Source organism: Delphinapterus leucas, chromosome 13, assembly GCF_059928025.1.
Source record: "Delphinapterus leucas isolate spDelLeu-1000000601 "Yukka" chromosome 13, BTC_Dleu_Yukka2, whole genome shotgun sequence".
NCBI classification, from domain to species: Eukaryota; Metazoa; Chordata; class Mammalia; order Artiodactyla; family Monodontidae; genus Delphinapterus; species Delphinapterus leucas.
Genome location: NC_143141.1, coordinates 49,374,734 through 49,663,091, shown reverse-complemented (window position 1 = coordinate 49,663,091; position 288,358 = coordinate 49,374,734). Strand labels below are relative to the sequence as shown.

At 37.8% G+C, this 288,358-nt stretch overlaps 3 protein-coding genes across 3 annotated transcripts; 2 read left to right on the top strand and 1 right to left on the bottom strand.

Annotated features, from left to right (window-relative positions):
- Positions 1-71,589: 71,589 nt before the first annotated feature.
- ACYP2 (acylphosphatase 2) lies at positions 71,590-238,572 on the top strand. Its single transcript, XM_022597168.3, has 4 exons — positions 71,590-74,262; positions 88,580-88,596; positions 90,137-90,246; positions 238,097-238,572. Exons 1-4 carry the CDS (start codon positions 74,121-74,123, stop codon positions 238,209-238,211), a joined length of 384 nt encoding a protein of 127 aa, XP_022452876.1. The 5' UTR covers positions 71,590-74,120; the 3' UTR covers positions 238,212-238,572.
- Positions 199,564-202,557, bottom strand: TSPYL6 (TSPY like 6). The gene is given in 2 exon segments (XM_022597167.3): positions 199,564-201,283; positions 201,286-202,557. Coding segments are annotated over 2 exon segments (1,236 nt in total). The 5' UTR covers positions 201,875-202,557; the 3' UTR covers positions 199,564-200,636.
- Positions 238,573-261,997: 23,425 nt separating the features above from the next.
- CIMIP6 (ciliary microtubule inner protein 6) lies at positions 261,998-284,118 on the top strand. Its single transcript, XM_022597295.2, has 4 exons — positions 261,998-262,237; positions 268,381-268,534; positions 282,219-282,334; positions 283,180-284,118. Exons 1-4 carry the CDS (start codon positions 261,998-262,000, stop codon positions 283,546-283,548), a joined length of 879 nt encoding a protein of 292 aa, XP_022453003.2. The 3' UTR covers positions 283,549-284,118.
- The last annotated feature ends 4,240 nt before the right edge of the window (positions 284,119-288,358 follow it).

Below are 288,358 nucleotides of genomic sequence, written 5' to 3'. Positions count from 1 at the left end.
CTTCTTGGATTGGAAGAATCAACATTGTGGAAATGACTCTACTACCCAAAGCAATCTACAGATTCAATGCAATCCCTATCAAACTACCACTGGCATTTTTCACAGAACTAGAACAAAAAATTTCACAATTCGTATGGAAACACAAAAGACCCCACATAGCCAAAGCAATCTTGAGAACGAAAAACGGAGCTGGAGGAATCAGGCCCCCTGACTTCAGACTATACTACAAAGCTACAGTAATCAAGACAGTATGGTACTGGTACAAATACAGAAAGATAGATCAATGGTACAGGATAGAAAGCCCAGAGATAAACCCACGCACATATGGACACCTTATCTTTGATAAAGGTTGCAGGAATGTACAGTGGAGAAAGGAGAGCCTCTTCAATAAGTGGTGATGGGAAAACTGGACAGGTACATGTAAAAGTATGAGATTAGATCACTCCCTAACACCATACACAAAAATAAGCTCAAAATGGATTAAAGACCTAAATATAAGGACAGAAACTGTCAAACTCTTAGAGGAAAACATAGGCAGAACACTCTATGACATAAGTCACAGCAAGATCCTTTTTGACCCACCTCCTAGAGAAATGGAAATAAAAACAAAAATAAACAAATGGGACCTAATGAAACTTCAAAGCTTTTGCACAACAAAGGAAACCATAAACAAGACCAAAAGACAACCCTCAGAATGGGAGAAAATATTTGCAAATGAAGCAACTGACAAAGGATTAATCTCCAAAATTTACAAGCAGCTCATGCAGCTCAATAACAAAAAAACAAACAACCCAATCCAAAAATGGGCAGAAGATCTAAATAGACATTTCTCCAAAGAAGATATACAGATTGCCAACAAACACATGAAAGAATGCTCAACATCATTATTCATTAGAGAAATGCAAATCAGAACTACAATGAGATATCATCTCACACCAGTCAGAATGGCCATCATCAAAAAATCTAGAAACAATAAATGCTGGAGAGGGTGTGGAGGAAAGGGAACACTCTTGCACTGCTGGTGGGAATGTGAATTGGTTCAGCCACTATGGAGAACAGTATGAAGGTTCCTTAGAAAACTACAAATGGAACTCCCATATGACCCAGCAATCCCACTACTGGGCATATACCCTGAGAAAACCAAAATTCAGAAAGAGGCATGTACCAAAATGTTCATTGCAGCTCTATTTACAATAGCCCGGAGATGGAAACAACCTAAGTGTCCATCATCGGATGAATGGAAAAAGAAGATGTGGCACATATATACAATGGAATATTACTTGGCCGTAAAAAGAAACGAAATTGAGCTATTTGTAATGAGATGGATGGACCTTGAGTCTGTCATACAGAGTGAAGTAAGTCAGAAAGAGAAAGACAAATACCATATGCTAACACATATATATGGAATTTAAGAAAAAAAAATGTCATGAAGATCCTAGGGGTAAGACAGGAATAAAGACACAGACCTACTAGAGAGTGGACTTGAGGACACGGGGAGGGGGAAGGGTAAGCTGGACAAAGTGAGAGAGTGGCATGGACATATATACACTACCAAATGTAAAATAGATAGCTAGTGGGAAGCAGCTGCATAGCACAGGGAGATCAGGTCAGTGCTTTGTGACCACCTAGAGGGGTGGGAGGGAGGGAGACGGAAGAGGGAAGAGATATGGGAACATATGTATATGTATAACTTATTCACTTTGTTGTAAAGCAGAAACTAACACACCATTGTAAAGCAATTATACTCCAATAAAGATGTTAAAAAAAAAACATTAAAAAAATGTTGGTTTTGGCTGGCCAGTGTTATTTTCCTCCTTCCTCTGGTAAAAGCAGTTGCCTCATTACTTTGAGTGAATCCCCAACCCAAGTGGTTCTGGTGGGGCTTTTAATCATAGGTCCTTCGCCCCCTGACTACAGGGATGGATGGGCATGTGATCTAATCTGGAAAATTGGTTTTGCTCTCTTGGGAATATGACTCCTGAGAACAGGAAAGTAGAAACAGCATGCCGATATTGCTGAGTTTTCTTATTGGTGACCCCTAGAGGAATGGTCTCTGATTGTACGAGCCTGAGTCCTTTGCTGGGCAGAGTAGAAACCGACTCTGATTAGCTTCAGCAGGAAAGGGTTTTAATGGGAGTGTATTGGGTAGCTTGTGAAGTTTATGAGAAGTTTTCGAACCTGATTTAGAGCTGATCAGAAAATAATCAGTTACCAAGTGTATTAGTTTCCTCCTGCTGCTGTAACAAATTACCACAAATGTAGTGGTTTAAAACAACACACATTTATTTTCTTATAGTTCTGGATGTGTGTAAAAAAAAAAAAAGTGTAAAATCAAGGTCTGTGCTTTCTGGAGTCTTCGGGAAATAATCTGTTTTCTTGCCTTTTTCCAGCTTCTAGGGGCTGTCTTTCTTCGCATCCCTCTAACCTCCTGCTTTTGTCGACATGTTTCCTCTCTCTCTGATCTCCTGCCTCCCTCTTATGAGGATTCTTGAAATTACATTAGGCCCACTCAGATAATCCTGGATACTCTCCATTTCAAGAACCTTAATTTAAGGTTCACATCTTCAAATTTCCCTGTACAATGGAAGGTCATATATTCATAGGTCCCAGGGAGTAGGACATGGCGATTATTCAGCCCACCACACCGGAAGAGTAAACAGCCAAGAACACATCTGTATTACAGCACAGCACAGTCATAAATCCTCACTGCTGCCAGCACTGAATATACACACACAGGGCTGTCAGCTGAAACCCCAGAGCTGCGCTGATTCCTCTTCTCCCCAAGCGGGGCACTGATTATTATTAGTTTATCATCCAGTGTCCATTCTCGTCTATTCATCAGTAATAGAATTTTCATCTGGTCACGTAACCACCCAGAATAAACACTTTCTCAGTCTTCCTGCAGCTCGGAATGGCCACGTGACTAAGTTTTGGACAATGAGGTGTAAGGGAAATTGTCTTCCGGCAGCTTCTGAGAACGTTCCTTAGGAGATAGTTGGGATTTGCCTGGCTCTTCATTCGTTCTTGCATTCTGCTGCCACCTGCGAACCAGGGCCACACCCTAAGGATGGCAGAGAGTGAATAGAATGAGCCTGGGTCTCTGGGGACTTCACGGAGCAGAGCGGCTGTACCAGCTCTGGACTTCTTGTCTCCAGGCTCAGTTTATGTGAGAGAGGATTAAAATTTTATCTGTTTAAACCACTGTTATTTGGGGTTTTCTATTATGTTTAGTGGAACTTAATTTTAAATGATACACTGAGGCTTTCTTATTCAGCTCTTCCTTCTACTGGGTGAGCTGCTCCAGTATCTTGCTCACAAACTTTTTTGCCTTAAGTTAGAAGGATTTTGTTTCTGGGCCTGCTGGAAGGAATTGTACCAGCCAAAGGAAGGTTTAGAATGTCACATACGGATAGCATCACAGTGATACTATCATAGTCAGAAAACTTATTACTGAATCCTCTAGCCCAGTAAGTCTCTAACAGGGGAGATACTATATACCCGTATGGCATTTTGGAAACTTGTAGACCCATTTTGGCTTATTAAAATGATTGGAGGATGCACTGGCATTTCGTGGGCTGGGGCCGGAGGTATTTTGCAATGTAAAAGACTAACCCATACATCGAAAAATTGTTCCGTGAATTGAATGAGACTTCAAATGTTCTATAGAACTTTCATGTAAGTATAAAACTTATTTACAAGTATCTGTGCCTAGAACTCAACTCCATTTTATATAAAGTTCTAAGTAGCTTTTACATATTTTTAAGATCGCTGAATTTTCCAGGAATGTAACTACTCTGTAAGCCAAGAGAAAATTGTTCATTGCTTGCTGGGGAACTTTACCAAGAGGCATTCACTATTTTGAAAATACACGTGTGACAACAATGCCGCTCATGGCATTTGAGTCCAGTAGAACATGAAATGCATTTGTGCTTGTTGCATTCACAGTGATTCTACCCATAGGTGTAAGTCTCTGAGTGCCTAAGAGTTTACATTCTGAGATATATATTACTTTATTATAAATATATTTTATTTATCCTTTATTTTATAGTTAGAGCATTACATTGGTTTAAAAAATGTTTTGTATAAATAATATTACATATGAGTTCATTTCAGGATAGCAGAGGCAGCATTATAAATCTTTGTTATAAAAAGGAGGCATTTGGTCTGGTAGAGCTCCGGGCAATAAAAACAAGCACAATCCACTAGTGGAAGCAATGTGTGGGGGATGCTGAGTCTGTTTCCCAAAGGTTGGCATGAGTTCTTTGGACCTGGGAAAGAGCTGAGACTTGAAGGACTCCCTTGATAAGGCTCAGGGCCTTCTCTAAACGTCTCTTACTAGCCCTCAACATTACCTTGACTCTGACCGCCAAATCATGTATTATTCCTTTCTTCCTCCAGTGGATTACTTTGTAACTGACCTTTGAACACCAGCCATCTCTGTTCAGCCTCCATATCATTTCCTCTGTGACACTGGAAATCAGTATTTTCACTTGCTGGATCCAGATAAACCTATACAGAGAAAGTAAATCTGGTTCCACTTTTACTTCCTGTACAGGATATAATTAGCATATTTTCCATATGAATAGGGACTGTCGGGAACCATATGTTATTTACCATATGTCATTATGCCTGTTTCAAGGCACATTTTAATATAGCACAAAGGCAAAAAGGTTTAAATTGAAATGCTTGCTGTGCATTGTGGTTTAAAGTTTTTGATTATTGTGAAGCCTGAGTAAGTTAGCTCTCTTCATCTATTTCATAGAATGAGCTCTCAATAAATTACTTAGGAAAGTTAACCGAGCAGGAGAAACTTTGGGCAAAATAAAAGTAAATTATTAGCCTTTTAGCTCAATTTAAGGCAGGACTTCATAGATTTTGTGATTACATGCCATTTTATGAGGTGGACAAAAAAGAAACTGGGAAAGAGTCTGGTTGACAAGGAAGAAGGAAGGCATGATTTCCCTATTCATGTTATTAAAGGCTCAAGAATTAGGCTATTTCCCATATTAACGGTACTTTCAATATATCCCATATTGAAGATACTTTCTTGAATTCAAGAAATATTGGGACTTCCCTGATGACACAGTGGTTAAGAATCCGCCTGCCAATGCAGGGGACATGGGTTCGAGCCCTGGTCTGGGAAGATCCCACATGCCGCAGAGCAACTAAGGCCATGCGCTACAACTACTGAGCCTGTGTTCTAGAGCCCACAAGCCACAACTACTGAGCCCACATGCCACAACTACTGAAGCCGGTGCGTCTAGAGCCCTTTTGTTGCTCTGCAATAAGAGAAGCCATCACAATGAGGAGCGTGCACACCGTAATGAAGAGTAGCTCCTGGTCGCCACAACTAGAGAAAGACTGCAAGTAGCAATGAAGACCCAATGCAGCCAAAAATAAATACATTTATTTTTTTAAAAAAAGAAATATTTATTGAGGCCCTTTTGTGTTTTAGGTACTATGCTAGTTTCTGAGGAAACAGTGGTGAGCAAAGACAGACACGATCCCTGACCTCAAGAAATTTAAAATTGTTATTAATACCTATTAATAATAATTTAAAAACCACTTATAATTATATAGTTACACATAGAGGTAAATACTGTTAAGGACTTTGTAACATATACAAATATCCAATCATTATGTTGTACACCTGAAACCAATAAAAGGTTATATGTCAATTATACTGCAATAAAATTGTTTTTTTTTAAGTACTGTTAAGAAAAGGAACCTAAAACAGGACACTGACTACCCTGGATTTTTTTCCACTAGTCCTTCCGAATCCAAACTCCATCTTTCTTGACCCTGCCCTGTGTTCCAGGAGATTGCCTTGGTGGCCTCCAACAACAGGCGACTTGTCCCTCTGGCCTCAGTTTGGGTTTGGCCAATAAGAGGCATCAGCAGGAGGTTAGAGAGTGGGAGCAGAGTGAAATCAGGCTATTAACTCCCCCTCCCTTCCAGTATAAATTGACTTCGTTTCTTTGTTGGAGGCCACAGCTATTCGTGCTGGTTCCAGGAACACCCACCTCATCCCTTACCCCTGTAACTGAGGGGTGATAGGGCTTCCTACTATTGCTAGCCAAGGATGCTTTACTACAGCTGGTCTGGCTGGCTTCCCTTAACAGGGCCCACATCTTTATAAATGATCTCATTGAACTCACCTGTGAGTGTGCCATTGTTTTCCGAACAGTACCCGAACCTATACACTAGCCTGGACCAGAGTGAGGTAGGACTGCTGATAGATAAGGGAGCATTCTAGGCAGAGGGAAGAGCCATATGGGAGAAATGTTTGAAGGAAGGACAGTGTAGCTGGAGCACGGAGAGAGAGGGGGTGAGATGGTGCTCGAGGGGGAGACAAAGCCAAATCATAGGCCATAGGTAGTAGTGGACGTTACTCTTTCTTTCTTTCTCTTTATTTTGACCACTCAGCATTTGAAACTCCTTCTTGTGTTTGGGGAATTCCCCACTTAATGGTAGGTAGGGCCGACTTCCTGCTACAGAAACTCAGCTCCAGGTGGCTAGGTGTGGTCACATGACCTAGCCTCAGCCAATCGAGTGCACCCACTCAGTATTTGGGTCAGGAGCCAGAAGCAAAACAGTGAAGAATTCCCTTCTTGTTTTGGTAAGTGTGGCAGTGGCTCCAGCGATGGTTTCCAGGATATTGGCAGTACAAGCTGTGGCACCCATTTCCTCAGCTTGGCCCCCAGCCTATGGGTGGCTCACATTTCTTTGTAAGTTTCTCTCTTGTCTGAGTCAATTTCTTCCTAGTGGCAATATCCTTTTAATAAATTTCTTTGCTCTTTAAATCAGCCAGAGATAATTTCTGTTGTTGGTAACTGAGGTACACTGTGGTAACTAAGAACATTATACTTTAGTGACCACGACAGGTGTTTTGACCTTTATCATAGGAACAAAGGGAAGCTATTGAAGCAGTAGGAATGGAGTGGTGGCAGTGACAGGATCAAGTTCACATTTTGGAGAAATCTGTCGGACTGCATCCAAGAAGATCTAACTTAAATGTAGGGAGACCAGGAAATGGGTGCTGTTGGCTTAGACTAATAGGGGTTGCAGTGGAGACAGAAGTCCATGGATGTAAGGGTAATTTAGCAGGTGAACTTGCTGTGATTGGATGTGGGGAGGTTAAGGAAAGGTGAGGCATCAAGGTTAGTCCTCCATTTTCTGATCCCTGAACTTGTGTTGACTGACTACATGAATTCAACTACTTTGTTTAAAGCCTTGATTGCTACCCAGGACTTAATGGCTAATCAAAATGATTTTTCCATCCTTTTATGCTTTATGTACACACATAACCTTGTTGGAGTTGGATGCCAAATTGCACATAAATTGTCTTCAGATCCAGACTCTGAATTCAGACCATGTTTCAAAGCTTGGCTATCACCAGTGAGGAGAAACACAGTCTGAGTCACACTGTGAAGTAGTATTTTGTGCTGAAGATTCATCTGCAACACTTGAATCAACACATCCTTGGGCTCTTATGAGTGGGAGGAAAACCATTTAGAGAATACAGAATTGGGCTGCCATCTGTTGTTCATGGGCTTTGCTTCTTGTGCATAACTGGGGAATAAAACATTTAATAGGTGGTATCTAGAAAGTGATGTACAGCAACTCCATTCATGAGAAAACTCTAAATTGTGTTTTCTGTTTAAGGACATTGTTAAAATGTCCTTCTGGGCTTGTGTATGCATCCTCAGTTGAAAGAATTATTGCCCGAAGTCCACTATTATCAACATGTACACCATGACCTAATATCCAGAAATTGTGAAACTAATATTTGTTGCTTACTGGTATTCACAGCCTCCTCAATGTGAGTCAAACCATGTTTAAGACCTCTTCCAAACTTGACTTATTTACAACTTTCCCCAACCAAGGCATAAAATTTCCATTTATTGTACACTTATTTTGTACCAATTACTCTGCCAACCACTAATAAATATATATTTATACACCCTCACACACACCATGTATTTATTTAACTCTCACTCTAACCATGTGAAGTAGGTATTATTGACCATATTTTACACATAAGGGAATTGAGGTCCACATTTTGAAATCCTGATTTGAACCCAGATATGTATTACTGGGCCCATGCCAAATCACTGGGCCACAAAATCATCTGACTTATCATTTGTTACTCTCCTTTATTCTGTGTTCCCTCAGCTGGTATCAATCCCGAATGTATTATATTATTTTGAAATTGAAGACATCATGTAATGCATGTAATGCATTCTAGCAGAGATAAAAGCATAGACAAATAAATTAATGGAGAAGTAAGGTGAGAAGATATATGCACCCCAATGTTCATTGCAGCATTATTTAAAATAGCCAAGATATGGGAGCAACCTAAGTACTCATCAATAGATGAGTGGATGAAGATATGGTGTGGGTATATACACACACACATATATATACACAATGGAATATTACTCAGCCATAAAAAGCATGAAATCTTGCCATTTGCAACAATGTGGGTGGACCTAGATTGTACTATGCTACGTGAAATAAGTCAGAGAAAGACAAATACCATATGATTTCATTTATATGTGGAATCTAAGAAAACAAAAACAAATGAACAAATATAACTAAATAGAAACAGAGTCATAGATACAGAGAACAAACAGGTGGTTTCCAGAGGGGAGGTGGGGTGGGGGGGAGAAGAGAAATAGGTGAGGGAGATTATGAGGTACATAATCTATTAAAATAATTATTTTATTTAAGTTTAAATTAAAAATAAACCTAAAGTAATTTATTTTAAGTTACAAAATAAATGAGTCATGGGTATGAAATGTACAGTGTGGGGAATATAATCAACAATTATGTAATTTTTATATGGTGATGGTTGTAACTAGATTTATCATGGTGATCATTTTGAAAAGTATTGAAATAGTCACTGTGTTGTACACTAACATAGTTTTGTAGGTCAATTATACTTCAAAAACAAATAAACAAACAAATAAACATACTCAGAAAAAGAGATCAGATTTGCGGTTATCAGAGGCAGGAGGGCGAATTGGATGAAGGTGATCAAAAGGTACAAACTTCCAGTTGTAAGATAAATAAGTACTAGGGATGTAATATGAAACATGATAGGCATAATTAACACTACTATATGCTATATATGAAAGTTTTAAATGAAGTAAATCCTAAGAGTTCTCATCACAAGGGAAAACATTTTTTTCTATTCCTTTAATTTTGTATCTATATGAGATGATGAATGTTCACTAAACTTGCTGTGGTGATTATTTCATGATGTATGTAAGTCAAATCATTATACAGTACAACTTAAACTTATACGGTGCTGTATATCAGTTGTATCGCAATAAAACTGGAAGAAGGAAAAAAGTAAGTAGGGTGAGGAGTTAAAGAAGTAGTTAAAAGAATTGAACATTTAAGTAGTTAAAAGAAGTCATCAGGATCTCTGATCAGTCCAGGAAAATTAGTGGAGCACTTTTCAATTGATTCCTCCGTATGACACCTATATTATAAGTTAAGGTGAGAAATAGAATCAGAAGATTTTTTAAAAACATCAGACAAGCTCCACTACAATAAAGGGAAAATACTAGACCTGGAGTCAAAAGACAGGGTTCGAATTCCAGCTTTGAATTCTAGGTTTACTACCAGTTGTGTGAACTTGGGTAAATCACTTGACCTCTCAGAGTCTGTCTCCTCGGATGATAACACCTCTATTATGCAACATTTGTGAGGATTAAATGTTGCTCATTTCTGAAATTATTTATAAACTATAAAGCATTATACAAATGCAGATATTATTGTTAACCTACTTGAGGCCTTAAAAGTTAAATTTCTGAAAGTCAAGTCAAGGGCAAATGATGTCCGTGTTTCTGTAAGCAGGGCAACATCACTAGCAGCAATACCAACCATCATGGCAATGCTTATACTTGCTCAATTTTCACATTTTACTTTCTTCCTACAACAGCACTGTGAAGCATTGCAGTGTTATAAAATTTACAGAACAGGAAGCTGAAATATGAAGACCTCCAGCGTCAGAGAGAGAATAAGAAATAAAATTAGGATTTAATTCTACCTTACACTGTATTTCCCCTCTTTAGAATACCTTTGCTTAACACCATTTATGGAAAAAATTGTCACTACGCATCTGTGATTAAATTTAGCAGATACTGTTGAAAGGTGAGACTAAGAAAGCCTACTTAATATGAACTGTTATCTGCTAGGAAAAAAAAAATGGGTTTCAGGTATTCCTTAAGCTCAGTCTAGCAAATTATTTATCATTAAGGGGGGAAATCTGTGATAACTGTACCTACAATTCTCTTTTCAACATCTCAACTTTGAATTTTTACCTGAAAGTGATTTATTTTTTCCTATGCAAGATGTCCCATACTTACTATGGCCATGTAGTGGACTGGCAAACCTTCAGGGGAAAGTAAAACTTAACAAAACAATAGATAGTTTTCAGTTCAGTGACTCTTTATAGTTAACATTTAAGTTATTTGCCTTTTCCAGATAGAAGCTGTAGGCACAAACTGTTTTATTATTATCCTGAGTGCTTTGGTTATCTTTAGCATGAAGTATTTTTAACTCTTTGTATAAACCATAGGATTTAAGTAAAACATTGAGGAAAGGAGACTGAACGCACATTGTTCAGTGTGACGTTTCATTTTATAGGTTTATTTTGGCATGGAAGTTGTCTGGTTCAATGTTTCACTGATAGGCTGGGTTAGCTTCTTCTTACACTGTAACTGATATTTCTATGTGGAGGGACATTGATTTTTTTAAAAAATTATATTGGGCCTTTCTCTGCTCCATTAGTCACTTCATTCCAGGAGAGGAGGGATGACATTGTTTTGCTGAATTTGAGAGAGGAACGGGGTTTGCATAGTCTTATCCATTTGCAGTATACACTATTTGGTATGTCTTCCTAGCTTACAAAGAACCCTCAGTACTTCCTTGCTTCCAGGGATGGACTGCACACAGCAGGATGATCACCTCCAGCCACAGGTGGAGGTGGGTGAATTTGGGCCAATGAGATTTCCTCTCTAGGGACTGATTAAAGAGAGTCAGTCAGTCTGGCCATGATACACATGTAAACTCGGGAGTTTGGGCGTGGCCATTGCTTTCCTCTGTAAAAATTGATAAAGGGAAACCTCAGTAAAATGGAGTCAGGAAGCCAGAAGGGGGAGTTCTCACTCCGATACCACTCTTCAGTACAGGTCCCAACAGAAAGGGATGTACAATACTTTGCATCTCCAGCAGAAAGTAGCCCTACTTTACCACTGCCAGCTGGAGGAAGAAAGAATTCTCCTTGCCTGGCAACAGCTAAGCCAATGAGAGACTGTTGCACCTCAGCCAGTGAAAAGCCACTATACTTCAAACTCCCACTTTCACCCAGTGGACTTTTTGTTTATAATAGCCCCTCCCAACTTTCTCTTCTCCTCTATAAAAGAGCTTCCTTTCTTTCGTTTTACCAGACTTGCATGTGGTTCACTATAGCTGCATGTCTCAAATTGCAATTCTTTCTGTTCCCAAATAAAACCATTTTGTTGGTAAAGTAACTGGCTGTTTTGTTTTAGGTTAACACATCCTATGTGGACAGAGAAGCAAAAGCTACTCTGCTGCAAAAGGAAGATAAACTAGGTCCAAAGAAGAGAACTGCTTGGGTTCTGATGGCTTTTTAGTTCTTACTTCCAGTTCTTTTCTGGGGCCTGGTTGAATTCCTGACGTGGGTTCTATGAGATGCCTGTATCCTTATAATTATAAAATCCTCTTTTTGCTTTTGCTAAAGGTAGCACTAGTTGTTTTCTGTTACATGTACCCAAAGTATCTTATTAAATACATTATTTAGTTGTGGTTAATAGAATAAATAATCATATACAGGCTGTTTGAGGAAGAGGCTCTACATGTATTTATTGGTACAGCCATTGTAGGTGGTGTAATGAAATTTTATTCTAACTATCCTTGTTTAGTTTAATTTATTAAACATTATAATATGTAAAGAGAGCATAAAATATAGTCATGTGAATGGGGCACTTTTAAGTAAACCTGGCTAGTTTTAGAAAGTAGGAATATATTTCTAACTAAAGAGAGTTTTGTTGTTGTTTTGTTCTGTGGAAGAAAACAATTGGGTTAGAACAATTGACCAAATAGTAAACTTCTTTTTAAAAATAAATTTATTTATTTATTTTTGGCTGCATTGGGTCTTTATTGCTGTGCATGGGCTTTTCTCTAGTGGAGGAGAGCGGGGGCTGCTCTTTGTTGCAGCACACGGGCTTCTCATTGCAGTGGCTTCTCTTGTTGTGAAGCATGGGGTCTAGGTGTGCAGGCTCAGTAGTTGTTGCTCGTGGGCTGTAGAGTGCAGGCTCAGTAGTTGTGGTGCATGGGCTTAGTTGTTCTGCAGTATGTGGAATCTTCCCGGAGCAGGGCTTGAACCCGTGTCTGCTGCATTGGCATTGGCAGGCAGATTCTTAACCACTGCACCACCAGGGAGGTCCTCAACAAATATTGTTGAGGGGATCAGAAGTAATCTGTTCAACCTTGTCAGGAATATCTATGAAATACTTAAAGTAAGGAAAATAAGAAAATAAATGTGGTATTTAGTAATGGTTTTTCTTATTAGCTACAGAATTATACAAAATGGCAATTCTTATTGAGTCAATAATATAATTCATTTTATGTTATAAACAAATAGGTGATCTTTGTCTCTTCATTCATTAACATGAGTTGTATTTGTCCAGGGGATATAGGGGTCATGAAGATGTAGTCCCTGCTCCAGAGTCACATGGAGATTCAGAAGTTGCAAATCAGCTAAATTCTGACTTGGGATTCCATTTAGCTGTATTTGCCATTGCCAGCCTTGACAGTAAATGGTCAGCCTCAAAATGTGCCCAGTGACAGTAACCAGAGGGATGAAATATTTATATAACCCAACCGGAAGATAATGTGATTCAGCTTTTCCATACATGGGGATAATTTGCCTGATATCCCCCACTTCCATTTCCCCAAGAACTTGCATAAATATCTCCCACTGCCCAAATGAAGCAAAAAATAGAATTAATAGTAGTTTGTATTTCTTAATCCTCTACCCCTATCCTGCCCCTCCTTCCTTCCCTCTCTGATTTGTTATAATCATTTGTTTGTTTTATTTTTGAGAGTCCACATATAAGAGATAATGTACAGTATTTGTCTTTCTCTGTCTGACTTATTTCACTAAACATAATACCCTCCAGGTCCATCTATGTTGTTGCAAATTTCATTCTTCTTTATGGCTGAGTAGTTCTCCATGCATATATATACCACATCTTCTTTATCCAGTCATCTGTTGATGGACACTTAGGTTGCTTCCATATCTTGGCTATTGTAAATAATGCTACTATGAACATTTTGGGTACATGCATCTTTTCAAATTAGTGTTTTCATTGTCTTCTATACCCAGGAGTGGAATTGCTGGATCACATGGTAGTTCTAGTTTTAATTTTTTGAGGAACCTATGTGCAGTTTTCCATAGGGGCTGCACCAATTTACATTCCCACTAACAGTTTACAAGGGTTACCTTTTCTCCACATCCTCACCAACATTTGTAATTTGTGGTCTTTTTGAAAATATATATATATTTTAAAAAAATATTTATTTATTTATTTTGGTTGTGCCTGGTCTTAGTTGTGGCATGCAGGATCTTCGTTGCAGCATGTGGACTCTTAGTTGTGGCATGCATTCAGGATCTAGTTCCCCGACCAGGGATCGAACCTGGGCCCACTGCACTGGGAGTGCGGAGTCCTACCCACAGGACCACCATGGAAGTCCCATAATTTGTGGTCTTTTTGATGATAGCCACTCTGACAGGGTTGAGGTGATGTCTCATCACAGTTTTGATTTGCATTTCTCTGATGATTAGCAATGTTGAGAATCTTTTCATGTGCCTGTTGGCTATCTGTATGTCTTCTTTGGAAAAATGTCTATTCAGGTTTTCTATGCTTTTTTTTTAAATATTGGCTGTGTTGGATCTTGGTTGCTGCACGAGGGCTTTCTCTAGTTGCGGTGAGTGGGGGCTACTCTTTATTGTGGTGTGTGGACTTCTCATTGTGGTGTCTTCTCTTGTTGTGAAGCACGGGCTCTAGGCATGTGGGCTTCAGTAGTTGTGGCACATGGGCTCAGTAGTTTTGGCTCACGGGTTCTAGAGTGTAGGCTCAGTAGTTGTGGTGCACAGGTTTAGTTGCTCTGCAGCATGGGATCTTCCCGGACCAGGGCTCGAATGAACCCGTGTCCCCTGCATTGGCAGGCGAATTTTTCACCACTGCACCACCAGGGAAGTCCCTCTGTGCATTTTTTAATTGGGGATTTGTTTTTTTGAGACTGAGTTGTATGAGTTGTTTATATATTTTAGGTATTAACCCTTAATCAGGCATATCATTTGCAAATATTTTCTCCCATTCTGTCTTTTCGTTTTGTTGATGGTTTCCTTTGCTGTGCAAAAGCTCTTAAGTTTAATTAGGTCCAATCTGTTTATTTTTGCTTTTGTTTCCTTTGCCTTAGGAGACAGATCCTAAAACATTGCTACACCTTATGTCAAAGAGTGCTTTACCTATATTATCTTCTAGGAACTTGATGGTTTCCAGTATTACATTTAGGAATTTAATCCATTTTGAGTTTATTTTTGTATATGGTGTGAGAAAATGCTCTAATTTCATTCTTTTACATGCAGTTGTCCAGTTTTTCCAGCACTGTTATTAAAGAGACTATCTTTTCCCTTGTATATTCTTGCCTCTTTTGTCATAGATTAATTGACCATAAGTGTGTTGGTTTATTTCTGGGTTCTCTATTCTGTTCCATTGATCTCTGTGTCTGTTTTTGTGTCAATACTATACTGTTTTGATTACTGTAACTTTGTAGTATACTCTAAAGTCAGGGAGTGTGATACCTCCAGCTCTGTTCTTTCTCAAGATTGTTTTGTCTATTTGGGATCTTTAGTGTTTCCATACAAATTTAAAAGTTATTTGTTCTAGTTCTGTGGCAAATGCCATTGGTATTTTGATAGGGATTGCATTGAATCTGTAGATTGCCTTGGGTAGTATGGTCATTTTAACAGTGTTAATTCTTTCAATCCATGAACATAGTAACCTTACCATCTGTTTTTGTATCATCTTCAGTTTCTTTCATCAGTGTCAGTGTCTTACAGTTTTCTGAGTACAGGTCTTTTACCTCCTTGGTTAAGTTTATTCCTAGGTATTTTATTCTTTTAGATGTGATTGTAAATGGGGTTGTTTCCTTTATTTCTCTTTTCGACAGTTCACTGTTATTGTATAGGAATGCAACAGATATTTCTGTATCTTAATTTTGCATCCTGCCACTCTACTGAATTCACTGATGAACTCTAGTAGTTTTTTGGTGGTGTCTTTAGGATCTTCTATGTATAGTATTATGACATCTGCAAACAGTGACAGTTTTACTTCTTTCTTTACAATTTGGATTCCTTATATTTCTTTTTCTTGTCTGATTTCTGTGTTTAGGACTTCCAATACTATGTTGAATAAAAGCACTGTGTGGGCATTCTTGTCTTGTTCCAGATCTTAGAGGAAATGCTTTCAGCTTTTCACTCTGAGTATGATGTTAGCTCGGGGCTTACCATATATGGCCTTTATTATGTTGAGGTACGTTCCCTCTATACCCACTTTGTGGAGAATTTTTTTCATAAATTGAAGTTGAATTCTGTCAAAAGCTTTTCTCCATTTATTGAGATGATCATATGATTTTTATTCTTCAGTTTGTTAATGTGTTATATCACATTGATCAATTTGTGGATACTAGACCATCCTTGCCTACCTGGGATGAATCCCACTTAATCATGGTTTATGATCCCTTAAATGTATTGTTGGATTCAGATTGCTAATATTTTATTGAGGATTTTTGCATCTATGTTCATCAGTGATATTGGCCTGTGGTTTTCTTTTTTTGAAGTATCTTTGTCTGATTTTGTTATCAGGGTGATGCTGGCCTCATAGAATGGGTTTGGAAGTATTCCTTCCTCTGCAAATTTTTGGAATAGTTTGAGGAGGATAGGTGTTAACTCTTCTCTAAATGTTTGGCAGAATTCACCTATAAATTCACCTGGTCCTGGAATTTTCTTTGGTAGGTTTTTTTTTAAATTACTGATTAAATTTTATTACTGGTAATTGGTCTGTTCATATTTTTTATTCCTGGAGCAGTCTTGGGAGATTGTATGTTTCTAGGAATTTTTCCATTTCTTCTAGATTGTCCATTTTATTCACATATAGTTGTTCTTAGTAATCTCTTATGATTCTTTGTATTTCTGTGGTGTCAGTAATAACTTCTTCTCTTTCATTTCTGATTTTATTGATTTGTGCCCTCTCCCTTTTTCTCTTGATGAGTCTGGCTAAAGGTTTATCAATTTTGTTTATCTTTTCAAAGAAGCAGCTATTAGTTTCATTGATCTTTTCTACTTTTTTTTTTAGTCTTTATTTCATTTATTTCTGTTCTAATCTTTATGATTTCTTTCCTTCTACTACCTTTGGGTTTTGTTCGTTCTTCTTTTCCCAGTTCCTTTAGGTGTATGGTTAGGTTGTTTATTTGAGATTTTTCTTGTTTCCTGAGGTAGGCTTGTATCACTATAAACTTCCTTCTTAGAATTAGAACTGATTTTGCTGTGTTCCATTGATTGTGAAACATTGTGTTTTCATTTTCATTTGTCCCCAGGTATTTTTTATTACTTCTTTGATTTCTTTAGTGATCCATTGGTTGTTTAGTAGCAGATAGTTTAGTCTCTATGTGTTTGAGTTTTTTGCATTTTTTTTTCCTTATAGCTAATTTCTAGTCTCATAGTGTGGTCAGAAAATATGCTTGATATGATTTCGATTTTCTTAAATTTACTGAGACTTTGTTTTATGGCCTAGCATATGATCTGTCCTGGAGAATGTTCCAAGTGCACTTGATGAGAATGTGCATTCTGCTGCTTTCGGATAGAATATTATCTCTCTCTCTCTCTCTCTCTCTCTCCATATATATATATATATATGGAGAGAGAGAGAGAGAGAGTCCATCTGGTCTAATGTGTCATTTAAGGCCAGTGTTTTCTAATTGATTTTCAATCTGGATGATATAAGTGGGGTGTTAAAGTCCCCTGCTATTACTGTGTTACTGTTAATTTTGCCCTTTATGTCTGCTAGTATTTGCTTTATATATTTAGGTGCTCCTATGTTGGGTGCATATAATTGTTATATCTTCTTCTTGGATTTATCCCCTGACTGTTATGTAATGTTCTTTTTTGTCTCTTTTTACAATTTTTTTGTCTAAGTATTGCCATACTAGCTTTATTCCATTTGCATGGAATAACTTTTTTCATCCCTTCGCTTTCAGTCTGTGTGTATTTTTACATCTGAAGTGAGTCTCTTGTAGGCAGCTTATATATGGGTCTTGTTTTGTATCCACTCAGCCATTCTGTGTGTTTTGATTGGAGCGTTTAGTCCATTTACATTTAAAGTAATTATAGAATTAACACAATATTGTAAGTCAAATATACTTCAATAAAAAATAATTTTTGATAGGTCTGCATTTACTGCCATTTTGTTAGCTGTTTTGGGGTTTGTTTCTATAGTTCTTTTTTGTTCCTTTCTTCTTCTTTTGCTTTCTTCCAGTGTGATTTGATGACTCTCTAGTGTTTGGATTACTTTATCTTTTTTGTGCATGTCTATCTATTACGGATTTTTGGTTTTTGGTTACCATGAGGTTAATATATAGTAATCTCTATAGATACACGATTATTTTTTATTATTTTTTTATACATCAGGTTCTTATTAGTTATCCATTTTATACATATTAGTGTATATATGTCAATCCCAATCTCCCAATGCATCACACACACACACACACACACACACACACACTGCTGCTTTTCCCCCTTGGTGTCCATACGTTTGCTCTCTACATCTGTGTCTCATTTTCTGCCCTGCAAGCAGGTTCGTCTGTACCATTTTTCTAGGTTCCACATATATGCGTTAATATACGATATTTGTTTTTCTCTTTCTGACTTCACTCTGTATGACAGTCTCTAGGTTCATCCATGTCTCTACAAATGACCCAATTTCTTTCCTTTTTATGGCTGAGTAATATTCCATTGTGTATATATACACCACAACTTCCTTATCCATTCATCTGTCGACGGGCATTTAGGTTGCTTCCATGACCTGGCTATTGTAAATAGTGCTACAATGAATATTGGGGTGCATGTGTCTTTTTCTTTTTTTTGCATGTGTCTTTTTGAATTATGGTTTTCTCTGGGTATATGCCCAGTAGTGGGATTACTGGGTCATATGGTACTTCTATTTTTAGTTTTTTAAGGAACCCCCATACTGTTCTCCATAGTGGCTGTATCAATTTACATTCCCACCAACAGTGCAAGAGGGTTCCCTTTTCTCCACACCCTCTCCAGCATTTGTTGTTTGTAGATTTTCTGATGATGCCCATTTTAACTGGTGCGAGGTGATACCTCATTGTAGTTTTGATTTGCATTTCTCTTATAATTAGTGGTGCTGAGGAGTTTTCATGTGCTTCTTTGCCATCTGTATGTCTTCTTTGGAGAAATGTCTATTTAGGTCTTCTGCTCATTTCTGTATTGGGTTGTTTGTTTTTTAAATATTCAGTGGCATGAGCGATTTATATATTTTGGAGATTAATCTTTTGTTTTTTGATTCATTTGCAAATATTTTCTCTGATTCAGAGGGTTGTCTTATCATCTTGTTTGTAGTTGCCTTTGCTTTGCAAAAGGTTTTAAGCTTCATTAGGTCCCATTTGTTTATTTTTGTTTTTATTTCCGTTACTCTAGGAGGTGGATCAAAAAAGATCTTGCTGTGACTTATGTCGAAGAGTGTTCTTCCTATTTTTTCCTCTAAGGGTTTTATAATGCCTGGTCTCACATTTAGGTCTCTAATCCATTTTGAGTTTATTTTTGTGTATGGTGTTAGGGAGCATTCTAATTTCATTCTTTTTCATGTAGCTGCCCAGTTTTCCCAGCACCACTTATTGAAGAGGCTGTCTTTTCTCCATTATATATCTTTGTTTCCTTTGGCATAGATTAGTTGACCATAGGTGTGTGGTTTTATCTCTGGGCTTTCTATCCTGTTCCATTGATCTATGTTTCTGTTTTTGTGCCAGTACCATATTGTCTTGATTACTATAGCTTTGTAGTATAGTCTGAAGTCAGGGAGTTGATTCCTCCAGCTCCGTTTTTTTCCCTCAAGACCGTTTTGGCTATTCGGGGTCTTTTGTGTCTCCATACAAATTTTAAGATTCTTTTGTTCTAGTTCTGTAAAAAATGCCGTTGGTAATTTGATAGGGATTGCACTGAATCTCTAGATTGCTTTGGGTAGTGTAGTCATTTTCACAATATTGATTCTTCCAATCCAAGAACATGGTATATCTCTCCATCTCTTTGTGTCACTTTTGATTTCTTTCATCAGTGTCCTATAGTTTTCTGAGTACAGGTCTTTTACCTCTTTAGGTGGGTTTATTCTTAGGTATTTTATTCTTTTTGTTGCAGTGGTAAATGGGAGTGTTTCCTTAATTTCTTTTTCATATTTTTCATCATTAGTGTATAGGAATGCAAGAGATTTCTGTGCATTAATTTTGTATCCTGCAACTTTACCAAATTCATTGATTAGCTCTAGTAGTTTTCTGGTGGCATCTTTAGGACTCTGTGTATAGTATCATGTCATCTGCAAAGAGTGACCTTTTTACTTCTTCTTTTCCAATTTGTATTCCTTTTATTTCTTTTTCTTCTCTGATTGCTGTGGCTAGGACTTCCAAAACTGTGTTGAATAATAGTGGCGAGAGTGGACATCCTTGTCTGTTCCTGATCTTAGAGGAAATGCTTTCAGTTTTTCACCATTGAGAATCATGTTTCCTGTGGGTTTGTCATATATGGCCTTTATTATGTTGAAGTAGGTGCCCTCTATGCCTACTTTCTGGAGAGTTTTTCTCATAAATGGATGTTGAATTTTGTCATAAGCTTTATCTGCATCTATTGAGATGATCATACGGTTTTTCTCCTTCAATTTGTTTATATGGTGTATCACATTGATTGATTTGCATATATTGAAGAATCCTCCCATCCCTGGGATAAATCCCACTTGATCATGGTGTATGATCCTTTTAATGTGTTGTTGGATTTTGTTTGCTAGTATTTTGTTGAGGATTTTTGAATATATTCATCAGTGATATTGGTCTGTAATTTTCTTTTTTTGTGGTATCTCTGTTTGGTTTTGGTATCAGGGTGATGGTGGCCTCATAGAATGAGCTTGGGAGTGTTCCTTCCTCTGCAATTTTTTGGAAGATATTGAGAAGAATGTGTGTTAGCTCTTCAGAATTCACCTGTGAAGCCATCTGGTCCTGGACTTTTTTTTGTTGGAAGATTTTAAATCACAGTTTCAATTTCATTACTTGTGATTGGTCCTCTCCCTCTTTTTCTTGTTGAGTTTGGCTAATGGTTCATCAATTTTGTTTATCTTCTCAAAGAACAAGCTTTTAGTTTTATTGATCTTTGCTATTGTTTTCTTTGTTTCTATTTCATTTATTTCTGCTCTGATCTTTATGATTTCTTTCCTTCTGCTAACTTTGTGTTTTGTTTGTTTTTCTTTCTCTACTTCCTTTAGGTGTAAGGTTAGATTGTTTGAGATTTTTCTTGTTTCTTGATGTAGGTTTGTATTGCTATAAACTTCCCGCTTAGAACTGCTTTTGTTGCATCCAATAGGTTTTGGATCGTCGTGTTTTCATTGTCATTTGTCTCTAGGTATTTTTTGATTTCCTCTTTGATTTCTTCAGTGATCTCTTGGTTATTTAGTAACGTATTGTTTAGCCTCCATGTGTTTGTGTTTTTTACGTTTTTGTCCCTGTAATTGATTTCTAATCTCATAGCTTTGTGGTCAGAAAAGATGCTTGGTATGATTTCAATTTTCTTAAATTTACTGAGGCTTGATTTGTGACCCAAGATGTGATCTATCCTGGAGAATGTTCCATGAGCACTTGAGAAAAAAGTGTATTCTGTTGTTTTTGGATGGAATGTCCTGTAAACATCAATTTAGTCCATCTTGTTTAATTTATCATTTAAAGCTTGTGTTTCCTTATTTATTTTCTGTTTGGATGATATGTCGATTGGTGTAAGTGAGGTTTTAAAGTCCCCAACTCTTACTGTGTTACTGTCGATTTCCTCTTTTATAGCTGTTAACAGTTGCCTTATGTATTGGGGTGCTCCTATGTTGGGTGCACATATATTTATGATTGTTATATCTTCTTCTTGGATTGATCCCCTGATCATTATGTAGTGTCTTTCCTTGTCTCTTGTAACATTCTTTATTTTTAAAGTCTATTTAATCTGATATGAGTATTGCTACTCCAGTTTTCTTTTGATTTCCATTTGCATGGAATATCTTTTTCCATCCCGTCACTTTCAGTCTGTATGTGTCCCTAGGTCTGATGTGGGTCTCTTGTAGACAGCATATATATGGGTCTTGTTTTTGTATCCATTCAGCGAGCCTGTGTCTTTTGGTTGGAGCATTTAATCCATTCACATTTAAGGTAATTATCGATATGTATGTTCCTATTACAATTTTGTTAATTGTTTTGGGTTTGTTTTTGTCAGTCCTTTTCTTCCCTTGTGTTTCGCACTTAGAGAAGTTCCTTTAGCATTTGTTGTAGAGCTGGTTTGGTGGTGCTGAATTCTCTTAGTTTTTGCTTGTCTGTAAAGCTTTTGATTCCTCCACTGAACCTGAATGAGATCCTTGTCGGGTAGAGTAATCTTGGTTGTAGGTTCTTCCCTTTCATCACTTTAAATATGTCATGCCACTCCTTTCTGGCTTGTAGAGTTTCTGCTGAGAAATCAGCTGTTAACCTTATGGGAGTTCCCTTGTATGTTATTTGTTGTATTTCCCTTGCTGCTCTCAATAATTTTTCTTTGTCTTTAATTTTTGCCAATTTGATTACTATGTGTCTCAGCGTGTTTCTCCTCGGGTTTATCCTGTATGGGACTCTCTGTGCTTCCTTGACTTGGGTGACTATTTCCTTTCTCACGTTAGAGAAGTTTTCAACTATAATCTCGGGTCCTTTCTCTCTCTCTTCTCCTTCTAGGACATCTATAATGTGAATGTTATTGCATTTAATGTTGTCCCAGAGGTCTCTTATGCTGTCTTCATTTCTTTTCATTCGTTTTTCTTTATTCTGTTCCACAGGAGTGAACTCCACCATTCTGTCTTCCAGCTCACTTATCCATACTTCTGCCTCAGTTATTCTGCTATTGCTTCCTTCAAGCGTAGTTTTCATATGAGTTATTGTATTGTTAATCTCTGTTTGTTTGTTCTTTAATTTTTCTAGGTGTTTGTTAAATATTTCTTGCATCTTCTCCATCTTTACCTCCATTCTTTTTCCGAGGTCCTGCACCATCTTCACTATCATTATTCTGAATTCTTTTTCTGGAAGGTTGCCTATCTCCACTTCATTTAGTTGTTTTTCTGGGGTTTTATCTTGTTCCTTCCTCGGATACATAGCCCTCTGCCTTTTCATCTTGTCTATCTTTGAATGTGGTTTTTGCTCCACTGGCTGCAGGATTGTAGTTCTTCTTGCTTCTGCTGTCTGCCCTCTGGTGGATGAGGCTATCTAAGAGGCCTGTGCAAGTTTCCTGATGGAAGGGACTGGTGGTGGGTCTATGTACACGATTTTTTTTTTTTTTTTTGCGGTACGCGGGCCTCTCACTGTTGTGGCCTCTCCCGTTGCGGAGCACAGGCTCCGGACGCACAGGCTCGGCAGCCATGGCTCATGGGCCCAGCTGCTCTGTGGCATGTGGGATCTTCCTGGACCGGGGCACGAACCCATGTCCCCTGCATCAGCAGGCGGACTCTCAACCACTGCGCCACCAGGGAAGCCCCAATGTGTACACGATTTTTAAAGCTGCTGATATCTTAATTACAAGTGCATTTTAACAACCCTGCATTTTTTAACTCCCCTGCCACCATGATTACTCATTTTTGACCTCATACTTTACATCTTTTTCTTTTGTGTATCCATTAACTACTTATTGTGGATAAAGATGTATGTGGTTGTATGTGGTTTACTTACTACTTCTACTGGATATTTGCCTTTAACAGTGAGAAATAAAAAGAAGGAAGAAGTAAAATTACCTGTTTACAGATGACGTGATCTCGTATGTAGATAATCCAAAGGAATCTACAAATAACTCTTAGAGCTAATGAACAAGTTCAGCAAGTTTGTAGGATACAAATGTAATATACAGAAATCAACTATATTTCTATACACTAGCAATGAGCAATCAAAAAGTAATTTTAGAAAAATAAATCCATTTACAACAAAATCAAAAAAGAATACTTAGGAATGGAAATAACAAAAGAAGCACAAAATTTGTACTCTGAAAACTATAAAACATTGTTGAAAAGAATAAAAGAAGAACTAAATACATGAAAAGACATCCATGTTCATAGATCAGAAGATTTAATATTGTTAAAATGGCAGTACTTTACAAATGGATCTAGAAATTCAATCCAATCCCTTTCAAATTCCCTGCTGTTTGTTAAAAATGATAATTGAAGTTGATCCTAAAATTCATGTAGTAATGCAATGGATCAAAACAATCTTGAAAAAGGACAAATTTGAAGCATTCACATTTTCTGGTTTCTAGGCTTACTACAAAGCCACATTAATCAAGAGAGTGGGGTACTGGCAAAAGGCTAGACATATAGATCAATGGAATGAAATTGAGATTTTATAAATAAACTCTTACATTTATGGTTGATTGAATTTTTAAAATTAATTAATTAATTTCTTTATTTTGGCTGTGCTGGGTCTTAGTTGTGGCATGTGGGACGTTCTTTGTGGCATGCAGGATCTTTAGTTGTGGCATGCAGACTTCTTAGTTGTGGCATGCAAACTCTTAGTTGTCACATGTAGGGTTCTTAGTTGTGACATGCATGCAGGATCTAGTTCCCTGACCAGGGGTCGAACTCAGACCCCATGCATTAGGAGCGTGGAGTCTTACCCACTGGACCACCTGGGAAGTCCCTAAGGTTGGTTGAATTTTGAGAAGTCTCCCAAGATAATTCCATGGAGAAAGAATATTCTTTTTAACAAATGATGCTGGGACAACTAGATATTGACATACCTCACACCATATACAAAAATTAATCCAAAATGGATCAAAGACCTAACTATCACAGCAAAAAGTATAAAACTCTTAGAATAAAATAAACAGGTGAGAAAATTTATGACATTGGAATAGGCAGTGGTTTCTTAGATATGAAAACAAAAGCATAAGCAAGAAATTTTAAAGAATACATTGGATTTCATAAAAATTAAAAACACTTGTGCTTCAAAAAACAACATCAAGAAACTGTAAAGACAACTTTTGGATTGGGAGAAAAATTTTGCAAACCTTATGTCTGATAAGGAATTTGTATTTAGTATATGTAAAGAGCTTTTACAACTCAAAAATAAAAAGAAAAATAACCCAAATAAAAGTGGGCAAAAGATCATAATAGACATTTGTGTAAAGTAGTTGTACAGATGGCCAATAAACACATGAAAAGCTGCTTGATGTCATTAGCTATCAGGAAAATGAAAATCAAAACCACAGTGGGATCCAATTTAACACCCACTAGGATGACTATAATCAAAATGACTGTCAATAACAATTGCTGGTGTGGATGTGGAGAAATTGGAACCCTCATACATAGCCAGTGGGAATGTAAAATGGTACAACTATATCTATATCTGTATTAGTCAGGATTTTCCAAAGAAACAGAACCAATGGAATGTGTATATCTCTCTATATTTATTATTAAGAATTGGCTCACATGATTACAGAGGCTGGAAAATCCAAAACCTACAGGGATGGGCAGACATTGCAGTCCAGGTCTGAAGGTCTCTGCTATATAATTCCCTCTTGTTTGGGGAGGTCAGTCATTTGTTCCACCCAGGCCTTCAACTGACTGGATGAGGCCCACCCACATTATGGAGGGTAATCTGCTTTACTCAAAGTCCATCAATTTAAATTTGAATCTCATCCAAAAAATACCCCCATAGAAACATCCAGAGTAATATTTGACCATATATTTCAGCATCATGGCTCAGTCAAGTTGACACATAAATGTTTCACAAAGGCCTATTTTTTCCCAGTTTCTCCTTGGTCCCAGAGACTGGATAACTTTAGGGAATAGCATTATTAATTTGCCTAAAAAGCAGTTCTATATATAGCTTGCTGTGCACAATAAAAGTACCATGGACAGTATGAGCCTGACAGACTAATTAGGCTATTAATAGAGTTAATAATGGGGTGACAAAAATAATTCCTAGTAACAAACTGACATAATATCTACCTCTAGAAGTTTTCTTTTTCCTAAACTTCTAACACAACTAAAGGTTTTAAAATATTATTCATGTTGACATTTCTTTTTAGTAACATTTATATTTTGTGAGTTCCTTGTAGCAGATAGTGTGACTTTTACACTTTTAAAAGTGTTTTGATTTTACATTTAACATTGCTTCTTCAACATTCACTAGAGCCCATAAATGAAAATGTTCCCATCTGCAAAATTATACCTTTGAACACAAGTTAAAGACAGGACTAGAAGCTAGGTCTCCTGGCGCTGAGTCCCATGCTCTATTTAAATGATCTACCTAACCAGTAGTGTACTAAAAAGATCAAAACTGACTTTCATACCTCACAGATATCATGAGTTTGGTTCCAGACCACTGTATTAAAGTGAATATTGCAATAAAGCAAGTCACACAAGTTTTTTGGTTTCCTAATGCATATAAAAGTTATGTTTACACTATATTGTAGTATATTAAGTGTGCAATAGACATGCCTAAAAAATACATGCATTAAATAAAAAATACATTATTGCTAAAAAATGCTAACTATCATCTAACCTTCAGCAAGTTGTAGTAGTAACATCGAAGATTGCTGATCACAGATCACTGTAACAAATATAATAATAATGAAAAAGTTAGAAATATTGTGAGAATTACCAAAATGTGACACAAAGAAATGAAGTGAGCACATGCTGTTGGAACAATGGTGCCAATAGACTTACTCAATTCAGAGCTGCCACCAACCTTCAATTTGCAAAAAAAAATGCATTATCTGAAAAGTGCTATAAAATGAGGTATGCCTTATATTGAACATAGAAAATATTAACTAGTCAAGAAATTTAGTAGATTTTTAGGTAGAAACTCAATTGGAGGATTTAAATTAAATTAAATTTTATTATTTTAAAATTTTTTACAATATTTTATTTCTAAATTATACAATATTTCATTAATTTTATTAAGATTGTATTGTTTTATAAACATACTTAAATTTTATTTTTTATAATTTACAACAGATCCCTAGTAGCAGCACCCCATGCTTGTCTTTTGTAAAGCAGTTTCCCAATTTTTTTTTTTTTTTGTGGTACGTGGGCCTCTCACTGTTGTGGCCTCTCCCGTTGCGGAGCACAGGCTCCAGACGCGCAGATTCAGCGGCCATGGCTCATGGGCCCAGCCACTCCGCGGCATGTGGGATCTTCCCAGACCGGGGCACGAACCCGTGTCCCCTGCATCGGCAGGCGGACTCTCAACCACTGTGCCACCAGGGAAGCCCCAGTTTCCCAATTTTTGAGTTCTTAATGTTAATTTGTACTACAGGGAACTGAAATATGTATTCAGGTATCTTTTTTCCAGGATGGTTATCATGCAATATATTTTTGACACCTTGTATTTCAGAGAATATCAATATGAAGATTTCAAATACATTTAATTTAATTTTTCAGAGCCAGCAGGAAAAAGACCAGATTTCCTTGGAGAAGGGACTTTGAAGAACTGGTGGGCCTGGAGATGGGCAAGGAGAGAGAGAAAGAGGGTACATCAGGCATCTGGCTAGGCCTGGAGTGGAGGTGGGGCACAGACCAGGATCCCTTACAAGTGATCAAATATGGCTTCCATGAAATGTGAGTAAGTAAGCAGAGGGTAAGTAAGATAGTGCTTAGCAGTTGCCTATACTGAGTCTTGAAATTTCTCTTAGTAATTTCACCTCTGTGAGCATGAAGATTTAACTATTTCTGTTTAACTCTAAACCTGAACCTTCATTTTCAGGGTCTTCAATTTAAGTGTTATTTGGAAATAAAACAGTATTTGAAGACACGCTGACTAAAAGTGAAGGGATGGAAAAAGATGTTCCATGCAAATGGAAACCAAAAGAAGGCTAGGGTAGTTATACTCATATCAGACAAAATACACTTTATTTATTTATTTTAAAGTACATTTATTTATATATTTTAAAATAAATTTATTGTTTATTTCAAATAAATCTATTTATTTATTTTAAATTTATTTATTTATTTATTTTTGGCTGCATTGAGTCTTCATTGTGCTGCACGGGCTCCTCATTGTGGTGGCTTCTCTTGTTTGTGGAGCATGGGCTCTAGGCTTGTGGGCTTCAGTAGTTGCAACTCGTGGGCTCAGTAGTTGTGGCTCATGGGCTGTAGAGCGCAGGCTCAGTAGTTGTGGTGCATGGGCTTAGTTGCACCGTGGCATGTGGGATCTTCTCAGATCAGGGCTCGAACCTGTGTCCCCTGCATTGGCAGGTGGATTCTTAACCACTGTGCCACCAGGGAAGCCCCTATTTATTTATTTTTAAATAAATCTATTTATTTATTTTTAAATAAATCTATTTTAAAATAAATCTATTTATTTTTAAATAAATCTGTTTATCTATTTTTAAATAAATTTATTTGTTTATTTATTTTTGGCTGTATTGGGTCTTCATTGCTGTGCATGGGCTTTCTCTAGCTGCGGTGAGCAGGGAGCTACTCTTCATTGTGGTGCGCGGGCTTCTCATTGCGGTGGCTTCTCTTGTTTCGGAGCACAGGCTCTAGGCACATGGGCTTCAGCAGTTGTGGCACACGGGCTCAGTAGTTGTGGTTTACAGGCTCTAGGGAGCCTGCTCAGTAGTTGCAGTGCATGGGCTTAGTTGCTCTGCGGCATGTTGGATCTTCCCAGACCAGAGCTAAAACCTGTGTCCCCTGCATTGGCAGGTGGATTCTTAACCACTGCGCCACCAGATAAGTCCCAAAATAGACTTTAAAACAAAGACTGTAATAAGAAAAAAGAGCATTACATAATCGTAAAGGGATCAATTCAATAAGAGGATGTAACATTTGTAAATATTTTTGCACCCAATATGGTAACTCTAAATATATAAAGCAAATATTAACAGACCTAAAGGGAGAAATAGATAGCAATAGAATAATAGTAGGGAACTTTAATATCCCACTCATATCAATAGATACATCATCTAGACAGAATACCAATAGGAAACATCAGCCTTAAACAACTCATTAGATCATATGAACTTAACAGATATGTACAGAACATTCCATCCAAAAGCAACAGAATAAACATTTTTCTCACGTGCACGGAACATTCAGGAGATCATATTTTGGCCTCAAAACAAGTCTTAACAAATTTATGAAGACTGAAATCATATGAAGCATCTTTTCTTATCACTATAATATGAAACTAGAATCAACTACAAGAAGAAAACTAGAAAATTCACAAATATGTGGGGATTAAACAGCATGCTACTGAATAACCAATGGGTCAATAAAGAAATCAAAAGAGAAATTTAAAATTACCTTGGGACAAATGAAAATGGAAGTACAACATACCAAAGTTCATGGGATGCAGCAAAAGCAGTTCTAAGAGGGAAGTTCACAGCAATAAACACCTACATCAAGAAATAAGAAAGTTCTCTGAACAACCTAACTTTATACCCAAGGAACTAGAAAAATAAGAACAAATGAAGTCCAAATTTAGAGGAAGGAAGGAAATAACAAAAATCAGATCAGAAATAAATGAAATACAAGAAGTCCCCTACATACGAACCTGCAAGGTGCAAACTTTCAAAGATGTAAACGTGGGTTTGCATGTCCAATCATGTAAGTTAGTTTGAGTGTCTGGTGTACATTGTCATGTGCGTGCATCCTCTACAAATGGTTGTGTTTTTGTGTACTTTACACAGTACAGTAGTACAGTTCTTTATTTCAAGCCCAGATGTCCAGAAGCAAGCGTAAATGCAGCAGTGATGTAGCTGGTACTGCTAAGAAGCGCCAAGCGATAACAATTGAAAGAAAAGTGAATATAACTGAGAGAGTGGAGCAAGGTGAAAAGATGGTAGACATTGCTTGTTCTTATAAAGTGAATCTTTCAACCATTGGCACGATTCTAAAGAACAAGGACAAAGATCATGGAACATGTGAAATCTCCTGTGCCAATGATGTAGACAATAATATTGAAGAAGCCTGGAAAAGTGATGGAGGAGATGGAGAAATTTCTCAGGTTTTGGATCAGGATGAGGATCAGCATCAGCATCAAGACCTGCTCAGCTTAATGCTGACTCAAGAGAAAGCTAAAAGGCTTTATGAAGACTTAAATAAGAAACATGGCGAAAAATCAGAGGGCGCATCTTTTAATGCCATCCGTGGCTGGTTTCATTGGTTTCAGGCTAGAGCCAACCTTCACAACGTAAAAGTCAGTGGCGAGGCAGTGAGTGCAGATACAGTAGCTTGCCTGGGAATTTCATGAAACACTTTGAGAAATTATTGATGAAGGCACGTATTTACCCGAGCAGGTTTTTAATGTGGATGAGACAGGACTGTACTGGAGGAGGATGCCAGACCAAAGTTATATCAGTAGGGAGGAGAACTTGATGCCAGCCTATAAAGCAGCAAAGGATAGGCTAACTCTGTAGTTTGGTGGCAATGCTTCCAGCGATATGAAGCTGAAGCCTCAGTTTATCATTCAGAGAACCCAAGAGCCCTTAGAAACATAGCCAAGAGCTCTCTTCTTGTTATGTGGAAAGTAACCCCAAAGCCTGGGTTACACAGGCCATTTTCCAGGACTGTTTTTTCCACCACTTTATCCCAGAGGTAGAGAAATATTGCTTGGAGAAGGACATCCCATCCAACATTCTTTTGCTGTTCGACAGTACTCCAGGCCACCCCCATTCATGGACGACTTTCATCCCAACACCAAAATGGTGCATCTGCCACCAAAACTACATCGCTCCTGCAACCTACGGACTAGGGAATTATAGCAACTTTGAAGAAATATTATTTTTTTAACATCTTTATTGGAGTATAATTGCTTCACAGTGGTGTGTTAGTTTCTGCTGTATGACAAAGTGAATCAGATATATGTGTCTATATATCCCCATATCTCCTACCTCTTGTGTCACTCTCCCACCCTCCCTATCCCATCCCTCTAGGTGGTCACAAAGCACCAAGCTGACCTCTCTGTGCTATGAGGCTGCTTCCCACTAGCTATCTATTTTACATTTGATACTGTATATATGTCCATGACACTCTCTCACTTCGTCCCAGCTTACCCTTCCCCCTCCCCATGTCCTTAAGTTCACTCTCTACGTCTGCATCTTTATTCCTGTCCTGCCCCTAGGTTCTTCAGAACAATTTTTTTTCTTTTTTAAGATTCCATATATATGTGTTAGCATTCGGTATTTGTTTTTCTCTTTCTGACTTACTTCACTCTGTATGACAGACTCTAGGTCCATCCACCTCATTACAAATAACTCAATTTCGTTTCGTTTTATGGCTTAGTAATATTCCATTGTATATATGTGCCACGTCTTCTTTATCCATTCATCTGTCGATGGACACTTAGGTTTCTTCCATGTACTGGCTACTGTAAATAGGACTGCAGTGAACGTTGTGGTACATGACTGTTATTGAATTATGGTTTTCTCAGGGTATATGCCCAGTAGTGGGATTGCTGGGTCATATGGTAGTTCTATTTTTAGTATTTTAAGGAACCTACATACTATTCTCCACAGTGGCTTTATCAATTTACATTCCCACCAACAGTGCAAGAGGGTTCCCTTTTCTACACACCCTCTCCAGCATTTATTGTTTGTAGATTTTTTGATGATGGCCATTCTGACTGGTGTGAGGTGATACCTCATTGTAGTTTTCATTTGCATTTCTCTAATGATTAGTGACGTTGAGCATCCTTTCATGTGTTTATTGGCAATCTGTATATCTTCTTTGGAGAAATGTCTATTTAGGTCTTCTGCCCATTTTTGGGTTGGGTTGCTTGTTTTTTCGATAGTGAGCTGCATGAGCTGCTTGTATGTTTTGGAGATTAATCCTTTGTCACTTGCTTTGTTTGCAAATATTTTCTCCCATTCTGAGGGTTGTCTTTTCGTCTTGTTTATGGTTTCCTTTGCTGTGCAAAAGCTTTTAAGTTTCATTAGGTCCCATTTGGTTATTTTTGCTTTTATTTCCCTTTCTCTAGGAGGTGGGTCAAAAAGGATCTTGCTGTGATTTATGTCATAGAGTGTTCTGCCTATGTTTTCCTCAAAGAGTTTTATAGTGTCTGGCCTTACATTTATGTCTTTAATCCACTTTGAGTTTATTCTTGTGTATGGTGTTAGGGAGTGCTCTAATTTCATTCTTTTACATGTAGCTGTCCAGCTTTCCCAGCACCACTTATTGAAGAGGCTGTCTTTTCTCCATTGTATATTCTTGCCTCCTTTATCAAAGATAAGGTGACCATATGTACGTGTGTTTATCTCTGGGCTTTCCGTTTTTCTTTCTCGAGATTGCTTTGGCTATTCAGGGTCTTTTGTGTTTCCATACAAATTGTGAGATTTTTTGTTCGAATTCTGTGGAAAATGCCACTGGTAGTTTGATAGGGATTACATTGAATCTGTAGATTGCTTTGGGTAGTATAGTCATTTCCACAATGTTGATTCTTCCAATCCAGGAGCATGGTATATCTCTCCATCTATTTGTATCATCTTTAATTTCTTTCATCAGTGTCTTATAGTTTTCTGCATACAGGTGTTTTGTCTCCCTAGTAGGTTAGTAGGTTTATTCCTAGGTATTTTATTCTTTTTATTGCAGTGGTAAATGGGAATGTTTCCTTAATTTCTCTTTCAGATTTTTCATCATTAGTGTATAGGAATGCAAGAGATTTCTGTGCATTAATTTTATATCCTGCAACTTTAGCACATTCATTGATTAGCTCTAGTAGCTTTCTGGTGGCATCTTTAGGATTCTCTATGTGTAGTATCATGTCATCTGAAAACAGAGACAGTTTTACTTCTTCTTTTCCAATTAGGATTCCTTTATTTCTTTTTCTTCTCTGATTGTTGTGGCTAAAACTTCCAAAACTATGTTGAATAACAGTGGTGAGAGTGGGCAACGTTGTCTTTTTCCTGATCTTAGTGGAAATGGTTTCAGTTTTTCACAATTGATAATGATGTTGGCTGTGGGTTTGTCATATATGGCCTTTATTATGTTGAGGAAAGTTCCTTCTATGCCTTCTTCCTGGAGGGTTTTTATCATAAATGTGTGTTGAATTTTGTCAGAAGGTTTTTCTGCATCTATTGAGATGATCATATGGTTTTTCTCCAATTTGTTAATATTGTTTATCACATTGACTGATTTGTGTATATTGAGCAATACTTTATCCTGGGATAAACCCCAGTTGATCATGGTGTATGATCCTTTTAATGTGCTGTTGGATTCTGTTTGCTAGCATTTCGTTGAGGATTTTTGCATCTATGTTCATCAGTGATATTGGCCTGTAGTTTTCTTTTTTTGTGACATCTTTGTCTGCTTTTGGTATCAGGGTGATGTTGGCCTCATAAAATGAGTTTGGGCGTGTTCCTCCCTGTGCTGTATTTTGGAAGAGTTTGAGAAGAATAGGTGTTAGATCTTCTCTAAATGTTTGATAGAATTCGCCTGTGAAGCCCTCTGGTCTTGGGCTTTTGTTTGTTGGGAGATTTTTAATCACAGTTTCAATTTCGGTGCTTGTGATTGGTCTGTTTATATTTTCTATTTCTTCCTGGTTCAGTCTCGGAAGGTTGTGCATTTCTAAGAATTTGTCCATTTCTTCCAGGTTGTCCAGTTTATTGGTATATAGTTGCTTGTAGTAATCTCTCATGATCCTTTGTATTTCTGCAGTGTCAGTTGTTACTTCTCCTTTTTCATTTCTAATTCTATTGATTTGAGTCTTCTCCCTTTTTTCTTGATGAGTCTGGCTAAAGGTTTACCAATTTTGTTTATCTTCTCAAAGAACCAGCTTTTAGTTTTATTGATCTTTGCTATCATTTCCTTCATTTCTTTTTCATTTATTTCTGATCTGAACTTTATGATTTGTTTCCTCCTGCTAACTTTGGGGTTTTTTTATTCTTCTTTCTCTAATTGCTTTAGGTGTAAGTTTAGGTTGTTTATTTGAGATTTTTCTTGTTTCTTGAGGTAGGATTGGGTTGCTATAAATTTCCCTCTTAGAACTGCTTTTGCTGCATCCCATAGGTTTTGGGTTGTCATCTTTTCATTGTCATTTGTTTCTAGGTATTTTTTGATTTCCTCTTTGATTTCTTCAGTGATCACTTCGTTATTAAGTAGTGTATTGTTTAGCCTCCATGTGTTTGTATTTTTTACAGATCTTTTCCTGTAATTGATATCTAGTGTCATGGCGTTGTGGTTGGAAAAGATACTTGATACAATTTCAATTTTCTTAAATTTACCAAGGCTTGATTTGTGACCCAAGATGTGATATATCCTGGAGAATGTTCCATGAGCACTTGAGAAAAAAGTGTATTCTGTTGTTTTTGGATGGAATGTCCTGTAAACATCAATTTAGTCCATCTTGTTTAATTTATCATTTAAAGCTTGTGTTTCCTTATTTATTTTCATTTTGCCTGCTCTGTTCACTGGTGAAAGTGGGGTGTTAAAGTCCCCTACTATTGTTGTGTTACTGTCAATTTCTGCTTTCATGGCTGTTAGCATTTGCCTTATGTATTGAGGTGCTCCTATGTTGGGTGCATAAGTATGTACAATTGTTATATCTTCTTCTTGAATTGATCCCTTGATTATTATGTAGTGTCCTTCTTTGTCTCTTGTAACAGTCTTCATTTTAAAGTCTATTTTGTCTGATATGAGAATTGCTACTCTAGCTTTCTTTTGATTTCCATTTGCATGGAATATCTTTTTCCATCCCCTCACTTTCAGTCTGTATATGTCCCTAGGTCTGAAGTGGGTTTCTTGTAGAAAGCATATATATGGGTCTTGTTTTTGTATCCATTCAGCCAGTCTATGTCTTTTGGTTGGATGATTAATCCATTTACATTTAAGGTAGTTATCGATATGTATGTTCCTATTCCCATTTTCTTAATTGTTTTGGGTTTGTTATTGTAGGTCTTTTCCTTCTCTTGTGTTTCCTGCCTTTAGCATTTGTTGTAAAGCTGGTTTGGTGGTGCTGGATTCTCTTAGCTTTTGCTTGTCTGTAAAGATTTTAATATCTCCGTCAAATCTGAATGAGATCCTTGCTGGGTAGGGTAATCTTGGTTGTAGGTTTTTCCCTTTCATCACTTTAAATTTGTCCTGCAACTCCCTTTTGCCTTGCAGAGTTTCTGCTGAGAAATCAGCTGTTAACCTTATGGTGATTCCCTTGTATGTTATTTGTTGCTTTCCCTTGCTCCTTTTAATATTTTTCTTTGTATTTAATTTTTGATAGTTTGATTAATATGTATCTTGGTGTGTTTCTCCTTGGATTTGTCCTGGCTGGGACTCTCTGCGCTTCCTGGAGTTGTTTGACTATTTCCTTTCCTTAGGGAAGTTTTCAACTATAATCTCTTCAAATATTTTCTCTGACCCTTTCTTTTTCTCTTCTTCTTCGGGACCCCTATAATTCAAATGTTGGTGCAGTGAATGTTGTCCCAGAGGTCTCTGAGACTGTCCTCGATTCTTCTCATTCCTTTTTCTTTATTCTGCTCTGTGATAGTTATTCCGACTATTTTATCTTCCAGGTCACTTATCCGTTCTTCTGCCTCAGTTATTCTGCTATATTCCTTCTAGAAATTTTAAAATTTCATTTATTGTGTTGTTCATCATTGTTTGTTTGCTCTTTAGTTCTTCTAGGTCCTTGTTAAATGTTTCTTGTATTTTCTCCATTCTATTTCCAAAGTTTTGGATCATCTTTGCTATCATTACTCTGAATTCTTTTTCAGGTAGAGTGTCTATTTCCTCATCACTTGTTTAGTCTGGTGGGTTTTTACCTTACTCCTTCATCTGCTGTGTATTTCTCTGTCTTCTCATTTTGCTTCAGTTACTGTGTTTGGGGTCTTAGTTTCCCAGGCTGCTGGTTCATAGTTCCTGTTATTTTTGGTGTCTGCCCCCAGTGGGTAAGTTTGGTTCAGTGCATTGTGTAGTCTTCCTGGTGGAGGGGACTGGTGCCTGTGTTCTGGTGGATGAGTCTGTATCTTGTCTTTCTGGTAGGCAAGACTGTGTCCTGTGGTGTGTTTTGGGGTGTCTGTGAACTTATTATGATTTTTGGCAGCCTCTCTGCTAATGGGTGGGGTTGTGTTCCTGTCTTGCTAGTTGTTTGGTATGAGGTGTCCAGCACTGTAGCTTACTGGTTGTTGAGTGGAGCTGGGTCTCAGCATTTAAAGGGAGATCTCTGGGAGAGCTTTTGCCATTTGATATTACATGGGGCCAGGAGGTCTCTGGTGGTCCAATGTCCTGAATTCAGTTCTCCCACCTAAGAGGTTCAGGTGTGACACCCGGCCAGAATACCAAGACCCTGTCAGCCACATTGCTCAGAAGAAAAGAGAGAAAAAATAAAAAGAAAGAAAAATAAATAAATAAAATAAAGTTATTAAAATAAAAAATATTATTTAAAAAATTAAAAGTAATAAAAAATAAAGAAAAAGAAAGAGAGAAGAGAGCAACCAAACCAATAAACAAATCCACCTATTATAACAAGCACTAAAAACTGTACTAGAAAACAAAACAAAACAAAGAAATGGACAGAAAGAACCCTAGGACAAATGGTAAAAGCAAAGCTTTTGGGAAGTCTGAGGTTTTCTGCCAACTTTCAGTAGGTGTTCTGTAGGAGTTGTTCCACTTGTAGATGTATTTTTGAAATATTCTGGGGGAGGAAGGTGATCTCCACATCTTGCTTCTCCACCATCTGGAAGGTCCTTCAAGAAATATTATTTACATCACACTTTTCATCAGGCAGTAAAGGTGAGTGCCAAATCAGGAACAGCCTTGTGACAATTTTGGAAGGATTGTAATATCTACAAGGCCATAAAAACATTGATTCTGCTTGGAGTGAGGTTACAGCTGTCACCATGAATGGGGTTTGGAAGAACCTTTGCCTGAAGTTTGTTCATGATTTTTGTGGATTTGAGAAGGTGGATGAAGAGTCCAAAGAGGTCTTCAGCAACTTAGTGACCCTCAGCAAGAAGCTGGGGCTAGATCTGCAAGAGGATGGCTTTGTTAAACTCCATGCTGTGTAACATGAGGAGCTTACTAATGAAGACCTGATGGAATTGGAGGCCCAGAGAAAGGACAAAGAGAGTGAAGAAGAAGAAGTAACTGAAGAACTGAAGAGAGTCACGACACAGGAAATGGCAAAGGGATTTTCTTTATTTGAGGAGGCACTGTTAGTCTTTGAGGCCCAGGACCCAAATGTGGAACGGTACACAAAGGTTGCAGCAGCCATTCAGAATGCAATCCAGTGCTACACTGTCATCCATGATGGGAAAAAAAGAGCTACTACCCAGACATCACTGGATCATTTTTTCAAGAAGGTAAATAGAATTGAATCCAGCAAGGAACCAGAACCTGTGCCATCAACTTCAGGTGTGAGTGAAATTGCAGCTTGCCTTCCATCTCCCATTTCTGACAATCCTTCAGCTCAACCATCTCCCACGTCCTCTCTCTCTTCCAGTCAGTAAGTCTTCTTACCTGTTCACTCAAATGCCAACCCCTGTATGCCAGCTCTTGTACTGTACCACTGTACTTTTCAAGGTACTGTACTGTAAGATTAAAAATGTTTTCTTTATTTTTTGTTTGTTTTTTATGTATTATTTGTGTGAAAAGTATGACAAACCTATTACAGTACAGTACTATATAGCCAGTTATCTTAGTTGGGTATGTAGGCTAATTTTGTTGGACTTACAAAGAAATTGGACTTACAAATGCACTTTTGGAATGAAACTCGTTCATATATAGGCAACTTACTGTAGAGACTGAAAAGACAATAGAAAAGATTAATGAAAGCAACAGCTGGTTCTTTGAAAAGATAAACAAAATTGACAAGCCTTTAGCTAGACTCATCAAGAAAAAAGAGAGAGGACTCAAATAAATAAAATCAGAAATGAAAGATAAGACATTACAACTGGTAACAAAGAAATACAAAGTATTATAAGTGACTACTATGAACAATTATACACCAACAAATTTGACAACCTAGAAGAAATGGATAAATTTCTAGAAACATACAACCTTCCAAGACTGAATCATGAAGAAATAGAAAATCTGAATAGCTTGATTACTAGGATGATTTTGAATCAGTAATCAAAAACTTCCCAAAAAACAAAAGTCCAGGACCAGACAGCTTAACGGATGAATTCTACAAAACATTCAAAGAAGAATTAATACCAATCCTTCTCAAACTTCCAAAACACAGAAGACGAGGGAACTCTTCCAAACTCATTTTATGAGACCGGCATTGCCTTAATACCAAAACCAGACAAGGACACCACAAGAAAAGGAAAATACAGGCCAATATCCCTGATGAACATAGATGTGAAAATTCTCAACAAAATTTTAGCAAACCAAATTCAACAATACATTAAAAGGATCATACACCATAATCAAGTGAAATTTATTCCACGGATGCAAGGATGGTCCAGTATCCATAAATCAATCAATGTGATACACCACATTAATAAAAGGAAGGATAAAAATGATCATCAATATATGCAGAAAAAGCATCTGACAAAATTCAACATCGATGTATGATAAAAACTCTCAACAAACTGGTTATAGCGGCAACGTATAGAGGCAACATAACATAGGCCATATATGGTAAGCCCACAGATAACATCATACTCAACAGTGAAAAGCTGAAAGCTTTTCCTCTAAGATCAGGAACAAGACAAGGATGCCCACCTTGCACTTCCATTCAACATAGTGTTGGAAGTCTGAGCCACAGCACTGAGGAGGAAAAAGAAATAAAAAGCATTCAAATTGGAAGGAAAGAAGTAAAACTGTCACTATTTGCAAATGACTTGATATTATATATAAAAAACCATAAAGACTACACCAAAAACCTGTGGGAACAAATAAAGGAATTCAGTAAAGTTGCAGGATACAAAATCAGTATAAAAAATCAGTTTTGCTTCTATACATTAATAATGAACTATTAGAAAAAGGAATGAAGAAAACAATTTTATTTACAATTGCATCAAAACAGAATAAAATACCTAGGGATAAATTTAACCAGGGGTATGAAAAACCTGTACACTGAAAACTATGACATTGATGAAAGAAATAGAACCAACAATCCTAAAATTTGTATGGTGCCACAAAAGATCTTGAATAACTAAAGCAACCTTGAGAAAGGAGAACAAACCTGGAGGCATGATGCTACTTTATTTCAAACTATATTACAAAGCTATAGTAATCAAAACAGATATTACTGGTATTAAAAACAGACACATAGATCAATAAAACAGAATAGAGAACCCCAAAATAAACCATGCATATATGGTCAATTGATTTACAAAAAAGGAGCCAAGAATATACAGTGGGGAAAGGACAGCCTCTTCAAGAAATGGTGTTGGGAAAACTGGACAACCACATGCAAAAGAATGAAAGTAGACTACTATATGACACCATACACAAAAATTAACTCTTACAGACTTGAACGTAAGACCTAAAACCATAAAACTCTTAAAAGAAAACATAAGCAGTAAGTTCCTTGACATCAGTATTGGTGATGATTTTTTGGATCTGACTTCAAAAGCAAAGGCAACAAAGCAAAAATAAACAAGTGGGAGAACATCAAACTGAAAAGCTTCTGCACAGCAAAGGAAATCATTAATAAAATGAAAAGGCAACCTATGGAATGAGAGAAAATATTTGCAAATCATATATCTGATAAGGGTTAATATCCAAAATATATAAAGAACTCATACAACTCAACATCAAAAAAACAAAGCAAAACAAAAACAATATGAGTAAAAAAATGGGCAGAGGATCTGAACAGACATTTTTCCAAAGAAGACATACCAACAAGTATATGAAAATATGCTCACAACATCATTAATCGTCAAAGCAATGCAAAGCGAAACCACAATGAGATATCACCTCATACCTGTTAGAATGGCTATTATCAAAAAGACAAGAAATAACAGGTGTTGGTGAGGATGTGGAGAAAAAGGAACCCTTGTACCCTATTGGTGGGAACGTGAATTGGTGCAGCCATTATGGAAAACACTATGGAGGTTCCTCATGACCCAGCAATTTCATTTCCGGGTATTTGTCCAAAGAAAACAAAACTACTAATTTGAAAAGATATATGCACTCCAGTGTTCATTGTAGCATTATTTACAATAGCCAAGATATAGAAGCAACCTAAGTGTCCATTGATAGATGAATGGATAAAGAAGATGTGCTTTATATATACAATTGAATACTATTCAGATGTAAAAAAAGAATGAAATCTCGCCATTTACGACAACATGGATGAATCTAGAGGGTATTATGCTAAGTGAAATAAGTCAGACAGCGAAAGACAAATACTATATGATCTCACTTATATGCGGAATATAAAACAAACAAACAAGCTCATAGATACAGAGAAGAGATTGGTGGTTGCCTGAAGCAGGAAGTGTGGAATGGGTAAAATGGGTGAAAAGGGGGTGGTCAGAGGGTACAAACTTCCAGTTATAAAATACATGTCATGGGGATTTAATGTACAATATGATGCCTATAGTTAATAATACTGTATTACATGTTTGAAAGTTGCTAAGAGAGTAGATGTTTAAAAGCCCTCATCAGAAGAAGAAAAAGAAAATTTTTAACTATGTATGGGGACAGATGTTAATTGGACTTACTGTAGTGATCATTTTGTGATATATACTAATATCATCTCATTATGTTATATACCTGAAACTAATATAATGTTATATGTTAATTAGACCTCAATCAAAACAAAACAAAACAAACCAGTATTTAATTTTATTAAGCACACACACATATATATAAATTAAGTTTTCAATAACACAACCTATCCTTACTTTCAGTTACATCTTTTTTTTGGCCGCCCAATGAGTGTGCAATGAATGAATACAGAGGCTAAAAGCAAAGCTAGGGATGGAGAATAAACCATTCTCAGTGCATGGAGCATGATTGACGGAAGTGGGCAAATAGTTACCAACAATTGCAAAACCAACCAATACAAGGAAGAGGACTTCTGAGTAGAGGAAATGGCAGTTACACAGAGAAATGGCTTGTGAACTGAGTGTCAGAGTGTCCAGCAAAATGATCCTACAAGGCAAGCAGCCCTTTAAGGCATCTACAAAGTATAGAACAGGGGAATGATCTGAATAGAAAATTGGTTTATGTTCTGAGTAAACTAAGGCTCAGAAAGATTATGACTTGCCCAGGGTGTCAGGTAAATTAGCAGAGTTGGGAATAGAAACCAAGTCTTCTAGCTCCTGGACTAATGTTCTTTCCATTGTACAACTTTACCTTCTTTAGAGATTAAGAGACGAAGTCATGAAATGCTAGACTCGGACTGTGTTCTATGCAAATCCCTCTTAGCCTACTGAAGTAGCAACTGTTGTGTTTTCTGTCTGATCTCTGACTTGGGGAAGTATGATCTCGACAAGAGAGCTGAGTACTGATAGTAATACAGCAGGTCAAAGCTCATGTTTGTATCTGCTTCCTATTTATCACCTAGCTTGGAAGTAATCACTAATAACAATCCCGGTTGAAAGTGAAAATTCAAGTATACACTTTAGGCCAATGCCTGGCATCTACTTTCTCAGTAAGAATTAATAGCTTCCTTAAATATATATATATATATATATATATCCATACGTAAATTTTTTAAACTCCTGTAGCTTTATTACCATCTGTACCAATTATCAGAAGCTATTCTCATACTATCTTGAATCATTTCTTCTGTTGCCATCTTGAACAGATATTTATTTATTTTAGCCATTTAAACATTTTCAACTTTAAAATTTTCATTAGTTTAAGACATCTCAACAAGTGTTTTAACTCGTGATGTCAGAAACTGCATTTTGTGTCCCACTCCATGATGAGTATGCAGTTAGGCATGTGTTGTGTGTTTATTGAATAAGTGGAGACTTAAAAGTGGAATTTATTGAAGTTTCTAAATTCATTTTGTAGTAGTATTAGAATCAGATATCCCAAATCCAATTTTTTTTTAAATGAAGAGTCTGCTTCAATTAAGAGGATCCAGGAAGTATCTATTTCTTATTCATCTTTATCATCCTGATATCTGACACTTGACGCAGAGTTGAGTCCATGGTATGTTTTAGGGAGATGGTTGTTGAATAAATGAATAACCATCTTACCCTTCTCATGTCTTCTCTCCACTGGACATGTATCATCTCCTCAGCATCATTTTTACCTTCACCGTGCACCAGCCAGAAGTTTTTGACAGGGGATTGACCCCATTGCTATAATTCCATCCACCTTACTACACTGAATTGTTCAGGTAATCCAAACCTAAGCCAATCTGATTCAGGAAGGGGCAAGTAACCAATTCAGGCTAATGAATGGGGGCCTCTGTTTCAGAAGGTTTCTCATTCTTTTGAGAGAACAGTGGAAAGTGAGCTGTCACTTTCCTTCTGAATAGAGTAGAATACAGAGGAAGCTTGGAACTCCTACAGCCATTTCATCACCAGGAAGGAAGCAAGCATTAAGATGAAGCTGACATCATAGATGTCAAAGCAGAGGGATGGAATAAAAGAAAATCCTTGATGACATTGTTGAGTCTATATCAAGTGATACCCATCAAACTATCCTTGCATCTGGACCAGGCAGATCCAGGTCTAGGTTTCGAGTGGCTTGAAGCTTATACAATTTTGAGAGTTCTCTTGAAGAAAAGGAATACAAGATTACAAATGCAGAATTAGGTACAAATATGAATATTTAATTAGAATGAGAAAAGAAATCACACCAATCACAAATGTTGAAAAGCTGACAAATATCACAAATATTCCCAAGTCTAAAAGAACAATATTTTTGTCTTATTACCAGTCTGGCACACCTCTATGGAACTTTTTCCTCCTACTTTTTGGGATCCACTTTCTTTGATATCCTTTTCATAAGACAATGTGCTCTTCATAAGACAGTTACATTAGAGATATTTTGTAATCTTGGAGAGAATCCAGTGTTGATCAAAATTGGTTTGGTTTTGTTTCAATAACTTAAAAGAGTTTATTTTGGTTTTATACCATATATATATTTTTGGCCATGCCCAGCTTGTGGGACCTCAGTTCCCTGACCAGGGATTGAACCTGGACCATGGCAGTGAAAGCCCAAAATCCTAACCACTAGGCCACCAGGGAACTCCCTATACCATATTTGTAATGACACACAAATTGTGCAGGTTTGTCAAATTTGGGAATCCCTCTATCACATTTCATACATGATTTATAAGATTTCAGGACATTTCAAGTTTTCTTGAGCAACAATACTCTTAAATTGTAAATCTCAAAGTGTAAAACTTAGTGCACTTGGAGTTGATCACATATAATTTCCAATTGTCCTCAATGTCCTCTTTGTAGTGGCAGATTATGAATTTTATCTTATCCTCATTGATATCAGAATCTTGGGGGGCTTGCATATGTGTGGCTTCCCTCACTTCTGTTTATAGTAGTGCTCTGATTTGGGCCCTGTAAGCACAGGGATTCTGATCAATTCTTTCTCAAATGATTCCCATCAAAAAGAAAAATAAGAGCCTGGCGTGGCACCTTTTAAATTATATACGCTGCATCATCAAGTATATACCTGACAGGAGAGAGTTTGTGTCTTGACTAGGTATCTGCTTACGCTTTCATTCCTCTGATGGTCTGATCAACGAGGTGGTTCCCCTGTCATGAGTCAGCTCAGTTGTTCATTCATCAGTGCTGGATTGACTGGCCACTCACTGTCTGCTGACTGGTGGTTGCCTGCTATAAGCTGGGGCAACAGGGATGATTAGGACCGTGTCTCTCATCTTCCAGGAAGCTTGCTTGGGCTTCTTCATGGGGCAGTCTCATTTCCAAGAGCCATAAGAGAGAGCAAGCTCTAATGCACAAGCAGTTTTCAAGTCTGCTTTCTTCTTGGATAGGACCACAAGAGCCTCACAAACCCTTTCCAATACTTGAGCCCTGCTCTGCTGCAGCCTAAAGCTGTTCTCCCTGAGTCCTAACCCCAATCCAAAAGGTGCATTACAGTAACTAGGTGGAGGGATATGAATTTAAAGGATCTCTAATGATGGAGCCAAATTTGAAAATATAAATCAGTTTTCAGTCAGAATACATAATTTACACACATATACATTTTTTTGAACAAATTTATTTATTTATTTGTTTTTGGCTTCATTGGGTCTTCGTTGCTGCATGTGGGCTTCTCATTGGTGACTTCTCTTGTTGTGAAGCATGGGCTCTAGGTGTGCAGGCTTCAGTAGTTGTGGCACGTGGGCTCAGTAGTTGTGGCTCGTGGACTCTAGAGCTCGGGCTCAGTAGTTGTGGCTCACGGGCTTAGTTGCTCCGTGGCATGTGGGATCGTTCCGGACCAGGGCTCGAACCTGTGTCCCCTGCATTGGCAGGCGGATTCTTAACCACTATCCCACCAGGGAAGCCCTACACTTCTTTTTTTAAACCATTTTTCAAATTGAAGTATAGTTAATTTACAGTGTTGATTTAGTTTCAGGTGTACAGCAAAGTGATTCAGTTATACATATATATATTCTTTTTCAGATTCTTTTCCATTATAAATTACTGTAATATATTGAATATATTTCCCATGCTATATAGTAGGTCCTTGTTGTTTATCTGTTTTGTACATAGTAATGTGTATGTGTTAATCTCAAACTCCTTATTTATCTAACTCCTCTCTCCCGCTATCTATCCTCTTTGGTAACCATAGTTTGTTTTCTATGTCTGTGAGTCTATTTCTGTTTTGTAAATAAGTTCATTTGTATCATTCTTTTAGATTCCACATTTAAGTGATATCGTATAATATTTGTCTTTCTCCATCTGACTTACTTCACTTAGTATGATAATCTCTAGGTCCATCCATGTTGCTGTAAATGGCATTACTTCATTTTTTTATGGCTGAGTAATATTCCATTATATATATATATATATATATATATATATATATATACACATATATATATATATACACACACACACACCATATCTTCTTTATGCATTCATATGTTGATGGGCATTTAGGTTGCTTCCATCTCTTGGCTATTGTAAATAGTGCTGCTATGAACATTGGGGTGCATGTATCTTTTCAAATTAGAGTTTTCTCTGGATATACACCCAGGAGTAGGATTGCAGGATCATATGGTAACTCTGTTTTTGGTTTTTAAGGAAACTTCATACTGTTCTCCATAGTGCTGAACCAATTTACATTCCCACCAACAGTGTAGGAGGGTTCCCTTTACTCCTCACCCTCTCCAGCATTTATCATTTGTAGAGGTTTGTTTTTTTTTTAATTAATTAATTTATTTTTTGGCTGCATTGGATTTTTGTTGCTGTGCATTGGCATTTCCTAGTTGCGGCAAGCAGGGGCTACTCTTCAATGCGGTGCACAGGCTTCTCATTGCGGTGGCTTCTCTTGCTGTGGAGCACAAGCTCTAGGTGCACAGGCTTCAGTAGTTGTGGCTCGTGGGCTCTAGAGCACAGGCTCAGTAGTTGTGGCACATGGGCTTAGTTGCTCCACGGCATGTGGGATCTTCCCGGACCAGGGCTCGAACCCATGTCCCCTGCACTGGCAGGTGGATTCTTAACCACTGCACCATCAGGAAAGTCCTGTTTGTAGAGTTTTTAATGATGGCCATTCTGACTGGTGTGAGGTGATACCTCATTGTAGTTTTGATTTACATTTCTCTAATAATTAGTGATACTGAGCATCGTTTCATGTGCTTGTTGGCCATCAGTATGTCTTATTTGGAAAAAATTCTATTTAGATCTTCTGCCCATTTTTTGATTGGGTTGTTTACTTTTTTGATATTAAGCTGTATGGGCTGTTCGTATATTTTGGAAATTAATCCCTTGTTGGAAGCATTGTTGGCAAATATTTTCTCCTAGTGCATAGGTTGTTTTTATTTTATTTAATTTATTTTTTTATTTTTTTGTGGTACGCGGGCCTCTCACTGTTGTGGCCTCTCCCATTGCGGAGCACAGGCTCTAGACGTGCAGGCTCAGTGGCCATGGCTCACGGGCCCAGCCGCTCCGCGGCATGTGGGATCTTCCCGGACCGGGGCACGAACCCGTGTCCCCTGCACCAGCAGGCAGACTCTCCACTGCACCACCAGGGAAGCCCTGTCTTTTTATTTTGTTTATGGTTTCCTTTGCAGTACAAAAGCTTTTAAACTTAATTAGGTCCCATTTGTTTATTTTTGTTTTTATTTCCATTCCTTTAGGAGGGAGATCCAAAAAATATATATTGCTGCAATTTATGTCAATGAGTGTTCTGCCTATATTTTCCTCTAGGAGTTTTATAGTATCTGGTCTTACATTTAGATCTTTAATCCATTTTGAGTTTATTTTTGTGTGTGGTGTTAGAGAATGTTCTAATTTCATTCTTTTACATGTAGCTGTCCAGTTTTCCCAGCACCACTTATTGAAGGAGCTGTCTTTTCTCCATTGTATATTCTTGCCTCCTTTGTTGTAGATTAATTGACCACAAGTGTGTGGGTTTATTTCTGGGCTTTCTATCCTATTCCACTGATCTATATGCCTGTTTTTGTGCCAGCACCATACTGTTTTGATTACGGTAGCCTTGTAGTAAAGCCTGAAGTCAGAGAATGTGATTCCTCCAGCTTTGTTCTTCTTTCTCAAGATTGTTTTGGCAGTTATGGGTCTTTTGCATTTCCATACAAATTTTACAAATTTTTGTTCTAGTTCTATGGAAAATGCCATTGGTAATTTGATAAGGATTGCACTGAATTGATAGATTGCCTTGGGTAGTATGGTCACTTTAACAATATCGATTCTCCCAATCCAAGAATACAGTATATCTTTTCATCTGTTTGTGCTGTCTTCAGTTTCTTTCATCAATGTCTTATACGTTTTAGAGTACAAGTATTTTGCCTCCTTAGGTAGGTTTATTCCTAGATATTTTATTCTTTTTGATGCGATGGTAAATGGGATTGTTTCTTTCATTTCTCTTTCTGATCTTTCATTTTTAGTGTATATAAATGCAAGATTTCTCTGTATTAATTTTGTATACAGCAACTTTACCAAATTCACTGGTAAATTCAGTCATTTACCGATGAGCTCTAGTAATTTTCTGGTAGCATCTTTAGGATTTTTCTATGTATAGCATCATGTCATCTTCAAACAGTGACAGTTATACTTCTTCTTTTCCAATTTGGATTCCTTTTATTTCTTTTTCTTCTCTGATTGCTGTGGCTAGGACTTCCAGAACTATGTTGAATAAAAGTGGTGAGAGTGGGCATTCTTTTTTTTTTCCTTTTTATTTATTTATTTTTAATTTTTGAATTTTATTTTACTTACTTTTTTATACAGAGTGGCCATTCTTGTTCCAGATCTTAGAGGAAATACTTTCAGCTTTTCACCATTGAGTATGATGTTAGCTGTGGGTTTGTCATATATGGCCTTTATTATGTTGAGGTATGTTCCCTATATGCCCACTTTCTGTAGAGTTTTTATCATAAATGGATGTTGAATTTTATCAAAGGCTTTTTCTGTATTTATTGAGATGATCATATGGTTTTTATTCTTCAATTTGTTAATGTGGTGTATCACCTTGATTGATTTGCAGATATTGAAAAATCCTTGCACCCCTGGAATAAATCCCATTTGATCATGGTGTATGATCCTTTTAATGTATTGTTGGAATCAGTTTGCTAGTATCTTGTTGAGGAGTTTTGTATCTATGTTCATCAGTGATATTGGGCTGTAGTTCTCTTTTTTTGTGACATCGTTTTCTGGCTTTCATATCAGGGTGATGGTGGCCTCTTAGAATGAGTTTGGAAGTGTTCCTTCCTCTGCAACTATTTGGAATAGTTTGAGAAGGATAGGTGTTAACTGTTCTCTGAATGTTTGATAGAATTCACCTGTGAAGTCATCTGGTCCTGGGCTTTTGTTTGTTGGAAATTTTTAAATTACTGATTCAATTTCAGTACTGGTAATTGGTCTGTTCGTATTTTCTATTGCTTCCTGGTTCAGTCTTGGGAGATTATACCTTTTTAGGAATTTGTCCATTTCTTCTAGGTTGTCCATTTTATTGGCGTATAGTTGCTCATAGTAGTCTCTTATGATCCTTTGTATTTCTGTGGTGTCAGTTGTAACTTCTCCTTTTTTATTCCTGATTTTATTGATTTGGGCCCTCTCCCTTTTTGATGAGTACAGCTAAAGGTTTATCAATTTTGTTTATCTTTTCAAAGAAGCAGCTGTTAGTTTCATTGATCTTTTCTATTGTTTTTTAGTCTCTATTTCATTTATTTCTGTTCTGATCTTTATGATTTCTTTCCTTCTACTAACTTTGGGTTTTGTTTGTTCTTTCTCTAGTTGCTTTAGGTGTAAGATTAGGTTGTTTATTTGAGATTTTTCTGTTTCCTGAGATAAACTCTTATCACTATGAACTTCCTTCGTTTTTATTTTTTGGCTGTGCTGCGTGGCTTGTGGGATCTTAGTTCCCTGACCAGAGATTGAACCTGGGCCCTCAGCGGTGAAAGCACAGAGTCCTAACCACTGCACTGCCAGGGAATTCCCTATAAGCTTCCCTCTTAGAACTGCTTTAGCTGTGTCCCATAGGTTTTGGATTGTCATGTTTTCATTTTCATTTGTCTCTAGGTATTTTTAAATTTCCTGTTGATTTCTTCAGTTATCCATTGGTTGTTTAGTAGCATATTGTTTCACCTTTCTAGGTGAAAGGTGCACTTGATGAATAAAACTCTGCTACTGCGAAAAATACAAGAATGGTTTATATGCCAGCATCCTTAAAAGCCTGGAGAATATATCCATTTAAGGACTATCTATCCAAGGATTAGATCAAACCTTAGTATTTGGTTTAGCTCTTATTTTATAAATAATGCAGATTTGACTTCCTTCTTATGGGTTGCTGGAAGTACAAGTAACAGTCACAATCATTTAAGAGAGAAGATTAATTACTCCTAACCATTTAATTGTATTAATTCCTAGGAAAGGAATACTACAAGAGTCAGCCAAAATGGGCTTCAGCTTCCAGGGCCTTCACCACAGAGTCAGTTGCTTGCCTTGCACTGCCCTCTTCCTGTCATCTCTGTATACCTTGAGGGGTGGTATTCAGAGAATCCCTCATTGAGAAAATTTAAATATAGACAGTATATTAGATGATACTATTAAATTTATGTCAGTTTTCTTAGATGTGATAATGCTATTGTGATTATGTAAGTGAATGTTCTTATTCTTAGATGAGGCATGGGGAATATTTAGGGGTGAAATTTTCTGATGCGTGCAACTTGCTTTCAAAAAAACATAAACGGGGGGAGCGGGGAAGAGAGAGAGAATGGCAGGGGGCAGGGGAGACAGGCAAATGCCGGAAAAGTTAACAATGATTTGATCTCAGTGAAGAGTGCATGGCTATTAATTGTACTACTCTTTGCATTTTTTGGACAGTTTGAAAAATTTCAAAATAAATGTTGTGAAAAAAATTATAAAAAGAATATGTAGTCCCTGACCTCTGGTGACTCTAGAAGTTTCTTTGAATTACTTCTCTATATTCTTCAGAACTGGAAGACTGACACTCATAAAGGCCTTTACACCAGGCATCTGGTGATCCAGCATTAGTTAGTTCAGGCATTTTACTTCTAAAAACTGGAAAATAAAGGGGCAAGAGAGTCAGTGATAGACAGGACTCCGGGTAGCAGAGGGGGATCCTGGGAAGGCTGTTTCATAGGTTCACTGGTCTCACAGGTGGACGTGGGAGGTGATGTTTTAGCACAAAGAATTATCCAAAGACGTAAGCTGTTTAGGAGGTTAATATATTTCTCTTTTCTATATTTTGCTGCATCATTAATTATCACTTTGGTCTGAGAACCCAATCTGTCTTCCTGGTTTCAAAGAGCAACTTGTCACATCTAAAAGCAGGAAGTGCCATCCTAGGAGTTTCTGATAGGAGAGACAGGGAGTGTGTGTGTGCATGCACGTGTGCACATGTGTGCACATGCATGAACATTTGTCAGACATTTGAAACAAATGGAGACTGCTTCAAGGGAGTGGGTGAAATCACTGTTTCCTAAACTATGTTTCCATTTTTTTTAAAAGGATTTTTTGATCAAATAAGTTTGGAAACACTGCATATTACATTATCTTTTTCAGATTCAAAGCGCATTAGTTTATTAAAGATTCTAAGAAGAATTTAGTACAAGATTTTCCAAACTCACCAGGATATCTATATAACATTATGCTACAGGCACAATTATGCAAGTAGGAGAGCAACTGAAAACAATAATACAGTAATGTTTTCTAAGAAATTCTATTCTTTTAAATAAAAATCTAGAAATAATCATCTTCTTAGAAGCAGACTTTGTACAGACTACATTATGTAAAGTACAGGAAGGAATGGCCATTTAGAGTTCTGGGAGCCAATGCGACTCTTCAACGAAAGTGAGGCATTTAAAAATAATGATATATCTGACTTAAGAATGCACACTTGTGCACATTTCAAGACGCACATATTTTAGAAGTCAAAGTATACCTCTGTTATTTTCCATTGCTAAATATTCCTAATCTTACTGGCATTGACATGCTAATTTCATTCTTTAACACTTTTCTTTCTGCTATTTTCTCCCACTCCGTTATTGCTCCCAACTTTCCCTTTTTCAATGTAAGAATTTAATCTTACTAGTAATGTCACTTTAATATGTTCATGAAATCACCTAATAATTCAGCATTTTTTTCCCACTGAATTGAACTATCAAATGTTTGTACATCCATTCATCATTGCTTATTAACCTTGAATAGAACCACATGATGGGAAATGTCAGGAATTTTCTTGGCATTCAAACCTATTTACGCTCTGCTCTCACCTTGCTTTGCCCCCATATTTCCTGCTATTCTTCTCCATGAACCTCTTTTGCACTCAAACTGGGCTACTTGGCATTCTTAAAAATGCAGTATTTTCTCCCTTTCTGCCTTTGCTAATGCAATTTTCTCCTGTTTGGAGTGTTCTTCCTCTTCCTCTTTGCCCTTTGCCCTACCTACTCTTGCATCTTAAGGATCTTTCTCAACCTCCGCCATCTCCTCTTCTGTGTTGTCCTGGACCAGCCCAGTGTGCAAGTACTTCTTCCTCTGACTCTTGTGGAATCTACCAGCCTGTAACACTCAGGAGGCATTCACTTGTTAACTTTTTGTGTGTATTTGCATGATTTCACCATCTAGATTTCGATATTTTGGAGGTAGGGGTTCTATTTTAGACATCTTGGTCTCCCTAACATTGCCTTGGACATAATGAGCACTGACATAATTTGTTGATTAATTTTAAATTGATTTTTATATTTTAAAATAGGCAGGCAAATTGTACTAATGTTTCTCAAAAGGCAACACCCAGAAGAGGCTGTCTGAAATTACTGAAAATACAAGTGTTATCATATACCCTGATTAAAATTTTCAAAGTAATTCAAAGGCATATTTATTGGATGAATGAATGAAAAAAGCAAACACTGAATATTGATTTAGTACATTTGTAATAGAACTATATTGGAGGATGGGGGAAAGAATGTGTGCATCAGTGTGGGGGACACAGAAAGAAAGCAGTATCTTTATCCTCCATAGTAGTGGGAAGTCAATGTATAATTTCTAAAATGCAAAAATGTCAACAAAATAGCAGTGTAAATATATTATTTGGGATAATGAAGGTAAATAACAGAAGAGATAAAAAAGTGCACAAAATGGTTGCCTCTGTAGACCCTTATCTTTTTCCTTTAAGCCTCCCTGGGAGTACATTTCAGGCTCCTGGTTTTAAATAGATACATTTCCAATTCTGAATCTCTTAGTTTTTCTTTCTTTCTATACCTTTAGGATGTGTCCAGCTTAAAACTTAAGTGTAAACAGCTTACAAGTTAATGGTTTAAAAACTGAGCTCACCTCTCTCCCTTCTGTCGTCCTGACAGTTTCCTACAGCTTCTGTATCACTCCCAAGGGCATCATTTGTTGTTCCTTTCCCATCTTTCTCTAGTCATTCAACATATATTTATTGAATGCCTACCATATTTCAGCCACTGTGCTAGACCTTGGACAGTAAGTAGTAGATGAGTGAGCCCTCGTTGACTGCATGATTCTTTCTCCAGTGTTCCTTCAGTGTGCCTGTTTTGTTTCAATTTTTGTGTCTCTTCCCTAAAACAGATTCACAGCTATTGATTCATTGTTCAGGAAGAACATTTAGAATTGTGCATTCTCAGGCTATGAACATAAAATCTTGGCAGTTATCTTGAGGTCAGGCTAGGGAATATGGGTCAGTCAGCACACATCAGTTAACACTATTGGGAAACAATGCGAAGTATATGCTCAGCCACTGATGGTGGGTCAGATGCATCATGCCCTGAACAACATTTGTATATTTCATTCATTCATTTGACAATTGTTGATTATCTACTGTTTCTAAGAACTGTGAAATTAATACAATGCATTGGGATCACAACCGAATATAGTACAAAACCATTGCAATTTAAAAAATATATTTCAGCCAGTTGTGTGTGTAAGGCAAATAAGCGAACATCATGTCATAAGAGTCTTAATAAAGGTATGGAAGAATTGCAGTGTGACCATGGGGCGAGAAGCAGCCAATCCTACCTATCAGGAAGGGTCAAAAGTGGAGTGAAGTAAATCTCCAAAGAGAAGTAGAGTCTGCCAGGAGACACGCAGGACAAGAGGTAGAACGGGCAAAGGCATGAGGCATGAAGGGAGCTTGTTACCTTTGAGCAGCTACAAGCGACAAGCAGGTGCAGAGGGGAATGGAAGAGGAGTGAGTGGAGAAGTAGGAAAGAGCCAATTTGTGAAAAACCTTTACACTGAAAGAGTTTTAAGCAGGGAAATGGCATACTTCTTAAAAGATGTGGTGTAATGTGGATGGGAGGAGTGTGGGGGAGATTGGAGAAAGGAAGAGCAATTGGGAGGTTTTTGTAATAGTCCAGGTGAGAAATGATGAGCCCCCGAATAAGGATAGCGACTGTAGGGAGGGAGAATGAGGGTGAATTTAGAAGCTATTTAGGCGGTAGAATTTACAGAACTTGGTAGATTTAGAGGGTGAAGGAGGAAGAAGACCCAGAGATGAACCTAGTTTCCAGCACAGGAGCTGGATAGATGAAGGACAAAGAACGTGTGTATGAATGAAGCAAAAAAATCAGTTTAGTTTTGAAGATGTTGAACTTGCTGTGCTGAGGAACAGTGGGTTAGAGCTCTTACAGGCACTTGTTAAGTATGTGAGATGTGAAGGAGAGAAGAGTAGGGAAAGGAACCACATCCCGGCAGGCGTACTGGATGCCGATCATCAGGAGAGGATGAGATCTCAGCTTCGTGGTGGGGCAGAGAAGAATATGTTTGGTACCCAGCTTATCTATCAGAGCATCTCTTCTTTCTCACCTGCCCAATTTTGACGGTAAGTGGACAAGGTAGCCAACCTAACCTGAGGAGGGCTTGGTGACTACAGACTTAGACTCCTCAGGAATGGAGATTAGGATTCCCCCACCCCCACCCCAGCTAAGCCACCTAGACCAGCAGATGTGCTAGTTGAGGGTGAAGGGAATCTGAAATTGGTAGTAGAGGAGGGAAATAGTGAGTCTCGGATGTAGATTTAGCATGTGCAGAGCAAGGGCTGTAATTTGGCTCACCAATGTTCTTGTAAGGTTCTCCAAACAAAGGAACCAAACAGAAATCTGAGGGGTTAATTCCAAATAGGGTGAATCTACTGTAAGAAGTAAGTGGATCTGAGCCATGTAGGGGGTGGCCTGTGGTGGATGCCGTGGTGCTCTCCTCAGATTCCCATGCCAGGACTGACGCTCATTCTCCACATGCCAGAAGTATTGGCTGCTGGCAACTTATCTCCAAGTCCTTTTTCTGGAATTGATCTCAGCTGAGGAGAAGTACCTTGTCTAATTTTATGTTCCCCAGCTTGTGTCCAATGACAGGTTGATTGTCAATGGTGGGGTGCAAAGGCCCAGCCCCCTTGTCTCAATTCATGACAACTATGAAGGGCTTTCCCAGCCACAGAGCTCTGGGGATGGGCTGAGGCTTCTGTTGCAATTGCACAGGAGGTCACCTCCTCCTGCAGCTCAATCCTGCTGCTTTCACTCCTCCAGGGTTGTCCCCAAAACCCCTGCCAACAAATCTCTGTCCCAGAGTCAAGTGTCCTAACCTAAGACATTAGGGCAATTCAGATGGCTAAGTCCTCCCCTTTTATGGGTGACAGCAGAGGTGATAAAATCGATGCATGGAGGTGTAAACGTATTATCTAGAGTCACACAAACAACCACCAGAAGAGCTAAAAATGAAAATGATGAGAAAGCATTGTCCTTATAAAGTGACTGGGGATTGATTAGGTGGGAGACTTTCTTTTCCTCCTAAGATTTTCTGAAGTACCTGATTTAATATCATTTGCTAAGAGTACTTTGGTTCAAATCTAATTTTAACATAGAAGAAGACTCTTAGAAACAACTAACTATGGAGAAGTAGTGGAGGTAACGTTTGTATTTGGAGAATGTGACCTAGAGTTCAGACGCTGTCTGATGTAGGTCACTTATTCTTTCAGATCCCTAGCTTTCTCATCTGGTAAGTGGAAATAATAATGATATTGAAATAAAAAGACACTCAAGTGGTGACCTGGATGGGAGGGAAATCCAAAAGGGAGGGGATATATGTATCCATAGGGCTGGTTCACTTTGCTGTGCAGCAGGAGCTAGCACAACATTGTAAAGCAACTATACCCCAATAAAAAATAAAAAATAAATAAATAAAAACCACTCGAGGTTATTGTAAATATGAATAAAATAATGAAAGTAAAAATGTTTAGTAAAGCTATAAAGAGCCATATTATATGAAGACAATAAAATGCATGTTAGAGTTACTAGAGATGTACAAGAAAACACACAAAAAGCAGCTAATTCTAGCTGTGGATGAAGAAGACCTCATGAAAGCTGATCACTTGAAGTTGGCCTGAAGAATAAAGGAGAATTTTGATAGGTAGGGAAGGAGGGAGATTTTTGTTTTAATTTTTAAAGTAATCTCTTTCAATTCTTTTTATCAAAGTAATCCATGGGTATAATTAAACAACCACAATTCAGAAGGGTTTATAATCTTCACCTTTTCCAAGTCTGTTCAAATGTTAAATTTTTCAATGAGACCTTTCTGACCCTGTTATTTAAAACTGCAGTGCAGCCCTGGCCCCACTCCTGGTCCTTCTTACCCTGTTTTATTCTTTCCTCATAGCACTAATTCACTTCTAACATATCAAAATTTATTTATTATGTCTACGTCTATGTTTTATTGTCTCTTTTCCCTGACTGGAATGTGAGCCCCACTAAAAAAGAAATTTTGATCTGTTCTGTTCATATCCCCAAAGTACCTAAACAGTGCCTCACATTGTAGGGACTCAACAAATATTCATTAAATAAATGAAAAATATAAAACAGTCTTGCCAGCACCACTGCTCCCCAAGCCCCATGCCACAACGCAGAGGCATCTGCTGTTTTAAAAAAAATAAAACAAAAACAAAACAGTCTATTTTAAAAAAATTTTCAAACATACATAAAAGAAAGTATGGTACAGTGAACCCCATGAACCCAGCTTTTACAATTATCACCCTTTGGCCAGTCTTGTTTCTCTATTCCCCCTATATTTTAAGGGTAGGATGGATAGGCACTAAAGTATTTTAAAAGCAAATCCCAGACATCATGTCATTTTACCTAGAAACACTTCACTATGCTTCTAACTGCAAAAGATATTTTAAAATCTAATGTACATGCCAGTATCATACCTAACAAAATTAACAGTTTCTTATATCATCGTTTTCTATCCAGCTGATAATCAAATTTTTCTGATTGTTTCAAAAGTGTCCTAATAGGGATCCCAAATGAAGTCTCTACATTGAATTTGATTGTTTTGTTTCCTAAGTGTGATTTACTCTGTAACTCACGTTTTCCCCCATGCCATTGATTTATTAGAGAATTTAGGTCAGCCATCTCGTAGAATGTCCTATATTCTGGACCTGACTGATTGCTTCCTCGTGGTGTCCTTTTAACTTGTTCTCCAGAGGTAACTACTTTTAGCAGTTTCTGTTTTTAGTTCTTTTTGTGATTACCTTGATATCTCTACATGTGTTGTTTCTTTTTTTTTTTGCGGTACTCGGGCCTCTCACTGTTGTGGCCTCTCCCGTCGCAGAGCACAGGCTCCGGACACGCAGGCTCAGCGGCCATGGCTCATGGGCCCAGCCGCTCCGCAGCATGTGGGATATTCCCGGACCGGGGCACGAACCCGTGTCCCCTGCATCGGCATGTGGACTCTCAACCACGGCGCCACCAGGGAAGCCCAACACGTGTTCTTTCTTGATGTAGCTGTCTTGATGGGTGCGAATTTATCTCACTTGCCTTGGCTCCCTCCTCCGCCGTCTCCCTCCTCCAAACATAATTTTGTCACTAATCTTTGCTTCCTCCACCAGTCACCTCTTAGATTTCAGACAATATCCTTGAACCTCTATCTGCTCTTCCTTCAACCAAGAGAGCATCTTTTGTTGAGGACATTTGTGCTTGGATGTTTCCCTTCATCTGCTCTTCTCCCTTTTTACTTCCCAAACTCTGCCAGCTGCAAATTTAAGTTTTCCAAGTGAATAACATATTCTCTTCTGTAATAACAATTTAGTCTTCTGTGATTTGTCTGTGAGTTTATTCTAAAATTGTAAAAAATGATATATGAAGATTTACATTATTGTGGCTTTTCAAATTTAGTTCACTGTAGAACCAAAAAATACCCTTTGGTGTTCTCTTTATGGGGTCAATGTTAGAACCTCTGTTCCAGTCAGAGGAGAATGTCTCTAGTGTCACATTAAAATTTTTAACACTCCTCCAATTGTACAAAATCATGCCACGTTTTAACTTTCTTTATATTTGGTCCATGCCAGGAATGCTATTCGAAACTGTGGTTTGAATTGACCATTCCATCATCACACTATTCATAAGAGACTATATTTTTGAACAGTGACAGAGGAAAGTACCTAGTATTAAAAAAAATAGTCCCCTTTGAGTGAGAAATGAGGCTGGAACAATCAACTCAGACCACATAATAGGAGGCCTTGAATACCGTGCCAAGAAGTTTAGACTTTGTAGGTCCTAGGAGGTGCTCGAGGGTTTTTAAGGAGTGCAAGATATTTGGACTTAAGCCTTCTTGGAAAGAATTTCCCAAAGAGGGTGACCTGCAGGGCCAGGGGATTCCAGGGTCCCACTGGTTATGCCTGTAGTGCTCACCATGTCTGGGAGCTATGTGGTCAGAAGGCCCCATAGGGCATCCAAGGAACCCACAGATGGCTCCCATGAGAGACCCAGCATTTGAACCCCTGAAGCTCATCCCTGGACCCTAAGTAAGAAGCCCCAATCAACATCACCATTCTCAAGGACTGCATATGAATCATTATTTATTTAACTTTTTTTTTGAAAACGAATGGATATTTGAGTAGGTTCCAGTTCTAATTTTTTACTGTAACAAACAACCTTGTCATGACAATTGTTTTATTTATATTCTTTGCATCCTTGCCCATTTTCTTCCCTTGGAAGAAATTTATAATTGCAGAACTGCTGGATAAACCATGTGTATTCCCCCCTTCCTTCCTCCCTCCCTCCCTCTCTCCCCCTGTTTCTCTCTTTCTTTTTTTTTTTTGTGGTACGAGGGCCTCTCACTGTTGTGGCCTCTCCCATTGCGGAGCACAGGCTCCGGACGCGCAGGCTCAGCGGCCATGGCTCACGGGCCCAGCCGCTCCGCGGCATGTGGGATCTTCCCGGACCGGGGCACGAACCCGTGTCCCCTGCATCGGCAGGCGGACTCTCAACCACTGCGCCACCAGGGAAGCCCTCTTTCTTTCTTTCTTTCTTTCTTTCTTTCTTTCTTTCTTTCTTTCTTTCTTTCTTTCTTTCTTTCTTTCTTTCTTTCTTTCTTTCTTTCTTTCTTCCTTCCTTCCTTCCTTCCTTTATTTCTTTTTAATTAATAAACTTTATTTCTCAGAGCAGTTTTAGGTCAACAGAAAAGTTGAGAAAGTATAAAGAGCTCCCATCCACACCTCTGTGCCCACACAGCTTCACCTATTATTAATATCTTACACTGGTGTGGTACCTTTGTGGTTACAATAGATTAATGAATATTGATACATTATTATTAACTAAAGTCCATAGTTTATATCAGGGTTCACTCTTTGTATTATACAGGTCTGTGGGTTTTGACAAATGTATAATGTCATGTTTTCACCATTATAGCATCATACAGAATAGTTCACTGCCGTAAAAATACCTTAGTTTCTACTTATTCATCTCTTTCTCCCTCCTCCAACTATGTGTAATTTTTAAGGCTTTTCAGGTCTATAGTCAAATTACTCTACAAAATGTTTGTATTCAAACACTAGCAGTGTGTGAGAATCCCTATTTTGGCACATTATCAATAAAATTGGGTGTTACTATTTTCAGTTTTAGGGTAATTGATATCTCATTTTTTTAGGGCAAATACAAGTAAGATATCATTGTGTTAGGACTCTTGCCTACAATGACAGAGAATTAATACAAGCGGGCTTAAGCAAAATACGAGATTTATTGCCTCATTCATCAGGATGTTGGCCTCAGGGTTGACTTGATTCAGGAACTCAGTTGATGTCAGAGAATGTGCCATCCTCATTGCTCTCCTGTTACACACAGGCTTTTTCTAAAGAGGGAGATGTTGTTACAGGCAGCTCTGGGCTTACATCATTTCAGTCCAGGAGGTCTGGAGGAAAGAGAAATCTTTGTTCTCTTTGATTTAATTTTACAATAATCAGAGCTTATTTGATCTCCTTGATAGAAACCCAGCTTAAGTTGATTAAAGCAAAACATGTGAATATGTTGCCTCATGTAACTGAGAAGTCTAGGAAAGAGTGCTGCTTTCAGGAACAACTAGATCCAGGGACTCAGGCAATGCTATTAGGACTTGCTGTTTATCTCTCATCCCACTCTCTTTGTTGGCTTCATTCTCAGCAAACTTTCTCTGCCTGTTGAAAAAATGGTTCAGGCTTAAATGACTCAGAAGTCTCATGACTCTCAAAGACAGTACAGGTGTCCCTTGGTATCCAAGGAGGATTAGTTCCAGGACTCCCTGCAGGTAGCAAAATTGAGGATATTCAAGTCCCTTATATAAAATGGTGCAGTATCGGCATATAATCTATGTGCCTCCTCCGGTGTATTTAAATCATCTCTAGATTACTTACAATACCTATTATAGTGTAAATGCTGTGTAAATAGTTGCCTGCATGCAGGAAATTCAAGTTTTGCTTTTTGGAACATCCTGGAATTTTTTTCCCCCAAATATCTTTGATCCACAGTTGGTTGAATCCCTGGGTGTGGAACTCAGTTACTGAGGGCTGACTGTAGGCCGACTGTACCTCATGTTTGATGTTTGAAGCAAAGATTCTAATGAAGACTTTGGTTGGCCTGGCTTGGATATTGTGTTCATCCCTGAGCCAATCATGGTGACGGGGGACGAGATAATCCGATCAGTTAGGACTGAGTCGTGTGTCACCCAGGCACAAGAACAGGGGAAGATATTAGCTCCAACAACAAAACCACAAGGACTCACAGGGGAGGCAGAGGATTTGTAAAAGAGAAAAAAGGGAGGGTGGATAATACACCAACAGAAAGAACAGATGTCTATTACACGTGTCATCAGCTCTCCCAGAACCACAGAGTCGGGATTTAGGAGAATGATGTTTCATATCAAAAAAGGGGAGAAGGAATAATGCATAGATAAAAAGTGACAGATATCCACCAAATCATAGTTTTAAATTTGTATTCACTAATAAACATTAGTTCATATATTTGTTGGCCATTTGTACTTGTTCTTTTATGAGTTTCCTGACCGTTTTGCTGTGAAGGCAGCACTTTTATCTTACTGATTTGCAGGAGTTCCTAACATACTGATGTTAAGCCTTTCCATTTATACATGCTGTGAATATTTCCCCCAGTTCATCATTTGTTTCTTAATTCTGTTATGTACCTTTTTACACAAATAAACAATTAAAAATTGCATATGGGTCCACACAATGGTTATTGTACTTTTTATTCATCCTAATTCCAGCACTAAATAGTTCTGTGACTTACTCTGATTTAGCTTCTGTGGCCCAGTTTCCTCATCTGTAAAATGAGCACTAACTTTTCTTCCTTTACTTATAACACTGTATGACTATCAAATAGCATTATTTATTTCAAAGTATAGATCTCAACATAGTGGATATGAAATATAAGAGAACAACCCTCTGAGTCTATGCTGCCAGAGGATATTTAATGGTATCCCATAGGAAGTACCACGAGTGGTCCATTTACAGCTTGAAGTTACTCCTCTTACCAGATAGAGCAGAATAAACTCTGTCCCCTTTCCCTAGCCAGCCAGGGCATGCAGCAGGCAGAGGAAGTGCTTTCAGCTACAGAGAACACAGATGCCAGAGCCTGCAGGTTAGAGAGAGAGTTACAGGGCTACAGGGCTAAGCTGAACAGACCAAGGCTGGCCCCAGATGGAACAAGAAAGCAGGTAGCAAGTCTTTCCTGAGTATAACTGTGGGGACAGTCCCTATTTGTGGTAAAGACTTGGCAGTAAAAATGAACTTTGAGCAGTTCCAAACATACGGATTAAGAACTCTCTGCAAGTAGAATTAGGATTCTGATACAAGATGCATCCTCACCCAGTCTGCTGTGGGACAAGAGTAGCTTGATGCATGGATGAAGATCAGCAGAGTCTTGGAGAACAGAATCAGGACTTGATGGGAAAGAAACTATTCCTTTGATCATAATGACCAAGAGTTTTCATACATTCCTTCATGAGGAAGAACTGGAAATTGTTATCAGATTCCCCTACTATGTACCTTTGGTAGTTTATCACATATCTTTATTTTTAAATTAATGTATAGTAAAATGTAGATACCACAAAAGGTGAGCTTAGTCATGCATGTTCCATAAGTTTTTTTGTCATCTTTGTATAGAACTTTTCCATATATTGTCATAGAGAGATTTCTGAAGTGGTAGATTCTGGGGCCTGAGTGACAAACCAGATAAACAGTTTCCTGTGCAGGCCACTGTGGCTTATTTTAGTTTGAGTATGTTGCACTTTATGAAAATCACTTTGAAAAGGAGAAACATTACATAAACATGATTTATCACAATCCCTTAGATCTGTGGTTCACAACCCTGGCTAAACATGAGAACTGTCTGTGGGGTTTTTAAGAAAATGCTGAAGTCTGGCCCAACCCCACATTAATTAAATTAAAATCTCTGGAGGTGGTAAAAAACGTTCCTCAAGTGATTATAACGTGCAGCTAGATTAAAAGGGCTGATAGGGCATTGCATGAAATGTGAGCTCTTAAAGCCAGGTATTAGAGAATATTTGCATACACAGTGTAATACGCCAAACTGAGGCATAATTCAAGCATTCGCTTCCAGAATAATTCAATGATTATTTCAGTGAACAATTCAAGCATTCCCTTCTGAAACCACACAATTCTTGGTATATTATCTAGTTGTCTCTGGAAGAATGTTTTTTCTCTATTCAGATATTTTTGAACGTTATTTTTTAAAATTCAGATATCTTGCAGGTGTTGAGATGGTCTGAATTGGCAATGGGGGTGAATAGGGGGCATTTTATAAGAGGGAAAAGTCATATGGAACTTGGATATATCCAATGAGATTTTATACTTTTTAAATTTTTTCTTATTTTCCCCAGGTTTGCGTTAAATTTATAATACTGCTCCTTTGCCTCTCCCTCTCTCTGTTGTACTTAACTGGCAAAACTCCAACTCTGGGCATATTTATTTATGCCTGCACCTGTACATGTGAGAGCTTAAGTTTTGATTCTCTCAGAAGCAGACATGGAAATGAGGATTTGGGTTAAAAGAGTTTATTTGGGAAGTATAGATTATACTAGTTGAGAAATGGGGAAGTAACAAAGGAGGGAACACATCCAGTAGAAGATGTACTAGTAAGCCAGCTACCCCGGTAGTTTCCATGGGGAAACTCTGGGGAACAGTGCAAAACACACACCTCAGAATTGTCTTACTTTGGCCTTCATTCACCATCTCCTGAGAATCATTATTTAAAGCACTTTGGGCCTGTTGTGAGCCCAAGCAGTAGAGGTTTTGAAAGTTCTGGAATAAATCATTCTTAAGCACAGGGCTAGAGATTCTAACTGTTAGGAGTAGGCTAAGGCATATTGAAAGTCCAAGGGATAGGATGGCATTGTTGGTGGGGGGTGGGAGGAATCACACTGCTGAGCAGATTGGCATCAACAGAAATTCATCATTTTCCAACCTCAGATAAACATTTCACATAGCTGGTAATCCCACAATATTTTTCTCATAAGCTATACTCCTACTTAAAAAAAATCAATGTCTGATAACTGCCATATCTGGATTACTTGTGGGTCTGTTTCTATTGTCGGTTTTTCTCTTGCTTTTCTGTCTTTTGGTCCTATTTCCTGATGGTGAAATAAAATTTATATTTTAAGACAGGACAAGAAAATTCAAACATAAAATTCTCTCTGTCTGTCTGTTTGGACCTCCTTCCTCTCTCCCTAGTGTGCAATGTGTATCTGAATTATACAGTAACCAAACCCCCTCAAAGATGGGAGTGCCTGCTCGACCATAAAGATAAATTTTTTTCCCCCTTTCTTCTGACACTAGCAATGTAACTTCTTAAAAGATTGATTCTTTCCCAAGTCTGTAGGGGTCATGGTGGCTTGCTGCTCTCTTTGTTTGTGCTTACCTGGACTATATATCTTTGGTGAACTTTAAGTAAAAGGTCAGTATGTCATTTTGATGTTTGAGCCTTTGTCTCAAAAATTTGTATGACCGTGCCTTCGATTTCTAATAGGTGGAACAGTTCTCAGAGCTGAGAGTCTGTTTCCTGGGTTATAATCCTCAGTTTTGCTCAAATAAAATCTCTTTTTTATTCTTAACTTGATGGTTAATCAAATTTTCACCAAGACTAGCATGCCTGGTATTATTTTTAACTCCGATTTTTAAAAATTTGTTTGTTTATTTATTTATTTATCTATTTATATAGAGTCTGGTTGATGCTATCTTCCCCTAAAAGGATTTAACTTCCTTTTTGTCAGCAGTTAGAGTGGGGCCAGATCATATTGATGCTCTTGGGGATGGAGATAACTTTAGGCTGTTACAGGCTTTGTGAGAGTTGGTCTACTTTTACTTGCCCTTATTCCTAGAGTGTCTTAAGGAGTAGCCACAGAAATCTGGAGAGTTTATCAAGGCCCGTCTTCCTTGGTGGGCCCTAAACTATAATTTTTCTCTGCTCAGTAAATGAAATCACCAAAAGCTCTGCTTATCTTTTTAGCAGATGATTTCTGCTTGGTTTCTTGCCTTCTCACCATTGCACAGCTTGAGACCTGGTAAATGTCCTAAGGGCAAAAGCCACATCAAATGTAGGGCTCACTTCTCAAGTGTTGTCTGCGTTTGTTTCCCTGAAGTCTAATTTTTGTTTTCCTGGATCTGTGGGACTGCTGAGAGCTCTACTTTGCCATATCTGCTACAAGCTAGCAGTGGTTTTCATGGATTTTATTTTTTCCTTGAGGAGTTAGGCAAGGTCATCAGCTTAGAGAAGGAAGGACAATAAAGGAAGTGAGAGTGTTGAGGTAACTGAAGACAATGAAATACAGGCACTTGTTTATTGCACTTCACTTTATCTCACTTTGCAAATACTGTGTTTTTACAAATTGAAGTTTTGTGGCACCCAGGTGTTGAGCAAGTCTACTGGTGCCATTTTTCCAACACCATTATTATCTTTTTCTTTCAGTTTTATTGTGATACAATTGACATGCAGCACTGTATAAGTTTAAGGTGTACAGCATAATGATTTGACTTACGACTTGCACAATGAAATGATTACCGCAGTAAGTTTAGTGAACATCCATTATCTCATGTAGATACAACATGAAAAACATAGAGGGCTTCCCTGGTGGCGCAGTGGTTAAGAATCTACCTGCCAATTCAGGGGACATGGGTTCGAGACCTGGTCTTGGAAGATCCTACCTGCTGCGGAGCAACTAAGCCCATGTGCCACAACTACTAAGCCTGCACTCTAGAGCCTACAAGCCACAACTACTGAAGCCTGCGCTCTACAGCCTGTGAGCCACAACTATTGAGCCCATGTGACACAACTACTGAAGCCCACGTTCCCAGAGCCCGTTGCTCTGCAACAAGAGAAGCCACCGCAATGAGAAGCCTGCGCACCACAACTAGAGATAGCCCTCGCGCAGCAACGAAGACCCAATGCAGCCAAAAATAAATAAATAAATAATTAAATTTAAAAATACCATATTTTCCTTGTGATGAGAACTCCTAGTATTTACTCTCTTAATAATTTTCATATATAATGCATAGCAGTGTTAATTATATTTATCATGTTGTACATTACATCCCTAGTACTTATTAATCCTATAACTGGAAGTTTATACCTTTTGACTACTTGCATCCAATTCCCCCTCTCCCCACCCCCCACCTCTGGTAACCACAAATCTGATCTCTTTTTCTATGAGTTTGTTTGTTTGTTTGTGAAGTATAACTGACCTACCACACTATGTTAGTTCCTGGTACACAGCATAGTGATTCAATATTTCTATACATTTCAAAATGATCACCATGGTAAGTCTAGTTACCATCTGTTACCACACAATGATATTACTTAAGTTTTGAATATATTCCCCACACTGCACATTTCATACCTGTGATTCATTTATCTTGTAACTGAAAGTTTGTACCTCATAATCTCCCTCACCTATTTTTCTCCTCCCCTGCCCCCAGCAAACCACCTGTTTTTTCTCTGTACCTGTGATTTTGTTTCTGTTTAGTTATGTTTGTCCATTTGTTTTGTTTCTTAGATTCTACATATAAGTGAAATCATAAAATATTTGCCTTTGCCTGACATTTCACTTAATATAATACTCTCTAGGTCCATCCATGTTGTCGCAAATGTCAAGATTTTGTTCTTTTTTATGGCTGAGTAATATTCCATTGTATATTTATACCAGATCTTCTCTATCCATTCATCTGTTGATGGGCACTTAGGTTGCTTCCATATCTTGGCTGTTGTAAATAGTGCTGCAATGAACACGGGAGTGCATATATCTTTTTGAATCAGTGTTTTCATTTTCTTTGAATAAATACCCAGGGGTGGAATTGCTGGATTGTATGGTAGTTCTATTTTTAATTTTTTAAGGAGTCCATTTACATTTAAAGTAATATTTGATAGGTATTTATTCCTTTCTTCTTCTTTTGCTCTCTTCCCTTGTGATTTGATGACTATCTTTAGTGTTATGTTTGGATTCCTCTCTTTTTTGTGTGTGTATCTATTATTTTTGGTTTGTGGTTACCACAAGGTTTATATATAGCAATCTATATACATATGTGATTATTTTAAGTTGCTGATCTCTTAAATTCAAATGCATTTTAACAACCCTGAATTTTTACTACCCCCCACCATGATTACTGTTTTTAACATCATATTTTACATTCTTTTGTTTTGTGTATCCCTTAACTCTTTATTGTGGATACAGATAATTTTACTACCTTTGTCTTTTAACCTTCCTACTAGCTTTATTAAGTGGTTAATCTACTGCCTTTGTTGTATATTTGCCTTTAAAAATGAGATTTTACCTTTTGTAATTTTTGTATTTCTAGTTGTGGCCTTTTCTTTTTCACATAGAGAAATCTGTTTAACATTTCTTGTAAAGCTGGTTTTGTGGTGCTAAACTCTTTTAGCTTTTGCTTGTCTGTAAAACTTTTGATCTCTCCTTCAAATCTCAATGAAAGCCTTGCCAGGTAGCATAATCTTGGTTGTAGGTTTTTTCCCTTTCATCATTTTAAATGTTTCATGCCACTCTCTTTTGTCTTGCAGAGTTTCTGCTGGTTGATCGCTTTATGGGAGTTCCTTTGGGCATAGCCTTTTGCTTTTCCCTTGCTGCTTTTAATATTCTCTTTTTATCTTTAATGTTTGCCTTCTTAATTACAATGTGTCTTGATGTGGTCCTCTTTGGGTTGATCCTGTTTAGGACTCTCTTGCTTCCTGCACCTGGATGTCTGTTTCCTTTCTCAGGTTAGGGAAGGTTTTCAGCTATTATGTATTCAAATATGTTCTCTGCCCCTTTCTCTCTCTTTTCTCCTTTTGAGACCTCTATAATGTAAACATTAGTGTGCTTGATGTTTGTCCCAAAGGTCTCTTAAACTGACTTTATTTTTTTTAAATTCTTTTTTCTGGTCAGCTTGAGTGATTTCCACTACTCTGTCTTCCAGTTCACTGAGAGATTCCTCTGTATCACCTAATCTACTGTTGAGTCCTTCTAGTTTTTATTATTATTATTATTTTTTGTGGTACGTGGGCCTCTCACTGTTGTGGCCTCTCCTGTTGTGGAGCACAGGCTCTGGACGCGCAGGCTCAGTGGCCATGGCTCACGGGCCCAGCTGCTCCGCGGCATGTGGGGTCTTCCCAGACCGGGGCACGAACCTGTGTCCCCTGCATCGGCAGGCGGACTCTCAACCACTGCGCCACCAGGGAAGCCCAAAACATATATATATATATATATATATATATATATATATATACACTCTGGGAAACCAAAAAATTTGTGTGACTCAGTTTATTGCGATATTCGCCTTACTGCTGTAGTCTGGAGTCCACACTATCTCTGAGGTATGCCTGTAGTCTTCAGAGAAAGTGAGAGAAGACTTTTGCTTCAGGTTAGCTTGTATCAGACCAAACACCAGCTGAGGATAGCTACCAAAACTGGGTAAAAGCCAAACCAAACCAAATATCCAGATATTTGAAGAATTGGAAAGGAGCTAAAGCATCCAGGACTTTGTGACAAGATCTTGGGAGAGAATGGAAATGCACTGAAGTGAGCCGAACAGTTTACGCTGATGTTTCCCACTTTGGGAAATTTTCTGACTTGTAGTATGGGGCATAGAGCCTGAGCACCCTTCCCTGGCTTCCCACTATACTCAGAACAGAGACCAGCCTCTTTACCATGGCTTACGTAGCCCGGCACATATGGTTTATTCTTGCCTGGACTGACAGCCCTATTTAATGCCACCTTCCCCCTTTTTAATAATACTTCACCACAATGGCCTTTCAATTCTTCCTACTTGGGAAGCTCAGGCATTCTCCATCCTATTCCCTCTGCCTGGATTAAATTCTCCCACTTCCTTCCTAGCTCATTCCTTATACATTTTTCAGGTATTGCTTCCTCAGAGACCTTCCATGACAATCTCTCTAGGCCCTATCCCACCCTGTCTCTGAATTAGAGACCACCTTCTCCCCAGCACCAACACATAGCACACAGTAAGCACTTGAGAGATACTTATTGAATGAGTGAATGAAAGACTACTTGAATGTAGTGTGGCATAGTGGAAACAACTCTGAATTTTACCTCAGAAGGTCAGATTCTAGATGGGGTCTCTTCCTGGGTGATCTTGGGCAGTCCCTTCAATGCTCTGAGGCTATTTCCTTGCCTCTGAAATACAGATGGCACCTGGCCTACATAATTCTCAGGATTACTGTAAACGTCAGATTGGAGTTGGTATCTAAAAGGGTCTTAGTAACTGTAAAATGCTACTGCAAATGTGAGTTAGTGTACTATTCACTGACTCAAAAGGAAATCACATATATTCAATCAGCAAAATATGTTTTAAGTGCTGAATTATTGACACTTTACTACATTCATCATCAGTATCAACCTTTTTAAGACAAGACTTTATAAATGGTAGTGAAAAGTAAATAATTCTATATATTTATATAACAAGATGTCTCTGAAACACGTGATTTTTAAACAAGGTTAACTTTAAAGGATGCAGTAGATGAGTATACTGTAAACCATAACACTTAGTAGGAGTTCAACCAGCATTTACTGGATGACTTTTCTTGTAACTTTTGCTTTTCCTATACTATCCATATCTGATAGTAATTCACGGTCAAGATACTTTCATACTTAAGTAATCTGTTGAGTGAAGAGCCCTAACAAAACTTAAAAGGCTTATTATTTAAGGGTTTAGCACACACCTCAAAGGATTCTAGAAATGTGACACTGAAATGAGAGAGAACTTAGGTGGCACTAACAACACTCCTGGAAGATTGGAATAGCAGTCACATCCACATGACCTGCATTGCCTTGGATAGTTGGTAGGTGGCAGCAACAGACCAGAAATTATAGTTCATTTAACGAATCAGGGCATTGGAAGGTTTTTTTTTTTTTTTTAAATTAATTAACTTATTTATTTATTTTTGGCTGCGTTGAGTCTTCATTGCTGCGTGCCGGCTTTCTCTAGTTGCAGAGAGCGTGGTCTACTCTTTGTTACAGTGCGCGGTCTTCTCATTGCCGTGGCTTCTCTTGTTGCGGAGCACAGGCTCTAGGTGCATGGGCTTCAGTAATTGTGGCTCGCAGGCTCAGCAGTTGTGGCTCACGGGCTTCAGTAGTTGTGGTTCACGGCTCTAGAGTGCAAGTTCAGTAGTTGTGGCAAACGGGCTTAGTCGCTCTGCAGCATGTGGGATCTTCCCGGACCAGGGCTTGAACCCCTGTCCCCTGCATTGGCAGGCAGATTCTTAACCACTGCGCCACCACGGAAGTCCTTTGGCTTGCTTATTCTTACAGCCTTTATTTCTTCTGTTTGTAAGCACTGAAAAAAAAATTTTTTTTTTTGGCTGCACATTGCAGCTTGAGGGATCTTAGTTCCCCGACCAGGGATTGAACCTGGGCCTACAGCAGTCAAAGTGCAGAGTCCTAGCCACTGGACTGCCAGGGAATTCCCAGCACTGAAAATTTTAATGCTTCTTTATTGACAAGAGGAGGATGGCATATTTGAACTTTCATTCTGCTTAAACTTTGACCTACCCCTATTGTGAAGATTTTGCTCCCAGACATTGCATTTGGTGAAGGTTCAGTTACAAAAAAAACCCACCACCACCAACAACAAAAAAACCCCTTCTGGACAGTTAAAACAGAAATAGATTTAACACTGGGTATTAAATAGCTTATGGAGTTGTTGGGAGGACTAGTGAAAGAAAGAATCTCTGGGTCAGTGGTTCTCAACCTTAGCTTTGTGTCCCAAGCATCTGGGTTGTTTTTAAGAATATAGATTCTCTGTGGCTTCCCTGGTGGCGCAGTGGTTGAGAGTCCGCCTGCCGATGCAGGGGACGCGGGTTCGTGCCCCGGTCCGGGAGGATCGCACATGCCGCGGAGCGGCTGGGCCCATGAGCCATGGCTGCTGAGCCTGCGCGTCCGGAGCCTGTGCTCCGCAACGGGAGAGGCCACAACGGTGAGAGGCCCGCATACCGCTAAATAAATAAAAAAGAATATAGATTCTGGAATCCACTGCAGACATATTGAATCAAAACCTCAGGGCATGTGTATGTGTAGAATTAATAAGGTCCCCTGGTGATTTTAATATGTAGCCAGTGTTGAGAACCACTTTGAGGCTGAGGTTTCAGGATCAATTTCAAGCAGAACTGGCCTACCAAGGGAGCTAATGATTCTTCTGCAGTCAGGAAACCATGTACTGAATTGGGAAGTTGCTGGCTTTAAAACTATGTCTTTCCTGCCACCATCAGGAAGCTGCCATGTTCTGGAAACTGCCACATCCTGGACGCTGCTACTCCAGAACCCGGTACATGATACTAACTAGTAAAATGCACGTCCTGCACCCTGCCTCTCAGTGCCAAGAGGCCGCAGTCATAGTGACCTCAGTTAATGCCACAGAAAAACTAAGCTCCTCCATTGTGCCTGTCATGGAACCAGCAGCAGAGGGCTCCGGCCTCAGTCACACCCTCCCTCCACATTTAGCATGGTGCTTCTGATGGTGGATCCTCTATAACAGAAGGAATCCTAATTGCAAGGATGTAGCTTTAACCTTTCCAGCTCTACAGAATAGGAAAGCAAGCTAGAAGGAGATTGGAATGGATGTTGTATACCCATCCTGTGATCTAGCAAAGGCATCATGAAGTAGATGAGTTGTTTTAAATACTGGAGAAGCCTTGATGTCACACAAGCCCAGAACTAAGGGTAAATGTAATTCATACCTTTCAGGGAATAAGTGTGTGCATGCGCATGTGCGTGTGCATGTGTGTAGGTATGTACACTAAGGAGGAATCAGAAGGGATGTCTTCCCCTGACAGGCTCCTTGCTTCCATAGAAAAAGCAGACCTGAGACTGGCTCAACTCTGTAAGTCTGTGCTTGGGAGGGGTTAGGAGGGGAAGAGCATACGTTGCCTAATTTTTTGAGTTAGTGTCTGTTCCTTTCTCCTCTTCTCTATCTTGGAGCTATAGCACAGAGCCTGGGCACATTCTGTTTAAAACTTGGCTTTGCTATTTGTTGCCTTTGTGATGTGTCCAAGCAGCAGTATCTGTCATTTTGTCCCCTCTTTAGCTAATCTTAACTTTATCCTTCCCTCATCAAGACCTCTAGATGCATATTTCATGTTTTCTAAAGCACACAGTGCTAAGCATAATATTTTCCCATAGTTTCCTCGCTTCTGGATATATTGTTATTCATTTTATATATTTTCTTCTTTTGGAAATGAACTATGTTTCCATAACACATTCTTTTCATTAATTGAGGTATGATTATATTTAATTATTTATTTGTGCTTCTTTATCCAGTTAAGATTTGCTTTAATGCTTTGAAAATCAACTGTTTAATCCTCTCTTAATGTGAGCATGACTTACAAGTTCACTAAAAATTTAAATCATGTCCCATATACTGAAATAGTTTAAAAATATTTTAAAATTAATAATGCTGTTCATGCACTACAGTGAGAAATTATTTTGAAATGTTATTATGTGAATATATAACAGGATATTAAAATGGACTTTTGAAAAGTAAACTTTTTATTTTAGGACAGTTTTAAATTTATGAAAGTATTATGAGGGACTTCCCTGGTGGTCCAGTGGGTAAGACTCCACATGCCCAATGCAGGGGGCCCAGGTTCAATCCCTGGTGGGAGAACTAGATCCCACATGCGTGCCGCAACTAAGAGCCTGCATGCTGCAACAAAAGATCTTACATGCTGCAACTAAAACATGCCGCAACTATTATGAAGCTAGTACAGAGAGTTCCTGTATATCCTACACTCAGTTTCCCCTATTATTAATGTCTTACATTAGTACGGTACATCATTTGTCACAGTTAATGAACGAACACTGAAACCTTACTATTAACTAAAGTTCATACTTTATTCAGATTTCATCAGTTTTTACCTAGTCCTTTTTCTGTTCCAGAATCCCATCCAGAATACACATTACATTTGGTCATCATGTCTCCTTTGGCTCCTCTTGGTTGTTTCTCAGGACATCCTTGTTTTTCTTGACCTTAATAGTTTTGAGTATTATTGGTCACATATTTTGCAGAATGAAATGGACCCTTTCATTTTAAATTTTATTTTAAAATTTTACATAAAAATTTCAAACATACACAAAATTAGAGAATAGTAAAATGAATCCCCATGTACCCCTGATGCAGCTTCAATAACTATCTCCAATTTACTAAGCTTGTTCTATCTACACTGTCGTACTCCCAACCCCGAGGGTTTTAAAGCAAGTCCCAAATATAACTTCATAGCATATAACTTCATAGCATAGCACACATATATTTCAGTACATACCTCTAACAGGTAAGGCCACTTTAAAAAATACACCCCCAATGAATAATCACACAACAAATTTAAAGATAATTCTGTAATATTTAATAGTCAACCTGTGGTCAAATTTCCCCAGTGGTCTCACAAATGTCTTGAACTTATAAATTCAAATCAGGATCCAAATGAGATTTATATTGAATTCTGTTGATTTGAAAAATGGGACTTCTGTCTCAGTTTTAGCTGAGACCTGAGACTCAAAACAAATCAATAGTTATACCCACATTACAATCTGGGATGCTAAACTAGCTATGTTGTCCAAAAGGGGTGTTTAAAACTGGTTTTAAAATCCTGAGCCCAACACCCTCCTCAGGCTCAAGAGGATTTCTTGGGGGAAAGTTTAGGGGAGCTGTGGCTTTTCCCTCTTTGCCCCTCTCCCACCACGGCAGAGAGAAACAGGGTGTTTTCCCTTCACTGCATGCCTAGTGAGAGCGTCTTTAAAAGAACCACTTTGAGAGCTTGGCTTTTACTCCTTGAAGCTAGAAGGGACTGTATTTGACCCAGACCCACGGCAAGTAAAAAGGACAGGCTGTGGCTGGAGATACCTGAATAAAGTCTACCAAGTGGAGCAAAAAGAGGTGGTTGAATTCAGAGCAAACTGTGACTTCTATCAGTGGTAGGGCAGAAATATGAGTCCCCACAATTAGATGTGATGGGAAGGAGGGATCTGGTCTTGTGGTCGTTTTAAAAGAAATCCCACCCATGCAGCCTTCTACCTGGGGGCTAGTCTCTCAGAGGAAACAGGTTTTTAATTTCAACCAGCAGTAACACAAAGCCAAAGCTATTGCTCAGGTTTCAAAATTAAAATTTTCACCTAATTTAATCATGTATGTGAAGAGCTTGCTTACATCTGTTTGCATCAAAAGCCAAATAATCATATATTTATACAGTGTTGGTAATTACATGTTTAAATTGGTACAGCCCTTTGAAAAATGATTTGGTAATGTGTATCAGAAACAATACACACTTGTACCCTTTGATTTGGTATTCTAAATTCTACCCTAAATGATTTTTAAATATGGGAAAGAAGCTATATGACGGAATATTTCCTTCACAATATTTTTTATGGTAGTGAAAAATTAGAGGCGACCTGAGTATGTAACAACAGGGACTTATTAGTAGGTAAACTTATGGTTATACCTACTTAATAGAGTATCATGAAATTACTAAAATATTCATTACAAAAAACTATAACATGGAAAAAGAAAGAATAAAAGTTGAATTTATACAACGATATTAACTACTTAAAACATATATATAAGAGAATACACAAAAAAGATAAAAGTTGTGTTAGGGTTATGGATTTTTTCTTCTATTTTTAAAAATTTCTCTAATTATGCACAAATGTTTTTGTTGTTTAAAATTAGCTGAAGCATTAGCAACAACTGCTTAAAATTTTTAGTCTTAGAATCACATATATTGGCAATTCATGCTGAAATGGTACATAAAAATTTGTTTGCTAATTTCAGCTGTTGGCAGACACAGTCAATTTTTTAGCTAAGCAAATGTCAACTGTTGCCACTGCGCTTCTAAAATTACAATAAAGCTACATAATAACTGGCAGGAGTACTCTTGGGTAAATGTGGAGAAAAGTCAAAGATTGATTAAAAAAAGGAAAATGTCAACCTTCCCAGTCAGTGACAAGATCTTTGATAGGCAGGGACAGGACCCAGTTTGAGATCTTACTTCTTGGAAGGCACAGTACTAGTGGGGAAGACAGTAAATAATTAGGATGAAATCTGGTAAGCACTTGCACAGGCAACTGAACAGGATATGGGAAGATCTGGGAACTGGAATAGGTATTCCAGATAAAGTAGATCCAAGAGCAAAGATTTTTTTAAAGTCAGGGTGTGTTCAGAGAGCTGAATAACTTAAAGTGTCTTGACAATAGGTTACCTATAACCTACAGGATGGGTAGAAGCAGGTAATAAGAGGTTAGTGGAGGCTGAAGACCCTCAGTTTTATTTGGAATGCAGTGTAGAGACTTTGAAGTCATTGAAAAGAATGACATAAGATCTATGTTGATTCTAGGGTCTGCATGCAGTGAACTGGAAGGGAGATGAGAGGAAGATGTAAGTTATGAGGATTCTGCAATAAACCAGGATCTTCATTACATAAAATTACCGGATTAGCGCTTCCAGAATATATTTTACTGTAAATGATTTAACCACATTCCAAGCAAGTTTTAGATGATTTTTGGTGCTAATAGAATTGGCACATAATATTGAATCAGATTGCAGAGGATTATTTTAATTATATGGCCAGATGCAGAGAAATATGTAAAGATCTCGAAGCCAACAAATATGTTGAGAAAAGCAAATTCTCACAAGTAAAAGGATTTTGATTTCTAGAAGGCAGCAGGTTATCAATAGCTGTATACAGATTCTCTGGAGTTGTGGGTTGCTTTAACACTTCATAACAGCTCACCAGGAAGTAATATTTTCTAAAGTATAAACTGCTTTAACCTTCTAGGCAATTGGGGGCATTGCTGAACAATGATCAAGATCATAAAAAAGCTATACGAGTTCACAGCAGACAAGATTTTTTGTTTCCATTAAAGTTTCTTGTCCCAGAATATATCACAATCCATTTAGAATATGGATTCAGGCCTAAAGCTTTTCTGACTCAATAGAAAAGAGGATGCAGATGTCACCTTAAGAACGGCTCAAAATCGCCTGACAGATTCGGCAGTTACCTAAACGTTTAATAAAAATTTACTCACTAACCAAATACTCTCAGTCACCGAGCTAGCAGGGCTTTCATTTCAAAAGAATCATTTTGGGGGTACCAAACTATTGACATCTGGGCCAAGCCTCCGCTTTTATTTAAATACAAACACTGACAAAGAAGCGCAGCGGTTCGCTAAATCGCAGGGACTCGTAGCTGGCATCCCTCCCAGGAAGCGAGTCTGGTTCCACCACGGGGGAGGGGCATAGAAAGGAGACCTCGGGCGCCAGGGACCTAGCGGGCTCTTCCTTCCAGGCGTCCCGGGCTGCCCTCACTACCAATCCCCGCCGTCTCATTTGCCGCCTTCCGACGCGTGACCCCGGCGCGCTCGCGTCCCGGGCCGGTGACAGGCGCGGGGTGCGCCGAGCGGTCCCATGTGCGCCCTTCCTCTCGCGGCCGCTGCAGTCACCGCGCCCCGAATCCAGCTCCAGCTCCTCTGCCGAGGCCTCGCCGCCGCCATGTCTACCGCCAGGCCACTCAAATCCGTGGACTACGAAGTGTTCGGGAGAGTGCAGGGTAGGGGACCCCCTTACAGTGGGAGATCAAAGAGGTGTTGGGGAGGAAGAGTAGAAAGCTTCGACAAGCACACCCCATCTTAAGGACGCCCTGCCCCGTAGCGGCTACGACTTCCGCTCGGCCATGACACAGCAGCCATGGGTGGGAAGGAGGCGAAGGGCGCATGCGCAGAAGAGCTGGGGTGGGTGGGATGGGGGCGAGGGAGGAGAGCGGAGCCGGGGAAAGACTGGGAGAAGGAGGAACAGCCGGGCGCAGGGAGTGGGCCACTTAAGGGGGTCCGGGGAGTGCAGACTGAGAGGACAAAATGAAGTGGGCGAAGGAAAGAAGAGAGGGTCTTTGAACTAGTGGTCCCCGTTACTCACCACTGAACTACTGCGCTTGACTTGAGTTTAGGATGCACACCTAAGATGGTGTTTGAGGGTTCACTTTGTAGGAGATTACACTTTTTTTTTTCCTGTATAGCTCCTGAAAGAATTATTAAGTTGTTATCTAATTTTTGTCTTATTATAAGTTTAAATCGTTGTAGAGGATGTCATGTCTGGCTTATTGTAACTATCGTTATTTCTAACTTAAAATGTTAAATCACTGAAATTTACCCAGTGGAATATAAATATGGTAGTGATTTACTATTTGCCATCATTCATTCAAAGCAAAGCTTTTTAACAGTGGGAAATTTTGCATCATACCTTTTCCTCTTTGAATTTGATTTCCATTCCATTTTCCCCACAGAATTTTATCCTATTGTTATGCTTGAGCAGTTTCTAATTGGTCACCTACCAAACTTCTCTGCAATATGTATGTGCATATGTATGTGCATATATATATACACACATACATATATTTTCTTAATTTCCTTTGACCATAAAGCTCTATTTATTTATTTTTCTTTTGGCTTGAGTTACTATTGTGACTATTATTAGAATACACTTGATGAAAATAATATAAATACATTTAAAAGTGTGATAAACATTATTAAAATTTAAAAGGTAAATTTGTTTTGGAAATTTATTTCTTACAGGGAAAGCTGGAGGTTTCATGGAACATTGATTAAAGGGTTGAGTTATCTTTGTATTTTGGTATTCTAGAGGTTTTTACACTTTGGGGCAGTGTACCAGGATAAGAAAAAGGATGGGTGAGTGTATGCCTTTTGTAAAGAAATAGCTCTTTCTTTCAAAGGGTAACTGTGGGAAGGGAGGTAGGAAAGGAGAATCATGGCGGATTACAGGTGTCTCCTCAGACAAGTCAGTTTTAGGGGAAAAAAAAATATGGAAGTTCTAGATACAGAAATTGATTACTTAAAATTATTCATGCTTTGTACCCTTTAGAATGTCTTCGGTACACCCAGGGGTATGGTATTCTAGATTGAAAACTACCCCCAAAAGTCATTGAAACATGTATATAAAAATGAATATGGTGGCAAAGATCACTTGACAAACTATTTGGTCTACTGGACAGAGACGGGAGTAGTTAAGGAGCGTGTGTGTGCACGTGTGTGTGCACATGTGTGACGTTTACTGAGGGTGTACCATGTGCTGAGCATCCTACTATTATTTAATCTTCATCACAATTTTGTGAGATATATGTCTTAGTACTGTTTTAATAATGATAAAATAGGTAGAGTGTCAGTAACTTGGACAAGCCGTTAGTCGACAAATGGGATTAGATCCTGCATCTCTAACTCTAAAACCTGCACTTTCCCATTAGATGAGGTTTTCTGATAACACATAATGTATTTCTATTAATTTTAACTATGTAATTGCACTTTGTCCATATGGTGGTCACATGGTGTATGAAGATCAATTTGGGGCAACAGTATACATAATAGGAAAGAGAAATGTACGCTATATAAACAGCGGGGTTTAAAAATCAGCTTTAAAAAAAAATCAGCTTTAGGGCAATAACTCTGTTGTTTACAGTATGTTAAATGGGAGAGAGTACATGCATACTATTGATTTATCAAGGCCTAGTATGTGGGACAAATTTACAATCACATATTTGCACACATATACATCAACATTTGCTGAGAATCTAGGATGTGCCAAACTCTGTACTCATTTAATCGTCAACCCTATGACCTCAGCCATTTTCCTCATTTAACAAATGGAGAATTTAAGGCATAGTGAAGTAACTTTCCCGGTTACAGAGTGAGTTAAGTGGTGGCGCTGGGATTTGGACCTTGACAGTTTTATACCAGGGCCCATGCTCTTAATCAGTATATCCTACTGATCCTCCTCTCAATACCTTTTCCACCTTTATTTTGCCTTCCTCCGAACCTATGAACCGAACACATACATACACTGATGTAGGGCATTTGGACCTGGCCATCTACACCATTCCAGATGATTCTGAGGATGTTTTTATGGTCTTTTTGGCTCCAAGGAAGTTTGACCTTGTCAGTAGGCAGTCAGCACATTCAAAACTGCAGCCTCTGACTCTCTCTCTGTTGCTTGCTGGCACGATCACCGTTGCTGTATATCAGTCTGCATCTCTCTGTGTCTCACAGAACTGCTCACAATTTTTTAGTGGATTACCTAAGAAATAAATACAAACCACTAGCTTTTTGTCTGAGTCATAATGATAGTGTAGAAATAATTAAAAATAAATGATAAAAAATTTTAATTTTATTTTAATAATGTAAAATGGAGAATGATTAAAGGGATCTTTAAAAAGTGTGGAATAATAAAATCTTAGTGAATACTCACTTGTTAGAAATAACGGCTATGAAGGTAAATTTACAATGGAGGAAGCTATAATTAGGAACATTGAATATGGACAAGATATAGATTGATAAATAAAATTGTCATTAAAATATTTAAATGAAAAATATTCTTAATGAAAATTGCTTCAATGTTATAAAAATTAATTTGGAAAATGATTTAACTGTCTTGTTCTGATGGAAAATTGATCAGTGAATTGAATTAGCTTGATGGAGCTTATGACAGAAAATATTTTCTAACCAAAAAATGGGGTATGCTGTTATATTTGTATTTAGAATGTTTGAATTTAAATCATCCTTGGTGCCAGAATGGTAGTCAAAATGTTCTAGGGGTCAAATATACTCTGCCTTGTTCTCCAATACACACACCCTAATTTGCAAACAGATTGCATTTCAAGAACTAGTTTATAAATTGGTTGTTTGAAATTCAGGAAAATACATTTATAGAAATAATATTACAAATAGTGGATTTATTTCTCAGACCCTTCTGCAAAGTCCACTCATAGAGCTGTAGGCTTGTTGACAGAAATAATCAATAAACAATCTATAATTGGAATAGAAAAGAGTTTTATTTCAGCCAAACTGAGGACTGTAGCTGGGGAGACAGTCTCTCAGGTAATTCTGAGGAACCGCTCTGGAGAAGCATGGTTTCCAGCACAGTTTTATATCTTGTCAGAACAAAGAACATCTAACAAATCAGCGATTCATTCCTTCAAGGTTTCAAAAAAACAGATCAGCATGTACACAGTGAGCCAGTATGTCCTTGGCACCTGGGAAGAGAGTCCTATCATCAAAGAAGTACCAGCATTGGCATCCCAGAAAGGGAGGCATTTAATCTTTATTCTTAACATGGACATTCTTTACTTCTGATTAAGGTGCCCTTTTCTTTAACAGTTAAAGCAGATGTACGGTGTTTGATAAGCCACAAACAGGCTGTTTTAGTTAGCATAAAAGTCAGGTTAATTCCTGGATAAGCCAGAATGACTTTCCCATCCCTCAATATGTGAACATTTCTTCCATCAGGCTGCTGCTGCTCTCCATTGCTGCTTCCTTCCCTCTATTTTTTTAAATAATTTTTTTGTTTGTTTTAGAACAGTTTTAGAATTATAGAAAAGTTAGAAAGATACTATAGAGAGTTCCTGTATACTCCACATCCGGTTTCCCCTACTGTAAACATCTTACATTAGTATGGTACATTTGTCACAACTGGTGAGCCAATATTGATACATTATTTTTAACTAAAGTCTATACTTTATTCAGATTTCCTTAGTTTTTACCTAAAGTCCTCTTCTGTTCAGGATTCCTCTAGGCTATCATATTACATTGAGTCATCTTGTCCCCCTAGGCTCCTTTACACTGTGATAGTTTCTCAAACTTGCCTTGTTTTCCATGACCTTGGCAGTTTGGAGGAGTACTTTGATGCTAGGTACCTTGTAGAATGCTCCCATACTGGTATTTGTCTGGTATTTTTGTTGTAAGACTGAGGTTGTGGGTTATCAGGAAGAAGACCACAGAGGTACAGTGCCATTCCCACCAGCATATCAAGGGTACATGACTTATCACTGTTGAGGTTAACCTTGATCACCTGGCTGAGATAGTGTTTGTCCACTGTTAAGTTACTCTTTTCTTCCCCTCCCTTTCCATCCTCTACTTTATCTCCATATTCTCAAGAAGCTCCGTGTTTTTTTTTCCCACAAACTTCTGTTACATTACGGGCTTTGGGATGAGGGATAGGGGAGTAGGGGACTGACCTCCTGGGTTTTTAGAGCATTTGTAACTATGGCATGGCTTATAATGTTCCTATAAATGTTTAATTACAATTACATCAAGAATAATCTGAAATTTTGAAAGAGAAATTGATTAAGCTCTGTATAGATGCTTTACCAACTCTCAGGTAAATACTGACGACACTTGTAGAAATGGACTGTGGCAATCTGTTGGTTTACCTGTGCGTTAGAAATTTAACAGTTTGCTTTTGATGGGATTGACTCAGATTTAGAATGGGAGTAACTTATTAGACTACAGAAATAAATAGCGATTTTCTTTAAGATTGCTTAAAATGAAAATTAAGATAATTACTAAATAGCTTTGTCAGACACCACATAATTTAGGTGTATACATTTTTCCTTACGTAGACAGGTAAGTGGAAAAGTTATGTTTTAGAGGTTGAAAATTTTAGTACATTAAAGTCAAGAAATACGATTAACTCTAATTCCCTTTCTCATCTTTCTTCCTATAGTGTTTCATTTGTAGTTCTGTTCTACTTCTTGTTTTTACTTCTCCAAATCCATCCTCCCTTTTTTAAAAAAATATTTATTTATTTATTTGGTTATGCCAGGTCTCAGTTGTGGCACGTGGGATCTTTAGTTGTGGCATGTGGGATCTTTAGTTGTGGCATGTGGGATCTAGTTCCCTGGCCAGAGATCGAACCTGGGCCCCCTGCATTGGAAGCATGGAGTCTTACCCACTGGACCACCAGGGAAGTCCCTCTCCTTTCAACTATAGCTATTTGTGTACACCTATCTGTGTCTCTCACTAGACAATAAGGACAGTATTGGGTGGGCCAAAAATGCCTTCGGTTTTTTAAGTAAAAATAAAAGACACATTTTTAAATTTTTCACCAAGAACTTTATTGAACAAAGTATTCACCCTTTTGTTCCACTACCTTCTGCCATTTTTCAGGCAACTTCATGATTCCATCTTCCTAAAACTTTTTATGTTTTTGAGCAAAGAACTATTCCAGGTACCTTTTACAGTCTTCCAGGGAATTGAAATTTTTTCCATTAAGAGAATTTTATAAAGACCGAAATAAAGGGAAATCTGAAAGTGCAATGTCTGGTGAATACGGTGGATGAATCAGAACTTCCCAGCCAAGCTGTAAAGTTTTTGCTTGGTCGTCAAAGAAACATGCGGTCTTGCATTATCCTGATGGAAGATTATGCGTTTTCTGTTATAATTCTGGACACTTTTCGTCAGGTGCCACTTTCAGTTGGTCTAATTGGGAGCAGTACTTGTTGGAATTAATCGTTTGGTTTTCCAGAAGGAGCTCATGTTAGAGGACTCCCTTCCAATCCCACCATATACACAACATCACCTTCTTTGGATGAAGACCGGCCTTTGGTGTGGTTGGTGGTGGTTCATTTCGCTTGCCCCACGATCTCTTCCATTCCACATTGTTGTACAGTATCCACTTTTCATCGCCTGTCACAATTTGTTTTAAAAATGGAATGTTTTCATTACATTTAAGTAGAGAATCGCATGTGATTCTCAAGAAGGTTTTGAGGTTTGCCAGGTTTGCCTGCCATGTCAAGAAGGTTTTTTTCGCTTAACTTACGTGGAACCCAAACATCAAAGCGAATCACATAACCAAGCTGGGGCAAATGATTTTCAGTGCTTGATTTGGATATTTTGAGTGTGTCGGCTATCTCCCGCGTGGTATAACACTGATTGTTCTCAATTATTGTTTCAATTTGATCGCTATCAACTTCAACTGGTCTACAGGACTGTGGAGCATCGTCCTGCGAGAAATCTCCAGCACGAAACTTCGCAAACCACTTTTGACACGTTCGATCTGTCACAGCACCTTCTCCACACACCACACAAATCTTTTTCGGCATTTCAGTTGCGTTTTTACCTTTCTTGAAATAATAAAGCATAATATGCTAAAAATGTTGCTTTTTTTCTTTCATCTCCAATATTAAAATGGGTACACAAAAATTCACCAATTTTGATGTCTTTTTTTAAATGCTCACTGATATGACAAATGTCACATACAATCTAACAAAATTGTTTTGAATGAAGTTAAAGACAACTAAGTGCTACTAGAGCCATCTTATGCAAAAAACTGAACTAACCTTTTGGCCCACCCAATATTTTAAAGGTCAAGCTAGCTTGTTTTTATATCCCCTACAGGCTGTGCTTCTGGTGGGAACTTCCAAAGTATCTCCAATTAAATTCAAGTGTTTGGGATAGTTGGCTTAGAGAAGAAACAGTAGTATATTTGCTGTTTCGACTATTTGAAAGATGCCATGGTGTGTGGCTCCAGGGGACAGATCCTGGATGGATGTTGGAAGGTTAAAGTGAGGCAGAATTTTATTCCATAGAAGGAAGGACTTTCTAACAATTAAAGATGTTTAAAGTCATTAAGGGCTGCTTTGTAAGGTAGTGACTTGATGACTTCCTGCATTCAAAATTGACACATGCAGTTCGATCCCAGGAGGAAGGATTACAGGTTAATATGAAAATTTGATTTTACATGAAAGGATCCTGATGTTTAGAATTCATCATATGGTTTCTTTAAACATCAATACTTCTTTGTAGATTTAAAGTATGATTTGCTTTGCAAATATTCACCTCAGAGTTTCTCCCTGACACGTCTTTTCACAAAGCAAGGTCCAGTTGCAGCTGACTGAGCCTTGACTGAGTGGCATATTTTGTTTGAGTCTCTCATAACTGAAGCGGTTGATGTCTGTCCCAGTTTCCAGAGCAGTGTGTCTGTAAAAAAAACTGCATGTGTCCTATCAGCTTCCCTTCTCTTTAGCAAGCAGGGTGGAAGCAGTGTAGAGAGGCCACAGAAGCCCATGGAAGCAACTTCTCCAGTACAGGCCCTGTCCCGAGAGTGCTCAGTTCCAGTCAGTGCTACTCAACTGCAGAAAATCTGTGTTCACATTCGCTTTGTTTGCTATATGGACCTCCCTCTGTTGCACAGAATGCTTCAGACTAGGGATGGGGACTCTCAGAAAGACTGAGAAAATTCCAGAGCTTTGAACAGTTAATTCCTGCGTGGTTCACTGTGTCACAAAGTTAATGGGCTGGAGGTCCTGACACCTCTTGATACACATTCCTTCTAAGGCTTTAAAATATGGGTTGTGGTTGAGGGACCCAGTAAACAACACCCCTCTTCATTATGTGAGTTATTGACAAGTAAGACAATGAGTAAAGCAGAGGTTGGGGGATGTGTCTCAATCTTCAGGTAAGTAGACTTTGTAATAATCTGTACTGCAGAATTAAACACACCAACCCAGGCACCAGCAGGGCTCCCTCAATAGAACAGAAGGGATGATTCCTTTGAATAACTAGTTCCCAGAAGGAAGAAGAGGAAGCACCTGGACTGTGTATGTTTCTCCTCCCAAACTTAACCATTAGATAAGTCACTGCATGTCCCCGAGGAGTTAGGAACAGGTAGAGAGTGGCCAGGAGTGACACACTAGTGGATATTTCTCCCCGTTAAAGGAACTATCACATGGGCAAAGAAACTTTCTCTCCCAGAAATAAGCAGTGACATCTAGAGGGAGCTCAACTATTTAGTTCTGGTTGTAGTACTTCAAGATGATCTGCAGAGCAGAGTTTTTCGGTGTGGAATGATAGGAGAAGTCAGGGATGTTGTATGGAGAGCAAATTGGGGAATGACTGTCCTTGTTCTACAGAGAGAGAGAGGAAGGACGACGTCACAGTCCTGTTTCCTGCTTTCCTTTTTTGTGTGTGTGACATAAAAAGAAATTGAGATCTAATTCACATAGTATTAAATTCACTCTTGTAACGTGTTCAAACATACTAAATATACAGTGTTTTTTACTGTATTCACAATGTTTTGCAGCTATCATCACTATCTAATTTAGAATATTTCCATCACCCCAAAAAGAATCCCTGCCCCACAGTTCCCTTTCTCAGTCACTCCCCATCCCTTACTTCCCCCATCCCTCAGGGATGTCGCTGCCAAGGTCTCTGTGATTTCCTTGGACTTTCCTTCATGGTTTCAAGATGGCTGCTATCGCTCCAATCATTACATTCACCCTACAGTCAGGAAGAGAGAGGGAACAAGGAGGAAACCCCTGGCTGAGACAGCCCCTGTCAAAGAGCTTTCTTGAAAGCTTCAACTAGTGATTTGGCTGAACCACTTGACATGGACCACCCCTTATAAGGAAGATCGATAACTATAGAAAAGCATGTTGCTGCCTCAAGTAAAATCAGAATTCTGTTAGAAAAGCAGAAGGGGAAAATGGATTTTGTGTAGGCAACTAACAGTGTCTGTCACAGATATTCATATGTTAAATACATTTAACAGCATAGTAATTACATTTGGTAGTCTTTCCCAAGTAGTGATGCAAAAGGACATACTACAGAAAGACTTTGATCTCCCTGGTCTCAATCTCAAAATATTTGGTTTATAACCAAGACAACCTAAATTTCTGTTAAGTACATATTGAATCTTTCACATATGATTTATCTCAGTCTTATTTTTTTTCCATTTATCACTGCTTAAAGCAATGGGCAACACTTGTATTATCTACCCAATTTGTCAAGCAGTATGAACTTAGCCTAAAATTAAGTCTCTTAAACTTAAAGGACAATCCTTTAGTTATACTGTTTTAAGATCTGTTTAATAAATGTGTGTGTGCCCTTACCATTCATAGTTACAAATACAGCCACCATGTCCTGCTCTAGTCTTCTATCCCAAGTCCTCTAAGTTCTGTAAGACAACCAGTTTAACGATTTCTTTTTTCAGTTCTTATGGTTGTTAAGCCATTATTTATAAACAACATGCTCATATTAATATTTCCTGATTTGTCAACTTAGGCATTATGTAGTGACTTCTTGCTACCCTTTTTAGTATATAGTATATTATATATAAACACACACACACATACACACATCAAACTATATATTATCATTTAGATAAAGCAGTAAAGTTCTGCTAGAATCAACACAGAAGTCTTATGATTCTTTCCAGCTTTGAGTGCAGTAAATTTATCATCATCACTTTGAAATTAAACTTAAACTCTAATCAGTATGGTTGGATGTATATGTACAATGTTAATAATGAATTACTACAGGACAGTAAAACAGTTCACTTAAATATTTATCAGCTGGTTTTTCTTTCACTCATTTATTCAACAACTATGTGCCAAGCTCTGGTCTAGGTGCTGGGGACACAGTGTTGAACAAGACAGAAAAAAAAAAAAACCACAAATAAATACCTAGTAATATCATATGGTAATCGGTTATGCATATCCAGGAAACATATAAGGATGCAGTGCTGTTTTAGATAAATTGGTCAGGGACTATTTCTCTATGGAGATGACATTGGTGCAGAGACATGAATGATGAGAAGGAGCCAGCAATGAGAAGATCAGGGGGAAGAGCAGTTCAGACAGAGGGAATAGTAAATGCAAAGGCCATGAGGCAGGAATATGCTTGGCATGTTGAGGGACACAAAGGAGAAAAATTTGGCTGGAATGGAATGAGCAGACAGGAGTCCTAAGAGATGAGACAGAGCATTAGAAAGGGGCCTGGAGGCTGTGGTAACCAGAATGTATTTTATTTTGAGTGTGATAGGGAGCCACCAGAGGGTTTTAAGCTGGGAAAGGAAGTGATTTGATTTTACTTAAGGAAAGAAAACCACCTTGGCTGCTTTATGGAGACTAGACTGTAGGAGGGCAGAACTAGACATAGGGAGACTAGTGAAGGGGGCCATTGCTGTGGATTAGTTGAGAGATTATGATAACTTGGACTAGGGTGTAAAAACATTTTTACCCATTTTTCTAGAAACAGTTGAAACAATTAAACTATTTTTTAGCAAGTCTTGAAAATGAAGTTTGGGGCTAGAAATAATTGGTAAAATGAGTGCAATGACATGGTTTTGAATATTTAACTATGCGTGGTATCCAAATAGGTCATGATCCTGACTTGGGGACTTTGCACATGCTCTTCCATCTTTAATGTTATTCCATTCTCATCATACTAATTTTTGCTCATCATTGAAGTATCAATGTCCCATTTTCAATAAGCCTGCCCTAAAATTACCCAAGACTGGGTGGGTCATTTTTCTGTCCTGTGAACTCCCACTTGCATCCTGGTTTATACATCTTTCAACTCATAATTGTTCTATGTTTTATTTATTTTTAAAGTTTTGTTTATTATTCTTTTTTCCCCAGTTTTATTGAGATATAATTGCCATACAGCACTATATAAGTTTAAGGTGTACAGCATGATTTGACTTACATCATGAAATGATTATCACAATAAGTTTAGTGACTATCCATCATCTCATATAGATACAAAATAAAAGAAAAAGGAATAAATATTTTTCCTTGTGATGAGAACTCTTATGAGTTACTCTCTTCACAACTTTCATATGTAACATAAGCATAAGTTAATTTTATTTATCATGTTGTACATCACATCCCTAGTACTTATTTATCTTATAACTGGAAGTTTGTACCTGTTGTCTTCTACATTTTAATTGCCATTTTACTTGTCTATCTTCCTCACTATACTGTAAGCTCCTAGATGGCAGGACTGTCTTATTTACTTATCTCATTCTCTGCAGAATTAGACAATGAATATTTGTTAAGTGAATAATCAGAATGTCTAAAAGTGTGCTTATTTTTTTTTAATATTTATTTATATATTTGGTTGCACCAGGCCTTAGTTGCGGCATGTGGGCTCCTTAGTTGTGGCATGTGAACTCTTAGTTGCCGCATGCAAGTGGGACCTAGTTCACTGACCAGGGATTGAACCCAGGCCCCCTGCATAGGGAGCGCAGAGTCTTATCCACTGCACCACCAGGGAAGTCCCTAGTGTGCTTATTAAATATATGAATTGTGGGGCTTCCCTGGTGGCGCAGTGGTTGAGAGTCCGCCTGCCGATGCAGGGCACACGGGTTCGTGCCCCGGTCTGGGAAGATAGCACATGCCGTGGAGCGGCTGGGCCCGTGAGCCATGGCCGTTGAGCCTGCGCGTCCGGAGCCTGTGCTCCGCATCGGGAGAGGCCACAGCAGTGAGAAGCCTGCGTACCGCAAAAAAAAAAAAAAAAAAAAAAAAAATATATATATATATATATATATGAGTTGCCTGATTCTTAGATTATGTCTGTGTGAAAAGAACATTTCATTAGCAGACTGGAGTAGGTAGTTTCCTTAACCCTGCAATGTGTTGGATAACTCTTTTAAAAATTCCTCAAATCCTGTCACCTTAAGCAAATGGCCTTTTTGTCATCAGTAAATAGATGGTGGAAGGGCTGCTGGGAATTCATAAATGTTGAAAGGATGTTGCTCTTCACCGGGGGTGGAGTGGGGTGGAGTAGGGTGGAGTGGGCAGCTTGTTGTTAACCTCCCTTTCTGGCAGCTCCGGTGTTTCTGGCAGTAAGTAGTAAGGGTGGAGGGAGCAACCTAAGTTACAGGCTGCCTGCTCTGCTCCAGCACCAAATCCAGTTAGAGTGCAGGACAGGGTTTTTTGTCTTTTCATTGTCCATGGTTTCTTTCAAGTAGCGCTGTTGACTTGTAAAATAGCTGAGGCAATATTGACATGCAAGTATATGATTTATTACCAACACGAATTTGAACAGCATGAATGAGAAATGCATCAGACCTGCAGTACCCTACAAGATTGGGGTTTTCCCCTTTGCGATGCAATTCTTCACCTGAAATATAAATCCTTTTCAAACCTTTCCCAGACCTTCCTTTAAGGTGGAGCCAACCATTGATTCTAAACTTTAGTGGGCATAAAAATCACCTGGAGAGCGTGTTAAAATTGGATTCCAAGATGCAACCTGCAGAGTTTCTGATTCTTTAGTGCTGGGGAGGAGCTTGACAATTTGATTTTCTAAAAACCTCTCAGGTGATGCTGGTGCCTCTGGTTCATGGACCGGTCTGAATAGGAAAGAGCTGGACTATATGTTTCCAATTTCTGTTTACTTCAGTTGCATGTGCTTTCTTTTCTTATTGCTAACATCATTTGGGGCTGTTCACTGTTGAGAAACTCAGAGGGGAATATGCACAATAGGCCTGGACCCAAACCTTCAACTCTGCTTAGTCAGTGTCTTCTGGGATCCCCTCACTCCAGGAAAAAATGACTGCACACTTCTCCACAGTTCTGCCTGTCTTGTCTCTTCTACGTGGTCTGGTTAACCTGAAGTTTCTCTTGAATTTTCTGCCCATTCTTTTTATATCTACTGACTCATGTCTTTCCCTCCATCTATATAACAGATTACCTTTCTGGTTCTTCTTTAGATCAATACTCCCCACTCATCCTTCCCTCACATTTATAGGTATCTTTTTTTTTTTTTTTCTGGTACGCGGGCCTCTCACTGTTGTGGCCTCTCCTGTTGCGGAGCACAGGCTCCGGACGCGCAGGCTCAGTGGCCATGGCTCACGGGCCCAGCCGCTCTGCGGCATGTGGGATCTTCGCGGACCGGGGCACGAACACGTGTCCCCTGCATCGGCAGGCGGACTCTCAACCACTGCGCCACCAGGGAAGCCCTATAGGTATCTTTTAAAATATTTTTTATAGCCCCATAAGAATTTCACTTGTGATACTATCCTGTCTTTTTTGCTCCACTACTCTTTTTTTCTTCGTATTCATTTGGTACCACAATACACTACCCTCAGGAAACAAATGATACTCCTTGTTATTATAAATCTGCTTACAAAACTACATAAAATTACCCAAGCCACTGATCTTGTCTTCTGTATCCTCTTAATCAGGCTCAATTGCTGTTTGGAGAAGCAATATCTTTTGACCTCTCTGAGATTGATTTGATCTATCCCCTGTGATTTGCCTATTTTTTTTCTAATTTATAAAAATTGAGGTATAATTTACATTAATAGTCACCCTTTTTAGTATACAGTTCAATGAGTTTTGATAAATGCATAAGTCATGTAACCACCACCACTACCAGCACAACTGAGACATAAAACAGTCCAATCACCCCCAAAATTTCCCTCGTGCTCCTTTTCGGTGCCCCACTCCTTCCCACTCCCGCCTTTGGCAATCACAGATCAGGTTCCTGTCCCTGTAGTTCTGCCTTTTCCAGAAAGTGGAATTAAAATAGTAATGTTTTATTACATTTAAACTTGAATTTAGTCCTTGTATTTAAAGAAGACATTCTATTTATTTATTTAATTTATTTATTTTTGGCTGCGTTTGGTCTTCGTTGCTGCACATGGGCTTTCTCTAGTTGCGGCGAGCGGGGGCTACTCTTCGTTGCAGTGTGCGGGCTTCTCATTGCCATGGCTTGTCTTGTTGCGGAGCACGGGCTGTAGGCACATGGGCTTCAGTAGTTGTGGCACGCGGGCTTCAGTAGCTGTGGCTCACGGGCTCTAGAGTGCAGGCTCAGTAGTTGTGGTGTACGGGCTTAGTTGCTCCGTGGCAAGTGGGATCTTTCCAGATCAGGGCTTGAACCCGTGTCCCCTGCATTGGCAGGTGGATTCTTAACCACTGTGCCACCAGGGAAGCCCCTAAAGAGGACATTCTAAAAGCTGAGAGTGGGTAAGTTTTATGCCAGCACACTCAACTGTTCTTGTAGTAATTATTTTGTTTTATTTAGCATTTTAAAATAGAAGGAATATGCAGTTTGGCGTTTCATTATACTTTGGTTTCAGAATATTATTCTTTTTCTTCAAAAATAACCTTCCTTTTTCTCTTTTTGTTTTAAAAGAAAAGAATTTTTAAAAAACACTTTCTGAATGCATTCAGATATTAAAGGTTTTGTTCATTTCATTTACTTACTATTTAATAAACTAGATGAAAGCTAAGTCAGGAAATATATACTTTTTTTAAAGGTAGACAACCTGACATTTCTTTTCATCTTTCTCTTATACAGGTGTTTGCTTCAGGATGGTAAGTCACCAATCTGTTTATTATTTTTTGCCATCTCCCTCCCACCCCCACTGTTATTTAGTCACAGAGACAGAGCAGTTATCTACTTAGTGCTAATCTATTGCTAATTTCCTGTCCTTGACAGTGAATGAAGAAATATTTGTATTTCTTTCAAGTTACTGGTTGAGATTTTTATTAAGGATGTCTTTTAAAAGTAGCCTATTAAAAACATTACAGCCTTCCTAGTTTTCCGTTAATATTTCTAGGAATTTCGAAAGTACCTCTCTTGGGGTGATCCAATTAAACATTTTGATTAGGTATATTTAATACACAGTATGGGGTCTTCCACTTGTTCTGGATGGAAGAATCTCTCCAGTCAAGGGTACATATCTTGAATTGCAAAATGAGAAAAGCCCATTGTTGCACAAGGAAGTGGTTCCTAGGTTTTTAAAGTTAAAACCCCTTGCTGCCTTTTAGATATTTATTTTAAAATATTTATTTATTTTAAAATATTTATTTATTTTAAAATACTTCTAAAATATCGATTTTTAAAATATAATACTCCTTTCCTAAAAGTTAAACGTGGCATGTATTCTCACCTACTGTTTGAGCTGGGAATCACTAGCTAGGTCTCTGTTCCTAACCTCTGAGGGTTCTAACAGGTTCCCACAAGTCAAGTCTCTGCCTTTTGAGATAGTCGCATCCCCTGGAGTTCAGATTGTCTCCTTTTTCATTGCTGTCTGTGAAGGCGTGACATTTTCAGAACCCAGCCCTTCCAGCAATCCTAGCTGTAATCATCTTGGTTTGCGCTGCTTCATTTAGTTGGGGACGTGGAGTGTAGAGCTCTTGGTCACCCTGGCCTCCAAACAGGAGAAGAGCATGTTTCTAAAAAATGCTGGTATTCTGGCTCCACAAGAATTTTAGTGTGATGTAGTTAAAGTAATACAAAATAAAAATGTTTCTAGGTTTGCATGTGCTGGTAGCATAATTGAATTTGGAATCAGGAAAAGGAATTTTAAAAAACTATTACGAATAATAGGAGAAATAAATTTACTCATAGGCAATTATAACAATTGCGTGGCAAGTCCAGAGTCAACAGAGAACACTGGAATCTTTTAATCCAATACTTTATGTTGATCATAACTGGATATTTTTGCTCAGTGATTAAGAATCTTGGAGTGATCATCATTTGAAACCCAGATTGACAGTGTAATTTAGCATTAGCGGGTTGTGAGGGCAATGCAACTGAGTTTTATGGATTCCAAAACACATCATGGAAATTGTTTTCTGAAATAATTCCCACCATCAGTTTATTTTCTCATAATGTGTTTGTCTTTACTGAATGTGGAATTTAGCACACACACAAAAAATACCATTTAAACGAAAGTTTTTATAAATATAGGTATTACTATGGGTCAGCTACACAATCTTTGGCATAGACTATATTTTAAAGGAATCAGCTTTTTTGTGACCATACCTTTTTGAATGTTAGAATCAAGTATGTTGTAAATTCAGACCTTTGATGATGGACTTCGTCTCTCTTGTTTTCTCCTGAAACCAGTACACCGAAGATGAGGCAAGGAAAATAGGGGTGGTTGGCTGGGTGAAGAATACCAGCAAAGGCACTGTGACAGGCCAAGTTCAAGGTCCCGAAGAGAAAGTCAATTCCATGTAAGTAGTAAGACTAATAACACACTCATGCAACTTATGAACTTATTTCAATGTTTGGCTGTACAATAAGAATAGAATTGATGGACCAAATTTAGTTTGTAGATTATCACTAAACCAACATGCTTTTAGGCAGACCAGCAAAGAAATTTTCAGAGTTGAGAGTGGAATTTCTACGTCTAGGAATGGACTTCCCACTTGGGCAGGCCCTCAGAAAGAGCAGTAGCATCACTCTCCAATCTGTATGAAATGTGTTCTGTTCAGTCTCCTCTAATATGAGGGAAACATCCAGGGTCAAGTGTTTCTCATCAGAAGTGGTTGTGACAGAAGCATAGTGCTTTAGGATGGTTCTTGAAGTTCTTAAAGAGCCTGCAAGGCAAAAAGTTGCCATTTCCTTTGTATTGTTTAAGTATCTTATTTATCTTATTGTAATTTTATTTTTACCGTCAATGCAAGTGTGTTTGATGAGCTGTATAGTTACCATAATATGAGTCCTTGCAGTGCAAAGGAGATCAGATTCAGTTGTAGGGAAAAAAGTGCCTTGTGTACACAGTGTCATTTTCAAAGACGTTATCTTTTCAGCTTCCTAATTGCCACTGTTCTCTGTAGTCTTATTTTTTAAATAAAAATTACTCCTATTTATCGAGCGTTTGCAACATGTTAGGTAATGTGCTAAACACTTTACATTTATCTCATTTAATCTTCACAACATGTCTTACGAGGTAGCTACTCGTTGATACCCAATTTACTTTATTATTTGCAATTTATCTTTGTTTTCTTTACTTAATGTTTTCAGATTTCAAGAGCAATACTTTTTTACTTGTTGTAATAAGTAAAGTAATAAAACGTAGAGAGGTATAAAAGCAAAGTTAGTAATCGGCCCCTCCTTTCTACTTCCTTCCCCTTTATGTAACCTGAGCCAGTGGCTTTGTGAATCCTATCCAAAGCTTTCTTTTTCGCTTAAAAATACTTAATTGTACGTTTAAAATTAGGGTTTTGCATGCTTTTACTGAAATGAAATACTTCATGCATATTTTTCTGTAACTAGTATTTTTTACTTTATGGATGTTCAACAATCAAGAAATATATAAGTACCAATTCCTTATTTTTTCTAATTTCTTTATGTATAGGTACATATTTGCATTTGTGCATAAACCATACCCCAACTTGAAGAGTGGGGTCCAAAATTCAATTTCATAAAATGTGGGGTAACAGTTAATGGAAAAATTATCTTTTTCAGTAGGATGGTCACAAAATGCACAAATGAGAGGACTGTGAGCAACATTATACAGAACTAATAGTTCAGTGGATGAGAAAATGCCAGATGACTATGATATAGTTTGAGATTGGGGACCACATGGAGGATGGACGCTCATGCCAATCATGTTATACCCTAATCCATGTTGTAGCAAGCTTTTGATTAATTTCCTTAACATAATCATATCATACATTCTGCCCATTTTTCCTTTCCAACCCCTGCACACCCTTCTTCCCTGCCATGCTGCCAGTCATCTGTGTTAGCAACCTGTGTGTGTTTCCTTCCATGTTTGTCTCCATGTTTGCCTTTACACAACACACACACACACACACACACACACACTTGGGTGCACATATATTTGAGGGTTTTGTTCAATGTTTGCTTTTTAAAAATGGGATTGTGGTGTATGCACCTCTCTGCATCTCACTTTTATTTTATTTTTTTTTAATATAAATTTATTTATTTATTTATTTTTGGCTGTGTTGGGTCTTCGTTGCCGCGAGCGGGCTTTCCCTAGGACGCTTTCACTGTGGCAAGCGGGGGCTACTCTTTGTTGCGGTGCGTGGTCTTCTCATTGCTGTGGCTTCTCTTGCTGTGGAGCATGGGTTCTAGGCATGTGTGCTCTGTAGTTGTGACTCGCGGGCTTAGTTGCTCTGCGGCATGTGGGATCTTCCAGACCAGGGCTTGAACCCGTGTCCCCTGCATTGGCAGACGGATTCTTAACCACTGCACCACCAGGGAAGTCCCTGCATTTCATTTTATCATTCAAAAATACATCCAGGAAAATCCCTCCAAGTCAAATGGTGTAACACTAATTCATTCTTTTTAATGGCTGCTTAATATTCTACAGTATAGATGTACCATTATTTATTACCTTATTGCTGGGAAACTCATTTTGTTACTTTTTATTTTTTTCCGCAATAAGAGCAACGATGCAATAAACATTTTATTGGTGATTTTATTTTTATGAGATAGATTTCTAGGAGTGTGATTTGTTGGTTGAAGTGTCTTGCATACTTTTAATTTAAAAAATATTTGCCTGACTGCTTTTCAGAACAGCTGTAAACAATTACATTTTTTTCTATTCATCCTGTTGGCAATTGGTACTGTTGCACTCTCATTTTTCTTTTATCTGATTTGGTGTAGAGTGATATATTATTTTTTTTACTGTAGTTTGCATTTCTCTAATTGATAGTTGGAGCATCTTCATGCTATGTGGATTTGTTCTCATGGATTCCCTTTTCACATCCTTTACCAATTTTCTCACTGGATTGCTTGTCTCTTGCCAATTTTTAACAGCACTTTGTATACTGGTGATGACTACTAACTCATTATCTGTTATCTCTTTTCCAAGTATTCCCCAAATCTATCATTTGCCTATTAGTTTTGTTTATGGTAGCTTTTACAACATAAATTGTTTTTCATTTTTATAAACTTAGATATGGCTATCTTTTCTTTCTGGTTAAAAAACAGATTGTGTGTTGTTTCCTAGCTTTCCTTCTAACTTTTTGATGCTTTATTTATTACATTAGGCTTCTACTCCATCTGGAATTTGTTTCTTATTTATAATATGAGATTGGAGACTATTTCCTACCAGATGGATAGGGAGTTGTGCCAGCACCATTTATTAAATAGTCACTCTTTCCCCATTGAATTGAAATATGTTTTGGTCAATATATTAAAATCTCATATAAACTGGATTTTATTTCTGGTTTTTCTGTTCTGGTCCACTGATTGATATATCTATTCCTATACTAATACTCCATATTGATTTAATTACAGTGGCTTTATAGTATATTTTCTTTCATTATTCTTTTTCATTCACTTTTTTGCTTTCTTGGGCATTTATTTTCTCTCTAAACTTTAAGATAATTTTATCTATTTAATTGGAATAATATTTGTTTTTTTTAACTTCCCTAATTGTCTTACAAATATGTTTTTTTAAAAAAGAAAACTTTCTTTTTTAAAACAGTTTTACAGTTACAGAAGAATTGTGACGATAGTACAGAGGGTTTCCGTATACTCCTCACCCTTTGCCCGTTAACATTTTACATTAGTATGATACATATGTTACAGTTAATGAACCAGTATTGATGTACTGGGTATTAAGTAAAGTCCATAGTTTATTCAGATTTCCTCAGCTTTTACCTAATGTCTCTTTTCTCTTTTTGGAGCCCATATTTTACTTGCTTTTTAATTGCACATTTTTATGACATAAGAGAATTGTTATTAAATCTTTCTATCTAAGAATATGGATATCTTTTCATTTGTTCAGATTTTAAAAATTATCCTTCAATGTGATTTTCTGGTTGTCACCATCTAAGTTTTGTGCTTTTCTTGCAGAGTTTATTCCTAAGTATTTGCCTTAGTCAGTTTGGCTTCAGTAACAAAGCACCGTATAGACTGGGTGGTTTATAAACAACAGAAATTCTCATAGTTATGGAGGATGGAAGTGCAAGATCAGGGTGCAAGCATGGTCAGGTTCTGGTGAGGGCCCTCTTCTGGGTTGCAGACTGTTGACTTCTCATTGTATTCTCCTATGGCACAAAGAGAGCTAGTTAGCTCTCTGGCCTGTTCTTATAAGGACACTAATCTCATTCATGAGAGTTCTATCCTCATGACCTAATTACCTCTCAAACACCCCACCTCCAAATACCATCACATTGGAGATGAAGCATCAAGCTATAAATTTGGGGAGGACCCAAACATTCATTCTGTAACAATATTTTATTGCTTTTTTTCACAGTTATGTATGGAATATTTTTCCCATTTTTGTTTCCGGGTATTTATGCTAGAATAAGGAAAGCCTAATGATGTTTGTATATTTATCTTATAGAGTTACCTTATCAAATATTCTCATTAATTGTACTAGATTTGATTGTTGTTTTTTTTGTAAACTATAGTCTATTAGATTTCCTAAGTATACAATTCTGTAGTTAGCCAAAATAGTGTCTCTTTTATCCAGTGTTTATTTCATTTGCTAGACCTCCTCACAGCAATGTTGAATAGTAATAGCCATAGCAAGCATTCCTGTCTGGTTTCTGATTTTATTTGAAATGGCTTTATTTTTTCACCATGATGATGAAGAATGATGTTTGCTGTTGATTTTTGGTAAATAAACTTCATTACATTGAATTTCACTCTTGAATTCCTTGAATTAAGCTCTAGTTGGTCACAGTGTGTTATTCTCTTGAGTCATTGCTGAATACTGCTTCCCAATGTTTTATTTAGAAATTTTGCATCTGTACTTATAAGTGAGATTATGGTTTCCTTTTTTTTGGGAGGGAGGGTTGTTACTGTATCAGGTTTTGGTGTTAAAAGTTCTGCTGGTTCATGAAATGTATTAGGAAGTTTCCCTTTTCATTCATTCTGGAATAATTTAAATAATACTGGGATTACTGTTCTTAGGTTAGCTGAAATAAGTTATGAAATCACTTGGTCCTGGTGCTTTCTTAATGATAGGCCTTTAATCACCTTTCCAATCTGGTCTATCGTAATTGGTGTATTTGGGTTTGCCACTTGTTCCCAGATTCATTTATATTTTGCTAGGAAATTATCCAATTCTTTTTTGAAATTATCTACTTGTCCTAGGGTTTCAAATTTGTGGTTATAGATTTATAGTTTTTAAAATCTCTTCTGTATCTGTGTTTATATCTCCTTTGAAAATTCCTAATCTTATATAGTTTTATTCTCTCCTCATTTTTCCTTAATCAGTCTCGGAAGAAATTTATCTATTTTATTGGTATATCTTAAAAGGCAGCTTTTGGATTTATTGATCATTTCTACTTTTTTGGTTTTCCATTCCTTAATTTCAACTTTTATCTTTATTAATTCCCTCTTTTTTATTTCTTTGCTGCTTGGTCTCTAAGTCTTCAACATGAGTGGTAGTTGCCTTTAATTTTAGCCTTTTTACATTAAAGATGGTAATTTGGCATTTACCCTAAACACATCTTTTGAGTTCTTCCATAGGTTTTGGTAAAAAGTCTTCTTTTCATTGCTTTCTGGAGAGTTTGTATTTTCATGTTTTATTTCCTCTTTGAGCAAATATCCAATGGTATTCTGTGTATGTGTTTTTTAAGCTTCCAGTGGTTATGTTTTTTTAGTCACCTTTTATTACTTATTTCTGTTTCTAAATGATGATCAGAGAATGGGGCCTAGAAGATCTCTACTTTGAAAAAATTGTTAAACCCTTCTGATGATGTGATTTATTTTGGATAGATCAATTAGGATGGGTGATCCAATTAGGATGATTTAGGTTGCAAGAAATAGAATATCTGTTAAAAGTAGCTTAATGAAGCGGCTGATTTTTCTCACTTTCCAAAAAACTGGGGCAGGTAGTTCCAGGGTTGGTCCAGTTGCTCCATTATATTAGGGTTCTGGGGTCAGTTTCTCTGGGACCCTCCTGACCTATCTGTTCTGCTTGCCTGCAAGTCCTTCACACCCTCACAGGGTCAATTCAACCAGGAAGAATGTGAGACTTTTTCCCTTCTCTTCTAAGAGAGGACATTCTTAAAAGACCCTGGCAGATTGCTCTACAGGTTCCACTGGACAGAGCAAGGTCACAAGCCTATGCCCTGGCTTCAAGTGATATTAGGGAAGTATCTGGCATTTTTAGCTTTCCTTCTAACAAGTGGGATTTGGCATCAAGAAGGAAGAGAGAGAGAGGAATGGCTGTTAGGGAGACACCCAATGATGTTTGCTGTAAAAGAGACCTGAAAGGAACATATATTCTCTTTCTGAGGCATATGAGATATCATATCTCTCTCTCTCTCTCTCTCTCTATCTATCTATCTATCTACCTATCTGTCTTTGAATGTGTTGATTATGTTATTCCATTCCAGTATTTTTTGACAACTAAATCCATTTAATTATGAAAGAGGTGTATTTTGTTTTTGTTTTTCGGGTTTTTTTTGGCCATGCCGCACCACACCCAGCTTGTGGGATTTTAGTTCCCCGACCAGGGACTGAACCCAGACCCTCGGCACGGAAAGCGTGGAGTCCAAACCACTGGACTGCCAGGGAATTCCCATGAAAGAGGTGTATTGAAGTCTTTCTGTATAACTGCATTTTCATCGTTATCATTGCAGTTTAATTTTTCTTTACATTTCTTGCTGTTGTGTTGTTTGATACTACAGATACATGACTTGTGTCATCTTCATAGTGTCTTTTTTCATTACATAGTGTTTGTCTTTATACATTTTAATGCTTTTAAATTTAATTTATACCTTGCTACTCCCTCTTTCTTTTAAATTTACATTTCATTGGTATTTCTATGTTTACCTTTATATTTTTATCCACTCTTGATCATTTTAAGGGTGCTTTTAATAAACAACATAGAGCTATGTTTTGTTGTTTAACACATTTTGAAAGTTTTTCTCTTTTAATGGCAGAGTTCAATCTTTTCAAATTTAGTATAATAATTGGTTTGTACACAAACTTGGTTTCTTCATATTTAGTATAATAGTAGTTTGTAACAATTTTATTCTTCTATGTTACTTTACTATTATTACTTTTAGTTTTAATCATCAATACACTTTTTTTATAGTGAACTACAACACATATATAGAAAAATGCATAAGATATTAATGTGCAGGTTGATGAACTAGTATAAAGCAAAGATCTTTCTCCTGCAGTATCACCTTGGATCAAATGTCCATGGATCATATGCATGGGTCTGTTTTTCTGGATTCTCTGTTCTGTTTCATTGGTCTGTTTGTCTATCCTTGCACCACTACCATGCCATGTTAATTATTGTAGCTTTATCATAAGTCCTGGCATCCGGTAGACAAGTTATTCTAACTTACTCTTTGTCAAGGTTGTGTTGGCCATTCCAGTACCTTCCATTACCAAGTAGATTTTAGATCAAGTTGTCAAGTTCCACGAAACAACCTGTTGACTTTTGACTGGGATTGCACTGAATGTAAAGATAAATTTAGGGAGAATTTATGTTATAAATGTGATAAATCTCTCATTTATTTTGTTCTTCTTGAACTCTCTCAATAGTATATTATAATTTTCTGCATAAAGGTCTTGCATATTTCCTCCCGAGGTATTTGATAGTTTTGATGCTATTATAAATGCTATCTTCTTAAGCATTTTTCCTGTTTATTGCTAATATATAGAAAATCAATTGAGTTTTGTGTATTGCCTTATTTCCAGTGACTTTGCTAGACTGACTTGTTGATCCTAATAATTTGCATGAAGAATCTTTTGAATTTTATTGTTTTGAATATTACCTGAGGATAATGAGAGTTTTATTTTTTCCTTTCCTATTCTTTCACCTTTTATTTCTTTTCCTTGCTCACTACACTGATTAGGACTTTAAGTATTTAAATATCGTGCAGAAGTAGTAGTAATAATTGGCATCCATGTCTTGTTACTGATCTCAAACTTTCAACATTTTACTTTTAAATAGTATACTTGGTAAAAGTTTTTTTGTAGGTACTATTTATCAGATTATTAAAATTTTCTTCTACTTTTAAAATCACAAATGGATACTGCATCCTAACAAATACTTTTTCTATATCAATTAATATGATGATATGATTTTTCTCCTTTATTCTGTTATTGGGACAAATTATATTGATTGATATTCTAATATAATCAGTACTATATTCCTGGAATAAACTCAAATTAGTCATGACTGATTTTCCTTTTTATATATTGCTGGATATTGTTTGCTCACATTTTGTTTAAGATTCTTACATGTATGTTCACATGAGAGATGGGTCTGTAATTTTCCTTTCTTATAATGTCAAAGTTAAGTTATGTTTATCTAGAATTTTTATAATATTGATATTATTCTGTAAATAGTAGAATTCATCACCAATTAATTCTGGGCCTGGAGTTTTCTTTGTCCCAATGTTTTAAATTACAGATTGAATTCCTTTAACACTTATAAGACTTTTCATATTTCCTTTTCCTTTTGTCAATTTTGGTAAGTTGTATTTAAAAAAAATTTGTCCATATTTTCTAAAATTTCCAATCTATTGGCATAAAATCTTATTATCTTTTTAATATTGCAGTATGAATAGTGCTGTTGACCTTTAATTTCTGACATTTGTTGTCTGGGCTTTTTTGTTTGCTTTTTTTCTCCCTAGGCCTTTATCAGTCAATATTCTTAGTCTTTCAAAGAATCAACCTCTGCCTTTGTTGATCCTTTCTATATATGATGTTTCCTGTTTCATTAATTTTGTTGTTATAATTTTGCTGCAATTATTTTCTTCCTTCGATTTTCTTAGTAGTTAGTTTGCTGCTCTTTTTTTTAACTTTTTGAGATGGATGCTTAGTGAACTGATTTTTTAGCCTTTCTTTTTAAAATATATAGCATTTTAAAAGCCATTTCAAAAGCCAGTTTGCTTTCTAAGCACTGTTTCATCTGTATCTCATAAGTTTTTATATACAGTTTAAAAAAATTTTTCAAGATATATTCTAATTTTCAGTGTAATTTTCTGTTTGACCTATCAATTATGTAGAAATATATTTATTAGTTTCTAAATATATCTAGCTTTCCTAGGTATCTTTTTGTTATTGATTTCTACCTAATTACCTTATAATCAGAGAACATCCTGTATATAATTTCAATCCTTTGAAGTTTGTTGAGACTGTTTTTATGGCCCAGTATATGATCATTTTTATAAAACTTCTCTATGCCTTACAAAGAATGTATATTCTGTAATCATTGGATATAGAGTTCTATATGTTCATTAAATCAAATTTGCCATATCATATTATCTAAAACCCGTACTGGTTTTGCTTTTGACTGCTTGTCCAGTTATGATTGTGGACTTGCTTCTTTTTTTCTGGTAGATTTGTCAATTTTTTCTATATATCTTTTGAGTCCATGTTATTTTTATTTTTTAATTTTTTTTGTGGTACGCGGGCCTCTCACTGTTGTGGCCTCTCCCGTTGCGGAGCACAGGCTCCGGACACGCAGGCTCAGCGGCCATGACTCATGGGCCCAGCCACTCTGCGGCATGTGGGATCTTCCCGGACCGGGGCACGAACCCGCGTCCCCTGCATCGGCAGGCGGACTCTCAACCACTGCGCCACCAGGGAAGCCCTTGAGTCCATGTTATTTGATGCATGCAAATTTAGACCTGTTGTAGTCTCCTGGTGACTTAAACCTTGTATTATTGTAAAGTGTTTCTATCTTTAATAACGCTTTTTGCCTTAAAGTTACTTTATCTGGTATTAATAGAGTTATACAAGCTTAATTTATGAATGTGTTTGAATAATTTCCCGTTGTTTCATCTTCAATGTTTCTTTCTCATTATGTTTTATATGTGTCCATTTTAAACAGCATATAGGTGTTTTTTTTTTCTTTATGTAGTCATATAACCTTTGTTTTCAAATTAGACTGTTTAGTTCATTTAAGCTTAATGGAATTACTGGTATATTTAGAATTAAATTTATATCTTACTGTGTTCTTTCCACTTGTTTTATCAGTTCTATGTTTCCTCTTTCTAGCCTTCATTCGGATTGAATATTTTTTATTATTTTTTTCTCTATTAGTTTAAAAGTTGTATATTCTTTTATTCTCTTGCTAGTGCTTTTCCTGGAGATACAACATACAACCATAACATATCAAAATTTGATATTAATTTAGGCCTTTATTCTTTTTTCCAACAATGCAAGATCTATAGCACCTTTTAAGGCCATTTATCTCCCTATTTACTTAGTTGCTATAGTGGTGTATTTTAATGATCTATTTTAAAGTTCATAAGACATTATTTTTAAAAGTCAGTATTTGGCGGGTTTCCTATAGATTTGCCATTTTTGTTGCTCTTTTCCCTCCTAAATTCTCTGGGCTTCTGTGTAGGAATATTTCCATTCTGCCAAAAGAATGTTCTTTAGTATTTTCTTTAATTTGGGCCTGCTGGTGATGTGTTACCTGAGAACTGTGTTTCAGTTTTTGTCTCTGTGTGTTTTTATTTTACCTTCATTCTTGAAAAATATCTTTGTTGTGAGTAGACTTCTAACATGCCATTTATTTTTTTCAGTTCCTTGTGGATACCATGAGAGTGTCTGGCATCCATTGCTTTGTTTGAAGCTGGCTGTTGGTTTTACTCTTTGCTTCTTTAAAGTAACTTAGCTGTATTTAAGACAGCAACGATAGTAAAATTGCCAGTTTATGATTTGCAATAATAAATATAACATTAAGCCTGTCAGGTTTAGGTGATTTTCTCCAGTAATATTTAGTTCTCTGGGTACAGATGCAGAGAAGGCAGGAGGTAGGGTTCATTCCAGAGCTGGTTGTTGCCAGCTACAAAAAGCAGAAGTGATAGAGCAGGGGCTTACGGATATTTACAAGGGTGTGAATAGAATGATGAATCCCGGAATCTAGTTTGGACAAGAAGAGAAATGAACTGGGAGGTAATTGACGGGCAGTGAGAAATGATTGCCTTATTCAGTTTTGGATCTAAGCATATGGAACAGCTGTCAGTACTGTTTTGTTGCGCAATGCAATCCTAGAATCAGTGGAATCAGTATAAAGGAAGGGATGAAATGGGGGATGTGAAACATCCCTGATGTTGCTTAACCCACTGTGACTGATGATCCAGGGTAGATGGGCTCTTTCAAAAACTGACTTTTTCTGTGTCCAGTGGTTCTATAACTTAATCGGAGCATTGCTAAGTGGAAATTCCTCCAGGCGTTTGAAAGATTACTGAAATTTTGCCCATTTCTATGTTGTCATGATTTTCTTTCTTTCTTTTTTTTTTTTTTTTTTTTTTACTGCTTTTTACTATGGGATAGTCAAACATATACAGGACAATGAACCAACCCCACGTGTCTATTACCCAGTTTCACTAACAATATCTGACAATCTAGTTTCACATATTCCTCCAACTTTTCTTTTGTTTTTGTTATTGTTAGACTTCTTGATGCAGATTTCCTGCATCATATTATTCACTGGTAGGTTACCTTGAAAGGTAAGAAACAGCCAATGTTGGACAAAATTTTGAGCTATAAAACAGTAATTTCATATTGTTCAATCTAATACTTTACTATTTTTCTCTAAAAGAAACTCTATATACTTATCAATCTATTTTTCTAACCCCCACAGAAGATCTACCTCCAAATGTCAAAGTGCATCTCATAACCTATCAGTTATACTTTTCCCTGGAAGCTTGTCTTCCTCCCAGTCTGGGTCTAGACCTGATGAACAGCATTCTTTCTGGTGTTTAGCCTCTTGCCCCTTTCCTGGAGCAGGTTTCTGTTTCCTCAATTACATGTTTTCATTCCCTTGATTTAGTCCCTTATTTTGTTGACACAATTCTCCATAAGCTTCCCCAAAAAAGGTGCCTGAGAGACAAAAAGTTTGTATCCTTCATCTGCCTGCCTTCATCTGTCCTCATACTTGATTGTTGGAGCTGTAAAATTTTATGCCGAAAATTATCTTCCACTCAGGACTTTGAAGGCATAATTCCATGACTTGCTTTGCTGTTGAGAGATTTGATGTCATTCTCATACAAAGGTTTGGGAGCTATACCTGTTTGTTCCTCTCAGAAAGCTTTTTAGATGTTCAGTTTCTCCCTCTTTTTCTGCATTTTCAAAATCATCTGCCTTCATGCATGTTTTAATTTCACTTTAGATGTTGGGGTCTTGGAGGAGGAGAATTAATGTCTTCCTTTGACAATTTCTTTCTCTCTCTCTTCTTGGCTCTCCTCTTTTGAAATTTCTATGTCACCCTGATTCTCTAATTTTCAACTTTTCTCACCTAGTCTCCAAACTTTATTTTCTGGGAAATTGCCTCAACTTCATCTTCCAACCTTCCTTTAATTTTGTTTGTTTCTGCTGCAATATTTTGATTGTTTCTACTTCATAGCACCTTGTTCTTATTCATTTTTTTTCCATATTTCTCTGAGGATAATGTGTTTTTCTTTTTGCTGTTTTCTTCTGCTTTTTGTGTTGTTTTTGTTTCCTCTAAGTTTTTTTTTTTCCTTTCACCCCTCCCTGCCTTTTCTTTTTTTCTGTTTGCTTTGCTTCTCTCTTTCATACCCAGGCTTTCCCTACAATCATATTTTCAGTGACTTACTCATAAATATGAACAGACAGCCAAGAATAAACAGACTTTTAAGGAAATTTTCCAACATGTAATAGTAAACTTGTTGGCTTGAGGAATGGTGGTGACTGATGGCGAGCTGGCTTTTTGTTGGGGAAGCTCCAAATGCTAAATCTGTAGGTCTTGTCTTCTGCAGTCCTTGGTGCCTCCAAATCCTGAGTCTACTGTGGGTTCCATGAGGTGAGCTGACTTGCTTCTCATTGTTTTTGCTTCTGCAAGTACTTGGGTTGTAGCATCCTTTGTTTTTCTGTGTAGTTACTCCTCCATCTGCTTTCCTTCTAATTTGTTGAAATCTCTTGTTCATATTATAGTTTTGTATCCAGTAGGAATGTTTTCAGCTGCAGGTTAGTAGAAAACCATACTGAAAATGAATATGACAAATAGGAGTTCATTTTTATCAGTAACAAGAAGTCTGGAGGTAGATGGTTACTGGCCTTGGTTCAGTAGCTCAGTGATATGAGTGCCAATGTCTCTGTGATTCTCTTGGCCTTTCCCTGATGGCCAAAATAATGAAAAGTGCAGCTGCACATAATATCCACTATTAAGTCAGGAAGAAGGCAGGAAAGGGTAAGGATTGTGTTGCATTTCCTGAACTTCCCAAAACGGATATCTCCTTATGTTTCACTGGCTCCTATAGAGTCATGTAAGTTGCTCCTTGCTGCAAAGAAAACTGAGATATCAGTTTGACATATTGATGCCCTGAACAAAATTGGTGTTCTCTTGGCCAGGAAGAAGGGAAGGGGAATGGGTACTAGGTAGTTAATGAATGATGTCTGTTACATATTTCATATTCTGATGCTATCATTTGAATGGGGTTTCAGGTAAAAGGAAATGAACCTGCCATGTTTAATGGCACTGTAAAGATTAAGTGAGAAAATCCATGTGAAGCACTCAGCACAGTGTGTGGAACATAATGAATAATTAATAAACATTCCCTATCATGAGATGACCTAGGGTGTTCCATCTTTGCACATGTTGTTTTAGTGGCAGTTAGACTGTCCAGGTGAATGTGCCACTAGGCTCTTAGATATATGGGGCATCCCTGCAGTGAAACCGGGCTAGAGAAACAAATTTGGTTGTCATCAGTATGTGGATAGTGTTTGAAATCACATACATGGATGAGATTACCCAGGGAGAGCTTTTGTGATGACAAGCAAGCAGGAAGCAGACGCCATGAGATTGTAAGTCAAACTCAACAAACGTTATGAATTGGGATGTCATTACAAATAAAAATATTTATACTTTAAAGAATGAATTTATTCCTCTAGTATCTACTATGTACGATATACTGTTTAAGGTACTGAATTATCAAAAAAATTAAACTATGGTAAGTTACAGAAATGGGTTGTAAAGTCAGACCAAATGTGGTACATTTATAGCTCTATAGATATGGACTTTTTTCTTCTAGTTATTAAAAACATTTTTTTTAGGATTCTATGACAATAAGTCATGGAAATTAGAGCTAAATTGTCTTTAAAAACATGGATGTGGTTTCTTCCCAAGTTACTGAAATGTGGAATACAACAAGGAACATCATTTAGAGGTAGCCTGGCTATGACTGTAGCAGCCATGCTCTGTTCTTGCTAACAGGCCAGCAGCATCAAAGGACACACTGCAGATGTGTGTGTGTTTTCTTCCCCTTTTGTGCTTCATTTTCTCTGAAAAAATAACTGATGGTTTTCTTTTGTAATTTGCAGTATATGATTCCAATTGTAGAGGTAAGTTCTGCCAACATTTTTTGATGTGTAGGAACCATTTTGAATTTATTGTTTTATTAAGCCTACTTTTTTTTTCAAAATGAAACAAAAAATATTTTCTATTTCTTGGTAATCATTTTAAATTAATGTATAGAGTTATGACACTGGGAATAAACCATTGGCTATATCTACACAAAATATATTTTTCTTAAAGACTAAATGGTAATTTTGTCAAAACAAAACCCCCAGAAAACTAAAAACATTTGTATTTGGAGACAGTGAGCCAAATTCTAAAATTAAAATTCCATCTTGATTACTACATATTTTGAAAACCATATGTCATGTATCTGTACTCTGCACTTCAAAGGATAGTTATTGGACTGGAGTATGTATACAACAGGATGATCAGTTGGTCACATAATCTGGAAAACTATGTCATAACAGGAGGAATGCTTGAAGGCGTGGGGGATATTTAGACTGGAGAGAGTACTACTTGAGGGAATCATGATTGTTTACTTCAAGTATTTGAAGGGCTGATACATGGCAAAGGATAAATGTTCTCTTGTTTCAGAAGGCAATATTTTGTTTATAGCAATGGGTGAATTTGCTTATTTTAGTGCCCCCGACAAAGAATTTTCCTGTAAAGGTGTCTAATGTATCTAATGGAATTTTATAAATAACTGGGAGAGGTCTATATCAGCGGTTGGCATACTGTGGCTTTCTGGCCAGACCTGGCCTACTTCCTGTTTTGTAAATAAAGGTTTATTGGAGCACAGCCATGCCCATTTGTTCCTGTTTTGTCTGCTGTTGCTTTTGAGCTACAATGGCAGAGTATTTGCAACAGAGACTGGATGGGCACAAAATCTAAACTATTTACTGTCTGGCCTTTTACAGAAAAAATTTTCAGACTTCTGGTGTAGATAACAGTCAAAGGTGTTATAGAACATCTAACTCATTGGATAGTAAGTTAGTACAGGTGACCTCAAAGATCCTGTCCATAAGATTCTATGGCTCTATACAGAGACAATATATATTTACTTAAAATGTGTTCATGGTCTGAGTCAGAAGTAGAATAGATGTATTCACCAACATAGTTGTATTTATCTCTTCCAAAGATAGCATTTGTATGAAATGTGAAATTTTAACAGCATTTTGCTTTACCTATGGAATGCCATTGTTTTAAATTTCCAGCTGTTACAGTAGTGGATTGGAATGAAGTAATGGATTTCATGAATAATTAGGTAGGGTCTCATTCAAAGTTATTTAATATTTGTAAAAATAACTTTTCTCTGACAGACTGTTAGTGGCATGAATTTCTGTTACCAGACTTGCTAGTTTTTCCTAACTTTTTCATCTGAGAATCTCAAAGCACTTTGCTAATATTTTTATACCTTATTCATTGAAGTCCTTCATACACAAATAGTGTTATTAAGAAAGTTCCGTTAGATGTTCTCTTTGTGTGTATGTATGTGTGTGTGTGTGTGTGCGTGTATGTTTTCCACTGGATGTTCTATGGAAATAGAGAAGACTTGGACAGTTTTCAGGAGAACAAAAATTCATTGAGGAGATGTAATTTTGGAAAAAAGTTTAGTATAACCTATTTGACGTAAATTACTCTAATGGAAAACTAGAAACTGAAAAATATCTATAGTAGAGTCAGAGATCTAATATCAGGTTTTAGACCTCAAATTCTAAATCATTCAAAGTGAGAGAGTGGCATGGTCATATATACACTACCAAATGTAAAATAGATAGCTAGTGGGAAGCAGCTGCATAGCACAGGGAGATCAGCTAGGTGCTTTGTGACCACCTAGAGGGGTGGGATAGGGAGGGTGGGAGGGAGGGAGACACAAGAGGGAAGAGATGTGGGAACATATGTATATGTATAACTGATTCACTTTGTTATAAAGCAGAAACTAACACACCATTGTAAAGCAATTATACTCCAATAAAGATGTAAAAAAAAAAATTCTAAGTCATTTATTTTCTTTAGGAATATAACATCTTTATTAAAAGTACTTAAATGCATGACTTTTGCTTTAAAGTTTACATTTTAAATATTTTAATTTAGTTAATCCTATTTAATAAAGTAAATGCATAATGCAACACATTTTTTAAAAACTAATGGACTTTATTTTTTAGAGTGGTTTTAGATTTACAGAAAAATTGCGCAGAAAGTACAGAGTTCCCATATATCTGTCCCCAGCTCATTTCCTCTATTATTAATATCTTGCATGAGTGTGATACATTTGCTGCAGTTGATGAGCCAATATTGATCACTATTATTAACTAAAGTCCATAGTTTACATAGTTTACATTAGGGTTCATACTTCCACTGTCCCCCAAATCCCTGGTGCTCCATCTATTCATCCCTCCCTCCCTCTCCCATAACCCCTGGCAACTACTAATGTTTTTATTGTCTCCATAGTTTTGCCTTTTTCGGGATGTCATATAGCTGGAATCATACAGTATATAGCCTTTTCAGATAGGCTTCCTTCATTTAGAAATACGCCTTCAAGATTCCTCCATGTCTGTCCATGACTTCATAGTTTATTTCTTTTCTCTGTGTGTGTGCGTGTGCGTGTGTGTGAGTGTGTGTGTGTGTGACTTTGGAATTTATTTCAAAAACAGATTTTGGTTAGATGATAATTGTATAGTTTTAGTTTAAAAAGTTACAGGAACTTTTTTTAACATTTCTTTTTTTAAAGACTTTGCTATTTTTAGAACAATTTTAGGTTTGTAATAAAATTGAGAGGAAGGCATAGAAATTTTCCTGCCTCCACACATGCATTGCCTCCCCCATTATCAACATCACTCACCAGAGTGGTATATATATATATTTTTTTTACCAAGGGTGAACCTACATTGACACATCACAATTGTCCAAAGTCCGTAGTGTACCTTGGGGCTCACTCTTGGTGTTGTACATTCTCTGGGTTTTGCTCATTTCTTTTAATTGCTGAGTAATAGTCCATTGTATAGTTATATTGCAGTTGGTTTATCCATTCACCTGTTGAATAAGGTGCTTCCAAGTTTTGGCAGTTGTGAGACTAATTCATTTTATAAAAGTTAATACTGTAAATAAAATAAACTTCTTAGTATTTATTTTTATTTATTTTAAAGTTAATCTACAATTTTAAAATGTGAACATAAAATATTTTTGAAAAATATATCTCATATTTCCAAAAGCTTGAAACTCATTTCAGTCACCTCACTACAAAATAAATGTGGTAATTTTTTTTTTAGTTTGCAAAACGTTTACATGGGCGTTCCAAAAATTCAAATGATACAGAATTGTATGGAGTAAGAGATGTAACCCCTGCCTGTCCTCCTAATACCACAGTCCTCCACATCTTTTTCCCTATGTGTATAAAAACATGTATATATGTTAAAAAATTCATATAGCATAATATGGTATAATCTTTCATTGTAAAAAAAACCCAACTATATATACCCATATAATTACATTTATCTCTATCATTTATAAAGATGGGATGATGCTGCACATATTGTTCTGAAACTTAAAAAAATTCCACAGTACTATGTATTGTCAATATATTTTCATGGCAGTAAATGTTCTTTTAAATCACTGCAGAGTATTCCATTGTATAGATAAATCATAATTTATTTAATCACTCATCTATTATTGGCCATTCAGGTCATTGCAGCTTTTTGCTATTATGAATCTCGTTACATGAGCATTCTTGTACATATGAATATGTACATATTTTTCATTTATTCCACGCTTATTTATTTGGAACCTATTCTGTGTGCCAGGCACAGTCCAGTGCTGGGATTCAGCAGAGAGCCAGAGATGATGTTCAATTTCTTGTGTGGGGCTTCCCACAAAAAACACTAAATAAACTGGATATTTTCAGATAGTGGTAAATGCCGTGAAGGGAGTGGTGGTTTTTTTACTTTCGATGGACTGGTCAGGGAAGAGATTTCCAGGGAGGTGACATCTGAGCTGAGGGCTGCTTGGTGAAAAAGAGGCTGCCAGTGCCCTGAATCTGGGTGGAGGGAACAGCATGCAGGCTGGAGAGCAGGCAATAAGGGTGCGTGTGTGCAGGGAACCTGAAAACAACTAACTGAAATCAGTCCACTTTTTATTACCATCGTGTGCCACAATTCAGACCAATAAAATACTGCTCCCTGCTGCCGCCTCCACCACGACTCTGACATTAAGTGTTTGCTTTGCCCAGTATTTTTGAAGTGTTGATTCCTGGACATGAGTTAAAGGCTATGTGCATTTTAAATTTAAACTTGGTGATTCACTTTTAATTATAAAATCTATGAAGTATTTTTCAAATAAATGCTGAGTAAAATAAGGACTCATGGATGAAGTTTTGTTCTGCTTTGTAATTTGTAAGCAAGCAATTGGACTGATTTAGATAATTTAAGTGAATCAAGTCAATTATAAAAAAATTTAAAAATGGGGCTTCCCTGGTGGCGCAGTTGTTGAGAGTCCGCCTGCCGATGCAGGGGACACGGGTTCATGCCCTGGTCCGGGGGCATCCCACGTGCTGCGGAGCGGCTGGGCCTGTGAGCCATGGCCGCTGGGCCTGCGCATCCGGAGCCTGTGCTCCACAACGGTAGAGGCCCGCGTACCGCAAAAAAAAAAAAAATTAAGAAATGGAAATTAAATAACCCACAACCTGCTGCTTAAAATCAAATATGGATAATATTTCAATGCATAATAGAACTATTTCTGCCTCTCTCTTTTGCTGGGGTGATAACATCAAGCTCCCTGTGGTTTTAAAAAATACTTAAAAATCAGGAAATTGTAGAGCTGACAGGCTCATCAAAGGTCACCTAATATTTTAACCCCCATAAGGCTCTAATGGAGCAAGCATCTCATCCAATCATGTAAAGATGGCATACTGAGTGGGTGGCGGGACTCAATTGCAGAACTGGGCCTCAAAAACAGTCATGAATTAGCCCCCTTATTGGATTAAATAGTTACAATAACCTATCATGATAATTTTTTCATTCGGTGAATATTTATTACGTGTCTTTCCGCATCCCTTCACTAGATGCTGGAGGTACAAAGATGATTAAAGGTATTGTGAAAAGTCCAAACAGTCTAAGTGAGGGAAAAGGAAACAGGTGAATTCAGCACAGGATGGGAGGTACAAGGGTGGAGGCTGGGAATGGAGAGCTGGGCTGCACAGTGGAAGGTGCTCCCTCCTGCTTTGGGGAGCAGGCCAGGCCTTGCCTCTCTTTCTGGCCTCTTCTGCTGCTCTCCCTCTCATGGGCCTTTCAGTCCCCTCGCCACACCGTGCACTTCCTCTCTGAGGACTCTTGCGGAAGCTCTCCCCTCTGCCTGCTTTATCTGCAGGCCTCTCCCAACTCACCTGTTATCCCCTCTCACCATATGCTCTGCTTCTTCAAGTCACTTAGCACAGCTGTGTTGAAGAATGACTTGCTTATTATCTCCCACCTCCATCCCCAGAGATTGCTGTCAGCTGTAAGCAAGGGTATAAAGCAAGTGGCTCAAACGAGTGGGGGGGTTTGTTCTTCTCAGATATAAAGGGGCCTGGAGGTCAGTGGATGTTGCGCTTGGCCAGCTGATCCTCAACGTCAGGACCTGGGTCTGTGGGATTTTCTCGTTCTTTCCTTCGTGGTTGTAAAAGGACTGCTCCAACTTCCAACATTGCGACTACACTCAGAGCTGGAGGAAGGAATGGCTCTGGGTCTGTTCCCTTTTATCTGGGAAGCAAACTTTCCCACAAGCCTGCAGCACACTTCCATGTATATGCCATTGGCCATCTCTAGCTGAATCAGCATTCCCGGCCACTGGTAAGGAAGGTGAGTGTTTTGTGTTCTTTTATGAGATGGTCAGCCACCTAACTGAGGTAACCTCACTGAAGCTCAGGAAAAAAAAGCTTACTATGCTCACAGGTCCTAGAGACAGAAGGCATGGCATGCCATGCCGGGTCAAGGGGACAACACCAGGGGAGTCAGGATGGAGTGAGGGGAAGGGTTAGGCCAGAGCCTTTGTTGGGGTGTCTGTGGGGAAGGTAAGGCAAGGCAGGGCAGGTAAACAGTTTAGGATTGGCTAGTAGGAATTATTCTGGAGGGCTTTGGACTATAGGGGTGGTCCCCAGTTGCCTGGAATTTGGCCCTGGGAAATTTAAAGGAGAGGACAGTTGCCTCCTGGGATGCAGGGCCCCATGAAGGAGGTAGGGCTCTGGATTGGTTAGTTTGCATATTAAAGGCAGGCTCAGGGCTGAGCTCTTTGCTGTCTCTAAGAATTGACAAAGTGCCCAGGAAGGGCAGTCTCTCTCCAGCTAGAAAGGCTTTTTAAGATGTCAAAACCTCATAATATATAGAAAATAAAAATATGTATTATACAGTGAGGAGGGTAATGGTGGTGGGTTCACTGCTCAACAATGCCTACCACACATCTCAAGACTCCTGAAGGGAAGGGGTTGTCCTGTTTGTCCTTAAATTGCCCAACTGAGGCTGTGAAGGAGGTTTGGGGTCAAACTGTGAAAAGCCTTGCGTGTCATGTTAGTTGGTCTTGTCTTCTGTCAGTGTTGGGGAGTCATTGAAAAGTTTTAGGCCAGGAGTAGCACAGGATTTTGGGGGTTAGGATGTTAACTTGGCAGCGTGGGCTAAGAACTGGAGGAAGAGAGCTTGGAATCAGGGAGACTAATTAACAATGCCATACTGTGGTTTGATAAAGTAGGGGGAAAATAATACAAGGAATTCAGAAAATCTAATTTTGAGGTCACCATCTAGAACAGTGATTCTCAAAGTATGACTCTGGACCAGTAGCATCAGCATTACTGGCAACTTGTTGGAAATGCAAATTCTTGGGCCCCTACAGAATCAGAAGCCCTGGGGGTGAGTCCAGCAATCTGTGTTTTAACAAGACTTCCAGGTGACTCTGAAGTAGCTAAAGCTTAAGAACCACTAACTAGAATAATAGACTTGGGGGTGGAAGAGAGCTAGGTGAGTCACTGATCCAAAGAAACCTATCTGCATATTAGAATCACCTGGGGAGCTTTTTCATGGCAACTAGGTTGGGCCCCCTAGTAGAACAACTAAATCGCAATCTCTGGGGTTGGGACCCAGGCATCAATTTCTTTCTATTGCTCCCAGATGCTTCCAATGTGCAATCAGGGCTGAGAACCACTGATCTTATTTAACCCTCATTGATGAGACAGCTCAGAGCTAGAAGGTGAGTTGCTCAAGTTCATACAGCAAGTTCAGGTAAGAATCCATTTTTTAAGCTTCTCCTTGATGCTTTAGACACTATCCCAACTTTTAAATAATTTGCTTTAAGACAATGGCTTCTAGATCATCCACAGTAACAAATATTACTGCCAAACTTTTAGAAGAAACATAGGTTACAGCATTATTAAAAACTCAGTTCTTTAGTTAACAATATTTCACACTTCAGAAAGTTATCCTTTTTATAAAGATTTCATAAAAATAGATATTTTCACCATAAGCAAAAAAGAGTATAGATAAGATATGGATAAATAGTGCTCTGTTATTTGTATTTGTGTGTGTTAAGTAATAACACTTTCTTCCAACTCTAGGTGGAGCTCTTTGGTTTATACATACATATATTGTTTTATTTATAATTTTGAGAGTCTTAGTTTTAAAAGAGGTATTTGAGATTTTTTTAATTTAAAAGTTTATAAGACATTCGCAACATTGCTCTGCTTTCCTTTTCTTCTTGTTTTAGAGTCATAGATCTAAAAACTCATTCTTATTTCACTGCTTGACCAAAGAATCCAAATCCAGGCCTCAGAGTCATTTTCAAAACCATCTTAAATCTGTATTGTTTTCCCATAGTCGTTAACGAATGGAGTATGTTTCCTAGAGCTTTTGTTTTTTATAAGTCTCAGTGTTGAAATAGAATTTCTATAAGATGGGCTTCCTTTTCTGAATAATGTCAGTAGGAAAAAATCTGGTGGATAACATAGCTGTTGCTATAGTAATTTCTTCAACTATATTTACCCCATTGTGTACAAAGGAATGTTAACAGCTACCTTCCTGTAACATAAATGAAACATTTTGCTGCCACTTCTTTTGCTCTTTCCTCTTTGCTATCTCAGTATTCTCCCTTCTACTGGGAGTGCACTTGAAGCAAAGTTCCCAGAATATGCCTCATGTTAGTTTTAGGTGATGTGAGCCAGTGGTTGTGGTTCCCGGACCAGCAGCATCACCATTGGCATCACCTGGAAGTTGGTTAGAAATGCAGATTCTGGGGTCCCACCCCAGACCTACTGAGTGAGAAACCCTGGGGGTGGGGTCCGGCAAGTGTCGAACCACTGGTATATGCTATTTTGAAAGGAGAGAAATCCTATAGTCACTGGCGCCTACATAAAAAAAAAAAAAAAACCAAAAAACTCCTGTGCCATAATCTATGCCCATTTTGGGGTTGCTCAAGACTCTTAAAATCATCTAGGGACTTTGTTAAAAGGCAGAATTCTCATTCAGTAAGTTTGAGGTGGAGCCTGATACTCTACATTTCTAACCCAAGCTCCCAAGTGATGTAGGTTTTGCTTATCCATGGAGCACATCTGGAGTATGGAGGATATTGACCAGACACATAGCATGTGTTAAGACTATACTCATGCCCACATATCAAAGTTACCTATGATTTCTGAGTATATATTTTTGGTTTAGTATATCTAAGGTCAATGAGTTTTTCCTTTTCAATCACAGTGGAAAGAGACAATTTCTGGAATATAGTGCTCATTTGTCTATAAAATGACTCACCCTTATTAAGTGCTACAAGAGGGTTTGTTTGCCAGGTACTGTCTCTGAGGCCCTCTACTGTATCAGAAGCAGGCACACTTGAGGAATGCGTTATTTTTTAATTGAGAAACTTATTCATGGCATGATGAAGCTAGAAAGAAAGTCCTGAAGTTAGGTGATGTTTTCAGACAAAAAGAAGTGGTCCACAAATGTTTGGAATCATTCATTTATGATTTTTTTATTGATGTGTAGTTGAATTACAATGTTGTATTACTGCTGTACAGCAAAGTAACTCAGTTATACATATATATACATTCTTTTTCATAGTCTTTTCCATTATGGTTTATCACAAGATATTGAATATAGTTTCCTGTGCTGTATAGTAGGACCTCGTTTTTCATCCATTCTGTATATACCAGTTTGCATCTGCTAATCCCAAACTCCCAATCTAACCCCTCTCACACCCCTCACCCCCTTGGCAACCATCATTCTCTTCTCTATGTCTCTGTGGAATCATTGAGTGCTCCATATTTATTTAGCACATGCCATGTGAAGCATTGTGCTAGGCACTTTGGGAAATTAAAAAAGAAGTCCTTAACACTGAGATGATAATCTACTCAAGGAAACAAAACCTATGCCTGTGAAAGTTAATTACCAGTATAGAGAGCATGCTGTCCAATGGTAAAGAAGTGTGGCAGAACCTCAGGAGACCAAAAGATAGTTATTGGCTGAGGAGGTTAAAACTATGGAGTCTGATTTGGACTTTGGGGTGGGTAGAATTTAGATATTCAGAGCAGAGTGAAGGAGAGGACTCCATAAAAGACAGGGTGGTAGGGCCAGGATGCAACTTCCAGAAGTGAACCACATGGGAATACAGGAATAGTTCAGACTACATGGAGTTTAGACTTTCTTTCTGGGAGAGATTTTAAAAGTGAGCTGGAGCCAGATTGGTTAGGATGTAACTGCCAGGTTTATGAGTTTAGACTTAACCCCTTGTGCAGCAAGGAGACATTGAAGACTTTGAGCTGTGTGTGTGTGTGTGTGTGTGTGTGTGAGAGAGAGAGAGAGAGAGAGAGAGAGAGAGAGAGAGAATGACCCAATCATAACAATGATTTAGAAAGAGTCATTAATGGAATGTGCCAGGTTAATTGAGATGACAGACTGGAGGCAGAAATTCTTGTTGGAAGGCCATTGCCTTGGGTGCCCTTGGCAGTATGCATGAGAGAACAATGCAGAAAATAAGAGATTTGGCAAAGGGGCAGTATAAACTGAAAATATCAACGGATTAAAGAGAAGTTAAGATAATTTGCTCAATATAAATGGAAACTAGGGGCTTTGCGACTATGTTTATTCTTTTGAAGTGCCCCTTGGGACAAACAGCCTTACTTTCCAACTAATAATCTTGGAGACGCCGTATAGACAAATTGGGTTAAATGGTATTGCCTTTTTAATGGTTTGAAATTTATATATTTCATTCACATCTTTTTGGGTTTTTATCTCCCTATATGGTCCTCTGCCTTATTTTCTGCAATCAAGAATATGTTTTGAATACCGCTAGTCATCACAAATTCCAAAGCTGGAATAGCATTGTTAGATAGTACTATCAAAATAATCATCCTAAAACTTTAGATCTAGAAGGGACCTGAGAAGTTACCTAGAATCATACACATGTACAAACTCTATCTCTCACGTACTCTTACACTTCAGAGACAACAAAAGTTTTCTAGGACTTGAGGCAGAAGGAAACTACACTTAAAGGCAATGCCAGGTATCACCATGCCCTATACATGATGAGATGGTTCGGAGCTGTGTCACATCTGATCACCAGTGCCTCAGGCAAGAGAGGAGGGTTGGTACCAGAAGAGCACTCTGAACAAAAGCGTTTCCCTCCTACTCTGCCCCATGGGAAAGCTGATGCACCTTGGATGCTGGATGAAGAAATCTTCTGGCAGGATATCCGGGTGGCTCTTTATCGACACTTACTGGCCATTTTGCAAAAGATTATAGCTCCCCAAATCCTTGGAACACATGTAAGAGCACTGAATCTGAACTACCCAGCCTAAATTGTTATAGAAAACACAGTGTCTTAATATGCCAAAACACACTCACATGACCCTCTCTCCTGAGATGTTTGCCGCTTTACATTCCAGTTTAGACAGTCATCTGGCAAAAGTGCCGCCTGGTCCATTGGTCCAATGATGCCTCATTGTTGATGCTCTTATCTGGGGGCAGCCTCAATTATTGACATCATGCTGTTTGGTTGGCCAGGCAAAGAGACCCAAGGTATGTATATTCCATGTGGCCATGGTGTTGCCTTAGAGCATCCAAAGGACTGTAAGTCTTCAATACATCAGTTGATGCATAGATTATTGCCTGTAGCCTGTAGGAAAGAATTCATTTATTCCATGAACATTGTGAAGTATCTGCTATATGTCAGGTAGAGTGCTGAGAACCGTGGAACAGAGATGAGTAATACAGTCTCTGCCTTCCATAACAATGGAGACTTAAATCAAGATTCTACGACAATTTGACTTTTGTAGTCCCACCTCCCATACCACTCCCTCTCCTTCCCTAGTTGCACATTTACCACCCCAGTGCCCATGGTAATAGTGCCCATGGTAATATCTTCTGACAAAGCTGACAGATGCAGCTCATAAGCAGGGAGAGCAGCAGCCCCTTTTAAAAAAAAATAAAAACTTTTGTTTTCTTAATGCTTCCAACATTTCCATTTGCTCTAGCTGTCACAAAAGCTAGATGGTAATCCTTATGTCCCTTCTTCATTACTACATCTATTGACCTCTGACCTTCTGCTTCCAGCTCTTGTTGAACACTGGATATATTTTTATGTATCACCACTCATTTCTTTACCAGTTCTTGTTACATTTTTGGATCTTGATTCAGCTATCTAACACACTCATTGTTTCTCCCAGCTCATCAACTGAGAAATATTATAAATATCCTTTCTATATAATTGTCCAAATAATTATGACAATGTCGAACAGGACAGGGCTCAGTAGCGTGAGTTAGAAACTTCCCACCACTTTCACATATATAAACATATTTGCACAGATAAAATGTCCAAAAGAATTAAATCATTATATTATAAAATTTTTCAAATGCATAGAAAAGTAAGGGAAGAGCACAGTGAACATCTACATCTAGATCTTACACTTGTAATATTTTTCCATATTTCTGTCACAAAAATAGACTGATTTCTTCTTCCCTAATTGGGACAAACCAGCTGTAAAAGACATTTGAGTTACTGATAGGGGACATTCGAATATGGCTTATGTATTAAAGAATATTAAGGAATTAGTGCTAAATTTGTTAGGTCTGACAGTAACATCATGGTTATGTAGGAAAATGTCTTTATTTTTCAAAGCTGTGTTCTGAAATATTCGGGTGAAAAGTCACGATGTCCAAAATCTTATTTATAGTACTTAAGACTGGCATGAAAATCCAATGGGAAGAGAGTTGGGTAGGAGATATATAGTCAGAATAATGGCTTAATGGTCATTGTCAGTCTATACTGATGAAATTGTTTTGAGTCTAGAATATTTTGACAAGTTCTAAATAAGAAACCAACTTAAAAAAATTACCATATAATGTGCAAAAAAGAAATCCTCATCCTGTTCCTGGGCCCCGTGCCATCCCAGAGCCTCACTCCATCCCATTTCTCCACTGCTGGTGTTATTGTAATTTATAATAAAAATTGTTGCTATATTTTGGTGTAGATTGCTCAAAACTGTTCTGTCAAAATGTTCACTTTGCCCCTTGGCTCCATCAGAACACGCCCCAGACAAAACCACTGTGTCAAATCTCCTACATCAGAATGTCCGTTAAAGGAAAAAAGCAAGACAAACGGTGAATTAGGGACCATAAAAAGTAATTGTATATTATCAAGGGAAGAGTTATTAATATAATTTTAGACACATTACTAGGATAATAGGTATAGAAGTCAACTATTGTTATATATTGGCTGAGTTATTTAAAAATATGTGTATGGTAATCATTGAATTAAAGTAAGAGAAACTCAAGTTAATAAAGAGGAAGAGCTATGAAAATGAATATAAAGTATCTCTTGGGAAAGTATAAAATGGATAAGACACTACTAATGTAGAGGATGATTATTATAGGTAATACGTTAACTCTAGTCTGGGTGTGTCTATTAGAAATAAAATTTTATGTATTGCCATTTTGTGGATTAGCTAAGGATGATAAGGGCAAAATTTGTATTGCATACCAGAACCATAAATGCCATATAAAATGGTCAGCCAAGGTGACCGACATTGGTGAGATAAGCCAAAGCTCTGTCTTTGGCAGCAGTTTCCCTTCCTTTAAATTTGATTTGTAAAATTTGATTTTGCTGCTGAAGAGCCAAATAGGAATGTTACAGAATTTTTTTTTTAACCTAAACTATTTTAGATGGTATTCTTTCTAAAGTATATTACACTCATCCCTTACTTTTTCTCCTTCTAATTGGAAGCTATTTAACAAAAGTTAACCTTCTCCTGATGATGATTTCCATCTATAATTTCAGCAGTGAATCTCCCAGGGCCAATTAACATGTGTAGCGCCATTTGTGCCAACACCAAAGGGCCACTGTGTCCTTGTGTCCCTGAATGTCATTCTTCTCTACTTTGTTCGGTGGGTCTGCCTGGTTTTTATCTGCTTCTGTGACTTTGGGGCCTACCCATGAGAGCCTTCCACTTGCCAGCCCCAAAACCCCTACTTTAATTTCTAATCTATGGGCTTTACTGACATACATACACATATACTCCCCTTTCTTTGGCCCTCATATTAGAATACTCACTAAACTGTAGGAATTTAAGACCAGTAGGAATTTAAGACCAGCTGTTATCTATCAGCTATACCCATGTTACTCTAGACATCTTGGACAAACAGCTCACAGAAAAGGTCCACAAAAATTATTAGGTTTTTTTCCCTAAATAAAAATATTGTCTTCTGTTTTTATGTTGTTTGTTTTTTAAACAAAATAATATCTGCACATGTTTAAAAAGTCTAATAGTGCTAATATATATATATACATATATATATATATATTTTTTTTTTTGTGGTACGCGGGCCTCTCACTGTTGTGGCCTCTCCCGTTACGGAGCACAGGCTCTGGACACATGGCTCACGGGCCTAGCCGCTCCGCGGCATGTGGGATCTTCCCGGACCGGGGCACGAACCTGTGTCCCCTGCATCAGCAGGTGGACTCTCAACCACTGCACCACCAGGGAAGCCCGCTAAAATATATTTTTTTTAAAAAAGGCAGGCACCCCTTTCCAACCCATCTCATCTCATTCCTCAATCACTGTTTTAGTGATTTCTTTGGGCATTCCTCCCAATTTCAAAATAATATACTCAAACTGGTATGTCTTAAATCATTAATTTTAGCTATTATCTATCGACTTTCTATTATGATAGGTGAAGTCATAACTCTTATAGTACTTATACCACATATTCCTTCCCTCATTTCCCCAGTATGGTTACATCTGACTTTTAGTTAAATGAATCAGCAGTTGGTTTTTATATTCTTAGCACTTTGTGTTCACCACTAAGCGAGGCAGTGTATTCCCCAAGAATATGACACTTACCAAGCTGCCCTTGCAGGTGCCTGTGACTTGCCTCCCCCTTCTCAGATTCTCTTAAAGCTTGGAAGTTGGGTGCAGCTGTTCATCTTCCTCCTCAGAAGACCCTGGCTCTAATCGTTCATTTCTCCTTTTAGAATTTGGTGATAATAATACTTGGTTGTCAATTCTGGGTACTAGGAAAACTTTTATTCCCAAATCCCTTTAAACTTTATTAAAACATTTTGTCGGAATAGACACAATCTCTTAGATGGTTGGAAGCATGTTCATATCTCTGGCTAGACTGTGAAGAGTCTTGAGAGCAGGGATTGTTAATGTGGCTTCACAAAAAAGAGGGAGGTTGAGAAAGAAAGTTTAGAATTTGGACAGGCAAAAAGAAGGAGAATATGCTTTATACTCTTGGTCTCCTGACCTCTATATCTGAAGCCCTGGAGCTTCTGGAATGGAATGTAGTTAGGTAGTCAAAGGTGAGAGGAAGGTTCTCACTCAGGGCTAACCTTTAACTGCCCCTCTTCTATAGCTTAATCATGGGGGGAGTGTTGGGAGCATGACAGGCTGAGCATATGATTTTTGAGGCTCCTGAATTGATCGTATATTCCCAGTTTCCTGATGGTCTTCTTTCATGTCTGCTCTGTCTAGCCCCAAATATGGACATTTTCCTTTCATACAACTACTTAGGACTTTATATATGAGCTCAATTTTCAATCACATGTTCCTTCCTCGTACTGAAGATACTGAGTGGAATACAATGGTGTTACAGAAGAATGACTTTACTGTTGTCTCTCTACTAAGTTTCAATTCCTAGTGACTGAAATTACTTTTCTTTATTAAGTAAATTTAGGTGCCAGGAAATTATTATTTGCACAATTTCAGCAGACTATGGTGGCATTTATGGTTGTATAAGGCTTACAATGTGTTGTTGGTTGCAAAATGCGCTATCAACCTGTTTGAGAGCAACCCTGGCAATTTCTTTGTTCATGAAGGTCAATTTTCACTAATGAAAGAATCACAAACACAATTAACTGGGGAATTTAATTTTATTTCATATAAGAGAGGTTTTTTTACCCCTTAAATTAAGTAGGTCTAAGCTTCTTTGGAAGTTGTACTTGTCAGTTCTATTTTTGGTTTCTTAGGAAATAAGTTAAAAACAGCTTTTTAAACCTTACTACATTTCTTTCTCCCCTTTTGAGAGGCTTGGTTTTCTTTAAAAAGGTAATGACTTCTTTGCTTGTCCTAATAGGATTATCGATTTTAAACATTCATATTCCCGCCAACCATAGTCATTAAATATATATATAAATGCTCACAAAGGGAGAGCAGAAAAGTCAGGTGCTTTATGTAAAGCTTTTGAAGTTGCTCAGAGTGATCACGTGTTACTATTTGTGAACACATTTGTAACAACTGAAGTGATGGCCTGGGTTGAATTTCCTTCTTGTCCCCGGATCATCAACCACACAACAGTGTGTATAACCCATGACAGTGAATGAGTGTGGAGACAAAGCTAGCTTCCCCACCTGGAGAAGGAGCAGTGTGAGAATGCGGGGTGGTGGGGGGAATTGAACCGCAGTGATCTCTCAGCTCCTATGTCTCTAGTTTGTAGCTCGTGGACCTGGCATGTTGCAAGGTTCCACTCACTTACTCATATCTGTTTTTTTTTTGCGGTACGCGGGCCTCTCACTGTTGTGGCCTCTCCCGTTGCGGAGCACAGGCTCCGGACGCGCAGGCTCAGCGGCCATGGCTCACGGGCCCAACCGCTCCGCGGCATGTGGGATCTTCCTGGACCGGGGCACGAACCCCTGTCCCCTGCATCGGCAGGCGGACTCTCAACCACTGCGCCACCAGGGAAGCCCCTACTCATATCTGTTTTCAGATGCTTCAGAGATGAAAAGTGGGAGGAGAGAGGGGAATTTTGCAGATGATTTGCTGCCTCTTCTGGAGGTGTGAACTGAGGGAAATGGTAGAATCTCTGAGCCTGTCTGCCCTTTTGACACTGTCTTTTACATTGACCAAGTGGTTATGAACGACTCTTCAGCTGCCGTCCCCACATTCCAGGGAGATTCTTATTGTCACTGACAATCTTTAGAAACAAGGGGAGCACATGAACTCTTGTATCACTCTTCCCTTGTTGTCCATACACCTGCCCCACTGGCCATCTTTTCACTTCCCTAATACTTAAAGCTTGAGGAGTCTCCGTCTTCACGTGGCTGTCTTCTTGTCATTCCGTTCCCCACTCAAATATCACTTCCTCAGAGAGGACCTTGTTGGACTCCATCTCAGTAGACCTGGTGTCAGTCCCTATCACATCATCCTTATTTTCCATAGCACTCACTGCCGTTGGGTATTTCTGTGTGTGTTTGTTCTCTGTCTCCCTCCAGAAACTAAGCTCATATGAGAACTGAGCCTATATCCTGACTTGCTCAGTGGTATATCCCATCAAGAGGAGAGGTTCAGCAAACTTTTTTCTATAAAGGAGCAGATAGCAAATAGTTTAGGCTTCATGGGCCTAATAGTCTCATTCACAACTATTCAATTCTATCATCATAGTATAAACGCAGCCATAGATGATGCGTAAACTAATGAATGAAGCTGTGTTCCAATAAAGCTTTATTCATGGGGGCTTCCCTGGTGGGGCAGTGGTTGGGAGTCCGCCTGCCGATGAGGGGGATGCGGGTTCGTGCCCGGTCTGGGAGGATCCCACATGCTGCGGAGCGGCTGGGCCCGTGGGCCGTGGCCGCAGGGCCTGCGCGTCCGGAGCCTGTGCTCCACAGCGGGAGAGGCCACAGCAGTGAGAGGCCCGCGTACCGCAAAAAAAACCAAAAAACAAAACTTTATTCATGGATGCTGAAATCTGAATTTCACATAACTTTTCCATGTCATGAACATTATTCCTTTTTCCTGACAGTTTTAATACATCAAAACTGTGCTTAGCTGTGGGCTGTACAAAAACAGATGGCTGGCCAGATTTGGCCAGATTTGGGCTGTAGCTCGTGGACTCCTGATGAGGAACACTGATTAGCCAGCAGTTACTACCAGCTGGTAATGAATTAACTAATAGAGTGAAAGAGAGGAATTATTATATGAAGAAATCAATATATTTACTCCTAAAAATAGAATGTGACAATATTCTTGAATCAGTAGATTGTTCCGAAAGGATAAGAATAATATCCTCTTTTGATGTCCCCTGTATCTGGCCTGGCTAGCGGAGTGCATGTTGCAAAATGAGCCTAAGCCAGTTTAGACATGCATGACTCGTAGGTTCTTTTTGGTGAATAATAATAGCTATCAAGGAGGTGGTGTGTTTAGCTACTCTGTCACAGACTTGCTACCAGGTAATAATAAAAGCAGGTTTCAAGCAAAATTCAGGGCCACAAAAGGCAATTATTAACCAAGCATTTATTAGCAAGTGGCCCAAAGCAGTTCATTCAAACTTTCTGAAAACTCAGAGGAATCCTGCTGCTCTGTGGGATTCTTTTAAGTGCTTACACTGCATCTTGTATGCAGAACTCACTGAAGAAAGGCATGTCATCATGCAGTCAGAACTCCTCTGAAACCAGTAGCTAACTATGGGACCGATTAAAGAATCAAACCGCTAATGTTGTCTCTAATAGTACATGTTATGATTTGCTGGATTCTTATGTTTGTACAAGAATTGAGGGGTGTTTCTAAGTCATTCAAGCCAATCCACATATGTTGAATACTTTTAATTTCACCAGTGATAATATATATTTTGAACATAGGTTGACTAATAACTCACTAATTCACCAATAAAATCCCATTAATAAAATACCCTAATAGTTAGCAGAGTGTCATTTATTGATCTGAATGGTAGAAAGATTTGTAGAAGCTGCCCCTGGAATGTGCCTTTTTTATGTAATGCCAGCTGATCACTCTGCATTGTGATTCTTTATAGCAAGTTACCTGACCAACCCCAGCATTAAAAGTTAAACTAACCGGCTTGTACTTAACATCACACTAATAACACTGAAGTTATTAACAGACAATGTGTAACAGTAGCCTCTGACTTAAGCCCTTAATCCATGCTGTGGAATGTGTAGCCAAGGGCACCAACCTTCTCTCATATGTATCTGCAGCACAGTGGGAATTATAAGAATTACAAGGGAAGAGAAGGTTTTGTTCTAAATCTTCTAGGAGTGTACAGATTACCAAACAGCAACACCTCTTACTTCCTTTTCTTTTTTTTTTTTTTTTTACTGTAAATTTACTGATTATCAAATTAATACATATTGTGATAGATTGCCAGTTGTCTCCTAATATATTTTAGGACATTTGGAACAACATAAAAGTATTAAAAAACCCAAAAAACAAAGCAGGAAAATAACTCAACCATCAGCCATTAGTAACTGCTATCTTAGTGGACATTCCCTCCTGCCCCGCCCTCCCCACCCCAGCACACACACCCGCTTGGGGATGATGCACTCAGTCACTGGGTGCTGGCAGTGTAGCTGCTAATGGCTCTACCTGATCTCGGGTGACCTTGGCCTGCAGCGGCTTGAAGCAGGATTTCGGTTCCCCGGCCAGAGATTGAAGTGAGGCTGTGGCGGTGAGAGCACTGAATCCTAGCCACTAGACCACCAGGGACCAGTGGCCAGTGACAAGGCCCTGGCCCATCAGCTTTGTAGAAATAAATTTCCACAAGGAGAAAGTAGTGAAACCAGTAAAGTGTTTATTAGGAGGAAAAAGAGTACGTGTGAATAGACTCACATGGGCAGGCTCAGAGAGAGAGTCATGCCCTCATTGTAGTTTGAATCACTTATATGGGGCATTTCTTCTGAGTTTCCTTTGGCCAGTCATCTTCCTCTGCCTGGTTCTGAGTCCGTATCTGGTTTATCTCAGGGTCCTCCCATGTGTGTGCGCGCATCTCTTAGCCAAGATGGATTCCAGTGAAGAGGCCTATGGGTAGGTTGACATGACTCCCTTTTTACCTCCAAGGAGCCTCTCTGCACATGTATATTTGGGAAGGTCTCCTTGACCTCAAGAATGAGAAATATGTGGTCTCTTATCTGGGAAGGACTCATCTCCTCTTCATCTTGGAGTATCTGTCCAGAGGGGACAAACTCCAGATGCTCAGCCTAGGGCCCATCTATCTCCTGCCTCATACCCAGGCATTGCCCTTGGCCTCATGGGGCAGCCTGCATTCAATAACCGGTTGTTCAGGGACTACCAAAGCCCTTCTTACCTCAATTCGGACAACTCTGAAGGGCCATCCCAGTTTCAGAGCTCCTTGTAGGAATGGCCAAGGCCTCTGTTATAACCGCATTAAAGTTTAACCTCTTCCTCTGCCCAACCTGCTTCTCTTCTACTCACAGCCACCGTTTCCAGGAGCACTCCACAACAGACTTCCCGCATGCAAATCTTAGTCTATTTTTTTTAAATGAATTCTTTAGTATTGTACACAATTCATATTTTCACGTTCATTTATACATTAACATGTTCAAAAGCTATTTTTTTAACACCTTTGTTGGAGCATCATTGCTTTACATTGTTGTGTTAGTTTCTGCTGTATAACAAAGTGAATCAGCTATACATATACATGTATCCCCATAGACCCTCCTGCTTGCATCTCCCTCTCACCCTCCCTATCCCACTCCTCTAGGTGGTCACAAAGCACCGAGCTGATCTCCCTGTGCTATGTGGCTGCTTCCCGCTAGCTATCTATTTTATATTTGGTAGTGTATATATGTCCATGCCACTCTCTCACTTCTTCCCAGCTTACCCTTCCCCCTCCCTGTGTCCTCAAGTCCATTCTCTATGTCTGCGTCTCTGTTCCTCTTCTGCCCCATGTTCTTCAGAAGCTTTTTTTTAGATTCCATATATATGTGTTAGCATACGATATTTGTTTTTCTCTTTCTGACTTCACTCGGAATGACAGACTCTAGGTCCATCCACCTCACTACAAATAACTCAGTTTCGTTTCTTGTTATGGCTGAGTAATATTCCATTGTATATATGTGCCACATCTTCTTTATCCATTCATCTGTCGATGGACACTTAGGTTGCTTCCATGTCCTGGCTATTGTAAATAGTGCTGCAGTGAACATTGTGGTACATGACTCTTTTTGAATTATGGTTTTCTCAGGGTATATGCCCAGTAGTGGGACTGCTGGGTCATATGGTAGTTCTATTTTTAGTATTTTAAGGAACCTCCATACTGTTCTCCATAGTGGCTGTATCACTTTACATTCCCACCAACAGTGCAAGAAGGTTCCCTTTTCTCCACACCCTCTCCAGCATTTATTGTTTGTACAGTTTTGATGATGGCCATTCTGACTGGTGTGAGGTGATACATCATTGTAGTTTTGATTTGCATTTCTCTAATAATTAGTGATGTTGAGCATCCTTTCATGTGTTTGTTGGCAACTGTATCTCTTCTTTGGAGAAATGTCTATTTAGGTCTTCTGCCCATTTTTGGGTTGGGTTGTTTGTTTTTTGGATATTGAGCTGCATGAGTGGCTTGTAAATTTTGGAGATTAATCCTTTGTCAGTTGCTTCATTTGCAAATATTTTCTCCCATTCTGAGGGTTATCTTTTCATCTTGTTTACAGTTTCCTTTGCTGTGCAAAAGCTTTTAAGCTTCATTAGGTCCCATTTGTTTATTTTTGTTTTGATTTCCATTTCTCTAGAAGGTGGGTCAAAACGGATCTTGCTGTGATTTATGTCATAGAGTGTTGTGCCTATGTTTTCCTCTAAGAGTTTTATAGTGTTTGGCTTACATTTAGATCTTTAATCCACTTTGAGTTTATTTTTGTGTATGGTGTTAGGGAGTGTTCTAATTTCATTCTTTTACATGTAGCCGTCCAGTTTTCCCAGCCCCACTTATTGAAGAGGCTGTCTTTCCTCCATTGTATATTCTTGCCTCCTTTATTAAAGGTGACCATATATGTGTGGCTTTATCTTGGGCATTCTGTCCTGTTCCATTGATCTGTATTTCTGTTTTTGTGCCAGTACCATACTGTCTTGATTACTGTAGCTTTGTAGTATAGTCTGAAGTCCAGGAGCCTGATTCCTCCAGCTCTGTTTTTCTTTCTCAAGATCGCTTTGGCTATTCAGGGTCTTTTGTGTTTCCATACAAATTGTGAAATTTTTTGTTCTACTTCTGTGAGAAATGCCATTGGTAGTTTGATAGGGATTGCATTGAATCTGAAGATTGCCTTGGGTAGTATAGTCATTTTCACAATGTTGATTCTTCCAATCCAAGAACATGGTATATCTCTCCATCTGGTTATATCATCTTTAATTTCTTTCATCAGTGTCTTATAATTTTCTGCATACAGGTCTTTTTTCTCCTTAGGTAGGTTTATTCTGAGATATTTTATTATATTTGTGGCAATGGTAAATGGGAGTGTTTCCTTAATTTCTCTTTCAGATTTTTCATCATTAGTGTATAGGAATGCAAGAGATTTCTGTGCATTAATTTTGTATCCTGCTACTTCACCAAATTCGTTGATTAGCTCTAGTAGTTTTATGGTAGCATCTTTAGGATTCTCTATGTATAGTATCATGTCATCTGCAAACAGTGACAGTTTTACTTCTTTTCTGATTTGGATTCCTTTTATTTCTTTTTCTTCTCTGATTGCTGTGGCTAAAATTTCCAAAACTGTGTTGAATAATAGTGGTGAGAGTGGGCAACCTTGTCTTGTTCCTGATCTTAGTGGAAATGGTTTCAGTTTTTCACCATTGAGAATGATGTTGCCTGTGGGTTTGTCATATGTGGCCTTTATCATGTTTAGGTAATTCCCCTTTATCCCTACTTTTTGGAGAGTTTTTATCATAAATGCGTGTTGAATTTTGTCGAAAGCTTTTTCTGCATCTATTGAGATTATCATATGGTTTCTATCCTTCAATTTGTTAATATGGTTTATCATATTGATTTGCGTATATTGAAGAATCCTTGCATTCCTGGGATCAACCCCACTTGATCATGGTGTATGATCCTTTTAATGTGCTGCTGGATTCTGCTTGCTAGTATTTTGTTGATGATTTTCACATCTATGTTCATCAGTGATATTGACCTGTAGTTTTCTTTTTTTGTGACATCTTTGTCTGGTTTTGGTATCAGGGTGATGGTGACCTTGTAGAATAAGTTTGGGAGTGTTCCTCCCTCTATTATATTTTTGAAGAGTTTGAGAAGGATAGGTGTTAGCTCTTCTCTAAATGTTTGATAGAACTGGCCTGTGAAGCCATCTGGTCCTGGGCTTTTGTTTGTTGGAAGATTTTTAATCACAGTTTCAATTTCAGTGCTTGTGATTGGTCTGTTTATATTTTCTATTTCTTCCTCGTTCAGTCTAAGAAGGTTTTGCTTTTCTAAGAATTTGTCCATTTCTTCCAGGTTGTCCATTTTATTGGCATAGAGTTGCTTGTAGTAATCTCTCATGATCCTTTGTATTTCTGCAGTGTCAGTTGTTACTTCTCCTTTTTCATTTCTAATTCTATTGATTTGAGTCCTCTCCCTTTTTTTCTTGATGAGTCTGCCTAATGGTTTATCAATTTTGTTTATCTTCTCAAAGAACCAGCTTTTAGTTTTTTTGATCTTTGCTATCGTTTCCTTCATTTCTTTTTCATTTATTTCTGATCTGATATTTATGATTTCTTTCCTTCTGCTAACTTAGGGTTTTATTTGTTCTTCTTTCTCTAATTGCTTTAGGTGTAAGATTAGGTTATTTATTTGAGATGTTTCTTGTTTCTTGAGGTAGGATTGTATTGCTATAGACTTCCCTGTTAGAACTGCTTTTGCTGCATCCCATAGGTTTTGGGCTGTCATGTTTTCATTGTCATTTGTTTCTAGGTATTTTTTGATTTCCTCTTTGATTTCTTCAGTGATCTCTTGGTTATTTAGTAGCGTATTGTTTAGCCCCCATGTGTTTGTACTTTTTTCAGTTTTTTTCCTGTAATTGATATCTATTCTCATAGCGTTGTGGTTGGAAAAGATACTTGATACGATTTCAATTTTCCTAAAATTACCAAGGCTTTATGTGTGACCCAAGATATGATCTATCATGGAGAATGTTCCATGAACACTTGAGAAGAAAGTGTATTCTGTTGTTTTTGAATGGAATGTCCTATAAATATCAATGAAGTCCATCTTGTTTAATGTGTCATTTAAAGCTTGTGTTTCCTTACTTATTTTCATTTTGGTTGATCTGTCCATTGGTGAAAGTGGGGTGTTAAATTCCCCTACTTTTATCGTGTTACTGTTGATTTCCCCTTTTATGGCTGTTAGCATTTGCTTTTTGAATTGAGGTGCTCCTATGTGGGGTGTATCTATATTTACAATTGTTATATCTTCTTGGGTTGATTCCTTGATCATTATGTAGTGTCCTCCCTTGTGTTTTGTAACATTCTTTATTTTAAAGTGTATTTTATCTGTTATGAGTATTGCTACTCCAGCTTTCTTTTGATTTCCATTTGCATGGCATATCTTTTCCCATCCCCTCACTTTCAGTCTGTATGTGTCCCTAGGTCTGAAGTGGGTCTCTTGTAGACAGCATATGTATGCGTCTTGTTTTTGTATCCATTCAGCCAGTCTATGTCTTTTGGTTGGAGCATTTAATCCATTTACATTTAAGGTAATTATCGATATGTATGTTCCTGTTATCATCTTCTTAATTGTTTTGGGTTTGTTATTGTAGGTCTTTTCCTTCTCTTGTGTTTTTTGCCTAGTGAAGTTCTTTTAGCATTTGTTGTAAAGCTGGTTTGGTGGTGCTGAATTCTTTTACCTTTTGCTTCTCTGTAAAGGTTTTAATTTCTCCATCGCATCTGAATGAGATCCTTGCTGGGTAGACTAATATTGGTTGAAGGTTTTTCCCTTTCATCACTTTAAATATGTCATGCCACTCCCTTCTGGCTTGCAGAGTTTCTGCTGAAAGATCAGCTGTTAACCTTATGGGGATTCCCTTGTATGTTATTTGTTATTTTTCCCTTGCTGCTTTTAATACGTTTTCTTTGTATTTAATTTTTGATAGTTTGATTAATGTTTGTCTTGGTATGTTTCTCCTTGAATTTATCCTGTGTTGGACTCTCTGTGCTTCCTGGACTTGATTGACTATTTCCTTTCCCATATTAGGGAAGTTTTCAACTATAATCTCTTCAAATATTTTCTCAGACCCTTTCTTTTTCTCTTCTTCTTCTGGGACCCCTATAATTCGAATGTTAGTGTGTTTAATGTTGTTCCAGAGGTTTCTGAGACTGTCCTCAGTCCTTTTCATTCTTTTTTCTTTATTCTGCTCTGCTGTAGTTATTTCCACTATTTTATCTTCCAGGGCACTTATCCGTTCTTCTGCCTCAGTTATTCTGCTATTGATTCCTTCTAGAGAATTTTAAATTTCATTTATTGTGTTGTTCATCATTGTTTGTTTGCTGCTTAGTTCTTCTAGGTCCTTGTTAAACGTTTCTTGTATTTTCTCCATTCTATTTCCAAGATTTTGGATCAGCTTTACTATCATTACTCTGAATTCTTTTTCAGGTAGACTGCCTATTTCCTCTTTATTTGTTTGTTCCGGTGGGTTTTTACCTTGCTCCTTCATCTGCTGTGTATTTCTCTTTCTTCTCATTTTGCTTAACTTACTGTGTCTGGGGTCTCTTTTTCGCAGGCTGCAAGTTTGTAGTTCCCATTGTTTTTGGTGTCTGCACCCAGTATGTAAGGTTGGTTCAGTGGGTTGTGTAGGCTTCCTGGGGGAAGGAACTCGTGCCTGTGTTCTGGTGGATGAGGCTGGATCATGCCTTTCTGGTGGGTAGGACCTAGTCTGGTGGTGTGTTTTGGGGTCTCTGTGAACTTACTTTGATTTTAGGGAGCCTTTCTGCTTATGGGTGGGGTTGTGTTCCTGTCTTGCTAGTTGTTTGGCATGGGGTGTCCAGCACTGTAGCTTGCTGGCCGTTGAGTGGAGCTGGTTCTTAGCATTGAGATGGAGATCTCTGGGAGATCTGTCACCGATTGATATTACTTGAGGCCAGGAGGTCTCTGGTGGTCCAGTTTCCTGAACTTGGCTCGCCCACCTCCGAGGCTCAGGCCTGACACCTGGCTGGAACACCAAGACCCTGTCAGCCACACAGCTCAGAAGAAATGGGAGAAAAAGAAAGAAAGAGAAAAAATTATAGAATAAAATTAAGTTATTAAAATAAAAAATTAAAATAAAAATTTAAAAAGTAATTAAAAAAGAGAGCATCCAAACCAATAAACAAATCCACCAATGATAACAAGCACTAAAAACTAAACAAAAACCCCGTATAAATCAGAAACTAGTCAGTTTCATACAGCAAACCCCAAGTCTACAGTTGCTCCCAAAGTCCACTGCCCCAATTTTGGGGTGATTCATCGTCTGTTCAGGTATTCCACAGATGCAGGGTACCGCAAGTTGATTGTGGGGATTCAATCCCCTGCTCCTGAGGCTGCTGGGAGAGATATCCCTTTGTCTTCTTTGTTCTCACAGCTCCTGGGGTTCATCTTTGGATTTTGCCCTGCCTCTGCGTGTAGGTTGATCTCTGGCATCTGTTCTTCGCCCAGAGAGTAGGGGGTTAAAGGAGTGGCTGATTAGGGCGCTCTGGCTCACTCAGGCTGGGGGGAGGGAGGGGTACGGAATGCTGGGTGAGCCTGCAGTGGCCAAGGACAGCGTGACATTGCAACAGCCTGAGGTGTGCTGTGTGCTTTCCCAGGGAACTTGTCCCTGGATCACGGGACCCTGGCAGTGGTGGGCTGCACAGGCTCCTGGGAGGGGAGGTGTGGATAGTGACCTGTGCTTGCACATAGGTTTCCTGGTGGCTGCAGCAGCAACGTTAGCATTTCATGCCCATCTCTGGTGTCTGTGCTGATAGCCGTGGTTCACACCCATCTCTGAAGCTCGCTTGGGCAGTGCTCTGAATCCCATCTCCTCACACACCCTGAAACAATGGTCTCTTGCCTCTTGGGCAGTTCCAGACTTTTTCCCAGACTCCCTCCCAGCTAGCTGTGGTGCACTAGCCCCCTCCAGGCTGTGTTCATGCACCCAACCCCAGTCTTCTCCCTGGGATCTGACCTCTGAAGCCCAAGCCTCAGCTCCCAGCCCCCACCCGCCCTGGCGAGCGAGCAGACAAGCCTCTCAGCCTGGTGAGTGCTGGTCGGCACCGATCATCTGTGCAGAAATCTCTCCACTTTTTCCTCTGCCTCCCTCTTGCTGTTCTCTCCTCTGTGGCTCCGAAGCTTCTCCCCCACTCCCCCTGTCTCTGTCAGTGAAGCAGCTTCCTAGTGCTTGGAAACTTTTCCTCCTTCACAGCTCCCTCCCAGAGGTACAGGTCCCATCCCTATTCTTTTGTCTCTGTTTTTTCTTGTTTCTTTTGCCCTACCCAAGTACATGGGGAGTTTCTTGCTTTTTGAGAAGTCTGAGGTCTTCTGCCACCGTTCAGTAAGTGTTCTGTAGGAGTTATTCCACATGTAGATGTATTTTTGATGTGTTTGTGGGGAGGAAGGTGATCTCCAGGTCTTACTCCTCTGCCATCTTGAAGTTCCTCTCAATCTTAGTCTGTTTGCTGCGGAACCTGACCTATGTATATTATTACACATTTGGAATTATATTGTAATACTATATTGCAATCTGATTTTTCACTAAATATTGTGCTGGGTATTCTCCAATTGCTCCTTTAGATCCACACTCCACCCTCCTCCATCCAGCTCTGTTCTGGGAAGCTGACCTCTGTGGACTCCATCAGTGGGCTCCCTCACTCTTTGCCTGCCAGTTGCAGGTTGGGGGATAGAAAGACTTGGGTATTTATTCTCCAGATCCCTCCTTGCCAGGCTCTGTGTTGGAAGGGGCATCATTTCTCTACCTAAGGCCATAGGTCCTGTCATGAAGCCCTCTTCGACAGCTACAGGTGTTACTGTGTTGTGTTCAGGTAATTGCTCCCTCCCTGCCCTTCCAGGCTGTTGATGGTAATGACTCCCCAGTGATGCTAGCACCCTAGGGTGTTTGTCATTTGTTTCCTTTATCCTTGCCCAATCCTTGGCAAATAGCCACTCTTCTCCATCACCCCATTTGAGTGTGCCATCTACTTCCTGGCAGGACCATGACTGATCACAAAGATGAACTGAAAGCATTTCCCCCTTCTTTAAGTGTTCTCCTGAAACATGATTTTTATTGGCCACATAAAATTCCATTGTGTAGACTTACTAGTGTTTTGTTTTTAAACAATTCCCTATTGTTGGAATATACATACAATTTTATACTGATTTTTAAATTACATATCAAAGCATTTATAATGCCATTAAAAACTCCCAATAAACACCTTATAAAATGACTGCTGTATTATGGGTAGAGCATGTTCCTTGAGTTGTTTATTCAGTAGTGATGGAGATTTTTTTCTAATTCATCCAATTTATTTTATACAGTGTCTATATTGACAAAGGAAATGTATTTTCAAGATGGTTGGCTGGCTGTGCTCTGTAGCTACCAGAGACTAAAGTAAGGCTGTGGCCCAAACCCACAACTTCAAGGTCCTTAGTTCTGGGCTCTTAAAACAGTTGAATTGCTGTAAACAACACTTTTACTTGAATCTGAGATCTTTTCTTTTTTCTGGTCAAGGCTTTGCTTGGATGTTGGATAATAGACTAGGTGACACTTTTATATTCCTTATGTGTGCATAGTTCTAGAATAATATAAAGTATTTAGTGGAAAGAATTTGAAAGGGAATGTAGGGTTTTTTAAGTTTTAATTTTATTTATTTTTTATATAGCAGGTTCTTATTGGTTATCTATTTTATACATATTAGTGTATATATGTCAATCCCAATTTCCCAATTCATCCCACCACCACCACCCCCTACCACCACTTTCCCCCCTTGGTGTCCTGTCCATACGTTTGTTCTCTACATCTGTGTCTATATTTCTGCATTGCAAACTGGTTCATCTGTACCATTTTTCTAGATTCCACGTATATGCGTTAATATACGATATTTGTTTTTCTCTTTCTGACTTACTTCACTCTGTATGACAGTCTCTAGATCCATCCATGTCTCTACAAGTGACCCAATTTCATTCCTTTCTATGGCTGAGTAATATTCCATTGTATACATGTACCACATCTTCTTTATCCATTCATCTGATGATGGGCATTTAGGTTGCTTCCATGACCTTGCTATTGTAAATAGTGCTGCAATGAACATTGGGGTGTGTGCATAATTTTGAATTATTGTTTTCTACAGATATATGCCTAGGAGTGGGATTGCTGGATCATATGATAATTCTATTTTTAGTTTTTTAAGGAACCTGCATACTGTTCTCCACAGTGGCTGTATCAATGTACATTCCCACCAACAGTGCAAGAGGGTTCCCTTTTCTCCACACCCTCTCCAGCACGTGTTGTTTATAGATTTTCTGATGATGCCCATTCTAACAGGTGTGAGGTGATAACGCATTGTAGTTTTGATTGGCATTTCTCTAATAATTAGTGACGTTGAGCATCTTTTCATGTGTTTGTTGGCCATCTGTATGTCTTCTTTGGAGAAATGTCTATTTAGGTCTTCTGCCCATTTTTTGATTGGGTTGTTTGTTTTTTGATATTGAACTGCATAAGCTGTTTGTGTATTTTGGAGATTAATCCCTTGTCAGTTGCTTCATTTGCAACTATTTTCTCCCATTCTGAGGGTTCTCTTTTCGTTTTGTTTATGGTTTCCTTTGCTGTGCAAAGGCTTTTAAGTTTAATTAGGTCTCATTTGTTTATTTTTGTTTTTATTTTCATTTCTCTAGGTGGTGGATCGAAAAAGATCTTGCTGTGATTTATGTCAGAGTGTTCTGCCTATATTTTCCTCTAAGAGTTTTATAGTGTCTGGCCTTACATTTAGGTCTTTAATCCATTCTGAGTTTATTTTTGTGTGTGGTGTTAGGGAGTGTTTTAATTTCATTCTTTTACATGTAGTTGTCCAGTCTTTCCAGCACCACTTCTTGAAGAGACTGTCTTTTCTGCATTGTATATTCTTGCCGCCTTTGTCATAGATTAGGTGGCCATAGGTGCATGGATTTACCTCTGGGCTTTCTATCCTGTTCCATTGATATTTCTGTTTTTGTGCCAGTACCATACTGTTTTGATTACTGTTACTTTGTAGTATAGTCTGAAGTCAGGGAGCCTGATTCCTCCAGCTCCATTCTTCTTTCTCAAGATTGCTTTTGCTATCGGGGGTCTTTTGTGTTGCCATACAAAATGTAAAATTTTTTGTTCTAATTCTGTGAAAAATGCCCTTGGTAATTTGATAGTGATTGCATTGAATCTGTAGATTGCTTTGGATAGTATAGTCATTTTCACAATATTGATTCTTCCAATCCAAGAACATGGTATATCTCTCCATCCTTTTGTATCATCTTTGATTTCTTTTTTTTTTTAATTGGGGTATAGTTGTTTTACAATGTTGTGTTAGCTTCTACTGTACAGCAAAGTGAAGTAAAGTTCCCTGTGCTGTATAGCAGGTTCTCATTAGTTATATCATCTTTGATTTCTTTCATCAGTATTGTATAGTTTTCTGAGTACAGGTCTTTTGCCTTCTTAGGTAGGTTTATTCCTAGGTATTTTATTCTTTTTGATGTGACAGTAAATGGGATTGTTTCCTTAATCTCTCTTTCTGATCTTTCATTGCTAGTGTATAGGAAGAGAGAAGTTTTTTTCAACCATCAACTTGGCAAAGATTAAAAAGAATACCATCACAACGTTGTGACTATTCTAAATGCCACTGCATTCTTCACTTTAAAATGGTTGACTTTATGTTATGTGAAATTCAACTCAATTTTGAAAGGGCAAAAAAAAGAATGATAATATCTAGTGTGGGAAGTATATGGGGAAATAGCCAGTCTCAGCCACTACAGTTTGTATTAAGAATTGGTATAAAAATTTCTGGAAGACAAACTAGCAGTATGTAGCAAAAAACCTTGAAAGTGTTTGTACCCTTTCTTTTCACTCTGTAATGCCACTTATAGGAATATATACCTAGGAAATAATTAGATGTGCTTAGATTTATGTACAAGCAAGTCATTTTTAATGGTGAAAATTACAATTAATTATAGTGTTCAGTCATAGAGAATTGGTTAAATTATTATATACATATAATGAAATGTTCATTCATTAAAAATCATATAACCAAGTAATATTTTTGAGATGCTACACTATGGAAGGAGGATGAAGGAACTGTTTAAATTTCAAATTATTTTTTAATCCATGGGGAAACATCTTAAAAGTCAGTCTTTGTTTCTGAATTCCAAAAGCTCCTCTTTGTTTCTGGAGGAAAATGCGGCAGTCTGAGTGTATAGTTTTATTATAAGCCAAAATATAGGAGGGCTCTTGATCTGATGTACGCGTTCTTCCTGTCCCAAGGAAGGAAGGAAGCCTTTTAGGTCAGTCTGGGTACAAACAGCAGCAGGAGTTCAGACTGGAAAGTGTCTGTATTGCCCTCTTGTTAAAAATCTCAAAGAAGACGTGGGGTTTCTGAAAGCATAGGAGTGGTACTTGACTTCCCTGACCCAGTCCACATGGCTTCGGGGCACAGAGTGGTGTTGCTGGAGGGAGATGTCTGGGTGCATGGCTCAAGATGTGCCTTGCGGGGGCCTACAGCCTGGGCACACAGTGCTGGACGGCGGCTGTCTACAAAAAAGCTGAGGGAATAAGTAACAGAAAGAGACCTGAGGAGGGATGAGGAAGCTGTAGACCAGAAACAAAAAACAAGGTCCAAGGACTGGCATGTGCCCACCTAGTCCTGAAAGCAGCTGCTCTATAACAGGCAGTACTGCCTGGTGCCTGGTGAGCCAGAGGGTCAAGGGGCATCTCAGTGGAGGCTGGTGAGGACCCAGAGGGTCACACCTGGAGAAGAGACTTTCCACCCCTATCACCAGGATAGGACAAGCTCTCCCTTGCACTCAGATGCCATCTTGGGGGAAAAAGGAATGGAAGGGACGCTTTTTGGAAGGGAAAAACACAGTCCTGGTAGTCTGAACCTTAAAATGATAGCAATTACCTAAAACACTTAAAAATATTTTGAAAATATTTAAATGCCTCTTTTCAAAATGTTACTTACTTTAAAAAGTAACATTTCCCCCCCACCCTTACTAGGGATGGGAGCTGTAAAGCAAGATGTGGTCTGGTACAGAAACTCAATAAAGTTATATATTTTTTCCATATCAGTTTGTATATTTTGATCTCATTGAAATCATAGTTTAAAAAATGTTTAAGGAAACTAGAAGGTGCTCATTATATTTAAAAAGCAAGCAGTGAGATATAATGGGATTCTAATTTTCTAGAAAATAATATTTTCTATTATATATTTAAACACATCAAAAAGCCTGGAAAGATGTACAGTTAAATATTAATAGTATTTCTGGATATAGAATTATTTTATGTGGTAATTTTCATGTTTATAAGATGAACATATATTTCTTCTTATAATCAGAAATTATTTTTAAAAAACAAAGTGTAGAGCCTTGTTCACAAGTGTGGTCCATGGACAGCAGTGTCCGTATCACCTGGGATCATGTAAGAAATGCAGATTTTGGGGCCCCACTCTGACCTCCTGAATCAGCATCTTCATTTTAACCTGCTCCTTAGCCTGTATTTCCTATACAAGCAACACCGGCTCCTTTATTACAGTTACTTGCTCAGGTCACAACCTTGGTCATCCATGACTCCTCTGTTTCTTTGTCTTCCCATCACTAAATTCTCTTCTACTTTCAAAATATATCCAGAATCATCCCCCCACCACAATGATCACCTAAGTCCAAACCACCATTTATCTTCTGGGACCATTGCAGAGCCGTCAGACTTGGCTTCTGCTTTTATCTGTGTCCCCAATAGTCTATCCTCTGCACAGCAGCCAAAGGGATCCTTTTGAGACACAAATTGGGTCTTGATTCTCCTCTGCTCAGAATAGTTCAGTGACTGCCCATCTCACTCAGAATAAAACCCAAAGTCCTTACCGTGTACTTCAAGGCCCATGTAAGCTGGCCCCCTTCTCCACGGTACCATCATCTCTCTGATCTGATCTTCTGTTCCTGTCTCCCTTGCTCCACCCACTGCAGCCACAGTGGGCCCTCCTTGCTGTTTCTTGAGCATCCCAAGCACAGGCACTACCACTTAGGGTCTTTGCCCCTGTTGTTACCTGAGAGGCAGTAGAGCATAGTGGTGGTGGTTAAGAGCAAGACTTTGGAGCCAAGCCCAATTCACCTCTGATATTTACTAGCTGTGTGACTTACACAAGTTACCTTAACTCTGTGAGCCTCAGTTTCCTCATCTGTAAAATGGGGATCATAATAGTACCTACACTCAGTTGTTAAGAGGATTAAATGAGTTTACCTGTAAAGCAGTTAGAATACTGACTGGCACAGGAGAAAGTGCTTCATGACTATTAACCACTATTATTCCTGCAGGTATGCAAATGACTCACTCCCTCATTTTATTAACATGTCTGCTCAAATGTGCCCTAGTTGAAGACTTCTCTGAATACCCTCCCTCCCCCCCATATCTCTCTGTTGTAACCTGCTTCATTTTTCTTAGCACTAATCCATATCTGAACATGTTTGTTAATTTGTTTGGTATTGATCTCTACCCACTAGAATGTGGGTTTCAATGAGAGCTGGCTATTGTTCTGGTTAATAGTGTCTGGCATGTGCAATTAAAGATATAAGCCCTTAAATTTGTCAAATCTTGTTTGTATTTGAATCGAAGATTCCCAAATTTAAATCCAAGAACTAATCCTTGGAGAAATGAGACAAATTAGGATATACACTCAGAGAATAAATAAATATGGCCTCCCTATAAATCAGTATAGGGAGGCCAGCTATTCTCGCTTGGGAAAGAACATTTTTTCTTAATCTGAAAGTATGTTTTTCCTCTTAGAGTGTCAAAATATTCTTTCTTTAATTAAATGCTTTAGATACTAGATTATAGTTTAAAAAATTCCCTATTATTCCTATTTTTATGCTCTATTTTAAAATATTCCAATTATCCCTGTTTTAAATTAAAAAATTTTTGAAATATAAAATGTTGTCAAACTTATGGTGCTTTTCAAAATTTTAAAAATATTGCCACTCTGTGAAATCCAAAAATCTGAGAATGGCTCAAAATAAAAATGTAGATAACATATCCAATTTTATTGATACAGAGTTCTAACTCCAGCAAAAACCTGGGAAGTTGTTTTATTAATCAAAAAACCTTGGTGCCATTTTATTCATTGTATTTTGCCTGTTATTTGAAAAAGGATCGGAATATTTTTTAAATGAAAGAAGAAATCTGGGTGTCAATTACTATGCCTTATTATGAATAAAAGTATTAGGGATATGACTTAGGCATGAAACAAAAAATCTTCCCCATAAGCTACACTTGGCTTCAGGTTAAAAGACTTGGTTTTAGTTATTTTAAGATCTGTTGAGGTCTTTGCTGTCCTTAAAAGAAGGAAAAGTGTCTACATTCTCTGTTTATTAAATAATGCACACTTAAGCTTGACTATAACATAGAAGATAATAGCAGTATAGAAATAATAGGTACCATTTGCTGAATGCTTATGTATCTGTTATAACATTAATATATTTATTATCTCATTTAATTCCAAGACTAGTTTTATAAAATGGTGATTATTAAACTTTAACTGTTGAGGAAACGGAAGTTTAGGGACAGTGACGGAAATTGTTGAGACCGACATCATTTGTAGATGGTAGGGCTGGGATGAGCTCCCAGGGCAGACTCTACCATGGGTCTGAATCATGTACATAATTCCTGAACTGGCACACACTTATCCCACACTGATAAGTGCTCAAAGGTAAAATGAAACTTTGTTTTCTCTTTGCTTTCTTTCAGGTGTGTTCTTGTTTTGCTTAAAAGGTCAAATTTTCATTTAATAATAATTATGTGGATTTAAACTAATGATAAAAATCAACCTTATATTTTTTAACCTACAATATTGTCTGGAATGTAACCTGGAATGATTGACAACTATTATCACACAAATACCACATTCTAGTGGAATAATGGTAGCAATTTGTGTGTTTTGTAATTAGGATATTATTGTCTTTGTATTTGCAAGTGATAAGTAATAATATATTAGAAAGTAGTTGACATTATGAATTGGGAGAAAATAGAAACATTCCCATTTATGATTAATTTAAAGTTTGCTTTAAAATTATACAGTAAAATAATTCATTCATTTGGTTTTATTGGTACTTTGTTCAAAAAGATTTAAAAACCAGAGTTTTAAATAGGCATGATATATGAATTCTCAAGACTGAAATCCTTCACCCCGTCAGCATTTTCCTTGGGGAATGCTGTAAGATGGTGAAAAGACTTCCTGGACCCAATTCCAAAATGTATGTATGGAGGTTTCCCCACACCAACAAGCAATTCTCCGATGCCAGCAGAGTGTCTGAGAATTCAGCTCAATTCTGACACTATCTACTGGGATAGAATCAGGTTCCACAGGTAAAGGGCTCAGTCCCACAAGATCACCCTCCATTCCAGAGGCCAGTTGCAAGCCCAGGTTAGTACCTGTGCTTCTAACTGACTGGCTACAAACTGGAGGTTCCATTGATCTCCTCCAACTCAGTATGCCAATTGCAAGTCCAGGTTGTTACCAGTACTTTTGACCGACTAGCTATGAAACAAAGGTTCCCATGACCCCCTCCTCAGGTTTGATTTACTTTCCAGAAGTGCTCTCAGAACTCAGGAAAGTCTGTTTACTCAATACATTACTGATTTATTATAAAAGGATATTAAAGGATACAAATCAATAGCCAGATGAAGAGATACACAGGGTGGGGGTCTCAAACAATGGCGATTCTGTCCTCATGGAGCTTGGGGCTGGGCATGGTTGCACATGGAAGTGTTCTGGTTCCCCCACGTGGAAGCACTCTGAAAAAGGGCCAGAAAACTGTCCTTTTGAGTTTTTATGGAGGATTCATTATATAATCATGATTGACTAAACTGTTAGGCAATGGTGATCAATTCAACCTCAAGCCCCTTTCCCCTCCTTGGATATCAGGGGATAGGACTGAAAGTTCCAACCCTCAAATCACGTGGTTAAGTCTCCTAGCAACCAGCTCCCACCCTGGGGGTGGGATCCAAAAGTCACCTTCAGTAACATAAACCCAATTGTGATGGATGCTCCCATTGCTCTTATAGATCAGAAAATTCCTGGGGTTTTGGGAGTTGTGAGCCAGAAACTATGTATGAACACCAAATATATCTGAGAAATATGTTTTGGTCATCTGAATGACCAAATATATATATTTCTTATAAATCACAATATTGCAAATGGGTTTTAGTCAATTCTACAAGAAGACATCAACAATTAGAAATGAAAAAAATTAACAGCACATTTTTATTGAGTTAAAGCTTTTGTTCAACCTAGCTTTTTATCCATGAGGCATGCTATTCAAATCTTAAAAGCATTGATTGATATTTTCTTTTATCAGGAAGTTCATATAATATTATATGAGCACATAGTAAGTACAAATCATATTTGTAGAGTAGTAAGTACCATCAATATTAAAGAAACATTAAAGATTTATTTTCTCAGCATTTAACTTAGTTTTTTCTTGCTATCTTATCTATTTACAAGTTCTAACATTTTTTTCCCTCTTTTCTGTTGCTTTGTAACATTAAAATCAATTTCTTTCTAAGTGTAATTTTTGATATCCCTATGTAGATATGAAAACTATTGAGGAATGAATTATCTTCTTCTTTTATACACCTTTACACCCAATTAAAATGCTACCCATGCAGTGGATGGTCATTCAACTATGATGTTACTTAAAGTATAAATATTCAGTTGGTATCACTAGTGAAAACTCTAGGAGCCATTTTAGGATGTTTTGCTTTCTGATAATGAATATTCAAGTGGAAGCAGGAAAAGTGAACCGCATGCATTTGCCTGTTTTGGGGACCTCACCAAACTAAATCAGACTAGAGACCTCAGAACTCAGTGGCTAAACTATATCACTCTCTTCTTTTTATTTAAATTTTCAGTGGCAGGTTTTTATCTTCACAAACAATGTGTGCATCGTCCTACAAGTTGGCATTTCTCTTCTGTTAGCCTTATTAGTTCCTCTGGGAATGTTGCTATTGTCAGGGGTGGAGTGTTAGGTTCCTATAGTGCTTCTAGCATATATCTTCTTGACATTTAGTCATCTTTCATGACTGGGGTTCACAGATTTAATTTCTTGAGTAAGTGTTAGGAATAAGTTTAACCGTATGCTACATAAAACCCAAGTAATGGGCTTCCCTGGTGGTGCAGTGGTTGAGAGTCCGCCTGCCGATGCAGGGGACACAGGTTCGTGCCCCAGTCCAGGAAGATCCCACATGCCGCGGAGCGGCTAGGCCCATGAGCCATGGCCATTGAGCCTGCGCATCCTGAGCCTGCGCATCCAGGGCCTGTGCTCCACAACAGGAGAGGCCACAACAGTGAGAGGCCCGCGTACCGCAAAAAAAAAAAAGAAGAAAAAAACACCCAAGTAATATTGGCTGAAAGAAATATTGGCTGTTTTTCTCTTATGTAAGAGAAGTCCTGAGAATGCAGTTAAGGCTCACATGGCAGTTCTCTAGTCACAAGGATCCAGACTCCATCTTCCACGTCTCCTCATAGCTGCACGGTGGCATCCACAGCTCCAGCTTTAGCATCCACAGTCCAGGCAGCAAGAAGGAAGAAAGAAAAAAGGTGAAAGGGTGTGCTTCCTGGCTGGGTCAACTGCCTTAAAAGCGATTTCTTAGGAGCCCCATTCAGTGACTTGTACTTCATTAGCCACAGGACAGATGGTAAATAAATTCTTTTAGCTGGGCATACTGCCGTGTCAATTAAAACTGGGGTTCTTTTACTACAGAAAAAGGGCTGAATGTGTATTATATGGGCATCTAGAAACTTCTGCCACACCTTGATATTTAACCCATTTTATTTTTAAGATTTGTCCTTTTTCTTCAACTAAGCCATGTTTCATATGGTTGTGTTTTTATGGTCAACATAAACAGACATTTTGTCAATTGTGTCTTGACATAACCTTTTGAAATAATCACATCAGAAGAAGAAACTTATTTTTTAAAAAGCTTTGATTAATAACATTAAATAAACATTAAGCTCCTATCGTAATCAGGATATTGTACTAGACAAGCTTTCTCAACCATGGCACTATTGCATTTGGACAAGATAATTCTTTATTGTGGGGAGCTGTCCTTTGCTGTAGGAGGTTCAGCAGCATCCCTGTAGCCACTGCCAGTTGTGACAACCAAAGTTGTCTCCACACATTGCCACATGTCACCCGGGAGACAGTCAACCCCACTGAGAACCACTTTGCTGGAGGATAACCCCACATTTAATTGAATTGCCTGTTCGGTTTCCTGTAAAGGTATATCCCTGAGATAAAGTGTTACTTTAAGTGCCACTCACTCTCAGTGTTATGAACACAGTATTTGTTGAATTTTTATTGTGTGCCAGACACTGTGATGAGAACTTTACATATGTTACCTGATTTAATCCTTATAACAGCACTGCATTAGTAGAAGGTACTAATGATATTAGGTAGTATTATTGCCCTCATGTTAGAGATGGGAAAATGAGGCTTAGAGGTTATTTTAGCTGAATTCCCTTGAGAGCAGAGTCTGTGACCCAGGCTTGAGGGCCATTTATCTGGGAGGTGATGGCAGGAAGCAGAGTGATGCAGAAGGGAGAGTGAAACAGGGAAGGAAGAAAAGTCAGTGAAGGGTTGATACTGAGCCGGGATCTGTTACCACAGGGCCATGGGCACTATACCTCTGAGGACCCTCTGAAGAGCCATGAAGAATGCATCTCTGAATAATATCCCTCTCCCCACTCCATAGGTTTGGAAGAAGCTGGGAAACTTCTCCACTGACTCTCCCATTGGTTTTCCCCAGGGGGATTGAACCCCCTTCCCTTAACTGATAAAAGTGGTGAACAATGTTCACAAAGACCCAGCCACTTTTCCTGTGGGGAGTGTTAGTTTTCTATCCCTATGTAACAAATTACTACAAAATTAATGTCTTAAAACAGCACCCATTTATTAATTCAGTGTTGTGGTCACATGTCTGACATGGTGTTGGGCTGCACCCTGCAGGCCTGTAAGCCCTGTACTTGCCCAGCCTTAAGACTGAAGTAAAAGCCTGGAATCAGTGACAGAGACATCAATAGTTTAATGGGTGGGGAAGCTAACATGCCTGAAGCAAGGTCCTGGAGCACTGTGAGCTACAGATGGTGGGCAGGACATGGGTCAGCAGGTGGGGGGAGGAGGTTACCAGTTATAGGGGGAATTGACATCATCAGGTTGGCTCATCAGTTACCAGGGAAACCAGAGGACCACACTCCCCAACACCCCTTTGATAAGCTATCATAGGGGAGATGTTCTCATCTAAAGATTAGAACAATCACTAGCTGGGGTTGGGGGTAAGTATGTAGGCACTTACTGATTAGGCTCTGTGATTAAGAAGGAAGGTCAGTCATGTGAATAGGGTGTAGGTGGAGTAGGGACTGGTTGAGCAGGGGATGTACAGAGAGCAAGAGAACAGCCATCTTGGGTGGCCTGATCATACACATGGCATTGCTGGGTTCTCTGCTCAGGGTAAGACTAAGCTGAAAACAAGGTGTTGACTGAGTTCTCATCAGAAGGCACTGGGGAAAAACCCACCTTGAAGCACTTTCAAGTTGTTGGCAGAATTCAGTTTCCTGTGGTTGTAGGACTGGGGTTTCCACTTACTTTGCTGGCTGTTTTCTGGGGGTAACTCTTTACTCCTAGGAGCCATGTGGTCCCCTCCATCTTTTTTTTTTTTTTTTTTTTGCAGTATGCGGGCCTCTCACTGTTGTGGCCTCTTCCATTGCAGAGCACAGGCTCCAGACGCGCAGGCTTAGCGGCCATGGCTCATGGGCCCAACCGCTCCACGGCATGTGGGATCTTCCCGCACCGGGGCACGAACCCGTGTCCCCTGCATCGGCAGGCGGACTCTCAACCACTGCACCACCAGGGAAGCCCGGTCCCCTGCATCTTTAAGCCAGCAACCATGCATTGAATCCGTTTTGTGCTTCAAATCTCTGACTTCCTCTTCTGCCATTTACAGAGAACAATTCAATGGTTTTTAGTATATTCACAAGATTGTACAACCATTATCTAATTCCAGAATATTTTCTTCACCCCATAAAGAAACCTTATACCCATTAGCAGTCACTCCCCCTTCCCTTGTACCCTCAACTCCTGGCAACCACTAACCTGCTTTCTGTCTCTATGGAATTGCCTGTTCATATAAATGTTATCTTATAATATGTGGTCCTTTGGGACTGGCTTCTTTCACTTAGCATAATGTTTTCCGAGATTTATCTATGTTTTGGCATGTATCATTAACACTTCATTCTTTTTTATGGCTGAATAATATTCCATCCTATAGATATACCACATCTTGTTTATCCATTCATCACTGCTTGGACATTTAGATCATTTCTACTTTTTGGCTATTATGAATAATAATGATTCATATTCACAGTTTTGTGTGGACATGTTTTTAGTTCTCTTGGATATACTCCTAGGATTAGAATTGCTGTGTCCTTTGGTAACTCTATGTTGAACTTTTTGAGGAGTAGCAAGACTATTTCCCAAAGTGACTGCACCATTTTACAAAGCAGTGTATGAGATTTTTTTCTCCACATCCTCACCAATGCTTGTTATTGTATTTTTTTATTATATCAATAGCATCCTAGTGGGTATGTAGTGATATCTCGTTGTGGTTTTGATTTGCATTTCCCTGATAGCTAATGATGTTGCACATTATTCATGTGTTTATTAGCCATTTATATATATGCTTAGGAGAAATTTCTGTCCAAATCTTTTGACTATTTTTAAAACATTTGGGTTGTCTTTTTAATTGCTGAGTTGTTAGAGTTCTTTTTACATTCCACATACTAAACCCCTATCAGATATAGAATTTGCAAATATTTTCTCCCTTTCTATGGATTCCTTTCATTTTCTTGATGGTGTCTTTGTAGCACAGCAGTCTTTTAATTTGATGATGTTCATGTTTCTTTTGCTGCTCATGTGCTTGTTGTCATACATAAGAAATCTTGCTTAATCCAAAGTCATGAAAATTTACACCTATTTTTTCCTGAGTTTATATGTTAAGCTCTTATATTTAGGTCTTTAATTCATTTTGAGTTAATTTTTACATATGGTGTAAGGTTAGGGGTCCAACTTCATCCTTTTGCACTTAGATATCAGTTTGTCCCAGCACCATTTGTTAAAGAGACTATTCTTTCCCCACTAAATAATCTTGATACCTATGTAGAAAATCAGTTAACCATAGATACATAGGCATATTTATGAACTTTCAATTCTATTCCATTGATCCATATATTTGTTCGTATGCCAGTACCACACAGTCTTGATCACTAGTTATAGTAAGTTTTGAAATCGGAAACTGTGAGTCTTCCAACTTTAGTCTTCTTTTTCAAGATATATTTGGCTATTTGTAGTTCCTTGCAATTCTGTATGAGTTTTAGGACCAGCTTGTCCATTTCTGCAAAAAAGAAAGTTGGAATTTTAATAGGGATTTCACTGAAACTGTATATCAATTTGGGAGTATTGACATCTTAACAATATTGTCTTGGAATTCATAAACATGGGATTTCTTTTCATTGATTTAGTTAGGTCTTCTTTAATTTCTTTCAACAATGTTTTGTAGTTTTGCACTTCTTTTGTTAAATTTATTCCGAAGTATTTTATTCCTTTTGATTCTGTTGTTAATAGAATTGTCTTCTTAATTTTGTTTTCAGATTCTTTCATTGCCAAGTATATAGAAATACAGTTGATTTTTGGATTTGATCTTACATCCTGCAACCTTGCTGAACCCATTTATTTGTTCTGATAGTTTTTTAGTGGATTTCTTATGATTGTCTATATACAGGATCATGTCATCTGCAAATAGAGACAGTTTTACTTCTTCCTTTCCAATCTGGGTGCCTTTTATTTCTATTTCGTGCATAATTGCCCTGGATAGACCCTCCAGTACAAGGTTGAATAGAAGTAGTGAGGGCAGACATCTTGTCTTGTTCCTGATCTTAGGGGGAAGCCTTTCACCATTAAGTATAATGTTGGCTGTGGGTTTCTTGTAAATGTCTTTCATAAGGTTGAGAAAGTTCCTTTTTATTCCTAGTTTGTTGAGTGGTTTTTAGTCATGAAAGGGTGCAATATTTTGTCAAATGTTTTCTTTGCATCTGTTGAACTGGTCAGATGGTTGGCTTTTCCTTCTTTCTATTAATATGTATTAATTTTTTTATATGTTGAACGTAGAGTATTCTTCCAATACTTTTTTCTTCATAAAAGGGTAAAAGAATGATTTGTTTTACAAGTCGTTATAAGTCTGAAAATTTTCATTTCAGTTATGGATTATATCTTGCCTGGACATAAGGTTCTTGGAATGCAGTTCTGTTTTCTTTAAAGTCTGTATACATCTTTCAGGTTCCGATGTGGTACAAGAAAGATCCAGTGGCAGTCTGTTTATTTTACCTTTGTAAGTACTCTTTTCTTGCTCTCTATAAGACTTGATTTTTACTCTTAAAGTTCAAAAACTTCATCATAATTTGTCAATTGTGTGTTCCCCCTTCCCCCCCACCCACCCATTATAACTGCCTGGCATTTGGTGAACTCCTTTGATCTGAAAATTCAATAATTTCTTCAGCACAGAAGTTTTCCTATGTGATCATTGCTTCTTTTCTCTTTTTCTGAATATCCTAGTATTTGCATATTAGGCTTTCTGGATCTGTCTTACATGCCTCATATTTTTACCAATAATTTACATTTCTTTGTAATTTTTGCTTTATGATATGATAGTTCCTTTATTTCATTTTCCAGTTTTGGAAATTGGTTTGGTTTCCATTTTTTAAATTTAATTCCATTAAAAAATTTTTAAATTTGGTTTCCATTTTTTTCCCTCTTCTGGAGTTTTAACCCCAGGTTTCATGTTTCTTTTAGCCCCTCCCCACCCAAATTTTTGTGGTTATTCTCTATGTGTAACATTCTCTGAAACATTCTTATTACCTTGTTATTGTTTCTTCCATTTACTTGGCCTTGTAGAAGGTGACTATTCTGTCCATTCAGGTTTTCCTAGTTTGAACTGCTGCATAGTCCATTAGATGTCTATGAAGTTTCTTTGCTTTCTTAGGTCAGGGGAGTGTGTTCTCCCAAACACCTGTAGAGGTGTGGTGGGTGAAGTCTGTCGGGCCATAGTGGATATTGCCAATAACCTGCAGGAGCTGAGCTCAAAAACTGTGAGATGGCCTCTGGGTGTAGAGAGGCTATTTTAGTCAAAGGCAAGATGAAGAACCAGAGGAAACTAGTCAGCGTTGAAGAGGTAACACCCAGCGAGAAGAAGACAGGCCATGTGAGGATCAGAAACCTGTTCTTGACAGGGAGGCCTGCTATTTTTTATTGTCCTTGGTTTCTCACAAAACCTTTGTGTATCCTCTTATGATACCAGTTATGTATCTCCTCTTCCTACCCACTCCTACCATACACCCACACTCCACCCCTTTCTTGAGGTGGCTTGAGTTGATGTCTCTTCCCAGACCAGGCAGCAGTCACACCACTGTGGCTGTGAGATGCTTTCATCTTCACACAGGGCTCGGGAGATGGTGGAGATCCATCTCTTCAACATCCTTTCTGTAGTGACTTAGACTTACCTCACCAGCTATCTCCTTTAGTAATCTCTTCCAAACAATTCCATTCCTTTCCTAAGTCCCTTTTCTGAAATTCTCCTTCAGTTCCTGAAGTTTAACTCTCTTCTTAGAGCCTTTTATCTGTACAGATTTACTAAAGTATCTAACGTAATTGGGTCAGGGATACTCCTCTGCAGCTAATTTTGCACCTTTCACGTGATACAGGCTTTTCTTTAGGGTTAAATATGTATCAATAATTATAAGTAATGTGCTAATCAAACAGAAATTCCCTTTTAGAGTATATTTTCTAGATATTTATGGTTATATTCTCTTTTACTAATTCATGTATTTACTGTTCTAATTTACTTCTTTATACTTCCCAGATTTTTGTTAAGTTCCCTCTCCTTGAAGGTATTTGGCTTTTAAGTTTGGGACCTTGGGCTCAAGATGTCATTGTAACTTATTTGCTTGCAAATATTTTTCTTAAATATTTATGATGGATAACATTGTGAATTAGAGGCACATGTCATGAATTGCAATTTAGATCTGTTATTTATTGTCATTGCTGGCTATGCTTAGAGAATGACTTTGAATTGTTTTCCTATTCACTAAAAAAGTTTTTTTTTCAAGTCTTGTGATGTTTCTAAAATGTTTATATCCCAAACATGTTATTATATGTTTTCATTTAATTAGGTTGTCTGTCACTTTGCTAAAGGTATAATTAGTAAATTCTATCTCTGTTGTTTTTGATTCAAAACTAATCTACTAAAAGGCACTTTGAAAACAGGATAATTTATCCTCCGTTCTTTGACAGACCTAAGACTTGTAGTTTTCACAAACGACATCCTTTATTTATATCAGGTGCCTATGAGTGTTATATAAATTCTCCATGATATTGGTGTCTCTTTGTTTCCTGAAACAGGTGTACCAATCCATTTCACTTTAGTTCAATTGAGTCCTCTTTGTGATCTTTTCCATAATTATAGAGTACGTGAAATTCACTTACTCCAAAATATAATTTGGAAATGCAAACTAAATGTTCCCCGGTAGGGGGTGCAATCTGTTTTAAACTCTTAATATGTGTAATAAAAGCTATAAACCATAGGGGCAACATTCATAGGCTTCCTCCATGTTAACTCAGGTTATTTGAAAACCTTGTATATTTTATGATAGCCAATGTTTTCCTCAAGTTATAAGATTTGCATAATGTTAGGATAAATGCAGTAAACTTACTCTTTGTTATGGTTTTGGGCATTCTTTGGGCAGCGTTCTTCTGAGAAGCAGAATCAGTAGTATGTGTATATAGTATATTAATATATACACACACACATACACACACCATATATTGATATCCATATGTATATATGTATATGGAAAGAGAGAAAGAGTTTTATTATTGTGAGAGCTGGCAAATCTGAAATGTGTAGGGCAGGCTGGCTGACTGGAAATATCTAAGTTACAGGCTGGAGACAGAATTCCTTCTCTCGGAAACTTTAGTCTTTTCTTTTAAGGCCTTTAACTAATCAGATGAGGCTCACCCACATTATGGAGGATAATCTGCTTTACTTAAAGTCAACTGATTATAAATGTTAATCAAATCTAAAAAATAACTTTACAGCAACATTTAATCTAGTGTTTAACCAAACAACTGAGCACCATAGTCTAGCCATGTTGACACATAAAATTAATCATCACTGGCATCTTGCATACATTTTTGTCAGTGCAGGTATGAATCATGATTAAAGATAATGGTAGCTAGATTTTCTGGGGTAGCTTGGAGTCAATATTTAGTACAACTCTGCAGTAATAAAGATGCAAATGTACACTTTAGTACTCCAAAGTTAAGTGAGTGGGACATAAAACATAAACCATAAACTGTCTTTTTAATTTAATTTTTATTTTATATTAGAGTATAGCTGATTTACAATATTGTATTAGTTTCAGGTGTACAGCAAAGTGATTCAGTTATGCACATATATATATGCATTCTTTTTTAGATTTTTTTCCCGTATAGGTTATTACATAATATTGAATAGAGTTCCCTGTGCTATGTAGTAGGTCCTTGTTGATTATAAACCATCCTTCTTATCAGTTTGGACTTTTTCCATAATATTTTTTTTGGTAATCTATAATGGTATTGCTCCAGTTTTCCCTCTGAAACTTAACTTTCAAGTTCTTTGCGTACATTCAATATTGGGCATTTTTGAACACATAATTAGAATAGTGGCCAAAGTGTGGATTAGAGGGAGAAGGTTAATGAACTTGCTATCCTGTGGAATTTCTGAAATCCTAAAATTGTTACCACACAGAATGTTCCAGGACCTCACACATACCCATGAAATGTATCTTCTGGGCTACGTTCCTCATGTGGTTTGTGTAAGCTTCCAGCGCAGGGAGATGTCAAGCTTACTTTTTCTTTGACCTTGCATAATTCAGTTGGAGGTCTTCTAGTTGCATTCACCCTCTAGTTTTTTTTTGACTCTAAGTTTTTGTCTACTGTAGTTCAATTCACATAAAAAATATTTTTAGTTATTTTTTCCCCTGCAGTCCTAAAGTGGTTTCTCCCTCTGTCCATCTGTCTCCTTCCTCTCTTCTCTCTTTTTCTCTTTCAGTTCTGATCCTGATGTTAATAATATACTGTCCTTAATCTTGGACTTCTTATTTTCAACTCATGTGACAGTCTTCATCTATCTTGTTTTTCCTAAGGTTACTACAAGGTACTTTTAAAATCCTATAATGTTGAATGAAAGTGTAGTGTGTGTGTGTGTCTTTTTAATTGTTGGAGTTTAATCTCTAGGTGACTTTCCATTAGTTTGGCATCATGTGACCCCCCCAGGGTTGGGCAGGAGATTAGTTTTTGTCCAGAATAGCAGGATACAACAGAAATGATTTTCTTAGCTCCAAAGCCTTCTTTGCTGCAGAAGCACAAATTGAAATAGTGGCTTAGTGATTGACTTAACTCATTAGATAGCCTGCTGATAAGAATTTATGTTTAGACTTCAGAGGGAAAGGAGAGGTTTTGTTTTGTTTTTTTTGTTTTATTTTTTTCAGGGCTTGCTATAGGTCCCAGTTACAGAGAACAGTAAAAAGAAAAAATGTGACTTTCATATAGTATTGAGCAATATTCCATGTCATAAATCAAATTTTATAGAATTAGTCATTTGTCAGATTGTGTCCTTACACCCTATTGTGTGACTGTGTATGTGATTAGCTTTTACTCTGATTTCTCCATTATTAAAGAAAAATATTGAGGAAATTACAAAAACAAGTTTTGGGTTTTATTTATTAATTTTTTTGGCAAGCTCAGCTTTTTCAAGCTGTTTATTTTTGCAGATGTATTTCATAAGTTCTTAAGAATGAAGCTAGGAATGTTTGTTGGCTTCCAGGTTAGTACCACCCAGAAATTTTTTAAAAATCTGTTTTCTTAAACTATATTTTTTGTGGGGGACATAGGGGATCTTTTCATTTTATGAACTAGTAGATTTGAGAAAATATATTTAAATGATGCATTTTAAATACTACTTTTGAATATACTGCTTGTTTTCATTCCATATTGGCTTTTTGACTTCTTTGGGGTATTCATTATTTCATAGTTAATGATTTTTATGGAAAGGAGGTGAAAGTTACTCATGTTTTTATTTTCTCTGGAATATTTGAATGTACTGTTCGTGTCATTTTAGAATTGTTTCTTATCATCCAGAGAGCCTCCTACAGAGGTCAGTCTCCAAGATTATTGATAATTGCTACTAGATTGTGACTATTTGATCCATCAACAACTATACACTTCTTGTAGAGTAGTTCTTATACAGTTAAAATAACTATATCAAGACATTGTTCTGATGCACTTTGTTTGAACCAGACTGGAGTAAGCAGAGTTGAGAAAATGACCTTCATTTGGCAAACGTTTATTAAGCCTCCCAGTTGTGACAGGCTTTGACGCCATCCTGTCTCTACAGAAACTGACAGTTTAGACAAAAATGAAAGCAATTATATTCAGTATAGTGACTGTTAGTATAGTATAGTGACTTTTCCTGAGGGTGTCCATTTCTGGCCATCTCCAGATGGCCTGCCACTTTGAGCTTTGAAGTTGGGGAACAAAGCAGAAGCAACAATGCAGAGCAGCTTACTTTGAAATAAAAAAAAGTAAAATCTAAGCTGCTGTAGAGAAACATGGTGCTATGCTCTCTTTCTCTTAAATCCTAGATAAAATTAATATACATTATGAAGCAGAGTTCCTCAAGTTGAGAGATGTATCCCACCCTCTTGAAGAAAAATAAAATAAAATAAAATCCCTGTGAACTTCCAGTACTGACTGAAATTGTTATTATAATATTACTTAAATTACTCATTTTACTAATTACTTATTATGTTAATTAGTATTCACAAACATAAAACTACATATGTTATGCTTATAATTCTTATTCTAAATAAAACCAAGACAAATGTACAAATTAAATAAGACTACAAAATCATTATAATTCAAATGAACATTACAATTCAATTTAAATCAACATGGATTTAATGGGATGGGTGACACTGCTTTGCTGAAATAGCATTGATTTGGAGAATTATAGCAGAAAGATGTCACCCCAAGTCTAGTGCTGTGGTTCATCTGTTTTCTGTGTTTGGATTTTGATAATACTTACTCAGCCAATGCCTGTTTACATAAGTATGTTATTCAAACAATATTAATACCTTTATGTCTCTGATTGGAACTTGGGCAAATCAAACCTCAGTGAGTAGTCTTGAAACAGCACATTAAAGACATTATCACTTGGCAACTCTGTAAAGCTTTATTACTGATACTTGGAGAAAAAGTTAGCCTAATTGATGTCTTCATTAAATAGGTATCCAGTGCAACTATTGCTAGGATCAGGGATAGAAAAACTCTTTTTGGAAAATTTAGACCATACTTATTTCCAATAAATTGATATGAGCTGGCACAGTCAAAGATGATACTGGGCTCTCCCACCACTTTGTTTATATAGAGCCTTCCAGTCAGCTATCCCTAATGTTAATCAACGAACTCAGTTGCACATACAAACTACTGCATAAACATCTTACAGCAATACACAGTTGCACGGGGTCATCCAAAAGATGCATACTATCTTTAAATTTCTTTTTAAAAGATGGTCGTCACCTAGAGGGGTGGGATAGGGAGGGTGGGAGGGAGGGAGACGCAAGAGGGAGGAGATATGGGGATATATGTATATATATAGCTGATTCACTTTGTTATAAATCAGAAACTAACACGCTATTGCAAAGCAATTATACGCCAATAAAGATGTTAAAAAAAAAAGATGGTCGTAAAAATTAAAACAAATTTTTTTTAAAACATCGCCAAGAATTTGAAGACCTTTAATAATATATTCATAGATGTGAGCTTGAGAAATACTGCTATAGAGTACTCAGCAGTTCCTGATGGTGAAAAAAAAGACTTTCACATCCTGATTTCTATCTGTTTAAGTAAGTTGGTAAATAGTTTCTCTATTCTAGATCCATAATAAAGTATAGTATTACAATGATATTTAAATCTGATGTCCAGGACCTGACGTGAAATACAAAGAATTTAGGTATGTCCTAGGTTTTGAGACAAACCTAACTACTGTTAGCCCTTGTTCTGTGGAGGCTATGAGCATCCTGATCTACTTAGCTGGGGTGAAAGACTGACTATGAAGAACAGCTTTGATGTCTTCTATAACCAGACCTGGCTATGGGCAGTTTTGTTATTTCTATGTTTGAGTGTAGAATTTTTATTTTACTTTGAGGACTATGATGTTCAATTTTCAGGTATTACTGGTTATATTTAATTCCTAAATATTATAATTGATTCACTTACTAAAGAATACATTTAACTCTAGTCTCACCAGCTTTTTTCCCTACCCTTTCTGGGTTTCAGATATCTAAATGACATCTACCATTTCTCTATGTATTGTATTACAGTGCTCTCTTTCTTCTCAACTTTAAAACTCATTATTTCCATCTCTAATTGATCAGAAAGGTAGGATAATCAGAGCTTGAAAATTTAGTCAGAGCAAACCTGTATCTCTCATGATGCCAGGAATTCTGCTTTATTCCTTTTTTTTTCTCTCATTTATTTTTAGCTAATTTATATCTGGCAGGATTTTAATCAGGGGCATAACGTGTTTACATTTGATAAGGGGATGATTGTAAGCTCCACCTACTGCCTGCTTTAGTGCTTGGCACATAGTAGGTACTCATTGTAGGTGAATGAAGGAATAAACAAATGAAATGAATGAATTTGGTGTAGTCGTAGGGGTGATGGTGTGGCTGTATTAGATTTTTAGCAGGGCACATTTTAGATTGTTTTTCCATTTGAAGCTGGAGGCTTTGTCTTAACTGATTTTCATATTGCCTGAGCTTTTACTTATTTTTGGAGATGCAGGAATCTTTTGGAAAATTTCTTAATTTCTCTGGCTAATGACACTTAGGGTGAGCATGATCTTTGGATAACCATAGTGGATGGATTGCCTTTCACATTACAGGAAACAGTTGCCATAGATTACACATCAAACTGCACATAGAATTTCTACTTTGTTTTGCTTTTTAATTTTAGTTTGAGTTCATCTGTCATCCTGGAGCCTTAGATGTTATCTCCTTTTCCCTGAACTGCTGACTGAATGCATTTCTCTGTGCTTTACTGGGGCTGGAATAACCCAGTTATGATCATGCTAATAGTGGCCTGTCATGTAGGCCTTTACTCTCTGCTTCCCTACTCCCAGAATCAAAATAGGAGTGAAAACACAAAAACAGTACAAAGAAAATGGCTTTATTTCTGACACTGCACACACAGCTTATTACATATGACCTTGGTGATAAGTATGAAAATGAGGACCGCAACTGCATTCTTCATTAGTCAATTCACTAATTGGGTTAGCAGATTTCCTTTTAAAAAGTAGTTGTGTAGTTTGTAGCTGCACAGTAGCCAGATGCATTTGATAAATCAAGTTCATTTTGTTTTGACTAAAAGACTAAATATATTCCTGTACAAAAATATTAAAAAACTTTATGTACAGAAGAAAATTTGTCACCTATAATCCTACCACCTAGAAATAACCACATTTTAATAGAAGCTACCATTTTCTTTTTGATGTGGACCATTTTTAAAGTCTTTCTTGAATTTGTTACAATATTGCTTCTGTTTTGTTTTTTTGGCTGTGAGTCATGTGGGATGTTAGCTCCCCGGTCAGGGATCGAACCCACACCCCCTGCGTTAGAAGGTAAAGTCTCAACCACTGGATGGCCAGGGAAGTCTCAAAGCTACCTTTTTTTTTTTTTAATGTCTTGGCTATTTTCCCCACAAGAATTTTAAAATATATCTTTTTTTTTAACTTTTTCTAAACGTAAATTTATTTATTATAGATTTACTTTTAGAAAAATTAGAAGATATAGATCAAATAAAAAGAATACCCATTATAATACCATCTAGAGATAACTGATATTAAGATTTTGTTATATATTCTTCCAGACTTTCAATTACATAATAAAATATGTAAATTTATGACTAGGTACATAATTTTTTATAAAAAGGAAGCACACCATACATACTTAGGTATAATTTTTTTTGCAAATATCTTTCCATGTCAGTAAATATATATATCCCCATGATCATTACTTTTGGCTATATGACATGCCATTTTTTTGATGTATAAAATAAATATATTTAGCAAAGTTCATGATGATTAAAAATTAGGCCATTAAAAAATTCTTTGATAATTGTTTATGGCAGAGTTTGTGCCATACATAATTCTTACATCTTTATGAATCCGATCTGTCAGTCTCATTATGGTTTCTGCTTTTGGGATCATGCTTAGGAATTCCTTACCAATACAAATATTTTAAAATTATTCAGCTCTGTGTTCTTCTAGTACTTTGGTGTTTTCTATTTTAAAACTAAAAATTTCAACCAATATAAAATTTATCTTACATATTACGGGACAGGAATCTACTTTATTTTTTTTCTAAAATGCTTAAATAATCTATCCCTCTGCTAATTTAAACAATGGATCTGTTCCTAGGCTTTAAAGTTTTGTTTCATTGATCAATTTCCATTCCAAGATCCATACTATTTTAATTATTTTTTTAATCCTATTATTTTTTTTTCCACACACACACACTGTATTTTATTTTTACAAGAGATAAATAAACTGACACCAAGCATTGTACATGGATGACCATAACAAAATCAACAATCACTGCAATTACCAAACACAAAACACACTCATACTATGTCATAATATTGACATTCAGTCCAGTAATCCTCCACTGTAACAGCTCCTTTACTTTGCAGTGAAAATTGATTTGTATATTTTTTGCCTCTGTTTTTTTTTTATTCAAACAGAAAGTCACAAAAACTATAATCATCCTCATCAGTGCACTCAGTCCCATGTAATTAATTATTTTTTCATCTTGATCTTTTGTTAGCATTTTATGAATTCATCAGTTTTCCATTAGAGTTCTGAAAATGCTTATTCATTCAGTTCAGCAGTATAGTCAGTTACCAGAAACCTGTACTTGTCAGAGTCTTTTCCATGAATTCCTTGAAGATGAAACCCTTTTATAGGAACATTTTTGCAAAAGCATCAGAGTACACCCAGAACTGTCTGTAAATAACAAAAGACTTTAAAATGACCACAGTTAAAGATTTGATGAAAGTTCATAATAATGCAATTGACAAGGAAATTTAGTTATTTCTGAGATATACATTTTTAAGTAATAACTAGAATTATGACTTATAACATTATACCAGAACATATAAGATTTTTAGAAATTTCATGTAATGTCAGAAACATTTATATTAACATATTTCCATACAAATAACCCAAAGAAAGTTTAGTATTAGTTGTTTTTATTGTTTGTTTGTTTTTTTATACTGCAGGTTCTTATTAGTCATCAATTTTACACACATCAGTGTATACATGTCAATCCCAATTGCCCAATTCAGCACACCACCATCCCCACCCCTTGGTTTTCCCCCTTGGTGTCCATACGTTTGTTCTCTACATCTGTATCTCAACTTCTGCCCTGCAAACCGGTTCATCTGTACCATTTTTCTAGGTTCCACATACATGTGTTAATATATGATATTTGTTTTTCTCTTTCTGACTTAATTCACTCTGTATGACAGTCTCTAGATCCATCCACATCTCAACAAATGACTCAATTTCATTCCTTTTTATGGCTGAGTAATATTCCATTGTATATATGTACCACATCTTCTTTATCCATTCATCTGTCAATGGGCATTTAGGTTGCTTCCATGACCTGGCTCTTGTAAATAGTGCTGCAATGAACATTGGGGTGCATGTGTCTATTTGAATGATGGTTTTCTCTGGGTATATGCCCAGTAGTGAGATTACTGGATCATATGGTAATTCTATTTTTAGTTTTTTAAGGAACCTCTATACTGTTCTCCATACTGGCTGTATCACTTTACATTCCCACCAACAGTGCAAGAGGGTTCCCTTTTCTCCACACCCTCTCCAGCATTTGTTGCTTGTAGATTTTCTGATGGTATCCATTCTAACTGGTGTGAGGTGATACCTCATTGTAGTTTTGATTGGCATTTCTCTAATAATTAGTGATGTTGAGCAAGTTTTCATGTGCTTCTTGGCCATCTGTATGTCTTCTTTGGAGAAATGTCTATTTAGGTCTTCTGCCCATTTTTGGATTGGGTTGTTTGTTTTCTTAATATTGAGCTGCATGAGCTGTTTATATATTTTGGAGATTAATCCTTTGTCCATGGATTCGTTTGCAAATATTTTCTCCCATTCTGAGGGTTGTCTTTTCGTCTTGCTTATGGTTTCCTTTGCTGTGCAAAAGCTTTTAAGTTTCATTAGGTCCCGTTTGTTTATTTTTGTTTTTATTTCCATTACTCTAGGAGGTGGGTCAAAAAAGATCTTGCTCTGATTTATGTCAAAGAGTGTTCCTCCCATGCTTTCCTCGAAGAGTTTTACTGGTCTTACATTAAGGCCTCTAATCGACTTTGAGTTTATTTTTGCATATGGTATTAGGGAGTGTTCTAATTTCATTCTTTTACATGTAGCTGTCCAGTTTTCCCAGCACCACTTATTGAAGAGACTGTCTTTTCTCCATTGTACATCCTTGCCCCCTTTGTCATAGATTAGTTGACCATAGGTGTGTGGGTTTATCTCTGGGCTTTCTGTCTTGTTCCATTGATCTATGTTTCTGTTTTTGTGCCAGTACCGTATTTTCTTGATGACTGTAGCTTTGTAGTATAGTCTGAAGTCAGGGAGTCTGATTCCTCCAGCTCCGTATTTTTCCCTCAAGACTGCTTTGGCTATTCGGGGTCTTTTGTGTCTCCATACAAATTTTAAGATGATTTGTTCTAGTTCTGTAAAAAAAATGCCATTGGTAATTTGATAGGGATTGCACTGAATCTGTAGATTGCTTTGGGTAGTATAGTCATTTTCACAGTATTGATTCTTCCAATCCAAGAACATGGTACATCTCTCCATCTCTTTGTGTCACCTTTGATTTCTTTCATCAGTGTCTGATAGTTTTCTGCATACAGGTCTTTTCTCTCCCTAGGTAGGTTTATTCCTAGGTATTTTATTCTTTTTGTTGCAATGGTAAATGGGAGTGTTTCCATAATTTCTCTTTCAGATTTTTCATCATTAGTGTATAGGAATGCAAGAGATTTCTGTGCATTAATTTTGTATCCTGCAACTTTACCAAATTCATTGATTAGCTCTAGTAGTTTTCTGGTGGCATTTTTAGGATTCTCTATGTATAGTATCAAGGCATCTGCAAACAGTGACAGTTTTACTTCTTCTTTTCCAATTTGTATTCCTTTTATCTCTTTTCCTTCTCTGATTGCTGTGGCTAGGACTTCCAAAACTATGTTGAATAATAGTGGCGAGAGTGGACATCCTTGTCTCATTCCTGATCTTAGAGGAAATGCTTTCAGTTTTTCACCATTGAGAATGATGTTTGCTGTGGATTTGTCATATTTGGCCTATTATGTTGAGGTAGGTTCCCTCTAAGCCCACTTTCTGGAGAGTTTTTATCATAAATTGGTGTTGAACTTTGTCAAAAGCTTTTTCTACATCTGTTGAGATGATCATATGGTTTTTCTTCTTCAATTTGTTAATATGGTGTATCACATTGATTGATTTGCATATATTGAAGAATCCTTGCATCCCTGGGAAAAATCCCACTGGATCATGGTGTATGATCCTTTTCATGTGTTGTTGGATTCTGTTTGCTAGTATTTTGTTGAGGATTTTTGCATCTATATTCATCAGTGATATTGGTCTGTAATTTTCTTTTTTTGTAGTATCTTTGTCTGGTTTTAGTATCAGGGTGATGGTGGCATCATGGAATGAGTTTGGGAGTGTTCCTTCCTCTGCACATTTTTGGAAGAGTTTAAAAAGGATGGGTGTTAGCTCTTCTCTAAATGTTTGATAGAATACACCTGTGAAGCCATCTGGTCCTGGACTTCTGTTTGTTGGAAGATTTTTAATCACAGTTTCAGTTTCATTACTTGTGATTGGTCTGTTCATATTTTCTATTTCTTCCTGGTTCACTCTTGGAAAGTTACACCTTTCTAAGAATCTGTCCATTTCTTCCAGGTTGTCCATTTCATTGGCATAGAGATGCTTGTAGTAGTCTCTTAGGATGCTTTGTATTTCTGCGGTGTCTGTTGTAACTTCTCCTTTTTCGTTTCTAATTTTATTTGAGTCCTCTCCCTCTTGATGAGTCTGGCTAATGGTTTATCAATTTTGTTTATCTTCTCAAAGAAAAAGCTTTCAGTTTTATTGATATTTGCTATTGTTTTCTTTGTTTCTATTTCATTTATTTCTGCTCTGATCTTTATGATTTCTTTCCTTCTGCTAACTTTGGGTTTTGTTTGTTCTTCTTTCTCTAGTCCCTTTAGGTGTAAGGTTAGATTGTTTATTTGAGATTTTTCTTGTTTCTTGAGGTAGGCTCATATAGCTATAAACTTCCCTCTTAGAACTGCTTTTGCTGCATCCCATAGGTTTTGGATCGTCGTATTTGCATTGTCATTTGTGTCTAGGTATTTTTTGAATTCCTCTTTGATTTCTTCAGTGATCTCTTGGTTATTTAGTAATGTATTGTTTAGTCTCCATGTGTTTGTGTTTTTTACGTTTTTCTCCCTGTAATTCATTTCTAATCTCGTAGCGTTGTGGTCAGAAAAGATGCTTGATATGATTTCAATTTTCTTAAATTTACTGAGGCTTGATTTGTGACCCAAGATGTGATCTATCCTGGAGAATGTTCCGTGTGCACTTGAGAAGAAAGTGTAATCTGCTGTTTTTAGATGGAATGTCCTATAAATATCAATTAAATCTAGCTGGTCTATTGTGTAATTTAAAGCTTCTGTTTCCTTAATTATTTTCATTTTGGATGATCTGTCCATTCATGTAAGTGAGGTGTTAAAGTCCCCAACTATTATTGTGTTACTGTCGATTTCCTCTTTTTTAGCCATTAGCAATTGCCTTATGCATTGAGGTTCTCCTATGTTGGGTGCATATATATTTATAATTGTTATATCTTCTTCTTGGATTGATCCCTTGTTAATTATGCAGTGTCCTTCCTTGTCTGTTGTAACATTCTTTATTTTAAAGTTTATTTTATCTGATATGAGTATAGCTACTCCAGCTTTCTTTTGATTTCCATTTGCATGGAATATCTTTTTCCATGCCCTCACTTTCAGTCTGTATGTGTCCCTAGGTCTGAAGTGGGTCTCTTGTAGACAGCATATATATGGGTCTTGTTTTTGTATCCATTCAGCAGCCTGTGTCTTTTGGTTGGAGCATTTAATCCATTCACGTTTAAGGTAATTATTGATATGAATGTTCCTCTGACCATTTTCTTAATTGTTTTGGGTTTGTTTTTGTAGGTCCTTTTCTTCTCTTGTGTTTCCCACTTAGAGAAGTTCCTTTAGCATTTGTTGTAGAGCTGGTTTGGTGGTGCTGAATTCTCTTAGCTTTTGCTTGTCTGTAAAGCTTTTAATTTCTCCATCTAATCTGAATGAGGTCCTTGCCAGGTAGAGTAATCTTGGTTGTAGTTTCTTCCCTTTCATTACTTTAAGTATATCATGCCACTCCCTTCTGGCTTGTAGAGTTTCTGCTGAGAAATCAGCTGTTAACCTTATGGGAGTTCCCTTGTATGTTATTTGTCATTTTTCCCTTGCTGTTTTCAATAATTTTTCTTTGTCTTTAATTTTTGCCAATTTTATTACTATGTGTCTCCGCGTGTTTCTCCTTGGGTTTATCCTGTATGGGACTCTCTGTGCTTCCTGGACTTGGGTGGCTATTTCCTTTCCCATGTTAGGGAAGTTTTCGACTATAATCTCTTCAAATATTTTCTCTGGTCCTTTCTCTCTCTCTTCTCCTTCTGGGACCCCTATAATGGGAATGTTGTTTCATTTAATGTTGTCCCAGAGCTCTTTTAGGCTGTCTTCATTTCTTTTCATTGTTTTCTCTTTATTCTGTTCTGCAGCAGTGAATTCCACCATTCTGTCTTCCAGGTCACTTATCCATTCTTCTGCCTCCATTAATCTGCTATTGATTCCTTCTAGTGTAGTTTTCATTTCAGTTATTGTATTGTTCATCTCTGTTTGTTTGTTATTTAATTATTCTAAGTCTTTGTTAAACATTTCTTGTATCTTCTCGATCTTTGCCTCCATTCCTTTTCCGAGGTCCTGGATCATCTTCACTATCATTATTCTGAATTCTTTTTCTGGAAGGTTGCCTATCTCCACTTCATTTAGTTGTTTTTCTGGGATTTTATCTTGTTCCTTCATCCAGTGTATAGCCCTCTGCCTTTTCATCTTGTCTATCTTTCTGTGAATGTGGTTTTTGTTCCACAGGCTGAAGGATTATAGTTCTTCTTGCTTCTGCTGTCTGCCCTCTGGTCATTTTAATTATTGAGTGTCTTTAGTATGTGTCAGTTGATGTCTGCTTGAGCAAAACCTCTGAAAGTTTTTTGGCTAGTGTAACAGCTGGTCACCTTCCAGATAAATATGAGAATAATCTGTCAAGTTGCAAACATTTTTTGCATCTTGAATTTTCAATTAAAATTATGTTAAATGTAAAGATTAATTTGGGGAGATTGACATATTTATAATATCTTCTCATCAAATAATATAAAGTGTGTTGTCTATAGTTAACAGTACTGTATTTTATAATTGAAAGTTGCTGAGAGAGTAGATCTCAAATGTTCTTACCACACACACAAAATGGTAACAATATGAGGTGATGGATATGTTAACAAACTTTATTGTGGTAATCATTGCACAATATATACATACACCAAATCATCATGTTGTATACCTTAAACTTACACAATGTTGTATGTCAATTATTTCTCAATAAATATGGCAAAACATAAAATATATCTATTTATCTTATTATTTTTACTTCCTAATTATATTTTTAATTTTATTCATATAGCTATAGCACATTTTTGTTAAGATGATTTCAAAATACTTTATCCTTTGTTGCAATTGTGAATAAGAGCTTTTTCTCTTATTTTCTGATTATTGCTAGTGCAGATATATATGAATTGATTACATTTGTTTTATCTTATTTTTAAAATCATTTATTCTACTAGATTTTTATTTTATTTTCCTGGGTTTTCCATTATTTAGATCTTATTTTCCTTTCTTGAACAGTTGCATAGGTTCAAACCTACTCTAGAAAAGTGTTGAAAATTTTGATGATAGCAGTGCTTTCTTGACTTTTCCCTGACTTCAAAGGAAGGCTCCAGGTTATCACTATCCAGTAGAACTTTCTGCAACTCTGAGATAATTCTCCAATTGATCAATACATGTGGCCATTGAGCACTTAAAATGTTGCTAATGATATTGAAAAACTGTATTTTAATTTAATTTAATTTTAATTAATTTAAATATAAACAGCCAGCAGGCTTTAGTAGGGCCAATAGAGGCTACTGTACTGGACAGCACAGCTCTAGGTTTTCATTGTTAATTATGTTGAGTGTTTATTTCAGATGGGTTTTTAACTTGTTAAAGCCAGCTTAGAGTAAAGATGATGGGGTAAAAGTGAGATTATCATGTATAATAGATAATTGCCAAACACAAGCCTTTAGCAGATGTGAAAGGGAATAGAGGATTGAATGATAGGTGGAGTGAGATGAGGGTTGAAGCAAAGCTTGTTTTCCATATGTTGATTTTGTTATTAACATAAGTGTGGTCCCAAATCCAACCCTTTTTTACCTTCCAAAATATGTACTTTCTTCTATTTTCATTATTTCTATTAATATTGTCACCATGATCTTAGCCCAAAACCTTGTTATAACTTTTTTGATTTTTCTCTTTTCCTTGTGCCCTAAAACTCAAATATTCATTCCTTCACCCCACCTCCATTTCCATGAGCCTACATCTTACCCATTCTTCAAGGTCTTCACAAGTGTACCCTCTGTATGAAATAACCCTTTCTTGATCTCATAAATTAAAAGTAGTTTTGGGCTTCTCTGGTGGTACAGTGGTTAAGAATACACCTGCCAATGCAGGGGACACAGGTTCGAGTCCTGGTCCGGGAAGATCCCATGTGCCTTGGAGCAACTAAGCCCATGCGCCACAACTACTGAGCCTGCGCTCCACAACTACTGAAGCCTGCACACCTAGAACCCATGCTCCACAACAAGAGAAGCCACTGCAATGGGAAGACTGCACGCTGCAACTAAGAGTTGCCCCCACTCGCCACAACTAGAGAAAGCTCACATGCAGCAACGAAGACCCAATGCAGCCAAAAATAAATATAAATAAAATAAATAAATTTATTTTAAAAAAAGTAGTTTTGTCTTCCTTGAAACTAGGATTTAATTTGTGCTTCCTTTTTATAGTGCTTAGTCCTGCACATTTCCTTATAGCTTTTTATGAACATACCTATGTCTATTGTATAGATATATTTTACAATTGATATTGCAAATATTACATTACATATCCATTGTAAGCTCTTTGAGGAAATAATCCTTGACTGATTTACCTTTCTGTCCTGAAGGGTCCCTCTGCTGCTATGTTGCGTAGCTATACATGCACTCAGTAAATATTTATTAAATGAGTCACATCCAACTTGTATTAATCGTATGTTTTGTATGTCTTTTCTTCAATTAATAACTTTTGTAGAGCAAGGCTCATATGTATTTATTTTTGTAGTCTGCATACTAGCACAATGCTAAGCTTTGAATAATTGATAATTATTTAAAATCTTATTTATAAAAATAGTGTTAAGACATATCACTTAGAATTGCTGTTTGGCTGTATGTAATGGAAATCCAATTAGAGTAGCTTAACCAAACAGTTATTTTTCTCAAATAACAAGAAAGCTAGAGGTAGACAGTCTAGGACTGGTACAGTGGTGTCATGATATCATCAATGCCCCAGATTTTTTCTGTCCTTACGTTATAGCTCTTGTCTTTGTGGTCATAGTAAGGCTCTTCCACCTCCAAGCATCATGTTCATGTTTCTGTCCCTTTCTATCAGGAAAACAGTAACTTTTCTGGAGGTTTCTACAAATAGACTTCTGCTCATTTTAGTCAGAATTTGGGTCACATGGGCATTTTTCCACCTGCCAGGGGATTTTGGAAGGTGAGTATTTTTAAATAGGTGCATTGCCATACAAGCAAAATTTGTATTCTTTTCATAAGGAAGAAAAGGAGAATGTATCTTGGTTGGGTATGTATTTTGGATATGGAATTTACACGTAAAACCATTATAATCTACAAAGGGGTGATAAGATACATGTGACAGGTTCAACAATTCGAGACAATTATATGATAAATTACATATACACAGCCAGACAATAAATGCTTTCAAAGGTTAGAGGTAGAAGAGCTCCCTGGAAAATGGAGTTGACTAGGAAATCTTCAATGTAAGAGGTGGGAGTTGAACAGAGCCTTAAAAGATGGGTCAAATATTATACAGAGGTACTGGATGCCTATTTTGCAAGTGAGGAATTGCATGTTTAAAGTGTGTTTTTGAATTACTAAACCAGCTTAGCAATAATAATGCACTCATATCATAGGGCAATCGAAAATAAGTTGGGACAACGTAATGGAGGATTATGTATGCCACCGTGAAGAGTTTGGATTTGAGATTTGTTCAGATCAACAGGTCTATTGGAGAGTTCTTTCTTTTTTTTTTTTTTTTACATCTTTATTGGCGTTTAATTGTTTTACAATGGTGTGTTAGTTTCTGCTTTATAACAAAGTGAATCAGTTATACATATACATATGTTCCCATATCTCTTCCCTCTTGCGTCTCCCTCCCTCCCACCCTCCCTATCCCACCCCTCCAGGCGGTCACAAAGTACCTAGCTGATCTCCCTGTGCTATGCGGCTGCTTCCCACTAGCTATCTACCTTACGTTTGGTAGTGTATATGTGTCCATGCCTCTCTCTCACTTTGTCACAGCTCACCCTTCCGGAGATTTCTGAAAAGAGGAATAATAAGGGAAAGTAGAATAGAAATGGTAACATGTTAGAGTTTAAAAGACTAATTCACAGATTAGTTCATTAAAATTAATATCAAATGCTGTACCTCCTATCCAGTAGTTAAGATAGTTCATAACATTTTTCACCAAAGCAGCTGGTCCTAAGGGGTCTCCAATACCTAAAATGGATATTTAATACTATTTCACTTGAAGCCCCGAATGTAGAACAGTGGCACTCTAGAATTCAAATTTTCTATTCAACTTATTTTTTTTTATATTGCCAAGGAGTTCTTTGTTTCTGTTATCACCACAGGGATTTGAAATATTATGTCAGAATATTTTATCATATTAATACCCAAGTGTAATCTTTCTTAATTAAATCATTTCTCTAAACTTGCACTGAATAATTAATAAAATGATGATTGAAAACAGATTGGTGCTCCTTTGACTAAGTGTACTTTTTGTTGTCTATTTTCTCAACCAAGAATTTTAAGTCTGTTGAAAATGCTTAAACTTCAAAGCACTTACGTTGAGCCAATGTTTTATTTTCCTTTTAAAATCAATCTTAATACATTTTGCAAAGTTTTTTTTTTAAGATAATTGAGGTGTGTTAGAGCTTTCCCCAGATATACTTACAGATTTTTTAAATGACAGGTATTTATTCTAAAAAATGACAGATATTTATTCAACTGTAAATCTCACTAAATAGTATGGATTTCTTACCTTCTACTTTAAGAATGATATAAATTACATTTGATGGTTTGACATAGCAGTTTGAGTAAATAGACTGATTCAATTGAAACGTGTAAAACATGCTTGAAATTATTTCCTATATAATTTTAAATGAACATCTGAAGCCTGAATTACCTCATTTATTTCGTAATTGGAATACCAGAAATTTCCACCTTCATTAGTGCCTCATCTGTCTCCTCCTTAATTACCATAAGATCTTTACTTTTAGAGTCCCATTAATATCAATTTAACTCCATGTAGAAATACAGATATAATGCAATTACACCCAACTAGTTAAAATTTCAGCGCTCATTGTTGGGTACTTTTTGACTATTGTTCAACTCCCATAATTATATATGACTAAATTATCAGCTCCCTGCTTTATTAGTTGAAAAATAATAGCATGTAACACCAATCGAGAGATTCTCATGGTTAGTGGCCATTGCAAATTTTAAGTAAAATGCCTGATATGAAGCACTTTCTTTTTTACAAACCTGGTTGGTACTTCAAATAATCACAAAATGGAATGACCATAGGAGCCACGGCTAACATTTGTTGAGGGCCTGACCACACATGTGTGTGGCACTCATGTCACATATTCTTTCACAGCAAACCTGTCAGTCAGTAAACACATATTTATTGAGCACTTGTTATATGCCAGATATTGCAAGGTGTATTGTCTTATTTTTGTTGAATGAAGAAACAGGCTCAGAAAAGTTAAGTGACTAGATCTAATCTCACAACTAGGAAAGGGCAGAGCTAGGATTTGACTCGAGGTCTGATTTCAGAGATCATACGATTATCATCATTGGGTTCTTCATGTTTGGAAGAGTGGAAATATGAGAAAAGATAGAATTTACAAACTGATTTCCCTAATATGTGTTGGTGTGCGATTCCTAATAATCATTTGCTGTATGACCCAGATATCACCTGGAATTGTCTCAGCATTTAGATATCTGTGTATAATTAGCTTAGACCCTGGTGGTTTTATAGCCTTTGGAAGCCTGAAGCTCTCCCCACAATTTCTAATTCCCAGGTCTTACACTCTTATGGTCCCCCTCCTGTGTTTGTCTGGTGGCCACCTCGATTTGCCATGTCAATTGACATTTGCATGTCAATCTGGGTGTAAAGCTCCATCCTTTCAGGTTTTTATAGCACATGCCTTCACCAAGCATTTTATGAGTATTGGGAAGGATCCCCTTACAAACCAAAAAGTCTTCCACCATCCCTTCCCTCTCAGCCTTGCCCCTTAATTGCAATGCCCTGCCTCTCTCCCCAAATTCTTCTCCTTCTGTTTTGCAAAATAAGTTTACCTTTCCTTTGAAGCCAGGATATTCCAGGTCCCTGACAACTTTGGGAGTCATATCTCTACCCCCAAGTTGGAGTGTCAGTGTGTGCCTTCCTTGTTTCTATCTCATTAAAAGCAAAAATCGTGAGATTCTCTTGGAAAACAGCAAAATTTGGAATTAGTCTCATCAGTCTGACAGCCCTCGTTTAGCTCAGTTTTAATTTGAATTTCATGGAATTTTCAACATCAACAATTTTGTTCAACTAACCTTAAATGGTGAGAACTGAAAACATCTAATACAAGAAAGAGCTACTCTTCTTAGATTAGAAATAAAATACTTTACATAACTAAGAAAAAGCCTATCTTTAGATTTTTACTTACTTCCTACCTCTTTCCAAAAATGTGATTTACAAAAATTACAGAATATATTTGGATATAAGCTTTTTCTGTACTTTTTTCCAGACCACTTTTTCTATTAGCTATTCAGAGTGAATTTCAGGAGTTTGAGAGCTTGGTTTGTTTATGAGCCCAGAATATAGAGGCTGGTATAAATTTAAATAGACTGAAGCACTTGGTTCTACAACACTGTGTTAGAAGTGGTTGAAGAACTTTCTACTTCCGGATAAGCCCAGACTGTTTTCTCGTCTTACAGGATTTGTCACTAAAATTTTAATTCCTGTCAGAATTATTTTATATGGAAGAAAGCTGAAAACATGTTGACTAAAAGAACTTTAATTCTCACTCATTTCTAATATAATTTTAATTGGTTCATCTTTAATTTAGGAAGCAATTTCTCTAGTAATTTGGCAAACATTAGTTTCTTTAAGTCAAACCTTACTGAAGAAACTGCCTTAATGGTTTTTTGAAGAGCTCATGTTTTCTCATATTCCATGATTATACTGGCACTGTTTTTAATTTAACAAACATTATTTTCTTTATTAAACAAAGTGTTGCTTTAGGATGTGTTTCTAACATGTAAGCAATAATAACGGAGAGTAAGTGAAAGACGGGGCAGATCCTGAATGTGAGGTGCCTTTGGAAGTGGGATGTCTCAAGAATATTGGTGTTAAGACCAAACTAACAGTGACAGAATCTTAATACTAAGATTGCAAAAAGAGCATTTTATCATTGTGTGACCTTGACCAAATTCTCTAACCTTCCTAAACTTTTCATTCCTTACGTGTTAAGTGGGGAGTATGTCTGCCTTACCTACCTTTGCCTTACCTACCTCTTTTTGTTGTAAGCATTAAATGAAAACACTGTATGTGAAAGTACTTTGTATTGTGCAGAACCTACAGACATTAGGGATTATGTTTTTATTTTATTTTATTTTTTTATACAGCAGGTTCTTATTAATTATTTTATACATATTAGTGTATATATGTCAATCTCAGTCTCCCAGTTCATCCCACCACCACCACCACCACCACCACCACCCCACTTTCCCCGCTTGGTGTCCATACGTTTCTTTTCTACATCTCTGTCTCTATTTCTGCCCTGCAACCCGGATCATCTGTGCCATTTTTCTAGGTTCCACGTATATGTGTTAATATACAGTATTTGTTTTTCTCTTTCGGACTTACTTCAATCTGTATGACAGTCTCTAGATCCATCCACGTCTCTACAAATGACTCAATTTCATTCCTTTTTATGGCTGAGTAATATTCCATTGTATATACGGAATACATACCACAACTTCTTTATCCATTCATCTGTCACTGGGCATTTAGGTTGCTTCCATGTCCTGGCTATTGTAAATAGTGCTGCAGTGAACATTGGGGTGCATGTGTCTTTTTGAATTATGGTTTTCTATGGGTATATGCCCAGTAGTGGGATTGCTGGGTCATATGGTAATTGTGTTTCTAGTTTTTTAAGGAACCTCCGTACTGTTCTCCATAGTGGCTGTATCAATTTACATTCCCACCAACAGTGCAAGAAAGTTCCCTTTTCTTGACACCTTCTCCAGCATTTGTTGTTTGTAGATTTTCTGATGATGCCCATTCTAACCGGTATGGATACCTCATTGTAGTTTGGATTTGCATTTCTCTGATAATTAGCGATGATGAGCAGCTTTTCATGTGCCTCTTGGCCATCTGTATGTCTTCTTTGGAGAAATGTCTGTTTAGGTCTTCTGCCCATTTTTGGATTGGGTTGTTTGTTTTTTTAATATTGAGCTGCAGGAGCTGTTTATATATTTTGGAGATTAATCCTTTGTCCATTGATTCATTTGCAAATATTTTCTCCCATTCTGAGGGTTCTCTTTTCATCTTGTTTATGGTTTCCTTTGCTGTGCAAAAGCTTTTAAGTTTCATTAGGACCCGTTTGTTTATTTTTGTTTTTATTTCCATTACTCTAGGAGGTGGGTCAAAAAAGATCTTGCTGTGATTTAGTCAAAGAGTGTTCTTCCTATGTTTTCCTCTAAGAGTTTTATAGTGTCTGGCCTTAATTTAGGTCTTTAATTCATTTTGAGTTTATTTTTGTGTATTGTATTAGGGAGTGTTCTAATTTCATTCTTTTACATGTAGCTGTCCAGTTTTCCCAGCACCACTTATTGAAGAGACTGTCTTTTCTCCATTGTATATCCTTCCTTCCTTTGTCATACATTAGTTGACCATAGGTGCGTGGGTTTATCTCTGGGCTTTCTATCCTGTTCTACTGATCTATATTTCTGTTTTTGTGCCAGTACCATATTGTCTTGATTACTGTAGCTTTGTAGTATAGTCTAAAGTCAGGGAGTCTGATTCCTCCAGCTCCGTTTCTTCCCTCAGTAATTTCCACCTATTTGGGGTCTTGTGTGTCTCCATACAAATTTTAAGACTTTTTGTTCTAGTTCTGTAAAAAATGCCATTGGTAATTTGATAGGGATTGCATTAAATCTATAGATTGGTTTGCGTAGTATAGTCATTTTCACAATATTGATTCTCCCAGTCCAAGAACATGATATATCTCTCCATCTGTTTGTGTCACCTTTGATTTCTTTCATCACTGTCTTATAGTTTTCTGAGTACACGTCTTTTAACTCCTTAGTAGGTTTATTCCTAGGTATTTTATTCTTTTCGTTGCAATGGTGAATGGGATTGTTTCCTTAATTTCTCTTTCTGATCTTTCATTGTTAGTGTATAGGAATGCAAGATATTTCTATGCATTAATTTTGTATCCTGCAACTTTACCAGATGCATTGATTAGCTCTAGTAGTTTTCTGGTCGCATCTTTAGGATTATCTAGTTATAGCATCATGTCATCTGCAAACAGTGACAATTTTATTTCTTTTCCAATTTGTATTCCTTTTATTTCTTTTTCTTCTCTGATTTCCATGGCTAGGACTTCCAAAACTCTGTTGAATAATAGTGGCGAGAGTGGACATCCTTGTCTCGTTCCTGATCTTAGAGGAAATGCTTTTAGCTTTTCACCATTGAGAATGATGTTTGCTGTGGGTTTGTCATATATGGCCTTTATTATGTGAGGTAGTTTCCCTCTATGCCCACTTTCTGGAGAGTTTTTATCATAAATGGGTGTTGAATTTTGTCAAAAGCTTTTTCTGCAACTATTGAGATGGTCATATGGTTCTTCTTCTTCAATTTGTTAATATGGTGTATCACATTGATTGATTTGCATATATTGAAGAATCCTTGCATCTCTGGGGTAAATCCCACTTGATTATGGTGTATGATCCTTTTAACGTGTTGTTGGATTTTGCTTGCTAGTATTTTGTTGAAGATTTTTGCATCCATATTCATCAGTGATATTGGTCTGTACTTTTCTTTTTTTGTAGTATCTTTGTCTGGTTTTGGTACCAGGGTGATGGTGGCATTACAGAATGAGTTTGGGAGCATTCCTTCTTCTGCAATTTTTTGGAAGAGTTTGAGAAGGATGGGTGTTAGCTATTCTCTAAATGTTTGATAGAATTCACCTTTGAAGCCATCTGGTCCTGGACTTCTGTTTGTTGGAAGATTTTAATCACAGTTTCAATTTCATTACTTGTGATTGGTCTGTTCAAATTTTCCATTTCTTCCTGGTTCAGTCTTGGAAGGTTATACCTTTCTAAGAATTTGTCCATTTCTTCCAGGTTGTCCATTTTACTGGCACAGATTTGCTTGTAGTAGTCTCTTATGATGCTTTATATTTCTGTGGTGCCTGTTGTGACTTCTCCTTTTTCATTCCTAATTTTATTCATTTGAGTCCTCTCCCTCTTTTTCTTGATGAGTCTGGCTAAAGGTTTATCAATTTTGTTTATCTTCTTGAAGAACCAGCTTTCAGTTTTATTTATCTTTGCTATTGTTTTCTTTGTTTCTCTTTCATTTATTTCTGCTATGATTTTTATGATGTCTTTCCTTCTACTAACTTTGAGTTTTGTTTGTTCTTCTTTCTCTAGTTCCTTTTGGTGTAAGGTTAGGTTGTTTATTTGAGATTTTTCTTGTTTCTTGAGATAGGATTGTACTGCTATAAACTTCCCTCTTAGAACTGCTTTTGCTGCATCCCATAGGTTTTGGATCATCGTGTTTGCATTGTCATTTGTGTCTAGGTATTTTTTGAATTCCTCTTTTATTTCTTCAGTGATCTCTTGTTTATTTAGTAACGTTTTGTTTAGCCTCCATGTGTTTGTGTTTTTTACATTTTTTTCCCTGTAATTGATTTCTAATCTTATAGCGTTGTGGTTAGAAAAGGTGCTTGATATGATTTCAGTTTTCTTAAATTTACTGAGGCTTGATTTGTGACCCAATATGTGATTTATCCTGGAGAATGTTCCATGTGCACTTGAGAAGAAAGTGGAATCTGCTGTTTGGGGATGGAATGTCCTGTAAACATCAGTTAAATCTACCTGGTCTATTGTGTCATTTAAAGCTTGTGTTTCCTTATTTATTTTCATTTTGGATGATCTGTCCATTGGTGTAAGTGAGGTGTTAAAGTCCCCCACTATTACTGTGTTACTGTTGATTTCCTCTTTTAGAGCTGTTAGCAGTTGCCTTATGTATTGAGGTGTTACTTTTTTTTTTTTTTTTTTTTTTTTTTGCAGTACGCGGGCCTCTCACTGTTGTAGCATCTCCTGTTGCGGAGTACAGGCTCCGGACGCACAGGCTCAGCGGCCTAGGCTTACGGGCCCAGCCACTCTGCAGCATGTGGGATCTTCCCAGACTGGGGCACGAACCCGTGTCCACCGCATTGGCAGGTGGACTTTCAACCAGTGCACCACCAGGGAAGCCCTTGGATTGATCCTTTGACCATTATGTATTGTCCTTCCTTGTGTCTTGTAACATTCTTTATTTTAAAGTCTATTTTATCTGATCTGAGTATTGCTACTTCATCTTTCTGTTGATTTCCATTTGCATGGAATATCTTTTTCCATCCCCTCACTTTCAGTCTGTATGTGTCCCTAAGTCTGAAGTGGGTCTCTTGTAGACAGCATATGTATGGGTCTTGTTTTTCTATCCATTCCAGCGAGCTTGTGTCTTTTGGTTGGAGCATTTAATCCATTCATGTTTAAGGTAATTATCAATATGTATGTTTCTATTACCATTTTCTTAATTTTCTTGGGTTTGTTTTTGTAGGTCCTTTTCTTCTCTTGTGTTTCCCACTTAGAGAAGTTCTGTTAGCATTTGTTGTAGAGCTGGTTTGGTGGTGCTGTATTCTCTTAGCTTTTGCTTGTGTGTAAAGCTTTTGATTTCTCCATCGAATCTGAATGAGATCCTTGCCGGGTAGAGCAACCTTGGTTGTAGGTTCTTCCCTTTCATCACTTTATATATATCATGTCACTGCGTTCTGGGTTTTAGAGTTTCTGCTGAGAAATCAGCTGTTAACCTTATGGGAGTTCCCTTGTATGTTATTTGTCATATTTCCCTTATTGCTTTTAATAATTTTTCTTTGTCTTTAATTTTTGTCAGCTTGATTACTATGTGTCTTGGCATGTTCTCCTTGGGTTTATCTTGCCTGGAACTCTCTGTGCTTCCTGGACTTGGGTGGCTATTTCTTTTCACATGTTAGAGAAGTTTTTGACTATAATCTCTTCAAATATTTTCTCGGGCCCTTTCTGTCTCTCTTCTCCTTCTGGGACCCCTATAATGGGAATGTTGTTGCATTTAATGTTGTCCCAGAGCTCTTTTAGGCTGTCTTCATTTCTTTTCATTGTTTTCTCTTTATTCTGTTCTGCAGCAGTGAATTCCACCATTCTGTCTTCCAGGTCACTTATCCATTCTTCTGCCTCCATTAATCTGCTATTGATTCCTTCTAGTGTATTTTTCATTTCAGTTATTGTATTGTTCATCTCTGTTTGTTCTTTAATTCTTCTAGGTGTTTGTTCTTTAATTCTTCTAGGTCTTTGTTAAACATTTGTTACATCTTCTTCATCTTTGCCTCCATTCTTTTCCCAAGATCCTGGATCATCTTCACTATCATTATCCTGAATTCCTTTTCTGGAAGGTTATGTATCTCCACTTCATTTAATTGTTTCTCTGGGGTTTTATCTTCTTCCTTCATCTGGTACATAGTCGTCTGCCTTTTCATTTTGTCTGTATTTCTGTAAATGTGGTTTTCCTTCCACAGGCTGCAGGATTGTAGTTCTTCTTGCTTCTGCTGTCTGCCCTCTGCTGGTTGAGGCTGTCTCAGAGGCTTGTGCAAGCTTTCTGATGGTAGAGCTGGGTGTTGCTCTGGTGGGCAGTGCTCAGTAAAACTTTAGTCCACTTGTCTGCTGATGGGTAGGGCTGAGTTCCCTTCCTGTTGGTTGTTTGGCCTGAGGTGTCCCAGCACTGGAGGCTACAGGCTCTTTGGTGGGGCTATGGCAGACTCTGGGAGGACTCATGCCAATGAGAACTTCCCAGAACTTCTGCTGCCAGTGTCCTTGTCCCAGCAGTGAGCCACTGCTGTCCCCCACCTCTGCAGGAGACCCTCCAACACTAGCAGGTAGGTCTGGTTCAGTCTCCTGTGGGGTCATTGCTCCTTCCCCCTAGGTCCTAATGCACACACTACTTTGTGTGTGCCCTCCACGAGTGGAGTCTGTTTCCCCCAGTGCTGTCAAAGTCCTGCAATCAAATCCCACTAGCCTTCATAGTCTGATTCCCTAGGAATTGCTCCTCCTGTTGCTGGACCCCCAGGTTGGGAAGCCTGACGTGGGGCCCAGAACCTTCACTCCAGTCGGTGGACCTCTGTGGTATAATTGTTCTCCAGTTTGTGAGTCACCCACCCAGCAGTTATGGGATTTGATTTTATTGTGTTTGTACCCCTCCTACCATCTCACTGTGGCTTCTCCTTTGTCTTTGGATGTGGGGTATCTTTTTTGGTGAGTTTCAGTGTCTTCCTGTCAATGATCATTCAGCAGTTAGTTGTGATTCTGGCGCTCTCACAAGAGGGAGTAAGCACAGGTCCTTCTACTCTGCCATCTTGAACCAATCTCCCATTAGTGATTATGTTTGTGGGGCAAAAGAGTTGGCACGTGGAAGAGGAGAAATAAGGTTGCTATTATATTTTTTCTGCAGTATGTCCGAAAATGGATAGTCATCAAATCCTAAATGGTTGAAAGATTGCCAGGGAAGGGACTACCAGCCAGGGGGGAAGCAATGACAGGGCTTGTTAACTGGTCCTCATGAAAGCCAATTCCAATCATTTCAGGTAATATTTGAGTACCTACAGTGTACCATGTTAGTTATTAGGGATACACACTATGACAAGATAAAGTCCTTGCCTTCCAAAAATTTCAAGTCCAGCTGTGGACAGCACAGCTGTGCATCTCTAGCTGAACCGGAAGAAGGGCTGGGCAGAGTGTGATTGGAACAGAAAAGGAGCTGGTGCTGTGACTGGGTCTTGCATGTTTTTTCCATCATTTGATAGGATGATTTGAAAATAATTTATATTTTTAACTCTTTAAATCACAAAGAAAAGAAAAATACTAAGGGTGTTTTAAACAGTTGGTTACAAACAAAATCCTGTAATAACACTTTTTTTCTTTTAATAGATGAGGAGTGATAGGACTAGCTGCTTCTTTACAGTTTTGTCACATTTCAGATTTCTTGAATGCTCCTTTTAGGCTTCAGGGACATTATTATCACCATGAGGTACAGCGGGCTTGCTTGTTTGTATTCTTCTTAAGGGACACTGAGTCTTTCAGCATCATTTTTATTTCATCTTTTGTATTCAAAAATTTAATTGCTAGTGATCTTTATCTTTGACAGTGTCCACAGGAAATAAGTGGATATTACATTATTCATACTAATGAGGCTCCAATGACAAAGATTCCTCCCAATTAGCAGTAATTATTTTGGTTCCGGAATGCCTTAAGGATTTTTTCTCCTACTTATTTCTTTCTTAGACAAATAATAAAATAGAACATTTTCTGAGTATAGAACAATGGGGGGATGGGGCATTCCAGAAGATGCCAAGTAATACAAGGAAGCTAACCTAGGATTAAAAACTCATTGCAGAAAATCCAGAGGCTGAGAGGGTGATGGGGGAGGGGAGGGGGAATTTGATGTTGAATTAAATTCTCTACTGTATCTAATTAATGTTTTATTTCAGTAGAGTTGTCACTTTGGTGAGTACTTTAACTTAAATATTTAGAGAAAATATGGAAAGTTTGTGAGAAAATGAAGTCTTGTATAAACACAGTGATCTTAATTGTTTATATTTACTGCAGAAATCCCGGAGTCACATCAGTGTGACCCAAGTACTCACCATCACCATTAATTCACAGGGTATCCTGGATGCTTTGGGAGATGGTGGCCACATTCAGTATTCAAGACCAAAAATATTTAAATACCCAAGTCAGTAAAAACCGATTCTCCTGGATAAGTCTGGAGCCGTCATTTAAAGATGTTGAGTGCCTGGAGTTTTTATATGCATTGGTGAGGCCTCAGTTTCCTCTAACAGATAATCTGCTGTTATTACTGGGTGTAGGCAGTAATAAAGGGCAGAGTCAGGAAGGACAAAGTATTTACAGTACAGAATTTTCAATAACGTGTTGATGTCAGGAAAAGAGTAGAGCCATTTCTGATAAGAAGGAAGTGTTAATTTTAAACAGCTGTGAATGTACTTTCTGTGATCTTCTCCTGAAAAGTAACAGCAGGGTAATTCATAGGCCGCAGGTCACAAGATGAGTTTGAGTAATCGATCCCTCAGTGAGGAGGTGACAGAGTTCAGCCCGGGAATGGAACACAGAGTCTTTTATGATTCCATGTTCTTGCCCCAGGTTGACATTTGGCAGTGGCCACTTCCCTCCTCTAAGCCCTTGCCACTCCCTTACAGTGAATCAACACTTATCAGTAACTATGAATGCACAGGATAAAAATTACTCCTAAATTAGTTTCAGAAATGACATAGAAATTTTTTTATATTGGCTAAAACTGTATACATTTTTTTAGATTGGCTAAAACTATATATATATATATATATATTGCATATATATATAGCTATACTTTTTCTTTCTTTTTCCTTTTTTTTTAAAAAAAATTATTTATTTATTTTGCGCTGGGTCTTAGTTGTGACACATGGGATCTTCCTTTCAACATGTGGGATCTTTAGTTGCGGCATGTGGGAGCTTTTTTTAGTTGCGGCATGCGGACTTCTTAGTTGGGGCATGCGGACTCTTAGTTGCAGCACATATGAGGGATCTAGTTCCCCGACCAGGGATCGAACCCAGGCCCCCTGCATAGGGAGAGTGGAGTCTTACTCACTGAACCACCAGGGAAATCCCTCTATTCTTTTTCAAATTCTTTTCCCATTTAGGTTATTAAAGAATATTGAGCAACATCCCCTGTGCTATACAGTAGGTCCGTGTTGGTTATCAGTTTTAAATATAGCAGTGTGTAAATGCCAATCTCAAACTCCCAATCTATCCCTCCCCCTTCCCTTTCCCCTAGGTAACCATAAATTCGTTATTAGCGATAACGAATAAGCGATATTGTATGATACTTGTCTTTCTATGTCTGACTTACTTCACTTAGTATGATAATCTACAGGTCCATCCAAGTTGCTGCAAATGGCATTATTTCATTCTTTTTAATGGCTGAGTAATATTCAATTGTATATATGTATCACATCTTCTTATCCAGTCATCTGTCAATGGACATTGACATGTCTTGACTATGGTAAACAGTGCTGCAATGAGCATTGGGGTGCATGTATCCTTTCGAACCATGTTTTTCTCTGGATATATGCCTAGGAGGGGGATTGCTGAATCATATGGTAGCTCTATTTTTAGTTTCTAAAAGAGCCTCCATACTGTTCTCTATAGTGGCTGTACCAATTTACATTCCCACCAACAGTGTAAGAGGGTTCCCTTTTCTCCACACCCTTTCCAGCATTTATTGTTTGTAGATGTTTCGATGATGGCCATTCTGACTGGTGTGAGGTGATGTCTCATTGTAGTTTGGGTTTGCATTTCTCTGATAATTAGAGATGTTGAGCATCTTTTCATGTGCCTCTTGGCCATCTGTATATCTTTTTTGGAGAAATGTCTGTTTAGGTTTTCTGCCCTTTTTTTTTTTGGCCACACTGTGTGGCTTGTGGGATCCTAGTTCCCCGACCAGGGATCGAACCAAGGCCCATGGCAGTGAAAGCACTGAGTCCTAACCACTGGACTGCCAGGGAATTCCCAGTCTTCTGCCCATTTGTTGATTGGGTTGTTTGTTCTTTTTTATATTGAGCCACATGGGCTGCTTGTAAATCTTGGAGACTAATCCCTTGTTGGTTGCATCATTTGCAAATATTTTCTCCCATTCTGTGGGTTGTCTTTTCATTTTGTTTATGGTTTCCTTTGCTGTACAAAAGCTTTTGAGTTTAATTAGGTCCCATTTGATTATTTTTGCTTTTATTCCCATTATTCTAGGAGACGGCTGGGAAAAGATATTGCTGTGATTTATGTCAAAGAGTGTTCTGCCTATGTTTTCCTCTAAGAGTTTTATAGTATCAGTTCTTACATTTAGGTCTTTAATCCATTTTGAGTTTATTTTTGTGTATGGTGTTAAAGAATGTTCTAGTTTCATTTTTTTTATATGTAGCTGTCCAGTTTTCCCAGCACCACTTATTGAAGAGACTGTCTTTCCTCTATTGTACAGTCTTGCCTCCTTTGTTGTAGATTAATTGACCATTGGTGCGAGGGTTTATTTCTGGGCTTTCTATCCTGTTCCATTGATATAGGTTTCTGTTTTTGTGCCAGTATCATACTCTTTTGATGACTGTAGCTTCGTAATATAGTCTGAAGTCAGGAAGCCTGATTTCTCCAACCAGGTTGTTCTTTCTGAAGATTGCTTTGGTTATTTGGGGTCTTTTGTGTCTCCATACAAATTTTAAGACTTCTTGTTCTAGTTCTGTGAAAAAAGGCCATTGGTAATTTGATAAGGATTGCATTGAATCTGTAGATTGCCTTGGGTAGTATAGTCATTTTGACAATATTGATTCTTCCAATCCAAGAACATGGTATATCTTTTCATCTGTTTTTGTTATGTTCAGTTTCTTTCATCAGTGTCTTGTAGTTTTTGGATTACAGGTCTTTTGTCTCGTTACGTAGGTTTATTCCTAGGTATTTTATTCTTTTTGATGTGATGGTAAATGGGGTTGTTTCTTTAATTTCTCTTTGTGATCTTTCATTGTTAGTGTATAGAAATGCAAGAGATTTCTGTGTATTAATTTTGTATGCTGCAACTTTACCAAATTCATTGATGAGCTCTAGTAGTTTTCTGGTAGCATCTTTAGGATTTTCTATGAATAGTATCATGTTGTCTGCAAACAGTGACAGTTTTATGTCTTTTCCAATTTGGATTCCTTTTCTTTTTCTTCTCTGATTGCCATGGCTAGGACTTCCGAAACTATGTTGAATAAAAGTGGCAAGAGTGGACATCCTTGTGTTGTTCCTGATCTTAGAGGAAATGCTTTTAGTTTTTCACTGTTGAGAATGATATTAGCTGTAGGTTTGTCATATATAGCCTTTATTATGTTCCCTCTATGCCCACTGACATTGAGAATTATACAGCATTCCTACTACCCCAGCTAACTCTTAGGAGTACACTCATTTTGATCCTTAAAGAAATGTGATACAATTTTTCTACACTGATTGAGAATTTTTATCAATACATTTTGCTGGAATAATGATAAGCTGCCTGAGTCTGTGAAATTGGGTAAGAGCTTGTTATTTTGGTGAAGGCATATGTATTTTGAAGACCTATCTTCAAGCCACTAGGTACAAATATTGAATGTGGTTTGAATTTGGAAGTTGAGTGCTTCATGGTTTCAGATTGGACCACTATTGTTAGGATACATTCACTTTTAAATCCAGCCTTAATACCTGTGTGTGTTTAGAGTATCTTTTTTCAAAGAATGAGTAACAATCCTCCCCCAGACCCCCACCCCGGGGAAGTTTACCTAAGTACTAAGTGTTTAGGGACTGGGGATTTTGTTTGATTCTTCTTTAGGAGTTTGGAGTAAATCCTTTTTTCTATCTTTCATTTCTTTTACTTGACTTAAATCAATAGAATATGCACAGTAATTCTGGCTCCCCTGCTTCTGGAGCTGTCACACATGTAACATTCTTTGTGATAAAGCCTTAAAATATCATGAATAAATAGTGATATTTTAAAACTTTATTAACCTAAGGTGTTGTTATGTGTATGAATAGTGGTACCAACATTGCATAGAATAAGAACAGAATCATGCAAATGGATGTTATATCATTTAATCTTTATTCTTATTCACATTTTATAAAAATTCCACAAATATTTGGGACTATGAAATGAGATGCAAAGTTACACACATGACTATTTTCAGATTTCACCTCTGAGCTCACAGCTTAGAAATTCCAGGATTGAGGATCTCAGTGGCCTTGTAGGAATGGAACAGGCTGGTACTCAAAGCTGCCACCATTTTGGTCTGATTTTGCAAAACTTCCAAATCATCTGCTCAGAAAGCTTAGCTGCTTAGCTGAAGCCCCAGCTGCTCTTCAAGATAAGCCATGATGACAGAGTGGCTATAAAAGTAGCATCTCATAGATAGAGAAGCATGGACAAGCTCAGGCTGGTTGAACAATAGCTCCTTCCTCTTTGAAAGGAAAGGAAGATAGATGGAAATAATGAATTTCAGTGCCTTATTACTTTCTTTTGGGAAAGTGATCACATTTACTATAAATTAGGAAGGAGGAATTTACATAAAGTATGGAACAGGTCAGAAATGAGTAGACATATGGGATCAGGCAGTTCTCCAGCATTAAGCAAGGACTAAAGATAGTAATACAGACTATAATTCTGTAAATGGGTAGATAAAAACCATAATAATAACAGCAACAGCTAACATTTAAGGAGTGCTCAATATTTATTAGACACAGTAGTATGTATTATCTATAGGTTATTTGTGTGCAAGGCAGGTGCTATCTTTATCCCTGATTTGGAGATGAAGAAATCAAGGTACACAGAAATTAAGAATCTTACTCAAGGTCATTTGTAGCTCTGCTAGCTTTTAGACCCAGGGTACCTGATTGCAGAAACCATACTCTTAAACAGTATGCCATACTGCCTCCCATGAATTTGATAATAGATTCATAGTCCATCCATTGGTGGTGTTAATGGGGGAGGGGATGGTGCGGATTGGTGGAACATGGCCCTAACAGAGGCAGAGTTCTAGATCAGCGGTTCCCAACCTTTTTGGCATCAGGGATTAGTTTCATGGAAGACAGTTTTTCCACGGACAGGGGAAGCTTGGCTCGCTCGCCTGCTGCTCACCTCCTGCTGTGTGGCCCGATTCCTAACAGGCCGGGGACCAGTCCTGGTCCATGGCCCAGGGGTTGGGGACCCCTGTTCTAGATTGTTTAGGAAGTGGTACAAATACCTTAAATATCAAGGTAATCCTAAAAAAAAAAAGGTCCATTCCAACAGACATTGGGTATTGTGGGAGTCTCCCTTTAAGTATTAGGGACCCAAAACAAGGAGATTGAGACTTCACAGTGAGAAACCCCGCCATGGGAAACTGGGATACAAAGCAAGGAACTCAGTCATGGTAGACTGGAGTAAAAATAAGAGGAACAGTAATTCAGGGCAGAGGCAGGAAGATCTTGACAGAGGATTTCTTATGTTATCTCCCCTGCTGAGGGTGGAGTTGGTCCCAGAGTCAGATGCATAGCTGTGAGTCTGGTTAATTTAATATATTCAGCTCAGAGGGAAAGAGAAGCAGGGGCATGGAGCCAGGTAGGCCACTACAAATTAACCCAACTGGGTTAGAGTTCCAGGCAAGAGGCTAATTTTACTAACATTACTTCTCCACCACGGCAGCCCCTGCTTCTATGGGAGATGGTGGGAAGTTGTGTGGCAGTGACATTTAAATACCCAAGGACTGTGGAACAGGGAGATGAATTTTCATGCCATAATTACAAAATTCAATAGAATCTTTTCACATATATCTTACGGCCTAAGCTAAGTTGTTATTCTCTTATTTATTATTTTTTAAGAACCATAGTATGTTAGGTAATATGTTGACGGTAGAGTTTCCTAAGCCATTTGGGAGATTATTAGAAAGAATAATTAGATATGAAACTGTTAATTATTCATATCACTTGTTTATGCTGTTTTATAATAAGTTTTGGAGAATGTATATGATTTGGGGAGCTCTTGATTTGTATCCTTAAAGGATAGAGTGAACGTTCAAGATAGTAGTACTTTGGAAAATCATTTATTTAAATAGTTTCCATTTGCTAGTCTTGTCCTCTATTCCACGTAAGAAAAAAGTAAAAAGCAAGTAGTGTTTATCCAACTCCCTCCATATTTTATCTCATAACAGCCCTAAAAACTATACAACTATCTGTTCTTTCTAAAGCTTATGATTTCCTAGATCTAGTTGTAAGTGCTGTTAAAAATTGCCCCCAAAATGTGTTTAAGAGCCCAGTTTAGTTTCATTTGTGCTAGGAAGCTGTTTTCCAGATGACTGGCATGATAGAGGGCTGTTTCTATCCAAAAATATTTCTCTTGCTTAATCTGTGTATTTGTCACGTTCTGTCCAGTAAATAGCTTTGTTATAAAATGGGTCTGAGATGTATAAAAGAAAAAATACATCCAGGAAATGCAGTTACCTTCTGTTATGTAAATTCTCTAAATTGATACAGTTCGTATGCATTTTTGAGTCTCATCTCGCATTAGAGAGTTGGCCTGAGGTGGAGAATGAGCATTGGTTTGAGTTGAGACCTGTGCTAAATGCAAGCATCACCTGTTTAAGGAGCCGCCAAGTCAGTTCACCTCTGAGTTTGTTTCCTGCTGTGTCAGTTGGCAATAATACCTATCTTGCAGGGTCCTTATGAAAAAACAAATGTATATAAAGTTGCAAATGTAGACTTTCAGTAAAAGCTAACTGTTACCACTCATTGGCACCTGAACTATTCACTCGAGAGTATCCACTCAAGGCTATCTACTCAAAAGAGTTATATAATTTCAAATTATAAGAAAATGCTTTTGATATAAAAGGTAGTTTCCTGTCTCCCTGGGCACTCCACACAGCCTGCTGCACCATTAGCTGTTGCTATCTGCAGTTAATGATGACAGTTTGGTATGCATCCGGTACTATGCTGAGTGATTTATATATATTATTTCATTTAATCATATTTCCTTTAATTTCATTTAATCAAAATTTCCTTTCAGGAAATTTTTGGTCTCTGACTTTCTGCCATGACTTTGACCTATGTGTGTTTTCTTTTAGAACATGTATTCTTTTGACTTTTATCTGCCTTAGTCTATGCACGCTTTGCACTGATGACTTTATGCAACCAAACTATATTGGTTAGGAGGCTTTGGGATGCAAATAGAGAATCAGAACTGATCTGGCTCAAAACAAATAAAGGGAATTTTTTTCGCACACACAACTGAATTATTCTTCACTGGGCTCTATTTCTCTGTGATTCTTTTCACTCTGTCTTCCGTCATGGCTTCCCACATTGTATTAGAAATGGCCGAAGCGGTTCCTGACATGACATCTTTATGCTACATTTTCCATGGGACTGGAGAGCTTCCATTCTCCCAGACAAAACTCTTGACTTCCTTTGACTGGATCAGTTTCGACCTTGTGTTGCATTTGACATAATCACTGGGACAGGGGGTGTTGGAGTGCATTGACTGGCTTATCCTTGCCCTTCCTTCAGTCAATCACTGGACAAGTGGAATAATGTTAATCTGCTTAGTTCAAGCCTAGACCTGAGGTTGTGGTCAGTGTCACCCAAATCACAGAGGGGCATGATGAAGCAGGGGGTGAAGTGGTACTGGGAAGATAGATGTCTTTATCTTGTTTCTAATCTCACATGGAAAGCTTTCAACATTTTACCTTGAGTTATGATATTTTGCTATAGGTGCTTTTTATTAATAAAGATATTCTTTATCAGTTTAAGGAAATTACCAACACAGTTAGCTAAGACTTATTTTTTCAAATCATGAATAAAAGTTGACTTTTATTAAATGTTTTTTCTAAATCTGTTCATGTGGATTCTTTATTCTGTTAATGTGATAGATTACACTGATCAATTTTTAAAACAGCTTTAATGGGGTATAATAACATAAACTGCATGTATTTGTAGTATATAGTTTGATCATTTTTCGCATATATATATATACTTGTGAGACCATCACTGAAATCAAAATAATGAACATTTTTGTCACTCCCCTCCAAAACTTTCCTCAGGCCATTCTGTAACCCCTCTCTGTAGTCCCCTTCCTCTCATGCACCCCACCACACAGGCCCCCAGGCAACTACTGACCTATCTTCTGTCACTGTAGATTAGTTGCATTACTGATTGAATTTTGAATGTTAAACTAACTTTCCATTTCTGAAGTAAACCAAATGTAATCATTATATATTAGCTCTTTTTCTTACACATTTCTGTGTTTCTTTACCTAAAATTTTGCTTAGGATTTTTGCATCTATGTTTATAAATGTGATTGGACTGTAATTTTTTCTTTCTACTAACACCCTCATCAAACTTTGGTATCAAAGTGAAGCTGGTTTCATAAAATGAACGGGCGGTTGTTTTTCATTCTCTTTTCTATTCCCTGGGAGAATTTGTGTAAGATAGATATTATTTTTTCCTTAAGTATTTGGTTTGAATCAACCAGAGAAACCAACCAGACCTACAGTTTTCATTGAGGGAATGTTTTTAATTAACGATTTGATTTTAAAACAGAGAACTGCTTACATTTTGTTTCTTATGCTGTCAGTTTTTGTAAGATGCATGTTTTCTTGACCTTTTTATTGAAATATACACACAGTAATGTGTACAATATTAAGCATAAAGCTCGATGATTTTTTTACAAATGCACAATTTATTGATGTAAAGTTGTTCATAATAGTCTCTTATCATTTAATATCTGTAGGCTCTGTAATGATATCCCCTCCTTTATTCCTGATACTGATTATTTAAGCTTACCTTCTGTATTTCCTCATTTTTCTCCATCGGGGGTTTATAAACTTACTTGTCATTTCAAAGAACCAAGTTGTATCTTTGTTGATCTTCTCTATTGTATGTTTGTCTTCTATTTTATTTATTGCTGTTTTAATCTTTTTATTTCTGTCCTCTTATTTCTTTAGATATAAGCTGTTCTTTTTATAAATTTTTATAATTTTTAAGCTCATTGCCTTTCACCTTTCTTCTCTAATATATGTATTTGGGGACACAAATTTTCATCTTAAAGTGGGTTTAATGTGACTCATAAATTTTCATGAATATTCACTTCAAAATATGTTTTATTATCATTGTGATTTCTTTGACCCATGGGTTATTAAGAGGTGTATTTCTTAATTTACAAGCATTATAGATTTTTCTAAGAATATTTTTGTCATTGATTTCTAGTCTTGATTCCTAAGTGGTCAAAGAATTTACTTTGTATGAATTTGATTTGTTGGAACTTGTGACAATCTGCTTTCACGTATGGTTGATTTTTATAATGATCCATGTATATAGATTTATTTTATTTATTTAAATTTTTATTTTACTTTTGACTGTGTTGGGTCTTTGTTGCTGCACGTGGGCTTTCTCTAGTTGCGGCAAGCGGTGGGCTACTCTTTGTTGCGGTGCGCAGTCTTCTCATTGCGGTGGCTTCTCTTTTGTTGTGGAGCACGGGCTCTAGGTGCACAGGCTTCAGTAGTTGTGGCACCTGAGCTCAGTAGTTGTGGCTCACGGGCTCTAGAGCACAGGCTCAGTAGTTGTGGCACATGGGCTTAGTTGCTCTGCAGCATGTGGGATCTTCCCAGACCAGGGCTCGAACCCGTGCCCCTTGCATTGGCAGGCAGATTCTTAACCACCTGTGCCACCAGGGAAGCCCAATCCATGTATATTTAAAAGCAATGTGTATTCTGCAGTTTGGCGGTACAGTGTAGTATGTGTGACTATTAGGTCACATATACAAATTGTGTTTTTCAAATCTTGTGTACCCTTATAAATTATTTTGTCTGATGTACATGAAAAAGATATGTTAAAATCTCTCTGATTTTATTTTTTAATCCTCTATTTTTTTTGGTCAATATTTGTTTAATATATAATTTTGGGCTATGTTATTAGTACATAAAACGTAGAATTATTATCTTTTACTAAAGAACTCAAACTTTTATCATTTTGAAGCATACCTATTTCTAATAATGGTTTTTGCCTTAAAGTCTCCTATGCTTGATACAAATATGGTTTATATGCTATGGTTTATGCATTTTCTTTTTATATATAAAATCCCCAAATATATTATCATATACTTAAAATCCCCTAATATATTATTATAACTATTGTTATATTCAGTTAATCAAAATTAAATCAAAATTCATTTAGATTTATCCACATTTGTCCTTTTTATCATTCTTTATTCCTTCCTGCATCTTTGAGCTCCCATCTGGGAGCTGAATACAGCCTTTAGTATTTTCTTTAAAGTAGGTTGTTGGTGAAACACTCTCTACATCCCCCCCACCCCACTACAACACGAAAAATGTCTTTTGTTCACTTCATTATTGAAGGGTAGCTTGTAGGGAATTCTAGATTTACAGTTATATTCTTTCAGCACTTTGAAGCTACCATTTCATTTTCTTCTGGCTTCCCTCAATTCTTTTGAGAGATGAGCTATTAGTCTAATATTTGCTCCTTTGAAGTTAATCTTTTTTTCTCTCAGTTTTCTTTTAATATTCTCTCTTTAACTTTAATTTTCAACATTTTTACTATGATGTGCCACAGTGTGCTTTTGTTTTTATTTATCTTGCTTTAGGTTCGGAGAACTACTTGAATCTATGACTTTTGTCAATTTGGGGAAAGTCTCAGCCATTGTCTTCTCAAGTACTGCTTCTTTCTCATTCCCTCTTCCCTCCCTTCTGGAGACTTTCTCACTAACTTTCTGGTCAGACCTGAATGGATCCCTGGCAACCTATTTGACCCCATCCCCTGCCATACTCTATCTTGTTCACTTACTTGTTTCTAACTACCTTGCTCTTTTTCTAATAAGCCAGCATACTGCTGCCTCAAGACTTTTGAAGATATTGCTTCCTTAGCCTGGAACGCTTTTCCAGACATGTCCAAGACTCATTCCCTTACATGATTCAGGTCTCTGCTCAAATGTGGTCTTATCAGAGAGGCTTTCCCTGACCACGTTTTCAAAATTATTACCCAGACTCCTCCTCTTCTACTCACACTGTGCTCTAACCCTTTACCTAGTTTATGTTTCTTCATAACACTTATTAAATATGACACGTCATATGTTTAATATGTATTTGCTTATTCTCTGTCTCCTTTCATTAGAATATAAACTCCATGAGGGAGGAGACTTCTTTGCTCACAGCTATATCCCAATCCCTGGAATTAGTATCTGGAGCAGAGTTAGGTGCTCAATAAATATGTATGGGATGAATGAATGACTAATAGATGATGGATATAGGAAGATAGAGTTCTCTATAGAAAGTGAAGAAAGCAGACAAGGAGAAATAAGCTAAGCAAGGATTTTAGTTTTTATAATCTATATTTTGTTCTTTTGCATGTAAAGATAGTATCTTTGATCACATTTCTTTCCACGATTCTTACCTAAAAGAGTAAAATGAAATACTAATATGTTCAAAAGCATTTCTTTCATTAGTTTAAATTAACTGGCATCTCATCATTTAGTTTAAACACATACTCCATAAATTTTTAAAGGCTTTTAATTAAAAAAATATTAAACCTACTGCATTAGTTAGCTTGGACTGCCATAACAAAATACCATAGACCAGGTGGCTTAAACAACAGAGAATTATTTTCTCACGGTTCTGGAAGCTAGAAATCCAAGATCTGGGTGCCAGCATGGTCAGGTTCTGGTGAGGACTGTCCTCCTGGCTTACAGATGGCTCTCTTCTTACAGTGTTCTCATATGGCAGAGAGAGCGAGCTCTGGTGTCTCTTTCTCCTCTTGTAAGGGCACTAATCCCATCATTAGGGACCCAGCTCATGACCTCATCTCAACCTAATGATCTCCTAGAGGCCCCATCTCCAAATACTATCACATTGGAGTTAGGGCTTCAACATACAAATTTTGGGAGTGTACAATTCAGTTCATAGTACCTACCAAATAATATGCATTATTTTCCAGTGAATTAATGAATAGGTATATTTAAGACACTTCCAGTGTTTTTCATAGTGTGAAATTATTATGATTGGACATAAAATCTTATTCAATTACTTTTGCAAAATATTGTGAATGCTTATAAGTTCAAAGGCTAAATTGGCCAGCACCTGGGTAATGCCTGGTTTATTTCATTTGTGGTTTGTAGGGATATCTATTTATTATGTAGCTATTTAGGGACTCACATGAATACATCATTTTTTTATGGGCAAAAAACCCTAACTCTGATTTTCTACATGTCTTTTGTACATTTATTTCCCTAAGTAAATCATAAATCCACCTCTAATGCCTAGACCTACACACAGCATGCAGGCATTATAGCTACTCAGAAAGAACCTGTCGTGTAGGTCAAAGCTCCTTGGCTGGAGAACTGACTCCTCTGATAGTAATGATTTTGCCTCACCGGCACCTACAGTATTTTTCTAGCTTGCCTGAGGTCAGCATGTCTTCCCGATGTTCATGGATTACGCTGCTTTTCCAAGAATGTCTCAAAGGGATCCTGCCTGAAAGAAAAGATGCCATACTCTCACATTTCACTGCCTATAAAGAGAGCGAGAATGGCCTCTGTCTTGTGCGTTTAGTCAGCTTCAAAACAGAAATGGAACTGATAGTCATCAACCCAGAGTCTCCCCCACCGCCCACGTATTTTCTAGTCTATAATGAAGCTAATGAGGTAAATAAAATGAAGCTTCCTAGAAAAGTGAAGGAGGAGAGCATCCACCACCTCACTGCTCCTCCCATTCCTCACCCCTGAAATAGGATTGTTAGTATCTGCTATGATCTAGAGGACTATTTGGGGCTGTGCCATCTGTCCTCATTAGAAGCACTGAGCTCATAATGACTAAGAAGCTCCAGGGGGTTGTCTAATCCACCAAGGTTAGAAAGGGGCGCAGCATTATCACAGCTGAGCTAAAATTTAATATGATTCTTACTTTACCACCTATGGCGACCTAAGAAGGTGAGATGGCAGACAAATATAGGAGCTTAGTCATGGCTCGCCAAAAAGCTGTCTTCATGATGGAATAGGGAAGAAGAAACTGGTAAATATTTCTAAATGTCATATGTTTACATACGAATTTAGTTTTAGAATTCTTCTCTTGTGAGAACTATGTACTTTAAAAATAATCCCTAAATTTAAAGTATTTATATCAAAAATTGTACATATACTCACCAATTAAAAATTGGGAGTGTTCCCTAGAAGGAAGTGTAACCCCAGTGGTCCAGGGGCTGAGAATTCTGTCATTAGAGGTGGGGATTTCTTCTCAGAATGAAGTTAATGTGGTGTTCCTACCTGTGTGACCCCGTGGATGGTTGAGGGGGTCTGGGGTTATTCTTTTTTTTTTTTCATTTAAAAAAAATAATTTATTTATTTATTTATTTTTGGCTGTGTTGGGTCTTTGTTGCTGTGCGTGGGCTTTCTCTAGTTGTGGCAAGTGGGGGCTACTCTTCTTTGCGGTGCACGGGCTTCTCATTGTGGTGGCTTCTCTTGTTGTGGAGCATGGGCTCTAGGTGCACGGGCTTCAGTAGTTGTGGCTCATGGTGTCAGTAGTTGTGGCACACGGGCTCAGTAGTTGTGGCACATGGGCTCAGTAGTCATGGCTTGCGGGCTCTAGAGTGCAGGCTCAGTAGTTGTGGCGCACGGGCTTAGTTGCTCCGTGGCATGTGGGATCTTCCCGGACCAGGGCTCGAACCTGTGTCCCCTGCATTGGCAGGCAGATTTTTAAGCACTGCACCACCAGGGAAGCCCTAAAAATCTCATTATTGATTAAGTTAGGTCTTTACAGATTAATACAGTTGAGTATCTTTCCATATGTTTATTAACCATCTGTATCTCTTCTATGAATTTCCTGTTATGTACTTTGTCCCTGTTGTGGTATTTTACGTTTTTGTTCTTGATTCGTAGGAGTTTTCATTTATTTTGGATAATAATTTTATCTGTTACATATGTGGCAAATGTTTCTCCTCAGTCTGTTGCTTGACTTTAATTTATTCATTAGTATTATTACTTTAAGTTGCAGAAATTTAACATTTTTACCTAGTTATATCTGCTAGTGGGTGGAGTAACTGTGGGGAGTTAAAAGTTGGTGTCCATGTGAATACAGTCTTTTTGGACAATTCCATGGTTAGGTAAGATGTTGGTCTGGGGTTACTCTAATGAAGGTGGGTAGGATTGAGCGTCTCCACAGAAGTGTTGGGGGAAGGGAATATCACCATATCTCAGTAGTGTATTTTTAGAAACTAAATTTTAGATGAGAAATGAAGTCACAACCCTTGAACTAAGAAGAGAGAGAAAAACTAGGTATCAGTTGATTAATTTATGGTGAAAAACACACCTCATTCAGGAATCAGTCTACATGTGTACCAAAACATGGCAAGCAGAGAATCATAAAAGAAAATTGCCTTTTCCCAGAAAAGTAAAACTTGAAAACTTTTGTGGCCTAGAGAACTCACTCTCCTGTTCCAAAAAAGATATTTCTTTTTCTGACTAATAACTTGAAAAAGTTGTCTCTCATCAGAGCTCCTGTAGCACACCTAAAGTCATCAATACCTTTCTCATTCTCTAACTTTTAGTTTTCCCATTTTTATTGGTCCTCAGAAGTTTGTCGTTGCAGCATCCCCTGCCTCATCAATACCATAACAAGTGAAAATTCCCAAGACTGAGGCTTATATTACAAAGCGTGCAATTTAGACAAGCAACTCTGAGATGAGCAGCCCTCCTGCACATGGAGTGAGGAACACAATAATGTAGGAGTGAGAAACCCTGAGGGCTAGACCTAGGGCTATTATTACCAAGCAGCCTGTGTTTTTCCGGCTTCAGTGGCTTAGGCTGCAAAATAAGATCCCTTTTACTTTTGCCGTGGAACCCAGATCTAGCACTTTATTTTATTTTAGTAATTCTGGAAAGAAAACATTTAGGCCGAAGGGATGCATTTCTGTTCTCATTGAGGTAAAGAGGTTTTGTACCTTTTTATTTTTCTTGGTAAAATCTTCCCTTTTAATCTGGTAGCCTTTATTTTTGTTCTTTTCTCTTCCTTTGGCTAGCTGGAGAGCAAGTGCCATAGACATGGCCCAAAGAATATATTCTTTTCACCCTTGGAGCAAGGAGTACCAGAGTGGAGCACCCTATCCCCTCTGGGCAAATGCCTGCGAGTAAAAACATTTTTAATTCAATCAGTTCAGTTATTATAAGCTGAATTAATCTGTAATTGTGGCATATCATGGGAAACTATTTATGACATAGGCCAGCTGACCCTTATCCAAGTTTCCATGGAAATAACAAGTATGTTCTTGGACTGTTCTAAAATTTCCAGCTGCTTTAAATGTGATATTGAAGCTAAGAAAGAAACCTTCTATTAATAAAATGTATTTGAAATGTGTTCTCAGGTGCTCAAGAGGTAGGCCTAACTTGAAAAAAATTGACTGAAAAGATTCAAGGTGCAATAACCATGGGCTTTCCCTCAAACTTCTTTAATTGAAACCTCTGATATTATTGTGTTGTTTCTATCTGAAGTCAAATGGGGGAAGAGATTGCAAAAAAGTTTTGTGGTTTTGTATTTTTTCCTCTATGAGATAGAGACTTACCTATGTCAGGAGAAGAAGAAGTATTCATAGTTTTCTCTTGAATGATCAAATAAAGTTTTTGTTCAAGAGATAAACCATATTCCATAATACCAGATTTATTAATCAAATGTATTGCTGTTAAGAGTGTGAAAATGTTTCAGATGAAATGGTAGTATATGGGAGAAATTACCTATGTGTTTATAACAGGCCTAACAAAAGTGCAGACACCATGACTACATTGCATGCTTGGTGAAGGTAACGGCAGGTTTGCCGTATTCATAATATTTGAGTTAACCTGTGCAAATCCATGCACACCACTATAGAAACGACTTTCACAGTGAGGTCACTGCTGTCTGCAGCAATTACAGCAGAGCATCAAACAGGATGGAAACCACCAGGTTTGGCAAACAGGATATGCTTACAGAATTTAGTAATCCTGAGGTGACCCAGCCCATCACTGATGTCCCTGAGACAACTGCAGGCTTGTCTACTCATTTTGCCTCAGTGGTGGTGTGGTTATTGATTTCCTCCATTAAAATGGAAAATAGGATTGTATTTGACATATACTTGGTGCTTTAGGTAAAGTATACAGTCATCTCTCAGTACTCGAACGGGATTGGCTCCAGGACCACCCCCCTCCCCCATGGATACCAAACTCCGAGGATGCTCAAGACACTTATATAAAATGGTGTAGTGTTTGTATATAATCTATGAGCGTCCTCCTGTATACTTTAGATCATCTCTACATTACTTATAATACCTATTACAATGTAAATGCTATGTAAATAGTTGCTGGCATGTGGCAAATTCAAGTTTTGCTTTTTGGAACTTCCTGGAATTAAAAATATATATATATTTTCAATCTGTGATTGGCTGAATCTTTGGATGTCGAACTCATGGATACGGACGGCCAACTGTATAATCCAAAGTTAGCTTCCTTCTTTGGCAAATCCCTGAATCAGTGATTTGCAGCCCTTTAGTATATATCCTTTCTCACCATTCTAAAATTTGCTTGTTATGAATTTATGTATTTCCAGTTTGTGATTTTTCTTTTGACTTTCTTATGGATTTTATTTTTACCATGTAGATTAAAAACTTTTTTCAAGTAGTTGTATTTATCAATATTTTCCTTTATGCCTCCAGATTTTAAATAATAGAAAGGCCTTGCCACTCCAAGTTAATAAAGAAGTTCTCCTTTGTGTTCTTATAGTATTTTTACGATTTTGTATTTTTAAAATTTAAATCTTTGCTCCTGTGGAATTTACCTGGTGTACAGCATGAGGCATGAATCCAACTTAATTTTATTAAAAATGTCTCTCCAGTTGTCTAGACAATTTTTTGAGTTGTCCATCTTTTCCTCACTTTCAGATGCCATGTTTATCATGGTTATACACCAAATTCTGTATGCATTGGGGTCTATTTCTAGACTTCCTGTTCCATCCTATTGATTCATTTGTTTATTCTTGTGTCAGTACTACACTTTTAATTATTGTAGCTTTATATTATAATAAGTGTTAGAAATAGCCCCCTTCATTTGTATTTATTTTTGGAGGCTTCGTTGACATTCTTTTTTTTTTTTTTTTTTTGCGGTACGCGGGCCTCTCACTGTTGTGGCCTCTCCCGTTGCGGAGCACAGGCTCCAGACGCGCAGGCTCAGCGGCCATGGCTCACGGGCCCAGCCGCTCCGCGACATGTGGGATCTTCACGGACCGGGGCACGAACCCGTGTCCCCTGCATCGGCAGGAGGACTCTCAACCATTGCGCCACCGGGGAAGCTGACATTTTTTTTTTAATGTATTTTGGAATTTGCTTTCTCCCCCACCCCTTCCTCAAGTTTTGGCCTTGTTATTGTAATTACAGTACATTTCTAAGTTAGCTTAGGAAGAACAACTTTATGAGATTGAGACTTCCTAAGAACTTGGCATGCTGTTCACTTTGTCTCCTTCAGGAATGCTTTAAAATTGTATTCATAAATCTTACACATTTCAAAAGTTCTTTTTCTTAGATATTTCATCTTTCATTATTGCTATTGTAAATGGAGTCTTTCCCCATTTCACTTTAAACTCACTATGTTTGTTCATCTGAAATGTATTGATATCTATATAGTAATTCTGTATCATGCTACCTTACTAAATTTTCTTGTTTACAGTACTTTTTCAGTTGAATATCTCAGGTTTTCCATAATGATTGTGATAGTTTTTATTTCCTTCTCTGAATTTCTGTACTTCTAGTTTCTTTCTCTTACTAACTATATTGTCTAACATCCAGTACTGTTAAGTAATAGTAGTGACAAGTGAACATCCTTCTTTGTTCCTGACTTTAATGGGGATGCCTCTACTGTTTCCCCAGTAAGCTTGATGGTCACTTTAGGACCAGGGTATACTTTATCAAGCTAAGAAGGTGTCCATCTATTTCTTAAGTTTAAACATATTTCTAAATAATAAAGCCCCAGGCGTGTGTATCTGCAGCCTCCCTAGCATGATAAGATCAAAGCTCTAAAAGGAAACTTAAGACTTTCTAGTCCACCTCACTCCCATCATGAGTAATAAACTCCAGTCACAGTAATAAATTCCAATTACTTCCCCCCAGAAGTCCCAAAATTACATTGGAAAACAAGCTGGAGCTAAAAATCATTGTATCTTAGGTCTCACACCAGTGTTCTTTTGGGTACACAAAATTAACACTGAAAACTTATGATTATTTTTCTCTTCCACTGTGCATTTTCCTTGAGATTTTCCCATTTTATCCCTTTCTTTTCATCAAATTGTTGGGACTTCACATGTGCGGCTTGGCTCTACATTCTTCCCCACTGCCGAGGAGCCAAGTTTATGAAGGATTTTTAGACAGTGACGTAATCCCTTCCCCACCCCGAAGACCTCTGCTATTTGGTCTTCTTGGACAAAATGCATTGTCTTCCAAATACTGCTGGTTACTCCTAGAATTAAAGCCGAAAGCTTGCTGGAGCCACTTGAACACCTGAAAATATGCTTTAGCTGTGACAGTGCCTTTAGCAAAGGGATGTGAACCAACAGTAGACATGTCATAAATGCCATTGTGTCTTATATTCATTTGTGAGTGGTATTCAGATATCAAAAGAAATTAGGTCCTAATATGTTTACAATCTTCAAAGGAAAAAAACAATTATATTATTAGTACTGTACTTCTGATTTTGATGTGTCATAACTTTAATAAACATAGAAATTAGTAAAACATTTTATATGCTAAGAAAATTTGTATACAAATGGGAAAAAGCCATTTGGCAAGTTATTTTCTACTGTAAAACAAGATAGTATTTCTCTCCATGTATAGTTACTAGACTCTGGAGTCAGACCTGGGTTTGAGTCCTGGCTTTACCACTGTCTGGCTGACTGACTGACTGAACACAAGTAACATAATCTCAACTGAGTCCTGTTTCCCTAATCTGCAAATGGAGTCAGGAATACCTGGCAGAGTTGTATAAGGAGAGAATAATGCACATGAAGTGCTTAGCACAGTGGTACCATGATGTAAGCCCTGAATAAATGAGAGCTATTATTAGTATAGCCTATTGTTAAGAGCCATAATACAGCCTGTTGTTTTTCTTTAAATTACATGAAGTTAGAGGTCAAGGAACAAATATCACAATTTTTACTCAATTTGGATCTATAATTGCAAAACAGCTCAGTTATCGACATAGCCTCCTTTCTGAGACTTAGAACTAAGGTACTTGTAAGGATTTGACTGAAGTCTGCCCTGGCTCTTCTTTCTTGGGAATTATTTGGGCAGGCATGGCAATTAACACTTACCTAAAACCTCAAGCCTAAAAATATGTTATTACCTTTTTTAAATTAGGTTTTCAGTAGCCAATTATTTTTTGACCATTTTCCACCGATAAGTGGAATAAACCACTACAAAAGACTAATATGATTCATACTCTACACATTTAGAGCTATAAAGGACTCAGGCATCTTTTACTTACACATTCATTAAGTAATTTTGGAGTGCCTAATTTGTACTAGATATAAAATATATGTCCTTAAAGATATATAGATGAAAAAATAGATTCCATACTGTGAAGAAGCTTACAGTCTAGTATGGTGTCTAGAGAGGAACTTAAAAGCCACCTTTTATAATATATGCCTTCCTTAATATTCCTAACTTCGGGGTGGGGGGGCAGAATAGTCCTATTTTATGGTCCCATAGCACTCTATGCTTGCACTTATTTTAACATTTCTTACACTGTACATTGGCTCCCAAGCAAGACTGTAGGCTACTTGAAGACAGGGACTGTGTCTTACTCATCACAGAAGAAAAAGATACCTAAACATGATCTTAAATAACTTAAAATTGAGAGACAAAGGCTTATCTACACTACTAACACATATAAAGAACTAACTCAAATATAAACTTGTATGAAATAAAATACTATGGGAAGTAGGAGGTTTTAGAGGTTATTTAGAGGAGATGGCATTTGAATTGAATTTAGAAGGAATGGCAGGATTTCCAAAGATAAGGAGGCGGGGAAGAGAATCCAAGATGAGGGAAAATCATGAGCAAAGGCACGGAGGCAAGACAGTGCATGGGCTGCTTGAGGAATAGCAAGGACTCCAATGTGAGTAGATGCTGGCAAGAATGTTAGGGAGGGACTTGGCTGTAGCTGACCTTGAATGCAACAGTAGGGTGTTAGGACCTTCTTTTGCAGGCAGTGGTGTGTTGACAAGGATATTTTTACAAAAGGGATTAGATCACTTTGTCAGTAGTGTGAATGATGGGAAGAGAAAGATCAGATTCAGGAAGGGAAGCCTAGAGATTTTTAGTAATGTAGATAAGAGATGTTGAAGTAAAAATAGATATGGAAAGGAAGAGAGCAATTCTGGAAACATTGTGCAAAAGGACATGTCAAACCCTGATCTTAGAGTAAGAGTTGGAGATTCCAATTTGAGTCATTTTCTCAAAGGTGATGGCAGAAGCTCTGGAAGTGGCTAAGGTCACCCAGGAAGAGCAGAGATAAAGTAAGCTGGGGGAGGCCACAGAACCTTGGGGAAAGCTTATATTTAAGGGGTAAGTAAATCTTCAGATTTAGAAGAAATGATGCTTCAAACTTGTTACTAAAAAGATGAGGAAAACTGTGTCTTTAGAATTAATCGGTTTGCCTAGTTTACAGCAGAGCCCTTTAGAACCCAGGTGCCCCAACTTATAACTCAGTGCACTATTAGTTTAATGCTCTAGACTCTAGTTTAATGCTAAATTTAAAAATCCCACCTACCACCTTTCCCATCCTCATCTATTTTGGTAAGACAGACTAAACTTGAATTTTAGACTCCTTTACATAAATCAAAGTATCCTGCATCTCTTATGCTTCTAGCTACCAATAGCAAAGAGAAAATTTTGCCATTGGAAAATTCAGGGCAAGCCATCCATATGGATGCCATTTAAAATTATAATGTGTGATGTGAATTGATAGTAAGAATTGTAAAAAGCCTAATTAAGTCTACCTTATGTTTCAAAGGCAATAAGTTAATCTTACATATCAGTACATGTTTTTATATCCTTTATGTTAAAAAAAAAACCCTGCTGCCATTTTCAACACTGAATTATCCTTATTGTCCCCAAATACCTTGTTATATACATAAGTGGAAAGGTTTTGCTCAAATAAGCCAAACCAAATGATTTCTTTAGTTTTACAGAAGATTTTGTTGCTATTAATACTGCAGTCTTCTATGGCATGTGCCAAAGGTGTAGTTTGAAATTCTGTTTTTCACTCAATGAAATATTTATACCTCAAAGAGGGAGGGCTAAAAAGAAAGGCTATGAAACTTTGATGCAGACCATCTTAAGAAGCAAGAATGTGATGGGGTCATCTCAGAAATAGCATCATCCTTGCTGAACAACAGAACTAAATAATATTTGGCTTTTATCGTTTATTTAGCTGGAAGAGCTAAGCTTTGAAAATGAACCATCACAAACCATAATTAAATAAACTGTTTACAACTCAACTCTGATAAAAGTCAGTTGATAAAAAGAGCAGGAACAATATAAATACTAAAGCTTGATGGCCCATACCTAGATAAAAATTCCCCGCCCCCCAGGAAATGGATTTTAACCATTTGTGGTATAGTAAATGATCCTATTAGAATTCTAATATATGGACCTACAGCCTACCCCCGAAAAACCTGAAACATACTTTTAAATTGGCCAGTCATTTCCTAGCATTGAAGTTCCAGAAAGATGGTGGGTTTTGTTGTTGTTTTTGTTGTTTTATTTTTCTTTGCTTACTTTGGGTTTCTTTTTAATTTTTGTTTTTCTTAAGCAAGCATATTTTATTAAATATACATATAGAAAAATGTTTCACAAATGTACAACTCAATGAAGTGTCGCAAATTGAATACACCCATGTATGTAGCACCCAGATCAAGACAGACATCCCCAGCCCTTCAGAATCCACCATCATCCTCCCTTCCAGCCAGTAGGTACCGCCCCCACCCCACAACTGTTGGCAGACAATTATCATGGGTCTCTGATACTTCTGCACATCTTGTGAGCAGAGATACCACCTGCCTTTGTTCAGAGTACCCTTTCAAGTTTATTTGAATAGCCTTGCAAGACAAGAGAGAGTGTTTTTCTCCAGAGAAAAGGGCAGTTTTGCTTAAGTCTTGAAAAAATAGAGATTGTGTCTCTTATTATTGTCTTTTATTATACTGTTTAGTATGTTAAAGATGTCTCCCTTCAAAGCAAAGGGTAGGCATGTTTACTTCCCATTATAAAACTGAGGTTACCTAAACTCAGGGTTCCTCTCCTGTAATGCAACCCAGCGTGTGTGCAGGTGTCACCTGGCTTTCTTCATGTTGCATAATTAGGAAGCAGGGCTCAAGAAGTTGCTGCAATACTGACACTGGCTATTGAGTTGTAAGGTTCTTTGTCTCTTGACTCAGCAGCTGTTAACTAGGCAGGGAACATAATAGTTTGTAAGCAGGGCAAAATCTCAGACTCTTCACTGTCCTTGGTAGTAATCACTATTCCAACTTCTACCACCACAGATTAGTTTTACCTGTTCTTAAAATTCATATATAAATGGAATTACACAGCATGTCCTCTTGTGACTGGCTTCCTTCATCCAACCTCATGTTTGTGAGATTCATTCACATTATTGCACGTAGGCATAGTTTTTTATTTCTCATAGTATTCCGTTGTGTGAGTATTGCAAAACTTAACTTTTTCTACTGTTGATAGATGCTGGTGCAGTTCCTGCTCTTAGAATTGGGCTGTTATAAACACTTTTATGCATGTCTTTGTGAATATATGCAGTGCATGTATTTCTGTTGGGTATATTCCCAGAACTGGATCAGAGGGTGTGCATAGATACTGCCAAACAATTTTCTAAAGTATCTGTACTAAGCTACTCTTCCACTAGAAGTGTATGAGCATTCTTGTTTCTCTGTGTATTTCTCCACCCTTGTTATTTTTCATCCTTTTAGTTTAGTTTTGTTTACGTGCATTTATTTTACCAAGGTGCACATAAGGAAAGATAAATATGCCAATGGTACACTTCCAATTTTACAGAGCAATCTCACAAGTATTTTTGTCATTTAGGAAAAGAGATACATCAATTATTAAGTTGTTACCAGGGTGAATTGTCAAGACAATCAGAGCCACAATTTTTTTGTAGGTTATTTTTCCATAAAGACAACAGTTTCCAAAGTCTTCAGAGTCTGATAAGACCAAGTTATTCAAATTATACTTCTAAAGATACAGTTTTAACAGAAACGAGTTGAAAACTGTGTGAATATTCACAAAAGTCTCCATATTGTACCAGAAAGAAATTAACATTCTCCCAAATGTTCCCAACTGAAAGCAAAAGAAAATCTATACAACCACATCTTCCCAGTAAACAGAAACAGAGAAAGTAATAAGGTTTTACTAAATACTAGTAAAATTAAGGGCATGGTATTAATTTTCTACATAAAACACACAAAGTTGCATTGTTTGTATTTCTTTAAAAAAAATCATCTTTCGGCAACATAGCACTTCAAACCACCTTCAATTCTCCCATCCCAATCCTGAGAAAAGTACTTCTCCACTAACAAGAGAAGGTATCCCTTCCTTGCAGGCTCTGTCAATCCTGTGTTTATTCTAGGCCCATATTTCCCCTGGCTTATTTCTGCCTCTGGCCGTCTGTTCAGTTTTCCTTCTCAGGGCGGGCATCCATCACAATCTCTTTAGTTCTTCCATCCATTCATTCCATGTATGTCTTTCTTTAAACCAACTAGGCATTGCTATAGATGGGTGAGGGCTGGGAAGAAGGCAGAGAGGGACTGAAAGCTCTGGTAGTCTCCTTGACAGGACCATCTCTCTGCCTCTGGAAATGATAAACAGCCAAGTTAAACCGAAAAGCCTGCTTCTGCAGATGCTTCTGAGCTACCACTTTTTAAAAAGAGATAGAAGTGATATGAGAAAGAGAGGGAGGTGAGAAATAGAGGAGAAACTGTACACCTACCCTGGCGCTGCTGGCACTTCTTCATATTCAGGATGAGGAAGGGAGATAAAAGTACCTTTTTTTTTTTTTTTTTGCGGTACGTGGGCCTCTCACTGTTGTGGCCTCTCCCGTTGCGGAGCACAGCCTCCGGACACACAGGCTCAGCGGCCATGGCTCACGGGACCAGCCGCTCCGCGGCATGTGGGATCTTCTCGGAGCGGGGCACGAACCCGTGTCCCCTGCATCGGCAGGCGGACTCTCAACCACTGCGCCACCCGGGAAGCCCCAAAAGTACCTAAGTTTTGTATGGCTTCACTGGTTGAGGCTGAGAAAGCCTGGTACTTAGCAAGGACACCATCATTATCCTTGCCATGCAAATAGGGTCTAACTCGTCACCTCAACCACTTGCCTGACAGTCAGTAGGGTTCCTGAGTGATGGTGAGGAATTGAGGTCTTTTAGGGGAGAAATAGAAAGGTCTTTTATATGATGGCAGGAAGCCTGGGTCTACCACCAGTTCTGAAGATCCTTGTTGACCAAAAACCAGAAAGTGGAGCTGACAGTGGTCTAGAAAATGTTCATCCAGCAGGTGGCAGCCTAAGGGGGTGGGTGTAGCCAGTAGCAGGCAGCATTAGGTGATCAGAGAAGCAGGAAGAGCAACGGAGTTGCATAAACCAGAGACCAAGCAGCCCCCTTCTTCTCTCTCTTGACCTTATTAATGCCCAGCAATTGTCCACAGGCCACGTGCAGAGCCCAATGAGTAAAACAGCTCTTAAAAATAGCTGGAGGGCTTCCCTGGTGGCGCAGTGGTTGAGAGTCCACCTGCCGATGCAGGGGATACGGGTTCGTGCCCCGGTCTGGGAAGATCCCACATGCCGCGGAGTAGCTGGTCCCGTGAGCCATGGCCGCTGAGCCTGCGCGTCCGGAGCCTGTGCTCCGCAACGGGAGAGGCCACAACAGTGAGGGGCCCGCTTACCGCAAAAAAAAAAAAAAAAAAAAAAAAAAAGTCTGGAAATCCAGATGGTAGTAACTAGACCAGAAGCCTTGGGAGCAAACAGGGTCCAAGCAGTGCAGACAAAGGCAGTGCCATCTGTAGCATCATTTATTTGGCTTAGAAGAGTGTGAACTACCACCATGCAGCATGTGATATTAATGCACAACAGCATGTCACGGGGAAGTGGTGCAGCATAGCCACGAAGGTCTCAATCTGGAAAGCTGAGAGAGCTGAATGTCCAGTGGAGGGAAGGTGCAGAAAGGTGAGCACAAAATCGGTCAAAGGCATACCCTTGCTGTTGCTAAGGCCTAGGTCTGGCAGGAGGTGGTAGGGGACCTGTGTGGGAGTATTTCCAAGAGCAAAGGTTAACCAGATTGGAACCCAAAGGGCCTGGGTATCTCCACTGGCTCCCTTGTCTGGAGAAGTCTAGCCCTATGGGCTCCTTCATCCCGGAAGTAGTATTGCAGTGGATTTGGCCAGAGGTCCTCTTTGATAATCTCAGCAATCCTGTCAGACTCTGGAAGGCTGTGGTCTGAGAACCAGGCAAAGAAGCTGCACATGAGGTCTTGGTTCCTAGGAAGAAAGGCCTGGGGTTCATGGCCCGGGTGCCATATGATCGGAGTGGAAAGAAACACCATGTGCCCCGAGGATCTGACCTCGTATTCCTTCACAATCCAGTTGTTTCTTCGAAAGAAGAATTATGGGTTTCTTCGAAAGAAGAACTTGAACTTGCACCCCATCCTAGGATGTCTGAGTTCCTTCACCTTATAATTTGCTACGTACCTGAACATCTCTGCACCTCTGCCTCTAATCAGGGCAGATAGCTGTGGGTGGTTCCGAACGGTAGTGACTCAGAAGCCCAGGATGTACCTCCACTGCAGGTAGTGTTGACACATGCGCCCAAAATTGCACCCGAACTGGAGGAAGGCCCGGTCAGCCTGAGGGTGTGCAGTTCCAGCTGGATGGCCTCCAAGGGGATTCAGGTGGAGACCCTCACTCTGGGCCGGGGCCTTGCCTTGTCCTTCACCTCGTTTACCCCTCTGTGCTCCTCCACCACTTCCATTTCCTCAGCCACTGGCTTTTCCTCCACTTCAACCCTCTCCTCCTTGTCCACTGCTTCTGAGAAGATGGTGCCCCTTTCAGTCTTCGCTTCCGCGGCCTTCGCCCCAGCCATCATCAGCTCAGACTCTGACCGCTCTGTGCCACAGGTTTCTAGGGCCTTCTCCCCACCAGTTTCACGCTGAAAGCCATTTTTCAGGCTGCTGTCTGCTGCCGCAGAGGCAGAGGCTGCTTCCACACCCTCCCCGGGTGGCACGACCTCCTCCCACCCCGCTTCGGCCGCTCCATGGTCGCGACCCCCAGCGACTGGGATCTGGGGAGTAGGTCCGCAGCCCGTGGCGCCCTCTGGGTGCGCCCCCTCCACCGGAAGCTGGGGTGGTGGGAGTGCTTTGATCTCCAAGCTGCCCTCACTCGTCTCCACCATCACCTCATCCTCTTGCTTTCTTCTAGAAGCTTCTGACCCTGCTGTGGGTCCAGGTCGCCCAGGACATGGTCGGGAGTAGTGAGGTTGTGGGTTTGGGGGAGAGGGATCCCCTGGCCCCATTAGGGACGCTTATGTTGGTAGCAGCCTGACCAGCTGTTTGTTGGCATCTGTTTTCCTAATCAAAGACTTACTCATGCAAACCAGCCCGTTGCGCAGCCCACCCTTCAGTTTCCCGATACTCACCCCTCAGTCTCTAGGCACCCGCTCTCGGTCTCATAGAGTCTATTTTTGTGGCTTCTGCCATCCCTTTTATTCGGATTATTCTGGTGTATGTGTGATGGTGTTACATAGTGGTTTTAATTTGCATTTACCCAGTGTCTAAGAAATTGGAAAGCTTTTCATGTGGTTTTGATTTTGCCATTTGGATATTCTCTTTTTTGTGAAGTGTCCGAGTCTTCTCCCCATTGCGTGTTCTATATTTTTCATGTTGATTTGTAGGAATGCATTATACATGCTAGATACGAGTCCTTTTTCAGATCTGTGTATTGCAAATATCCTCTCCCTCCGTGAGTTGCTTTTTCACTATCTTAATGATGCCTTTTAATGAACAAAAGTTTTGAATCTTCATATATTCCAATTTATCATTTTCCTCTTTAGTTAGTGCTTTTTGTGTCCTGTTTAAGAAATCTTGCCTTTCTAACATCGTTCACATTTATATCTGCAATCCATTTGGAGTTGCTTTTTGTGAATGGTATGAGGGGAGTCAAGATTCATTTTTCCTCCCATATGATTATCTGATTGACCAAGCAGTATTTATTGAAGAGACCATCCTTTCCCCATGCATAGGTTTTTAGATGTTTCCATTAAAAGTGACGTATGTCATTGGCCGGAGCTAGTCAGATGGCCTTGCCTAGCTTCAAGGGGTCAGGGAAATATAATCCTCCCCTGAGACTGGAAGGTGAAGGAAACTGGAAATATTGGTGAGCACTGTATCGCTTACTCGTCACAGACTGTAACTTGAGTAGTGTGTACAAGACCAGTAGAGTTAAGCCAAAGAAAGTAGAGAAGAGGTAATGATGAATAGAAGAGGAGAAATTAATGAAAGACAATAGAGAGTATCAAGCAAAGATTAATAATAAAAGGAGAGAGAATAAACAATATTTGGAATGAAAAATACAGTCACAGTAGTGATTTAAGGAAATATAAGAGAACATGTTGGACAGACTTGTGCCAGTACATTTTCTTTTCTTTTTTTAAAAAATTTTTATTGGAGTATAGTTGATTTACAATGTTGTGTTAGTTTCAGGTGTACGGCAAAGTGAATCAGTTATATATATATATATATATATATATATATATATCCACTTTTTTTTTTAGATTATTTTCCCATCTAGGCCATTACAGAGTATTGAGTAGAGTTCCCTGTGCTATACAGCAGGTTCTTATTAGTTATCTACTATTTTATATATAGTAGTGTGTATATGTCAGTCCCAATGCTGGTACATTTTCAAACTTGGATGAAATATATGAATTCATGGAAATGTATAACTCATCAACACTGAAATGCAGTGAAAGGCCTAAATAGATATAGAAATAATAAATAGAATCAAGAATTTAAAAAGAATCTTTCTACAAAGTTAGCATGAGGCTAAATGATTTTGAGACAGATACTACCTAACCTTCAAGGAGCATATAATCTATTTCTTTTCATTATTAAACATTCAACAAATATTTACTGTGTGCCTGTAGCATGCCTACTACTGTTCTAGGCCCTTAGGATACATTGTTAAACAGAACAAAGATCTCTTCCCTCTTGGAGTTTCTAGCAGAGGAGAAAGACAATAAATAATAATGATAAAAAGTAAACGAAACATATTAGAAAGTGATAAGTGCTATAGATAAAACAATAGGTAGAGGTGAGTAAGGGGATTGCGAGTCCTGGGGGTAGGGAGTGGGGAGCAGATTGGAGTTTTAAATAGGGTAAGCAGAGGAAACTTCACTGAAAAGATAAAATTTTGGCAAAGATTCAAATAAGATGAGGGATTTAGCTAAGTGCATATTCTGAAGAAGAGCATTCTAGGAAGAGAGAAGAGCTAAGCAGAGGCCCTAGGACGGGAGCATGCTTAGGGTGTTCAAGGAATAAAAAGGAGATCAGTGTGACTGGAACAAGGTGAATGAGAGAGGCCAGATCAAGTAGGATCTTACATGATATTGTAAGAAGTTTGGCTTTTATTCGTAGTGAAATGGGAAACCACTACAGGATTTTGAACAGAGGACTCAAAATGTGATTCATGTTTTGCATGGATCACTCTGGCTCCTGGGTGAAGAATAGACTGTGTGGGGCCAGTGGTAGATGCAGGGAGATCTTTTAGGAGTCTATCAAAGTAATACAGGTGAAAGATGATATTTCTTAGACCAGGTGGTAGCAGTGGAGGTGGATAGTGGTTACAGTATGATGGTAGAGCCAGCATGATTTCATGGTGAATTGGATGCGGTGTATAAGAGAAGGAAAGAAGTCAAGGATGACTCTGTGGATTTTGACCTGAGCAGCTGATAGGATGGAGTTGCCAGAAGCAGAGATAGGGAAGGTTATGAGAGAGCAGACCTTTGCAGGAAAATCAGAAGTTTGCTTTTGGACATGTTAAGTTTGAGATGACTGTTGGACAACAGAGTTGAGATACCAAGTGGGTATTAGGAGTTTGGAGCACAGGAGAGGTCTGGGATGGGGACACATATTTGGAAATAATCAGCATACATGATATTTAAAGCTGTAGTTAGAGCTTGCTGAAATCACCAAGGATGTGAGCAGCGATAGACCAAGCCCTGAGGCCTCCAAAATTACAAGGTCAGGGAGAAGAGGAAGAACCAGTAAGAGACTAAGGAGAGACCAGTGAAGTAGGAGAGAATCTGAAAATGTGCAGTACGCTGAAAGCCAAATGTATAAAGGAAAGTGTTCAACTGTGTGACGTGGTGCTGATAGGCCAGGTAAAACGAGAGTTGACCAATGGATTTTACAACAAAAGTGATGGAGGTCAGAATAGGTTTTAAAGGGAATGGGAGGAAGGAAATTGGAAACAGTGAATATTGATAATTCTGTTGAGGAATTTGCCAAAAAGGGAAATAAATGGAGTCATCACTTGACAAGACAACTTTTAGAGGAGTGGTAGGGTGACAGCTTGACTGTAATGGGTTTAAGAGAAAATCCATAAGGGAGAAAGTGAAAATAGCAAGTATATACGACTCTTGCCATTTTGCTCCAAAGAAATGGGATGGTGGCTGGTGGGGAGAGTGGGTCAAAGAAAACGTCTTTAAAATGGGAGAAAAAGAAGTATATGTGCATGTTGTTGCGAATGATTCAGCAGGGGGCAAAAATTAATAATGTAGGAGAGAGAAAGGAGAATCATTGGAGGGATGTCCTTGAATAGGTGAAAGCAGATGGAATCTAGTGCCTATGTAGGGGGGAAGGAGTCAGCCTTTAATAGGAGCATGACAAGTTCACCTATGGGAACCAGAAGGCAAAGTATGAGGGTGTAGTTGCTGGTTGGTGGGTAGAAGTGATGATGGAGTCTATGAAATTCTCTTATCTTTGCTTCAGTGTTCTCGGTAAAGGAGAAAGCAAGATTCAACTCAAGTGAGAAAGAGAGAGAGAATGAGGCAGTGGGAGTCTGGGGAGAGAGGGGTAGGAAATAGTTTTCTAGAGAATCAAAGAGTGACTGGATTACGACATATGGTATGATTGTCACACAGCATTAAGATCATGAATTTGAAGTGAGGCACATCGGCATGGTTGTGAATTTCTCTTCAGCCACATTCATTTACAGGTGCAGCAGGAGTAAGCAGAGTTGGATTTAGTCAGAGCTGAAGCAAGAAGGGCAAGAGAATGATTATAATCTTGATCTTAGAATCTAAGCTAGAGGAGTAAAGGACGTATAGGGATGGGGGACAGTGAAAAGGTGGCCTGATCAATGGATTGGAAGACCCAGGGAATTGAAGGGTCCCTGGGTTTAAGTACCAGAGTGAGCTAGAAGGATGAGAGATAGTGGTCTGAGAGTGGACTGCAGGGAATTGGTTAGAACCCTACTCCTCCATCCAACTTGGGCTCCAATGAGGCATATTGAGGACGAGGTCATTGCAGGGGAGGAGGTCAGTGTACCAGGAGGCCTGGGTGGGAAGGATCACCTGTGTGTATATTGAAATCACTGAAAGATAAGATGAGAAAGAAGTGAGGATAAGCCAGGAGCTAAAATCCTTGAGAAATGAGGGAGAAATGACATGAGAATAGCAAGAATGCAGGGTATTAGGTGATTTAAACTGATGCCAGGAGATTTAAAGCTGTATTCTAGGGCCAAAGTTAATTATATAACACCACCTCCTTTGGCTAAATTAGTTAGCCAAAAGGCAGACAAGTTTAGAATTTGATATTACTTAATGTCACAGAGCCTGTATTTTATTATTTTTTTCTTTCTCAAAGTGTGCAGAAGAAAGTCACACATATGTTAGGTGATCAAAAACAAGGAATGTATATGTTTTTGAAAATTGGAAAGTGAGTAGTGATAATACTTTTTGAGTTCAGTGCGAAATGTTATTCTCTTTTGGGGTCTTTCATTCTGCTTGTGCCCTAGAGTATGGACTAGAAACTACTGAGAAGAACAAAATACGATTTTAACTTTGGGCTTGAAACATTCTGGCTATAAAAGTGTTTTAAGGGGAGTAAGGAGAGCTAATACAAAATCTCAGAAATATCTAGTCAACCAGAGGCAGAAAGAGGGAAGGGGGAGGGAGAGAAAGAGAAAGAAAAAGGAAAGAAAAGAAGAAATATGAGTAAAGAAAGAAGATGGCTTTGGGGGAAGAGTACAGTTTAGCCACAAATCTGCACATCACAGAATTGTGAACGTTTAAATTCTCTGGGAAACAGAAACAGCATGATGTTTTAAAAGCTAAACTTAATATAAGATGAATGAAGAGAGCCTGTGAATTGTATAATTTTTCTTTGACTCCTCAAATATCATTCAGTTCTTACTTGTTTTGAAAGGAATCTCTCATTCTTGGCCTAAATTCTTTAAACAAGTGTGTTTGTTTGGTGACTTAGCATATAGAAATATTGTTCTTTGGGCTAGGCCACCCAGTTTAGAAAGCTGAGGGCCTCTGTACTTAAGACTCAAAAGAATGTTGGTAGACAAGAGAAGGAGATGTACACTTTGTTAATTTCCTCTGTTTCCCATAGACCATTAAGCTGTGTTTGCAAAGGAAATGGTAAAAAAGAAGCTTTGAGTGATTAACCAAGCAGCTTTATAGCTGCAGTCATCTCTATTGCCTCTTAGAAATAGCATATAAATATAGAAGTAGGGAGAAAATATTTGAGTTACCAGGGTGTGGGTAATGAGTTACTCTGGGAAAGTTAATAATTATGATTTAATCATTTTCTACCACTACAGCACTCATAGAGAGCAAATATACATTATCGTGCCCAATAAAACTGTTAAGAGGCTGAGGTCTGTGTAGGGTGGCGGGTAGAGCCAGGTGACAGGGGTGACCAAATCAGCCAGGGATACACAGAGCCATCACAAAAATTCAAAATATAGGTCAAAACACTAAGTAAAATGTTTGTAATATCTAAATGTTAAACATACATAATCATTCTACCCTAATTGAGATAAAATTAATTTATAAAAATAATGAAATTGATACTGTAGCAAATGAGTAAAATTCAGTTAATCATGAAAAATCGAAATAATATTATTGGATCTTTTAAAAAATAGTGTGATCTTAAAAAACAAAGTTCATTGATGGTGTCATCATTGCAGTATGAGCATAGTTTGGGGTCAGAAATTTCCAGCAGCTTTAAAAACTCAGGCTCTACATTAGTAGCAGAATGGTGAACAGAGTTTTGCTCTAATTCTTAGTATTTTCTTCTTAGCTGTCATTTTAAAATAATTTCTTTTTGATCTTTTTTTCTTTAGAAACAGGAATATTTTTATGTTTTAGCACATTATACCCTCACTGCACCCTATGAACTAGCAGGTAGGAAAACTGAGGCACAGAAATAATAAGTAATTTGCTCATGGACACATAGAAAATCGCAAAGTTAAGAAATGAACCCAGATAATCAGACTCCGAAGCTCTTCCTGTTAAACACTGCAGGGTACACTCTGAGCCTTTCTCAGCCTCAATTCTCTCGTCTATAAAATATGGTCTATAATTCTTATTTCTCATGGTGGTTGCAACAATTAAATAAGATGTAGAGCTTGGGCAGGGGAGATGTTCTTTATCTGCTTCTGTATTGCTGTCTTTATCTGTTTCTGTATTGTTTGATTTGTTATAATGAGCATGAATTATTCATGTATTTTTAATCAAGAAAAAAAAATGTTAAGGCCTATAAGAGTGTCTGGCACAGAGAGGCACCCAATAAAGTCATTATTATGTCTGAGAGCAAAGTCAGAGTTTCCATTTGAATCAACAGGGATTTGTCATCTCTGGAAGCTTGGGTGCAAAGGGAAGAAATAAGATAGGGGAACAGCTAGAAGAGAATCCAGAGTAGAGGTTTTTACTTGCCAGTGAGAGGGGCTTGTTCATCTTAAAGTGAGGGTGGGAACCATTGGGAGGGAGAGCGCACTGGTTTAGGCAAGTGGGAATTAACCAATGGAGCAAAATTCCAAGGAATTTGGGGTTGGGGGAGTCCTAGAACTTTGGATGAATTAACTTACTTTGCAGAAGATTAACAGTGACTTGTTAGTCAATAAGGCCCATTTTCTAAGGTAACAAAAAATATCATTTTGGAAAATGAGAAAGGAATTAAAAGAACTCTGGTTTTCTTTACTTATCTGCCTGGTTCTGGGGGATATGAGAATAGGTTTTCTGAAGAGGAGCCATCAGTTTATTTTTCCATTTGTGGATTACAATGGTAAAACGACTGTTGGCAAAAGAACATCTTTTCAAGCAGCTTCCCTTGGTGTAGGTCAGAGGGGCAACAAGAGGAGTTATTTCTGCAGCTGGAAAAAAGGTTCAGAGCTGTCTTCCTGGAGACAGCTCCCATTTCAGAGTCTAAAATAGATTTGAATTACTGTGCTATTGGGGAATGGGGGCCTATTCATTCTAAGCACATCTGTTGGTAACTGTTGAAATTCAAATAAATTCAAATAAAGTGCAAGTAATGCTCGTTTTACACTTATCGATTTCAAGGAGTGTTAAAAAACACATATACAGAAAACCTACACTCCAGTCACTGACACTGCCTAAGACACAACATGGAAAGCCTTGATTTTCTGCCAACCATAGTTCCTTTGAACCTGAGCCACCACATTTTAATTCCTTTAAAATGCTCCTTCCTCCCTACCTGAACTTTTCAACTGAGATTCATTTTCATTTCAAAAGTTTAAATATGAACTATATCAAACAGTTCTGTAGTTTGATTTTGATCATTCCACAGCCTTCAGTAGTGAAATGAGGAGGTTAGACTATTAAACTCATAAAGCCAGGATTGAATAAATGCATTTTTCTCTTTGTCTCCTCTCCAGTTTTAGTAAATAAAAAATTTCAGTTAGGTGCTGTGATTAAGGAAACTTGGTATATCTATTTATTTATATATGACTCCAGTCCATAAAGGATTCAAGGCATCTTTAAGCAGGCAAACACAGGACAGAAGAATAAGGGAAATTCCTTTTTTTCAATTAAGCCATGACTCTCTTATAAGGAAATTTGATCTATCAAATGTATAGAAAGAAATAGAACCATTTTAAGGTTGTGAGTTTTAATTTTTTTCTTAATAGTTAAAATTTTGAATAGTGTTTCAAGTACCATATTTATGTCATTACCTTGGAGTTTACAGTGTTACAAGTAGATACCACACCAAGTACATTACATGAATTATCTCCTTTAGTTTAAACCTCATAATTACTCTATGAAGTAGTATTATTTCCATCTTATAGATAAAAGTATCCAAGGCCTACAAATAAATAATTTGCCCAAAGTCACATAACGAGTCAGGATTCAAATCCATGTCTGTTATTCTGAGTTATTAACTCCTAATCTAAATTATGCCTTATACATGGGAGGCGGTGAAAGAGAAGATCAAAGACCATAAAAGTAAATAGAAATATATTAGAAATTACAGAAGAGAAATTTACATGTAAAAGGAGACATTTGTCTAAATCCAGGCAAACTTTTACAGAAAGTATTATGGTAAAAATAAAGCATCAGGAAGGAAGAAGACAAACATGGTACCAACAGCCCAGAACAGGGCTCCACAGACAAAGGTGTGGCAAAATCACATACTCAGTTCTCAAGGTGTGTGCTTGCCTTCTCTAGTGCCTTTGGGAAATGTGAGTGCTCTCTGTAAGGTGCTGGAGGGTGAAAGATCCTTACTCTAGGAAACTTCATAACTTACCAGCTGACACTAATATTTCTGGTTTCTTCTAACTCTTTGCTTTCATCTGTATGTTGAAAAAGACAATCAGTATTAGAGTCTGTTGTTTAATAACTAGTATTGTTCAACTGCTAGTATAGGGGTTTCCTGATTCCTTCCCAATCTTATTTACAGAAAAAATATCATCCATGATTCCACTATTCTTTGTCAGTAATGATTTTCATTTTTGCCTTTTTTTGATGTGCATAAGTAGAATTATTATTTGGCTCCCTTCCACCATTAAATAATAACATTTTTTCAGTTTTCATAATTATAATTCTAAGGGCTATATAATAGTCTACTGAATTGATATAGTATAATTATATTGGGCATTTTTTTGTTTGTTTCCAGTATTTTGCTATTATAAATATCCTTCCAAGAACTGATTAATGTATATAATTTAATTGTATTTCTTCATAAGTGAATTGTATGTTTATATCCTTTGACCATTTATCTCTTGAGGTTTTAAAATTTGTGAAAATTTGAGTTAGTTCTTTATGTATTATATATACACTACTTTTCTACCATGATCAATACAAGTGTTTCCCAATTATGTTTCCCTTCTTTTAATTTTGTTAGTTGTTTATGTTAAAACCATTTTTTTACTTGATGTTTTTGAGCTATTTATTTTTTCCTTTGTGATTTTCATTACTGCCCTGAGCTTTACAAAGATACTATCCCTCTAAAGATTTCATTAATATTTGATTTTTCTTTTCTCATAGCTTTGCTAAGAATTAAAGCAAATATTTGCTCTTTAATCCACTAGAGGCTTATTCTGGCAATGTGGTATAAGAGCTGATCTAAATCACTTTTTGTTTTGTTTTGTGTTTGTTCACCAGTTACCCTGGCAATTATTAGAGTTTAATTAGGCAATTATTAAATAGAATTAGGCAGTTATTAAATAAATATTATTTTCCTTAATTTTATGATAGTTATATAATATATTACATTTATTTCTATATGTCCCACACTTCTGTATTTTAATCATTTAATTAATATACTTTGTTTTAGGGTTTCCTGGGAACTAGATCAGCATCATAACTTGTGGTTTCTTTGTTAGTGTAGAATTTTAATATTTAACAAATAGTAAATTTTACTTGGTGAAATTCATTTTCCTATATGATAACTGTATATATCTCAATTTGTTCATCTTGTTTTATATATTCTAATACACCTTTATAGTTTTATTTACATATAGCTCATAAGTCTTTATAATTTTCTTTATAACTGTCATGGGCAATTCTGTTAAGTTTATCCATCCCCTTTTTTTTTTTTTTTGAATGGAATTTCTTTCCTTTTTATTATGTTATTGAGCTGGTGGTTACCAGGATAAAGAAAGCCCCTAATTATGGTAAATTCATTATAAACCCGGTCACTTTGATAAACTCATGGGCTAATAAATTTAAACAGATTTCTTAGGATTTTTATACATGCAATGCTTTCTGCAAATAATCAGTTTTCTCTCTCCCTTTAGTGTATCATTCTATTGGCACAAAGCGAATACCCACTAAATGGCAGTTGCCGTTTCTGTATTAAAAAGAATATTAGGTGAGTCAGGAAACTTGAATCCTACTGTCAGTTCCTCAACTAAGAAAGCCATCTATGAAGCACCTTCTGTGGGTCAGGCACCATGCTAGGCACTTTACATAGTCCATCTTGCCTAAGGCTTAGAGTAAGCCTACAGAGTATATATACTATTAAATATCATAGGTAAGGGAACTGATAGGTAAGTTTAGCAGGTATAGAAGCCAAGGCTGGCCCATGCTAGGCCCCCAATAGCAATAAAAAATGGAACACGGAAGTGTCTAACTGTGGCAGTCTGTGCGTGAAAGGCCATGGGCCGATGGCTCTGGAGTCCTTGACCTGGCAGGTTTCTTCATTCCCTGGGGACAGCACTGACCACTGAACTTTGGCCAAGGGTCTGAGGAACTAGGGAGGCATGGAGAAGCTGCATCAGCTCACTTTCATCCTTATCTTGTACATATGCTTCACACTTCCTGCTTCCGGGTCACGCAGTAAACGTGAGTGAAAGCAGTCCTGAAGGAAGTCTGTGTTCCCCTTCTCAACAGCCTTTCAACCCAGATCAGCCTTTTGAGGTCTGGCTTAGCTCAGTGGGTTAAGTAATTTGTCCAAGATTACCAGTGAGTGATGGGTAAGTGGCTTGCTCCACAGCCAGTGGTCTTGCAGTGTGGTTTGGGCAGGTCATTTCACCTTTCTGCTATAATTCCCTCATCTGTATGATGAAAGAGTCAGATAAATAATCCAGTTCTGACAGGCAGACTGTTGGTGAATACACCTTATACGCTTCTTCAAGACTGCAAATTCCTCAGAGACTATACTTTCCACGTTCTTGAATCACTCATATTACTTTGCACATAACAAATGCTCAATGAATATTTGTTGATGCAGAATGAATGAATGAATTGATCAATCAATTGAAGAAAATAGTCTTAATGTTTTTCTTTTCTTTTTTTAAAAAAGATATTTATTTATTTATTTTGGCTGCACTGGATCTTAGCTGCAGCATGCAGAACCTAGTACCCCCGACCAGGGATTGAACCCAGGCCCCCTGCCTTGGGAGCACGGAGTCTTACCCACTGGACCACCAGGGAAGTCCCTCTTGATGCTCTTCTCACAAGAGATTTTCAATGCTAGAACACAGGATCCCGCAGGGGCCCCTAAAATCTCATTTCACATTTCAACTGTGGAATCTTTTATAAAGATAGCATTTGTCATGAGCCTTTTTATAAGAAGATGCTTAGCAGGGGTCAGCTTGTTTTCATCTGAAAAGAATAAAGAATTGAGGTTAGGAAAGCAGGAAGCCTAGAAAGGAGCCAGGTTCGGAGCTGTGGTAGGTAGACTTTCCTCTAACAAAGCTGTTTCGGCTGTTTTTATCTTTGTGCTGCTGTTCTAGCAACACTATGACAAAACTGTGACTATTCAAACTTAATAAAACTAGAGTCTGTCCAAAATCAATTCTGAGTAAATAATGAACTGGGGAGCATACCTTAACACCTCTGTTTGGGCATGCTGTAGAAAACTACCAAATCTTATGTCCTGTCTATAATTTAAACACACAGTGTTTTAAATGCACCCTTAGAAGATCTAATAAAATTACTTGCATATTATTTAATAGTGTGTTCTCTTTTTATGCCAAAAAAATCCAAAGGAAGCTACCCAGCCCTCAGGAGGCATAGAATCTGTGGATTTTGTAATTACTGATTTTGAACTTAAAATCTCATTGAAGTCACTAGTTAATATTTCTAAATCTTTATATCTGAAAACTTCTGAGCATATATCCCAACAACCTTCCTGCCCCCTCTGCCATCCCCAGACAAAGGGGGGAGGGAGGGAAGACCTGTACTGCCAATAGTTACAAAGGTTATTTCTGGAATAAAAACAAGGATTTGCAGCATGCACGAGTGTCTGGTTTTGTCTCTTGAGCTTTACAAAGACCAGCATCATATTGAGACTATAAAATTATTGTTCTCTGAAACTAAAAGAAAAATCTAGGAAAATTAAGCATTTTTGTTGAAAATTACTGAAATGTCAAATTTTTTAAACGAAGTTGTTACATAAAAGGAAGCATACGGAGGAAAAGCTATAAGGAGTCAAACTGTTCTTTATGAGCCACAGTATTTGCAGGAAAAGAAAACATGACAGAGACCACGCCAGTTTCTCTAACATGGATACAAAGGAGAATCACGTCATCAAAGCAGCAGGTTTGTGCTGCCACAGTAAAGATCATCGGTGGCGCTTTCCATATCCTTTAACTAAACCAAAATACCTGCATTCAGTTGCAACCTGAGAAACAGGCAATAAAGTCACAAATGTCTTTACTTTTAAAAAATATTTTTACCACTTTGTAATAGTGTTTAGTTTTATTGTCCCAGAACAGGAAAAGGAAAACATCATGTTGATTAAATTTTGGTAATAACTTACTCATTATGGGCATAATTTTTACATCGTCAATGTTATTTCAGTTTGCAAGAAGAGGTACAGGGCTCGGTTACAGAAAATATCATGGCAACCTGAACTGAGATGGTTCTGAATTCTCTAGACTGTTTCAGGTTTCCTAATATTAAAGTTCTATGCAAGGTAAGGTATGAAAGAAGAAAAAAACCTCATCTAAACAAGCTTGCTCTTAATAAATACACTAATAAAGTTTATTTTGACCTTGAGTTAAAATGATCCAGCTCTACTGGATGACTCTGATGGGGCTGCTCTTTTGTATTTATTCAAGTTAAATTTCAGATAAGCCCTTGAATTGTGTGAGCTCAACTATATTCTCTAAAAGAGAGCCAGACTAATGTGAACCTGAATCCAAGTGTACTTTTCCAGTAACATCTGACTAGTTGGATCTCATCTGTCATGTTATCTCACTATGTCACACTCCCAACCACAGGAAACTGAGGACTAGCTCTCACTAGGAGAAACTGATAGCTCTCAGAGTATGGATCAGCTTTGTAGGTATTTAACAATCCTCCTCCTAAGGAATACCAAGCTCTGAGAAATGATTAAGCAGATTTATAGAATCTAACATATTAAGCGAAATCCATTTAGGAGAATTTGGAATGTCAGCATGTGCTGTCTTATGATGAACATCCAAGCCCTGCCTGGTTTGCCTAACAGAGTATTTATAAGGAAAAAGTAAGTTCCAGTTTAATGTAATTTCTTATTAGTTAATATTTAGTCAAACAATAAAATGCAACATTAAGCATATCCCTAACTATATTTAGTATAATAGTTTACACAGCAATTGCTATGGGTTCTATATTTATGTATCATACATCTTTTTCTGGAAAAAAATTGAAGCTGGCTTAAATAGCTTACATGTTTGCCCTTTCTACCGTTAGGAGAAATTCCTTTAAAGAAATTATAAATGCCCTAGGTATACTCTTTTTAATATTTACTCCCTCTAATCATCCTCTGTGTGCACCTTGATTATTCATTCAGAAATGCAGCTAGGTTCTCATCTTTTCAGAAAAAAATCCACATCCTTAGCAAGCTGTACAAGACCCTTCACCATCTAGCCATGGCCCCGGTAATCCATTTTCATCTGTAAGAATCTCCCACTCAAAATGTCTGGTGTCTCCATGTTGTTAGTTTGGATATTTCAGCCACTATTTTCCTTTGTTAATAACACCTCATAAATATGTTAGTCTAACAGTTTTCAATATTATAAAACTTATTTACACACGAGGGAAAAAATCACTTCTTGCATTACCACATTGGAGTTACTAAACCACTGAAAAGACTTATACCATTGGTAAAATATTATGTAGTATTTAACTCTGGATGTCATTACCTCCCAGCAAGAGAAATTGCCAATAAAATTTCAACATTCATTGTAATGACTTTGACTTCGATCACAAAAGCCAAGTTTTATATTTCGACCTGTGTTCAGATTGTTCTTTCCCATAGGGAAGAGAAAAAAAAGAAGAAATGTTTTATTCCCTTAGGCATCTTTCAAACTCATTCATAATCTTTTATTAATTTTAAATTGATACATATTTATTGGAGAATTTTGAAAATAATTTGAAAACAAGCAAAGAAAAAACAAAAGGAAACTACCCATATTTCAGGAGATACCCACTATTACCACTTTTTATGTCTTTCAAATATTTTTCTGTCAGTATATTTTTTTTTACAAAACTGAGGTCATACTATATACTGCAAAACTATACCGTTTTGCAACTTGCTTTTAAAAAACTTAATACCATGTATGTTTTAAATTTTTATTTATTTATTTATTTTTTGGCTGCGTTGGGTCTTTGTTGCTGCACACGGGCTTTCTCTAGTTGTGGCGAGCAGGGGCTACTCTTCGTTGTGGTGCGCGGGTTTCTCATTGCGGTGGCTTCTCTTGTTGCGGAGCACGGGCTCTAGGCGCGCAGGCTTTGGTAGTTGTGGCACATGGGCTCAGTAGTTGTGGCGGCTCACGGGCTTAGTTGCTCCATGGCATGTGGGATCTTCGCGGAACAGGGCTCAAACCCGTGTCCCCTGCATTGGCAGGCGGATTCTTAACCACTGTGCCACCAGGGCAGTCCCCAGAAAACTTAATACCATATTAAAAATTATTGGTAAAAATTCATCTTCATAATTTTAACAGCTATCATTCCTTTATCTGGAAATACAGTAACTTATTTAACCAGTTCCCAATTATTGGACATTTAAATTGCCTGAACTATTTTCCTGTTACCTACAATACAATGTACATCCTTGAGGCAAAATCTTTACGTACATCCTCAATGATACTTTAGGATAAATTTTTAGGAGTAGAATCACTGTCACATTTTTAAAAATTTTTATTGTAGTATAGTTGATTTACAATGTTGTGTTAGTTTCTGCTCTACAGCAAAGTGAATAAGTTATACATATACATATATCCACGCTTTTTAAGATTCTTGTCCCATATAGGTTATTACAGAGAATTGAGTAGAGTTCCCTGTTCTATACAGTAGGTCCTTATTAGTTATCTATTTTATATATAGTAGTGTATATATATCAATCCCAGTCTCCCAGTTTATCCCCCCCTTTCCCCCATAACCATAAGTCTGTTTTCTACATCTGTGACTCTATTTCTGTTTTGTAAATAAGTTCATTTGTAGCATAATTTTTTAGATTCCACATGTAAGCGATGTCATATGGTATTTGTCTTTCTCTGTCTGACTTACTTCACTCAGTATGACAATCTCTAGGTCCATCAGTGTGCTGCAAATGACATTATTTCATTCTTTTTTATGGTTGAGTAATATTCCATTGTATATATGTACCACATCTTCTTTATCCATTTCTCTGCTGATTGACATTTAGGTTGCTTCCATGTCTTGGCTATTGTAAATAGTGCTGCAATGAACATTGAAGTGCATGTATCTTTTCGAATTATGGTTTTCTCCAGATATATGCCCAGGAGTGGTATTGCTGGGTCATATAGTATTTCTATATTTAGTTTTTTGTGTTTTTTTTTTGCGGTACGCGGGCCTCTCAGTGTTGTGGCCTCTCCCATTGCGGATGCACAGGCTCAGCGGCCACGGCTCACGCGCCCAGCTGCTCCACGGCATGTGGGATCCTCCCGGACCAGGGCACGAACCCGCGTCCCCCGCATCGGCAGGCGGACTCTCAACCACTGCGCCACCAGGGAAGCCCTATATTTAGTTTTGTAAGGAACCTCCATACTATTCTCCATAATGGTTGTACCAATTTACATTTCCACCAACATTGTAGGAGTGTTCCCTTTTCTCCACACCTTCTCCAGCATTTATTGTTTATAGATTTTTTTGATGATGGCCAATCTGACCAGTGTGAGGCTGAATCACATTTTATTTATCTAATTAGGCAATGCATGATAGATGTACAAAAATTCAAAAGGAACAATAGGATATTCAGTGAAAAATAAGCCTTCCTCCTTGCCCTCCCTCCAGATATTCTTCTCCCTCCTGGAAGGCAGCTACTTTTAGTAGTTTTCATTTATTTTTGCAGAAATATTTAACGCATTTATAAGCTTTTACATATAAATCCTTCAGTGTGCATATTAAGAAATTGGTAAAATGGTTTCAATAGTGAAATTTGCTTTATAATTTTATATGCTAGATAATCATAGGCACAAAACTTTCTACAATAAACCAACATTGAGTTATTTCAGTTCTGTATTATCCCTTAATTTAGATTATACTTTTATATAATAATATGTCATTTATCAACTACCGTTGTTAGTATTTTTATCTTCATGGTACACTTTTAAAACTTTTTATTATAGAAGGTTTCAAACACACCTGAAAGTAGAATAATACAATGAAGCCCCAAGTATCCAACTAGTATGCACATTTTAAGTCTTTTAATAAACAGTGCCAAGTTTTTCTCTATAAAAGTTTTTTACCGATTTATGCTCCTATCTACATATGAGATTTATATTATCTTCATTTTTGTACTGTTGAATTTTATAGCTGCTGCATCCAATGTTATAGGTATATGTTTTTAAGTAAGAGTAACTCGGTGGCAGGGATGGAAAGTGATAGGAAAAATAAGGCATAATAACTTTTGTTGCAATAGGACAATAGCTTTAATCTAGCACAGTAATGCCAGTCAACTTAGTGTCGCTTCCTGGTTCAGTGTGTTTGGAAGAATGATGAGAACAGATGCAGGATCTGTGGGGAAAAGTGCTAGGATTGATTAACAATGTCTACTACAGGGAAAGCGGGGAGGACTGTTGGCACTCGAGTCATATAGTTTGCTGATTCTGCTTTAGCTTATGAGCATAGCAGCATGCTTTTGTATCATTCTTTTGCTTAGTAGCCATAATACCCAATTTGGCTTATTAAAAGGTGATGAGACATTTCTGTGTACCTATAGATTCCCCAATGCCTGCTGTCATATTGACAGGTTTTCTTAAAAATAAGCTGCTCTTTTTTTTTTTGGCTGCGTTGGTTGGTCCTTGTTGGTCCTTGGTCCTTGTTGGTCCTTGTTGCTGCACGTGGGCTTTCTCTAGTTGTGGCGAGCAGGGGCTACTCTTCGTTGTGGTGCACGGGTCTCTCATTGCGGTGGCTTCTCTTGTTGTGGAGCATGGGCTCTAGGCACGTGGGCTTCAGTAGTTGTGGCGCGTGGGCTTCAGTAGTTGTGGCGCATAGGCTCAGTAGTTGTGGCTCACGAGTTGCTCCGTGGCATGTGGGATCTTCCCGGACCAGAGATCGAACCCTGCATTGGCAGGAGGATTCTCAACCACTGCACCACCAGGGAAGTGCCATACGTTGCTCTTTTGAAATGAACTCAGTGATGTTGGAACACACGTAAAGAGCATGCTGCTGCACCATCATTAGGGGAGCAAGTGCAGGGGTTGTATTGTTAGAAGCAGGAAAGGATGACATTTGTCCAGTCACACAGCTTTACCTGGCTCCAAGCAGGAGCATGGATTTGTTGAAGTCTGTGGTGTGGTTTGTGGTCATGGAACAGAGAAGCTAACTGACCCACAGTGAATCAAACCCCAAATCTTATCATTTTAAATTCCATGTTCCCATTTACTGAGCTAACCAGCCACAACAAGAGTAAACTAAAAACCAACATAAAGTATATCAAGTATTTGAGAACTGCTTTTTCATAAACCAATGGATTGGTAAATCTGGAAGGCATCTTGGAGATCATTTAGATCAGGCTTTGGCAAACTACATCCCAAGGGCCAAATACAGCCCACTGCCTGTTTTTGTAATTAGAGTTGTATTGTAATATAGCCAGGTCCATAGGTTTACATATTGTCTGTGGCTGCTTTTGCACTACAACAGCAGAGCTGAATAGTTGTGACAGACTATACTGACCACAAAGCCTGGCGCTTTATAGAAAAAAATTGGCAACCTCTTATTTAAACCAAACTTTTCATTTTAGAGATATGGAGATTGGGAATCAAGTAGGTAACTTGAGAAAACAGCTGGCAGAATTCCCCAAATCCCCAACATCAGGATCCAGAGCTATCATCTCTTAAGATTTTGGTAAGATAGAGAGCATTTTTACATCTTCTGGAAGCCCTACTCTACCTTCTTAGGCAGGGTGTCACTCCCTTCTCCACTGCCTTTCAGGCTTACGCAATGAAGACAATGAGAACGCCCTCCTCTACTCATACAACACCTCACACATTCCTTAATCATTGCATTTATCGTGCGGAATTGTAATCATTTGCTTTTCCCACTAAATTCTGAGTTCATCGGAGGCAGGGACCATGCCATATTTGTCTTTGTAGCCCAGGTTACAGAATAGATATCTAATAACTATGTGCTCAGTGGCTGGCATTTGCCACTTCATCTTCTGTGGCTATTTTAAGGTAAACTTCAGCTATTGTGAAGATAAAATGCAAACATTGTGATTCATAATTTTCTATTCCTGACCAACACCCCCCACTGAGATCCATCAATAGGAGATGTCCAGGGCCAAATACTATGGATAGAAGGCAAAAGTCTCAAATATTTTCATTGTATTTGCTAAGAAATGGCCTCAGAGCCAGTCTTGACCTATATTCCTGGCAAACGGACAAGAGGCTGATGTAAATCAAGGACAATGAGGATGCAAAAGAGATGAAAGATTTTTAGAATCAATGGGACATTATGGTTGATTGTGCACGGATGTTGAGTGTCAGAGACTCTCTAGATTCTGTCAAATTTCAGAATGCAGGAGGAAGAGCACATTGGACGAGGGAGGTGTGAGTGGGAAGGGGGTATAGGGTGTGGGTGGAGGTAGATACGGTACAATCAAGTGGGGAGATTCAGTGGACGGTGGATTATATGAATCTGGAACTTTCATGCTAAGTCTAGGTTTAGATGAAATCATTCAAAGAGTAGATAGAGATTAAGAGAGGAGATTAGGAGCAGAAACCCAGAGATCACCAAAGTAAGGACTGAACACAGTAAGAGGAACTCCCACTGAGAAGGAACCCCTGGAGACATAGGAGGAAGACAAAAGGTGGTGTCCTAGAAGCCTAGGTGGAGAGGAGAAATGCCAAGTAAAACTATTTTGAGGGGAAAAAAATATATGATGCTTTGGATTTAGTGATTTGGAGGTGTCTGATAACCTTTTGTCTATCCGATCAATCCTTTCACACACTGGCAACTGGAAATATTTTGGAAGGAAAGGAAAACTTTTCTTATATGTCAGTCACTAAAAGTATAAAGCTGGTAGGAAAGATGATGTGCTTTTACACAAATTGGTTCACCAACTACCTTTTCCAGAATATGTGTATCAAATGAGGATTTATACTTCCATTATCTCAGGCTTTTAATAAGTTCTAATAAAAACCCATTTGTGCTGTTCAGATTATACTCTCCCAATGGATGATCTGTCATCATCTGATATTTTATGCTGATTTGAGTACTTTTATATGATGGGCCTAAAATAAAACCAAACCTTCTCAATACATAAAATCATGTCCAAATGGGAGTTGTCTTGAGCTAGAATATCTAAAATCTTTTTTAAAAGGTTAAAAAGCAATGCTTATTTAGTGTATGGTAACAGTCAATAAGTATTTGTTGAATGAATGTGTAAATAAATAAATGGTATATTCTCCTATAATTTTTCAACTATATATTGTGGTGATTTTAAAACAAGTCCACAAATTCTTTGACACTCCTCTCACTAAAAGCGGGGTCTAATTCCCATCCCCCTGAATAAGGACCAATTTTAGTGACTGGCTTTTAGCAGATACAATGCAGTGGACCTGACCCTGAGAGTCTTCCAAGACTAGGTTAGAATAGACAGTCCTCTTCCGCCTGGCTGGCTCATTCTCTTGGACCCTGTGACTTTGGGCCCTTGAGCTGACAGATGTGTAAGAAGTCTAGCTACCCTGAAGCCACCATGCTGGAAAGAGCACATAGGCATGGAGAGAGTTGTCTGAGGAGCCTCAGCTGTTCGCAACCCCAGGTGACTGAGTTTTCCCAGGATCACCTGCCACACCTCTGAGTGACTGAGCCATCCAGTTATTCCATTCCTCAGCCTTCGAGCCACCCTCTACAGCATGCATGGCAGGGATGAGTTCTCCCCGCTAAGCTCTGTCCACATTGTAGACTTGTAAGCAGGATAAATATTGTTTAAGTCTCTAGGTTTGAGGGTAGCAACCACAGTAATGGGAACATTCCCTAATTAGAACATCGGCTATATGTTGCCATGAGATTCTTATTGCTTGATCGCCATGGAGAACATTATGATCCTTTAACACATTCCCATTCTGGCTAATTCTCTCTGTGGGAGGGGGCATTCTTGCAGTCACCTACTACAGTAGCCACTGGGTAGAACAGCCTTCACTTCCTTTACCTTTCCTAAATCTAAGGGAAAATATCAGAAATGTTGCCTTCTAAAATTGAAACACGTAAAATCACCTCTTTCAAAGCAAACTGCCTTAAGATGGAGTTTGTGTACATGATATGATAAGTGATAGGTTTTTCCTTGTCTCTGCCCTAAAAACAAGGACGTACTGGAATATGTTTCAGTATAATCGGAGAGTATCCTCAGGACAGGAACAAAGTAACTGTAAAGAAAACCACAGCCTCATTAACCTGTGTGAGGCAGTGATGTGGTAAGTGAAAAATGGTGGGTGGTGTAGAGTTTTTTAAAGGTGATCGATACCACCATTTCAGTGTTTTCTAGGGAAGAAGGTTTTATCATTATATATTTTCTAGGCCACAATATGCCTAAACTGGAGAAAGAACAATCTATTGTAATTCTGTCTCATTAGCGTGCTTCCCCAATTGGAAAATTCTTGTACAGATGGATGATATATTTGACAAATAGAGCACCCAATATAAATGAATACATGGTATTGTTATTTTTCTAAATTGATCTCCTATGAATTTGGTTAGTATACATTTGTTCCCCTGAACTTGATCACTTCAGAGAAAGCTTTTAATATCAATTTCCTAGACCACTGAAGACCACTGGCATCTCCACCAATGTAATGATGCCTCATAGGATTCTATAGGAAGCTGCTAGCTAGTTTCTTTCTTTCTTTGATGTAAGTTTAGCTATAGCAGGAAATGGTGTGTGATTAGAAGAGGCTCCCAAACATAAGTCCTCATCTGGATGACTGCCAGATCAAATAGTACTTTCTAGACCCAGTGTCAGGGAGTCTGGTTTCTTCCACAGCAGGACCCATCTTCTGGCTTTAGCTTCATGGTTATAACTTCTGAGACTTCAGGCCTCTAATTCTATTCAAATGTAAACATACCACTCTGGTGAGTTTAGATTTACATGCCTAGTTTGAATGGCCTCATCTGCAAGTCATTTGGAAAACTAAATACAACAGTCGTTTACTATATAAGTAGCTTTCAATTCAAAAGAGGGAGATGTAATTAATTAAACTGCATTCTGATTCTAGTACTACACATTCTTTAATCATTTTATTAATCGCTTCAGAGAAATAAAGCAATTTTAAAATGCAATATTAAAATTATGTAGAATTTTACCTTAGAAGAGGGGGAATCATTACATCTGTCAACTTCTTCCATTAAATCCTTTTCTTTCTTCTCCCTTTTAGCCTCTAATCCTTCCCTCTTTCACTTTGTCACCTCCCACTAGACAGGTAACTTGGATATACAGATGATGTCCTTTTATTTGTCTAAGATTAATCCAGCTGTTGATAAATTAGATTTTTTTAATGAAAAATACAACAGTTTTAAGTCATCCTACGAGCATATACAATTTAAATTTGTTATCAGGGTGACACCACTTATAAGCTGAAATGGCCTTCTTACCTCCTATCATGAACCTCCCTATGAACTGAGTCACATGCTTACATTTAAAGATAAAACACCCTCCTAGGGGAAAACAAGAATGGAAAAATAATTTTTTTTTTTTAACCCTGGGAAGTTCAAAAAGATAAGCCATTTCCCTGAGACATCTCCATAAAGAAGAGTTTCACTATTTGATTTCCTGTTAGATATTTAAAGGTATTCTGAAAGCCCCCATCTTCAGGGTTAACATGTAAGTGCAGTAAGCTCTGTCACAGACGATCCCTTTAAAATGCGGCCCAACAGTCTTCCATTAACATTTAATTTTTCTGATTTTCCACCTATCAAATCTCCTGCTTGATCAGTGGTACTTGGGTCATTAGCTGCCTCTCCATTCTACCTTCGAACTATTCTTTTGATTCAATTCCGCACAAATTATTTCAAAGTGACTGTCAGGGAGAGCTTTGTGAGTTCGTCTTTAAAGTCAGTGCAGGCACCTCTCCGCTAGGCTTCCACGAGGCTGGCGGGCCTGGGAGAGCCGAGGCCCCAGCTCCTCCAGCAGCCGCAGCAAAGCGCTGCCCGCGGCGCTCCATCAGCACCACGCTTGCTGGAGGCTGCAGCCGGGTGGGTGCCCGCAGCGCCCACGCCGCTCTCAGCGGAGCATCCAGCCCGAAGCTGCCCTTGCCTGGCGGTGGCGGCTGAGAGTTCTCTGTCCGCTTGTTCAAGGCCCGGGTCAGGACGGCGGCCACGGAGACGGCTGCCCTGTAGATACACGTTTTTGTGACCTCAGAACGATGGGTGTCTCTCTGTAATGGAACAGGTATGTAGCAAAGTCGGTTGTAAAACAAAACTCTATAAATAAATCTCCATATCCCTGTCCAATAATTTCCTTTATAAAAATCAAGGAAACAGCATCAAGGAGAAAAAGAAAAAAGCAAAACACAATCCTCACAGCTTTATATGTTTAAACCTCACTTTGTTCCCAACATGACTTAAAGTGATTTGTAAGGCTATGTAAAACTGTAACAAGAGAGTGTACATTTACAAGTGGAAAAGGATAAAAAACAAGGGTGGAGACATAAAATAGAGCCAGGAGCTAGGCTTTAAAAAATGTCTGAAATAATGGCCTCTGCTCTGGGCGGGTCACAGTTTGGCTCTAAATTATCTAGTAGCCCTTTGTCAGCTAATGGCATCACCCCAACAATTCAATTTGCTTATGAGCATTTTGGGGGAGGTGGGGAGAGAGGTCAGGGTGAGGGGTGAAAATACAGGCGAGTCTGGCCAACTCCCTTCTCATTTGGCTCCATGTAGGAGTAGATTTTAACATAGCAGGAACAGAAAACATCCTAGACCGTGTGCCCTTAAAGCAATCCTCCTCGACTATTGTTCTTCTGAGGCAAGGCGCTTGTACATACTGGAAGGCATTGAATTCAGAGCAGAGGTAGGCTTGGCCTGCCAAAAACAACCTTAAAGTTGTGTAAAGCTGCTGTGTCTCTCCTCTCCTCCACAGTCAGACAGCTCAAGAGATTGATCTGTTCTTGCTGTCTTCATTTCTTCACTTCCCCCTCACTCCTAAAACCATTCTAATCCGGATTCTACCCCCACCACGTCACTGAATCTGATCTTGCAAAGGTCTCCAAAGTATTCTTCAGTTCATCTTTTATTTGGGTCTCAGGAGCATTTGGAAGTTGACGTCTCTCTCCTTCTTAAAAATATTCTTTGTACTTAGTTTTTTTCCTAATGTTGCAGGAAGGGGAATCCCTTTCAGGGTCCAAGAGTGGGCCCTTGTCTAATACTGGGAAGTGAATTGTCTGAGGAGACACACGTGCTGACAAAGCAAGAGACTTTATTGGCAAGGGGCACCTGGGCAGAGAGCAGCAGCGTAAGGGAACCCAGGAGAACTGCTCTGCCACGTGGCTCACAGTCTCAAGTTTTATGGTAATGGGGTTAGTTTCCCAGTTGTCTCTGGCCAGTCATCTTGCTTGGCCCATAACTGGTCTGACTCAGGGTCCTTCCTGGTGGCATGCGCATCTCTCAGACAAGATGGGTTCCAGCGAGAAGGATTCTGGGTGGTTGGTAGGATATAATATTGGCTGACATCTCCTCCCTCCTTTTGGCCCCTCCCAGATTCTCCCAGTTAGTTTTTGGTGACAGCACCACATTCCTTATCAGGACCTCCTGTTGTGAGACAACTCATGCAAGTGGTTATCATCGTGCCTGGCCAAGGCGGACCGTTTCCATCAACAGTTCCCTAACACTAACACCACACTTCGTGGTTATTTCCCTCTTCTCTGGTCATTCCTTCTACCTCTCCTCCATTTGCTTCTCTTTTCCACCTGACCCTTCAATGTTGGTGTTCCTTGGGATTCTGTTCTAGTGCTGAAAAGAACTCCAGATCTGAGAGAGTTCACAAAAGTATTGCTGTCATATAGACCAGCAAAAATACTACTTCTCATCTTTTGTATCCCATAGTGTAGAGTTTCATGAAGTTCTTGTTAACCAAATAGCAGTGGTAGACGTGGTATGTTGCCTTGCTCAACCTCTGTTCCAAATGCCTTCTGGTGCCTTTCCTTTACTACAGACTCTGGAGAGCTAGGATCTATGTTTCTCAGACTCCCTTGCAGCTAGAGTTTCAAATGTGATTTTGGTTTCATCAGTCAGAAGTCCTTGTGTGAAATTTGAATTTGGAACTGAATTGGGTGGGGAGAGAAGCAGCGGGATCTGAGTCAACCGTTTAGCAGGTGAGGATCTAGCAAACGTTACGAGGCTCTGGAGCCAGCAATTCTGGTAGGGGCTTAATGACTCCTGGACTGCAGTTGGGGTAGTGTGTTCATAAATGCAGTGATTCTGGTGGCAGCCTCCTGACTTCTAGCAGCTCCCTTAACGGGCCTATCAGGAAAAAAAAAAATTGTCCAAGGTTTGGAAATGGAGATTAGGGGCTGTCTTTCAGGGAAGTGCTGGGTATCGTCTAGTGGAGCTTTATAGAATTTTCAGATGCTACACAAATGTGCACTTGATTGATTTTCTGTTGACCAGGTTATTTTACAACTCTGTAAGGTAGAAAGTTACTTGTAACAAACTACAGAAATGCAAACACTTCTTGTCCATAGAAAAGCAAATTAGTTTTTCTCTGATAGATGTACAATCAGCTTTTGCCCTGAAAAAAAGATAATCCCAAACATTACTTTTTCATTGCCCTAGGAGTACACTAATATAGGAACCACTAGCCACGTGTGGCCGTTGAGCACTTTAATGTGGCACGTTTGAATTGAGATGTGTTGTAAGTGTAAGATACACACAGATTTCAAAGACTCAATATAAAAGTGTGTAAAATAGCATGTTCATTTTATTTATTGTTTATATAGATTATATCTTAATATTTTGGATATATTGGACTAAAATAATTTGTTTAAATTAATTTACGTATTTTTTACTTTTAATGTGGGTCCTAGAAAATTTTTAATTATACATGAGGCTCACATTACAAGGCTGTTGGACAGTGCTGCCTTATAGAATTTTAACCAATTTTGCATCTATTAGCAAGTTGAGTTCAGCATTCCTGATTGTATGCATGAATATATACGTGTAATATATATACGTGTAATATAAATTCTCCTTTGAACCAGATGTAACATCTTCTATGTTCCCTCATTAATTAATGTGTTGAATAGAAATCTTTGACACATGTCATACTGTATTTGCATGAGAATCACAGTTTTAACATTTTATACTTTAGCAGCCAATTCTACAGAGTTGCTCCAACAGGCCCATCCAAATCTGTTCTTCCAGCCCTTCCAGTGATTTTGTAAGGACCTACTTCACTATATTAAATTCCATTGTAAAATAGCTAAGGTGGTTTTCATTACCTGCTACTGTACCCTGTCTGATACAATAGCTAAAAATTATTGAGTGCTTACTATTCTCTAGATATTGTGTAAAATGCTTTACACAGATTCTCTTGTTTAATCTTCATAACAACTCTCTGGGGTAGGCTATATACTCTCCTTTTTTTTACAGATGAGGCACTGAGAGTTTAAGAAAGTTGCCCAAGATGACCAGTTAAGAAGTGGTAACTGGATTCACATCCAAGCAGAATGACCCGAAAGTCCACTCCATTACCACTGTGCTGCCAGCATTTATTTTCTTTCTACAAAATGAAACAGAAGAGCATATCTGTCACTTTGTTGACGTGGAAACTGTGGTGTGGCAGAGAAGCTAGAGGTTTCAATCATGCCTTCACTTTTTCTGCCTTCTCTGCATCCAGGCCCTTGATTCAGATTGGCTGGTACTCAGAATCTCAGACATAGCTCATGCCTGGGTAGTTCTTCCAGACTCTCCCCCAGATGAGGAGGTTGAGTGACATGCTATTTCCCACTGCAGCTGAGAAGCAGCTCCACCAAGAACAAGAGGTTTTACTAGTGTAATTGCATTCAAGTGTGTGACTTGGAGGCTCACAGAGCTTGCTAAGCAGGCTGTCCATCATCTTTGGCAAAGGTAGAGAACAATTACGCTATAATAACTGCTTTTAAGGGCCTGCTGGGTGTCAGACATCGCATTAGGCAATTTATATACCTTCTCTTTAATCCTTTCAATAACTCAGTGAAGTATTATCCTATTTTAAAGATGAGGAATCTGGTCTCAGTTTAATTATGGATATCCTAGGATTCCCTTTATAATCACTGAACTCTTCACTAATCGTGGGCTACATATCTAACAGAAACTTTAGACATTATATCAGAATACGTTCAGGGGCTTCCCTGGTGGTGCAGTGGTTGAGAGTCCACCTGCCAATGCAGGGGACACAGGTTCGTGCCCCCGTCCGGGAAGATCCCACATGCCGCGGAGCGGCTGGGCCCGTGAGCCATGGCCGCTGAGCCTGTGCGTCCGGAGCCCGTGCTCTGCAACGGGAGAGGCCACAACAGTGAGAGGCCCATGTACCGCAAAAAAAAAAAAAGTTCAAATGCTTGTATTGATAATGAAGAAGTATATGATATTATTTGTCCACATGTAACTAAATAAGGAAACTTGCTAAAGAAAGAATAGCAAAAATATTATATGCTATCCTTTCATTATTAATGCTAATTTGAAAGCTTGAAATGAGCAGACAACTCAATATTTTCCAACATGCATCACGTTAGCTTTTAATTCATTAGCTGTCTTTTCCTACTGTTTGCTTTCTTGCTGTGGTCTACATTTTATACTGGTGCTACAGAGCTATGTGAAAGGATTATGCTGCCCCACTTTAGTCCCAGGAAATAGAACTGCTATGAATTATTAATAGTATTGGCTTTCTAATGCTTTAATTTCACCTCTTTGTTTCAGAGAAGGATATTAGTTAAATGGGATTTTTTTTTTACCGCTCCAGGAGCTTACTACATTTTGTAGGAAATGCTGACTTGAGTTATAGCAAAGATGGTCTTATGTTGATTTCCATCTCTACCTGTGATGGATCCTCCAATCATTCCACTCCTCTGTATCCTTGCTTAGTGATAGGTTAATAGGGAAGTTTTCAAACTGTGCTCTTCAGAGCCCTTGGGATTCCCCAGTGGTTCTCGAGGTGCAGCTGGCAGAGAGAAAGGCCTGGGGGGAAGGTTCTGCACCCCCAGGCCCCGACCATTCCCTTGTTCAGAGAAGCACTTCACTCCTGCTATAAGCAGTAAGCTTTTGTGCAAGATTATGTTGGAAGAAAGGATTCTTTTCTTTAAAAAGGAGCTTAAAAATCCTGAATTAATACAGCAAATACAATAAATAGGTGTCTGTACATCTTTGGGATACTAAGAAAAATGTCTAAGGATTTTTATTGGATAATCTCAACATGTATGAGCATATACAACCAATTGTGCGCTGAATTTGACCAAGGTGGCGGCAAATCAGGTGACTGGGTTTGCAGGATGGACTTGGCCCTCTTGTGGTGTTGAGATAGTCACCCTGAACTGAGTGGAGTCAGTTACTATGTTTATTTATGTAGTGAGTAAACTCACAATCACAAGAAATGCAGTAAAATCTGGGGGCTGGCAAAAATATTTATACATGGACAGATTCCCATGAACCACAGGCTTATATTCAGCTTATTAGGTCGATCCATAGGCTTCTAATTTTCTTTAAGAGACTGAATATTGTCATTATTTGAGTTATTTCACAGGGGACTTCCATCAGCAAAATATTTACTCATTTTCTGTAATAAGAGCAACTACTTCTTTACCTTTCAAAGAGTGGGGGGGGAAAAGCAGGAGGGTTTTGTTTTGTGTGAGGTAAAAATCGAAGAGTTAACAGGTCATGCTCAGGGTTCCTTTCTGTGTGTGGACTGTGTAGTCCCTATACAGTCTATGCCGCTTCCTCTCATGCATGGAAGCTACAGACCTGAGGAGGGCAGGCAGGTGACAAAGACTCCATTCATTCAGTAAATATGTATTGAGTGCCAATTATCACTGGGCATCATGCTAGATGTTGGGGATACAACAGTGTGTAAGACTCTGACCCTGCCTTCTTAGAATTTGCATTCTAATGTGGAGGAGGCACGTAGTGAATACATAAACAATCATAAACACAGCAATTATAAAATGTGGCAATTCCCATGATATACACAATAGCATGGGAGTAGGGCCCTTTTTAGATAGGGGCAGTCAAAGTGAGGTCTCTGAGAGGGCAGAAACCTCAGTGCATTTTAGAAGGCCACAGCTGGCCTCTTTGCTGGCTGCCAAGGCCATAAATGTGTGGCACTTACTGTACTTGACAGCTAAATGTGTGCCATCAGCACCCACGAATTAGAGACAATGCTGTGGAAACCCTGAGGGGACCAATAGTTGGTGATTCTCTGAATAGGAACAGAAAAACACAGCACAGTTAATTTATTAAATGAAGAGATTTTTCCTTGGTCACTTAACATTTATCAGCACTGTGTTTTATTTGTTTTTCTTTAATGCAAAGATGGCCTGAAGAATACTTAAAAGTAATATGTACAAGATCATTGTCCTTTGCCATTCCATAAAAAATTGTTTTCACAACTGTGAAAACATGTAAGGAATGTATCCATAATGGAATTCCTGTTTCTGTTATTTCTTTATAATTGTTAACGGCAACATGATTTTGGTAAAAGAATTAAACTTTACAAAAATTAGTTTTATTTTCAAAATTTCTACATAAGGCATTTATATTAGAGGGAAGGGAGGACATGGTTATCAAGTAACATGACTTCTGTCAATAGAATTTTCCAGTTTACATTCTCATTCTTTCATTTTTATTCATTGAACCTTCTTACTGTTTTTTAAAGCCTACCAGTGGATCATGTTGCTTAAAGATATACGCACACAAAGCAGACTCAGATTTACAGCAGAAATAATGGACTTGAGTCTTGTTCGAGAAAATATAATTCACCCATCCATCCAGCCATCCATTCAATATTTATTGAGTCTATGAAACTGATAGGTAAAATATGCTGGAGTTAAGAGCGTGTATTATGATCGTGTTGGGTGCACACAGTTCATGATTCAATCTTTCTCTGCATAGTTACTGTAGCAATTCTCTGACAGGCATGTAAGTAGCCAAAATGTGGCTAGAGAAGCTAAAATAAAGAGCAATTTGAAATTATCCACTGTGTTAAAAATTGACTAACAGAATGAATTCTGGAAAAATACATGGGGTGGTTTACCTAGGCAACCACAAAGAAAAGAAAAGAGAAACTATTATATCACCAAGGAAGTTCAGTAAGCCATCTGATTACAATATGAGAAATCACTAGTTTCTCTGTATACCAGTTTAAAAACATGATGATTAAAAAGCATCTTGTTCAAAACAGCAAGAAAAATAGAACATATCTAAGTATAAACTTACCAAGAAATATACAGGACCTGAATTTAAGCAAACAAAATTTTAATGAGGAACATAAACACTTGAACAAAAGTAGACAAAATTGTTACTTTTTTTAATACAGTTTTCTTGAAGTTTAATAATTTTTTGAAGTAATACAAGATCAGTCAAGAGAATGTGTTTCTTTTTTCAAAAAAGACATTTGGTTTAAATCACTGTACTTGGTTTTTAAGTGGGTTTTTAAAAATAATTTACATAGATTTCTTTTTTGTCTTGCTTTATGAGAAATACTGATCAGCATATTGCTTCTTTGAAAAGGGGGGTCAAATCACCCAATTCTTTGTGAGAAATAAATTAAAATTATTTAATTATTGACTTCACTTTATTCATAATCAATACTCTACTCATAAATACTTTTTTTTTTTTTTTTTTTTTTTTTGAGGTACGCGGGCCTCTAACTGTTGTGGCCTCTCCCGTTGCGGAGCACAGGCTCCGGACGCGCAGGCTCAGTAGTTGTGGCACACGGGCCCAGCCCCTCCACAGCATGTGGGATCTTCCCAGACTGCGGCACGAACCCGTGTCCCCTGCATTGGCAGGCGGACTCTCAACCACTGCGCCACCAGGGAAGCCCCATAAATACTTTTTATTCATAAATATTCATGAAAAAGTAAAAGGAATATTGAATAATTTAAATACATATAACAAATTATTTTTAAATTTTTATTTTATATTGGAGTAGAGTTGATTAACAGTGTTGTGTTAGTTTCAGGGGTACAGCAAAGTGATTCAGTTGTACATATACATGTATCTATTCTTTTTCAAATTTTTTTCCCATTTAGGTTATTACAGAAGACTAAGCAGAGTTCCCTATGCTATACAGTAGGTCCTTGTTGGTCATCTATTTTAAATATAGCAGTGTGTATATGTCAATCCCAACCTCCCAGTTTATCCCTCCTCTGCCCCCTCCCAGCCACCTTTTCCCTTTGGTAACCATAAGTTTGTTTTCTAAGTCTGTGAGTCTATTTCTGTTTTGTAGGTAAGTTCATTTGTATCTTTTTTTTTTTAGATTCCACATATAAGTGATATCATATGATATTTATCTTTCTCTGTCTCAGTTACTTCACTTAGTATGATAATCTCCAGGTCCAACCATGTTACTGCAAATGCATTATTTCATTCTTTTAATGGCTGAGTAATATTCTGTTGTATATATGTACCACATCTTCTTTATCCGTTCATCTGCTGATGGACATTTAGGTTACTTCCATGTCTTGGCTATCATAGACAGCACCGCAATGAACATTGGAGTGCATGTATCCTTTCAAACCATGTTTCTCTCTGGATATATGCCCAGGAGGGGGATTGCTGGATCATATGGTAGCTCTATTTTTAGTTTTTTAAGGAACGTCCATACTGTTCTCCATAGTGGATGTACCGATTTACATTCCCACCAACAGTGAACCTCACTTTTCCCCACAACTTCTCCAGCATTTATTGTTTGTAGACTTTTTGATGATGTCCATTCTCACCAATGTGAGGTGATATCTCATTATACTTTTGATTTTCATTTCTCTAATAATTAGCGATGTTGAGCATCTTTTCATGTGCCTTTTGTTCATCTGTATGTCTTCTTTGGAGAAACGTCTATTCAGAGCTTCTGCCTATTTTTTGATTGGGTTGTTTGTTTTATTGATATTGAGCTGCATGAGCTGTTTACAGGTTTTGGAGATTAATCCCTTGTCAGTCGCATCATTTTCAAATATTTTCTCCATTCTGAGGGTTGTCTTTTCATTTTGTTTATGGTCTCCTTTGCTGTGCAAAAGCTTTTGAGTTTAATTGGGTCCCATTTGTTTATTTTTGTTTTTATTTCCATTACTCTAGGAGATGTATCAAAAAAGATATTGCTGTGATTTACGTCACACTGCTTTTCCTATGTTTTCCTCTAAGAGTTTTATAGTATCAGTTCTTACATTTAGGTCTTTAATCCATTTTGAGTTTATTTTTGTGTATGGTGTTAAAGAATGTTCTAATTTCATTTTTTTACATGTAGCTGTCCAGTTTTCCCAGCACCACTTATTGAAGAGACTGTCTTTCCTCCACTGTACAATCTTGCCTCCTTTATTGTAGATTAATTGACCATAGGTGTGTGGGTTTATTTCTGGGCTTTCTATCCTGTTCCATTGATCTATATTTCTGTTTGTGTGCCAGTACCATACTGTCTTGATGGCTGTAGCTTTGTAGTATAGTCTGAAGTCAGGGAGCCTGATTCCTCTGGCTCCATTTTTCTTTCTGAAGATTGCTTTGGCTATTCGGGGTCTTTTGTGTCTTCATACAAATTAAGATTTTTTTGTTCTAGTTCTGTGAAAAATGCCATTGGTAATTTGATAGGGTTTGCACTGAATCTTTAGATTGCTGTGGGTAGTAAAGTCATTTTGAGAATATTGATTCTTCCAATCCAAGAAATGGTATATCTTTCCATCTGTTTGTGTCATCTTTGATTTCTTTCGTTAGTGTCTCACAGTTTTTGGAGAACAGGACTTTTGTCTCCTTAGGTAGTTTATTCCTAGGTATTTTATTCTTTTTGAGGTGATGGTAAATGGGGTTGTTTCTTTAATTTCTCTTTCTGATCTTTCATTGTTAGTGTATAGGAATGCAAGAGATTTTTGTGCATTAATTTTGTATCCTGCAACTTTACCAAATTCATTGATGAGCTCTAGTAGTTTTCTCATCACATCTTTAGGATTTTCTATGTATAGTATCATGTTGTCTGCAAACAGTGACAGTTTTACATCTTTTCCAATTTGGATTCCTTTTATTTCTTTTTCTTCTCTAATTGCCATGGCTAGGACTTCCAAAACTATGTTGAATAAAAGTGGTGAAAGTGGACATCCTTGTGTTGTTCCTGATCTTAGAGGAAATGCTTTCAGCTTTTCACCATTGAGAATGATGTTAGCTGTGGGTTTGTCATATATGGCCTTTTTTATGTTGAGATATGTTCCCTCTATGCCCACTTTCAGGAGAGTTTTTATCATAAATGGGTGTTGAATTTTGTCAAAAGCTTTTTCTGCATCTATTGAGATGATCATATGGTTTTTATTCTTCAATTTGTTGATGTGTATCACACTGATTTGCAGATATTGAAAAATCTCCTGGTCTGTATCTTCCCGGACCAGGGCACGAACCCACGTCCCCTGCATCGGCAGGTGGACTCCCAACCACTGCGCCACCAGGGAAGCCCTTTGTTGATGATTTTTGCATCTGTGTTCATCAGTGGTATTGGTCTGTAATTTTCTTTTTTCCTGGTATCTTTGTCTAGTTTTGGTATCAGGGTGATGAGGGCCTCAGAATGAATGGGAGTGTTCCTTCCTCTGCAATTTTTTGGAATAGTTTGAAAAGGATAAACTTTTCTCTGTTTGATAGAATTCACCTGTGAAGCCATCTAGTCCTGGACTTTTGTTTGTTGGGAGTTTTTAAACCATGGTTTCAATTTCAGTACTTGTGATTGGTCTGTTCATATTTTCTATTTCTTCCTGGTTCAGTCTTGGGAGATTGCACCTTTCTAAGAATTTGTCCATTTCTTCTACATTGTCCATTTTATTGGCATATAGTTGCTTGTAGTAGTTTCTTATGATCTTTTGTATTTCTGTAGTGTCCACTGTAACTTCTCCTTTTTCATTTCTAATTTTATTGAGTCCTCTTTTTTTTCTTGATGAGTCAGGCTAAAGTTTTATCAATTTTGTTTATCTTTTCAAAGAACTAGATTTTAGTTTCATTGATCTTTTCTATTTTTTTCTTTGTCTCTATTTCATTTATTTCTGCTCTGATCTTTATGATTCCTTTCCTTTTACTAACTTTGGGTTTTGTTTGTTCTTTCTCTAGTTGCTTTAGATGTAAGGTTAGATTGAGGAAAGAACCTCATTTTAGATGCCTATGTATGCACTCCAGTATCTAGAATATACCTTGCATACAGTGCTACTTAAATACTTATTGAATTGAATTAATGGGTACTATTGGATTATGTGGTTCTTTTACACATTAATGGGGAGTGGGAAAGATATATATCTCATTCCAATCACATCCTCACTAATTAGATAAAAATTTGTGACTAGTTATTTTTTGGCTAGGAAAACTCTTATGTCTGACATTTCCAGACCTGAGCCACCGCTATCAAAGGCAAGGGCAGCACATGAAGAGTGAGGTCTTAGGGCTTGCCACGTGACAGATGACCAGAATACTCCTAGGTGAGTAGGCACGTCAGGCAAGACAGTGCCTAGCAACATGGATGACATGTGTGGAGCCATGGCACAGAGTGGCCCTCCCCCGACACACACACACACACACACACACAGTGTAACCTAACAGCATGACCATTCTGCTCCTACCAGTGGTGTAAATTCCTCCTTGGCCCATAGGTCTAGCCAGTGAAGAAGTTCTTGGTGGTGTTGAAGATCAACTACAGGTAGATAGTCAAGCTCTCAACTAGTTAAATACACAGAGCTCAGGTGGATTAGTCATTGCAGCTTTGATGTCCACTAGTCCAAGTCCTGGACTCAGTGGTTCAAGTTCCTTATTCTCGCTGGAGCCCATTCAAATATGGCTTTCACTCCACCAACACTGTTCTTGTCAAGGTCATCAGTGACCCCTGTGTTACTAAACACAATGGTCAATTCTCAGTCCTCACCTTACTTGACCTGCTGGCAATGTTGCCCCAGTTGATCTCTCCCTGTTCCCAGAGGGCTTCATTTGACTCTCAGGACACAATGCTCTCCCAGTTTTTCTCCTACCTCACTGGATGCTTTCTTTTCCTTTGCTGGTTCTTCTTCTACTTCCTGAGCTCTTAACATTGGGATGCCCTACAGTGCAGTCTGTGGACCTCTTTCCTTTTCTATCTACAGTCATTTTCTTGGTGATCCCATCCATTCTTATGGCTTTCAGTGCTATCTACAGACAAATTCCAAATTTCATCTCTCCAGATTCATAGATCCAGCTGCCTACTCAACATCTCATTTAGATGTTTAACAGACATCTCAAATTTAACATTCCATAACTGAACTTCTGATCTTTCCCCCAAATCTGCTCTTCTCACAGTCTCTCCATTTCAGTAAATGACAATTCCATCCTGTAGTTTTTCAAACCAATTGTAGTTTTTCAAACCAATAACCCCAGTATCATCCTTCAGTCTCCTCTTTTTCTCACACCCACATCCAATCTGTCAGCAAATCCATTGACTATACCTTCACAGTATATCCAGAATCTGATCACTGTCACCACCACCACTGCTCCTACCCTGGGAAAGTTACTTAACTCTTCTGTGTCTCTTTCCTCATCAGTAACTTAGGAGGACTAATGGACTATAGCTTACAGGGTTAATGTGTGGATTAAAGGAAAATAGTGTATGTAAAGAATTTAGCACAGTGCTGAGCAAACAGGTAGTGCTTCATAAACGTTAGCTTTTATTTCTATTGGCCTTTCTTTTCTAGAAGGTTTCAAGGAGATTTGACTGGTAATGTTGAAGCCATCAGCCGTTTTCATAATAACTGAACTTCATTCTTCAACACATGCAATTTTGATTTTTAAGATTTCAACTAAATGAGTTGAAGAAAAGAAAATGTTGCTGTGCTGATGGCTTAGCTTATGAAAAAGAATTTAAAAAAAGCTCACCTTACCCAGAAAAATTGTCACAAATAAGAATCAAAAAGGGGGTTAAAACAAACTACTATTTGTAAAATAAATAAGATACAAGGATATAATGTACAGCACAGGGAACATAGACAATATTTTATAATAACTTTAAGTGGAGTGTAATCTATAAAAATATTGAATCACTATGTTGTACACCTGAAACTAATATTGTAAATCCACTATATGCCAATAATAGAGTTAAATAACACAAGGGCAATCTTGAATCATTGTCATTCTTCTCCAGTCTGATTAAGAGTAATTTTCAGCTAGTCAGACAACTTTAGCTTAGAAAATATTCTTAATTCAAGGTTATGTGAGATTGTTACATATGATACTGCACAGCTGTACACAGCACTAGCTTCACAACCTCAAAGACTTTTGGGGATATGAGGAAACTTGTAGACTGTTTCTACAACTGGGATAACAGCCATCATTTGTATAAAACTGCCTCCTATTATTATTAACCTGTAGTCCCACTTAATCTGAAATGCCAACTAATTATTAGTAGGTAGAAAGATTCTGGAAAATCCTTAACAATATCTGAGGTGTTAGCAATTACAGTAATCTTGGAATTTATATGAAGCATCTCAGTAAGTACCAAATGTATAAATTATCACTTATTAGTGATATGTATAAATTAGACACATGATATCACTAATAAGAAAAAACACTATATAAGCAGAAAAAGTTTCAGAACATTTACTCTGTCTCTTTAATGCACTTTGCTAATATATATGGTAAGAAATGGTTTTTGAATAGATAAGAAAAATATTCATCTAATTTTATTTTAATGTTTAAATAAAGAATAAATGTGATTTTTCCCACATTCTTTCATTCTTTCTCTCTCATTCTGCACATACATATATATAATCTACCATGTGCTGGGTAAGGAGAAAAACTCATGGTGCATTGTTTTTCTTCTTTATAAAAATATTTTTATCCTTTTGCATACAAGAGTTAGGTAGTAATGGCATCGGATGTTTTAAGAGGAGGGAAATAACCCCAATATGAAATCATCCAGAGTTGACTGTGCTTAATTTGTCATTAGCTTTTCTTTGTCCACATTTAATTATATGTTAAACTCTGTGGTATTCTGATATAAAATTTTCACGTTGTACAAATCATGTATATATTTCACAGTATATGCAGAAGTTACTTAGTAAACATAAACTCCCATTATTACTCATCGTGGGATCATTTTAGCTAGTCTATATGTACTTAAATGCTAATTTTTATTTATTTGTTTATTTTTTGTAGGAAGTCCTGGCTGAGCAATGTTGGAAGTCCTAGTTCTCGCATCGATCGCACGACCTTTTCCAATGAAAAAACCATCTCTAAACTTGAATACTCTAATTTTACTATTCGATACTAATAGGAGAAAAATTAAAATTGTAACGCTCATACTGCACAAAAGACACTATGTATTCTTAAGTCTATATACTACAATGATAGTAGCAGAGTAGGGTAAAAAAAAGGAACTTTCTGTTCTGAAAGCTACATTATATGTTACTAAAAATATCTGACACTGAAATCGTTTTGCTCAAATATGTTTTTAACAAGCCAAAACTTAGCGTTCTAAAATTTAAAATGTCATTACAAAATATTTAATATTAATATTTTACTGTATTTAAACTTGTCTCTTGGAATCTTTAATTCTAATATTATGGCATACATGTTATTTGGCTGGACATAAAATAAAGTTAACCATGTAAAAATTATTTTTAGGTATTGTTGTCTGAATTGCATTCTAAAATCTCTGAATAATAATTTGTTGTTAAAGTTGAATAATTTGTTTAATAACAACAACAACAAAATAACCAGTAGTTAGATATAAATGTATATGATGATCAGCATAGCCCTAAAATCAATAGTTTCAAAAACTCCGGTTAAATGAGAACATGACTCAGTACTTCGGTTGGAAGTACTTAATGCTTTCTAGGAACTATATTGTTCTGTACAGTGAACAGATGAGTGAAGAACCCACACTGGTAGTGTAGCAAGCTGCAAGGTTTATATCCACAAACACCCACAATGGATGGCCTATGAACCAGAAAAGGAACTGAGAGTCTAAATAAATCATACTATCCCCCAAACTTGGCCTATCATCCAGGGATTTTCACATACAGTTGATAATTAAGCAACATAGTATTTTAAGGGGAAGGTTTATTTCTATACTACAGAATCATACTCTGGAAAATGGGAGACCTTTAACTCAAAATACTGGGGAATTTCAAATTTGTAGGTATATACTTACATATTCCTTCAATGATTTACAAGTTTTTATAACAATGGAATCCATTAAAACAAAGGTTTACATGGAATTTTATACATAAAGCAAGTGGAAAAGAACTAGAATGATTGAAATCGGGGTCTGTGGAGCCCTGCACACTTGGTCTCAGTTTTCCCTCCCGCATCTTGTCCTCAGCAATTGTCCAATAATTTCAAATGCCTTGGGAATACAGGCTAGAAACCACCATTCTGTATCTATGGAACAAATCTCTATTGCTACACTCCATGGCATACAGAAAGAATTCAGGCCTCTCTTCTCTACCTGCTGCAATATTAGAATTAAGGAGATGAAGCATGGGCTGACTTTTGTTCACTTGAATGGTTAATTCGATGATAATATTGATATCAAATGTATACAAGCAGACAATACAACTTCAGGAAATGACATTTTTTTTAACTTTCCAAATACACTTAAAGGAGTAAAGAACTTTCCTACTTTTTTTAATACCATCACCACGTAAAGGAGACTCAACTGTGTTATTCGTTTGGGTTTTCCTCTCCCTGTATTTCCCCACTCCTGATTCAAGGAAGGTCAACAAGTCTTTAGCTCCTTTACCTCAAGGAGGGTTTTGGTGCCAGATTCCCTGAAGACGACTTTCCTTCCAAGGTTTCATTTTAAAGGGAGCATTATGCTGTGAGTTGAGGAGAAAGACAAACACTATGCCTTTAGCAGGTAAAAGAGAAGCAGAAGTGGCAAGAGCCAAGGGGACAACGAGATTATCCAAGACTTTGGAAAGGGACCAAAGGCAATGGATTTCCCAAGAGATGGAGACCTGTGCCTTTCTCCCCAACAGCACCTCTGGGGGACGGCCAAATCTGAGAAGGGAACAGCTGTGGTCCACCCAGAGAAGCTAGATCCCAAGCCCAGGGGCTCCCAGTCCTAGCAAGATTCCTATCCCCAAAAGTGCTGCAAAGCATCCTGACTACAAGGGACCATGGTGGCTTGGATGGTAGTCACGGTAACTGGTATGGACAAGAGACTAGAGAAGTCTTTCCTGAATGTTCTCTCTACATTAGGCCCTTTACATGATCCTTTTGAGAGAGGGTACAAAGCACCAGGGATGAAAGACTTAACTTCTCACCTCCCAGACAGGATGGGACTTGAAGCAGGCTCAATTTGACTTATGGAAAATAAATAATTTCTTGCACAGTCCAGTTGAAAATAAAATCTATATCTCTACACATAGGAAGGCCAAATGATTTTAGAAAAATATGATCTCAGAAGTGACACCAATATGTCACTTCATTACCCTGATTTCCTCTGGTAGTTCCCTTCCCCAATCTCTTTATAAGAAAATCACACTTTACTGGCACAATCTTCTAACTGCACAAAGTGAATCACATTAGTCAAGGTTGCTTAATGATTAATACATAACTAAGTTCTATTACGGGATGAAAAATATTGTAAATAATGATTAAAAATGGGTGTTCATAAATGGATAGAAAGCAAGAGAAAAAAAAGGTAAAGCAATCTCAAAAATGTGTTGAGACCAGATAGCACATCTGAACAGTAAACTTAATGTGTCATATTTCATATTGAACTTACACAGGGACTTTTAAATTTACATATCATGTTTTAGATAATAACAAACCTTGACAGGTTTAATTTTGCCAGAATTAGGCATTTTAAAAACCAACTAAGCAAAAGATGGGTCTCTACTTCAATGACTGTCAGCCAGGAGTCTCAACACCCCACATGCCCACAACCTCCTCAAGAAACAACACATCAGAATTAGGGGTATATGATTTGTTAAAGCATGTAACTATTTTTCATATTTATAAAAATATGCCTACCTTTTTAAAAAGCTAACTCAAGAAGTAAAGCACTTGGCTGGAGGGAAGATGCAAAAGACAGACTCTTTAGCAGTCTGGGTGCACAGAAGCAACAGGGGTATAGTAGAAACAGGAGATTTTTCTATTAAGAAGACTGTGGGCTTCTAAGCTTGAGAAGAATCAATTCAACTTTCATGTGAGGCTGGGAATCTCTAGGTACAGGGGAATTCCCTGCAGCCTGAAGAAGGCTTGTGCTTCAAAAGTAGGTGCTTATGTTAACAAAGAGCACAGAAGCACCGAAGGGGGAACTAAGAGGTGCAGGGTGGATATGGCCACAACACCCACTAGTTTGACTTTTCTGGAAGTTGGTCACCATTTTCACAATGAAATATTTTCAACTTTGTCTATCGAAGGAATCTTTCAGAAGCACCTGTCTCTAAACTCATAAAGACAACAGAAAAAGCAATCCAATTCCAAAATTTAGCTTGTATTTGGAAATATATAGTCCACAAATATTTTTCGTATAGTATTTCTCCCTGGCCTCCATTAATACAGATATCAAAGAATGTTCGCTACTTGTTAAAAGGACGAGATTTTCATGTCAGGAACTAATTTTGGGAACTGAATATAGGCAGTGTGGTATGGTAGAGGATATTCTGTTCTAGGAATCAGAACACCTGCATTCTGGGCCCAGCCCACCCATTAATTAGCTGTGTGCCTAGGTGCCCTCAATGGCAACGTCAAGAATTAGGACTTCTCCCAGGATTCCAGTAAGACAGAGACCTCCCAGGAAGTGGTACCAGGAGAACTACAGAAAGGCAATGAGGAAGCTGGGCAGCCAACAGTCCCAATCAGACCAGTCCTACTCTCATCTCTTTCCTATATTAGGATTCTCCATAAGACGTATTTTGAGAAGAATTCTGCCTCAAACAAAAAACTGAAAAGAAACAAAAACAACAAAGACACTGAATTTAGCATCCGGGGTCTTTTCTAAATTTTTATAAATGCTAAACTCAAATGCATTGCCCATTCTCTTGATTACTTTTGTCAAGCCACTGTGGTAGGTATACTTTACCTGTAGCCATTTCCATTTTTGTGACAACTGAGCACTGAAAATAAATTTTTCTTTTTCATAGTGGCCTCCAAAAAGGTCCATGATAACTAAAATATTTCTGAAAGTGATTTTCTGTTGCCTTTTGTTTCTATTTTGATGTTACCAGAATTTTAAAAATATGCAAGAGAAAATACAAATATATAATTAGTGGCTTAATTAAAAAGTGTTTTATAAGCATATCTTGAAGATTTTAACTTAACATTTAGAATTATGTGTAAAAGGTAATTTTCCTCTTCTTAACAGGTTCAAGTGGTTTTGAATAAAACCAAAGTCTGATGAAATTTTAAATTTTAGAATTAAAAAGTCTAGTTACTGTGTGATCTCATTAGCAGATTTTTCTGTAGAAAGTGGGTTCTTCCCTCTTCTAGAGAGCAAGATTTATGCTTTCTCCTCCACTGAAAGGACAGTATACCTTCTTGGTTGGATGTCTAAGACACTTCTTTCATCCTTAAACTACATTTTTCTTTCATTAGTTTTATTTTCCATGTTGCCACAATGAACTGTTCAAGAATCAGTGAATACAAGTTTCCAATGTGGTATCTTTTTTTTTCCTTCTAGTTTTTTACAAATACTAGAAGACACAAAGAGAAAGAGAAGATGCAGGAAATTCATTGTATTGGAAATGTGGTGTCTGTTTCAAAACAGTTCTAAAGATCAAGGATCATAGTCAGTCATTTGACCATTTGCAAGTATTAAAGCAGAATTTCCACTGAATTCAGTGCATATTAATCCGGATTAAGAACATGCCTGCAATATTTAACCAGGCAATTGGCATAAAGTGGGTAGATGGTATGTACCATTATTTCTGAGCTGCTATATCTACAACAATCAGAAAAAGATGAGACAGAAATCCTTCTCAGGTATTATTTTCCAGGGTAGGAAAAGAAGAATCAACCCTTCTCTCCCTTCTCTGAACCCAACTACTATTCTTTCTCCACTGATTGGGATAATAAAACTAAATCACAGCACACAGGGGAGAGAAGGAACAGGTAGTAGCCAATTGGGTAGTCCCCTTACTTAAAGCATGGAAGCCAAGGCAAGGTAGCTCTGTAAGTGTTCCTTTTGTAATTATTCATACTTTATACCTTATTTTATATATCCTATATCTATGGTGTATTTCATAATTTTTTTAAAAACTTAAGGTTCCTGAAAATCTCAACAAAACAACGGCAAAATACTGGATTAGGGCAGATCAACCATTCTAAGGTTTTAGACCTGAGAGGGATAAACTGTCTGTTGGCAAATGCCAGTGTATAACCAAACTCTCCTCATTAAAAGATGAATAAATGGGAAAAAAATCATCTTGAAATTCAAAACAGCACTACAGCCAAGGTAAATGGAATAATACTCCTTAGAATCAGAGGAAGTACCTATCTCTAAAAGTTATTTATTATAGGAAAAAATAAAATTTCAGGAAACATCTGCATATGTCCTCAATAGTGTATAATGAAGGTTGATCTTTGAAAGAAGAGCAGGGAGCCACTGGGGAGAATTCGTTCAGATTAAAATAAAATATATGGATTGAGGAAAATTAGTTGAAATATAAAATTCCATTCTGGAATTAGTAACTGGTAAATCTCAACAGTGATACAGAGCTGTGATTGTCAAACCCAGCTGATTATCAGAATTACCTCGGGAGCATTTTAAATAGACTTATTTATTACTAGGCTCCACCCCATACCTAATGAATCAGGATCTTCCAAGGGTTTTGTCCCTGAATCTGCAAGTTTAAAAATGTCCCCAGGTGATTTCGACAGTCTGGCAGTTTTAGGAAACACTGGTAAAGAGAATAATCTAAAAAGTTCATCAGGAAAAAGAGATGAAAATGTGAAAAAGAAAATTATTAATTTAGAAGAAAGAGAGCACTTATCTAACCCATCAATAAATCAATGATAGAAATTCATCGGGAAAAAGCAGAATAATTGAAAGAGAAGGAAAAATCAGTTATGATAGAAGAAAACTTTCTTAACGTATATAACTATAACCTATACAGTATAAAGTTATACAGTTAGGAACAACTTAGGTTTTAAGCAAAAATTACTGAAAATCAGCCCATACATAAAGCATGGCTAAAAAATTAATTATTAAGATAAACAAAAAACCTCTAGCATTCACTTTAACAAGGACCTAATTGCTGCCCAGTAACTGTTCTGTTTCTCTAACCCATTCACTCTCCCACCCTCCTAGACAACCATTTCACACCTACTCCTCACTCAGCCTTGGCTGTGATTTCTATTTCCAGCAGGAGAGAACTTCCCCCAAGCTTCTACCATTGCATTTACCTACCTACCCACATTTGTGCCCAAGTACTTCCTCTACCTTCCTGCCTGTTACCATAGGCGAATTGTCTGGACACCTGGATGCCATAGCCGCAAGGATGCTCCTACCATTCTCACTTCCGCACCATCAATTTTTGTTTCCTATTGAATGAGTCTCTCCTACCTGTCTACACACATGCTGTTATTTGTTCCTCTCTTGACTCTTCCAACTATGGCCACATACCTCTTCCATTTATGGATAAACTCCTGGAAAATAGTTGTCTACACTTGCTGGAATCCAATCCCTCCACTCTCAAATCTGTTTCCATCATGCTTTTGCTCCCCCACCTGTTAACACTCCTCATATTATCCCTAATGACTTCAGTTCAGCGTTTCTAACTCCACTGGGCAGTTCTCTGTCCTCCTCTTTACTTTAACCCATCAGTACTTGTTTTCACTTGGCTTCCTGGACATCACACTTCCTTGATTTTCCTTTTACCTCATTATTCACACCTTTTCAGTCTTCTTTTGTGTGATTCCTCCTCATTTCTACAATCTCAAATTTGGAGGATCTGAGAGCTCAGGCCCTGGACATCTTCTCTTCTTAATCTGTACTCATCCCTCTGGTAATATTATCCAGTCTCATAAATTTAAATATTATGTACATGTTGACAACTCCAAAATTTACATCTCCCATCCAAGCTATTCTCTCAACTCCAGGTTCATCTAACCCACAGCCTAGTCCATTTCCAATTGGACTTCTATTAGACATCTCAAATTTTAATGTCCCAAAATGAGTTCCTAATTTGCTCCTCTCACAGACTTACTTCACCTCAGCTGATGGCTCCTCCTACAAACTCTACACCTTTGTAGATGGTGGCAACACCTCATTTTGAGATGCTTAAGGCAAAAACTCAGGGCTAAAAAAATTCATCATTGACTTTTCTCTGTTGTTCATTCCCCTGTTGTCTCTGTCTTCAAACGTCCATAATCTGCTTAAAAATAATACAGTAGGAAGAAGGGAAGGCCAGAAAGTGGATGGAGGTATAGATAAGACATGATTAAACATGAGTTGACAGCCACTATGTGGCTCATAGAGGTTCCATAGACCATTCCCTCTCTTTTTGTTTGTTTATATTTTCCATAGTAAAAAGTTTAAAAATATATGCTGAAATCTGAGCATCTCTCACTAACTCTAAGGCAACACCCTTGATCTCAGTCATCATATAATAGCCTCCTAATTGAACTCCCTGCTTCTGCCTTTTCCCTTCTTCAGTCTACACTCAACACAGCATTGAGGGATACTGTTAAAAAGGAAATCAGATTACGTCACTCCTCAGCTCAAAACCCTCTGATAGAAATCTATTTTACTCTCAGTAAAAGCCCAGATCATTCCTGGGCCCTAAACAATGTGGCGTCCCCTTGTGCTGTTGACCTTACCTCCTGCTGCTCTCTCCATTGCTCCCCACCCCCCCCCACCCCCCCACCCCCGGCTCCAGCTACAAGGAACTCCTTGCGGTTCCTTGAATGCCCCAGGCACCCTCTGTGCCCAGCCCTTTCCACTTACTATCTTCTCTGACTTGAATGCTCTTCTCCCAGACATCCACAGATATCACTTGCTTTTGCTCTTTGGGTAAATGTCACTTTATCAATGAGTCCTTCCCTGGCCACACTATTTAAATTGTCAAACACTCACTCCCCAAACTCCCTATTTACTTCTCTCCTTTACTTTCTCCATGGTGGTTATTACCATCTAACTAATATTCCATATTTTACTTATTTTCTTTCATCCCAATGTAAGCTACATTAGGGCAGGAATTTATGAAAGTTTGTACCCTGCTGTATCTGTAGCATCTACAATGATGCATGGCCATAGTAAGTGCCCAATAGTATTTGTTGAGTTAAATACAGGAAAAGAAATATTCCTCCAAGGGCTTAAACTACTGTAAGATGACAGAGTTAAGACTGCATATTCATGATAATATATAAAAAATAGGTTAAATTCCTCTATAACAATTCCTCACATAAGCCAAGCATAGACACATAGAATAGACATATAGAATAAGGTGACAAAAACTTCCATTATTATCCACAATATAGTGATGGATTTAATCTCCCCTTGTAAACAACCAGAACACTGGACAAAATACATGGAACAACTGTTTTCAGGCAGTGCACAACAGGCAGTGCAGGACCGTGATCCCTGAGAAAAGCGGAGCAAATGAAATAAGTCCTGAAATTGCCACAATTTTCCACCTAAAGGTGATTTCCAGACTGCAAGAGCAGGAAGGGAAAATCCAAACAGGACCTGGATGCCTTGCTAAAGAGCAGAGACAGAGGATGGAGGCTAGGTTACATGTGGCTAGTGGCTACCATATTGCAGAGCACAACCCTAGATTGATGGGGGAAAATGGAAATAAATCCACTGAAATTGGACAGTGGTTATGTCCAGCTGGTAAGATTTTGCTTTATTTATATCTATGTTTACCAAATTTTTCTAGAATAAGTATGTATCCCTTTTATAATATGAGGGAAAAAAAACTATTTAAAAGTGTATACATTAAATTCCTAATACCTAATTTGGACTGATAAGTGGTGATTTCACCAGAAAATTTTTAGAATTAAACTATAATAGTATAAAAATTGAATTAGCACTTAATCCTTAAAAGCAGTGTCTTTCTCTGGATAGAAATTCCTATGCCAACAGAGTTTAGCAATGGAAATCTCATTTTACTTTAAGGAAATCAGTTTTAAGTTTTCATGTTAAAGTGAAATCGGTAGTTTCTTTACAACAACAATATTTTGTCTGCACAGTGATGGATCTCGATAGGATTATTTGTAAGAAATACAACAAAAGACATTCTATCTCAGAGACATAATGGAATTCTCTGACAATATAAAAATCTGTTAAATGTTGAAACTTTCAGTCATTTGTCTAATTGTATATCATAACTAAAAGGGAAAGAATTTGCACTTCAGTTGCATAAAATTTAACAAATATTTTAATAATTATAGAAAAATAAAATTAGTTTAATGGACCTAAACTGAGATGAATAAAATTAATATTAGATTTAATATTAGATATTTTTAGAAAGTTGAGGGGAAATACTGTACATTCTTCCAATCTGTCTATGATGTCCTTACATTCCCTCCTTCATACCAATTTGCTTCAATTTAGCAACACTAAAACCTCTTAATTGGCCCCATTAGTGCCTACAATATGCAGTCTGAATAATACATTTGAGACATCAGCATTCTGGTGTTTAGGCTGTAGCTTAACTCTGATTTTTAAAAGAATGCCAATGTCCCATTCATTTTATTGTTTCGTTCACTGTTTGAAAAGAGAGTGGGAAAAAAACCCATTAGCTCTTCTGAAATGTCAGCAAACGTGGGTAACTCTAAATGTTTAGAGCTGTCAATCCGTGGCACATCACATGTCTTTAATTCAGCAGCCTGTGTATACGTGGGCATCGTTGCCAGCCATGAGTTCAAACTCTTTACTAATACAAGTTTAAATTCTACCTAGCATATCCTTCACTACTAAAAGTTTGGCTGCATTAAAAAACTAACCATTTTTAAGACAAAGCTTGGGGGTATTAAGCAGTATTCGCATGAGTAAATTTGAAAATATCGCCGAGATGTGAAAGAGATCATTTTAATGTAAATATTTTCCCAAACCATAACGTGCATTGTTTTTGAAGTGCTGGTTGTCCCTGAGTAGCTCACAATTTCAATAGAAAACAAGACATTCACAAACACACACCTAGAGTAAAATTCCAAGGTAATAAACAAATGATGTCATGGTACTATAGTCTGTGTGGTGGAAGTCCTGGAATTAAGGTCTGATGTTGTGTGCTTCCTTGATATCTGACGACATCGGGAGGGTCTCAAATGGCCTATAACTACAAGTTCTCTTTGCCAGCCTGCTCCCAGGGAAAGGGTCCTGTAGCCAAACAACCCTCTTTACAAGAGGCCAGATGCACTTCCTGCTGATCCCGGGGTACCAAGTTTCAGTTCCCTGCCAGCCTGCAAAATTATTCAAACAAGCCAATCACATCCCCCGGTGGAAACCAGGGTGACCTCATCCTCTTGACCCTCCAAACCAGCCTCCCACAGCCCCTGGCTGTCCACTCTGTTCTGGAGTGCAGCTCCCATGTGGCTCTGTGTGGCGTGGCGTCCTGTCCCCTCGGCTGTGAGCACACATGCCTGATAAACTGCTGCTAGTATCATCTGTCCTGTCCAGTGTCAGGTGTCATGGGTTCAGCCACCCACGTAACCCCAGGGCACGAACCTCTCCTTCATGAGCAAGGTGAATAGGAGGTGATTGGAACAGGCTGTGAACCTTAGTACTGTAAAAGATCCGGTTTTAGAAAATAGATCCTTACACTGGCTGTCTAAAAAGGTTTTGTGAAGTAGGTTATTCTGGATGGAGAATCGTGTTGAGAACTTGGTTGTGCCTGTGGCTTTGGTCTCATTTCTGGAATTCTCTGCTGAAGGAAGAGGTAGACAAGAAACAACAGCCAAATAACAAAGTACTGATTTCATTAACTGGCCAAGGACCCAGTTAAACAAAGGAGTAAGAGTGGCTTACAAGTAAAAGCTGGATTACAGAAACTCATTTAGAGTCGGCAGCCAAAGTGAGCCCTGTTTCTTCCTATGCCCCTTCCCTTGAATTCTATACCCTCTCCTAATAGCTGCACGGTTATGGATGATTGGTCCATCAGCTCCATCCAGTTGCAGGTAGAAGAGAGAGGGTTGAGTTGGCCAGGCCAGCTGAGACAGACCCTGTCTGGTTTGTCCAACTCCTGGAGATAGGAAGTACAAGAGAGGGCAAGGGTGTGCACCACCCCTGAGCACTGAACTTTATTCAGTGATCCCGCCCTCTAGTAAAATGGTCCCAGTCAAGGTCCTGTTCTGACAGTCTGTGGAGCAAATCTGTTCTCCAGGGCAATGAAAGTGGGTAGAGAGAAGGGTGCCAGAAATGGAGCAACAGTTTCCTTCTAACCTATAAATAAAGGTGAAAATAAATTCCTTACCCCCAAAAGAAGGGAAAGCAGTCCAGATAAGTATAACTATATCCACAAACAGAGCAAAGTAGAAATTAGGATGGCTTGTGGTAAAAGAATACACTGTTTGGACCAGAGGATCAAAATTGAGGAGCTGTGAGACACCTGGGGCCAGTGCTAAGACGAAGATTCATGCCTTCTGAGAGTGTGAAGTCCAAAGGAAAAGACAGCTGAAATAACACCCAAGGAAAAATATGCAGTCTGATTAAAACAATAAAACCTTTCTTGCCTGAACACAAAGGTCTCTGGAATAAAATGAAAACACTAATTCGAAAAGATACATGCACCCCAATGTTCATAGCATCATTATTTACAACAGCCAAAATATGGAAGCAACCTAAGTGTCCATCAATAGATGAATGGATAAAGAAGATGCTACACACACATACACACACACACATACACACACTCACACACAATACTCAGTCATAAAAAAGAATGAAATTTTGCCGTTTGCAACAACATGGATCTACTTGGAGGGTATTATGCTTAGTGAAATAAGTCAGACAGAGAAAGGCAAATACTCAAATACTGTATGATATCACTTATATGTGGAATCTGAAAAATAAACTAGTGAGTATAAAACGACAGAACGAGACGCATAGATATAGAGAACAAACTAGTGGCTACCAGTGGGGAGAGGGAAGTGGGGAGGGGAAAGAGAGGGGTAAGGGATTAAGAGGTACAAACTACTATGTATAAAATAAGCTACAAGGATGTATTATATAACACAGGGAATATAGCCAATATTTTATAATAACCATAAATGGAGTATAACCTTTAAAAATTGTGAATCACTATGTTGTACACCTAAAACTTATATAATATTGTACATCAATGTACCTCAAAAAAAAATGAAGGTCTTAGGATACTCCAAGAGTTCAATTTCTGGTACCCATAACTCTCAGTGAAAAATTCCAGAAGCTGGGAGAAACCAGTGGGCTGGCAGAGAAAGAGCAGGCACTGTATAAAACATACTGGATTTTTTTGCCATTTATCCTGGAGCATTTACTTAGAACGTGCCAGATGACAAGCACTGTGCCTGGGGCTGGGTGTACAGAGAGGAAGAAGATGAGACAATTTCAACTTTGAAGACATTTATATCCTGATGGTAATGTTGATAGAGAACCAGTGTCTGAGCACCGAGCATGTGGCAGGCAGTGTATTATGGACCATCTTATTTTAGCCTATGAGGAAGGCAGGTACGGTCATTATTACCACTTTACTGTGAGGAAATTAAGGTTCAGAAAGACAAACTTGCTCCAAGTCATGTTGCTAACAGGTGGTCCAACTCCAGGGCACAGTTGTGACCACTGTGCTATATTCCTTGAAATACTGAATGAGAAGCAAAGAGAATATTAAAAATAGGAAGTAGAATTTCAGGCCTATCTATATTCAGTTCAGAAAAAAAGACTGTAATGGATCTAAGTAAAAAAGTATAAAAAATTCTTAGAGAAGATTAAAATAAAATGTTTAAAAAGAAAAAAATCACAAGTCTCATATTACTATATATGAATAGAAAGTGATAGAAAGAAAACAATAAGTTTGGGATATAACCCCATGAAGTACACCCAAGATAAAATTATATGGTTTCTATATATTTTATTTTATGTAACCTCAACCATTCACTAGGGAAATAACATACTTAGAATCATTATATTTTCCCATGAGCAAGACTTTCTCTTCTCATCCAATCTAATTAGCTCATATTCCAGTTAAAACAAAAGTCTAAAGGTAATTATTTGGTCCTATCTTCTATACTATTCTGGTCTGTCTTTAGAGAGAGAAGTATGAGTTTGGAGCAGATTATCTTGCGAATGAGCTTCTCAGCCGAATATTCTCACACAGATAAAATATGGCTTAAACTGAGGATTATCAACAAACAAGCAGAACCTAAAATATAAACAAAAAGCAAAAGCAAATGCAAGTTTGCAGGAGAGGCTGTTGCCAAAGTACATGCTGAGACAAACTGTACTTAACACACTGGGAGTTGCCTTGTCCTGTGAAACTAACCCCAAGAGGGTAAGGTTAGGACACTGCTATGGCCCAACTGATGCATTTAATAAAGGGCAGTTTAACAAAGCTCTTTTGTGTATAACTGCTCCTTTAACCTTGTTGCTGCAGGTAGGGTAGATGTTAGTAGCTAAGCGTACAGCCAAAGGCACAGAGGCTCAGAAAGGTCACACTGGACCAATCTGTTTCCAACAAGGAAGCCCAGGCCCTTGTTCAGTGTGGTAACTCATTACCTTCAACAATGGCTCAAAGTCTTCCCTGCAGTCCTCACAGGGTTGACTAGCCATTATCCAAATAAAGTAAAGACTGTGATATTTCCCATATCTATTCTCTACCTGGCAAAAAATTTGCAGAAATGCCAGGTTTCTTTCTAATGTTGCCTATGTTCTCTTAAAATATAGGGAAATCCTGTAAGATTTATTTTCCTGAATCTTACAACCCATTATTAAAGCCTCAGAGGTTGGCACAGGAAGGAAGGAAGGAAAAAAGGAAGATGAAAGAAAGAAAGAAAGGCAGGAAGGAAGGAAGATGAAAGAAAGGAAGGAAGGAAGGAAGAGAGGGAGAAAGGGAGGAAGATGGAAGGAAGGAAGGAAGGAGATGAAAGAAAGAAAGAAAAAGAAAAAGAAAGAAAGAAAAAGAAAGAAAGGAAGGAAGGAAGATGAAAGAAAGGGAGGGAGGGAGGAAGGAAGGGATGAAGAAAAGAAAGACTTAAATCAGGTAAATAGGTAAATAGTTTGCTTCCAGGCTTACTATAAGAGGATAAAAAACATGGCTAAATTTCCAAACTCTTGCAAATCTTATAAATACCAAAATAATTAAATATAGCTTGAAGCACATAATACCATTATAATTACATACAGGGAAAAGGATATTTTAGAATAACAGTTTAAGAGTGGTGACTTGTGAAATGCTCATTCGCCATACCATTTTGAAAGGAATGATAGAGGTCTAGGAGGTATTTGAGGTAAACTAAACTAAAGCTTATTAATTAAAAGTGTTGTACTTTTCTATTTAAAACCTCAACTGTGATTTCTTTTGAGGTATATTCTGTCTTCATTTTTCTTTAACTGGAAGCTATAAGTTAGCTCCTAACTCTTCACTTTTGTTACAGAAGGAAAGAAATTTTTAATTTATTGTAGCTCTATATGGTAGACAAACCATCCATATCAAAATGATTACTACTGTTTAGCAGTTCATAGTCTGAAACTGTGGCGCCCTGTAAAGTCATGACTTTACATGGAGCAGTGGTGACTTGTGATTGTGTGCTTTTCCTTGGATTGTTATTGTTCGTTTTACCAACCATGGCACCTAAACATCAGCTCTAACTGCTGCACATCTGTCAGAATGCATTGTGTATGGTGACACTTTACAAATAGATAGTGCAAACTTTCACTTTTCACACACCCCCTCCCCCCATCACTGAATGGTTATCATGGTCTCCTCCCCTAGCACACCTTCCTGTCTAGAAGGCTTCCACTCCTATCACACTGGCCAATATTACTCTTTCTAGTTATTTTTACCCACTCTCATAATACCATAGTGACATGAGGAAGACCTTATTTAGAGTTTTATGTTCAATTTTTATTGCCATGGTTTAAAGCAAGAGGTAGAGAAACTAGATGTAGAGGCAATGAGGTATAAAAAAGGAGAGACTGATCTAAACCCCAATCCTAGCTATATCACTTCCTAGCTGGGTGACTTCCACAAGGGGTAAAGATGGGGAAGTGTGGTGGTAAATGATACCTATTGAGTACCCACTTTGTGCCAGGTGCTTTATACATATCTTATTTAACATAACAACCCTACAAGAGAAGTTCTTATCTCTACTCTTTTGGGGTCTTTTCTTATTCATTTACTTTTTAAAGATTAACAAGAGACATATTCAAAATCTAAAGCTCAAAGAATTTAAATAACTTGCCCAGAGTCACAGAACTTTAATCACAGAGCTAGGACTTAAACTCAGGTCTCCTAACTCTGAAGTTCAATAAATATTAGTTCTTTTTCCCAAGGGAAAAAACAGAGAATAGCAATTTGTATCAAAGCGATCAAAGGTAGATTTTTACAGGCAAAAGTTGAAGAATCTAAGTTGCTTAGCTTAATAAGTAGTTTTAAACATTAGAAATCAACTATACTTCAATAAAAAATTCTTTTTAATTTAAAGGTAGTTTTAATTACCATTTTTAAAATGTGGAGCTTCTCTAAGGAATTTGTTGGACAATGATCGACTGTGTCCATAAAAAACACTTAAAAATGAAAAGTAATATATGTTTTGTAGGATATAAAGAAGAATTCTTCTGGGACAATCTTGTTCATAAGGCATATTGTTTGCAAGGTACTTTTCTAGGTGCTGAGAATCTCAAATGAATAAACTAAAATCCATGGTCCAGTGAGAACAGGCCAGAACATACAGGTGCTCAGTACGTACTGGATTGCTCAATAGTTAGATAAGACGTGGTAACAACCTTCCAGGAAGGTGATTACATCTCTGGAAGTCTTCAAATAAAATAAGGGAAATAGCCTAGAAAAGAAGCTAGAAGACATCAAAAACCATCAAAAGTAGAGAGCTTAGACTAGTGTCCTTACTTTTTGATAATGGTAACACCCCAACCATGTTTCATTTTGCATTCTTCCTTCCTCAAGAAATTATATGTCCATAGCTATTCACAAAACTTTACTACACGATCACTCTACTTACAACACCACTATAGAGACCTCCCTGATGGTCCAGTGGTTAAGAATCCATCTTGCAATGCAGGGGACGCCGGTTCAATCCATGGTCGGGGAAATAAGATCCCACATGCCGCAGGGCAACTAAGCCAGTGTGCCACAACTACAGAGCCCACGCACCACAACTAGAGAGAGCAGACCGCACGCCACAAAAAGAGAGAAGCCCGCACACCACAACGAAGGGAGGAGCCCGCGTGCCACAATGAAAGATCCTGCGTGCTGCAAAGATCCTACAATGAAAGACCCAAGGCAGCCAAAAAAATAAATAAATATTTAAAAACAAAAAACCAAAAACCTCTATAGTACCAAAATGGCCCTCTACTGTTTTAGCCACCCAAGACCAGCTTTTCATTCATCCTTTGGTTATACAGCCTCTATGTACATGACCACAGTTGGATTGTTTCAAAATGAACCTTGAATCATGCAATTATAGAGGTGGTTAGAACGCTCCAAATTCATAAAATACAGTCTTCTTCCTTCAATCAGGTGAATTTCCTAACTAATGATTTCTAACAATGATTTTGGAGTAACCCAGGCTGTAACTGTTTAAATTTCAAGAAATTTCATAAAATTTTTAAGATTTTAATTTATACATCTCTATGAATATGAACATACCCATGTATACATCCAGGATCACTTATATCAGAGTACTCTGTATGATTTATACTAGAGATTTTTACTTTTTAAGAGATCATGTCATACTTGTTTTGTAATCCCTCTCTTAAAAGTTAGATATAAAGTAATCCTTCTCTCTTAAAAGTGAGCTATAAATCAATTAGCTTTGAACTTAAACCAGAGGAAAATTTAGAGTCCCTTTCATATCTGTAATTCATTTGAACCTATCCATCCTCAAAGATGAACAAACCTAACACTAATAATTCTCATTCCCATTGCCCTCAAATTAATGTATATTTTGGCTTAATAAAGTTCTTAGAGTCTAAGGTGATGAAATAAAGACAATGTAATGCATGTACTTGATGAACTTTCTATCCTACTAATTATATGAATAGGAAGAATACTAAGGCCAACTTTTAATGAGTGCTTACTATGTGCTAGGATAAGTTCTCTGCATGCATTTTGTCATTTAATCCCTACAACACATGTATATGAGACGAAGAAAAAAAAAACCTATCTTTAAAACAATAAATAAGATTAGAGAGAGCGTTGCTCTTTTGCCATATTCTAGAGAGCCTCACCTGTATCCCATCACTGAAGAAAGAACTGAGAAGAAGCTGGATCTTCCTGAGCCTCAGCTTTCCTAGCAGGTTATACAACTGTACCTTCGTTATTTTTGGCATTTTCCTATGGTTCGAAAAGAAGTGTTGACAATTTTCTGCATCTATAACATTTTGGATGAGCGATTTCCATCTTATTGTGTTTCCTCACATATGGTGTTCCAGCTCAAATAGCTCTGGTATTTTTAACTTGCCCGATATTAGTACACCACTTTGACTTCTTCGCTGACAAGTATCCCAATTACCTATAACACAAATGAGAAAATTTCATGTATTATTTAGGCCTGTGTGTTCATTGAGTTCTCAGACAAAGATTTTCCAGTAGAATCACTGTATTTTACAGCTGAAAGGGATCATAAAGATGATCTAATCTGACTACCTCTCAAGTGAGATTTACAGCAGAGAGGTTTAAGTGTCTCTGCTAGGTCAGGTTAGCTAGTTAGTAGTAGAAAAAACTAACAGCAGTCCAGTGCTTTTTCTACATAAAAAAGTCAATAGTTATTTTAAAAGGTCCATATCATTTTGCAGTGCCCTACAGGGGATGTTCCAGTAATAAATGATGGGCACATTTTTGTAATACTGTATTATTATCAGTACTGAAATTGAAAACTTGTGACTATCAGTTATATAATGCTCTTAAGTATCATTGCTGTTCAAAATTTTTTCCTGTATTCTAACTAGATTGTGACTTCTTTTTTGGTAGACACAATTTCTTTTTTAAAAGTGTTTCTTGGGCTTCCCTGGTGGCGCAGTGGTTGAGAATCTGCCTGCTAATGCAGGGGACACGGGTTCGAGCCCTGATCTGGGAAGGTCCCACATGCCGCGGAGCCACTAGGCCCGTGAGCCACACTACTGAGCCTGCGCGTCTGGAGCCTGTGCTCCGCAACAAGAGAGGCCGCGACAGTGAGAGGCCCGCGCACCGCGATGAAGAGTGGCCCCCACTCCCCGCAACTAGAGAAAGCCTTCGCACAGAAACGAAGACCCAACACAGCCAAAAATAAAATAAGTAAATAAAATTAAAAGTGTTTCTTATATCCCTTAATAAACCTACACATACACTGGTTAACAGCTGGAAAGAGATTGAAATATATTTATATTTTAGACTAATACTATATGACTCAGAATCAAACAACTGTCATCCTGTTTGAATGCAGGTGAATATGTTTTTCTGAGAGGGAGAAACTTGAGAAAATTTCTCATTTTTTCCTACCAAGCAGTTGGGATTGTCCCTGAGGGTGAGGGGTTCTAGGAGCCTTGAAGAGGTTGGTGAAGGTTGGAATAGAAATTAGAATGAATGATAAGAGAGTTGACTGAGCCTTAAGATATCTGGTAGCATATGCAGATCAAATTGCTCAATAAAAATAATAGCTAATAACAACCAAGGACTTACTACATGTTTGGCAGTCCTCTCTCTACCTGTGTTACACCATCTACACCTTGCACAACCTTAGGTATTCTTTCCCGCATTTTGTGGATGAAGAAATTGAGGCTCAGAGAAGTTAGAACATTTGCCCTGCTGAACCAGCTACTTAGTGGTGGAATCAGGGTTCAAACACTGACTGCCCCGGAGGCCTCTGCTCCTAATCACAGTTTGATGGTTAGGATAAAACCAGATAAGTAGGAGGCATTTAATACACTGCAGAGCAAATGCCTGGCTCCCAAGAAGGAGCTCATTAATGTTAATGCCCTGCCTTTGGTTTCAACTCACTCTCCCCATATTTATTTACCCAGCCACTCCTTACTCCCAAGAACACATACACATAACCACATATTCACACACACTCCAGTCTTTTTACCAACAAGGTCCACCCTCAGGTGTCTAGGTTTGATACCTAGTTATCAAACTTCTATTCATATACTCTTCTTCCTCATGGGACTTAAGCTCACTTATGTACAATGAATCCTAGAACCAACCTCTGCTCTCCCCCATTTTTCCAGGTAAATGTAAACACATGTTAAGACTGACCCTAGGTTACAAAACATATGCACGTGCATAGCCCGATACATAACAGAATTCAATTCAAGAAGGAACTTTCTTTTCCCATTATCCAGGGAGATGCATGAGTTACCATAACAGATGCCAAAGACATTTGGCTCTGGCAGTGGAAACTGGGAAGCAATGGTGGAATGAGGTAAGAAATTCCAGGGCCAGAAGGTGGACGCAAGTCATCATCTGCTTTTCCCAGGAGCTTTGCTCTTTTTGGAGAAGTGCTCCACGCACAAGCGCCAACCTGCTGCCATAGCCTCCAGTCCCCTCTACCCAACTCTGAACCCCGCTCAGGCTGGAGCAGATGCACACACCGCAGGGAGCCTCATTTGTAGGAGATGAGTGTTCCCTTGTTTTATTTTAAGGCTTGCTCCCAGGCTGGGGAAAGAGGATGTGTCAGAAATCGTGGAGAACAGCGACAGCCAAGCTTTCTCATGCAAAGACTAAGCAGCCCAGGAGCAGCAAATGATGACTTGCACAGTATTTAATGGTTCATGGGAAAACAAGTTTCTCTCCTGCCTGCCCGCCCTTCTGGAGCCAGCTCCGGCAAACGTGGGCTAAGCCGGGGCGGCGTCCTGCGGGGCTCTGGAGGGCTGGCGAGGCAGGGATGTGAGCAGCTCAGCCCCCGGCATCAGAGCCAAGGCCGCGGAGGAGGCTCCGGAATCGCCCCTTGCTGATCCCGAAGGATCCAGTGGGCCCTGATAAATACCCAGCCCGGCCGGATACGGGAAGGACAAGTTCAAACGCAGGGTGTAGAGCTTTGGGCGGGTCCGGCAAATAGACCCTGTCTGCCACCCACGCCCCGCCAGCCGCGCGCGCTCGCTGTGGACCCGACCGGGTTACTGCGCCTGCGCGCTCCGGGTCCTGCCCCCCGCCCCCCAAGACGCTTTCCGAGGCCTAGTGCCCAGTCCGCTGTCGCTTAGCAACGCACAAGTCACTGCCGCGGTTCTCCGCGCGCCCCTTTCTTGTCGGGGCTTACTCCCTGGTCTTCCCGTGAGGCTCCTCATTGCCTCGTGGCAGGCCGTAGGAGCCCATGGAGAGAAAGGAGGAAAGGCAGCCGTAAGTGCTGGGGTTTGTTTTTCTATTTCCCCTTCCGAAAAATGTTTTCCTACTTGGAGGGTTAAGTGAGATCGGAAGGGTGAGTCTTCGGGCCATCAGAGCTTTTCCTCTGCCAATCCCCTTCCTACCTCTCATTTCGAGTATTGAGCGCAATAATACTTTTTAAAACGCACTGTTTACTGGGCACCTACTATGTATCAGGCACTTTACATGCATAGCTTGGCCTAAAATTCTTGACGTCATCTTGAATCATCCACTACTTCTCACACGCCACATGTAATTTATTAGCAAATTCTGTAGGCTTTACCTTTAAAATATATCCAGAATCCACCACGATTCAGCACTTCCACCGTCATTACCACCCTGGCCCAAGGACCAGCGTCTCTTACCTGTATACTGCAGAAGTCTTCGCTGCTCCCCTCACCCCTCTGCAGCCTCCTCAATGCAGTCTTCTGAGTGGTCATTTTACAACATAAAGTTAGATCACGTTCTCCCTTGGCCACTGCAGAGGAAAAGCTAAGGCTCCTACAGCGGCCAGTGGGGCCTACACAATGTGCGCCTTTGCCTTACTCGGCCCTGTCTGCTCCTTGCCTCCCTCTCCTCCAGCACTGAGGCCTCCCTGAGCCATCTGCAGTGGTTTTCAAAGTGTGGTCCTCAGAACAGCATCAGCATCACCTGGGCGCTTATTTGAAATGCAGTTCTCACGGGCTCCCCTCCACAGACATACCAAATCAGAAATTCTAGAAGAAGCGCATGATAATTGAGTTTTAACAAGACCTCCAGGTGACTCTGATGTACCCTAAATTTTCAGAACTATTAAATCAAGCAGCTTGTTACAGCTTGTTATGGTGTGGAGCCAGGGGTATGTGCTTCCAAACCTGTATTTTTGTCACTAAAACAGTGGTTCTCAAATTTTAACACATGAGAATCACCTAGAGAGCTGGTTAAAAGTTTCCTGGGAACCTGCCCCAGAGATTATTTAGTAGGTTGGGAATGGGACCTGTGAATATGTATTTCTGACAAGCTGACAACTGATGCCAGGGCTGCTACTCCAGGAACTACGCTTGGAGAAGCACCGTCCTGAGGTCAGGTGCTTCTGCTTCCAAGCTTCGGCATTTACACGTCCCTCTGCTGGAATGTGCTTCCTTAGATATCCACTTAGCTCTCTCCCCTCTTTGCTGTCTTTTTTCAGTTGCCACCTTCGTAACTCAGCCTCTACCTTATCTAAAAATGCCACCTACCTCCCATATACATGCACTTCTTTCCCCTATGCCCTGCTTTAATTTTGTCCTTAGTACTTAACACCATCTAACAAACTATATATTTTACTTTTTATTTCTCAACTGCCTTACCCCACTGGAATGTAAGGCTCTGTTTCTTTTGTTACTCCTCTATCCTCAGTGCCTCAAACAGCACTGGACACATAGCTCAATAAATATTTATTGAAAGAATGAATTATTTAATGTTATTCTCACATGTCTCACAATAGGTATTATTGTCCTTATCATGCAAAGGATTGGAAACCAAGGCTCAGGTAGTAAATGGCAGAGCTGGGATTCCAACCCAGGTCTGACTTATTTCAGAGCCCATTAGTATTTTTAACTGTGCTTTCCTTCTAGTAAGAGATTACTACAGAACCCTACATTTCACATTTATGAGTCAATCTGTAGCCACTCACACCACAAATCCTTCATCACATGAATGCATCAGTATGTGAACAAATAGCTACGGTCCTTTCCTTAAGGCCTGATTCTAGTACAAATTTATTGTTGGGTTACAACTATGAGAAGCAGATGGAAAAAAACTGATGCCAGAAGTCTACAGTGATAAATCAATTAAGGCCTTTAAATAAATTCATCCCTGGAAAGATAACAGAAAAACCTTCAAAGTAATTTACACTTTACCAGTAATCATTTTTTCCAAATCCTTTGCAGAGAGCAACTTCTGCTGGGATGCAGAGAACTGGAATACAAGGGTACTGAATGTCGTGTGTGATTTGGATGAGGCTTGGGTGTGTACAGCTAACGCAAAGCCAGAGTGAAAAACTAGTCCAGCAGATTCACCAGGAATGTGTAAATAGTATAATGCCAATCTGTTTACCTGCAACAATCAGGACAATTGTCCGGATGTTGGGTACATAATGATGAATGAAACCCGATTGTCACCAGGATTATTTGTAGTGCTGACTAGAACACGAAAACAAAAAGTAGGTACATAAATGATAAATTGTAGAATGAAAGAAATGAACAAAGTACTAAAATAGAGAATACATGGAGTGGGGAGGGGGAAATCTAGGAAAAGTTTCTGAGGAGATGACTTCAGCTGAGACCTAAATGGTAATGAACCAGCTGTTCAGGGAGCTGGGGAAGAGCAGATGCCCTGAGGGGAGAGGAGACTGGCGTGTTCCAGGAACTGCGAGTAGGCAGGCTGGCTGGAGAAGGGAAGGGAGAGAGGCTTGAGTGGTTGAAGAGATTAGCTGGAGCACAGCCACACAGGGCCTCAGAACTGCGATAAGGAGGAAGTGTTTTATCGTAAATGCAGTGGAAAGCCACTGGAGGCTTTTAATTGAAAAAAATGACATGGGGTAGAAGAGATGGACCTGCTTTAGTCTGAAGTAAGGTAGGGCCATGGACAAGGCTAAACAGAACTAATCACTTTCTCTCTAAATTTCGAATCTTATTCACTCACCTTCCATGGGTCAGGGCTTTGATTTTTTAAATTTCTATGTAAAAAGAATCTAAATTCAAATATTTTGTTCTTACCTTCCTTTACTTTTCAAGTACGCAAAATTTTAAAATACTCCTGTTACTCCTTATTTAAAAGGAGAAAAAATTTATAAACTATTCCTTTTAAAATATTTTTTAACATTTAAAAATTTCAATAATTTTTATTTTTCTTCCAGGGTAGTTATTAGAAGCAAAAAATGATGAAATTGAATTAGCTATTCTGATGTCTGCACAGTGGTCTTTTCCTGAAAAGATAAATAATAGTGCTCTTTTGGTAGCTTTTATAAGTTTGCCAGGTGAGCCTTTAAAATTGGTTATCCTTGTCCAGATAGCTAAATATACTAGGTAACTAACTCTTTTTTTGCGATACGCGAGCCTCTCACTGCTGTGGCCTCTCCCGTTGTGGAGCACAGGCTCCGGACGCGCAGGCTCCGGACGCGCAGGCTCAGCGGCCATGGCTCACGGGCCCAGCCGCTCCGCGGCATGTGGGATCCTCCCGGACCGCACGAACCCGTGTCCCCTGCATCGGCAGGCGGACTCTCAACCACTGCACCACCAGGAAAGCCCCTAGGTAACTAACTCTTAAAGAAGATGAGTTAAGATTAGCATGTAACTTAGGCACATGAATAAATACTGTAAACGTAATTTGTAAGAATGATCAAATCACTACTCTTTCTTAACTCCAAGCAAATGAATCTGTACACTACATTGGTATATGGTAATAAATAATCACTATTAACACAAATCTCTTTATCTTTTATATAATTTCGAATGACAGGATACCCTCCCAAATTTTAATTGCACCAGCCCCTAATAGTTATTAATAAAGCCTAAATTGTCTTGACACTTGAAATATATTTAAATCTAATTTTATGTAATTATGACTCAGCACTGAAATGCTCATTGGATAAATGATATACTATTTAATTCTGTTTTTCAGACAGCATGAAATAGAAGATGCTGGTATACTGTATGTAACTGAAAAAAAAGAAGAAACGAAACATGAAAAAAAGCCTGGAAAAAGTATTCAACATTCAAAACCATGTGTTGGGAGAGGACATGTATATTATGCTAAATTCATTAACACAAATGTAAGAACATGCAATGAACCAGTTCCCTACATAGATCCCCAAAACGAGCCAGATGATCAGGTTGGATTGATGTTCATTATTTACAGATATAGATTTAGATTCAGAAGTGTTTTGCAGGATAATTTTGTCACAGACTACTTAAAGGATGTGACAGATCTCAGACTAATATTTTTTATAATCCAATAGTTAAAAGCAGTAAGCTGGAACTATCCTTACTGATAATTTTGCATACAAACTATATATATATATATATATATATATATATATATATATATAGGGAAGGAATCCAAATAATTGTTTTTCTAGATCGGGTCAGATTATAGTCACTCAGCGGTGCTTGTGGGTAGGAGGGGTTATTGAAGAAATCTCTAATATTGTATTTGTGACAAATAATATAAAAATTTCCCATGATACTTAGTAATTCAGATACTTTCTATAAAATAGCTACCATTTATTGAAAGCGTATGAAGTGCTAGGAATGAGCTAAGTGTTTTGTATAAGTTATATCCTTTAATCTGCACAACTTCTAGGAGGTATTACTGGAAATAGTTTAGATGATAACATGCTCTAATATAGTAAATTAACATACCTGAGATTACATAGTAAGCAAATGTCACAGTCATGTTTCTGATCCAGGACTGTTGGTTTAGACAAATCACACTTTTATTCACTATCATATTAAATATATTCCATTCTTTTTTTTAGAATCAGTTTCGTTGAGGTATAATTTATTGTATTAATTTCCTGTGTTGCTGTTACAAATTACCACAAACTTAAACACTGGCTTAAAGCAACACAAATTTATTCTCAACAGTTCTGAAGCTCTAAAGTACATAATCAATCTCATTGTCTATTGGGAGAGCTGGTTCCTTCGGGAGGCTCTAAAGAAGAATCCATTTCCTTGCCTTTTCCACCTTCTAGAGGTTGCCTGCCTTGGCTCATGGCCCCTTCTTCAAAGCCAGCAACATACTGTCTTCAAATCTATGACCGACTTCCCTGCCTCCTTCTTCTAAGGACCCTTGTTATTATATTGGGGTCCTCAGAAGAAGAGAATCTGGGATAATCTCTCCTTAGCAAGATCCTTAATCACAGCTGCAAAGTCCCTTTTGCCATGTAAGGTTAGGTGTAGTTGTGATTTAACTCAACATTTAAATGGAGATTGCTTTTCGTGCGCTCTCTTTACACTGATAACATCAACTGTTCTTGTCATGAAACAGCACACCATGGCCGTGTGTGTGAATATGAGAGCTTTTGGGGGCAGAAATTCCTGTAGTCAAATATGCTTTAATATCATGTAGTAAACCCTTACAAGGGCAGTTTTAAGGCTCTTTTGTTTTATAAACAAATAATTATTGAGCATTTAAAAGATATTGATAGAACATGCCTCTGGGGGAAATAAATGTGGTACAGAAATCCAGGTTAGTGAAGTCCTCATAATTCTTGCAAAAGTTAATGAATGACTCTCCTGAGCTCTAGTTCAAGGCCAAGTTTAAACCAAACTGTTAACCCATCCTGAACCCCATAAGGAAAAGAAGCTGGTTTGAGAAGAGAAATATGAAACATAAAGAAATTTTAAAATAAATCTAATTTTCTCTTGTTCCTACTTTGTAGGTGTCTTGAAAAAAATAAATGTACAGAAGCGTTAGTAGCTTGCTCTATCAACAAGACTGGGTAATAGCAGCAGTAGAATCTTTGTTTATTAGTGCTCAAAGCTCCATGAGTCAAAGACCTTAAACAGGTGGTGAAAGTGAGTTTGAAATGAAGTAAGAGGATAGGTAAGAGAGGTTCACAGTGGCTGAACAAGGAGGGCTGAACAAGGAGGTACAAAGACCAAAGATGCATCACAGAGCTAAGTGTTCACATTGGGCGTGGAGTGAAGGGAATGAACATACTTAAACAAAACTAAACCTACCCCCTCCAACAACAACAAAAAACCCTTAAATGTACTCATTTCCAAGTACCCAAGGAGTAATAAAGAATGCTCATTTCACATATTTGTAAACTTTGTTCTTTTACTTAAGATGACAGTTTTCTTTTTAAAGGTTAGCTTGGTTTAAAAAAATTAACTGGCTTATAGTAATACTGGCTTTAAAATAAAAGTAAAGAAAATAAAGTTGCCTAAATATTTCAATTGACATATATCTGTTGTCTTATGTATTTTGCTAAGATAATATCTTTAGAATACCAGATTGGTCGGTTTTATTTATTTACAAGATTTTTAAGTGAAATAATCAATTATACAGTTCTACATAGGGACATAAAATTGGTGGTGCTAAAAGAAGTAAAAAGGAGCTTTAGCTCAGTTATTTCCAATGAAAACTAATTTGGTTGTCTTTGTGTTTTTAAATATTAGTAAATATTGATATTTCAAAAAAGATTATACTGGGTCAGTATTTTCCAAAATGTATTTTTTTGGAGCACTAGTCCTTGCCAATGTGCTCAATAAAATAAAGTTCCGAAGTCACATATGTTTTGGAAAACCTGTATTTTTATACACCCTTCTCAGAGCTTCACAATTCACATTAGTAGATAAAGGTTCTTAACTTGTTTAACTCAGTATTTATCAAATTTCTTTAACTATGGAAACCTCTTTTATATAACACCTATTAATATGCTGCAGAACCAGTGTTCCACAGAACACAGTGCAGGAATAACTGTTATTGTGAATTGTTATTATGAATTGCTTAAAAAGAGGTATTTTTCAGCGTTCTTTCTGGTCCACAACAAAACATAGAGGAACGTAGATACAGTGTAACTCTAGTGTTTGCTATAACACAGCAAATTTTTTAAAGCCACTGAGCTCCATTAAAAAAATATGATACTCTATGTGTAAGGTGTTGTCAAAAGTCCAGATTTCCCTAGGAATCCATAAAGTATAATTTGATGTCCACAGATCACCACACCACCACAAGCAGCAGTAGCCATCTTGGCCAGGGCGCCATAGAGCTTGGCACACCACCTCTTATATTCTCTTAACTGGTCCCTCCAGGATACCCCACTTACTTTTTACTACATTTCCCCTAGGATTCTCCCTTAGTTTCCCAAAGAATGGAAGCAAATGGTGCATTTCTGAAGGCAAAGGGCTGACAGAAGTGTAACAGAGAGTGCCTCACGGTGGTTTCCAAATGTGACTAAGGGGCCCACAGCACAATGGCTCTTAGGCCTTCCAGCAGCCGGGGTTATAGGGAGCCTTGTCATCAGGAATCACCAGGCACCTCCCTACCATGGAGCCCCAGTGACGGTCATCCTGCAGCAGGAAAAGAGACAGGCTTTGGCCTGGAAGGGAGGACTTCATCCTCTCTCTGGGTGCAAAGTTTTGGGAAAAAACTCTTTCTGTAGGCAGAACCCCCTCTACAATCTGCAAGATGTGGTCTGACCCCCAAAACCTAGGCAAAGCAATAACATAGAGGACCTTTCCCGGTTTGGTTTATTTAATCATAAATACTTCCACATGCACCTCTCAATCCAATGTAAGTGATAGTACACAGAGCAGTACATTTTTATTCTTAGTCTTTCTCTTCAGTGTGCGGTGAAGGAAAAAAATAAGCCTCTGCCTTTACCTTTTGTCTTATAATCTCTCTGAGCAAATGCTTGGACCAAAAAGGCATGCACGTGTGCCTGGGTGCATACACACTCTCTTCCAGGAAGGAACCAGACTTCTCAGGCATAGGGCAGACTCTCCAGAAATAGAAAAGATAAACACAACAGTTTTTGAACTGTAGCATTTCATTCTCCTGAAGTGAAGATTCATCCAATTGACAACACTAATCAGAACACTCACCGACTATAAGGGTCTTGAAGTCATCAATCACACTTCAGAAAAAACTGCTCATTACTTCCTTTATACGTATTTGTGAAACCAAAGAGACCATTTTGGTAAAATTCTAAATTCCAGTCTTCTTGAAAGGTGAATTATCTCTGCTTTAAGGTAGCTTTTGCACTACACTCTTGTTTAAGAAAAAAATTGAAGTCTGCCAGACATCATGGTTCACTTATTCCAGAGTCACTTCTCCAGTAACTTGGATGTTAGCAAAATAAGTTTCACATCAACAAAAGAAGATATAAAGAATATGCCTTAAAACCTTGTCATAGAGGATTTCTCAGGATATTTACTTAGAGCCTCTTTATTTTTATTTTTGAAATAATTTAAATAAATTTGTGTTTATCTGGCTTTGCCTTCCACAGCAGATTTCCTATAGCAATGTAGCACAGAAATCAGAGGCATGCACAGACAAATGACGGGCTGAATTGAGGCGGCTCTGCTACGTGTTAGTGATATACCTTGGGGAAGTTACTTTATCTCCCAGCAGTTTTCTCATCTGTACAGTGGGTGTACCCACTTCATAGAATTGTGATGAGAATAAGTGAGAAAAGGCCTAGACCTTGGAGCATAATAAGCACCGTGGCAATCACAGAGTAGGGAAGAGCTGCAAGAAGCAGGCACTCTGACAACAGTAAGACGTGACTATTTTGAGCCAGAGAGTGAGAAGACACCATCTGTGTAGTGATATGTTCTAGAATTCCTAGGATCTACATCAAGTAGATGTAATTCACCTTTAAGTCCATTCTGAAAAATGAGGCATTGGCTGATCTTTCCTGCTCTCCAAAATTCCCCACTTCCTACATTTCTTTGATTTCTGCAAACATTCATTTTTATCCCTGGTTACAGGCTGTCACTGGCCTGGAAACTGGCCCTCATTTCCAGTTGCAAAGTGAGTTCTGACTCTGTCTTCATCTGTGCAGGGCTTAGTGCTCTCTTTGGTTCATGTCCATCCCATCTTTTTCAGTTTGAAGATAACTTCCCTTAATGAAGAACCTAAAGTTGAATAGCTCTGACTTTCAGCTCTAAGCAGGGTACTCTTCTCCAAATTCTAAGCCTTTCCTTGATTTCTTGCTGCAACAGAATTCTTTCCCACAGAACACCCGATTTTTGCTGCTTGGTATATTTCATGAATCTCTTCTAAGCTTCTTGACAGTCTCCTGACAAGCTGACTCCATTCAAGTGTTTCTCCTTTGAATCTGATTTTGTGCACCGCTTGTACACACACCTGTCTCCTTGAAAACTAAGCTCATTTGAAAGCTAACTGCCTATGTAGCCACACAAGTTTCTTTAGATGCCTCCTTCTTTTTATATCAATGTAGCTTCAATTGTATTTTCAGAATTTAACTTATTAGAATCTCATATTTATCCACCTTGAATCATATTTTAAAGTCTCTGACAATGCAATCACAGTTGATCTTTTAAAAGGCTGATCTCTTCCCTTAAAGCCCCAGGTAGGTGTTGGAACATACCCAAGGTTACTTTCATTCTCTAAGATCCAAGGACTCCGAGGTGTCAAGTTCCCTTTTCCCAAGGTTCTATTCTACCTGATCAACCAGATTAAAAAAATTTTTTTAGTCAGTACTAAGTTGAGTAACAATTCACCTCACTGCTTTCTGAACTTCTAAGAGATCAAATGTGCTAATGAAGAGTCTTCATTTCCTGCATACTTAGTTCAGGTTTTATTATCAGAAATTCAGTAACATTGGAGATATTTCTGCTTAGAACAAAGTTTCTCAAACTGAATCATTAGTGAGTTATAAATCAATGTGGACTGCAACCAGCATTATGAGATGAAATAGAAAAGTAATATAATAGAAAAATAGCCAAGTGCACTGCAGGTAGTGAGAATAAGTATTGTTTTGTGAAACCTCTAGTTTTATGTATATGTATGCAGTGGGTACTCTTGCATGACATAAAATGTATTTCATGGTGTGGGTCATGGACTAAAAACTTTGAAAACCACCATCTTAGATGACAATACATTATTTGTATTGCCATAATGAAAAGTATAGAATATGTTTTAGATTAAATCATGTTTACTATATGCATACGTGTATATATATGCATATTTATATATATATATAAATGGTAGTACAAAACATAGAAACTATTTTGTTGATTTTTACCATTCAATCTGTTGATAGAAGGTAGTTTAAGAAATTAGCAGCTGTATTTTAGCTAAAATTATATGATAATGCATTTTTAGGTGCCTCTTAGGAAATACAGTCTTTATGAAAATATATTTAGTCCTAGATTTCAGAACTCTATTTTAGTACTAGAAAATCCAATAACTTGTTGAATCAAATTACTGATCAAACACATGAAAATGAAAATGTCCTACAGTATCCAATTTTGTGTTTCCATTTTTTTTTCCATGAAGGGTGACTGGTGGTCACATGGTAAAGGACTGGAAAATCCCTTCCAACCACCTTATGACACTAAGAGCACCCAGAGGAGTGACTTTAAAAAACCAACATGTCCATTTGTTTCTCCAGTCAAATACAGCAAGTTGCAAAAGGCTTCTTATGGAATAGGTAAGGTTAGCAGTTCTCCACTGTCTCAGGTTACTGCTATCAAATTAAGATGTATTATACGTGCTTGCACCTCCTGGGAAAATTAGTCCTCTACAGGAGTTGAAAATATACATGCAGCAAGTGCAGCCCTTGACAAGTTCCTTATCCCTTCCTAGTGGATAACTTAGCTCCAAATATGTTTAATACAACATAATAAAAATTGTAATGTTCATTGATAACACCAGCTTCCAAGTCAGAAATTTAGTAGCATTCTGCTCATTATTGCCAGCAAACTTTAAAAATTATAACTGTTAGGCAACACTATAGAGCAGTATTTTTCAAAGTGTGCATGGAGGGGCACTGTTTTTTGTTGTTTGTTTTTGAATTTTATTTATTTTTTTATACAGCAGGTTATTATTAGTTATCTATTTTATACATATTAGTGTATACATGTCAATCCCAATCTCCCAGTTCATCCCACCACCACCACCACCACCACCCCGCTTTCCCCGCTTGGTGTCCATACATTTGTTCTCTACATCTGTGTCTCTATTTCTGCCCTGCAAAGCGGTTCATCTGTGCCATTTTTCTAGGTTCCACATATATGTGTTAATATACAGTATTTGTTTTTCTCTTTCTGACTTACTTCGCTCTGTATGACAGTCTCTAGATCCATCCACGTCTCTACAAATGACCCAATTTCGTCCCCTTTTATGGCTGAGTAATATTTCATTGTATATATCTACCACATCTTCTTTATCCACTCGTCTGTCGATGGGCATTTAGGTTGCTTCCATGACCTGGCTATTGTAAACAATGCTGCAATGAACATTGGGGTACATGTGTCTTTTTGAATTATGGTTTTCTCTGGGTATATGCCCAGTAGTGGGATTGCTGGGTCATATGGTAATTCAATTTTAGTTTTTTAAGGAACCGCTATACTGTTCTCCATAGTGGCTGTATCAATTTACATTCCCACCAACAGTGCAAGAGGGTTCCCTTTTCTCCACACCCTCTCCAGCATTTGTTGTTTGTAGATTTTCTGATGAGGGGCACTAGTTTTTATGATGTTTATAGCTACTGCTCAAAAAAACAGGGGAAGTCAAATAAGTTTTGGAAAAACTGAATTTATAAAGTTAAACAGTTTTGTGGTTTTTTTTTTTTACTACAGAACTCTTAAAACCCTTATTCTAAGCATAAGCATAATGAATTTCCAAGAAGAGGGATAAAGAATGCTATGTTTTCCCAATATTGACAACTTTACCTTTTTTCAGATCATCTCACATGACTGGTATCCCACAAAACATAATTTAGGAAATACTGTTCTATACAGTATTCATACATTTTGAGATCTAAAATTTGTTTTACCTGACAATGTCATTATAATAATCTAGGTCTTTCACATTTATTCAAGTTGTATCTGTTTCTTAACCCAGTACTACTCATCTCTACCGCAGGAGTAGAATTTTTAGCAAGTCTTAAAGAAGTGCAGGATCAAGTCCAAACAAAAATGGATTTATTGAATACCCGCTCTGTTCTCACCCCACACAAAAGTTCACGAGATAAACATCAAATTTTCTGAACACGACAGTAGGCAGCGAAGGATTACTTTTAGACGTCAACAGTCCCTCAGTTTTAGCCTTCTGGCCTCTGTGATTGGCCAGTCTAGTTAAGGATACAAAGGGAAGCTAGATTGAAGGTCAGGATATTAGAAAATGGTCATATTTAACATGATTTCTACCTCAAGGGTGGTAGTTAATAGGGAGGGCCAACTATTAGATAGTCTATAACAATGGCGTCTCTTTTAGAAAGGTAATAAAGTTTCCAGTTCTGATTCAAGATGGTAGACTGAGCACAAACATCTAAAACCCCTGCCTCCCAAGACCCTATTGAATGATAGCAAAGCAGTCAACCCATAAAGGACCCATAAAGGTGAAAAGAATGGAAGGAAGAGCTTTCTGGATTTTGAGAAGGAATGGAAGACTGTTGATGGATAAAAAAGAGCAAAGAAGCAATAGCCTAGAATATACAGAAGGAGATGCAGTGAAGAGCCATTCTGCCTGAAAAAAAACAAAAGTATCTGAAGGCTCAGTCAGCAGACAAAGCATAACAGAAACGGGGGAGGGGAGAATCAGAGGGTTATTTGAAAGTCTGTTTCTTAAATAACTGCTCCAGTCATGAGCACTCTACCCTCTCCCAACATTAAGAATGCTAGAGCCCATTGTCTCAGCTAGATGTCAACTACCACACTAGTTACTTTAGTATTTCAAACTGGTCTCCTATCCTATTCTTAATTTATGAATGGACAACCAAAGATTAGAATTATGCCAAATTATATTTTTTTTAGGTCTGGAGGATAAAATCAAGGAAATATCACAGAACATAAAACAACAACAACACACAAAACCTTAGAAAATATGAGAGTATAAAAGCAAAATGGAGAATCAGTCTTGGAGGTCCAACTTTTCTGGAGCTCCAGAAAAGAGTAAAAATGAAGGTGAGATAATTATATCCACACATAACATCTATTAAGCATATACTATTTGCCACGTACTTTATGGAACTTTCTAAATGTTTACTCATTCAATTCCCACACCAACCCTATGGCATATAATAGTATAGTAATACTATTAATACTCTCATTTTTCAGATGAGAAAGCAAGCACAGAGTTTAAATAATTTGCCCAAGGCTACACAGCAAATAATTGGTGTTTGAACTTAGTCTGACTCTAGTACCTGTAAAAATAACCAGTACTCTACACAGCCTCTAGAAAAATAATAGGAAGATAGTTTCCCAACATAAAGAAGAGCCATTGAAAGGGTCTACTGAGTGTATCTAAGTATGAAGGGAAAAAAGATATACACCTATACATCATTATGAAATTGCAAAACAATAATTATAAAGAGAAGATTCCAGAAGTTTCCATTAAAAGAAAACTAAGTCACCACCTAAGGAATAAGTATATGGAATCAAGCAACACGGATGGAAGAGCACAGTGGAGTTAATGTCTTCAAAGTTCTCAGGGGAAATCATTTTTAACCTAGAAAAGAGGATTTATTTGACATGTACACTAGAACCTTTTTCTTCCCCAAGTGGCACTGGGCATTGGACCCACTGAGAAAGAAATATAGTCCTAGCACAACATTTGGCTCTTAAGTGAACAAAATTCACGTAATTGTATTGTAAGTGCTACTTAGTAGTTAACTTTTAGCGTTATTCTATAGACACAATATGGAAAATTTAAATATGGTTACAGATCAGAATTATGTTATCAGCTTTAAGAAGAAAAATAAATATACAGTTGACAGAAGATGGGAAGTAGAAGAGGAGAAGGGTGCTAATATCACTATTTAACATATGAGTCCTCAAGAGAGACTACCCAAAATAGATGAAACACGGAATAGAAGATCAAGGCTGAAGTCAAAGGAGTTAATACAAGTACCAATTTCTTTCTCCAGCCCTGGCTTCTTTCCTGAGCTTCAAGCCTGATATCCAACCAACTACTTAACATCTCTTCTTGGATAACTAATCTCCTTTTCAAGCTTAACATGGCTAGAATAGACCATTTCATTTCGCCCATCCAAACCTATCCCCCCATCTCAATTAATGTCATTTCTATTCCCCCAGATGTTCAAGTTTTGATACCTAGAAGTCATTCTAAAACTCCCTACCCTCTACAGTCAATCCATCTTGACACCTCTATCTCCAAATACTATCCCAAATTATCTTACCAATGTAGTGAAGCCACTACTGTCCTGCTTCCTTTCTTCCTCCTCCATAATGTTTTCCATACCATCGTCAGACAGATCTTTTAAAAACATGAAGGACATCACTCTTCCCCTTTGGAGGCTTTAGCTACTTCTCACTGTTTGTAGAGTAAATTTCAAATTCTTTGCCATGGCCTACATGGTCCTATTTGACCTGCCAAATCTACCTAAGTCTCCTATTGCTCCTGATAGCTTGGCATGGGGATTTAGAAAAGGGGCACATAACTCAGACCAAGGAGGTAGAGAATACTTTCTGAAAGTCATGCTTGTTTCAGAACCAATTTATGCCTGTGTACTTGTTACTGTATTTCTATAACTTAATTACATATTATAAATTAAAATCTGAGTAAGAAAAAAAGCAGTTGTTTCTATAAAACATTCAAAGTTGAATACTTTACAAAGACTTGCTAAAAGGTTAATCACTAACTTTAAAAATGCTAATTAAGCATGGGTAAAATAACTATAAAAGAAGAGCTAGAGGGAATTTTTTAAATCTTGAAAGACGCTGTACTCATTTTCCTTCAAATGCATCCTTAAGTTTCCATTCTGTGTTAAAGAAACGGAAAATGAAAAGGACACATTAGGCATGTGGTTTGTGCAAGAAATATAAAGTGGAATTCCAACCAACAGGCACTTCCTCAAAGAAAATGCCTTTGCACTTCAATAAAATTTTGGTGAATGAACTGGTTAAAGGAAAATAAGTATGGTTTACATAATTTTCTATGATTCTTTGCCTTAACTGACTTTTTTGTTAACTAACCAGTCAGGTCTCAGTACTTTCTCATAAGGAGCAGTTGTTTCTTCTCTAGTTCAAATAAGGGATGTGGTGGAAGATGAGACAGAGAGATAGGCTTTGTTCTAGGGTGATCAGGCAGGGCCCGGTCATTTCATAAGGGAACCACCATAATCAGTGTCTGTAGGTCTGTCAATTTTCCCTTAGAGGAATCCTCCAAGCCTCTGCCTGGAGCGGAGGACAGAAAATCTGGGAGTCTCTCAAACAATCTTCAGTTTACAGCTTCGACTTGTACCACTTCCCATGCTCCCTGCCTCAGAAACGTCTGATGCCTCCAATTCCCGAGCCTCCCTGGAAGGCTGTGGCATGAATTGGCTTGATTTTCACCCCCCCTCCTCCTCCGCAAGCCCTTAGCTTCCAGTTTACTGGACTCTACTCAACTCAATTGCCACTTATCCATCTGCTTTCCAGCTTCCAAATTTGTTAATATCTTTGCTCGCATTTAGTTCTCTTTTTTCCTTAAGGCTTTAAGCCCTTTTAATTTCTTTACTATCATTGTACTATCTTCTTCCTCTCTCTCTCTGTGTCTGCTCTTTTACTGGTATTTCTCATTGCCAAAAGCATTATTATATTCCAGGTCCTACCACTATGCCCAGACTCAACAAATATTTATTGATTAGTTTAATGATAATTACATATTATTCAACAGATTAAAGTCATAATGTAATTTTAACTAATATACACACCACAATATAAACCTGCAATTTATTCATATTTTAGATGGTGTTTGGGTACTAGATGAGAATGATATTTAAAAGAAAATATTTTATGTAACATTTAAACTATAACTAGTATAACTAGTATATAAACTAGTCTGTATATGCAAGATTTTTAATGTATATATATATGTGTGTGTATACATATATGCATATAGACAGAAAATGTGTATATAAACATGCATTAATAGCAAAAGTCATCTCATAGTCATTCTGTTCCATCAGCCCACTTAATTACGCCTGGTTTTTGGCATTTCAGCAATGTCATCTTGTACTGATAATGAAAGTGCCCTTTATGTCTTGTACCACCACACAATTTCCTGGCTGCCATCCATGGTCAGTTCAACAAACGGCTATGCTCCATCATATATGAGTCCCTGTAAGAATGAGTGTTCACTTTGGGTTTTATATAATAAAACTTTATAAATTGGAAAAGCTGATCTAATTGGTAAGGGAGGTGTTTCATACTTAAATAAAACTTTGGCTGTTTATCAATTACTTGATATTTTAACATTCTTTAAAATTGTGAATTCAGATACAGTGCTAAAAATATTTTTCTAAAATAGGTTTTAGTTTGTGTTGCTTCTTTTGCATCAAGGTATAACATAACAATGATTTCTTGCTACAGTTGTATTCAAGTTTCTCTTTTTCACTGTATTGTGAAAATCTGTACTGTTATTTTTACATTAATAATCCGTTTATGTAAGATGAAAATAAATACTACTTAGAAGAATGGGGTTTCTAATAGAAAAATAATACTGATAAATGTTTTTTAAGTAGATACAAATGAAAAGTTAAGAAAATTTCTCAAAACAAAAGCTGCTAAATCCGCATCAATATGAGGAACAAGTTGTGTGTTTGAATAAATCCTGGCTTTGTTGATAAAATATAGATGGCTAGACACCAACTTGTTTGGTGTATCCTTGTTTGGAAAATTCCTATTTTAATTAGAAGTTTCCAAGAAACAGAGAGTGAATTTCAAACATTCTTCATAGACTTTGGCTTACTTTTTGTAAGCCTCATCTAACAAGGCTTCTTTTAAGTAATTATTTTGGGTCCGATTTGAATTCTTAAGTAGAGTAACCACTAAGAACTTGAATATCTTCTTTGATGTTTTCCCACTTAGATGATCTTCACTATTGTGGGCTTCTTTAAAAATCACATATATTTGCATAAATGAACATGGTAGTTATGTCTACTTTTAATAGGTATAATGTCTGGGTAAGGAATTTCCTTCTATAATAGTTTAGATTACCTTTCTTGCCCCTTTATTGGTCCCCATGAAGATATTTTTTTAAGTTATTATTTTCAAGATTCTGGGAGGTTCTAGATCACTATATAAAAGATGATTCATTTTGATTTAATTGACTTCCTTCTGAAGTCTTTCTGTTTGTTATCTGCATAACAAGTCAATCCAACATTTAGTTGCTTAAAACAACAATCATTTTATTTGCTCATGATTCTGCAGTCTGGGCTGAGCTCAGGTGGGCAGTTCTTTGGCCGTTCTTGCTGGTGAGCACTTGAGCGACTGAATTTAGTTGGTAGGTCGTCTGGGAACTGAACTCAGCTGGGACACTGGAATGATTGGGCCTGTCCTTCTCCGTTTGGTCTCTGCGTGTGGTTTCTCCAGCAGGGTAGATGGAACTGGCATAGTATTGCTTCTGCCACATCCTATTGGTTGAAGCTAATCACAAGGACAGTGCACATTCACAAGGGGACTGTACAAGGATGCAAATACTGGGAGGCCTGATTCTCTGGGGTCACCAGTGTAACACCTTACTTCAATGTCTTTAAATAGTCCTTTCCATGAGAGTTTAGGAATGGCCAACTCTTCATTTTTCTTTGTCTGAAAAGGTCTTTAAATTGCCCTCACTAATAGATGAAAGTATAGCTGGGTATAGAATTCTAGATTCATAGTTACTTAGCTTTTACACTAGGAAGGTATTATTCCATTGTCATCTGGATTCTATTGTTATGTCAGGTCTGAAAGCAGTCCAGTTGTTAATCCTTTGAAGGTAACTTGTTTCAGTAGAAGATTTTTTATGTTCTATGGGGGTCTTTGCATACAGAAAGAGATATTTATTTATGGTTAAATTAATATTCTAGTTTTAACATTATAAGTTTAAAAATATTTCTTTAAGCCCTTAATTTTTAAATATTGTATAATATTAGAATAGTAAGTTTCACTTGTTCTTTGGTGTTTAATTAACTCAGCTTGAACAAATGAAATACTCCTTAACAATGACTTATTTACAAACATAGTCAATTAAATTCCATTAATATTTTAAACTGCATTTGGTGATTTAATTATATTCTGTTTTCCTCTTAACACTTTAGATACCTAACAAGGAAAATGTAGAACTTTGACCATCAAAACCTTCCCAAACAATTAAAAAATTCTTGTAATAAGAGCTAATGAGACCCTGATACATTAAAAAAAATTTTTTTTAATAAATAAAATTAAATTTAAAAAAAAAACCTTCCCCAAACAATTAAAAAATTCTTGTAAATCTAATAAATTAAACCTATAAATATAGTAAATACATATATGTCAAACATTTTAATACTCTTTATAAACTTAATATTTCCCTAAAACTGTCAACACTAGAAAACTATCAGATCAAATTTTCTTCTGACATATTACATAACAAATTATAGATTTAAATGTATTTGCTTTATCATCTCTACATTTATTCCCAAACCTTCCCCAAATTAAAAGACTTACTGAATATTTATTTTAGAAGAACTGTGTTGGTTGGTAGAATACTGGTTTTGAATATTAGTAAGGTATTAAAGTATTTGTTTTGAAAAAAAGTTACCCTGTGACCAATCTTTGTTACCCTATATGAAAAATATGCAATATACTATTTGTATTAAATCTAGTTTATGGTGAGGCATTTTTGTTATCATTACAGAGGGCTTTTAATGATGATAGAGATTTTGTTCTATGCATTTCTCTCACTAAGACAAAGCGAGAGAATTTAATTCATCATACTTTAAGTTTTCCTTATAGTAGGTGGACATGACCTGTGTTGTCCAAGGATAGGTTCCTGTGTGGGAAATTGCTGGCATTGGATTCTACGCAGGTAGGAGGCATAAAAGTTTCTAGTTTGGGTCAGCTTATTGTTTGCCCCAACTATTATTGCCATTAAGGGCAGCTGCCCTGTTAAACAATTGCCCTTGATTGTTTTTGACAAATGCCTTTGGGGGAAAGGCTATTTACACTAAGAGAGGCTGAGTCATTGTCTATAAAGACAAGCCCTAGGAATGGAGTTTCCAAAGAACTGCCAGCCAGGTTAAATAACAATTCTTTGAGTTCATGTTTGTGGGAAGTTCCAAAGACAGTGGTTCTTTCCAGTGGCTGCTAAGCTTCTTGCTGATTTTTACCATAAATTCAGGGCTGTTAGTTTCCAAGGCTTATGACAAGGTGGGGACAGGGGCATGAAAACTGGGCCAAAGGCCTGCTTTTATTACAGAGATTAAGCCATTTTTCTTGAATAAATGCTTCTCAGATTGTTGCAAGCCTTTGGTTAATTTCCAAAGTTCTGAAAAAGTTGATTTTGATTATTTTTGCCAATGTTCTCATTGCTTTTATGGAGAAGCAGTTTTTTTTGAGGTTTTTACTCTGCTATTCCCACTGATGTCCTATCCCTTTTAGTTTTCATGCTACAAATATTTTTTCCCAACCTATCATCTCTGTTAACTTTGCTCATGGTGTACAGGAATAAATTTTGATGTAATCAAGTTTATTAAGTTTTCACCTATGGTTTGTGCATTGGGTGTTTATGATGAGTTTTCCTACCCTTAGGTCACAAAAATATTCTCCTACATTTTCTTCTCTTGGTTTTATCATTTTACCTTCCATAATTATGTATTTAACTCTATAGCCCAGCTTTATGTGCAGTATTAAATACGGAACCTATTCCATTTTTCTCCATGCAGTGAATAAGTTTTCTGGATACCATCTACTAAACAATCTACACTTCCGTCATTAACTTGGGAGACCTCCTTAATTGTATGTTAGGGTTCCCTATATGAATAATCTGTCTCTGAACTCTCTGTTACATTCCTTAGGTTAATTTTCAGTCCTTGGATCATTACTAAAATGTTTTAATGATATAGATTTTTAGCTTGTCTTAATATCTGATAGGGAAATTCCTCATTCTTTGCTCTTCCTTTTCACAGTTAAGCTCTCTATTTATGGACCTTTATTTTTCCATTTCAATTTTGGAATTTATGACATTTCTCAAAATATCCAGCTAGAACTTTGATTGGGTTGTGTTGACATTATAGATTAATTTAGGAAAAACTGTCACCTTTACAGTAACATACTATCCCAACCTATCTAAGGGAATGGAAAGTCTATTCAGCTCAATTTTTGTCTTTGAGTTAAAAAATTTTCTCTATAGAGATCTTGTGAAGTCTTACTTTCTAGAAACTTTATACTGTATAGTTTTATTCCTACAGGGACTGTATCTTATTTTTCCTTTTGTTTTCTAGTAGGTTATTTTTATTATAGCAAAATGCTTTTGATTTTTGTACACTTATCTGCTTGCCTTGCTATACCCTTATTATCATTTTTTTTTTTTTTTTGCGGTACGCGGGCCTCTCACCCTGTGGCCTCTCCCGCTGCGGAGCAACAGGCTCCGGACGCGCAGGCTCAGTGGCCATACCCCACGGGCACAGCCGCCCCGCAGCACGTGGGATCCTCCCGGACCGGGGCACGAACCCGCGTCCCCTGCATCAGCAGGCGGACTCCCAACCACTGCGCCACCAGGAAAGCCCTATTCTCATTATTGATTCTAGTGGTTTTTCTATTCAGGTAATTATATTACCTACAAATAATGACAGCTTTTTCTTTTCCTTTGCAATCATTATACTACTTTTTTCATTTTTTATAATATTCACCAGAATCTCCATTAATATGTTAAACAGTAGAATTTTAGTTCTGAGTTATTATAGGTGTAATACTTATTTTTCTGTTCTTTAGTCATTGTCTTCATAAGGAGGCAAAACGTTTTGTTATTTTCTTCCATATACCTTAGGCACCCTCCTTGATTTATTTCTATTCTCATTTGAGTTCTTCCTCTAGAAATTTTTTGAAGTGGTCTGTTTATGGGGAAATATTCTGAGGCCTTCTTTGCCTCCCAATATTTTTTAATTTTGGCTTCATGGTTAAATGACAGTTTGGTTGGATATTAAAATATTAAAATTCCAGGCTTAAAGTTTTTTTCCCTTTAATATTTAAAAAATATTAATAAGTTATTATGTGTCCAATGTTGTCAAATTTGATATAAATCTGCTTCTTACTCCTTTGTAAGTAATCTACCTCTCCTCTTTGAAACATTTAGAATTTTTTCTTTGTCTCAGATGACCTTAAATTTCTCTATAAAGTGTCTTACATGTGAGTTATTTCTTATCTACCATACAGGACTGGGAGAAGAGTGAGCCAAGTGAGAGGTCTAGGGTGCAAACTGTAAGGAGGCACTCACTCCCAGGATCATGCAAGTGCCTCCTTACATTTTGCATCCCATGAGCCTCACTTGCCTCATCTTACTCCTGGCCCTGCTACCTGTTTGGTAATCTGTGAGCCCTTTCAATCTGAGGTCTTTGGGCTTTCTTTAATTCTTATGTATTTATCATTTTTATTTCTTTAAACATTTCCTTTTCTCTGTTTCTTCTTCTAGGTTTCCTGGATTCTAGTGTTGGTATTTCTACCATCAATGTCTCTTAGCTTTTCTATCTTTATTTCTTTCTCCTTTCCAGATTCCTTCTGGGAAACCTACTCAGTCTGATTTTCTAGTTCATAACTCTTATTTTTATCTCCCCATTTCTACTTCAACTATTATATTTTTATTTCTAATATTTTACATGATCCTTTTTTATGACCTCTTATTCTTGCTTTATATTAAGAATACCTCCTGTACCTTTGAGTATATTTGTTATGCTTATTTTATTCTTGGTACATAGGTTCTAATAATTCTGCTTCACATAGTGTACGTTTTAAATCTTATTGTCTTTCTTTAACAGTGTCTCTCTAGTTTATCTTAGGTCATATTCCCCAAGGGGAATTATCAGCCCTGTGTGGGCAAAGGCTAAAGACCAGGGTCTGGCTTGTGTACCTCTCAATGAATTTAAGGAAAGAAGATGAAGGTCAGGCTGGAGAGGGTCAGGCCTGACAAAACCAGTTTTGACCATCTCCATTTGTTGTCCCTATTTGAGACCAATCCTCTACTCAGGGCTCCACTCCTTTCCCCTTTAAACTCCTAAAAAGAGGCATCACTGAGAGAAGGCAATCTCTTGATGTTTTTAATCCACCAGCACTGACAATTGCTCTGGCAGTGCTGGAGAAGGAAATGCCCAAGGGGCTGCATGCATCCATTTTCATCAGCTCCTTACCCTGGAGGGATTTCTGTGCTGCTCCAATGTTACTAAGTTGACAACACATGGCTAGACGTTGCTGCCAGTTTCTGCCTCCCTGAGGCAAACAGTGATCTTCCCAAAGCAATGTGGGAGAAAGTCAAGAGCAGATTTTAAAAGCTCTCCCAACCTATTCTCTACTGTCTACATCTGATCTCCCTACCCTCCAGCCCAAGCTGCCACCAACCCTTCATAGCAGTTTACTAAACCCTTTGGTTTTCTCCCAGCATTTTGATAGTTCATCACATTCATGCTTCTCCTCTTCCATGGTTTCCCTTTCGTCAGGATGCAAAAGAGCTTGCCCCTTGCCTAACTTAGAAGTCCCTTTCTAATTTGACCCAGCATTCTAGAGACTTTATAAACATTGTCTTTAATCCTCACAGCTCTGAAAGCAAATTATTATTATTCCCATTTTAGGGAGAAGAAATTGAATCTCATTGAAGTTAAGTGATTTGTCCAAAGTGACACAACTAGGAAATGCAGTAGAGCTGGAATTTGAAAGCACGTCTATCTTATCCCAAAGCCCATGCTTTGGATACTCCATTAACCCCACCTGATTAATGCCTAAATTTAGAGCTGCCTCATTTTATTCAGAGTTATCAGACTATGTTCCTGAAAACACTAACATTCTGTGAGCCAGACCATGGCCTTCACCCCAAAACTGATAGTCTTTTCTGATTTGGTGGAAAAATATAACTTATGGTTAGAATTTCTCAACGTAATAGTTGTCCACAAATTTATGTTACATCTTTGGCACCTGCTCTCTTTTGTGTGCTAGCAAATCCTAAAAGAAAAGTAATGATTAAGTAGAAAATGAGTTTTGAGTATCTGATCTCAATTAGAAATCAAGGAAATGTTATCAATTAGCATTTTTTCCTGCTAGCTAGAAAAGACTGCCATCTCACATTATGTAATATATAAATATTGGAATAATCATTCTAGCTAGTAAAATTAGTTTATATCAATGTCTGAATATTGAATTAAATTCATGAATGCTTAATAAATGTGAATTTACTAACATATTTTTCCTCTTATATATTCTCCCTAATTTTAAAGTCATGGTTTTTCCAATTTAAATTTTATTTTTTAATAGCTAATACAGGCATACAGTACAAAATTCAAATGGTACAATAGGGAAAAGAGTGAAAGTGAATCCACTCTTCTCCACCTCTGTCCTCCAGCCAGCTAATTCTCTCCCCCTGCAACAACCACTGTTATCAGTTTCTTGTTATCACTCCATAGATATGGGAGGTGTACATATTATCTTATGTACATATTTTTCTATAAAAGGGAGAAATTTTAAATTTTTTCCTTGACAGAATTTTATGTCACTAAACTGGGTGTTACTCTGACTCCTTACATAACGTAGTGTGCTAAAAGCAAAACTAAAGTGAGTTTCTAAAATTATTAAAAATTTTAAACATAGAGAAACCAATATAATGAACCCCTATATAGCTATTACACAGATTGGAAGATTATTTAAAAGCGATTTTTAAAGAATACTCTCACAAATTTTCAGAGCCTTTGTCAATGGGAAATGAAAAGAATTGTGTGTTCAAGTGCAGTAGCCCTGGAATCTTCCAGTTCGTTTGTCAGTGCTAGCAGGGAGCAACTTACGCATAAATTTCTCAAAGCCTTTTCAGTAGTAAAAATAAGTTGACAAATAAATTGTACTTATGCTTTTCCTAACACTTTGGTTGGTATATGTGCAAGAAGCAGATCTAACAGTTGATTTTTAAAAACCATTATTACATTATTATTAGTTTTTAAAATTACTAGGAATTCCACCTGTGGGGCTAATTTGGTTGTTTTGATTTGGTTCTTTTCATGGAGAAAGAATGATGAATCTATTATTGTATTATTTAGATGTGTTTAGGTAACCTTTCATACTCAAAAGAATTTAGTTTCGTTAACATTTTTGATAAAGCAAAAATATTATAAATACTGATTACATTTCCATATACAAATCTTTTATCCTGACTTCACAAAATCTCTTTTTTCCCCTTAGTTCCACTTGCCGCTCCTGATGCATCAGCAGAACTCCAAAAGAATTTTATAGAACGCATCTCTTTTTCACATCAATATGATGCCAGGAAAACACCCAATGAGCCCATCCGGGGAAAGGTAAGTCAGTATTTAGAATCAATTACTTAATACTTTATGATGGGATAGATTTATGGTAGAACTCTAAGCCTTTCAAGTCATAATCATATTTCTCAAAGTTGATTTAAACAAACTAGCATGGTTATTAGGAGGATAAAATCTTAACCACATGTCATAGTCAAAACTAAAGAATGATGTCATAATTTTGGATCAGTCTTTGGAATTTGGTTCAAATTATTAAAATCATTCACTTAAGGTAATATCAAAGCAACCTGCTAAAGTTTTTGACATGCTTATGTATGCGTGTGGCAGGGGGATGCATATAAGTTTTATAAATTGAACAGTAATGTAATAGTCAATTGCTGGATTTTTTCCCAACTACAGATGTTTGTTTTCATATTTCACCATAGCTAATAATAATAACATTTCACAACAACTATTAGTTGTTGGAAGTAATAGACGTTTATGATGCAATCATAAATCCTTAGGTCTATGAACTGCAGTTTCTATCGTATCCATAGCAACCTGCAGAGCAAGAAATGAAATTGGATATGAATAGTCTCATACAATTCAAATGACAGAAAAATTGAGAATGGGAGATAATGAGATGCTGCTCCTTTGACTTTCTGTTTTTCCCTTCCTGTTCATTTTCTGGTGCACCCTTGTTCATAATTTGTTTAAATGGTTCACCAATAATTATTATGCTTCCGTCTTCAGTTTTGAACTAAGGTGACAGCCAATGAAGAGGCAGAGAAATAAATGCCTGCTTCAATCAGGACTTGAGCTAATACATGAACTCCGGTCACAGCTGCATCTTCCAGCAACTTGTGTGCCCTGGTTAATGTCAACTTTGTTTTCCTTTCCAGCGACATGGAGCTTTTGTGCAGACAGAGATAAAACCAGGGAGTAGGCCAACAGTTCCTAAGAGAACAGAGGTATTACTGAATGCTCCAGGGTCATGCTCATCAGAACAGTCCAAAAAAACAGAGAAAGGAAACTCAGCGGAAAGCAAAATGATCTCACCCGGTCTCTGCCGACAAAATTCCCAGGAGTTGCTAGAGACTAAAACTCACTTATCAGAAACAGACGTCAGAGAGGCAGCCAACACATGTCCCAGAAGTCTTGAGAGAAGGGAGAAGACTGCAGACATCTTTCAAATAACTGCAGTAAAAGCTCTTCTCACCAGGCATGATTCTTTAAGTCCACCAATAAAAAGTCAGGATAAACCAGGATAAACTACCTTCTTCAAATAAAAACATAGTCCTTAGAATGTAGACGATTTCAGAATCATCATACAGGCCCTCACATTTGCTTCTTCTGTTATCAATAACCTCAAAAATGACAACTTATGTAAATGGGAAAATGAAAAAAGGTAATAAAATACACCAAAAATTTAAGTGTGGTCTCCAATGAGTGATGGATATGAGACATATTTCTATGTTAGATTGTTTCTAGCCATGGCTCTAGAATCAAACTGGGGCTGGAATTTTGGCTTCACCACATAGAGGCTGTGTGACTTTGGGTAAATTACTTAACCTCTCTAGAGTTCAGTTTCCTCATCTGTAAAATTAGGATAATAGTAACTTCATAAGGATATTGAGCATGAGATCATACACATTGATCAGTGATCAATGTAATCACATTATCACTATTACTATAATTAAAATTTCAATTTAAGGATAACATTCTCCTATAACCTTGAATTCTCCTCCTTATTCTAAAACTTTGAACCCTTCTATTTACAATTAAGAGTGTAAAAACTAAAAACCTTTCTCCCAGTACAAGATACACACACACACACACATTTTTTTTTTTTTTTCTGTACGCGGGCCTCTCACTGTTGTGGCCTCTCCCGCCGCAGAGCACAGGCTCTGGACGCGCAGGCTCAGCAGCCATGGCTCATGGGCCCAGCCGCCCCGCGGCACGTGGGATCTTCCCGGACTGGGGCATGAACCCGTGTCCCCTGCATTGGCAGGTGGACGCTCAACCACTGTGCCACCAGGGAAGCCCCACACACACACTTTTAATTGAAAGGCATGAGTACACAGAATATCAAAATATTTCCTAAATTGATTTCTATTTTATTTAAATTATTTCTAGCACTAACTCAACCTTTGCTTTTTGGCAGAGTTTGGTATGGGTAATTCTACCAGTTATTCTATTTGGTACATTTTGGTGTGCCAAAAATGTATCTACTATAAGCTGTGTTATGTTGCACACAAGTGGAAGTAGGTGAAGTATTCCTCTGCTGCCCCAAAGAGTATTTACATGCCCAACAAATTTCCATGGGAACATATCCATTGTACACTATTATCTATAGTACTGGTAAGACTACAGGTGTATCTTTATTCCTCCACTAAAGACATTTTAATAGACTGCAAACAAATAAATGCCATTATTAAATATTTGTGTATTGGGAACTTCTGGTTCTTACAACATGGCAGATTAAGGCGAATAGTGAACCCCTTTCATTACAAACACCTTGAAATGTTGAATAAAATGAAACAATAAATAAACATGCAGCCCAGCTCACAAAACAGGGAAACCCTCATGTTTCAAAATAAAGAACTTGCTTGTTTTATGTATCAATATATATCTTGAAGATCTTTTCTTGTCAACACATGTAGACTACCTCATTATTTTAACAGCAGCATAGTCTTCCATCGTATAGATATACTATATAACTGGAGCAATAACACAAGCTTTGATGTGAGTCGGGGAAGGGAATGGAGGTTGCTAGCAGATCTGGAGAGAGGTCTTACAGGCTAGGGACTAGAAAAAATATTTTTTAAAAAGTGTACACTATTTTAAAAAAAAGACTATGAACTTGAATTTTAATTCACATTGGAACAGAGATGGAAATTTATGGCCTCCAAAATAGAGAGATGGCATTGAAACATGCATAAAGCTAGAACTTTGGAATAGCTGCTATCTTGGTACAAGGCATACTGGAAGAACTCCACTCACTTAACTGTTAGCAAGAAAGTTTGCCTCTGCCTAGAGCTATAGATAATGAATAAATCTTTGCGAGAAAGTAAAACCTCAAGCTTGCACCACATTCCAATTTGAAACATGAGTTTACATGCAGGTCATCTCATATGACAGAAAATTAACATAAAAAATAATCCTGCTGGGGATACCACTGAGGTGCCTGACAAAAGCAAATGCAACACACACCCCCACCCCCGGAAAGATATTTCCACAATCCACAGAAGAAACAGTCCCTGATAAAGGCAAGGTTACAAACAAAAACTACAAATCACACAAAGAAGAAAATCAGACTGAGCAAGAGTACAACAGTACAACAAAGAGAATGATTAAAACTTCAAAACTGGAGAGAAAAGAATTAAAATACTTTCAGTTTGAAGATTCTTATCTTTCTTCCATTCTGGAAAATTTTATCCTGTAGCTTTTTCTGTTATTTCCATCCCCTCCATTCTCTCTCTTTCCTTCTGGGACAGCTACTAACAGAATGAACACTCTCTTTCCTTCTGGGACAGCTACTAACAGAATGAACACTTGGATCTATCATCTAGGTCTTTTATCTTTTCTCTCATTATCCTTCTCATCGTACTTTACCACTAAGTAATGCAAGAATTCCTTGGCACTAACTTTCTACTAACTAATTTGCTTTTCAGCCACGTCCATTGTTATGCTAGGTCATCTATTGAAATTTTAAATTTTTTTTTTTTTTTTTTTTTTTTATTTTTGGCTGCACTGGGTCTTCGTTGCTGCATGCGGGCTTTCTCTAGTTGCAGCGAGTGGGGCCTCCTCTTCGTTGTGGTGCGTGGGCTTCCCATTGCAGTGGCTTCTCTTGTTGCAGAGCACGGGCTCTAGGCGTTCAGGCTCAGTAGTTGTGGCGCACGGGCTTAGTTGCTCCGTGGCATGTGGCATCTTCCCGGACCAGGGCTCGAACCCATGTCTCCTGCATTGGCAGGTGGATTCTTAACCACTGCCCCACCAAGGAAGCCCTTGAAATTTTAAATTTTTGACTGTATTTTTAATTTCCAAGATCTATACATGCTTCCTTAATACATAAGACTCTCCCTATCTTATGGATACAAAAGCTGCTCTTATCTCTCTTAGAATATTGTACTTATGCTTAAAGTCTTTTGTTCGCTTTCTTAATTTTTGTTTGTTTAGTGTGATGATTCACTTTCTTGGTATTGTACTTTTTCTCAAATGTTTGGTGACTCTTTTTTTTTTCTTTCTTTTTTTTTTTTTTTGCGGCATGCGGGCCTCTCACTGTTGTGGCCTCTCCCGTTGCGGAGCACAGGCTCTGGATGCGCAGGCTTAGCGGCCATGGCTCACGGACTCAGCTGCTCCACGGCTTGTGGGATCTTCCTGGACCGGGGCACGAACCTGTGTCTCCTGCATCGGCAGGTGGACTCTCAACCACTGCGCCACCAGGGAAGCCCGTGGTGACTCTTAATTGTACAGTCTTATGCATGGTATTTCCAAATCCCTATCAGTATAAGCTGTTTCTGTCTACTATAGCCTGACTTTGGAACAGGGCTGGGATATGCAGTCAGATAGTACCTGAGCATGATTTGTTTGATGGGCTCTTTGATCCCCCTGGGGGTTAGTAGCTACTTAGGCATCACCTGCTTTTCTAGCTACAGTGTATGATTCAGTTCATACCACAGCTGCCCGTTTCTTAGCACACAGAAGAGGGGATAACTAATTTGCTGCTCCACATGCAGTTCCCTAATTTTCCAAATTGATAAATGTACCAGGGCCCTTTCCACTTCTTAATATTCACTGACTCTAAGCTTGTAATTCTATCAGACTTAACTCCCCAGCAGTTACCTCCACATGGGTTAGGCTTTTGTTTCATTTATTTTTGTTTTCCAAACATTTGTTCTTGGTGATATCTTTCAGAATTTATTTTAAAAGTATTTCTTCTGATAGGAAGTTTCTCTGTTTTCCAATGCTATTAAACTGTATTTTATTATCTATATCTATTTACCTGTATTTTTATGAGATTTAATACAGAGTAAATGGTAGAGGTGTATGATCAGTCTGCCATCTCGAGTCAATCTTTCATTTTCTTTTAAGTAAATTATTTGCAAACTTAGTACTATAACCATTAGTAAATCACAGATACTCTGCAATAGACATCATAGTTGACTGATAATCATGGAGGATTGATACAATCCTTCTGTCTTAGAGAATATGTTTTAGTGAGACAAGGAGGGTTTGGAGCCAGTTAGTGGAGTACTACCATAGGCTAGGTTGGTAGTTCTCAACATTTTCAAATATGAGGACATCTTTTCTGCATTAAATAAAGAGTTTATGTTTCCTCACAGAATATTAATTGAACTTTCAGTATCCATTGTTTGAGAAAACACATAATAACAAAATGAAATGATGACTTCCAGGTTCGAGTCTCTGTTTTTTAACTGCTAAGAGTGTATCTCTCCACGATGAATTCCATAGTCTATTAAAGTTATAACTGCCTGTCAGTACAAATGCTGCTCTTAAATTTCGCAAGAAAATTTGAATGTTTCCAAGTAGTTCCCTTATTAGGTATTTTCATAGAATGATAGCATTTACCAGGATACAGGGTTTTTGTTTTTTTTTCAGTTTACCAAACCAAACCAAAAATCCCATAATACTTCATATAGCATTTGAAAACTATCTTAATGAATGTGTTAATGGTTTTCAACCCTTGACGTTGCTATTAATAATACTATAAATTTATATGATGTGTTTTAAGTTTTAAAGCATTTTCAAACTTAGACCTAGAGATTATCATACCAAGTAAAGGAAGCCAGCCAAAGACAAATATCATATGATATCACTTACATGTGGACTCTAAAAAAAAAAAAAGCTACAGATGACCTTATTTACAAAACAGAAATAGACTTGCAGACATAGAAAACAAACTTATGGTTACCAAAGGGGAAAAAAGGTGGGTGAGGGATAAATTAGGAGTTTGGGATTAACATATACATACTACTATAAAATAAATAACCAAGAAGGACCTACTGTATAGCACAGGGAACTAGCCTCAATATTTTGTAATAAACTATAAGGGAAAAT

Excerpts from the sequence above, each read along its gene's own strand:
- CIMIP6 (XM_022597295.2), top strand. The coding sequence starts at position 261,998 with ATGATATACTATTTAATTCTGTTTTTCAGACAGCATGAAATAGAAGAT. Across the intron at positions 268,535-282,218 it reads AAAGGCTTCTTATGGAATAG|TTCCACTTGCCGCTCCTGAT; the intron begins GTAAGGTTAGCA and ends TTTTCCCCTTAG. Across the intron at positions 282,335-283,179 it reads ATGAGCCCATCCGGGGAAAG|CGACATGGAGCTTTTGTGCA; the intron begins GTAAGTCAGTAT and ends TTTCCTTTCCAG.
- ACYP2 (XM_022597168.3), top strand. The coding sequence starts at position 74,121 with ATGTGCGCCCTTCCTCTCGCGGCCGCTGCAGTCACCGCGCCCCGAATC. Across the intron at positions 90,247-238,096 it reads GAAGAGAAAGTCAATTCCAT|GAAGTCCTGGCTGAGCAATG; the intron begins GTAAGTAGTAAG and ends TATTTTTTGTAG.